Raw genomic sequence first — 222,843 nt, 5'->3', positions numbered from 1 at the left:
CTTGTTTATTCCCCATCTATTCCCTTGGTTTCCCCCTTTGTTGTTTTTGCCATTGCTTTTTTGATCCATGGTGGATTTATAATTCAAACAGAATGATCTGAAATGACTGTGCTGTTTTAGACTGTTGTTTGGAGATTGGCTGGCCTCAGTTTGATTGATGTAGATGGTAACCAATGTATTGGCTCAAAAGGCTGCACTCTGCCTGGTAACAGTGGTGATTCGATAATATCTCACTGGAATGTTTCTCAGAGCCACAAGGCTCCATTTTAGTTTCCCGAAGTTGACTGTGGAGAAAGCCTGTAAGGACCGTCAACTAAAGCAAAGACTCTTTGCTCTTTCATATACATTTTACCCCCCCTTTTCTACCCCTCTGTGATTTTGGTCGTGTGTGTAGGTCAGGAGCCAAGTTAAAGTACTTATTAACATTTATACAACTGTTTCTGCTGCATGTTTCAGCATTAATATTATAAATAAACAGTAATTGTGTTTCAATTTACAAACCTGGTGACTGTAATTATTGGGCAGCCAAGGGCCATTATGATAATTATTGGTTAATTCGCTTGTGATGCGACTCTGGAATTGACCGTGCACTTGTCCAGGGTGTCGTAACAACATAAGTATATATAGTCACAGAGGACAAGTTACTCAGATAAATGGTATGCGCAGAGTCAGGATTGATACAGGCACAAAGATTAGTATTCAGGAATGGAAACTGACTGGCCAAAGAGGTGTTGGAATTGACTCCATCTCCTACACAAATGGATCCACTAGCTCTACATAGAGGATGGGCTGGAACTTGGGATCTTCCTGATCTGTATAGCATGTACAGATCCTTGGAAAAGCAGGAGGCTATTCAGCCCTATGCGCACAATCATGGTGGATTACAACTCCATCACCAAACTTGGTTCTATACCCCTTCATATGCTTACTATAGTGGCTCAAGACATACCCTGGAGGCTTACAGTAGTTTAAAAAAAAGGGGTTTGCTGATGAAAGGCAAAGGCAGATAAAGAAGAGGCACTGAACACCATTCACATCTTTACTCTTCAGCTCCCGGGTCCATACTGCCTGGGGTCCTGCTCCCCATTGGCCAGGGTTCATTAATGGAGCTCACCCTCTAAAGGGGCAAGTCTCTTAATTCATTCCCCCATAGCTATGTACAGAAGTCACAATTGTTAACAGGGTCAACTGAGGAAGGCTAGTCTCTCAAATAGTTAATTGGTCCAGAGCCCTTCGGGCCCTCCCAGTCCTTCAAAGACCAGCCACCAGCCACAGGCCCTGCACTCCTTTAGGCGATTGGGTGGTCCACAGTCAATGCCTCCTCAGGGAGAACTAGCCTCGCCGCCCTCAACAGACTGTTAAACATGAGTAGAAGTTCCTGGCTCCCCCTTGCTGGAACAAGTTATAGGAGTATTCACGGTGCTACGAGAACTTATCGGCTCCAAGCTGGGGGTCACCACCCCTCAACTCCACAAGTGGTTGATGGGTTTGTGTTACAGTCCGGTCCCAATGACCACATGTGACAGCTGTGCTTGCTGATTCTGCCGCAGACAACGTCGCTGTGCAATCCCAAACTTGGGTAACTTCCCCTTTAGGCACGCTTTGAAGCTCAGTGGAGCCTTTTTTTCCCAGAGCATTCCATTGCCTGAGCTATTTTGATTGCTTTTTCCAATGTAATTGTGGTCTCTGCAGAAGCTTCTTCTGGATATTGAGGTTATGGATCCCACTTACCAGCTGATCATGCAACATGTCGCTGAGCACGGTCCCAAACGTAGTGCTCAGCAAACTGGAAAAGCTTGGCGATGACGGTCGCTCACTGCAGAGTTGAATTTATTTACTTATTTATTTTTACTTTTTTATTTTATTTATTTCCTTTTCTTAAAATTTAGAGTATCCAATTCATTTGTTCCAATTAAGGGGCAATTTAACATGGCCAATCCGCCTACCCTGCACATCTTTGGGTTGTGGGGGCGAAACCCACGCACAACACGGGGAGAATATGCAAACTCCACACGGAGAGTGACGCAGAGCTGGGATCGACCTGGGACCTTGGCGCTGCGAGGCAGCAGGGCTAACCACTGCTCCACCGTGCTGCCCGCAGAGTTGAATTTATGATGGAGTATAGCCAAGGGTCCTGGGCTATAATATTCGTTAACCAATTTCATGATCTGGTCAAAGGTCGAGTTGGATGCCTCTGGGGATATGAGGGGCTGGATTTTCCGGTCGCTGACACCAAAATTGGGTGAATGGCTGGAGAATCCAAATTCCCGGTGAAATCGGGGGCGCCGCTGCATTTGGGATGCTCCGTTCCTTCCAATGTGGCATACTCCGAGTACGCTGCGCCATGTATCGATGGCCTCGGGCCATTGCCTGAGGCCTGTCCATCCGATGCTCCGCCCCCGACCGGCCGAGTTCCCAACGGCACGTGACATGTGTGGTCTCATCCGTCGGAACTCAGTGTGGCGGCTGCAGATTCAGTCCTGTGCTGCCACAGTTCGGGGGGGCCCCATATCTGTGTGGCTCTCACCCCCACAACCCAAAGATGTGCAGGGTAGGCGGATTGGCCATGTTAAATTGCCCCTTAACTGGAAAAAATGAATTGGGACTCATATTTGTGCTGGGGGCAACTGTGGCAGGCGAGCCAGCCAAAGTGGGGGGGGTATTTCGCAGGCTGGGTCCACGAGCAGCCTCCGCCATGAAGCATGGCACTGCAGTCTCCGTTGTGCACATGCATGGCCAATTCTCCAGGCCGTATCGGCAGCTGAAGCCGGGTGCTCTAGGCTTCCCCCAGCAAAACGGGGAATTGGTGGCCATTTTGCGCCAGTTTTCAGGGCTTAAAATGCCGCTGTTCCCACTACGGCATGGGGACAACTCCCCCCCCCCCCCCCACCGAATTGGAGAATCCAGCCCGAGGTTTCTAATCATGTTATACGTTTGGGGCCTGCAAAGTGTCGGATGTATCACCTTCTGCTTTTTCTCTGCTGTGATCTCGTTCATGGTAAAGAAGAAACAGACATTCGATGTACTGACTTAACCCCTTGGTCAAATGGGTCTAGTTTCCCAATGATAGGCTCCACTCACGATTTAAATGATCCCGACTGTTCTGGAGTTCCTCAGTTTTCTCAACCGTTCCTTTCCCCCACAATTCACAACGACTGTCAGCTGTGATTGAACATTTGCTGACTCCTCGTCAATGTGGGCGGCTCGAGACATTTACATTGGAAGTTTCCAGTAGTAAACACAAGGGGTTTATTGATAAAAAGCAAAGGCATATAGATAACAGCCCAGAACACTATAAACACTTACCAATAAACATCTAATGATGAGCATTAAACTTTTTTTTTTTAAAGTACCAAATTCATTGCCTTCCAATTAAGGGGCAATTCAGCGTGGCCAATCCACCCACCCCGCACACCCCCGGGTCGTGGGGGTGAGAGCCACACAGATATGGGGAGAATGTGCAAACTCCACACGGACAGCGACTGGGGGCCAGGACCAAACCCGGGCCTCCAGTGCCGTAAGGCAGCAGCTCCAACCACTGCGCCATCCCGCCGCCCCAGCATAAAGCCATTGTTTCATAGAATTTACAGTGCAGAAGGAGGCCATTCGGCTCATCGAGACTGCACCGGCTCTTGGAAAGAGTACCCTACCCAAGCCCCCACCTCCACCCTATCCCCATAACCCAGTAACCCCACCCAACACTAAGGGCAATTTTGGACACTGAGGGCAATTTATTATGGCCAATCCACCTAACCCAGAATCACAGATGCCAATCTTCAGCTGATTTGATTTACCCCACGTGATATCAAGAAACGGCTGAAGGCACTGGATACTGCAAAGGCTATGGGCCCTGACAAGATTTCGGCAACAGTACTGAAGCCTGTGCTTCAGAACGTTTTGTGCCCCTACCCAAGCTACAATACAGTTATAATACTGGCATCTACTCGTCAATGTTAAAAATTGCCCGGGTATGTCCTGTACACAAAAAGCAGGACAAATCCAACCCGGCCAATTACCGCCCCATCAGTCGATCCTCATTCATTGGTAAAGTGATGGAAGAGGTCATCAACAGTGCTATCAAGCGGCACTTTCTCAGCAATAACCTGCTCATGGGCACTCAGTTTAGGTTTTGCCAGAGTCACTCCGTTTCTGACTTCATTACAGCCTTGGTTCAAACATGAACAAAAGAGCTGAAATCCAGAGGTGAGGTGAGAGTGACGACTGCCCTTGACATCTCGGCAACATTTGATCAGGTGTGGCATCAGGGTACTCTGGACTCAATGGGAATCAGTGGGAAAACTCTGCACTAGTTGGAGTCATATCTAGCACAATGAAGCAGCCACTTGCAAAAGCAGCAAGACCTGGATGCTATCCAGGCTTGGACTGGCAAATGGCAAGGAACATTTGTGCCATACAAATGGCAAACAATGACCATCTCCAATGGGAGAGAATCAAACCATCGTCCCTTGACATTTAATGGCATTACCATCACTGAATACCTCACTCCCAACATCCTGGGGGTTACCATTGACCAAACTGAACTGGACCAGCCATATACATATTGTGGCTACAAAACCAGGTCAGAGGCTGGAAATCCTGCGGCGAGACACACCTCCTGACTCTTCAAACCCTGCCCACAACCTACAAGTCATACGGCAGGAGTGTGATGGAATGCCTGGATGAGTGCAGCTTCAACGACACGCAATAAACTCCATATCATCCAGGCAAAGCGGCCTGCTTGATTGGCACCACTTCCGCAAGCATGCACTTCCTCCACCAATGACACATAGGAGCAATGTGTGCCATCTACAAGATGCAGTGCAGGAACTCACCAAAACTCCTTCGGCAGCACCTTTCAAATCCACAACCACCACCATCTAGAAGAAGTTTAGCAGATACCCGGGAACACCACCAACTAAGTCACTCACCATCCCGACTTAGAAACATATTACCATTTCTTCACCGTCAATGGGGCAAAATTCTGGAACTCCCTCCCTAATTGCACAGTGGGTGTACCTACACCACGTGGACTGCAGCTCGCCATCACCTTCTCAAGGGCAATTAGGGATGGTCAACACATGCTGTCCTAGCCAGCGAAGCCCACATCCCGGAAAAAATTAGAATTGCAAAAAACCTATTTGTGCTGCAATCAATCTTCCAGCTTCTGCTCCTGGCTGAAGTGTATCATAGATTGGACAGTTTTTTCAATTTCTTCATTGGTTGCACCTTCAGTTCAAAGAGTCACAGAGTTAAATGAGGTCCGACTGTTAACTATTATCACACACAGCCAGGTTTAGAAACATCACAGTTAAAACAAAAGATACTGACTCAGGGAGGGAGGCAACTATTTTAACTGTTGAAATGATTCTCACACTTACCTCCGTATAACACTGTAATAAACATGATGCGTTACAAATATACAGCAAAACGCGATTCTGAAACTTCGACCATTAAATGTCCATAGGATGATAATTGCAACATTCAGTTAACTACCAACCGCAGTGCAAGACCGGGCATGCTGCAGCGTGCTCCCGTCCTGAAACAGGTAAATAAATATATGATTCAGTTGAGACAACAATGATAAATAAGGTATATTGTTAATTATTAACAAGCAGTGGCCCGGATATTTATTGGGCACCTTCCAGAAAAAATGCAGAGTAAGAAAAGATCAATGTTAGGGAACTTTTACTTGTCAATCTCATCCTCTATGCTTTTCACAATGTATTTTTAAAAGGCCATTTAAAATATATTACTGGCATGAAATAACTTGCTTTTCTGTTCCTTGGATTGAGAAGAACCTGATCTTATTTAATTATTTATTAAATAAACATGATTTATTATCCAATCGCTTACCTCCTACTTTTTCCATCTTGCCATCTCGGCTCACTCGGAGCACCGACAGGTCAGAAGATTCTGGGTCGAGGCCTCACTCCAGGATGTGAACATGTAATCAGGGCCGGCACTTCAGTAAAAAGGAAATGCTACATTTCTGGAGGTGCTGCCTTTGAAATAACGGCCCAGTCTACCCTTTCAAGTGGGTATTTCTTTTAAATATAAATTTAGAGTACCCAATTTATTTTTTCCAATTAAGGGGCAATTTAGCATGGCCAATTCACCTACCCTGCACATCTTTGGGTTGTGGGGGTGAAACCCACGCAAACACAGGGAGAATGTGCAAACTCCACACGGGCAGTGACCCAGAGCCGGGATCGAACCTGGACCTCGACGCCGTGAGACAGCAGGGCTAACCCACTGCGCCACCGTGCTGTCCTCCTTTCAAGTGGCTATAATAGAATGTGATGCAGCAAAACTAATGTATGGGGCCACTCGGATGTGTACATGGGGATGACCAAAGACAAAAAACGGCAACGGGTTAGACAATTGGCTCCATAGGGCCTGGGATTTTGATACAATGTGCGCCATTTTCTGTCCAAATTAGTAGGAGTACAATTCTGCTGCTGGACACCATTTAGTAAGGGATCAAACAAGAGGCATCCTTTACCCATATCAGAAGCTTTTAGGCAATTATAACATGCAAATAACAGGCCTCGTGGCTGCCTCAACCCCCTTTTAGGCTTGTGCCCAAGCCGGCAGTACCAGTGCTGAGTGCCTTGGGAAAAACTAACGCCAGGAAGCACCGAATAGGCAAAAGGTTGGGACTCATCTCAATCAATGCTGGTCTCCGTTCTGATGTCTCGAGCTTCACTCCTTACTCTGATCTCCAGGCCCATCAACATTGATGTTCAGCCAGCAATACTGCACACCCTTGTGATTTTCTTTCCTGACCTTCCAGCCTCCCATCCTGATGACATGCCCAGGTCCTTTTGTTCCTCCCCCACAGCCTTGTGAGCTTACTCAATCACTTAACTGCACTTTAGTGCATGAATCAGTGTGCCCTCCTACCACTGCACCTTCTTCATGACAATGGGAGCCAAGAAACTCAATCCCAGGTGGTTAGTACCCGGTGGATGAGGTGCCCAAAAATAGGTGCTGCTCAAATTCAGAGGCCAACTTTCCCCCTGAATTGTTAGGGACCTGATACCTCACTGTTGGACCACCAATGATATGATATAGAACCACGAGTGAAAGTACCTGAAAATGGGAAACATTCTGATTTTCACAGGTTATAGTTTACATGTTTGTTGCACAACACAATGCTTTATCCATCTGCAGTACAATGGGCCACTAACCCAATGTCACTCAGAAAAGCAGTTTCTTCAAGTTACTTCAGTGGGCTTTAAAAAAAAAAATTGCATTTGTATAGTGCTTTTCACAAACATCCGTGTTGTGTTATGTACTCTGGGATAACACAGGCTGCAACTAGATGCAGCTTTAGCCAAAAGATACTCCAGACCTTGAAGTTAGTTCAATCTGATGTATTGAACCAGTAGCACAGTTCTCTATGTGTTCAACTCTCTGCTAACCCAAGTGTGGTTACTCTGTCTGACTGAACCTGACTAGCTCTTAGCCACGTGCTGGAGGTGTGATACTGTACATACACCCTGACTCACTCTGTAGATGTTCATCAGTGGAAAGAGGCGGAGTGTGAGTGCCTCGTGCCTTTTATAGTGAGATATCACCCCCGAGTGTCCTGCCTGCTCATTGGTCATGTCCTATTCTCTGTACTCATTAGCTGCCTGTCTGTATATCATTATCTCATGTCTGCATATCATGACAATCAGACATCTCAAAAGTGCTTTTTGAAGAGTAGTCACTATGGTAACATAGAAAATGGGACAGCCAATAGATACTCAGCAAACTCACAAACATTAATGTGATATTGATTAGTCTGTTTTCTGTGAAGTTGATTGCAGGGATACATATTGGGCAGGACCATGGAGTTAACTCAACCGCACCCCACTTCTTCAAAATAGTGCCAGCCACCCAAGAAGGCAGATGGGGTCTTGGTTTAACATCTAATCCAAAAGAGGGCCCCTATGAGAGTGTACTATATGCTCAGTACTACATCCGAGTGTCAGCCTTGATATTTATTCTCACGCACTTAGAATTTAGAATTCTGAAATATCAAGCTTGGCGTGCACCTTCAGAATGCCATCCAGATTTCTCAAGTGTGACATTTGGGAGGGGGAGATTAGATTGCTGCTGTGATTGTATTTGTCATGTATAAACCACACTCTCAGTATTTCCTTAAATACAATTTACTGTATTTTTCCACACACACTGACATTGCTATCTCACTGTGCACATTAATGTACAACTCATCAACAAACTCGAGGTTTAACATTTCTAAATGACCACATTACTACACAAGCTGACTGAATATATGTTCTGGGGTTCACAAACAAGATTATTATTTTGCAAATTTAATTTAACGTACATGACACCACTTTGAATTCTGTTCTCTCTCTCTCGACACTTTGTAATTGCTTCGAACTCCCAGTAGCAAATACAGAACATGAAGTGGGAGTAAATGGAGGGCACCACAAGGAACGATTGGACATGGAGGTGTTGTCGAGTTCTCTTTTGGAAGGTTGGGACTGATGTATGTAGCAAAGTTGGAGGGTTTCAGCTGGAGAATTCCAGAGTGAGGTGACATAATGGCTGAAGGATCTGCCGGCAAATGCTTTAATGTGCCAACTGGAGAGTGGTGGATAGAATCAGGAATACTGTGGAGAGGAGGGAAAAGCAATGCTGCGCAGTGATAAACTACCCATACTTTGGGGTCTCAATGTTAGTTCCTCTCAGTGATATGGTCACATAAATCATTGAAAGCCCTACTCTTTCCTCTCAAAGGGAGGAAAAATTAAAGAGAAACAAATGAGTACGATTGCATTTTGTTTTCACGCAGGGAGTCTGAGCCGTTTGTTTACTTGGCTACCTTTTCTGCTCTAGTTGGGCAGTAGGCCAATGAAATGAAATGGGAAGAAAGAGAGGTAATGCTCATTTCAAAATAAACAAATTGTATAATAGGGAAAGTGTGTTCTAAGAGATCTCCGCAAAATAAACTAGAACTTTGTGCTGTACTGAAATCTGAATCACAACAGCTTGGTGAAATAATGAACAATCAAAACTTCCCCTTGAAGGAACATGACAACACAGGCCTAGTGTTTTATGGAGCAGCAATCTTGCATTCTCCTGGTGATAATCTTCAGAAGTGATTGACCAGTGAGATAACACTAACCGGATTTCAGCACAAATACTAAATAGATGAGAGCTTGGTCCTATTTTAGCCCACAGAACAAGTTTTAATTCCTTTTGCTTCCTGTTATACGGAATTAAAATATGAGGACTCATACTCAACACTATTTAGCTGTATTTCTGATGTAAAATTTCAATAAAGGCAGCTTTGAGTGAGATAGTTCCACTGAACATAATTCTAAGTGAAAAGGTGGCATTCTATAGATGAAAGTGGGTTGAAGTAATAAAGCCTCTGCTTCTAGGCCTTGCATATATTAAATTACTAAAGGGATAATTGTTCATTCCTGTGTGGAGGGTCAGTGGATCTGCGTTCCCTTCAAATATGCCTTCCCTGTTACAAGAACAGAATTAACTCAGATTATTCTTTACAAAGTAAATGGTGATGTTAGGTTATGGGGATCTTATGGTGAGTGGCTGTGTCCCTAGCTCTTAGTCAGAAGCTCTGAGTTAAAGTCCCAGTTTGGGGCTTGATGGTCAAGGAAGGTGGTGTGCGTGTCATGGCCCAACAGGAAGATAAATCCTTCCGATACCCCTGGCAGTAGGTGGTGAAAGACCAGGAGAGTTTCCTGATTGGTTATACTACAGAAGGCAATGGTAGCATGGTACCCGAGGAGGAGGAGAATGTTAGGTTAGGTTGACCCCAATATGTTCCACGAGCAAACGGCTTGGGTAGAATTGTCACAGGACCGTTTCCAAGGTAAATGCCGGGCGTGGGATGATCAGGGATTCCCTGGCGGGTGGGGGGGGGGGGGGGGACTGATACTCCTAAGTTCCGAAGGGGAGTGTGTCCAAAATCTGAAGGGGCATTCAGACTGAGGTGACGCACCTTTCCCCTCCCAGCTGTGATAGAAAAGAGTTGAAAACCGGACTTCCTATCTACCCATTCGATGACCTAAAAAAACCTGCACGGGGAATGTAATTTTCCAGGAAATAGGGCAGACAATCCCTTCAATTTGCTCCATAAGTTTTGGTGGGCAAGATGCAGATTTACATCGGTGTCTGCCGACTGAAATATCTCACGAGTGCGGAGTGATGTCGCATAACGTGCCCAACGTAATCAAGCACTACTTTACTCTATTCCAGGTCGAGCGTGTGCCTGACCAGGACATGTAAAATCCTGCCATTTAGATTATCTCTAACTCATGGGTACATTTTCTTTAGTTATCCAGGGTTGCCCAAAACATTTGTGCAAGAACAAAATAGAGAAATTGAATAAATTGGTGAAACTTGATGAGTAAATACTGCATGTTACTTTATCAATTGTGTGATACACTCCCTGTATTGTTATGGGCCATGGTTTAGAAAACTCCAAAGTGTATCATGGAGTTCACCTGACCCACGACTTTGAATAGATTTTGGTTATGGGGAGCACAAGGGTCCACTCTCCAGGTGTTATGCAACAGAGATCTCAAATCGGCTTGATTCTCCGTTTTGCCGGTGCCCGGGGGTTTCCCGATGGTGTGGGGCTGCCCCACAATGGGAAACCTCATTGACCGACCGGCCCAACGGAGAATCCTGCCAGCCGGTCGGGGCAGAAATGTGGCGCGGCGGGGCGGAGGGTCCCACCCCTTAAGTATGTTTAAAACAAAACAATGTTTATTCTATGAACCCAGTTAACATTTTATAAACACACAGTAAACAACTTATCAACCACCAACACACACAACCCCATAGGTACAATACTTTATAGGTAACCCTTAATACCTTTCTTAGCAACATCCATAAGTTAAACCCTTTTTTAACAAAGTTAGCAGGTTTAATTCTCTACAAGATTTCATAGAATTTACAGTGCAGAAGGAGGCCATTCGGCCCATCAAGTGCACCGGCCCTTACAAAGAGCACCCTACTCAAGCCCACATATTTACCCTAACCCAGTAACCCCCATTGAACCTTTTTTTTCCGGACACTAAGGGCAATTTATCATGGCCAATCCACCTAACCCGCACATCTTTAGACTATAGGGGGAAACCGGAGCACCCGGAGGAAACCGACGCACACACAGGGAGAACATGCAGACTCCACACAGCCAGTGACCCAGCCGGGTATTGAACCTGGGACCCTGGACTGTGAAGCAACTGTGCTAACCACTATGCTACCGTGCTACAGAAACATGTAATACTTTGAAAATATCAAATGACATTCTTTAGCTTGTGGAGAGAGAGATCATTACACATCTGCTTGCTTTGAATACAGCTCTCCAACTCTGAAAACAAAACCAAAAACAGAGCCACTAAGCAGCTTTACAGCTCAAAACGCAAGTGAAAGACAGTCAGCCCAGCTCCACCCACACACTGACGTCACTGCAGCTATTTGATCAACACCCATTTCTTAAAGGTACATCCACCTGACAGTATGTAACACAGGACTGACACAGACCTGACCATTTGAATCGGGGTAGCACAGTAGCATAGTGGTTAGCACAGTTGCTCCACAGCTCCAGGGTCCCAGGTTCGATTCCCAGCTTGGGTCACTGTCTGTGTGGAGTCTGCATGTTCTCTCAGTGTGTGCGTGGGTTTCCTCCGGGTGCTCTGGTTTCCTGCCACAGTCCAAAGATGTGCAGGTTAGGTGGATTGGCCATTCTAAATTGCCCTTAGTGTCCAAAAAGGTTAGGTGGGGTTACTGGGTTACGGAAATAAAGGGAATAAAGGGGATAGGGTGGAGGCATGGAGCTTAAGTAGGGTGCTCTTTACAAGAACCGGTGCAGACTCAATGGGCTGAATGGCCTCCTTCTGCACTGTAAATTCTATGAAATTATTAGAAGGACCAGGTTTCAAACTTGGTAGATGACTGAGTTAGGTTGGAAGGGTGTGTCGAGGGGATTGTTTTAGCATTAGGCTCCAGTCAATGTTGATTTTGAGGGCAGATCAAAATTGTTTCTTGTTTGATTACTCAAATAAAGTGGTAATCATAATTATTTAAGCTTCATGTTACAAGTTCTTCAGTTTAATCTTCCTTGACTTTATGCCTCACTTCCTGACCATGCTTCTGTTCACAGGTTTGAAGTTCCGGATGGGTTGTTCTCCAGTGCTGTGTGAAGCTCTGCTAATTCAGATTCCAGTTCTGTTATCCTGTTCAGTACACAACCTCTCTGCAAATGCAACATTGACAACATGTCCCTTGCCTGCGACAGGTTTTCCAACAGTTTGCCGAAATCTTCAAGAGGCAACTCACATCCATCTCCGGGCTCCTGAAACAATTAAAAGATTGCAGCTCAAACACGACAAACACCTAAGATTTCGGACAGGATTAGTCAAGTTACTTACAGAAACTCTACAGACACCACATTCCTTCGAGCAAAACAATAATTCTAGATGGGGAATGCATCACAAATCAGGTCCTGCATTGACAGGACGAGGTGTCTTTGAGAAGGTGCGTCTGAAACTCATTTCTTTTTTAAAAAAATGTATTTTGTTACAAACGTGTATCAAAACAGGTTACAGCAAATAACCACCCCGAGAAACATACTTCCCAACAATCAACTATACAGTCTGTACCGATTTATTTTCCCTTTTTCACCCCCAAGATCGGCTTCCCTCCTTCCCATGAGCTCCGGTTTCTCTGAAACCGCAAATATCGCCACCAAAGGGTCCAGGTCCTCCTCCTCCACTACATTGGCAAAGACCACAAACACCCCCGCCCAGAATCTTCACATTCTATGCTGGTGGTTAGCATAAATGCTTCACAGCTCCAGGTTAGATTCCGGCTGGGTCACTGTCTGTGTGGAGTCTGCACGTCCTCCCCGTGTGTGCGTGGGTTTCCTCCGGGTGCTCCGGTTTCCTCCCACAGTCCAAAGATGTGCGGGTTAGGTGGATTGGCCATGCTAAATTGTCCGTAGTGTCCTAAAAAGTAAGGTGGGGGGGGGGGGTTATTGGGTTATGGGTATAGGGTGGATACGTGAGTTTGAGTAGGGTGATCATGGCTCGGCACAACATCGAGGGCCGAAGGGCCTGTTCTGTGCTGTACTGTTCTATGTTCACAAACTCCAAAACATGTACACATCATTCACTGGGCCTGCCCACACCTCTCACACTCATCTACTACCCCCTGAAAGAACCCACTCATTGTCTCCCGAGTCATATGCACCACCTTAAACTGTATCAGGCTCATTGAATCTCATTTCTTATGCATTCTCTTCTTAATCAGTCCATTATGGATGGCGGTGGCTTCAGTCACACGGGGCCCCATGCTCTGGAATTCCCTCAATGCCCTTCTTATTCTTTAAAATCTTCCTCAAGACTTTTCCCACACCTTTGGTCACCTCTTCTTTGGCTCAGCGACTTCCCAGTTTCTTTTTACCGATGTCATTCATAAAGCATCTTTCTCTCTTCCTCAAAAACAAAACTTATTACATGGAATGCATTTTTTCCACAGACAAGTATGTTGACGCGAAATATGAGCAGGAGGTTTTGTAAAAATATTAGCTGAATAAAATATTAGCACTGTATTTTCAGAGTCACTCTTGTAACCCTGGTTGATTGACTAGTTAGTTCTTACTTTTAATGTAGAAGTGACGTATTGTGCATTCTGGGTATAAACAATCAGAGTGACTGGGTTTTATTCATGTTTTACTCAGCTATCAAATGCCTATTCCACTATGGACGCTGTTGGATCAGTTGGCTAACTAACAAGAAACAGAGCTGACTGGCAAGATGTGACAAGTGGTGTGCCGCAGGGATAAGTGCTGGGGCCTCAGCCTTTTTTACAATTTATATAAAAGACTTGGATGAAGGGACTGAAGGTATGGTGGCTAAATTTGCTGACGATTCAAAGGTAAGTAGGCAAGTAAGTTGTGAAGAGGATGTAAGCAGGCTAAAAAAGGGATAGGTAGGTTAGGTGGGTGGGCAAAACTCTGGCAAAGGAGTGCAATGTTCGCATATGAGAAATTGTCCATTTTGGCAGCAAGAATAAAAGAGCATATTATCCAAATGGTGAGAGATTGCAGAGGGATCTGGGTGTCCTAGTGAATGAATTATTAAAGGCTAGCGTACAGGTTCAGCAAGTAATTAGAAAAGTTAATAGAATGTTATTGTTCACAGTGAGAGGAATTGATTACAAAAATAGGGAGGTTATGCTTCAGTTGTAGAGCACATTGGTGAGACCGCATCTGGGAATACTGGTTTTTCTTTATAAATATTTTTATTGGTCTCCTTTTCAAAGGAAAATGTAAATGCATTAGAAACAGTTCAGAGAAGGTTTACTAGATTAATACAAAGGATGGCCGGGGAAAGATTGGAAAGATTAGGTTTGTATCTACTAGAGTTTAGAAGATTAAGTGGCGGTTTGATCGAAACCGCCAAGGTCATGACCCATATCGACGGAGAATCTAGAATCTGGGACCAGGGGGCACTGTTCAAAAATAAGGGGTCACTCATTTAAGACAGGGGAGACTTTCTCTCTCTCTCAGAGGGTGGTAAATCTCTGGAATGCTTCCTCAAAAAGGCAGTGAAAGGAGAATCTTTCGATTAATTTAAGGCAGAGCTAGATAGATTCTTGATGAACAAGGGGTGAAAGATTATCGGGTGTAGGCAGCATTTTGAAATGAAAAATGAAATGAAAATCGTTTATCGTCACGAGTAGGCTTCAATGAAGTTACTGTGAAAAGCCCCTAGTCGCCACATTCCGGCACCTGTTCGGGGAGGCTGGAATGGGAATTGAACCATGCTGCTGGCCTGCCTTGGTCTGCTTTAAAAGCCAGTGATTTAGCCCAGTGTGCTAAACCAGTCCCAGTGTGCTAAACGAGCCCCTTGTGGTGGTGAGGTTACAATCAGACCAGCCATCATACTGAATGTTGGTGTGGGTCGAGCGACCAAATCCTGCTCCTAACTTGTATGTCCGCATGCTCAAATCTGTGGTGTTCCAGGAAAGAGCAAAAATGAATACTAAGGCAGTAAAAAAAATACTGTTTTCCGCAAGAACCAAACAAAAGTCGGAAAAATCCTATCCAACTGCTTTTGGTATCTACTGTGGTTTAATCTAGATCCATACCTCTGCCAAGTTAGCCTGGATCCTTAGTTCCTCCTCCAAATGTTCTACCTGTTGCTTGCACTCTGAAACCTTGATTGTGTCAAGAGCCAAGTGTTCATTCATTTTATCCACTTCGTCTTCCAGTTCGTCAATTCTTGTCTACAACAAAGATGTATGTCTTAGCAACTGATTTGACTTATCGGCCAATGTGTCACACATTGCTAGTACAAATTGTACAAAGCAAGGCAGGACACTGAGAACATCTGAAACACATAGTAAGAGTTTGGTCCGCCCCGGATACAGTTTGTTACAATTTACAAAGATCTCTTGTCTTTATCCTGGGGGTGAATTTTCTGGCCCTGTCCCGCTGCAGGAGTGGCCGCAGGTGGGACGTAAAATTTGGCCGGTCAGTTAAAGGCCCGTTGACCTCGGATGGGAATTTTTGGTCTTTGGGCGGTTGAGATTGGAAAATCCTGCCCACCCTTTCCCAACAGTTGGATTTTCTAATTTTTTTCTGATATTATTAAAATATTTCCCACAGAAAACGATTGGGACACGACTTACGTGGGAAGAATTTAATTTTCCAGCTGTGCACTGTTGGGCAATGATCTACTTCAACTGATTTTCTATAAATTATTTTCCCCTCCTTGTCCTGAGGGCGATGGATCACGCTCCTGGACATCCAACAGTGTCAGCAGAGTGGTGAATGTAAGAAATGGTTACATTTTATTTGTTGCACTGATGTTATTTAAAAAATGGGTTTAAGATGCAGTATGTTCCTGCCAGGACTGAATAAGGTGTTTCAGGACTTTTATAGTGAGCTCTACACTTCAGAATCCCCGGAGGAGCCGGAGGAGATGAAACGGTTCCTGGACGGACTAACCTTCTCAAAAGTGGGCAGGGGACTAGTGGACGGGCTGGGGCCCAGATTAGAGCGGAGGAGGTACTGGGGGGCCTAAAGGCCATGCAGTCAGGTAAAGCCCCGGGACTGGATGGATACCCGGTAGGAGTTCTACAAAAGGTTCTCGGAGATAGTGAGGCCGGTGCTGACCAGGGTTTTTAAATGAGGCGAGGGACAGAGGGACCATACCTCCGACAATGTCGCAGGCCACCATCTCGCTGATATTAAAGCGGGACAAGGAATCCTGTGGATCATACAGGCCAATCTCCCTGATTAATGTGGACGCCAAGGTCCTGGTGATTAGAATTGAGGACTGTGTACCGGAGGTGATTGAGGACGACCAGACAGGGTTTGTTAAAGGCAGACAGCTGGCAGCCAACTTGAAAAGATTAACGTGATTATGATGCCCCCCACGGGCAAGGAGGTGGAGGTAGTGGTGGCAATGGACGCTGAGAAGGCTTTTGACCGGGTGGAGTGGGGCTATTTGTGGGAGGTACTCGGACGGTTTGGGTTCGGGGAGGGACTGGTTAATTGGGTCAGACTATTGTACCAGGCCCCAAAAGCTAGCGTAAGGATGAACAGGACGATGTCAGATTATTTCAGACTACATCGTGGGACCAGACAGGGATGCCCACTCTCCCCATTGCTGTTCGCACTGGCCATAGAACCGTTGCCGATTGCTCTGAGAGCTGCAAAGGGGTGCTAGGGAATGACTGGGGGGGGGGGGGGGGGACAAGGTCTCCCTCTATGCGGACGACCTGCTCCTATACGTGTCGGACCCACTGGCCGCGATGGACAATATACTGGAAACACTGAGAAGGTTTGGCCAGTTCTCAAGGAACTAATTAAATATGAGCAAGAGTGAGATGCTTGTGGTGCAGGCAAGGGGCCAGGACAATAGGCTGAAGGAGCTGCCATTTAGACTGGCTGGGGAAAGTTTCCACTACTTGGGTATACAGGTGGCATGAGACTGGGCCGGTTACATAAGTTAAATTTGACTAGAGTGGTGGAAGAAATGAAGAGGGAGTTTCAGAGATGGGATGCACTCCCGCTATCACTTGCGGGGAGGGTGCAGAAGGTAAAGATGACAATCCTCCCAAGATTCCTGTTCATTTTTCAGTGCCTCCCGATCTTTATCCCGCGGTCCTTCTTCAAAAGGACCAGCAAAATCATTATGAGCTTTGTCTGGGCGGGAAGATCCCCGCGGGTGAGGAAGGCGATGCTGGAAACGAACCGAAGCGAGGGGGACTGGTGTTGCCAAATCTGATCAACTATTGCTGGGCGGCTAACATAGCCATGATAAGGAAATGGATGGTGGGTACGGAGTCTATTTGGGAACGGGTGGAGGCGGCTTCATGCAGGGGCAAAGCTTGGCAGCCCTGGTCACGGCTCCCCTACCACTTTCGTCGGCCAGGTACTCCACCAGCCCGGTAGTGGGGGCAGCCCTGCGGATATGGGGCCAGTGGAGGAAACATGTAAGGGAGGTGGATGCGTCGGTCTGGGCTCCAATATGTGATAACCGTCGATTCGCCCCCGGGATCATGGATGGAGGGTTCAGAACATGGCGGCGGGCGGGGTTGAGGAGGGTGGGTGATATGTTCCTGGAGGGGAGCTTTGCGAGCTGGAGGGCGTTGGAGGAGAAATTTGGGCTGGTAAGGGGAAATGATTTTAGGTACTTACAGGTGCGGGACTTTATACACAGACAGGTCCCATCCTTCCCACGCCTCCCGCCAATAGGGATCCAGGACAGGATAGTCTCTAGAGGAGAAGGAGGAGAGGGTAGAGTCTCGGATATTTACAAGGTGCTCATGAAGGGGGAAAGAGTCCCAGATGGAGGAATTGAAACTCAAATGGGAGGAGGAACTCGGCGGGGAGATGGAGGGCGGGGTATGGGCGGAAGCCCTGAGTAGGGTAAACTCAACCGCAACAAGTGCCAGGCTCAGCCTGATTCAGTTTAAGGTCGTTCACTGGGCCCACATGACGGTGGCTCAGATGAGCAAACTCTTTGGGGTAGAGGACAAGTGCGCTAGATGCGCGGGAGGACCAGCGAACCACGTACACATGTTTTGGGCATGTCCTAAGCTTAGGGGGTACTGGGAGGGATTTGCGGGCGTCATGTCCCGGCTACTGAAAACAAGGGTGGTGATGAGTCCTGAGGTGGCAATTTTCGGGATTTAGGAAGGCCCGAGAGTCCAGGAGGAGAAAGAGGCCGATGTTCTGGCCTTTGCTTCCCCGATAGCCCGGCGACAAATACTGCTGGCATGGAGGGACTCAAAACCCCTGAAGACCGAACTATGGCTTTGGGACATGTCGAGTTTTCTGGGTATGGAAAAAATCAAGTTCGCCTTGAGGGGATCTGTACTGGGGTTTGCCCGAAGGTGGCAACCATTCATCAACTTCTTTACGGGAGATTGAATGTCAGCAGTGAGGGGGGGGGTTAGAGGAGAGTAGGAGAGACAAATAGACGGGTAGTGTTTATGGGAGAGGGGCGGTTGTGTGCACTATGGTTTGGTTGAAGTGTTGGTTTTCCGTTGTTGTTTGCATATTTCTGTAACCTGTAACTGTTTACAATGCCAAAAAATACCTCAATAAAATTGTTTGGTAAAAAGAAAGATGCAGTATGTTTGCTAAAGCTATGATTGAGGGTTCTTAAATGTGAGGTAATCCTTGATTTTGCAGGGGAGAGTGTTCTGCTGATAGATTTGGGAAGCATTTACATGTTTACAGATAGGTGGCTAATCGAATATTGTTTTGCTGTGGAAGTCCCTGGATTGTAGATAAATTATTTTTATTTTATTTTTAATGTTTTCCAATCAAGGTGCAATTTAGCATGGCAAATGCACCCATCCTGCACATCCACATGGACAGTGATCCGGAGCCGGGATCGAACCCGGGTCCTTGGCGGCGTGAGACAACAGTGCTAACCACTGTGCCGCCCGACTATAATTTATGAGAGATATTGTGTTTGATCCTGGCTAACCAGGTCATAGATCGTCTTGTGGGAGGGGACAGAAGAATGTCGTATGCTTTGGGTACAGGTTATGTAATTAAAAGGGAGGATCCAGGTCTGTCCGTAGATTAATTATACCAAACAATTTTAGCCTGCCAAGAAGTGGCTTTCAGTTGTCTCCTGAAAGGTTCTCAGTCTCTGCACAGAGAAAAAGTAAAACCTGATGGTTAACTTTATTTCTAAGAGTTATTTAAACTATATTGGTTTGCTTAATTGGAATATTTAGTGTCAGATTTAGAAAGTAAATTGGAGTTCCTTATTTAATTTAATAACTGCTAACTATAAAGCTATTTCTTTGTTGTTAGTGTGATTAATGTTGTTAATGTGATTTATAGGCAGCACGGTAGCATTGTGGATAGCACAATCGCTTCACTGCTCCAAGGTCCCAGGTTCGATTCTGGCTTGGGTCACTGTCTGTGCGGAGTCTGCACATCCTTCCAGTGTGTGCGTGGGTTTCCTCCGGGTGCTCCGGTTTCCTCCCACAGTCCAAAGATGTGCAGGTTAGGTGGATTGGCCATGATAAATTGCCCTTAGTGTCCAAAATTGCCCTTAGTGTTGGGTGGGGTTACTGGGTTATGGGGATGGGGTGGAGGTGTTAACCTTGGGTAGGGTGCTCTTTCCAAGCGCCGGTGCAGACTCGATGGGCTGAATGGCCTCCTTCTGCACTGTAAATTCTATGAAAAGATGCCTATGGATCACTGCTGTAGTGCAGACACCTTTCCTCAGTTTTACAAAGTGCAAATAATTGGGTTCTCATCTGGGATCTGAACAGTAGCCGTCGAGCACTGCGCCAAAATGGCTGCGTTCCAAGGAGGGTAGCTGGGCCAAGATCAGAAGCAGGATTTCTGGCTGAATTTCCTCTCCCTTGGGAGAGTTGGCAGAGGCAAAATGCTGAGGAACCCAATACTATTGTACAGCCAGTCAAACTGGACCTGGAGTCAAGTATTTATGCACATCTGCTGGAAACAAAAAGGCCGATTTGACCTACTTGGCAGAACTCAACGCATCGATAACATTGATGATTGTGGTTTAAGACAGCAAAATAAGCAGAGCTCCAACTCAGAGCGTAAAAGGAAGAGAGGTTGGGAGTTGAGGAGGTAGGAAAAATTCTCACTTGAGTGGGGGGGAGGGGGGGGGGGGGGGAGGCTGAGGAATTGCATAACGATAGAATGGTTATGGTGGTCACCTAGCCCTTCATACCTCTGGAGGAACAATTAACCCAGTGCCGCTCCCCTGCTTTTTTCCCCATAACCCTGTCTATTTGTCCACTTCAGATAATGATCCAATTTTTTATTGAAAACAGCCGTTGAATCTTTCTCCACCACAATCTCAAGAGGATATATAAATATATCTCTCTCTACCTATATCTCTCTCTCTCTCCATATCTCTCTCTCTCCATATCTCTCCATTCTCACTATGCATATCTCTCCATTCTCACTCTCCATAAATATATATTTTACATTATATATATATAAACATGTATACAAGAGCCCTAGAAGTCCTACAGTGCATAAGGAGGACATTCGACTCATTAATTCTGCACAGACCCTCTGAAAGAGCACTTTACCTAGGGCCACTCCCTGCCCTATCTCCATTACCTCATAACCCCACTTAACCTGCACATTTTTGGGCACTAAGGGACAGGTTTGGCACGGTCAATCCACCTAACCTGCACATCTTTGGACAGCAGGAGGAAACCAAAGCGCCCGGAGGAAACCCGTTGCAGACTGGGGAGGGGGGGGGGGGGGGGGGGGGGGGGGGGGGGGGGGGGGGGGGTACAAACTCCACACAGTCACCCAAGGCTGGATTTGAACCCGGCTCCCTGGCAGTGAGGCAGCAGTGCTAACCACTGTGCCATCCTGCCACCCAGGGAGAAGGGTGAAGCTGCTTCATTTAATTTTTGACACTGGTTTGAAAACTTCAACGTGATTTTTTTTGTTTGGAAGCAAGACAAATCTTAATTGAGGGGTTTACGTGCTACCTGTGAATTCTTGTTATGATGGCAACATCAATAACTGTCAGTATTACATCAAATAAGCAAATTCTGCTTTGGAAAGTTTCAAAAATTACTCTTACTGTGATATGCATTGGTGATTGCATATAATAGTGATTGACGACAACTACAATACACCTGCCAATGAAATCTAAATATCTCTCTACTTCAATCTATCTTCCACATCAGGGTTGAACAATCTTTCCTGGGGGGGGGAGGGGGGGGGGGGCATATTTCAGCGTTCCTGACACTCAGGGTGCCGATGAAAATTATTCAGAAAGTTAAGACTTGACACAACATAAACGGGAATTTCAAAAAATGCAGACACAGGAAAAGAAAGAACTTACTGAGCAAAAAAACAGTCACAACAATACATTGACATTTAAAGGTGAGCGGTAAATAAAGATGGATCAGCAGTGTGTGGAATGGTGAGTGTGCACATGTCCAGCTCACTCGCAGGCTCACTCACTCACCCTTACTCAGGGTAAGGGTGGTCAGAGAGACTGTTGCTGGGTGGGGGTGAGAATGAATGATAACCCCGAGACAGGACAGACAGAAACTCACTTCTCACCCACCAGCCACCTCCTCTCTCCCTATCGCTCCACCCCCTTGCTGACTCCTCTCTCACACACACACACACACCCCAACACACTTCCCCATACACACCCGCATATCACCCACCACACATACGCTGACACCCAAATGCATACCCCGCCGAAACACACGCTCATCCCCCCCATACGCACCCATGCCCCCGCAAACACCCCCCCCCCCCCACACCCCCACGCCCATCTAGCAATGAATGGTCAACAGGCTTGACCAACTCATGACCCTCAGGCTGCAATGTGAACCGAGGGGAGTGCAGAGAACCAGGGTAGTGCTGTGAGAAGCGGGGGATGTGGGATAAAATGGCAAAAAGTGGGGGTGCCATGAGATGTGGGAGAGTGCCGAAGGAGTGCAGTGAAAAATGGAGAATACTGGTAGACGTGGAGGAGCGCAGTGAGAATTGGGCTTTGCGATGAGAAATGGGTGAAATCCGTGAGAAGTGAGGGAATGCCTGGAAAAGTGGGGGAGTGCAGGGTGCGCTGAGACAAACAGCGGCCTAGAGAATTGAGCTGGAGGTAATGCAGCCAGAACCATGAGAAAGAATTGTCACTGGAGGTCTTTGCGTTCCAGCATTTCTATCTCCATCTTCATGTACTCATGTTGCTAGTGATCACTGCGGGCCACCTAGAGGGGCATTGCAGGCCACATTGCAGCCTGAGGGTCACGGGTTGGTCAAGCCTGTTGTCCATTCATTGCTAGATGGCCAATTAATACAACATTCTCTACTGTAGTAATATTGGGGAAATATGTCATTGTTTCAGTATGATAATGAGACAATGGTGTGCAGAAATGCAATTCGGCAGGAACTTCATCAAAATGATGTGGTCATTGAACAATATAACCACACCAAACCTGATAGATGTCTTCAGAATAGTCATGTACTCTCACATGTCAGACAGCACGATTAGGTGTGGGAGACGTGAGCTAGTGTCTACGATCTGCACCATAGTGGTGAAGTACCTGAGTATTGGCTTCCGCAAGATCTTCTACTTTAGCTTCAGAATCTAATGTAAAAAAAGTTAATTTTTTAAGATTAATCAGAAATATGATCCATTGGCAGTGTATTTCACAGCAAAACAAATTATCCTGGGCCAAAATTACTAAAGTCTTCCCTCTTCTCAAACTGGCTCCTCAACTACTCAAAGTTAAAGTCATGCAATTCCTGCCAAAATGAAAAACCACTGGACGAGTTTCTGAAGAGATATTTTAGAACTCGGCACTCATATTCAGCAGTTGCTTCCTGTTCATTTTAAACATCAAGTCGATCTCAATTCTAGAAATGTAAAAAGCATGTTTCAAACTCCAACATTATTCAAACCTGATCTTGACGTCAAACTATATGATTGTGCAAGAATGCAGAATTTCTATGTGGCACAAGTGATCATTTCGCAGAACCAGTCACACATTGCCATCAGAAAATGTGCCAGCAGGTGTGTTTCAAGCTCCAATTCTAGTTTCATTCTGTACCTTCTGTACCCAAAAAATTAATATTTTCTCCAGGCTAAATAAGAACACAGGTGACCTGACTGTAGTAAAATAAAATGGTTAAAGTTGTATATAAATCTGCTTCATTGTTCCCCTAAGATACCTCTTTCCGTACAAGGCGTGTTGCCAGCTACCCTTCTTCCCTCCTGCATTGAGAATCTCCTGGACACTCCAGTCGGCTTTAGGATTTGCTGTAACGCACCGTGCAGTTTGAAGAACGTGTATTTCTTAAGCCTGAAAATTAGATAGCAGCATTAATGGCCCGAAGGTGAAGAAAAACAAGCAATGCATGTTGAAAGTAGATTCTAAATGCTGCCTCCTTTTCACTGCGGGGGTTTGTCAGAGGAACTACAGATTTTGAGCTGCTTTATTTCTCTCCCTGACCAAAGTTCCTGATCCAAACTTGCACAGTGGGCAACACAACAACAACTTGGATTTATACAACGCCTTTAACATAGCGAAATGTCCCAAGCTGCAGGACAGGAGCAGTACTGAACAAAATCTGATGCAGGAGATGTTAGAATATGCGGCCAAAGGCTTGGGGAAAAATGCAGGGGCAGAATTTTACGCTCCCCCCTGGGTTTGTAGGTGGAGGAAGGGTAAAGGTCCTCGTGTGGGCATCCTGCTGTGTTCCTATCTGCCCCAACACCTGTGTAATTTTACATTGGGGCAGACGAGAACCTCAGCCAGCTCGCCAAGCCTGCCCTAATTGTGGCCTTTAAGGGCTATTTCCTGCTCAGCCTCAATTTTCAGGCTGGTGGGAGAAGATGTTGGGTATAGGACAAGGGCAAAATCAGGTTCAAACCTCGTGCAGGCCTCCATCAGCAGCCCCCTTTTAACATCAGATGCCCGTACCTTAAGGTCCGGTAACCACTGGGCCACCCTCTCTCACTGCCCCCTCCACCAACACCCCAATCCTCCTTTGATCCCCCTGCACCTCCCAGAGCTCCCCTAACCTCCACTCGGAGATCTTCAAGATTTACCTGTTCCTGGAATCACAGAACTTGGGCTGCACACAATCCCAACCCTGTCCACTGCACCTTGTAGCCTGATGGGTATTCGGAAAGACACCAGCAAAGCCTGATGGTTAGAACTGCAGCGAAGAGCAGAATGTGCAGCCCGGGAGAGAACACAGGAGCTGATTGGGCAGGGCTGTTGCTATGCTTTAAACAGAGAGTGATTGAACACAGACCCGTGTTGTGCTCCGGAGACAAATTCGATCCGTGAGAGAGTCATGATTCTTGGAGCACTTATGACTAAAGGACAGTGATTGATTAGTCACACCGTGAGAGGCCATTCACCTGTTCTGAGTGTGGGAAGGGTTTTGTTTATGTATCTGACCTGCAGAGAAACCAGTCTCTGACTGAAAGCATGATCAGTGCCAGCAAGATCTGTATAAGATGAGATAAGAGAAACTTCTGCAGCGATAACCTGTAGGAATTATCATAATATCCACTCATGGATATAATGAGATGCAGACAGGCAGTGATTGACACAAAGGATAACCAATGAACACACATGACACAGAACAACCAATCACCAGACAGGACACTACCACTATAAAACACACGAGGCATTAAGACTCTGCCTCTTCTCACAGGATACAGATACAGAGATAGTTCGAGTGCACAAGGCCATGAGCACCTTCTGCATGTGACAGAGAGCTAGTCTGGTCAAGCCAGTCTGAGGTTATCAGTTTAGATTAATAAAGTGTCAACTCACAGCAGATTATGTACAGCAACAAGCAAGTTCAATAAAACAGTGTTGGCCCATCTCCTGTGTCGGAAGCCTGATTCGAGTCTCACTGCATCCAGTTGCAGTCGATGTTAGACCAACTCAGATAACACATCAGGAATAACCATCGTAAGCCCGAATTCCCTGGATCTGCGACTCAGGGAGGACACTGAAATTCACCAAGAGGGAGTCTAATCACCTCACCTGTTAACGGGTGGCATTTAGGTCCAAGCTGTGAGTTTTGATATCATTTGTGGAACAGAGTTTTGATACAAGGTACAATAAAGGAGATTGTTGTACAGTAATTTGAGAGTTTGGCTGCAACGCTAGTTGACCCATGTTTGAGCGACAGCAACCTTCTGCCGCTGCAGGGACTAGAGATCTGTTGGCCAATCAGATTGGGTGGCAGCTCTGTGAGGTGGGACATCCTGCTGAGTTGTCCGGGGGGGGGGGGGGGGGGGGGAGGCTGAAGTCTTGACTGATGCCAATTAACGCCCATTGGAGTATGAAATGGTGGGAGGCAGGCAGTATCAGCGGGTTGGGGGGGGGGGGGGGGGGGGGGGTTCCCCGCCAACTCTTCAGATGGTGGGAAGGAAAGAGGGAGAGGTAGAGGGGTTTTAAGGGGAAATTACAAAGCAAATGGTTGGAAACAATAAGCACATTGAGATAACATTTCATATCACATTATCAATATCCTGGGGGTTACCATTGAGCAGAACCTGAACTGGACTAGTCAAATAAACACAATGGTACAAGAACTGGTCAGTGGCTGGGAATTCTGGGGCAAGTAACTCACCACCTAAGTCCCCAAAGCCTGTCCAACATCTATCAAGCACAGTCAGGACTGTGATGGAATATTCTCCACTTGCCTGGATGAGTGCAGTTCCAACAACATGCAAGAAGCTCAACACCATCAAGGGAAAAACTGCCCACGTGATTGATATTCGATCCACAAACATTCACTCCCTCCACCACTGAAAACCAGTGTGAACCATCTACAAGGTGCACTGCAGGAACTCACCAAGGTTCCTAAGGCAGCACCTTCCAAACCCACAATCTCGAAGGATAAGGGACGCAGATACCCGGGAACACCATCACCTGGAAGGTCCTCTCCAAGCCACTCACCATCCTGACTTGGAAACATATTGCCGCTCCGAAGGTGGATTCAAGATTGAGTTTTTAGGCCTTGGAGGTTCAACCAAAATGTAGAGCATTATTTCGAAGATGTTAACACTACAGGTTGCGATGTAAGACTGCCCGTTTGTCTGTGCAAACGGCCAATTACATCATCAGATTATTCTTTTAAAGTGTCCCTGCTCAGCTACAAGGCTGCTTATGAGGAACCTGTAAAAACACTATGAATATATAACCGTTCCTTCACTGTCGCTACACCTCAGGGATTCCAGCGGTTCAAGGCAGCAGCTCAACACCACCTTCTCATGGGCAACTAGAGAAGCACAATAAATGCTGCCAATAGCCAACAAAACCCACATCCTTTAATTATTTAAAAATCTTGGCATTGTGGATAGAATTCCTACATTTAATTTTAGTTTTCTCAAACATGAAAATCAGATTGATCAGCTGCAGCACCAAACTGTACATTGCGCTGGAAGAATTCATTCATCAGGCCCCATGATGTCTGCCTCTTCCATTTCTTTTGCAACATAACATTAGGGAGAATATATTTTATTTTCATTTTCGGTTTGATTTAATCTTTCCCCCAACTCTGACGCTTTACCCAAGACAGCTTTCAGTGAATACAACTAACAGTTCAATTTATTAAAGTTTTTAAATTGATCCAGAGCACAATTGCCAAAAAATGATTTACTGGCAATAAAAGCTCGGAATTGTTATCATAAACTACGTTGTGCAGAATTTGCAGCGTTGCACCACCTGCTGGTGGAAAAGGAGCCCTGCATCTGAAGTCTGCTGCTTCTCAGGCCTAAGGACATTGGGGTTTCCTGTCCTGGACTTTTTGCATTGATTCCCTCCATATAATACTGATTGAAGACAATCACTGGCTACCACCAGCAAAGAGACTGGCTACCACCAGCAAAACCGGTAGAAAATGAGATTAGCTCAACGTCTGAGACTGAGATCTTCTGAATGCCAAGTAGAACAGTAACACGAAAAACAATTCTGCTTCCAATCTTCAGCTCATCCTTGAATCTCACAGACGTTGGGGTCAGCAAGAGTCCTGGAACAAGCCACAGCTCCCCATTTTGTTTTTAAAAGAGAGTCCTGGTCATAATACCCGTCAGTTTTTGAAACACGTTTTCAGGCTGAAGGATTTCCTGTTAGACAGAAGCGGAATTTTGACCAAACCAATACAATAAGGCACAAAGGAAGTTGGCTTGAATCTGTTGGCAGCAGTTTGACCTCCACGAGTTCCTGTGACAATCACTGAATAGAAAACTCTATGGACATCGACATCATAAATGAGCTGGCAAGACGCATTCTGATCTCTTTATATATTTTGCACACGTTAATGTGTGTGTTGTCAAGAAAGTGCAACAGGCAAAGAAATACAGATGTTGCACTTACACAACTTTTAAAACTTAAATATATATATTATAGATGGAGTGTTATTTAACACAGGACCGGTGTTGGATTACAGGCCCATAATAACTTTCTGTGACAATAAACTGATCCTGGTTAGGAAAGAAAAATGATTACAAAAGCTGCATCCTTTGCAATCATTCTCTGCCCAACACTCGCCAAGATACCGTTGGTTTATAAACCTTTTTTTAATTGTTTCTTCCCATCATACTCATTGCAATACATTTGACTAACAAGATCTGTACATAGGTAAATACGGCGAGGCTAAATAAGAGTTGGGAGTATTTTCACCCCATTACCAAAAAGTCATTGGAGCGTGCCATCATTGACAGGTCATCCCAATTAAAACATTCAAATCATGAGTTGAACAAAGTATTGGACTGTGTTTGTTCAGAGTGAAGTGAGCTAAATTTGTGATGTTAATATTTGAAAAGAGAAGCCAAATTGCTCAATACATTTTGGGGAAGTGACCTTTGGAACTTTGAAGACATTAGCATACGGTCTTTGAATATCAGTCAGTGCATCAAGATAATCAAGAGCATCAAGTGATTACAGTTAACATTTTGTGGGAATATATCTACCTTCCATTTAGGATTTCCTCCATAAACTTTGTTTCAGGTGGCACTTTGATACGGATAAGATCGTTGAACATTGACTCAAGAGATGGAATATGTTTAGTTTTGTTCCAGTTTTCAGAGTTCTGTAAAATTGGAAAGAGCACCACAGTTCACATCCAAATAGTGATTTATTTTTTTTTAAAATAATTTTTATTGAAATTTTTCGATACAAACATTTACCCCTACTACATTTTAAATTATAACACAACAAATCCCCCCTGGAAAATCCTCCCCACGCCCTCCCCCGCGCGCACCCCCCCACCCTCCCCACCCTCCCCTCCCCCCCCCCCCCCCCCCCCCCCCCCCCCCCCCCGCGCTACCAGTCTAGCAACCAAACCGTTTTTCCCTTTCTGCCGATGGCCTCGGGCAGTCATTGCCCGCGACCCCCTGCTGACGTGCTCCCTTCGTTGCTATCCCCCCCCCCCTCCCTTCCCCCCCCCCCTTTCTCCCCGGGTTGCTGCTGTTTCGGCCTCCAGTTCCTATCTCTGATCCAGAAAGTCAAGGAAGGGCTGCCACCGCCGGAAGAACCCCTGTACCGACCCTCTCAGGGCGAATTTGATTCTTTCCAATTGGATGAAGCTTGCCATGTCGTTTAACCAGGTGTTAACACTTGGTGGCCTTGTGTCCCTCCACTGAATCAAGATCCTTCTCCGAGCTACCAAGGACGCAAAGGCCAATATTCCGGCCTCCCCTGCCTCCTGTACTCCTGGCTCCACCCCAACCCCAAAAATCGCTAGCCCCCACCCTGGTTTGACCCTGGTTCCCAGCACTCTCGATACCGTCCCCGCCACCCCCTCCCAGAACTCTTCCAGTGCCGGGCACATCCAGAACATATGTACATGGTTCGCAGGGCTTCCCGAACACCTAACACACCTGTCCTCACCCCCGAAGAACCGACTCATCCTAGTCCCCGTCATATGGGCTCTGTGCAGCACCTTAAATTGGATGAGGCCCAACCTTGCGCACGACGACGACGAATTGACCCTCTCTAAGGCATCCGCCCATGTCCCATCTTCTATCTGCTCTCCCAGCTCCGCTTCCCACTTGTCTTTCAGCTCCTCTATCGATACCTCCTCCACCTCCTGCATTATTTTGTAGATGTCCGAGACCTTCCCTTCTCCGACCCAGACCCCTGACAGCACCCTATCACTCACCCCTCTATCGGGAAGCAAGGGAAATCCTTCCACCTGTCGTCTGGCAAATGCCTTCACCTGCAGGTATCTAAACGTGTTCCCCGGGGGGAGCTCAAATTTCTCCTCCAGCTCTCCCAGGCTCGCAAACCTCCCCTCTATGAACATGTCCCTCAGTTGCCTGATGCCCGCCCTGTGCCAGCTCTGGAATCCCCCGCCAGTGTTCCCCGGGACAAATCTGTGGTTCCCTCTCAGTGGCGCCGCCATCAGACCCCCCACTTCCCCCCTGTGTCGCCTCCCCTGCCCCCAGATTTTAAGGGTGGCCGCCACTACCGGACTCGTGGTATACCTTGTGGGGGGGAGCGGCCATGGTGCCGTTACTAGCGCCCCCAGGCTTGTATTGCCGCAGGACGCCCTCTCCATACATTTCCAAGCTGCCCCCTCCCCCTCCATCACCCACTTGCGCACCATCGATGCGTTCGCCGCCCAGTAGTATCCGGAAAGATTGGGTAGCGCTAATCCTCCACTGTCCCTACTCCGTTCCAAGAAAATCCTTCTCACTCTAGGGGTGCCATGTGCCCACACATAGCCCATAATGCTGCTAGTTACCTTCTTGAAGAAGGCCCTGGGGAGGAAGATGGGCAAGCACTGGAACAGAAACAAGAACCTCGGGAGGACCGTCATTTTGACTGACTGCACCCTCCCTGCTAGCGACAGCGGTACCATGTCCCACCTCTTGAACTCCTCCTCCATCTGCTCCACCAGCCTTGAAAAGTTCAGCTTGTGGAGGGTCCCCCAGTTCCTTGCCACCTGCACCCCCAAGTACCTGAAGCTCTTTACTGCTCTCTTAAAGGGGAGCCGCCCAATTCCCTCCCCCTGATCTCCCGGGTGTATCACAAAGACCTCACTTTTACCCACATTTAATTTATATCCCGAAAAGTCCCCAAACTCCGCTAGTATTTCCATTACCTCCGGCATTCCCCCTTCCGGGTCCGCCACATATAACAACAAATCATCCGCATAGAGTGATACCCGATGTTCCTCCCCTCCCCTTGTCAGTCCTCTCCACCCCCCTGAACCCCTCAGTGCCATCGCCAACGGTTCGATCGCTAATGCAAATAGTAAGGGGGATAGGGGGCATCCCTGCCTGGTACCTCGATGGAGCCCAAAATACTCTGACCTCCTCCCGTTTGTAACCACACTCGCCATCGGGGCCGAATACAGCAGCTTCACCCACTTGATAAATCCCTCCCCAAACCCAAACCGTTCCAGCGTCTCCCACAGGTATTCCCACTCCACCCTATCGAATGCCTTCTCCGCATCCAGTGCTACCACTATCTCAGCCTCCCCCTCCACTGCTGGCATCATAATCACATTCAACAGTCTCCGGACATTTGTGTTAAGTTGTCGTCCCTTTACGAACCCCGTCTGGTCCTCATGGATTACCCCTGGCACACAATCCTCTATTCTGGTTGCCAGGACCTTTGCCAACAGTTTGGCATCTACATTCAAGTGGGAGATAGGCCTGTAGGACCCGCACTGTACAGGGTCTTTGTCCCGCTTCAGGATCAAGGAGATCAGGGCCTGTGACATTGTCGGGGGCAGAACCCCCCCCTCTCGCGCCTCATTGAAGGCTCGCACCAGCACTGGACCCACCAAGTCCACATACTTCTTATAAAATTCCACCGGGAACCCATCCGGCCCCGGCGCCTTCCCCGCCTGCATCTGGCCTATCCCTTTAACTAGCTCCTGCAGCTCTATCGGCGCCCCCAGCCCCTCCACCCGCTCCTCCTGGACCTTTGGGAACCTCAATCTATCGAGGAAGTTCTCCATTCCCCCCCTCCTCCTGGGCGGCTCAGACCGGTACAATTCCCTGTAGAAATCCCTGAAGACCCCGTTCACCTCTTGCCCCTTCTGCACTACGTTCCCTCCCTTCTCTCTCACTCCCCCAATCTCTCTGGCTGCATCTCGCTTGCGCAGCTGGTGTGCTAGCATCCTGCTCGCCTTTTCCCCGTACTCATAGACCGCGCCCTGTGCCCTTCTCCATTGCGTCTCCGCCTTCCTAGTGGTCAGTAGGTCAAACTGGGCCTGTAAACTGCGCCGCTCCCTCAACAGCCCCTCCTCTGGTGTCTCCGCATATCTCCTGTCCACTTCTATAAGTTCCCCCACCAGTCTCTCCCTCTCCTGCCTCTCCTTCCTTTCTCTGTGTGCCCTTATGGAGATCAGCTCTCCTCTGATCACTGCTTTCAGGGCCTCCCAGACTACCCCCACCTTCACCTCGCCCGTGTCGTTCGTGCCCAGATATCTCTCAATGCCCTTCCGGACCCTTCCGCACACCTCATCGTCCGCCAGCAGCCCCACATCCAGGCGCCACAACGGGCGCTGGTCCCGTGCTTCCCCCAGTTCTACCTCTACCCAGTGTGGTGCATGGTCCGAAATCGCAATGGCCGAGTACTCCGTGTCCTGCACTCTCGAAATCAGCCCCCTGCTCAGAACAAAAAAGTCTATTCTGGAGTACACCCTGTGGACGTGGGAGAAAAAAGAATACTCCCTCGCCCTTGGCCTGCCAAATCTCCAAGGGTCTACCCCCCCCCATCTGCTCCATGAACCCCCTTAGCACCTCTGCCGCTGCCGGCCTCCTATTCGTCCTGGAACTCGATCTGTCCAGCCCAGGGTCGAGCACTGTATTGAAGTCCCCCCCCATGATCAGGCCCCCTGCCTCCAGACCCGGAATGAGGCCCAACAGGCGCCTCATAAAACCCGCGTCATCCCAATTCGGGGCATACACATTCACCAGCACCACATTCTCTCCCTGCAGCCTACCCTTCACCATCACGTACCTACCCTCCTTATCTGCTACCACCTGCGCCGCCACGAACGACACCCTCTTTCCCACCAAAATCGCCACCCCCCGGTTCTTTGCGTCCAAGCCTGAGTGGAACACCTGTCCCACCCACCCCCTTCTCAGGCGTACCTGGTCTACTACTCTCAAGTGAGTCTCCTGCAACATTGCCACATCCGCCTGCAGTCCCTCAAATAGTGATTTATAAGTAATGAAGGTAAGGTTAAGGGATGAACTGTGAGGAGGGAGCAATTATCACACACAAGGAAATGGAAAACCATAGAGTACATTGCTTTGAAGAGTTAAACAGCTTCAAATGTTGGAAGAGGTAAGGCAATACACATTAACTTTCATCGAATCATAGAATCCCAACAGTGCAGAAGAAGCCCATTAGACCCATCTAGTCTGCACCGACCCGACAAAAGAGCACCCTACCTTGGCCCAATACCCCACCCTACACCCGTAACCCCACCGAGCCTTTGGACGCTAAGCGGCAATTTAACATGGCCAATCCACCTAACCTGCACATCTTAGGACAGTGGGAGGAAAGCAGAGTACCCAAAGGAAACCCACGCAGGCATGGGGAGAACGTGCAAACTCCACACAGACAGTCACCCGAGGTTGGAATCGAACCTGGGTCCCTGGCGTTGTGTGACAGCAGTGCTAACCACTGTGCCAGCATGTAGCACAAAGTGGCGGGGGGGGGGGGGGGGGAAAGAGAGAGAGACTCTCTATTGAAAGAAAAAAGTGAAAGATATGGAAATGTAAGTGTGGTTGACATAATGCAAATAACACAAGTACAAATAAAGTGAGGAACACCGGAGTTTCCAGAAAGACATTACTTGGAATACTCTGTTCCGTTCTAAAGGAATGCTTAAATATACAGATAAACTAAAAAAGTTATGGAGAAGAGCAAATAAGGCGGTTCTAGGCTTGAACTCAAATACTGATGTAATAAAATAAAAATTGCCATGTTCCCAAGGACCATAGGTTGTTCTCCCCTTTCGAGAAAGAGCTGACTGCTGATGGTTTAACAGGAGGGCTACCACAAGTCAGGCAAGGGGCAAGGTTGAGCATGAGTAACCACAGCCTGTACAGAAATTGAACCCCGGCTTTGAGCCTTGCTCTGCATCACAAATCAGCCGCCCAGCCAACTACGCTAACGGACTCCCTACAAGATGGGCAGCAAAATCTACTAACCTACTTGAAGTGAACTAAGATGATAAAATAAAAGTTAATTGTTTAAAATTCAAAAGGAATCAAAGAAATAGAAGAGTTTGTCTTACTTGACACAGATTATAAATAAAAAGACATGAAAGTCAGAAGGTAAAGATATGGTAATTAACCATCAATATGGTTGATCCAGAAATTACAAATTCATTTTCAGAAAAGGAAGAATTATTTTTTAGCTGTGGAGTTGAGCAGGTTGAGCAAATGTCAGCATGTAAATTGGTGATGCTTGAAGCAGAATAGGTTCTAATTGGTTACTGAAATGGAAAGTAGCAAAAGGAAAGTGCAGAAAATCAACGTATTTCATAGTCGATGTTGTGACGCATAATGGTCGGCTGTGAAACGCTAACAAAATTGTCTGGGGTAGTTATCTTTTATGATTTCGCAACTGTTACTACTTTGCGGCAGTTACATACTGCAAGAACAAATTAACTTGCAGAAACACATACTTGTGCTTTAACAGGCACAAAGGGTGACTTTAACTTATTCTGTAAAATATATAATGGCCAGGATTCTCAAGTATCTGGCGGGCGGGCCGTACCGGCAGCAAGGAGTGGCATGACGCAGTCCGGCGTCAAGCCGCCCGGAATGTGCGGAATCCTCCGCACCTTCAGGGGCTAGGCCGGCGCTGGCGGGGTTGGCGCCGCACCAACCGGTACCGAAGGGCCTCCGCTGGCCGGCGCGAGTTGGCGCATGCGCGGGAGTGTGTGCTGGCGTGATCCCAGCGCATGAGCAGGGGGTTTCTTCACTGCGCGGAGGGAAAGAGTGCCCCCATAGCACAGGCCCGTCCACGGATCGGTGGGCCCCGATCGCGGGCCAGGCCACCGTGGGGGCCAACCATGGGGCCAGATCCCCCCCCGCCCGAGGAGTCCGCAGCCGCCCGCAGAGCCAGATCCCGCCGGTAAGGACCTTGTTTGATTTATGCCGGCGGGACAGCCCGAAAACGGGCGGCCACTCGGCCCAAAGAGGAACGGAGGATCGCTGGGGGTGGGGGGCCCACTGCCAACGGCCCCTGGCTGGCGCGATGCGATTCCCGCCCCTGCTGAAAAACCGGCGCCGGAGAATCCGGTAGCCAGGGCGGCAGGGCAGGATTCACGCGCACCTGGTGATTCTCTGGCCCGGCGGGGTGTCGGAGAATCCCGCCCAATGTCTTTGAACTATCAGGTAAGAATTCATGTAACTAGTAAAACTAATGATTTCTACAAACAACCTTGGAGGAAAAGACTACTTAATACCGAAAAACCATAGGTCACTCTGGACTTAAGAGTTCCATTGTTGAAACCATGAAAATTGGAACATTTGTTTCAATGAGATGGCACATTTTTAAAGTTAAGTGTTAAAATTACATTTAAGAGACTTTGTGTGATGTGGGCGCGGGAATAGCAGCTTTCAATGGGTTCTGGTGCTACTCTTTTTATAGTCCATCATTTATCCTGTTTGCGTGGCATATGCTTGCCTAATCCAGGAGTTAATACTCAGTAGGATGTTCCTAGAAGATTTGTTGTTCATGTCAGCGTGTTCTCTTTCATCATGATAGAATTGAGTGGTGCCATTGCCGGAGGTGGGTGGCAGCTTTAGGTCTTAATGGGTGGGTTCAAAATATAGGAGGGACATTTCGCTCATATTCCATTGTTGGCTTTTTTCTTCTCTCTGTTGAGGAGTTTGTCCCCTGATGGTAATGATAGCACGGCCATTGGGTTAGCCTTACGGGTTCTCACCTATGTTTTTATATCCAAATAAATGGCAATTTATTGTGGCCAATCCACCTACCCTGCACATCTTTGGATTTTGGGGGTGAGACCTACGCAGACAGGGGAAGAAAGTGCAAATTCCACGTGGACAGTGATCCTGGGCTGAGATCGAACCCGGGTCCTCGGCGCCGTGAGGTAGCAGTGCTAACCACTGCGCCGCCGTGCCATCCAGGTCCCCACCCATGTTGAGAATGCCCCGTTAGAACAAACGTGGTCACGATTATTCCACAGTTTTGTTGTGTTGGGGTTTTTATGTTGTTGACTAAATCCTGCATTGGTGCACACAGGTCTCTTATCCGGGAGAAGAACATTTTAGGGATGTTCTGGTGCTTCTGAGATGGGGCAGGTAGGTTGTGGTGTACGCCAGAATGTGGCATGAAAATCCACTCCTATTTTTTTCTGGTGGTCTGTGCAATGTCAGGTAGCTAATTTTAAACTATGTTCCTGAAATTCGTGGGGAATTCATCACCTTGTCAAAAGGAAAAAGATCCTGGGCTGATTCTCCACTGGCGGGATTCTTGTTGCACCGACAGCGCATCCACGCCTGGGGATTACCCAATGGCATGGGGCTGCCCACAATGGGAAACCACATTTGACCGCTTTGGAGAAGCCGGATGCCGGTGGGGGCGCGTGCAGCAGGACGAAGAATCCCGCCTCCTGTCTTTTATTAAGAATGAGAAAGTGGACATAGCCTTGTTGCAGGAGACTTACTTAGATGACAAGGATCACAAAATTGAAGCAGGAATGAATGGTGCAGGTCTTTTTTACTTTGCTTTCGACGAGCAGCAGGGGAGTAGCAATTTTGGTCAACAAAATGTTCTCTTCAAGGTGGAGTGTTGTGTAAAGGATAAGGGGGAAGGTTGGTGTGTGATTGTTAAGGGGCTTGTGCATGGAGCATCTGTCTCGATAATGTGTACGGCACGTTGACGTACTCCCCAGAGTTTTTTTACGAACGTTCTTATGGACTTTGCGGAGTTGGATTTGGCCAATTATTTCATGAGTGGAAACTTTATTTGTCATCTGTATCCCTTGATGGACAAGCTCCCAGTAACTATAAATCCCCCACACTACGGTCTAGAGCATTGGCATTAGTATGTGAGTTTACCTGGATGAATGGAGGACCTTACGTCCAGGAGATAAAGAATATTTATTTTTCTCAGCCTCTCATCAGTGTAATACTAGAATTGACTTTTTTTTGTGCCTGGGGCAATCCTACATTTGGTGCCCTCCTACTCCACAGGTAGCATTGTGATCTCTGACCATGCTCCTGTCTTCCTGGAGTTTTGCTCGAGGGCTTTGCCCCCTAAATCTAGGTCTCCCTGCTTAGGGATAAATCCTTTACTACATACTTTAAGGAGGAGTTTGAACATTTTTACTTGCTCAATTCCCCTTCGGATATTACCCTCTTTATTCTGTGGGAGACCAGCAAGGCTTATGCATAGCTGTTGGTTATTTCTTATATATGTCAACAAAAGGCAGGGAATGCTGGAAAACCAATGCTGGTCAAAGGTTAGATTAGCTGACGTGAAGGAGAAATATAGGAGGGGTCTTGGCGTACAGTTGTTTAGGGAGCTTGTTGTAGCTAGGCTGGCTCTTGATGCCTTGCTGACACAAATGATCGAGAGGAGTCTAAAGTTCGGAAAGGAAAAATTATACAAATTTGCGAATAAGCCAAGTAAATACTTGGCTTTTTAGACCAAGAAGAGGGCTGAATCTCGGGCTATCCCCTCTGTGTATAACTTTAGGGGGTACTAGGTGAATGAAAGTGGGGGACATTAACAGGGCATTTATGGATTTTTTATGCTGAATTATAAGTTGGGTCAGTCTAGTGATGAGTTGACACATATGGAACGCTTCTTTTTTCTCAGAATTCCGTTGGCTTTAGAGGATCAACATTCGGCCCTTAATGCCCTATTCCAAAAGTGAGGTGGCTGTGGCTGTTAGAGAATTTCAGCCGGGCAAAGCCCCTGGGCCAGGTGATTTTGGGTGTGAGTTTGACAGTGAATTTCATAACCTCTTAACAGATCCATCATTTGGTATGTACGTTGTTCTTTTGAGACAGGAAGCAAATATTTCCCTGATTTTGAAGGCAGGCAAGAACCCAGGAGTGTGCGTCTCCTATAGGCCAATTATTTAATTGATACATTGCAAAGATTTAGGCTGGGTGAGGAATATGTTAAGTGGATTCAGGTGTTGTACCAAAGGCCTTTGGCAGCTGAAGTCACGGTAGTTGAGAGTGATAATACACACTGTATGGACCTATGTCAAGATTGAATCCTAATGGTCTGGTGCAGATGAGGAGCTCGAGAGGATATTTGACAGGTCCTGAGGAATTGATCCTTTGTTCCTAATTATGGATCCTCCAAGTAGGAGAATTATTGATGTTAATGAAAAAGGCTATATAACATCCAAACTTTTGTAGCTCATAAAAATATTTTAAGCAGCCTTCAATTCAAAACTGGCAGAAAATAATCATGGAATGTATTCCTATGGAATTCCTGATGTCTGGAAAGTGTGGGGCCCCCATCTCAAATGTATTGGCTCCGCTTTCTCTGACCTGCTCCTGCAAGGTTTCCCATGAGCCATGTAGCAAATCGCATTTCTCGCTATACAAGGTGGGCATCTTAATATATTATCCTATCTTGTTTATATGGCTCCGTATTATACCAGTTGTGCTTTGAAAATTTTGTAGTGTTACTTGTAAAAATTTATTAAACTTAAAAAAATTATATATTAAAAAAAAACACATTTAATTTAGTAAGAACTGATTAGATTATACCAATGAAACTAGCAAATGATTCAGTGTAGTTTTGAAGTCATTTTCAGGCAATCAAAAATGTTACTTTCTTGTGACAATTCTATTTTCAGCTCTGATGAGAAAACATTTCCATGGCCATGTCGTATGCTCGGAAAGCATATTGGGAAATGAACACTTCACTTTTAAAACAAGAAAACATGCGATATTAATACTGCACAGTCACAAAATGTTCTCCGGAAAACCAGGCAACTTCTTTCATGGTTTCTGGATGGACAGAGACATGCATGACCACATATCTCTGGGAAATTACTTAAAATGGAAATGACCTGGGCGGCACAGTGGCGCGATGGTCAGCACTGCTGCCTCACGGCATCAAGGGCCCAGGTTCGATCCTGGCCCCGGGTAACTGTCCGTGTGGAGTTTGCACATTCTCCCAGTGCCTGCGTGGGTCTCACAGCGGCAATCCAAGGATGTGCAGGGTAGGTGGATGGGCCACGCTAAATTGCCCCGTAATTGGAAAGGGAAACAATTGGACACTTTAAATTAAATAAAAATAGAAACGACCTTCCTAGGTGCTAATTGATCATCCCTCACCATTTCAATGGAAAAAGCTTAAAAATACAATGGCGGCTCGATATGCCAAGCCCATGAAGATGGAATTTCAAATCAAGTAATTTAATGGGGAGGTCATAGCTGGAATGCTGATGGGATATCAAATATCCCTCCCCCCCCCCATTCTGTCATAATTACATTGGCTTCAACACATTAGTGTAGATCATAAAATACATTAATATTAATACTGTCATCAAATGACTTAAACTAATGCTGAGCGAGCCAGTTAGATGTGGGACAGTCCAAAATCAGGAACCTCGCCAGGCGAGCATTGGTTTCCGATCTAACCAGCCCGCTCCCATTGGCAAGATCTGGATCGCCCCGCGACGAGGAACCAATAACCACCAGTTAAGGTCAATCTCCATGCCATTAATGGGAAGGATCCTCTACTTAACGGCCTCCCATCATCTAACTGACTCCTCAACGAGCGGGCACATGGGCGCCGTTAGTACTGGTCCACACAAACATGGACCATGCGCCATGGCACCAGATGGTTTCCGGGGCCATCAGAGGCTCCAGGGTAGTCAGGCATAGGGCAGGGTGGCCTCCTGGCCCTCTTCCTGCAATGCAAGCCCCTTAAGCACTGCCAAGGTACCTGGAGAGCACCATTAAGTTGGTAGGAGCACTCCCAGGGTGGCAGTGCCGGTGCCTGGGAGACAAGGTAGCACTGCCAAGGGTCAGGGCCAATGAAAGCAGGGTGGCGAGGAGGTATAAAGGTGGGGATGAGGGTGCAGGGTAGGTATGAAGGGGCCTCTAAAAGGTTGGGGGATGTGAAGGCTGGGAGTCCTGGAAGGAGATCTCTCAGCAACTCCATGGTGGGGTGCCATCACATAGTGGTTGTGGGGCAATGCCCATGTTGGTGAGGGATGACATTTCCCATGGGTGGGGGGTATGGGGGCCCACAAGCCCTCTTAGAGATTGGGGCACCCTTTGGAAATGGTGGCCTGATCATGGAGGAGCCAGTCTGGCCAGTGAGTTCAGCTCCCTCATGATGAAAATAATTCTAAGTGTGGGTTTGACCGGGGAGAAATTCCCCAGGGCCCCAAAAAGTGACAAATTGCGCTTAGGTAGCGGTGGGGAACTCACCGTCATATCTGATGGAAAACTCAGAGCAAAATCTCTCACAAATGACACTTAGAAACACTTCTGCTAGGTCGCGGCTTATATTTCTTTATTAGAGGGATTCAACCACAATTTCAACTTAAAAGCCAGAAATTTCAAATCTTAATTTGTCCAGATTTACCCGGCGCGCAATACCGTGAGAGATAGAACATAGAACATAGAACAGTACAGCACAGAACAGGCCCTTCGGCCCTCAATGTTGTGCCGAGCCATGATCACCCTATTCAAACCCACGTATCCACCCTATACCCGTAACCCAACAACCGCCCCTTAACCTTACTTTTTATTAGGACACTACGGGCAATTTAGCATGGCCAATCCACCTAACCCGCACATCTTTGGACTGTGGGAGGAAACCGGAGCACCCGGAGGAAACCCACGCACACAGGGGGAGGACGTGCAGACTCCACACAGACAGTGACCCAGCCGGGAATCGAACCTGGGACCCTGGAGCTGTGAAGCATTTATGCTAACCACCATGCTACCCTGCTGCCCCTGACGCAATGTCGCGAGACGTTGCGATATAAATCCCGTTCATTGTGGTCGGGATCACATTTGGGCAAACATGCATATTAAAGTGAGACAGCTCGTCTCATTTTAATGGGCAGTTTTTCGAAGTCCCCGAGGCATTGGGATCTATGGCGCTTTGCCGCGGAGATCTCGGGTGAGCACCATCTGTACTGGTCTCCACAAAACAGGGACCAGACACAACGGCACTTGTGGGAGTTTCCCAGAGGATCAGAGGCTCCCAGATGCATCCCTTTGGGGAGAGTGTTACCCTGGCACTGAAGCTGGCAGGGGCACTGCCAGGTTGGCACTGCCAAGGCACGAAGCTGGCATTTTCTGCGGGGTTGCAATCGGGCCGGGGGTGCCCTGAGAGGGTGTTGTGCAGGTCTGGGGACCCTCCCATAGTGCATTGGGGCTTGGGGGGGGGGGGAAATAAGGGATTGGCTCCTGCGATTGGGACGCCATTTAAAAACGGCGACCCGATCTCTTGCTACACTGAGGAGTTCCAGCAAGCAGAGATCCTCAGTGCAGAAAAAGTGGCTCTGTGCGGCCTTGTCTGTGTGTTCCCTGCTGAGGCCTCCACATAATCGGGGTGCCTTTTTAATAGCACTGTGGTTCTGGGTGCTGCGAGCGCTGGGAAACACGCTGCTAAACGTGCTCATTATGGGACTTTGTTCTCATTTCGTGAAATCGCACCCAAAGACTGTAAAGAAGTGATCTCATTCTGTTTTGCCCTTCTACTAATGGCAGGCGTCATCTCTCGAATCATCTGTGTGTGTGTTTGTGTGTGTGTGTGTTTGTGTGTGCGAGATGAACAATTATCTTTTCTTTTGATTTAAACTTCAAGACAGCTTATTTATGCCTGTTCTTTAAAGTCACAATACTGAAGTGTTAAAGGGTTTAAGGGGAGGCAGTGGCGTCGTGGTATTGTCGCTGGAATATTAATCCAGAGACCCAGAGTCATGCTCTGGGGCCCTGGGTTCGAATCCCGCCATGGCAGATGGTGAAATTTGAATTCAATAAAAATCGGGAATTAAAAGTCTAAAAGGTGACCATAAACCATTATTGATTGTCATAAAAACACATAGTTCACTCATGTTCTTTAGGGAAGGAAATCAGACACGTGACCCAACCACAGCAACGTGGTTGACTCGTAACCTTGGTTGACCCAGCCAGTAATGCCCCACATCCCATGAACAAATAAATTTAAACACTCCTTCTCTAATAATACATCTTGTGGTCAGCTGAGAAGTGAGAAAAGGCAGAAGTTGTCCCATATCCTTCCCCTTCCGTAACAATATTTACATTTTTTTTAAGCAACAAACAATATGTTCTGTTTTGATACCCAATTATTCTCATTTAGGAAAGATTTTAGATTTGCAATTACATTACTAGGTTTGGGCGGAAACCTGTACCATAACTTCTCTAAAACAGCAAAATTTGTTCCTGGTTTGTCAACCCTGCCTAAAATGGAAACTCTACCCCAGGAAATGTAACCATTTCAGACAATTAACAGCAGTGCTGTTCTTTAATGACTTACCCTCTTTTAATTTCAGGATCACAACTATCATATTGCTACAGGCTAGATGTTAGACTTTTTTTTAATTACCCATACTTCAGCATCTTTACGCTCTTCTGCCTCATGAGTGTCAGAACACATTAAGAATAGAGTGATGCCCAGGGTGGCAACTGCACGCTCAAACTCCTCGATGAAGGCGGGGTGACCATCATTCATTTGGATTCCTGAAGACACAGAGAATTTAAGAAACACATGTAATTCTGTCTGTTATACATAGAAACAACATTTATGCCAGTTTAAAGCTAGCGGAACGCAATCATGGAGTCCCTACTGTAATCTGCTAATATAGGGCTTGAAATTCTATTCTCTGGTAATAACTCAAGGCCGCTTAACATGAAGACTGCTTTGTCTGAGATGGTGGTGAGCCTGTTAACTACTTTTATAAATAGTGGGCAAAAGTATATCATGTGCATTAAGTGTTTATACCCTGTAATCTTGCAGTATGATTGCCAGACCTTAGGTATGGCCTTAAATCACATAGAATGATCAGAATGTGATAGTTCATGTTGCACATCGTCTACTTCCCTGCAGTTTAATCCTCTAAAGCCTTAGATCATGTGACCAAGTCCAAGAGCTCTAGTTTCTGCTCCCTTGTTGTCATTTTACTGCATTCTCTCCATTTTACCATTGAGTTATATCTTTGTTCCATCTGTTGGACACTGAGGCCGCTGCTCCCAATCAGCTTCCTTTATACTACACATTCATCGCAACCTCTCATCCTCTAGCAATGCAACTTGGTCTTGATCCTCCCCATCTCCTTCAGGAGCTAATCAAATACATTGTTTCTTCTCGTCACTTAATGCTGATGTCGCTATCCAATATTGTTGACATACAGTTGAAACTGAACTCCTGCACCCTTTCCATTGCTGTTGGTTCCTCTAGAGAGTTTGGTTTATCCTTTTATGCCGACAGAGCTTTCCTCATTAAAAGTTCTTAACTCTTGAAGCAAAATAAATAAATATGGTCAAGACGTGACTTTTACTCTTTTATCCAGAGGGTATCTTGCCTAGTCTCTCCTATGTTTCTTAAAAAGATTGTCTTATGACAGGCCATTCAATCTTGTGGGTCGGGATTCTCCGACCCCCCCACTGGGCCGGAGAATCGCCAAGGGTCGGTGTGAATCCCGCCCCCACCGTCCTCCGGCCCCATAACAATCGCCCCGGTGTGAATCGCGCCGCCCACCTCGGAGAATGGCGGGGACCGGTGTGACTCAATGGGCCCCGGGGCCGCCTGAATTCTCTGGGCCACAATGGGCCAAAGTCCCGCCCGTTTAATGAGGGTCCCGCCGGCGTAAATCAACATTGGTCCCTACTGGCGGGACCCAGCTGGGCGGCCTCCGGGGTCCTTGGGGGGGGGGGATCTGGTCCCGGGGGGGTTCCCCACGGTGGCCTGGCCCGCGATCGGGGCCCACCGATCTGCGTGCGGGCCTGTGCCACGGGGGCACGCTATTCCTCTGCGTCAGCCTTGTACCGATCCGCGATGGCCGACGCGGAGATGAACCCCCCCCCCGCGCATGCGCTGGGATGAAGCCAGCAGACACTGGCGCTCCTGCGCATGTGCCAACTCGCGCTGGGTGGCAGAGGCCCTCCGGCGCCATGCGAGGCGCCAAGCCCTTTCCTGCTGGCCGGCGCGGCGCAAACCACTCCGGCGCTGTCCTAGCCCCCCGAAGGTGCGGAGGATTCCGCACCTTTGGGACGTCTCGGCGCTGGAGTGGTTCCCGCCAGGGTTTGCGCCGTTTTTTCCCGCCCCGCTGATTTGCGCAGAATCCCACCACTGGTCTCTAAACATCTTACACCCTTCATTGCAGCTTTTCTAACCTTCCTTTATTTGATTAATGTGGTCAGCACTCTAATTAATTCTTTTCTTTATTTAACTCCAAACGCACCTGTCCAAATGCCGTCCTTCTCACTGCGTTGCTGAATAATAATTCATCTCACACACTTCCACTTGAACTGTTCTGCCAGCCTCATAATTGCAGAACCAGCATTAGTGTCAAATCAATTCTTCCTCCTACAGTCTGCAAGTCTTTGCAACCCAAAATTTCAAATACTGAATTATTACCTCCTTACTTTATGCATCTTTTATTCATTTCAGCCTCACAGCAGTAACAGCTCTTCACTCTGCCTTCCCACACAAACAATCAAGCCTGCATCATTCTCTTTGATAAACCTAAGTCTGTGCATAGGAGGTACTTTATGGCACCAATGCCTTGTTTAATTCCCTTGTTATCATCGGTCAATATATGCTTCAACCTAAAAGTGAACCCGATACTAGATGGAAGAAAATGCCCCATGTTAAAACTGCCTTTTATTTGAGATATAGGGCGTGATTTAATTAAATGGGAACGAAGTTCCATAGCGAGTGTGTTTAGCCGCACGATTCGCATGGTGCCGAGAAACACAATGCTATCGAACGGAACTTGGGTTAGATGGAGGTCCTGCGGAGAACGCGCAGCCGAGGGTGCGCATAGCTCTGTTTTCCGTACTGAGAAGCTCTGCTTTTTAAAAAAATAAATTTTATAAATATTGCTCAGTTTATTTTTTTTTTAAGGAAATATTGGGCTGCAACACCCACGCTGCCAACATCGGGTTTGGGAGGTACCCAAAGATTCATTCGGGATCACCTGTCGGAACTTCAAAAAGTAAGGATTTGCAATTGACCGGAAGGGCACATTCCTCGGAGCAATTGCCCTGCACTGGGACCCATCCGATAATGTTATACAAATCCCAAACTTTATACGGTTCCAACTGTGTTCCACAAATCGTTATCCAGAAAGCGTTAGAAAAATTACAACCTCCTCTATCTTTTGGGTAACTATTATAATTACACAGACAGGCACGAGAGATTCCTCCCAAACCCCTGCCCCTCCAAGGGACTCCCACCAATACTGCTCCGCCATCTGCATCTCCCCACCCTCCGACTGCCTCCCAACTATGTTCCCTACCCCCTTAACTCCCCATGGAATTCTCCCTGACCTAACAACCCCCCCCCCCCCCCCCCCCCCCACCCCGGGCAACAATCCCACAACTAAAAGTCTGTATGCATCACACGATGCCTGTGTCTGTGTATTTACATTGTGCACTTGTGTATGTCCTATATTTTTTCATGTGTGGAATGGTCGGTCTGGACTGTACGCAGAACAATACTTTTCACAGTACACGTGACAATAAATCAAATTAAATCCAACTTGTATGATGTCGAAGTTAGACTGAGGTTACAGTATGAACCATAACAATGCGATGCTTTGAATAACATTCCAAATGCAATTCCAGTTCAGATGCTCAAGACCGGCCATACTGATATAGGTGTAACAAAACTGACAAGCGCAAACATTAGTTCACTTACCAGCTTTAATATGTGTCATTATGTGGAGAATGCTGACGATAAACCCTCCTGTGTTGTCGAGCCAGGTTGACTTTATGTACAACATCCTGTTGTTGGCATCGTAGTAAAAACTGTTCCTGTATGTACTATTCTGGCAGCGAGGCCTTACTTCAGTGGGGATGCTATCAGCCAGTAGGAGGGTAAGGGGAGAGTGACCACAGCTTCTGCAGAGCAAGGTGGAGATGTAACATCCAAATCTGTAGAGCATAAAATGGTGTGGGGACAGGTTGCCCAGGTCAGCTGGAATGAGGCTTTGGTCATTCAGAGGAATGGGGTCCAATTGATTATCACAGCTTTCTAGAAAGAAAAATACATTATTGAAAACAATTAAGATTTTTAAATGGACTTCAGTGCAAGAGAATAGGTCCAATAATCAAGTACAATAATACATATTGTTTGATAATTTCATCTTGTCCATCCCAGGAGATTGTGCCACTACTTTCTAACCAAGAATAGCTAATTCAGCATGGACTGCAGATTGACCTCAAGTTTTTCCTGGTCTGTATGGACAAGTTTCTCACTGGATAAACTTGCTGGGCCATGAAAATAGTCTTGTTGCACAGCCAGCCTTGTTCCAGGAGACTGACCCTTACTTCTCCCTCCAAATGCAGAACTTTCTTCCAATGATGGATATGGGTTCTAGCATCAGATGAAGTTCAACTTTATTCCAACTCCAAACCAAAGAAAGAGAAAAATACTTCAAAGACAGTGACCCTAATATTAACTACCTCTCCTGGCCCTGCCCCCTCCCCCTTCTGCTATTCACAATGGGCAAGGTACAAACCAGCCCTTGAATGCAAAACTCAAGACAGTATCCAACCTTAGATGTGATTCCATAATTGGACAACATCAGTTAAATAACCCTCAATGTGCTAAGAATTATGCTGGTGACAGGTTTAATGTTGTCAGCCATGCTTGAAGTGTGGTGCATTTGCATGTAGTGGATGTTACATATATTAATGCCAAGGGTACTGCTCTTTGCGGACTGAAACAACGTGTACACACATTGCACCTGTTTCATTCAAAGAAAAGTGACAGCCATTCGCCGATTCATTCCTCAAATCAACACCTTGACCAGAGTCAAGCTGCCTGGTTTAAATTTCAAATAGCGTTTTGGCATTTAACTGTCAGCCGCCATCAAATGGGGCATTCTACATGGTAACAACAAATCAGCACTCTGTTCTCATCCAATACAGATCGTGTTTCCTTTACATTTGATATTCTTGCAAATTAACCCAATGAGTGCAAGACAAAAAGCTTAAAAAAAACCTCTTTTTTCATTTAAATCTGTTCTCATCCAAACTTTAGAGAACCCCCCCCTCAAAATATAATTCAGTTACATTCAGAGCCCCGCACCCAGCCCTCAGTTAGAGTCCAACTTCTCGGCCTGCACAAAGGCCCACGCCTCCTCCGGGGACTCAAAGTAAAAGTGCCGGTCCTTGTAGGTGACCCACAAACGCGCCGGCTGTAGCATGCCGAACTTCACTCCCTTCCTATGCAGCACCGCCTTCGTCCGATTGTACCCGGCCCTCTTCTTTGCCACCTCTGCACTCCAGTCCTGGTAGATCCGCACCACCGCATTCTCCCACCTGCTGCTCCGCTCCTTCTTGGCCCACCTGAACACACACTCCCGGTCAGCAAACGGTGGAACCGCACCAGCACCGCCCGTGGCGGCTCATTCGGCTTGGGTCTTCTTGCCAATATTCGATGGGCCCCCTCCAGCTCCAGGGGCCCCCGAAAGGACCCAGCTCCCATCAGCGAATTTAACACGATGGCCACCATGTCCGACCCCTCCAGCCCTTCTGGAAGGCCCAGGATCCGCAGATTTTCCCACCTCGACCGGTTCTCCATCTCCTCGAACCTCTCCTGCCATTTTTTATGGAGCGTCTCGTGCGCCTCCACATTCACCGCGAGGCCTAAGATCTTGTCCTCATTTTCGGAGGCCTTTTGTCAGATCTCTCGGATCGCCACCCCCTGGGCCTTCAGCAGCTTGTCAATTGAAGCCTTCAACGGCTCCAGCAGCTCCGCTTTAAGCTCCCTGAAGCAGCGCTGGAGAGTGTCCTGCTGCTCCTGCGCCCACTGCCTCCATGCCTCCTCGTCTCCGCCCGCCGCCATCTTGTGCTTCTTCCCTCGCTTCTGCTTTGGCGCTGCAACCACTTTCTTACTCACCCCACTCCTGGTCCAGGCCATATACTGCCGGGGAAATGTTGCTGGCTCCTTCCCACGTCGGAAAACATCGAAAAAGTACCGCTGGGGGCCTTAAAAAGAGCCCGAAAGTCCGTTCCTGGCGGGAGCTGCCGAACGTGCGACTTAGCTCCGCATAGCCGCAACCGGAAGTCCTCTCATCCAAACTTTAAAGTGACCGTCTTCATTAAATCAACATTACCAGAACAATTTGCATTGATCCAAGAGCCAGACAAAATACAAAAATGGGAACTTTGGCGGAAAAGATTCTTACAATGCATGATAGCTTCAGGATTAGATAAAAAAAACAGAAGATGAACAAGTCAATACATGACTTTATTCAGTAAGTCTGATAGCCGATGATATTAGTGCGAGGCAAGGAACAGATAAGTCCTCAGACCAATCTGCTGAAGTTCTAAATTCATTCAATACACATTTTAACCTAAGAAACAACGACATTTGAGACAGTGAAGTTCAATAAACCTGCCCAACAGTCTGGAGAACCTATTGACTGTTTCAGACACAAATCAGACAAATTGGCTGAAGGCTGTCACTACGGTGACCTTAAGTTGGAACTCACAGGGGCAGAATTGTAATTGAAGTGGCTGACGATGCACTTTCATAAGAATATACGAACATAAGAACTAGGAGCAGGAGTAGACCAGACAGAGACCAGTGTAGAGGCAAGCATAGAGTTAGCCTACAGCTTGGGCTAACAGCTACGGTGTTCAATATATAGATGTAGTTCAGGATTCGCACACCATGTTTGCTCAAGACCAATAGTTAATGCCCAACACTAGTTGCCTTGGAAACATTAAGAATCAAACAATTAGCTGCAGGACTAGAATCGCTCATTTACTCAGGGGTTATGATATTGGATTAGCAATCCAGAAATTGTGACTAGAGGTGCATGGTAAAATAGTACCTGGACTGTTTCAGAAAAAAAACTCTTAATTCCTTCTTCACCTTCTATGCTTGGACATCCCAGTCCAAACTATGCATAAACACAGCAAAATTTCATGAGAGGGGAGGGAGGGTGGCGGTGGTCAACCTTGCCCTGCCCACTTCAGTCAATTGTGGTACATGGAGAGCGGATCTAGTGCCCTGATCAGGGAAGGAGATTTTGATGGTCATTTTTCGATTTGGAGGGGCTCCTCGTCCCAATTTTTTCGCCAAACTCCCTCAACACCACACTGAAACAGGCAGCTTTATTAAGAAAAATTCAGATACCAGTGGAGGCTAAGGAAGTTAGGACCAGTCACTAATCAGATACAGCCCTACATACCAAAAACCCACAAACACATTAGGCAAGGTGAGCCAAGAGAATTAAGCAGGCTCTGATGCAATTAAAATAAGATATTTTTAAATAAATAATGTTACTATATGCATAATAGCTGGTATCAATCCAATGTTAAATTCTCAATTTGTTATTTTAGGCCAAGAAAACATTGATTCACTTGTATTTTACCAGCTCCCATTCCTACCTGTTTTGTCTCCATGGTGATTTTTTAGTAATGCGTTTTTAAGGTCTCTCAGTTTATTCACAAGTGGAGCAGAAAGCAGAATCTCAGTTATATCTTCATTACAAGGAGGGGTTGACAGAGCGAATGACTCAGACGCTGTCAGCTCTTCTGCCAAAAGAGAACGATTTGCAAATAGAGGTGCATTGGATTAATTTGCAACCTACCCAAACATAATGTACAATTCACACTGCCTGCGATCTACACTTGGACACGTCTTCCCTATATTGTTTAGCTGCACCCTCTGGTGGTTCAATCAAGGAACAGAATAATCAAGGAACAGAATGCATCTTATGCTAATAATTATTGCCCTTCCAAGCAATTAGTGTGTAGATTAGCGGAAGAATCTGGAGGATAATAACTCAAATCTATTTTCTCCCAACACTCCCCCCTCCTTTTCTCCTTGTAAAAGTAATACACCATACTACAAAGGGATTGAACTCATGGCCTATGGCATCTTGCCTCTAATGCTTTGAGAAAGTGGTAAATCTGACCTCTACTCCTGCCATAATGGTGTTTGGAATTTATTGTATATCGACTGAAGGACATAGCATCCACAACTTTATTGTAGAGCATGTTGGAGCACAAACGCTCTACACTGCAATTAGCAATACCCATAAAACTGACCTAACATTTCATTAATAAAAAACATTGCTTAGATTCGAAGTAAGAGCAGATATAATCATTAGAGTTTACAAAGTGTACAATTCTGGTTTAGGTTCCAAGTGAAACACATATTAGAGAATTTGTTGCTAAGGGTGAGTACTGATTCCTTCAATAAATGTTGAGTTCATCTTTTCCGATATTGTTGATATAGAGTACATTGGCTACAATACAGTGGAAGACACCAATGGTTTACCAGGACTTCAAGAGTGTCGGGGGCAGAGGCAAGTGTAGTGGCCATCACAGAGGAGAAGGTGCTTGGGAAACTGAACGGTTTAAACTTGGATAAATCACCCGGACCGGATGGACTGCATCCCTGGGTTCTGAAGGAGATTGTGGAGGCATTAGTGGTGATCTTTCAGGAATCACTGGAGGCAGTGAGGGTCCAGAGGATTGGAAAATATCTAAATATCTACCCCTGTTTAAGGGAGGGAGGGAGGCAGAAAACAGGAAATTTATAGCCTGACTTTGGTTGTTGGTAAGATTTTAAGTCTATTATTAAGGATGAGATTGCGGAGCACTTAGAAGTGCATGGTAAATAGAACTGAGTCAGCAAGGATTCATCAAGGGGAGGTCATGCCTGACAAATCTGTTAGAATTATTGAGGCGGTAACAAGGAAGTTACTCCGAGGAGAACCAGTGGATATGATCTAATTGGGTTTCCAGAAGGCCTTCAACAAGGTGCCATACAGGAGGCTGCTGAATAAGGTAAGATTCCATGGTGTTAGCGGCAAAGTACAGGCATGAATAGAGGATTGGTTGACTGGCAGAGAGTGGGAATAAAGGGGTCCTTTTCAGGATGGCCGCCGATGACTAGTGGTGTACCACGGGGGTCAGTAATGGGACAACAGCTATTCGTGATGTACATTAATGATCTGGTAGAAGGAACTGAGGTCATTGTTGCTAAATATGCAGACGATACAAAGATTTGGAGAGGGCCAGGTAGTGTTGAGGCAGCAGTGAGACTGCAGAAGGACCTGGGCAGGCAAGGAAAGTAGGCAAAGAAGTGGCAGATGGAATACAATGTGGAAAAGTGTGAGGTAATGCACTTTGGTAGGAAGAGTAGAGGCATAGACTATTTCCTAAATGGGAATAGGCTTCCGAAATCAGAAGCGGAAAGGGACTTAGGAGTCCAGTTTCAGGATTCTCTTAAGGTTAACATGCAGGTTCAGTTGGCAGTTAGGAAGGCAAATGCAATGTTACCATTCATGTCGAGAGGGCTAGAATACAAATGCAGGGATGTACTGTTGAAGCTGTGTAAGGGTCTTGTCAGACCCCATTTGGAATATTGTGAGCAATTTTGGGCTCCATATTTAAGGAAGGATGTGCTATACTTGGAGGGGTCCAGATGAGGTTCACAACAATGATCCCTGGAATGAAGGACTTGTCATATGAGGAGCGGTTGAGGACTCTGGGTCTGCACTCGATGGGAGTTTAGAGGATGAGGAGGGATCTCATTGAAACTTACAAAATACTGAGGCCTGGATAGAGTGAATGTGGAGGGATGTTTCCATGAGGAGGAGAAACTAGAACCAGAGGGCACTGCCTCAGTTGAAGGATGAAACATTAAGACAATGATGAGAAGAAAATTTCTTTGGCCAGAGGGTGGTGAATCTGTGGAATGCATTGCCGAAAAACGCTGTGGAGTCCAAGTCACTGAGTTTCTTTAAGACAGGGATAGATAGGTTCTTGATTAATAAGGGGATCAAGGGTTATGAGGACGAGAAACATATCAGCCATGATTGAATGGTGGAGCAGACTCGATGGACCGAATGGCCTAATTTTGCTCCCAAGTCTTATGGTCTAATTTTCATAGAATCCCTACAGTGCAGAGGAGGCCATTCAGCCCATCAGGTTGGCACCGGCACTCTGAAAGAGCACACTACCTAGGCTCAATACCCTGCCTCATACCCATAACCCCACCCAACCTTTGCACACTTATGGCCAATCTATCTAACCTACACATCTTTGGACTGTGGGAGGAAACTGGAACATCCGGAGGAAACCCACGCAGATACGAGGGGATTGTGCAAACAACAGACAGTCACCCGAAGTTGGACTCGAACCAGAGTCCTTATCGCTGTCAGGCAGTAATGCTAACCGCTGTTCCACCGATATTAAAGGCATTATATAAGTTTTTGTTGTTTCAAAAGCTATTATGAAAGATATTTCAAAGGTGAAAATTAGTTTACATGAATGGACCAATGTTCCTTCTGGGCTGTTGAAATTTTACAGCTTTATCAGGGAGAGATTTTCACCTGATAAAATGCCTGTGCCTCTGAATCCTTTGAATATCTCAGGACAAGGGCCGTTCGAATTTGTTGGACAGGCGATTGATGGGCTTCGATTGCAATGGGGAACTGCTGCACAGAGAATGAAGAGTAATCGCTAAAAGGACAAATGATGGGAAATATGCTGCATGATATATTCCTGTCAGTTGCAGCTTGTTCTGATATGTACATATCAACTCATAACTCTCCTTCCTTACACATGGCTCAATGTGTTTCATCATTCCCTCGAGTTAATTGATGATGCCTGTCAGTGGTTATGATGCTAGGTGAGCAATCATAGACACACTGTCTATTCAAATCCCTGCCATGGTGAATTCAGTAAATCTGATAATTTGTGGGATGACACCAGATACAATGGCCATAAAAGCTGCTGGATTGTTATCAGTCCCGAGCCAGGACAACTTCCTAATTTTTCACATTTAACCGTGCATATGTGGATGTCAGAGGTTGTTGTTTGATTTTCTTGCTAATAACAGTGAACGTTGAATTGAGGCTCACCTTTCGCGAAAGATAGGATTGTTCTTTGCTCCTCAATATTGCCTGATATTTCGGCACTGTCAAAGGCAAGTTTTTCAACAGGATTCATTTCCTACAGAAAACAAAGAGTGCTTAATTTGCTTTGTTCCTTCTGGGCTGTTGAAAAAGACCCTTTCAAAAGACCTCTCAGGAATTTTCAACATATAGAACATAGAACGATACAGTGCAGTACAGGCCCTTCGGCCCTCGATGCTGCACCGACATGGAAAAAAATAAAGGCCATATAACCTACACTATGCCCTTATCATCCATATGCGTATCCAATAAACTTTTAAATGCCCTCTATGTTGGCGAGTTCACTACTGTTGCAGGTAGGACATTCCACGGCCTCACCACTCTTTGCGTAAAAAACCCACCTTTGACCTCCGTCCTATATCTATTACCCCTCAATTTAAGGCTATGTCCTCTCGTGCTAGCCACCTCCATCCGCGGGAGAAGGCTCTCGCTGTCCACCCTATCTAACCCTCTGATCATTTTGTATGCCTCTATTAAGTCACCTCTTAACCTTCTTCTCTCTAACGAAAACAACCTCAAGTCCATCAGCCTTTCCTCATAAGATTTTCCCTCCATACCAGGCAACATCCTGGTAAATCTCCTCTGCACCCGTTCCAAAGCTTCCACGTCCTTCCTATAATGAGGCGACCAGAACTGTACGCAATACTCCAAATGCGGCCGTACTAGAGTTTTGTACAACTGCAACATGACCTCATGGCTCCGGAACTCAATCCCTCTACCAACAAAGGCCAACACACCATAGGCCTTCTTCACAACCCTATCAACCTGGGTGGCAACTTTCAGGGATCTATGTACATGGACACTGAGATCCTCTGCTCATCCACACTACCAAGAATTTTACCATTAGCCAAATATTCCGCATTTCTGTTATTCTTTCCAAAGTGAATCACTTCACACTTCTCCACATTAAACTCCATTTGCCACCTCTCAGCCCAGCTCTGCAGCTTATCTATGTCCCTCTGTAACCTGCAACATTCTTCCGCACTGTCTACAACTCCACCGACTTTAGTGTCGTCTGCAAATTTACTCACCCATCCTTCTGCGCCCTCCTCTAGGTCATTTATAAAAATGACAAACAGCAACGGCCCCAGAACAGATCCTTGTGGTACGCCACTCGTAACTGAACTCCATTCTGAACATTTCCCATCAACCACCACTCTCTGTCTTCTTTCAACTAGCCAATTTCTGATCCACATCTCTAAATCACCCTCAATCCCCAGCCTCCGTATTTTCTGCAATAGCCGACCGTGGGGAACCTTATCAAACGCTTTACTGAAATCCATATACACCACATCAACTGCTCTACCCTCGTCTACCTGTTTAGTCACCTTCTCAAAGAACTCGATAAGGTTTGTGAGGCATGACCTACCCTTCACAAAACCATGCTGACTATCCCTAATCATATTATTCCTATCTAGATGATTATAAATCGTATCTTTTATAATCCTCTCCAAGACTTTACCCACCACAGACGATTCTAATAAGGCAATATTTAAGTCCGTAACTTCCTCAGAGTGGCAATCCCTGATTCCTTATGCATAACAGAGTCATCCTTTTACGACGTAGCAGTATGCGAGTAGTTCACCCTCTAAATTGGCCAGCAAGAAGGGAGCATTACAGTTGCCAATTGCTCCACTGTATGTGGATAATTTATTTTTTACATTGTCAGGAAACACCTACTGAAAAATGTCACCAGTTGCAATTGTCATGATGCACCACACTGCTATCTGCTTATGCTCCATCAGCTAGTGTGGCATGTTTTATGGAGTACTGCTACTGTAAGGCCCATAACCTCCTGGTTCCCGAGCATCGCATTTAAAGGGGTAACCCCAATGATGCTCTGGGGAATCCCTTGAGGAAGTTCCCATGGAAGGGTTTACCTGACAATTGCCCAGAAGTGCCAACTTCCTCTGGGCAATTGCACTGGACAGAAACAAGTTACATCGCTAACTTTAGATGGCTCTGCCCTGATAGCTAATCTGAAAGAGTTAGAAGGAAAAACTAACTGATGGGGATTGTCACTCTGAGGAAGTTACGGACTTAAGTATTGCCTTATTAGAATCATATGTTGAAAATTCCTGAGAGGTCTTTTGAAAGAGCCTGCTGAATGCAGAGAGATCCTATTATGTTATATAATAAGCCACAAAATTTTGTGTTGCCTTATTAGTATCATATGTGAAAGATCCCCGAGAGGTTGACTGAAAGAACCTGCTGACTGCAGAGATCCGACTATATTATAAAGTAAATGATAAAATTGATTATACTATTTTTGTTCGGAGTTACTATTTTCTTTGGAGTTCTTGTTCAAATATAAAAGGTATAAATTCTCACCTCTGGTTCTGTATAATCTTCAGCTGCTTTAGTCAATCCTTCTGGAAACCTATACAGTCTGTGCGCCTTTGCAATCATTTCTTTGGAGATGGTGATGTGTCCAGAGTTGATTTTCTGAACCAAGATCAGTAGATTATTTAAAAGTTCCTCAAGCATCTGGCTGGATTGGTCTCCTAAATAGAAGAAAGAAAAATTAAAAATAAATTAAACTGTGAGAGAGTATTGCACAATAACATTGCTTTTTGTTGAGCTACACAGTTTGATTGTACAAGAGGGATTGGCATTTCCCCAGAAACCATTATATGTTCAAAGACAGCAGTGCTTTCTCATTCTAGGTCTTATTGAACTGAAGTAAAATTGCAGCTTACAGAGAGATTGCTTCATGGCAGGGGTCATAGGATTAGCGCAAGAGAGATAGGACATGTCGTTACTGTTGTATTTCAGAACCCAAGCATCTCCATTTTCATAACAAACAGAAGTCACATTTACATGCACAATCAGGTGTAACTGTGAGTTATCCAAGTTAGCCACTATTACAGCTTTCACTTGGTCAATACCTGGGTGAAGACCTTTTCCTGTCAGTACACAGCCTATGTACTTGGCTTTAGGCATCTTCAGTTGCAATTGTTTCAGCTTTAGGTTAATCTGGCAAGTCAGCTTCTTCGATTGTGTCTTCACACCCACAAACTAGCAGATCATCCACTATGGCTTCTATTCCGGGAAGATGGCGGACTGCCTCATGTTGTCTGCGTTGATACTGTGCTGGAGCAGTGGAAAAGACAAACAGCATGTGTTGCCATCTGCATCACCTGAATGGCATTCAGAATGTGGTCAGAAAACTGCTGCTTTCATCTGGCGTCACTTGCCAATAAACATCCTTTGCACCTAGAATCATAGAGGTCTTTTCGGCTTCACAAGTTGTGGCAAAATTCCTTTGATGGTTGGCACGGAAAGAGAGCTCTTCAAAGTTTTATTTCGATCCTTTGGGTCTATGCACACAGCTTTCCAGGTTGTTTCACAGCTCCCATGCTTAATCCAGTCCGTAAGAGTTATCACTTTTTTGATTACTCCCATCTTTATCAGCTCTTCTATCTTCTCATTTAGGCTTAAATTAAAGGCAGTTTGAACTCTTAGATGCTGAATTGGTCTTCACACGCTCATCTACTTTTAGATGATATTCTCCTTTCAAACATCCCAACCTTGAAAACATATTTTTATACTCCTCTAGGATCTGTTCTGGGTGTAAATATTTCCCCCCCCCGCTGTACTCAGCACCCCGCTGCCAGCCACCCAACATGTCCATGTGATGTAGTGTCCGTAATGCATACAGGGACCACCCACGTGGAGGGTGTAGCTGTGGCCATGAGTCAGACATTGGCTAAAGATTTGGAGCTCACAGTTCATCGCAGAGCAGGTTGCCATCATTCACCATGGCACTGGACACGCCCGCTTCCAAAGGCAATCGTGTGAGACCAGCTGTTGTGCCACAGTTGGAGGGTGCTGTGCCTGTGGTGGTGTGGCAGGAAAGGTAGTCGGGTGGTGTGGGAGGTGGGGCGTTGGGTGGTGAGGTGGGGCGGTACAGTGGTGCCAGTGCCCATGCTCAGAGAGCCCCTACCCCCCCTAGTTGTGAAACGTGCGGCAATTAACGCCTTGCATGCTCGCTGGCCAAGTCGGTGGGATCATGCAGCCTCCCATCCATATCCAGTCCCCATATCACGTCTGTTGCCCCCCTCGTTCCCATCCTCATCTGGAGAGGCGTCCCCTTCCGTCGGTTCACCCTCTGCCCCCTCCTCCTCCAGCACATCGCCCCTCTGCTGGGCAATATTGTGGAGGACGCAGCAGACAATAACGATGCGGCTGACCCTCTCTGAATGGTACTGGAGGGCCCCTCCAGAGCGGTCCAGGCACCTGAAGTGCATCTTCAACAGGCCGAAGCACCTCTCGATCACACCCCTGGTTGCTGCATGGGCCTCATTGTATCGGGTCTCCACGTCGGTCTGTGGACCTCCGTATAGGTATCATCAGCCATGACCGCAACTGGGGGGGGGAAGGGGGGTGGGGGGCATTCCTCGAACAAGGCGGGGATAAACGATTGTGCCAGGAGAAACGCATCTTGGATACCGCCTGGGTACTGTGCGCAGGCGTGCATGATCATCATGCGGTGGTCACAGACCACCTGAATGTTCATGGAGTAGGACCCCTTCCTCTTCATGAACACGTCCCTGTTCTCCGATGGTGGCCACATGGCGACGTGTAGCCCATCGATCGCCCCTGTAACATGGGTATCCTAACCAAGCAGCGAATCCCGCTGCCCGGGCATTCTGGTGGGCCCGGTCCACTGGGAACTGTATGTGTCGGTCCTCAGTGTCATACAGGGCGTCCGTCACTGCACGGATGAATCTGTGCACTGGTGGCTGGGAGATGCCGGACAGGTCCCCATTTGCCGGCTGGAACGACCCCGTCGCATAGAGGTTCAGGGCCACTGTAACCTTGACGGCCACCGGGAAAGCATGTCCTCCCCCAGTGCCACGCGGTGCCAGGTGTGCCATCTGGTGGCAGATATGGGCGACCGTTTTCCTACTCATCCTGAATCCCCTCCTGCATGCTCTGTCCGGCATGTCCTCGAAGGACATGCGACGCCGGTGGACACGTGACCTCATCGGGCACCTTGGTACCACCACCACCTGCTCCTCATCGGTATCCTCATCCTGTGCATCCTCCTCTTTTATCTGGTCGTCGTCTGCCTCGGCCTCCTCCTGTTCCCGTCGGGCAGGTGGCCCTGCAGCCTGAGCGGGTCCCACCTGGTCTGCTGCAGCCTGTCCCTCTGCTGCAGCATCCGCTCTGAGCCACATGCGCCGACGCTGCCACAGGGCCACATGCAGGGCAGCGGCTCCCACCACGGCGGCCAACATCGCTGGCCCCCTCTTGAACATGGAGGCCCCCCCCCCCCCCCCCCCCACAGCCCTATCTGTGTCTGCCCCAAGAGTCTCAGAAGCGCAATACGCCAGCCGCTCACCTCCTCTCAAGCACGATTGGCTGACTATTTGTATTTGCAGGCGTGTACGGTGCCGGCGTGACCTCAGGTCGGGACTTCGGTCCATCCGGGCCGCAGAATCCACGGGATCCCGGGACTTGTCCCCTCTGCCAATTCTCCAGACGGCGCGGCGCCGTTCACGATGGTTGGGAGAATGGCGGAACGACTTTGGACTGGCGTCGCATAAAAAAATCAGCGCGATCGCCAATTCTCTGACCCGGCGCAGTCTGATAGAATCCCACACCTGGTGTTTGTGCCTGTTGTTAGCTTCACATGAAGTTAAAGATATAGGTCTGGATTCTCCATTATTGGGACTACATCCCCATGCCTGCGTCAAAACGGTAGAGTTTTATGCCAGAAAACCTGGCATCAAAGGGACACTAATTCCCAGACCTGCAGGGGGCTAGCAGGGACCTGGAGTAGATCTCGCAGCCTTTGCTGTAGATAAGCGGCCCGCACTTCCAGGTCAGAGGCTGCGCTAGCGCACAGTGGCGACCTCCAGCTCCCGCGCAGTGCTGCATGGCGGACTCGGACCGCGGAGCTAGACCCACAAAAGAGACCCCCCGATCGGCCGCACGCCCAACCCTCAACCCCGCACAGACATTCCCTGGCCACTTATAAGGCTCCCCCCAGCCTCCAAGTGGTCCGCCCCCGACCAGGGCTGAGTCCGCAGCCGCCACACGAGTATCCCAACCGGCTGGACCATATTAGTTCTGCGTCATCTGGACTTCGACAGGTCGGGAGTGGAGAATGGCAGAGCCGGCCTCTGGCAATGGTCCCAGGTGGCGCGCTGTCCTCCCCGTGTACGCCGCTTTTCGGGGCCCGCAGAATCGGGGAACTGGCGCTGGTCCCAATTTCTTGCGGAAACATGGATTCTCCGCCCCTGCGCCGGCAACGATTTTGCCGTTGGGATGCAGAGAATCCAGCCCATGAAATGTCATAAGTAAAACAGAACTTCTCAAATTGGTTTGATCAACAGGAAAATGCTGCACTTTCACCTTGTCTGAGATGGAGGCTGATTTCATAGCCCGTCATTAGCCACAATGTATGAAATAAGTAACCAAATGTTAGTGGTCTCAGTTTTCAAAGCAAATTACAGGAGCATCTGGAATTTTGTCCCTACTTATAAAATTCTGTGATGCAGGCTACTACAATTAATCTATAAGGGGCACAATAGGTCTCTCAAACTAAACAGGGGTCGGTTAGCTCAGTTGGGTGGACGGTTGGTTTGTGAAAAGGAACAACGCCAACAGGGTTCAAGGTACAAACAAACAAGAGCTTTACTGGAATAGTGCTTACTCCACAGACTGGAAAGATCGACTGACTGTTAGCTTTCCCAATCTGCCAATGTTATCAATATGTCAGATGATCAAAAACTTAAAGTGACCTTGTTCCCACTGGGAACAAACTTAAAAACACAATACTTGCCTCCCCCTTTACATCAGAGGTTCTGGCAATGAAGCACAGTTTAATGGTTAGCAATGAAAATGTACAATATGAAGAATAAACAAACACAATAGCCATCAAGTTAGATGTTTCAGAGGCTGTCGATTCCTGTGCGGATTGTTGGCCAATCTCAAGTGTCTGCTTTTTTGTGTTGACTGTAGCTTCTGGTGTTTTGGGTTGAGTTTGGACGTCGTTCATAGTTGTCTCAACTGGAGTCGACATAGGATTTGGAGGTTGACTCGGTTCTGAAATGCCCTCAACTGAGGTACTGTCTTCCACAGTTGTTTCCAGTATCATCAGGTTCTCAGTTATGTACAGGCCTTCACTGAGCAGTTTGTTGGGAACTTGAGGTTGACTCTGTGGCAATTTTGTTCTAGTCGCTGAAAGTTGATCAGCGTGTCTTTTCCACCCAACATGGTCTCAATTTTCAATGTTGTAGGAGACCGATCCGATCTGGGTGAAGACGATGGCAGGTATCCACTTCTCACTGGTGGTATAAATCCTTTCCAATACTTCCTGACCTTTCTGAAAAAAAAGGGGGCGGGATTCTCTGGTCTGTGACGCCAAAATTGCATTCGGCGATCGGCCGGAAAATCCCTGTTTACGCCAAAATCGGGGACGGCGCCGCTTTTGCGCTATTCTGTCCCCTTGAAAACGGCCGCACACCGTCGGGACGGCCTCAGGACGTCACCTGTGGCCCTCCCCTGAAACTCCGCCACCGATGGGCCGAGATCCTGATGGTGTGGAACACTTATCCTATTTACTTTTGTGAACCTGGCGTGGTGGCTGCGGACTGAGTCCAACACCGTCACAGTCGGGCGGGAGCTGGGGGCACTGGTGGGGGGTGGTGAGCCTGGTAAAAGGGGAACAGATTTTGGCAGGCTGGGTCCACGTGCGGCCGACACCACGTTGCACAACGTGGCTGCTGCAGGCTGCCGTCGTGCGCCTGTGGGGCCACTGACCTGGCAGTTCTCCGGCCGTATCCCCACCAAACGGAGGATTGGTGCAGCTTTTGCGCCATATTTACAGGCTTAAAACGCCACTGTTCCCACGCCGGCGTCAGCACTTAGTCTGCAAATTGGAGAATGAGCCCATGGTGTTTAGCCTTGTTCTCACGTCACAAATTCTGGTTTGGCTGCTTTTACAGAGCTCACACTTCAGAGGCTACGAACCTTCATTTGTACAGCTGAGCATGAAACACCCAGGATAGATCTTAGCTGGAAAGGTAGAGCGGCCGTTCTGCAGGTTGCAACTGCGTTTCCAGCCTCCTTAGCTCTTGCCCCTGGCTGTCAACTGCTGCCCCTCCAGCCTGCATACCGGTGCCTCCTTTGCCTGAATCTTGGGGCACAGTATCTTGAGGTGCCTTCTCCAGGTTGTGGTGCACGTCCGTCAGACCCTGCGTCTCTCCCCTCGAGGTTCATTCTCGCTGCATTCACTCTCGTGTTTTAGGTCATGTTTCTGGAATACAACTTCTAATCTTTCCAGTTGAAGCTGTTGTGCCTGAGGATTTCCAAATGGGTTCTCACCCTTCAAGAACGTATCAAATTTAGCCTTTTGGGTTAATTGGTTGACACAAAGTCGGGTTATGGTAATTCTTATTGCTGCTGGTATGATCATTGGACTACAGATGCTGCTGTACAGAATGAAATAGGAAAGGAATATTGGTGAAGTTATAGCTTCTGGACAATTGCTGTAAAGAGGGATTCCCCAGCACATCTTTGGTGTACCCTCCAAATCTGATGCTGGGGAGCCAGGAATGTTACGGATTAATGCATTTTGTGCAGCACTTGCGCCGGGAACGAAGAGGAAAAGAGGTCTTCCTTACTCTGTATTATTGGGTTCCTCTCTTGAAAGGTCACGGTGGAACTGCTGCCAACTCCATCACTCAACATTATCCCCGAAGCTTCAGCCTGTGCCCTGCTCACGGTTTCCAGCTCCTCCACCATTATCCATTTTCTTTCCTTGTTTTGGAGTTCACAAGGAATTAAACATTCCAACATTTCCTAAATTTAAAAAAAATTCTCAAATCAAACAGCTGATTGAAATCATTCCCAGCCATTCAGGAGTGAAGCCAGGAAATGTTTATTCACACCAACGGTAGTGTAAATCTGAAACTGTCTCCCCAAAATTATTGGAAAACTGGGACGGGGGAGGGTGGTCAGTTAAAACCTTTAAGATTTCTGAGAGATGAGTGTATCAAGAGAATATGAATGTAAGAACATGTGGGCAGCACGGTAGCACATTGTGGCTTCAGGTTCGATTCCCCGCTGGGTCACTGTCTGTGTGGAGTCTGCACGTTCTCCCCGCGTTTGCGTGGGTTTCCTCCAGGTGCTCCGGTTTCCTCCCACAGTCCAAAGACGTGCAGGTTAGGTGATTGACCATGATAAATTGCCCTTAGAACATAGAACATTACAGCACAGAACAGACCCTTCGGCCCTCGATGTTGTGCCGAGCAATGATTACCCTACTCAAACCCATGTATCCACCTTATACCCGTAACCCAACAACCCCCCCCTTAACCTTACGTTTTAGGACACTACGGGCAATTTAGCATGGCCAATCCACCTAACCCGCACGTCTTTGGACGGTGGGAGGAAACCGGAGCACCCGGAGGAAACCCACGCACACACGGGGAGGACGTGCAAACTCCGCACAGACAGTGGCCCAGCCGGGAACCGAACCTGGGACCCTGGAGCTGTGAAGCATTTATGCTAACCACCATGCTACCTTAGTGCCCAAAAAGGTTAGGAGGGGTTATTGGGTTGCGGGGATAGGGTGGAAGTGAGAGCTTAAGTGGGTCGGTGCAGACTCGATGGGCCGAATGGCCTCCTTCTGCACTGTATGTTCTATGTAAGGTGTGAAAATGGAGTTGGGGTATAGATCAGCCATTCACTGGTGGAACAAACCCTTTTTCCGATTTGAGAAATACGGGAGTGATTCCTAAGCTGCCGGTGGGGAGTTGCAACCATAGAATCCCTACAGTAGAGAAGGAGGTCATTGGGCCCATTGAGTCTGCTCCGGCCCTCTGAAAGAATGCCCTATCCACGTAAGCCCACCTAACCTGTACATCCCTGAACACTAGGGGGCAATTTTATCTTGGCCAATCTACCTAACCTGCACTTCTTTGGACTTTAGGATCCTTAAAGGAACAGGATGAAGCTTTGTGCATCAGCTACATTATGTTAACGATAAAGTTATGTAATGGCTGAATTTCCCCACATTGAGTACACTTTTAACAATGCTGTTTCTTGTTATGGTGCAGGATTTCATTTTAGAAAACAATTATCTTAACGATATTTTGCCCTATTTTTAAAATTCACACTGGATATATAGTCCGTATATCAAACCTTTAACTCCTGGGTTTGTTGGCTGATGTGGCGATAAAAAGCCTGCAGATCACTCTTTTGTTTACTTAGCTGAGAAGCAAGATGAAGATTCTGGTCTTCCAGTTTGTCATACAAGGTGCGGATGCTAAAATCCTCCAGTTCGGTCTCTGCTTGCCTTTTGCCTGATGGTGTACAAGAGGAGAGTACATGATCTTGGGGGGGGGGGGTGTCAACGAATGTATTTATCTGACCAGATAATTCACTGTCCCTTTTATTCTCTGTGAATATCTAGCCTTGGATGCCACCAGGAGACCTGGCTTTAATCCTGACATTTCATAAAGTTGGCCAAGAATTTTAAAAAATGGATTAGAGCATGCAAGGAAGTATGAGATAAAAAAAATATTTTATATGCCATCCCCTCAAGTATTCACAGCCAAAAGTTATTGCTGCTTTGTTGCCAAATATGGCAGTCAGCTTGTAACAAAGGTTCATTTATCTACTTTGGTGGTGTTGAGATAGACCAAAAGACAGTAAGATATAGGAGCAGAATTTGGCTATTCAGCCCATCGCGTCTGCTCCGCCATTCGATCATGGCTGATATGTTTTCCATCACCATTCTCCTGCTTTCTCCCCTAACCCCTGATTCCCTTATAAATCAAGAACCTATCTATCTCAGTCTTAAAGACACTCAGTGATTTGGCCTCACAGTCTTCTGCGGCAATGAGTTCCACAGATTCACCACCCTCTGGCTGAAGAAATTCCTCCTCATCTCAGTTTCAAAGGATTTCCCCCTGACTCGGAGGCTGTGCCCTCAGGTTCTAGTCTCTCGTACCAGTGGCAACGTCTTCTCCATGTGCACTCTATCCAGACGTCTCAGTATTCTTTAAGTCTCAATGAGATCCCCCTTCATCCTCCTAAACCTCACTGAATACAGACCCAGAGTCCTCAACTGCTCCTCATATGACAAGCTCTTAATTTTCAGGAACATTCTTGTGAACCTCGTCTGGACCCCCTCCAAGGCCAGCACATCCTTCCTTAGATACAGGGCCCAAATGAGGTCTGACCAGAGCCTTACACAGCCTCGTGTATTCTAGCCCTTTCGATTTGAACGCTAACATTGCCTTTGCCTTCCTCTTTTTTTAATAAACATTATATTGAGGTATTTTTGGTATCGTAACAACAACAAAATAAACAATATACATGAAACCATAAACATAGTGCAAAAGCCATTTACCTCTCGTACAGGTCCCACCCTTATTGACCCCCTACTCTAATCTAAACTACTCCCCCCATCTGCTGACGATTAATTTCCCGCCAAGAAGTCGACGAATGGTTGCCACCTCCGGGTGAACCCTCACAGTGATCCTCTCAAGGTGAACTTGATTTTCTCCAAACAGAGAAAGCTAGCCATGTCCGATAGCCAGGTCTCTGACTTTGGGGGCTTTGAGTCCCTCCATGCTGATAGTATCCGTCTCCGGGCTACCAGGGAGGCAAAGGCCAGAACGTCCGCCTCTTTCTCCTCCTGGATTCCCGGGTCTTCTGGACTCAGCGCCACCCTTAATTTTAACACCTTGGACATGATGTCCGCAAACCCCTGCCAAAATCCCCTAAGCTTTGGACATGTCCAAAACATATGGACATGGTTCGCTGGTCCTCCCGCACATTTTGCACACCTGTCCTCCACCCCAAAGAATCTGCTCATCCGGGTCACTGTCATGTGAACTTGGTGAACAACCTTAAATTGTATCAGGCTGAGTCTGGCACATGTTGCGGACGTGTTTACTCTATTCAACGCATCCACCCATGGACCATCCTCTATCTCTCCTCCCAGCTCCTCCTCCCACTTGCGCTTCAGCTCCTCGGTCTGCATCTCCTCCGACCCCATAAGTTCCTTGTAAATGTCCGAGATGCTCCCTTTTCCTACCCACCCTCTGGAAACTACCCTGTCCTGAATCCACCTTAGCGGTAGGAGCGGAAAGTTTGACACCTGTTTACGAAGGAAGTCCTGCACCTGCAGATACCTGAATTTGTTTCCCGTCGCCAACCCAAACTTTTCCTCAAATGCCCTCATACCCGGAAAGCTCCCCTGTCTGAACATATCCCCCATCCTCTCAATCCCCGCTCTCCGCCATAACCGGAACCCCCCGTCCGTACTCCCTGGGGCAAGCCTGTGATTATCACAGATTGGGGCCCAGACCGATGCTCCCACTGCTCCCACATGCCCCCTCTAGTGGCCCCAAACTCTCAGGGCCACCGCATTTGCCTTCCTAGTAGCCAACTGAACCTTAAGAGAATCCTGAACTAGGACTCCCAAGTCCCTTTGTGCTTCAGATTTCCGAAGCCATTTCCCATTCAGAAAATAGCCCATGGTCCTATTTTTCCTTCCAAAGTACATAACCTCTCGCTTTTTCACATTGTATTCCATTTCTTCCCATTCTCCTAGCCTTTCCAAGTCCTTCCGCAGCCTTCCCGCTTCCTCAACACTACTAGTCCCTCCATGTATCTTTGTATCATCTGCAAACTTAGCAACAATGCCCTCAGTTCCTTCTTCCAGATCTTTAATGTATATTGTGAATAGTTGTGGTCCCAACGATGACCCCTGTGGAACACCACTATTGACCAGCTGCCATCCTGAAAAGACCCCTTTATCTTCATTTTATCTGCCTCTTGCCAGTCAGCCAATTCTCTATCCACGCCAGTACCTTGCCCCTAACACCGTGGGCTTTTATCTTATTTAGCAACCTCCAACACAGCACCTTGCCAGAAGGCCTTCTGGAAATCCAAATAGGTCACATCCACTTTGTCTAATGTCATTGGCCTTCTAACGGATTTGTCAGACATGACCTCCCCTTGACGAAGCCATGCCGACTCAGTCCTATTTTACCATGCAGTTGCAAGTACTCTGCAATCACATCCTTAATGATGGACTCTAAAATCTTACCAGCAATGGAAATCAGACCACCCAGTCTATAATATTCCGTCTTCTGCCTCCCTCCCGTCTTAAACACGGGTGTTACATTAGCCATTTTCCAGTCCTTTGGGACCCTCCCTGACTCCAATGATTCCTGAAAGATCACCACCAATGCCTCCACCATCTCCTCAGCTATCTCCTTCAGGATCCTCGGGTGTAGTCCATCCGTTCTGGATGATCTATGAACCTTCAGACCTTTCAGCTTTCTCAGAACCTTCTCCTTAGTGATGGCCACTCCACTGACCTCTGCCCCTGACTACCTTGACGTTTTGGTATGCCCTTATTGTTTTTTTTACCAGATGAACTCCCTACTTCTCTTTGAAAAAGGTGCCATAAAATCTGCCTGTAACCACCTGATCTTTAGTTCATTGTCTTATTTGAGATATGGCACTCTGGCAGTGCAGCATTCCCTCAAATACTGGACTGAAGCATTAAGCCTGGGCAATGTGCTCAACCTCTAAAGTGGGGCTTGAACCCAGTGCTGAAACTAGGCCCTGCTATGGGAAGGCTTTCATTTTCATAAGTGTTTCTATAAATAAATGAGAAACAAACTGTTAAATTTACAGGGCACTTAATGAGTGAAATGTAACACTAAATAAATATATGGAATACAAAATATTTTTAGGAGATAAAATATGTTCACTCAATAGCAGGGTTGCAGGGATGAAGAGCAGTGATCGCCCTACCTGCTATGAGGGCCGACTCGTCTTCGGTTCCAGCTCCTCCAGCCCCTCGAGGTCCAACAGCTTCATAAAAATCCAAACTAAGGAAAAACATTGCATTCTTGTTCACTGTCCTCAACCAAAGTGTCAGTCATGGGAATAATCTGTGACTACACAACCTACAACACATCTGTAAACCATACATTAAAGCATCAATTTGGCAATGTGCAATTTGTTTTTGTCATTTCCTTTTTGGTTCCTCCACGAGATGGTTTTGGAGGATGGGGCAGGTGACCTGTTCTAAGGCCTTTGCCAATGCCTTTTGTAACTGACCAGATACATGGCGACTCACCAGCTGATTTTCCCTCCCCTTTTCTGAAGTTGTTACCACAGGCTTGCTGCCTTCCTTTGTGACAGAACTGAGAGCGAATACAGGCGAAAGCTTTATTCTACCACTTGCAGACACAGAATGCATGGGAACAACATGCTGCACAACAGCGCCATCCTTTAGCAAGTACAATTACAAATATGAAAGTTGCAATAATAGGGAAATCCCTTCAATATCCAAAAGAAGTTTGCAAATTTCATTTATAGCACCAGATTTCCTCATTATATTATCTTTATAATTCCAAACAGAATGAACAACTATGAGCCAGAATTTTCCTTGCTGGCTTCAAATACAACCAACCCCCGTCATTGTCAGATGAGGGTTAGAAGGTTGCTGCGTCGGAACTCAAGTCTTCCGACTGTGATTTTCCCTGAATTGGCCAAATCATGGCTTGCCATCCAATTAAGGACAGCAGGTGGGCTCTCAAAGCCGGAGGACTAAAAGGAGACCCTCCAGCACTGAAGAATCACCAGGATTCCCTATCAGGAAGTAAGATGGCCCCAAGATGGAGGCCATCTCTAACCTTTTAAACTTTAAACTAAAAAATAGTTGCAGCAGCCAAGCCATCATTGTGGAGGGGTGTGGTGACTCAAGACATGCTCTGGAGGCTTCCAGTAGTTAACAAAAGGGTTTATTGATGAAAGGCAAAGGCAGTCAAGTAACAGGCAGAGGACACAATTCAACAGGTCTTAACACTTTGGTTCCCTGGTCCACACTGCCAGGGGTCCTACTCCAAGGGCCCAGTGCAAACTCCCCATTTGCCGTGGTTTGCGCGTTCCCGTGCAATTGGCCCTAATCCAATCATGTGGTCTGTGGACCCCGCCCCCTTAAAGGGGCCACGATACCACGTCACTACACCCCCCACCCCCAAGTTACTTATACCACCTACTCCAAAATCTATACACAGAAGTTACAAATGTTAACAAAGACAACAGGGGAAAGAGTCCATTAAAAATTGAATTGATCCAGAGACCGGTGTCCTCCCGGACCGCTGTAGCCCCATTAGAGGCTCTGCACTCTTTTGGATGACCGAGTGGTCAACAGTTGGTGCCACCTCAGATGGTATCACATTGATGACCGGTGAACTGGCCTCACCAGCCACGCTATGTGCAATTGACTGAACAGAAATGAAGCTCCTGGTTCCCCTTGGCTTCCAGGAGAATTCACAATGCTAGCTGGACTTGTCGACTCAAAGTTGGGTGCCGCCACACCTCAACTTCTCAAGTGGCCGACATGCTCCCTGGTGGTCTTCCCATTCACGTTGACCAAATAGGACACTGGCCCTGACTTGGCCGGAACCCGTTCCTCTAACCAAGGCAAATCAGAAGCGAACTTGCAGACCAAAGCCAGGTCGGCCACCTGTAACAACCTGTCACCCCTCTGTTCTGACTACTGACTCTTCTGAGATGCCTGGTGCACCTCCACCCACTCTGTCAAATTTGGAAACATAAGATCCAACCGGGTTCTCAACCGCCAGCCCATGAGAAGCTTAGCTAGTGTACCTGCTGTGGTTGAATGAGGGGTCGAGTTGCACAATGAAAATTGGCTAAGCTCTGGTGAAGACGTTTATCGGATTTCTTTTCCTGGCATTCCTGAAAGTTTAGACGGCCTTTTCAGCTAATCTGTTGTACGCTGGATCGTAGGGGGCTGTCCTCAGGTGTTGTATGCCATTTGCTCATACAAAGATTGGAAATCTGTGCCGGTGAAGGGGGTACCATTGTCTGAAACAATCTACTTGGGAAACCCTTGAATGGCAAACACTATGAGCAAGGCATCTACCATGGCCACAAACGTTGTGGTCACCATCTCTTGAACCAATAGCCACTCAGAGGGGGCATCCACCAACACTAAAAACATCTTACCCATAAACAGTCCTGCAGAATCAAAATAGACCCTGGTCCATGGGCGTCCTGGTCATTTGCAAGACTGAAGGGTGGCAGAAGGTGGCAAAGATTGCTGCATTTGGTAAGAGTGGCACCGTTTACTAGTTCTTCAATGGCTTTACATACACCTGGCCACCAGATGTTTCGCCACAACAACATCTTCATTTTGTCTGCCCTGGGTGGGCGCTATGTAGCTCTTGAAGGAGGGGCCCGCTGGCCAGGAGGTGGGGCGACCTCCCATGATCCTCACAGAATCACAGTGTCTTCACATGTCAACTCGTCTTTACGAGTGAAGGGTTTAGCTGTTCGGACTTCTCGTAACACCATCATCCTTTTATAGGGTATTTTGGGGTCCAGTCGCGGGTGCGGACACTGGCAGAGTGTTTTGGGAGTTTAAAGCGGAAATGATCTCCTTGGGGACAGATGGGGGAAAAATGCTCTTAGGTAGGAGCAGGTGACTTGACGCATCCGCATTAGTAATTTGTGTCCCCGGCTGCTGCTGAAAACCACAGCTGTCAGCCACCAACAACAAGGCCCAATTCTGCACCCTCACTGAGGCAATGGGCGATATGGCGTATCTTCCCTTCAAAGGCCCAGTAATGCCGTGTGGTCAGTCACTCTGTCAAACCGTCGACCGTAAACATTGTTGCGAAATTTCTTTACACAGAATATATTTCTTGTTGGAAAGGGTCCTCGAGGCAAAGGCAGCAGGGCGTTCTGAACCATCTCCCATTCTGTGGGATAAAACTGCCCCTATACCTATCACATGTCAGCATGATTGCTTTTCCCGGGTCAAATGTACCAGGAGGTTTGAAGACTGTAATGCTGCTTCACGACTCAGAAGGCTTCCACTTGGAGCTCTCTCCGCTGCCATCGCAGATTTGTCCTCAATAGTTGGTGCAATGGTGCCAAATGTTGTGGCTAAATTCAAAATAAACCTTCCATAATAACTGACCACACCATGGAAGGACTGAAGCTCACTGACATTATTGGGCGCAGGGATGTTTTGTATGGCCTTGACCATTTCTTACAAAGGGTGCAACCCTGTCACATCCTAGGTATGTCACTTTTGAGGCCTGAAAAGTAAATTTTGTACATTTTAGGCGTGCCACTGCACCAGAAAACCTCTTTAATACTTCCTCTAGGCTTGTAATTATTTCTTCTGGTGTAGTGCCATTCGCTGGCACATCATCACCTTGGGAATTCCTGCAGGAGATTTTCCATCAAGCGCTGGAAGATAACGCAGGCTGAAGCAATGTCGAACAGCAGTCCCGTTCGCTTATTTTGAATAGGTGAGGCCCCCCCTGCCTTTTGTAGTTAGTGGTAAAAGGCAAAGGCAGTAAAATAACAGGCACAGAACACTATACAACAGGTCTTAACACTTCAGCTCCCGACTTCACACTACACTGTGTCTTGCTCCCAGGGCTCCTTACAAACTCCCCATTGGCCAGGGTCCACGCACTGCTGTGTGATTGGCCCTGAGCTGGTTATGCAGTCCATGGAGCCCGCCCCATTGAAGAGGAAATTCTGCGCCCGTCTGCCACCAAACCATCCCCATCGAGGTCCTGGAATTGAGCCCTGTCGCACCATTTTACAAAGAACAGGACTTTATTGCCAACACCTGAATAATTTGGTAACTAGTTTACATTTAGCACAGCTAATTTATTTCCTTACCTGTCTTTTAGTATGACATACTCAGGTGGGATACAAGGTTCCCCCAAACTGCGCCATTTTGGTTTCCACTTTTGCATGGGGTTTAATACTGACTGAGTAGGCTTCAGCACCAGAGTAGCCACTGTAAACAGTGCGGTAAGCAGAGCAAGGAGACAGAGCGTACCTGAAGAAGCAAGCAAGCAAGTTTTGAATCGATCGCATATATTTTGAAGAACTAAAGAACTATCAGTTATTATATTTTTTCAAACTTCTGAGCAATAAGTGATTTTCATTTTCATTTCATTTTCAGATATTCTGTCACATTGCTCGCACTAAGTTAGAAGATCTGTTGCATTATTATATTTCAGACAAAGTAACACAATATAGTACAGCAGTGATAAATGTAGCTCTGGGCTCAGTGGCCTGTCTCTTTAAGGCTACAAAAATGAATCGCAGAAAATTGGTTAGCTTGATACCAAACAGAGTTTGAGATCAAAATGATCCAACTGATTCTCGATAGATTTAAGGGACTGTAAATATGCCAGTTTTTGTTTTCCAAGGTCAGGAGCAGCTATCACCAGATAAGTGGCTTTTCCAAGTTCGTTTTATGCTCAGCCCAAAAATTTGCATGCGTGACGAAGTCTTCACATATCCTAGCAGCTCTCCTATGCCATTCCTCATGATCAGGAGCCTGGTTGTGATGTTTAACCTCCTGTCTGGGCGGCATTCAGGAAACGGAGGCAATTGTAGCTGCTTGTAAATTTGTCAGGTTGATTAAGAAATCAAATGCAGACTTCAGCTCCAGGGCAAGAACTGGTTTTGCAGATTGTTTTGTATCAAAGTGCGATCGATGATCACTGTGTGAGAGATGTGTGTGAGGAGTTCAATAAGAACAAAACAACATCAAATACATTCATTCTTAAAATGTGGTCCGTGGACAACTGGTAGTCCACAAGATTCCTGCAGGTGGCCATTGAACTTGTCCAAAATGCAAGCTACTGACGTGCAATGTCAGTTGAGCGGAATGGTAGCACAATGGTTATCACTATTGCTTCATGGCACCAGGGATCTAGATTTGCTTCCCGGCTTCAGCCAATGTCTGTGCAGAGTCTGCATGTTCTCCCCGTGTCTGTGTGGGTTTCCTCTGGGTGCTTCGGTTTCCTCCCACAAGTCCCGAAAGATGTGCTTGTTAGGTGAATTGGACATTCTGTGTACCCGAACAGGCACCAGAGTGTGGTGACTATAGGATGTTCACAGTAACTTCATTGCCGTACTAATGTAAGCCTACTTGTGACACTAATCAAGATTATTATGTCACCGCTGAGGCCACAGGAGAGAATAGGCCATATCTCTCTCTTCACCACTTGTGTGACCTCACACAACCAGGCCAGGTCCTGTGTGCATGGCACAAGCCGGTATAAACACAAGCAACAAGGGGTTGGATTCCCGTCCGCCCAGCAGTATTATTCCTGGCGACGCACCATTCGCTGCCGGTGGGATTCTCTATTCCTGCCGCTTGTCAATGGGATTTCCCATCGAAGTCACCCCACGCCGTTCGGAATCTGTTGGTGGGGGTGCGTTGCCGATGGGAACCGAGGATCACAACGCTGGAGAATTCTGGCCCAGATCATTTTACAAACCAGGGGCGGAATTCTCCGCTCCCGGGAAAAATCGGGAGGGCCGTCGTGAAACTCGGCCGAGTTCACGACGGCCTCGGAGGCCGCTCCTCGCCCTCTATTCTCCCCTCCCGGCGGGGCTAGGAGCGGCACTCCATAAATCTCGGCTGCGGGGGCGTTGCGCTGAGAATGACGCGGCCGGCGTGCCTAATGACGTCAGCTGCGCATGTGCAGGTTGGCCGGCTCCAACCCGCGCATGTGCGGTTGACGTCACAACGGCGACAGCTCGAACCTGCGCATGCGCAGTGGTCGTCTTTCCCCTCAGCCGCCCCGCAAGACGTGGTGGCTTGATCTTGCGGGGCGGCGGAGAGGAAATAGTGCGTCCAATTGAGACGCCGGCCCGACAATCGGTGGGCACCGATCGCGGGCCTGTCCCCTCCCGAACACAGTCATGGTGCTCTATCCCCTGTACTCTCCCTACAAGCCCCAAATGGGCATATCTCACCCGTTTCAAAACGGCAGCGGCCAGGTGTGGTTGCTGCCATCGTAAAACGGTCGCGAACGGCAGGCCGCTCGGCCCATCCGGGTCGGAGAATCGCCATTCGCAATGAAAAACGGCGAGCGCCGATTCTTCCGAGCACGGGGGGGGGGGGGGGGGGGGGGGGGGGGGGGGAATCGCGGGGGGCGCCGGGGAGCGGAGAATCGCACCCCAGGTTTATATTACCGTTGATTTTATTTGATATAGATGTAACTATCATGGGCTGGATTCTCCGCCGGCGGGATGCTTCATTTACCGGCAGCCTGGGGGTTTCCTGATGGCGTGGGGCTGCCCCACAATGGGAAACTCCATTGACTAGCCGGCGTAATGGAGAATCCTGCCGGCGGGGTGAGCCTGAAATGTGGCGCTGAGTGGTAGAGAATCCAGACCCATTTTCTCAGAAGATTGTGGTGATGTCATAACACATGAAAATTTGTATACTTTTGTTTCTGGCATAAATTAATTATATCCTTTGATTTTTAATTAAAAATGCACATAAATGTATTGGTTCACAGCAAAAAAGCAACAAGTATTTATAGTTTCGGTCAGCTCCCATCGACTCTGAAGCTTCTTCCGTGGTGGCAACTGAAAGTGAATGGGGTAGGAGCAGTAGGTTGTCGGGTGGGGGGTGGGGGGGGGGGGGGGAGGCATCTTTTTTGCTATCCAATGGTCTGCAGACATAGAACCACTGACCTAATACTCAAGGCTACTATTGGAGAAGAGGACTTCTCTCTTTCCTATTGGCACTTGAACTTCACTGCCAGAGCATCATTTGGGTCAGTGGTGTGAAGGCCTGCAGCTGATTTTTATGAAGAAACAGGTTTATTTTCCATTTCACAAATCATAAAGATAGTTGGCTGGGATTCCCCGGCCGTTCATTAGTGGCGGGATTCTTTTGGTTCCACTGGCAGTGCAATCCGCCGTGGGTTTCCCGACGGCAGGTGGCTTCAATGGGAACTCCCATTGACAGCAGCAGAAATAGAGAATCCCGCCACCAGCAACAGGCTCACTGCCTCCCGCTACCGAGAAACAAATGGTCGGAGGACCAAAGAATCCTGTCCAGCGTCATTCTCGGGATCACACACACTCGTATCCTAATATTTATCCTGGAGATCATCTTGGAGACTTTAATGCACTTTTTATACCACAGTCATAACGCAAGAACAAAATTCTTACCGATAATGAGGGCCCAATCAGGTGCCAGATTGAGTTTTTGCTGTTTTAGAATTCCGTGTTTTACCAGCTGGAATGGAGAGGGTGGTTGCACTAGTAAAGGTACCGAGTCACAATCTGTATTAAACTTACTGACACTCACGATTAGTGCTCGATCAGGTTCAGCATGATCATAAAAAACGTATATCCCAGATTCCATGAAAGCATGTGCAAACCTAAAGTAAAACAAGGGATATTGGTACAATATATTGCGCCATTCAACAATAAGCAACAATGATACTCAGCAGGTTCAGAGTGACAGTTGGTTCTCTGTCTATTTTCTTTCATGATAGAACAATCATAGAACAGTACAGCACAGAACAGGCCCTTCGGCCCTCGATGTTGTGCCGAGCAATGATCACCCCACTTAAACCCACGTAACCCGTATACCCGTAACCCAACAATCCCCCCATTAACCTTACACTACGGGCAATTTAGCATGGCCAATCCACCTAACCTGTGAAGATGTCGGCGTTGGACTGGGGTGAGCACAGTAAGAAGCCTTACAACACCAGGTTAAAGTCCAACAGGTTTGTTTCAAATCACTTGCTTTCGGAGCGCAGCCCGAGGAAGGAGCTGCGCTCCGAAAGCTAGTGATTCGAAACAAACCTGTTGGACTTTAACCTGGTATTTTCTTTCAGATTTTGAGCAGCAATCTGAATAATGGCTAGATCTGCATACGTACCAGCTGTAGCTCAGTTGGTAATGCTCTCCCATCAAAGTCAGAAGGTTGTGGGTTCAAGCCCCACTCCCGGACATTGCACATGATAATTTATAGCCAATACTGGAGTACTGCACTTTTGCAGGTCTTTTGGGTAAGATGTTAAACTGAGGGCTCATTTGCCCTCTCAAGTGAATGCAAAAGATCTCATGGCACCGTTTCGAAGAGCAGGTAAGTTATCCCTGGCCTCTGGGCCAATAATTATCCCTTAATCAACATTACAATTACATTACTTGGTCATGATCACATTCCCGTGGGAGTTTGGTGTGTATTAATTAGCTGATGTATTAACCCTAACCCTAACATTATAACAGTGCCTGTACTTCAGGACTACTTCATTGGCCTTGTGGTCATGAAAGGTGCTGTATAAATGTTACATTTAGTTTTAATTCATGGGATGTGGGTGTCACTGGCTGGGTCAGCTTTTATTGCCCATCCCTAATTGCCCTATAGAAACCAATCAAGTAGCTTTGGCCTGAATGGTGTCAAGCTTCGGGTGTTGTTGGAGCTGTGCTCATCCAGGCAAGTGGAGAGATATTTCATCAAGGTTAGGAGGTGTTATTGGGTTACGGGGATAGGGTGGAAGTGAGGGCTTAATTGGGTCGGTGCAGACTTGATGGGCTGAATGGCCTCCTTCTGCACTGTATGTTCTATGACAACCCTGACTTGTGTGTTCAAGGTAGTGGACAGGCTTTGGGGAGGTAAGTTACCTGAAGGAGGATTCCGAGCCTCTGACCTGTTCTTGTAGCCAGTGTTTATATGGCTAATCCAGTTCAGTTTCTGGTCAACGGTAACACCAGGATGCTCAGCGTTTGCACCAGAGAGTGAGGGAGAATGAGTGAGGGAGAATGTATGAGGGAGAGGGTGTTGATGGGGGAAGAGACTACGGATAAGAGAGAGAGAGAGAGCCTGTGTGATGCATAAAGAGAGAATGTACATAAGAATGAGAGAGGGATGAGGGTGGGCCAGATATACCCCATCCTGAACCACAGGAAGTAGGTGAGGTCCTTGATGAGTATTTTGCATTGGTATTCACAAAGGAGAGGGACACATTGATTGGTGGTGTTTCAGATGGATGTGTAAACATTTTAGGACAGGTCGTTATTACGAGGGAGGAAGTGTTAGGTGTGTTAAAAAGCATTAAGGTAGACAAATCCCCAGGGCCAGGTGACATCTATCCCAGATTACTGAGGGCGACAAGAGATGAAATCGCTGGGCCTCTGACAGAAATCTTTGTGTCATCATTGGCCAGAGGTGAAATCCCAGAGGATTGGTGGATAACCAATGTTGTATCGTTATTTAAGAGGGATTGCAAGGATAATCTGGGTAATTATAGGCCAGTGAGCCTGACGTCAGTGATAGTGAAATTGTTGGAAAAGATTCTCAGAGATAGGATCTATGCACATTTGGAAGTAAATAGTCTCATCAGCAACAGACAGCATGGTTTTGTATGAGGGAGGTCATGTCTCACTAATCTGATTGAATTTTTTGAGAGCTGACAAAAATGATTCATGAGGGAAGGGCTGTGGATGCTGTCTACATGGACTTTAGTAAAACATTTGATGAGGTCCCTCATGGCAGGCTGGTGCAAAAGATTAGATCACAGGTCAGAGGTGAACTAGCTGGATGGATACACAATTGGCTTGGCTATAGAAGACAGAGGGTAGCAGTGGAAGGGTGCTTTTCCGAATTAAGGTCTGTAACTAGTGGTTAAAAGCAAATTACTGCAGATGCTGGAATCTGAAATGAAAGAGATAATGCTGGAAAATCTCAGCAAGTCTGGCAGCATCTGTACGGAGAGAAAAGAGCTATTATTTTGAGTCCGATGACTCTTTGTCAAAGCCCTGTCAAAGGTGCTTTGACAAAGAGTCACCGGAAACGAAACGTTAGCTCTTTTCTCTCCCTACAGATGCTGCCAGACTTGCTGAGATTTTCCAGCATTTTCTCTTTCGTCTGTAACTAATGGTGTTCCACAGGCATCAGTACTGGATCCTTTCCTCTTTGTAATATATATAAATGACTTGGAAGAAAACATAGCGGGTCTGATTAGCAAGTTTGCGGATGATACTAAGATTTCAGGAGTTACGGATAGTGATGAAGATTGTCAGAGATATAGGTACAACAGGATATAGATAGGCTGCAAAATTGGGCAGAGAAATGGCAGATGGAATTTAATTTGGACAAATGCAAGGTGATGCATTTTGGTAGATTCAATTCAGGTGGGATCTATAAAATAAATGGCAGAATCATCAGGAGTATAGAGACACAGAGATCTGGGTGCTCAGGTCCACAGATCCTTAAAAGTGGCAGCACAGGTGGAAATGGTGATAAAGAAAGCATATGGCATGCTTGCCTTCATAGGACAGGGTATCGAGTTTAAAAGCTCGAAAATTACGTTACAATTATATATAACGTTGGTTAGGCCACATTTGGAATACTGTATCCAATTCTGGGTTCTGAACTACCAGAAGGACGTGGAGGCTTTGGAGAGAGTACAGAAAAGGTTTACAATGATGTTACCTGGTATGGAAGATATTAGCTATGAGGAGATTGAATAAACTGGGATTATTCTCCCTGGAGAGATGGAGGCGACCTGATAGAAGTTTATAAAATTATTAGTGGTATAGATAGGGTGAACAGTTGGAGGCTTTTTCCTAGGGCGAATTGAAAATTACAAGGGGGTCACAATTTAAAGAAATTTGGCATGTCTGCATCAACTCTCACAAACTTCTACAAATGTGCGATAGAGAGCATCTCATCCAGCTGCATCACAGCCTGGTAAGGTAACTGCTCGTTCCAAGTTCGCAGGAAACTGCAGACTGTGGTGAACTCAGCCCAACGCATCACACCAGCTTGCCACCCCCACATTGATTCTGTATCCACCTCCCGCTGCCTCAGGAAGGCAGACAGCATTATCAGAGACCCCTCCCACCCAGGCATTGCTTTCTTCCAGACCCTTCCATCAGGCAGAAGGTACAGAAGTCTGAAGACTCGCACATCCAGACATAGGTACAGCTTCTTCCCCACAGCTACAAAACTCCTCAACAACGCCCCCTTGGACTGATCTGTTCCCTGTAAGAACACTATTCACGATGCCCTATGCAGCTCTTGCTCATGTATTTGCTTTGTTTGGCCCCTTGTTCCGCACTGTAATCAATCGCTGTTTGTCGACGTATCATTTGCAACATTCTCTGTAGATTATTATTTTTGTCTGCTATGTAAGTAAGGTGTACATTCCCGCGACCACAGAAAAATACTTTTCACTGTACTTAGGTACATGTGATAATAAATCAAATCAAATCAAATCAAATCAAGGTGAGGGGGAAATGAGGGGGGGGGGGGGGGGAAGGTTCAGTGGAGATGTGCGGGGGATGTTTTTTTACACAGAGGGTGTTGGTGGCCTGGAATTCACTGCCAAGAGAGGTGGTTGAGGTAGATACGTTAGCAACGTTTAAGACTTTTCTGGATAGGCACATGAACAGACGGGGCATAGAAGAATACGGACGGTTGGTCTAGATAGGACACGTGATCGGTGCAGGCTTGGAGGGCCGAAGGGTCTGTCCAATGCTGTATTGTTACTTGTTCTTGAAGCTCAGCAAACCTGCGTCAGGAGGATTAAACAGGGGTGTGGGACTACAAATTGAAAATGACCAGGCCATTCCCGCTGATTGTCCTTTCCCCAGGTTGGAAAACATAGTAAGGTTGTACCCGAGAAGCATTTAAAGTGAACTTGAGTTGACTTTTTAACTGCTTGGGCCAAATAAGATTTTCCTTTCAATTGCTATTTTTAAAAAAAATTGAAGTTGGTGGGTTCCTGAAGATTGTAGGTAAGTCAGTTCATGAAGACGATAAGGAAAGCATGTTTCCTTGGGGAGCTTAAGGAAAAAGCATACAGCTGTGCAAAGGTGAGTGGCAGGACTGATGGGTAGTCAGAATATACAGAACAGCAGAGAATGACTAAAAGGTTATAAGAATGATCCCTGGAATGAAGAACTTGTCGTATAAGGACGTCACAGTGACGTCAGCGCAGCATTTCGTGGACTTTCTGGGGAGTTTTCCATCTCACCCTGGAGAAGCAATTTCTCTTAATAAACCCTGCACTTTCTTTTTAAAACATGACACCTCTGTTTCTTGCTCACTTTGTAGCAACAGCAAATAAGCAACGGAAAACTGGTGATGAGGATCTGGGCATTTAAAAAAAAAAACTATTGATGAAAAGTTAGGCCAGAAAAAACTATTGATTATAATTTGGAAGCTGAAGAAAACCATTGTCGACACTGGGATGGAAATATCTCAATGGGTTTGCGGCAAGTAAAAAATGTTCAGATCATAGGGAGGCGTCAGTGAGCTAATCGATCGATAGTGACAGCTAAGTAAGGGTTCTGAAAAGTAATTGGTACAAAACTTTTAGTTATTGGAGCATATCTTTTAAACAAAAGAATCAAAGTTTCAGATTTACTTACTGCTTGTAGTGGGTAGAAGTTTTGGAGACAGTGTACGTGGCACTGTAAACGGGTTGTGGGAACAGGAAACAAGGAGGCTGCCAACTCTGCAACCTATTGCTCGGGAACTGATAGTCCAGGAAAGGGGAACTTGTGGGTGCCATGAACCCGTTTGATGAGGGTTATGAAATTTGGGATTCTTCGGAGGAAAGGTTCCAATTGTATCTTGAAGCAACTCAGACACTGGACACCTGCATGTTTTGACTTTTCTCAGCTCATTGGCCGAAAAACATTCATCTTCTTACAAAACCTAGTCCACCTAGCTAAACCAAGGAGGAAAAAGCTACACGGGTTAATGACAATATTGGGAGGACATTTCTCTCCCTGTCTGCTGCTGATTGCTGAAAGACTCTGCTTCCATCATTGTGCGCAAGAGGAAGGAAGGGGAAAACATTTTGGAATTCGTGGCGACACTGGGTAAATTAACCAAGTACTACGAATTTGATAAAACACTTGATGATACACTTCGAGACAGACTGGTTTGTGGTCTCCGAAATGCAGCCATCCAAAGGACACCGTTGACTGAAGATGCAGTAACCCTGAAAACTACTGTGGAAATCGCTGCTACCTGGAACTTGCTTCGTTGATTGGAGTCAGAGCAAAAGTTCATAAGCTGGAGATTGCTAAAAGCAGGTCCGGAAAAAATACACTGTCATCATTGTACTCATGTGGGACATTCCGCAGGAGAATGTTGGAGTAAGAAGATACTAGGCCACATCGCCAAAATATGTTGGGAACAGAAACCTTCATCAGCACAAAAGAGGTGTACAATGAAAAACACAGCCAAGTCTGCTGGTCGAGTTTATCAGTTAAGTGACAGAACTAAAGACGCAATAGGGGACAAAGTGTTAAGTCAGCTTAAAGAATTCAACCTGATCAGTTAATGGAAATAAACAGCGCTAAAACTTACCGGAAACACCATCAAGATACAAGTGAATATGGGTGCTGCAGCATCACACATACCTGAGACAACATAGTCAGAAGCCAAAACATTCACCTTTACAACTATCAGATGCTGTCCTGAGGACATATACCAAAGAGTTTGTGCCACTGAAGGGATGTATCAAGATAAACATGGAAGTTTTCTATGTTTCTGTAGGATATGGGGGGGGGGGGGGGGGGCAGAATCAGACTATGAGTTGCATGATCAGCCATGAGCAAAATGAATGGCAGAGCAAGCTCGTAGGGCCGAATCGTCTCCTCTTGCTCCTTTTTTCTATGTTAAGCGGTCAAAAAGCAGAGTTGCCTCGCCACGATGTCCAAGGAAACTTTCCTTGCATTGTTTGGTAGATGATGGTTGTAAAGCTCATCTGGGCCATCGTGAACCAACTTGTTGATTCTATGAGTGATCTACAACCACTTCTGAATAAGTAAACTAAGGTATTTCAAGAGTCACTTCGATCCATGACTGGAGTGGAAATGAAACTCAAGATCAAGGCAGTCAACGTGCCCCAAGTGTCTTAAAGCGCATACCGCACCCTATGCTACCCAGCCAAAAGTGGAAGAACTTGAGCGGTTAATTGAGATAGGAGCCATTGAGCTTGTTACCACCAGTGATTGGGTGACACCAGTCATTCCTGTATTAAAGGGGGATGATTTAGTAAGAATAGGTGGGGATTTCAAAAGAACAATCAACCCCGTATTGTGTGCTGACCATTATCCTCTACCGTTTATCAAACATTTATTCGCTGGGCCCGCAGGAGGCCAGAATTTAGCAAAATAGATATTTCTCAATCATACCTACAGGTGAATGTGGCTGCAGAATGATAACAGTTACTTACACAGTGACACATAAAGCTCTTTTTTGTTATTGGAGACTTCCATTTGGGATAATTCATCACCGGCTCTTTTTCAGAGATCCATGGATCAAATTCATTAAGGAAGTTAAAGCTGGACACTTAGAGAAACTAAAGGCAATTGTGAAGAGTCAGCATGGTTTTTTAAAAGATAAATCATGCTTACCTAATTTATTGGAGCTCACTGAAGGCGTAACATGCGCTGAGGGCAAAGGGGAGTTTTTAGACATGCTGTACTTGGATTACTAGAAGGAATTTGGAAAGGTGCCACTTCAAAGGTTATCACGCCAAATAAAAGCTCACGATGTCGGGGGTAAGATTAACTTGGATAGAAGATTGGCTGGCCGGCAGAAGACAGTGGATGCAAAAATGGGTCTTTTTCCAATTGGCAGGGTGTGATGAGGGGTCTATGCTGGAGTCTCAACTTTTTACAACTTATTTCAATGACTTAGATGAGGGGACTGACGGCATGGTAGCTAAATTTGCAAATTACATCAAGATAGTAGGGAAATATGTTGAAAAGAGGACATAAGGAAGTTGCAGATGGATAGAAATAGGTTGAGGGAGCGGGCAAACATCTGGCGTATGGAATATAATGTGGGAAAATGTGAAGTTTTTAACTTTGGCAGGAAGATAAGAAAAAAATGTATTGCTTAAATGGAGAATATTTACAGAATTTTGAAGTGCAGAGAGATCGCGGCATTCTTGTGCATGAGTGTTATGCAGGCACAGAAAGTAATTAGAAGGCTAATGGAATGCTATCCTTTATTATGAGAGGAATTGAACCTAAAAATATGGGGCTGGATTCTCCGATTCTGAGACTAAGTGCTGACGCCGGCATGGGAACAGTGGCCTTTTACGACCAAAAAAACGGGGGCAAACGTCCACCGATCCCCCATCTGATTGGGGGGGGGGGGGGGGGGGGGGGCTAGCAGGCATGCAGTGCAGAGCACCCGGCTCTAGCTGCCGATACGGCTGGAGAATTGCCGGGTCCGTGGCCACGCATGCGCATGGCGGCGGCCTGCAACGGCTGCGTCGTACAACATGGCGCCAGCCGTGTATGGACACGGCCTGCCAAATAGTGACCTCCTTTGGCCAGGCTAGCCACCCCCGGACCATCCCCCACCAGTGCCCCCAGCCCCTGCTAAAGCCCTCCCTGCCATGGATCGGCTGTCCCTCAACTGTGGTGGCGCTGGACTCAGTCCGCAACCGCCATGCCAAGTTCCCATGAAAAAATAGCATGAGAGGCCGATGCCGTAGGGAACTTGATGCGGCCGGGACGGAGTATCAGGAGGAGGGCTTCAGGTAACGTCCCGAGGCCGTCCATACGATGCGCGGCGTATTCCTAGAGTACGCCATTTTGGAGGGGGCGGAGCATCGCAAAAGCAGCGCCGGTCCCCCCAATTTCAGCACCAACGTGGAATTTTCCGGCCAATCGGCAAACGCGATTCCGGCGTTGAAGGCCGTAAAATCCCGCCCATGATGTTGAGCTTCAGTTGTATGGGGCATTGATGAGACCAAATCTCAAATATTGTGTGTAGTTTGGACACCTTATTTAAGGAAGAACATAACTGCGTTAGAGGCAGTTGAGGGGAGGTTTACTAGATTGATACCTGGAATAAAGGGGCTGCCTTCTGAGGAAATGGAGAATGAATACAGGCCCCCGTGGGTGCTTTCCTAATGTATGTGGATTAAGAGTCAAAATATCAGATATGGAGCCATTTTGTACCAGTTCTACCTCTGCTCTATGGGGAGATGGTCAGATATGTTTTGGCAGCCTTCTTGTGGGTTGGGGGAATGGCATGGGGAGGGAAGGCCCACCTAATGAGGCACCCTGTGACTCAAGATGACCCTCTCTGGGTTAGCCCTGATGCCTCACGGCGCCGAGGTCCCAGGTTCGATCCCGGCTCTGGGTCACTGTCCGTGTGGAGTTTGCACATTCTTCCCGTGTTTGCGTGGGTTTTGCCCCCACAACCCAAAGATGTGCAGGGTAGGTGGATTGGCCACACTAAATTGCCCCTCAATTGGAAAAATTAATTGGGTTCTCTAAAATAAAAAAAAGATGACCCTCTCTGATGGCACTCTCCCCACTCTCCCTTTCTATAGGACCGACCCGAGTGGCCTCCGGGGACTCTGACCCCACTTACTTGGGTTCCAGGGCAGCATTCCAGATGCTTTTCTGGGTTAGGTGAAATCCCAGCAGTGGCCACTATTCCCAATGGCACTGGGGCAAAAGAATACTAGCTGTCCGATTGGTTGGGTGCCACGGGGCCAGAATCTCATCCCTTAAAGGGTCAGGAAGGACCCCTGATGGTCACTGAATAGATTTGGGGCCCCTGAAAATAGCTGGGGTGAGGGTACCTATGTTCTTTCTGGCCCGTAAATGGGGTCCACGGCTGCCCTGTAAAATTTAGACCCCTGTGTGCAGGAGAATATTTGTGTATGTGACAGAGCAAGACAGAATGCGTGGCTCATGCACCTCATGTTAAACTGGATGAAAACGTGGCCTGATTGTCCAAAATCTAACTATCTCAGTTCAGATTCTGTTTACCTTAGAATTAATGAGCGACCACAGTATTTACGTGAAATCCAATAACCAGAATGAAAACTGTTGAAGAGCATCAGCTGACTGACAGTAAATGAAACTCAGCAAATGCTCCATCTATCAGTCAAAGGCAAACATATTAAATCACAGGTTTGAAATGTTGTCACCTGGAAGTGTTGAAATTGGTTTCTCTAATGAAATGATCCAACTTCCTGAAGGGCCCAAAGTCCCAGTCTGAATTTGTGTTGAAAAGATGGTCCTTCTGGTATACAGGGTAGTGACTCAAACTGCGATCTGTTGAAGAGAATTGAAAACAAAGCTCTTAGTGTAGCGCTCACTATGGAGTTATTCAAAACCAGATACTCAAGAAGAACACATGCCTTGAAATGTTGGCTTGATGGGTTCACAAACAAATGCTTAAACTTGAAAGTCCGATGTCCAGTATTCAAATGGGGGTATTAACCCATTTCACAAAAACTGAACTAGGAGTTCCGTAGCCACTAAAGCCTCCTTGGCAAGTAAATCCCCCAAGTATTGCTTTTGGCACAGTTGAATATCAATACTTCAATGGCTCACCATCTTGATTTTGCCATAGGCATAATTTTGATCAATTTGAATTAAGGGGTGATTGGGAAAAGGGCAAGAGGAGACTGTGTGTTAGGGTATAAAATAGATTGAATGATGGAAAAATTAGTCTTATAGGGCCAAAGCGAATGATGATGGGACAAGCTATATCTTGGCAGCAGAGTATTAGAGTTTGGAAATTGTACAAGTAAATTCCCTTTTTGAGTTAATAGCAGTTTAAACACAATTAATTTACATGATACATCAAAATCATGAAACATGTAGTAAGAATTTGTTTTAATTGAGAACCCCAAACATGGGGTGAATCATCTCTGGTCAACATGAATAATGGATGTGACATTTGGAATATGAGTAAGATACATGAAAGGCAACAGAGATGTAGGCCTGAATAATACGTTACGCGGGCACAGCAAAAAGTCAGAAACCCATCTGCATTATTTGAACGTCAATTGAGAAAATAAGGGAGGTCATTAACGACACAATTGACAAATCATAATCTGCTCTGACATCAATAATACACATTCAGGGGAGAATCACGCCATGTGGAGAATCTGATTTTTTAATGGCTGCACTTGTTTACAGTCACATGTCTCTCGGCATTATACTGTAGGTAGTTCTGTTCTCCAATCCCACATTAACCCCATCTATACCAAACTCCCTTCTACTACAGTAGGCACACAAGAACTTTTAGAAATTGTCATCAGGAGACAACTATAATTCTTTGAGCATGTACTTCAGAATGAGAAACTAAAACACTTGGAGCAAGAGGGAGACAAAGGAAGAAATACACCCATAGTTTAAGAAGCAGAACAGATACAGAATTTGACAACAGCAAGCTGCTTGTCCTCATCAAAGAATGTGAAAGTCCCGTCAGCTATGAAAAGTAACAATGCAAAACCTTACACCCTATTGGAGAAGTCATCCTTGGGTGAGACTTGACCAAGGCTGAAAAGGCATCAAAGAAAAATAGGATAAATCAGGTATCAGTGGATGGGAAAGATCAAGTTTGGTTCTTATAAATATAACCTTTATATCACAGAAGACCGACACTCACTGCTCCGATGGATGCTGAGTTTGAAGAGGATTAAATCATGTGGCCTCAGACAGACAATGGGGTTTGGAATTTTGTGAATTTCACCATTCATACCAGTGGAAATGGTCCTTTGCAAATAGCTTGCCGTTTTTGTCAAGAAGCGTGGGTTTTGAAACATTACAGGCCGTTCAGTTTCTGTACATAGAAAAATGAAAAAAACAGTACTTGAGAATTAATATCGACCAGTTTGATAAATGTTGAAGCTCTGATTTTAACCTAACCTGCCTGGTAGTATGGTTTGCAACCTTGTTTTAACATCTTGCCCGATTTTATGCTCTAATCTGAACTGCTCCTCCTGGATTATGTTAAAATTGGGGCTCGGCTGTACGACTAGAGGCAGATGCACAGCAGCAATTAATTTCATATTGCGTAATAAACTGAAGGACCCATCTTCATCAGACTTCTGAGAATAATATAGCCTTGCAGATGATTAAGTATCCAAATTAATGCCCATCCACTTTTCATTCTTTACACTATGGTGTAAATTCTGCGAAATTATGGTGTGAAGGATTTAACTCATCAAATGAAAAGATTACATTTTGCCAGGAACAGAGACGACATACCACACATACAAATGCAGAAAACCGTCAGGAGGCTTTGCTAGACAAGGCCTCAAGACCATTTTTAAACAAGTTGAGGACATCTGCATACACAAAAAAACATATTTATTGGTTCTCCAAGAATTCTAAAGCAAAGAAAACGCCAGGGTATTTTCGACAACGATTATATTATCCTTAAAAAGCAAAATATTTTCTTTAAATTAAGCTTGAATCAAATCAGATCAGAGTCGCTAATAGAGTAGTGACCTTATTGATTTCCTTTTAGCTGAGACAAGAGAGAAACAATGCTTTATAATTTGACCGTGAGCATGAAATGAAATGAAAATGAAAATGAAAATCGCTTATTGTCACGAGTAGGCTTCAATGAAGTTACTGTGAAAAGCCCCTAGTCGCCATATTCCGACGCCTGTCCGGGGAGGCTGGTACGGGAATCGAACCGTGCTACTGGCCTGCGTGGTCTGCTTTAAAAGCCAGTGATTTAGCCCAGTGAGCTAAACCAGCATAAACTTAAGATGTTATTTGTCTGTGCACCCTACATTTACTTTTATGTGGATGTGTATCTTGCAATTGCTTCTGGGTAGGTTAGTTTATGTGCACTGATATTTTAAATGGATTAGTTTAATTTACTTTCTTCACACTTTACAATATTTTAGCCATTACTATAATGCAATCTAAAACTTAACTTATGATAAAATATTAAGTAACCATTATAAAATATTGTATGTTTACTTTATATACCTCAAGACTCTAATTTCTCCAGAATTCATTGATGAGGAATTCTATCCACTGAGATAGGGATAACTCAGAAGAATTATTTCTGTTACAATTATACCTGGTAAGTATATTCTATTCTGAGATCTCCAATATTTAGTCCCGGGAGGGAGAATATTTTGTTTAAGACCAAGTCTCTAGCGCGTATAGCTGACTATGCTTTAACATCTCTCCTAGTTGAGGATTAAGGCTGATAATAAACTTGACTGAATAAATGTACCTTGTAGAGGTGTGGGTTAAAGTAGTAGAGCCCTGACAATGGCAGAGTAACAGATACAAACTCACTCTGTAAGCTACTCTATTTAATAGGACACCTGTCACTGTTTGTTTAAAGTTACAAGTGTTCTCAAATGTTTCTTTTGTTGAGTTAGTTAATTGAGTTAGTTAGCTGAACTAGATCAACTACAGCCTTGGTAAAGGTTGTAATTCATCCACCATGGATATTTGGGTGGTACAACACATTCCAGAACCTGCCTCATCTCAACAGCATTGACAATCTTGAGGCTGATTGAACTGTGGGTAATGTATGTCATCACCTTTCTCCGCCAAGTATCCAATTGTTTGGCTTAGATTCTGCACGATGTTACTTTAATTGTAGCAGCAACCCATTTATTTTACAATTTATGATCAAATAGGGCTGATCTGAAAATCAAAGCCGTGTGTTCTACTTAAGGCATTTTCATGTCAATAACCTCCTGCATCATAAGGTCTATTTTATTCATTAAAACAATAATAGCTCTATTTGATACCCAAGTTACAGCTACGATTATTTAATTTCACTGGTAGATCTACTGTGACATTGTTCTTGGGTGTGAGAGGAGATTGTGGGCAGGATTCAATAGATATGCACTTTTGCCAAGTGGCCACATCCTGGAATTACAGCATCAACGAGACTTGCTACATAAAGATTTCTCATTTGAACTGATTACAAAATCATTTCCAATGTTAAGTACCACCATTTTTTAAAATTAAAAAAAAAAATTTAGAGTACCCAATTATTTTTTTCCAATTAAGGGGCCAATCCACCTAACCTGCACATCTTTGGGTTGTGGGGGTGAAACCCATGCAGACACGGGCAAACTCCACACAGACAGTGACCCAGGGCTGGGATTCGAACCCGGGTCCTCAGCGCCGTAGGCAACAATGCTAACCACTGTGCCACCGTACTGCCCCGTTAACTACCAACATAAATATCATGACAAAAATCATTACAAGTGAAGCTTGCTGGCAAAAAAATGTGTGAATAAGCAATTAAAACGTATAATACATAGATAGAGCTACCCACATAGACAAAGGATTGAAATGTTGCCTTAAAACCTTGAACCGTTCCAAAACTCTGGTTAGGCCCCAACTAGAGTTTTGCATCCAGTTATCACACTTTAGGAATGATGTGAAAGTCCAGAAGATTGTGCTGAGGAGATTTACCAGAATGGTTCTAGGGTTGGAGGAGGACTGGGGGTGGGGGGGGCAGTGTGTGTGTGTGTGTGTTAGTTACGAGGTTAGTTTGGAAAGGCTGGGGTTGCTCTGCTTGGAGCAAATGAGATTGAAGGAGGATTTGATAGAGGTGTACACGGTATAACAGGCGTAGACAGGGACACGTTCATTCCATTAGCTTATGATAAAACAATTAGGGGACACACATTTAAGATCTTGGGCAAGAGATACAGGGGGAATGTGAGGAATGACATTTTTATGCTATGAGTGGTACTGACCTGGAGCTCACTGCCCACGAAGGTGGTGGATGTGGAAACAATCAATGATTTCAAAAAGGAACATGGACGGGAACTTGAAGGAAATATACTTGAAGGGCAATGGGGAATAAGCAGGTTAGTGGACCAAGTGGATTACTCTGCGGGTGGGCAACATGGACTCGATGGGTTGAATGGTCTGCAAAAGACTCCAAAGGTGGGATTTTCCAGCCTTTCCCACTGACAGGATCTTCCCGTTCCTCCAAAGGCGATCCCCTGCGGTGGGACAGTGCTAGAACCTGCCTGAACACTATTCTTCATAGCCTTCACAAAAGACAGGTGAGCCACGCAAAACATTATAGGTATTGCTGGGTCTGTAAGATCCTGCCAGCGGCAAATGACGAGCCACCTATGCCCCAGCTGTCAATATGAAATGACCAGTTAGAAATACTTCTGAAGAAATTCATGTCTGGGCCATTGTGGTATATTTTAATATTTACCCCATCTGATTATGGTGTCTATCCTGTACCAGGCGCTGCCAATGTTCCTGCCATAGTAAATCAGAGCTTGACTCACTTTGGTCACTGACCTGTTAGGAACATGTCAACCACATTCTTTCCAGATAAAATCAAACCAAAAATCCCAGCAGGCTCAAAAAGGATAAACAGAACTCTCGGACTATCTGAAACGTGTTCATCTGGACCCAGCACATCAACAACAATCTAAGAAGGGAAAAGACACTGTTACCTAATCAGTCAGTAAAGTGAATGAATCATGCAAAGACAAACTAGCAGAGGTTAGGTTCGCAAAACATTTGCGATGTAATTAGTATTTTTATTGCAACAGTGATCCTTCAAACCCTCATCCTTGCCATTTCATCTCTCCCAGGCCATAACAATCCTAAACCTTTCATCCTGCTCTTGTCATCTCCATCTCTAATCCCACCCCAATCCAACTCCTCCTTCCTATGCCATCTCCATCCCATATCTCCAGTGTATTCCCCTTCCCACACATTTACTCCCCTCTTCATTCCAGACCTCCCTCCCCAAACAGAAGGGAAAACCAGTTCAAAATTGTCAAACCCCAGTAACATCAGTAATACTGGAGTTCCACTTGGAGGTAAGCAAGACCAGTTTGGGAAAGTGTTACCAGTACCCTTCACATTCCAGGTTTTACTGCATTTTTTCCCATTACGTTTCCCTCCCATGTTGTTCCTTCTTCCTCCTCGTGTGGAATGGATTATGATGGGTGGTGCTGTTCTTTAAAACTGTTCTATCTCTGTGGGAGATATTTTAAGGCACAATCCAATGGAAAAATTTCTAAGTGATGCGGGTTTGACTGGGAGTTTCCCCCTGACTCGTCAGTGAGCTCCCCAATGCCATATAACCAAACAAGACTTTTTTGGGCCCTGAAGAGTTTCTCATCGGGCTAGCCCACCCTTAGAGGGTGTGATCTACCAGCAACATTGTGCCTGAACGTCAGGGGGCTGTGGTGCAATGTGGTCAATAGATGCCAGGTGAACCCACTCCCGGGATCTACCTGGCTCACTACACCTCGCAAGGTCTAATGTGATCTCGCGAGCCATTGCAATATGACGTTGCAGCGCTTCCCGCTGAGGCCCCGTATCTAACCGGAGTTGCATTAGATAGTGTTGTGTTTCTCAGCGCTGCGAGCATCAGGAAGCACACGGCTAAACATGCTCTCTATGGGATTCTGTTCCCATTTGGTTAGATCTGGTCCAGAATTATTTTCATCACTGGGGAGCTGAACCTGCTGGCCAGACCAGTTCCTCTGAGAGGGGGCCATCATTTGAAAGGGTGCCCGATCTGCAAGTGAGCTTGCGGGTCCCCACACCCACCACCCACGGGCAATGTCACCCCACACATACATGATGTGGTTATGCTGGCGTGGACTGGGGTGAGCACAGTAAGAAGTCTTACAACAACAGGTTAAAGTCCAACAGGTTTCTTTCAAATCACTAGCTTTCGGAGCACTGCTCCTTCCTCAGGTGAATGAAGAGGTAGGTTCCAGAAACATATATATATATATATATATATATATATAGACAATGCTTTGAATGTGAGCATTTGCAGGTAATTAAGTCTTTACAGATCCAGAAATAGGGGTAACCCCAGGTTAAAGAGGTGTGAATTGTCTCAAGCCAGGACAGTTGGTAGGATTTCGCAAGCCCAGGCCAGATGGTGGGGGATGAATGTAATGCGACATGAATCCATGGTCCCGGTTGAGGCCATACTCGTGTACGGAACTTGGCTATAAGTTTCTGCTCAGCGATTTTGCGTTGTCTTGTGTCCTGAAGGCCGCCTTGGAGAACGCTTACCTGGAGATCAGAGGCTGAATGCCCTCGACTGCTGCAGTGTTCCCCGACTGGAAGGGAACGATTGTCACGCAATGTCCGTTCATCCGTTGTCGCAGTGTCTGCATGGTCTTGCCAATGTACCATGCTTCAGGACATCCTTTCGTGCAGCATATGAGGTAGACAACGTTGGCCGAGTCGCACGAGTATGTACCGCGTACCTGGTGTTCTCATGTTTAATGGTGGTACCCAGTTCGATGATCTGGCACGTCTTGCAGAGATTGCCATGGCAGGGTTGTGTAGTGTTGTGGAGGCTGGGTAGTTTGCTGCAAACAATGGTTTGTTTGAGGTTGAGCAGTTGTTTGAAGGCAAGTAAGGGTGAGGGGATGACCTTGGCAAGATGTTTATCTTCATCGATGACGTGTTGAAGGCTGCGAAGATGATGTCGTAGTTTCTCCGCTCCGGGGAAGTACTGGTTGTGTCCCGTGTTTGTCTTCTGAGGAGGTTGGTGCGGACCTAATTACCTGCAAATGCTCGCATTCAAAGCATTGTCTAACACCTTTGACTTTGTCTATATATATATATATATATATGTGTTTCTGGAACACACCTCTTCATTCACCTGAGGAAGGAGCAGTGCTCCAAAAGCTAGTGTTTGAAACAAACCTGTTGGATCTTAACCTGGTGTTGTGAGACTTCTTACTGCACACATACATGGCATTATTTCCCAACCCCCCAAAGTGAGAACAAACTGTTATGGGGTTGGAGGGCCCCCTCTTTTCAGGCCTTCCCAAGCCCCATTTTAGGCCCCCCCTTCCAGTGGGCCAGTTAGATCGCAAACCGCTCGGCGCCCGGCATGGTTCCTGATTTGGGCTCCTCCCATGATCTAATCATACTGCATGGATCCCCACCAGGCGCAATGCAGACGTTAAATCACGTCCTAAAACTTTATTGCAACATTAGTGCACCGAGTGTAGCCAGGCGCTACCCAACATATAAACCCATTGGTAAATGCACTCCTTAAACTGACCAACCAAAATAGTCAGACTAACTGCAGATTATTATTATAGATTGAAGTGGGGTAATTGAAATAATTCGACAGTAAACATTAATAGCTTTGAAGTCAGAAAATGCAATTAGGGGCATTACCAGCTTTTAAATAGTTATTCGAGCCCTTTCTCAGCATGATGATGTGGGAAAATAACAATCACGAATGGAAAGAACTTCACAGGATGGGTAAGCAAAAGTGTGATAAGAAGCACAGACTTCAGCCTTCAGTTCGATAAAGGGGATGGCTGCAGACTGTATAATGCCGCTTATTAGAATTTTATAGTGTAAGGGTGATAACCAAAATATATAAATATGTTACAGTTTTTGGATCAGGCAGACACTCTATAGGAGCAGATTGAGTCTCCCAAGCATATTTGTGAATAAAATCTCCGTTAGTGCAACTTACAATCTTGAGTGGTTGCAAATTTTTTTTAACCATACTAATCTTTTACTATTTTTGAAGGGATGAGGAAAGAAATGCATTTTATCACATGCAAGTTAATTGAATGCATGACTGAAATCCATTCCTAATTACCAAACGCCTAGTGGAAAGAAAGATCCAATCGTCTCTTGTATATGACTGAATAAATGTTACTGCGCTCAGGGACCTTACTGCAAATTTACACAACAATAACAGGACTATTACTTAAAGCCATTAATTTGGTAATGGAAGCGTTCCAAAATCTGTTTAACTGTTATCTTACCGAAGGAGCAGTGTTGTGAAATGGGGGAAACTGATACAAGGGGGAGGAGGAGGGAAGAGAACAAAAAGGTTGACTTACCCAGTTTTTCTGGTCCCTGGTCACTGCTGGTCCATTCTGAATGGTTAACACAAGCTCCCCAGTAGATCGGCTACTTGCAGAAATATTCAGAATTCCAGCCATACAGACTCTGTCACAGAGTTCTTCAGCAGAGATGTATTTATTGCAGTGGCATCTAGAATAATAAAGATACCGGAGGCAAGTATAATTCCAACACCTCTGCATCGGTTGCAAAATATTCCAAAGTGTATGAGTGGGATAAGTAGTTACTTTCATTCCTTGCTAGTTTTCTCCTGTTCAGTTTTCTCCTCCTGGGGTATTAGGAGAGATCTTCTAGTTGTTCATGCCAGCGGGATCTTCAGGTCCCATTGACAGCGCATCCCTGCAGCATGGGGTGGATTCAATGGGAAATCCTATTGACAGCGGCGGAATCAGTAGATCCCACTGCTGGCCAATAGTGGGCTGCGTCCCGTCGCCGTGAAACACGCCATAGGGAGGCCATTGAAACTTGCCCATTATTTTACGGATGCTCAACACTCTCGGATGCCAACATAAGTGATGCGTATTTACCCTCGTCCAGGGAGCGGAGCACAAAATCTAGTCAGTATTGAGGAACCCTGGAGGTGCCATCTTATGTAAATTAGTGACTCATTACCAGTGGCTACACTGTTTGTCAGAGTATAAACCATGAAAAAATGGGAGCATGTAAGTAAAGTACCGCATAATCATGGGCAAGTTCAATCTTCATGCGGATTTGATTTATCAAATTGGCAAAGCAGCCTGGAGAATGAGTTCATAGAATGTATGTTGGACACTTTCTTCAAATGATACGTTCAGGGACCAATTTTGGAGCAGACTGTATTTGACCTGGTTACATGTAATGAGGTGGGATTAATTATTAACCTCATAGTGAAGGATCCTCCAGGCAAGAACAATTAAGATGATAAAATTTCCCATCCAGTTTGAGGGCGAGAAATGTAGGTCCAAAATAAGTGCCATAACCTCAAATAATGGCAATTCCAGGGGCGGAGTGGGGTGATGTATTTCACAGTAGAAGACATAAAGTACACCAAGAGTAGGAGGAAACCAAGAAACAAATTGAAGGGAGGAACTTAAAACAATCATGATCTCTGGAGAAAAAGTACGAAAAAAACTAAAAAGGCTGTCAAATCACCTGGACCTTTGGCCTGCATCGGAGAATCTTAAGAGTAGTGGATGTATGATTTGTAATCTTCCCAAATTCCCTACGTTTTGCAAAGGTAACATTGGATTGGAAAACTACAGATAAAGTGGTGCCAGTAGATGTAGTTTATTTGGATTTCTAAAAGGCATTCAATAAGCTATCACAAGTTCAGAGCTCACGGTGTTAGGAATGATAGCGTGGATAGAGGATCAGCTGAATAATAGGAAACAATGTTGGGATAAATGGGTCATTTTAAATTTGGCAAACTATAACCAATGGAGTGCCACAGTGATCATTGCTGGAGTCTGAACTGTTTACAATCTATACTATGACTTAAATGCTGGGACCAGGTCATTGTAGTCAAATTTGCTGATTAGAAGAAAATAGATTGGAAAGTAAGTTAGTTGTGAGGAAGATACAGAAAGTCTGTAAATTGATATAGAGATAGGTTAAGTTAGTGGGTAAAATCTTGGCAGATGGAGTATCGTGCGAGAACGTTTGACATTGTCTCCTTTCGCAAGAATAGGAAAGTAGAATATTTTTAAATGGAGAAAGACTGTTGAATGTTGCGGGATGAATCACAAAATGTTAGTCCTATAACTTTTGCTGGATAAAGCATCCATGGGGAGTGAAACACAAGTTTCAAATCTATATGACCATTTCACAGAGCTCAGCAGAAGAGTCACATGGACTCAAAACATTAACTCTGCTCCTCTCTTCACAGATGACACCAGACCCGCGGGGTTTATCCAACATGTTCTGTTTTTATTTCACATTATGGTGGGTCTGGAGTCACATGTAGGCCAGGCTGGATAAGGACAGCAGATTTGCTGCCCTAAAGGACATAAGTGAACCACACTAGTTTCAACGACAATCGTCAATGGTTTCATGGACATCATTACATTTCTAATTCCAGATTTTTATTCAGTTCAAATCCACCATTTGCCATGGTGGGATTCGAAACTTGGGACTCCAGAGTATTACTCTCGGTCTCTAGATTACTAGTCCACTGACAGTACCACTATGTCACCACGTCATTACGTGATTGTGCCTATTACTATTGCAAATGTATTTCTCGTGAGGTGCTGTATCAGTTAGGTATTTGTGTGTGACTGACATTCCCAGCTCCACATCCAGCTTGCCCCCATATTTCCCACACGCTGGAGTACAGTTATGATGCTCTGGGAGAACACATCTTCTTGTAGAAGCCAGCCGAGCCTCACCAACACTGCAACGATCATTCACCTAGAGGGAGACAGGACACCAGAACCAGTCAAAGGCTTAAATATGCACAATATGGAAATCTGAAAGAAATTTCTAAAAATCAAGAACAGACTTAAGAGGTTATCTCCACACAAATGTTAAGTAATTGATGCATGCTACTTGTAACAGTCTCGATTATATAGAGTCTGATGTTCTCATGCGTTTGAAATGGAACAAATCTCCTTATAATAGTCTTGGTTGCGAATAATTGAGAATTTAAAAAAATGGGAATAAACAAGTTTAAAGTGAGAGAAAAGTCTATTTAATTTATTGCTCATCAGGTTTACATGTTGGGCACATGGTCTATGTGTGCTCAAGGATTGGGATCATCTCTCTTTTGCCTATGTTGCTTTGAAATATTTTTCCGATAATTAAGTGTCTGAAATTTTAATGGGCTTGAAAAATTCTTCTGGTGTTAGTATTTACCTTAAAAAATTTGAAAAATGAAAGTTCAGATTGAAACAGCACAAGAATCATGTTTCACAAAAAAATATTTTTTAGGAAAGGGGGGAAAGGTGTAGAAAATAGATGCATTAGAAATAAAGTTTAAAAACTGGCAGTGTGGAAAATTCATGGAGTAGATTTTATGGATAGTCAGAAGCTTTTTCCCAGGGTGGAAAAGTCAATTACGAGGGGAGATAGGTTTCAGGTGCGAGGGGGCAAAGTTTAGAAGAGTTGTGCGTGGCAAGATTTTGAAACACAGAGGGTGGCGAGTGCCTGGAACATGCTGCCAGGAAGCAGGTACGATAGCGACGTTGAAGAGGCTATCTTAAACGTCTTGAGTAGAACACAAGGCTTGGATTTTCAGATCAGCCCTATTTGATCAAAGCCAAATACATGAATAGGATGGGAATAGAGGGATATGCACGCCAGAAGTGCAGAAGCTTTTAGTTCAGACAGGCATCATGATCAGTGCAGGTTTGGGGGCCTGTTCCTGTGCTGTTCTTGTCACAATCACTATGCACCTTGTTCAATGTCTGTATCTGGAATGATCTGGATTGCAATACCTCAAATGGTGCTGGCAGCAGATTCAACAGAAACTTTCAGGAATGAATTAGATAAATACTTGAAAAAGACATTATAGGTCGAGGGCGAGTGATCAAAGGAGTGGAGCTGTGTGGACAAAGAGCTGGTGGTTAGATTTGATGCGAGTGCATCTCAAGAAATGGGGCATGTGATATTCTGCTCATTAACACTGATCAAACCCCACTGCTTGAAATCCTGAGGTATTCCTTTCATGTGATGCCCTACGCTGGAGGCACCAAGCTACCAAATCTAACTGCAAATGCAATATGCAGTAGCAATAACCTGCCTGGGTACAGAATCAATAGGCAATGCTGGAGTTTCAATTCATGGCTCTGTAGTTGACTGTTGAGCTCCCTATACAGAAAGCAACTGGCCTCAAATATGTCACTCAAATTCCCAATAAAATAATAATTCAGAGAAGCTGGAATCACTCCTCGAGCATTTCCTCTCACCTCTGGGTAACAGTCCATGTCACTGTTGCTATTTGAGCTTTTCTGATCGGCCTCATTGTAATAAACATATCCAGACTTACAAATACATGACCCATCTGATTCTTGGAATGCACGATTGAAACCACGGCACTTGCATGTCCTGGAACCTACCGGAGGCAAAGATGGTTAAACAAGTAACTTTCAAGTAATGCTAAAACTCCAGTGACATAACTTTACAGTCCTGTTTCGACAGGGGCAGGGCCGTCAAATGCGCTGAGCCATTGAAACGTCTTTCATGGGACCAGAAAATTCCATCAGCGTAAAAATTCGCCAGCGTAAAATTCCGCCCCAGATCTTTTAATCACCTGAGAAAAATTGTTTTTTTTTTTAGGTATTTCCTTTCTCTACTTTCACAATTCTCTGGATAAGTCATTAGTCCTGCTTTGATAAAGCAATGACAACAGTAAGGCTGCAATTACATTGTGTGTTGAGCATCTGTGTGATGCATTGAAAAGCTCTGCACCATTCGAAATTGAGAGTGAAAATCTGGAGTCAGAGTCTTAATTGAGTCTGGAATGAAGTGGACTCCTTGGTGGGACAATCTCAATGTTTTGCTTTGACACAGCTTAGAGAGCAAATCTAGCATGTTGTCCAACCAGGTTTATGGGGTGCCCCATTATATCTCTGGACACTTTGCAAACCAACTTGTCCTTGTATTAAAATGTTCTGTAAGGAGGAATTCCTCCCTCTCCGTCCTGTAAACATTCAAATGATTAACTTTTGGCAACCACTCTAGAGCAGGGAGGGCAGCTTACTTAAAAGGGGCACAAGAGGAAGGTACAGATAAATACAGACTGCAGCAAAAGTAAAATAAAACCAAAGGGGGACTAAAATGTCGGAAAGAGCCGAGGACTAGAAGCTCATCGGGAATCATCTATTAGACTTTCCAACTTGACCCGAAGCACGAGTAAAACACAAGCAGCTCCTCCAGTATTTATGTTTCGGCAGGAGTCAAAGGTACCAACAGTATGCACGTGAAATATAATGAGGGCAATCACATGACCTCGAGGCTTCCTAATTTTGCTTTTGAATGTCTGTCAGTAATTGGGGGCTGGATTTTTCAGTCCTCCAGCTGTGTGTTTCTCGGCAGCGCGCCATTTGCTGGCAGCGGGAGTCTATATTCTCGCAGCTTGTTGCTGAGATTTCCCATTGAAGTCTCCATATGCTCCTGGGAAACCCGTGGGTGGGGGTACAATGCCAGCGGGAACAGAAAATCCCAACGGCCGGAGAATTCTGGCCAGGATGTAATGACGTTTTTTAGGTTGAGATGAAATCAAATGTTTTGCAAACAGAAAGCAATGTTTAAATGAATAGATACCACACAGGTACCAGTAATCCAGGGGCCCAGGGTAATGTCTGGGGATTTGGGTTTAATTTCCACCATGGCAGCTGGAATTGCTGGTCCAAACAGTTAGCAGTCACCAACACTATCAACTGTTGTAAAAATCCATCCGATTCATTAAATGTCCTTACCCGGTCAGGCCCACATGCGACTCCAGACCCACAGCAACGTGGTTGACTATTAACTGCCCTCTGCAATGGCCTAGCATGCCACTCAGTTCAAGGGCAACTAGGGATGGGCAAATGTTTGATGCACGATCAATTGCACGAAAGACTCAGATTGGTACAACTGTGGCTTTACTACAGTCAGATGCGTGGCCTCCTACTGCAGCTGGCGAAATGGCCGATCAGAGGGACGACACGCATATTTATACGGCTCCTTGTGGGCGGAGCTAGCCGGCAGGGGCTACCGGCGAACCTGTAGTGCAGGTCCTACCTTACATCCTCTAATACAGGTGCACACAGTGGTTCACCACAATGTTGGCACAGCCTGCGATGCCCACACCCCATGAAAGAAGGAAGAAAAGATGTGATTCAATAGCTGCATTGTGTTGGCTGCCTCCCTGAAGGAAAAGCTTTAAATTATCATGGAGAGGACATGTAGCTGTACTATTTCCCAATGGTGCAGAGATGAACGACCCCCCCCCCCCCCCCCCCCCGATCTCTCGCACACCTCCGTTAACTCCCTACCCCCCACCTCCGATTTGCTCATGCCACAAGATACCCTTGAAGTGTATTGATCCTATCCAGGCCCAAGGTCAATAAACATTCAGATCCTGGGACATTTACATGGCTTAAGGGCATCCAATAGATCTGCCAGCCTGGGCAGGGAGAGGCGCTGCTGGAAGGGGCAGAAAAAAAAGAGGTACATGTTCAGGCTTCTCATCTGCACACAAGGCCTCAGGTATTGGATTTTACTGGTTGTCAATGGTGATCTGCAGTCAGAAGATTTCAATTGGATTTCAAGATGAAAAGTCGATGTTTTTTTTTTAAAAAAAAGAAATAGCCCTACTTTCAGCTTTCGGCCCACCCAGAGACATTTGTTGATCCTGCATCCACAGCACCACTTTTCTGAACACACAATTCCTGCGGCACTATCAGAAAGTGGATTGCATAGTGTGGTTGCAGGAAAAGCACTGCTATCTCAGGAATGGCCTGGAAAAACAAGGATGATGTAAAAGGAGCAAAGGCCTAGCAATCATGTCTTCACCCATTTTCCTAACCATTGCATCAAGGAAACTAGGCATTCCTTGGGGACAAAAGCCAGAAAAATAGTCTCTTAAGTAATCTCTGCGCTAAATCAGGAGTGTGGATGATGTGTGCATGCCTTTGCATTAGTGAATTAGCTACACCGTTTGTAGCTCACCTTGTCCTGAATATGAGGTACTGCCACATGGAAAACAAGCTCTCTGTGCGAACATATGGTTAAACATGTTTTTAGGACATGGGTAGCATTCGCTATGATGCTTAGCATGGCTAGTGTTTCCATAGGTTCCCGGAGGGCAGGGCACTGGCAATCTGGTCATTTCAGAGCAGTAGTAGCCGACTGGACAAGGATGCGATAAGTAGTTTTCAGAACCTGAGGGAAAGCAAATAGAGCAAATGTAAAAAAAATATAGGAATACATTATGGTGGCAATTGCAGTGTTTTAAAAATCATTTAACATATCTTGCTTTGATTTCATATCCCTTCAATCACCTGGCCAATATAATCTCAAATGCTGGCACAATTTCTGCCTCAATCGCTAATTCTGGAAGTGAATCCTAGAGCCTCACATAACTCTTTCACTAAATATCGTGCGTGGCGCACCCTCGTCAACAGCGAGATCCTCTGTTCCGGCTGCCGGCCAGTGTGATTTCCCAATGTGGTCACCCCACGCCGTCGGAAAGCCCATGGGTGTGGATGAGCTGCCGAGAGAGCGGAGGACCCCACCGACAGAGCATTCTGTTGTCTGTTTTCACTCTAATCCAGACACTGAAGATCTCCAATCTGAAAGATAAGTAATTACATTAAATATGGTATTCCTGCCCCCCCCCCCCCCCCCCCCCCCCATTACACACTGACGCCCAGAGTGGGAAATCCACTGGGTAGATGGGACCTCCCACCTCGCAACAGGGAACCCAGCCCCTCATAACAGGGACCCTGGTTTTATGCTAACGATAATGTTTATAAACACTTGCTATTGACAGCTCCATACCACTTCAAAAGCAGTTAACTGTTTTCTGCTGTGAAAAAGAGGAAGTGAAGGCTGGGGGATGGTTCTGATTGGAGGGGCTGGAGTGGTTCAAATTGGGGGGTCTCTGATATGGAGGGGTCTGATATGGGTGGTCTGATATGGGGGGGGGGGTTGATGGCAGGGGTCGGGTCACCCTATGTATGTGTGCTGTGAGCGGTGACCCGTTATTCCTGAGGTGGGGGGGGGAAAGAGGATGCTTACTTGTCAGCGGAGGGGGGCAGGATTTGCATTGTGTGTGTGGGGGGGGGGGGGGGGGGCACCGCTCGGTATTGCACTGCCCACTCAAAATGGCGGCCCAATGCCGGGGTTCTGACATCGGACCCCAGTCTTCGCGCCAGTGGAGATCAGAAGTGATTCTCTGCTGGCAGGAGCACTGTGGCTCCCGAATGGAGAATCTAGCCTAAATTCTAATCTGACCATAATGGTGAACATTTTCTTCACAAATTTCATAAAGAAAATTTTGAAAAAACGAGTATCGCTGATAAAAGCGACTTTTCATCTTGCACTTATCAGCATAATAAGCAAGAAAATACCAATGTCAAGGAAAACAACATAATTATTCTGTGTGTAAGACAGTGCTAATTGGCTGGCAAGTGGACTCTGATTGGTAGAGAATGCACCAGTTGATGGTGTCAGCCAGTTAATTGCCAATGATTGTTTTAAATTTAAATCAGGCAGTATGATTCTGATTGGTCAAGGTATTGCCCTGAGTAATGAAGCAGAGAACAGTTCTGACTTATTTTATTCAGCTGAAACAGGTGAATGTGTACATGTTTTTTCTGTTGGCAAAGAACAGGGCCCTATGTATTCAAATATCTTGCTTCTAGTACACACAAAAATCTGGTAGGCCTCTACTGGAAACATCCTCTCAAACTTCAACATTGAACAAGCTATCTCCTGTTATCCTCACTTACACATGGGGTGACATTCTTCTTCCCACCGCACCAGTCTTTTGGTATGGTGCGCCTCCGCCGAGCGCAGGATTCTCCGTCCCGCCAGCCGGCCAATGGCGTTTCCGATTGTGGGCAGCCCCATGCAGTTGGGAAATACCCGGGTGTGGATGTGCTGCCGGTGCAACGGAGAATCCAGCCAGCGGAGAATCGAGCTCATGAACTTTGCTGATAGGCAGGCACACATTACTTCTTTACCACAACCCCAAAATTCTTTGGAAAACCCAACATTTGGCATAGAAATGGTATCAAAAGGCAGAATAGATAAAGGGGCCAAAATAAATCACGAGCTCAAATCATACAGTGTACTCCTGAATCTATGTAAAGGATTGAATTAAACAACATAACATGGCAAAGTGGGAATTTAAGCGAAAACAAATGAAATGATCAGATTATCTGAAATAATTAACTTTAAGAGAACGCTGCATAGCAATCTCAGTGTGTTGAGAGGCAATGTTAACCTCTCTGCACGGAGAGAAAACCAGACCAGTGAGCAGTGAAAATTAGCAGTACTCACAAATGGCACACCTTGATCTCTTGTCTTCCGTTGTATCAGATATTCTGGGCAGGGACTTCCGGTGGCGGCGATGTCCGAGTGAGCCGCACATTCGGTGGGCTCTCACTCCGGCGGGACTGAACAGCTGTTTCCCCGCGATAGCGGGACCACGGAGGCGGCAGAAAGGCTGCCGGGAACAGAAGAGGAGAGCGGGCTGCAGAAAATGAAAGTGTGGGAGGCCAGCAGGTGAGGAAGAAAGAGAGAGAGACGGAGGCAAGGAGGAAGCTGACCTGCAGGGTAAGATGGCGGACCCACGGACCTTCCTTCCTCCAGGACAAAGGGAAAAAAAAAGTTTGGAGTTGCTGAGGAGGGACAGCTTGGACCCACTTCAGATGCCCAGGAGGGGGTAAAAATTTAAGGTGCTGGGCAAAGGAAAGCGGCAGCGGAGGCGCTGAGGAGCGGGCTGCGGCATATGGAACAGCGGGATTCCAGAAGGCAGAAGAAGAAGGAGAAAAAGGGACAGAGACAAGGACCTGAAGAAAATTACCTGGGACCTAAGATGGCGGACACACGGACCCCGGACTCAGCAATCCAGTTGGCGCTGGATAACATGCTCCAGGTAATGAAGTCCAGTTTTGAAGCGCTGAAGCGGGACAGCTTGGACCCAATCCAGAAAGCGGTGGATCAGCTGAACCAGAGGATGGACGCCCAGGATGTGAAAGTTAAGGAGCTGGGAGAGGCGGTGGAGGAGCAGGCGGATGCGCAAACGGTTGCAGCGGTAGAAGTGGACGGCCTGAAAGAGCGGCAGAGAAGACTGCTGGACAGAGTGGAGGAGCTGGAGAATAGAATCCGCAGGAACAATCTGAGGATGGTCGGCCTCCCGGAGGGGGCGGAGGGAGCTGATGCTGCAGCGTTTGTAGCAGACCTGCTGAAGCAGCTGATGGGAGCCGAAGCCTTTCCACGACCGTTGGAGCTGGAGGGGGCACACAGAGTGCAGGCAAGGCAGGGGCGGCCGGGCGGACCCCCCCGCCCGATGGTGATTAGGTTCCACAGGTTCGTGGACAAGGAGCGGGTGCTGCAGTGGGCAAAGAGCGTCAGGAGCAGCACGTGGAACAACAGTGTTCTCCGCATTTATCAGGATCTAAGCCAGGAGGTGGCTCGGCGGCGAGCAGCCTTCAAGAATGTCAAGGAGGTGCTGTTCAAGAAGCACGTGAAGTTTGGTCTGCTGTTCCCAGCCCGGTTATGGGTCACGCACCAGGGTCAACACCACTACTTCTCCGAGCCCGAAGAAGCGATGGATTTTGTGAGGGACCTGGGGCTGGTCCCGAAAGGAGGCCCCAAGGACGCGAGTTAGGGCCCGAGGATTTCTGTGGGAAGGAACGCCGAATGTGCCTGGACCGCTGCTCAACGGTTTGCTGGGCCAAAGGGGCCAAGTGGAACATTTGAGACTCTTTCCTTTGTTCATGGACATTTATGTGCTTTTTCTCGTTTTTCTGTGGTTTTTTTCCCTTTTTATGGGTTTTTTTTATTTTTTTTTATTTTTATTTTTTCCTGTTTGGGCTTTTTGTGCAGCTCGTGGAAGACACTGGAACCGGCTTGCCCCAGTGGGTGGGGAGGAGGGCGGGGAAACAAGGGGAATGGGACAGGAAGGCGCCGGAGTGTTGAGTCACCGGGCTAGCAGATTGGCTAGTCAAGGAAGTCAGATGGGGGGGGAAGTAACAGCCAGTAGATGGCGGGGGTGGGGGTATCGGGGGATGGGGTTAGGGGAGGGGGGGGTTGTTCTGCTGACGGGAGAGGGACTTGAAATAGGCACTGGAAAGGAGGTCGAGGGTGGAGGCAGCCGAAGGGCGGGCCAGGAATGGCGCGACGCACGGGCCAGGGGCCGGCCCGAGAAAGGCTATGGCTGACCGGCGGGGTGGGGGGGGTGGGATGTGCCCCCCGACCAGGCTGATCACCTGGAACGTCAAGGGACTGAATGGGCCGGTTAAGAGGGCGCGGGTGTTCGCGCACTTGCGGGCCCTGAGGGCGGACGTAATTATGTTGCAGGAGACACATCTGAAAGTGTCAGACCAGACCAGGCTAAGGAAGGGCTGGATTAGCCAGGTCTTCCACTCGGACTTGGACTCGAAGTCCAGAGGGGTGGCAATCATGATCAACAAGCGCGTGCAATTTGAGGCAGAGGGCATATCTGCAGACAGGGGGGGCAGATACCTGATGGTACGGGGCAGACTGGAGGGGAGAAGGGTGGTGCTGGTGAATATATATGCCCCGAACTGGGATGACGTGGACTTTATTAAAAGAGTGCTGGGGAAGATCCCGGACTTGGATTCTCGCAAGCTAATAATGGGAGGGGACTTTAACATGGTCCTTGACCCGACTTTGGATCGGTCGGGTCCCAGAACGGGTAGACTCTCAGCAATGGCAAGGGAGCTGAAAGGGTTTATGGGGCAAATGGGGGCAGTGGACCCCTGGAGAGAGGGACAGCCAACAGGAAGGGGCTACTCGTTTTACTCGCACGTCCATAAAGTATATTCCAGGATAGATTTCTTTGTAATAAGCAGGGACTGTATGGGGGAGGTAAAGAACACGGAATACTCAGCAATTACCATTTCAGACCATGCCCCGCATTGGGTGGACCTGCAGTTCGGGGGAGCGAGTTATCAACGCCCGCAATGGAGGCTAGATGTGGGACTGCTGTCGGAGGAGGGGATCTGCGAGAGGCTTCGGAAATGTATAAAAAATTACCTGCAGGTGAATGACACTGGGGAGGTCTCAGCGGCGACCGTGTGGGAGGCGCTAAAGGCAGTAGTTCGGGGGGAGCTGATTTCAATTGGGGCCCACAAAGCCAAGGCAGACCGGGCAGAGATGGATAGATTGGTCAGGGAAATGGGCCGGATAGATGAAGAGCACGCGGAGTCCCCGGGGGAGGTTTTACTCAGGGAAAGGCGGAGGCTACAGGCGGAACTGGGGGCACTATCCACGAGCAGGGCCGTGGAACAGCTTAGGAAGGCGAGGGGAGTGGTGTACGAGTATGGGGAAAAGGCTAGCAGGCTGTTAGCGCAGCAACTCAGGAGGAGGGAGGCGGCCAGGGAAATAGGTAGAGTGAGGGACGAGGGGGGGCGCAAAGTGGAGGATCCGGCAGAATTGAATAGGGTATTCCGGGACTTCTATCGTAAGCTGTATACTTCGGAGCCGCCGGAAGAACCGGAGGGGATGAAAAGGTTTCTGGACGGGTTAACATTCCCAACAGTTGGGGGGGGGCAAGTGGAAGAGCTGGGCGCCCCGATTAGAGTAGAGGAGGTATTGGGGGGCCTAAAGGCCATGCAATCGGGGAAGTCCCCGGGGCCGGATGGATACCCAGTAGAGTTTTATAGGAAGTTCTCTGAGCTGGTGGGCCCGGTCTTGGCGAGGGTTTTCAATGAGGCAAGGGACAGAGGGACCCTGCCGCCGACAATGTCACAAGCCACCATATCTCTGATATTGAAGCGGGGTAAAGACCCGGAGGTGTGCGGGTCCTACAGGCCAATCTCCCTGATTAATGTAGACGCCAAGCTCCTGGCAAAGGTACTGGCGGGGAGAATGGAGGACTGTGTACCGGAGGTGATTGGGGAGGATCAAACTGGGTTCGTTAAAGGTCGGCAGCTGGCGGCCAATCTGAGGAGATTGCTCAACGTGATAATGATGCCCCCGGCGGGTAGAGATGTGGAGGTAGTGGTGGCAATGGACGCCGAGAAGGCCTTTGATCGGGTAGAGTGGGACTATCTATGGGAGGTGCTCGGACGGTTTGGGTTCGGGGAGGGATTGGTGGATTGGATCAAATTATTATATCAGGCCCCGAGGGCCAGCGTCAGGACTAACAGAGAAGTGTCGGAGTACTTTAGGTTGTACCGAGGGACCAGGCAGGGCTGCCCGCTCTCCCCGCTGCTGTTTGCGCTGGCCATAGAGCCGCTGGCGATGGCGCTGAGAGCCGCAGAGGGTTGGAAGGGGATGGTGAGGGGCGGGGTTGAACACAGGGTTTCTCTTTATGCAGACGACCTGCTCCTGTACGTGTCGGACCCAGTGGCCGGGATGGGAACTATACTGGGAATGCTGAGGGAGTTCGGCCAGTTCTCAGGATACAAATTAAATACGGTCAAGAGTGAAATGTTTGTGGTCCAGGCAAGGGGCCAGGAGAATAGATTGAGAGGGCTACCGTTTAGGCTGGTTGAGGAAAATTTCCGGTATTTGGGAATCCAGGTGGCACGAGACTGGGGCAGGCTGCATAAGTTAAATTTGGCCAGGGTGGTGGAGCAAATGAAGGGAGAGTTTCGGAGATGGGATGCACTCCCGCTGTCGCTGGCAGGGAGGGTGCAGACTGTAAAGATGACAATCCTCCCTCGATTTTTGTTTATTTTTCAGTGCCTCCCGATCTTTATCCCACAGTCCTTCTTCAAAAGAGTTAACGGGCTGATCATGAGCTTTGTCTGGGCGGGAAAGTCTCCGCGGGTAAAGAAGGCGATGTTGGAGAGGAACCGCAGCGAGGGAGGGCTGGCTTTGCCGAGTCTGGTCAATTATTACTGGGCGGCCAACATCGCTATGATAAGGAAGTGGATGGTGGGTACGGGGTCTATTTGGGAGCGGGTGGAGGCGGCTTCGTGCAGGGGCTCCAGTTTGGAAGCCCTGGTCACGGCTCCTCTACCGCTGCCGCCGGCCAAGTACACCACCAGCCCGGTAGTGGTGGCGACCCTGCGGATATGGGGCCAGTGGAGGAGGCATGTGGGGGAGATGGGGGCGTCTGTCTGGGCGCCAATCTGCGACAACCATCGGTTTGCCCCCGGCAGTATGGATGGGGGGTTCCGAGTATGGCGGCGAGCAGGGGCGGGAAGGGTGGGTGATATGTTCCTGGAAGGGAGCTTCGCGAGTTTGAGGAGCTTGGAGGAGAAATTTGGGGTGGTAAGGGGAAATGATTTTAGATACCTACAGTTGCGGGACTTTGTTCGTAGACAGGTCCCATCTTTCCCGCGCCTCCCGCCAATGGGGATCCTAGACAGAATAGTCTCTGGGAGGGATGAAGGGGAGGGTAGAGTCTCGGGTATTTATAAGGTGCTCATGAGGGAGGAAGGGTCCCAGACAGAGGAACTGAAACTTAAATGGGAGGAGGAGCTAGGCGGGGAAATGGAGGATGGGCTGTGGGCAGAGGCCCTGAGTAGGGTAAACTCGACCGCGACATGTGCTAGGCTCGGGCTGATCCAATTTAAGGTCGTTCACCGGGCCCATATGACGGTGGCTCGGATGAGCAAATTTTTCGGGATAGAGGACAAATGCGCTAGGTGTGCGGGAGGACCAGCGAACCATGTTCACATGTTTTGGGCATGCCCTGAGCTGAGGGGGTACTGGGAGGGATTTGCGGGGGTCATGTCCCAGGTGCTAAAAACAAGGGTGGTGATGAGCCCAGGGGTGGCAATTTTTGGGGTTTCGGAAGACCCGGGCGTCCAGGGGGAGAAAGAGGCCGATGTGCTGGCCTTTGCTTCCCTGATAGCCCGGCGACGAATACTATTGGCGTGGAGGGACTCAAAGCCCCCGAAGACGGAGTGGTGGCTAGCGGACATGTCGAGTTTCCTGGGGATGGAAAAAATCAAGTTCGCCTTGAGGGGTTCTGTGCAGGGGTTCACCCGGAGGTGGCAACCATTTATTGACTTCTTTGCGGGAGAGTGAGCGTCAGCAGGGGGGGGGGGGGGGTGGGGGGTTAGAGTAGAGTAGGAGGGAAAATATGGCGGGTAGTACCGATGGGAGGGGAGCGGGCTTGTGCAATATGTTACGGTGGAAGTATTGAAAGAACGTGGATGTTTGCACATTTTTGCCTTTTTTGCTTCCTTTCTGATGATGTCTGTAACTGTTTATAAAGCCAAAACCTACCTCAATAAAATTGTTTATTAAAAAAAAAAAAAAAAAAGATATTCTGGGCAGGTCGCAAAGACACCTGCCTGAAGCCACTAGGGTTCTTCATTCTAATGCAGATTGTGGTCTGATTAACATCTTAGGGCTTTGAATGTAACTTTAACAGAGGCCTGAGTGGAAATCTGATCCAATCAATCCCCAAAATGAGATAGCCAGCAGCGAGTCTGGGGCCCGAAGAGGCAGGATATTTTACTTTCCCTGGAGGTCTAGAAGTAGCAGCAATGAAGCCAAGGCCCCATCAGGAAGTTTTAGGCCTTCCCTGCCTCCAGCTCCCGCCCTTCACTTCAATGATCTTTCAACATCATCCTTCAACTTGCTTTCTTGTTGGCAGACTAAGCTTGAGCGACCGCAAGTTGTTTCTTGTTGACTGAACTCCCACTGAGAGGTTTGCTTCCAATTCTCGGTCATTCTGGGTCCGTAGATGAGGCCCATGAATTAAAATCACCTAGACCTCACGTTGCCAAGTCAGGATGGTGTGCCAATGAATTCTCCCATTCCCCTGTCCAAAATATGCTCCAAGTTAAAATAGGGGCTATAGAATCTCCAGTGGTCCTGATCTGACTTACCCGCTGGACAGTGGAAGGCAGCTGGGCAAGGATTACAGTGGAGTTCAGCAGCAGAACCTTTCCGATAGGTTCCGGCCTTACACATTAAACAGGCTTTCTCCAGACTATCCCTCAGCCCTGTCACATTGATGGGCATGTACCCTCCATCACAAGGCAGCATCGAAGAACTATTTGCAGGACAATAGTATGGGAACACGCATCTGCAACAAGAAGGTAATCATCTCACCAAATATTTGTTAGAGTTATTGGGTCTGACAGTTTGTGACAAACTTTGTTCTTAATTTACCGTAGGGGCATCCCTCCTTAAGCATCTTCCTAAATTCGGGGGGGGGTTATTGGAATAATGTGAAACCAAATAAAATTAAAAATGCCACGCTTACTCTGTAACGCTGACAAAGACATCACCGGTCTGTCAGGTAGGTGAACTAATTATCCACTATTGCCAGAGTTTGAGTGGCAACTTGTGAAAATGTACATGGAAGAACCTCACACATCCCAAACAGCATTAACTTTTGAAAAGATTATTTTTCTTCCCTTTTTTCTTAAATATGGCCTTCTTCACCTTGATCTTAATGGATGAAAATCAAAATGGCAGGTGAATGTTGCTTTAGTACATCAAGTATCAGTTCAATATTCTTGCATGCTAATCATTATCTTTGATCTCTTATGAGATGAAGAGTGTGCAAAGATGAAAGTTGTGAAATACATTTGCCTACACAATAGCCACTGTCCTCTAAGAGCAATTAACTGAGAAAGAGGTGTTTAGATATTTCACTGCAGAATGCAAGATTCTTTCATATTCCAATCTGGTAGTTGTAATGGCATAAACCAAAAATGTTATTTTTACTTCATACAGCTAATTCACCAGATCCAGTACAAGTGCTATACAAATCTAAACATTTCTACCTCCCTTCAGATCCAAATAACAGTCATATTCGACTCAAAGTTAATGTTTCTCTCTATATAGTTACTGCCAGAACTGCTGAGTTTTTCCAGCACTGCTTCTTTCAATTTCAGATTTCCAGCATCTATAGAATTTAAAATTATTTCATGGGATATTGGCATCGCTGGCTAGGCCCGCACTGTTACTGCCCATCCCTAATTATCTCTAAGAAGGTAGTGGTGAGTCACCTTCCTGAACCGCTGCAGTCCATGTGATGTGGGCAAACCCAAAATGCTATTAGGGAGCTCCAGTATTTTGACCCAATAATAGTGAAGCAAGGGCGATGGTGTGTGGCTTGGAGTGGAACTTGCAAGTGGTGGTGTTCCCATGTATCCGATGCCCAAGTCCTTCTATGTGGTAGGGGTTGTGGGTTTGGAAGGTGCTGCCGAAGAAGCCTTGGTGAGTTGCTGAGTGCAACTTGTAGATGGTACACACTGTCACTACTGATATTGGTAGTGGATGGATTGGATGTTGAGCTGGTGGATGGGGTGCGTATCAAACAGATTGCTTTGTCTTGGATAGTGTCAAGCTTCTGGAGTGTCGTTGGAGCTGCACCCATCCAGGCCAGTGGAGAATATTCAATTACACTCCTGATATGGGACTTGTACATGGTAAACATGTTTTGAGGTGGTAGGTGGTGAGTTACTGTTTACAGAATTCCCAGCCTCTGACCATCTCTTGTCGCCACAGTGTGGTTCAGTTTCTGATCAATGGTAACCCCCAGGATGTTGATAGTGGGGAAATTCAGTGAAGGTGATATCATTGTATGTCAAGGGGACATGGTTGGATTCTTTCCTATTGGAGATGGTCATTGCCTGGTATTAGGAGGTGGTCATTGCCTGGCATCTGTGTGGTGTGAATATTACTTGCTACTTACAAACTCAAGCCTGAATGTTGTTCAGATCTTGCTGCATATAGGTGTGGACTCCTTCAGTATTTGAGGAATTGTGAATGGTAAACATCAGCGAACGTCCCCACTTTATGTTGGAGTGAAGGCCATTGATGAAGCAGCTGAAAATGGTTAGGCCTAGGATACAATCCTGAGGAATTCCTGCAGTGATGTCATGGGACTGAGGTGATTTTGCTTTTACTTTGCTGTAGTTTTTATACTGCTCCATGCAATTCCACATTGATTTCTCTGTTAGAAAGCCTTTACCATCCTGAACATTAAAGAGGGGGCTGGTTTAGCTCACTTGACGAGACAGCTGGTTTGTGATGCAGAGCAAGGCCAGCAGCGCGGGTTCAATTCCCATAATGGCTGAGGTTAGTCATGAAGGCTCTGCCTTTTCAGCCTTGCCCCTCATCTCAGGTTAACTCACCACCAGGCAGTTCTCCCCCTCAAATGGGGAAAGCAACCTATGGTCATCTGGGGCTATGGCGACTTTACCTTACTGTCCTGAACTAACAATTTTGCACCATTTTTTCCTCACGGTATCGGGCCGGCCTGGAGGCAGGCGGACCAAGAAAATAGAGGGGGTGTGGGAGGAATCAATTTGTCCCAACTCTCTGATGCATCCCTGCCATTGGGGAGCGTTCCTCAGGACAACTTGCAAAGCAATCAGCTGCCTGCTGCATGGAAGAGGGATGCCAATTTACGTAGTTATGGCTCAAGTTAGGGAAATTTGAAGGTTCGCTGGCAGCTTTAGAGGTGAGGTGAATAGGCTGCCAGCTCAATGGTCTCCCAATGCTGAAACCACGGCAGAAATGACCACACACAGCCCAAACAATTTTCTTGGAATTCCTTTCTTCGTTAAGGGGCCTGCCACCTTCCTCGCTCCGAATTATATTTTTTACTGGCCTCCCTGCGCTCCCTAACCTGTGTCAGCAGTGCTCACCTCTCTCGTGGAGCTGCTGAGGCTACAGATTGGGCCGAAAGCATAGGGAGGGCCCTTAATTGGACAGCGAGTTAAGGTGGAGCTATTTAGAAGGCTGCCTTCAGGGAGATTGCGATGCTGGTTTCGGTGCCATCAAGTGCGGATTTGCGATTCCTATTTGGTCTTGAAGTCAGGTTCCCGAAGATCCACTCCAGGGTATCTGGGACTCAATTGAACAGATGTGTACCATCAGCGTTAACCAATCAGATTTGTCAGAAAAGTAGACCAATGGTAATGATAATGGACTAGTAATCTAGAGGCTGGACTAATGCTTTGGAAATGAGTTCAAATACCACCAAGGCAGTTGGGGGTAATTAATCAATCTGCAATTAAGTGCTAGCTTCATCAATAATGGTCATGACAAGAGGACGTCCCTTTTAATTTGTCCCTCAGTTTGTTTGAGTTACTTTAATTGGTTATTTAAGTTATTCAAAAACAAGAATAATGTTCCTAACACTACTAACTGTTGTCAAAATCAATCTGGTTCGCTAATGTCCTTAAGAGGGAGGAAACTGCCCTCCTTATGCAGTCTGGCCAACATGTGACGTCAGAGCTTGTGGTTGACTCTTCAATGCTCTCTAAAATGGAGCAGCAACCAGATGTTGCATAAAATCCCTACACCAAGCAACCTGCAGTGGTTCAAGAAGGCAGCTCACACCAGTCTTCTCAAGGGCATTCAGGGATTGGCAATAAATGCTGGTTTTGCCAGTGACGCCCAATCCCAAGAAGACATTTTTGGAAAAGGATGGAGAAATTAATATTGTGTGGAAGCATAAGTTGGAGTGAATGAATTCAATGGAAAATCAAGTAGAGAAAGAGAAATAGAGGGATTGAGAGAGAGAAAAAGACAGAAAGGAAACAAAAAGAATTGATCATTTTAAAACCTTCAACAATTAAAACCTGAAGGAATGAGGCTCCACATTTATGAAATAAAGGTTTTGGGGCTCGAGAAGGTATTTGTCATGAACCTAATTAAAAAGGCACTTAGATTGGAATGCAAGACCTGACTTTCCATGGAGAGTTTAGTCTGTACCTACTGAGCAAATACAGCAACTGCAGACTGGATTTTCTGCCCCCCCCCTCCCCCCCCCATGGCATGTTTTCTGGTGGCGAAGGCGGCTTGCCATTGGCTGCCGGTGGAATCTCTTGTTCGGAGGGCAGGAAAATCCCGCCCTCCACTTCTTTTCACACATTTTAATGGTGCAGCAGAAAGCAAGGTGCTGTTTTCGTGAAATTAATGGCAGAGATCGGCAACCCATCATCTCAAGTTGCTGTTTTATTGGCCCATAACTGAGAGTGAACACCATTAACCACTTTGTTATTTTGACAGGAAACTCTAGTCCAATATAATGGGAAGTAACGCTGCTGGTTAATACGTACAATTGCTCTGGGGTCATGTATGTGGGGGAACCTTGTGGACAGAAATAACCACCGGGGCAAACAGTTGCATTCCCTGTCATTGGACTGCAGTATGAACCTGGCCTGCATGGAACTTCAGCCACTGAACCTGGAACAAAAAACAGACTAGTTAAAATCATCTTCTCCCAGGATTTCAGCCGTAGTTCAAATATATAAGCTTCAAGATGCTCCAAAGGCCTTCACAGGATCATAGAATCCCTACACTGCAGAAGGAGGCCATTCGGCCCATTGTGTCTGCACCGACCCTCCGACGAGCACTTTACCTCGGCCCACGTTGTATCGCTGCAACATCACCTAACCTTTTGGACATTAAGGAACAATTTAGCATGGCCAATCCACCTAACTCACACATCTTTGGACTGTGGGAGGAAACCAAAGCACCCGGAGCAAACCCACGCAGACATGGGGAGAACGTGCAAACTCCACACAGTGACCCAAGGCTGGAATTGAACGCAGGTCCCTGGCGCTGTGAAGCACTGTGCCACCGTGCCACCTAGTCTATGAATTATTTTTGAAATGCAGTCACTGTTGTAACATAGGGCACGGCAAGGTCTCATAAAAAGCAGTGCAACAGTGACCAGCAATTTATATTAGTAATATTGGTTGGGGGATAAATATTGGCCAGAAGTAGTCCATTATGTTTCTTTAAATAGTGCTGTGGGATCTGTGGGAGAGAAATACAGACATATGGAAGGTTTATCATTTCTTCTAAAAGAGAGGCCTCCAAGAAGATGGCAATCTTGGCATATCGCATTTAAGTCTCAGCCTGCTTCAAGTGTTCTACTGTGCCAAATGACAGCTACTTGACCAAGGAGAAGGTAAGAGTTGAGCTTTTTTTCAACACCATCCAGCAACTAATACAATTCCCTGGGTTTTCACAAAGTCAATAGTGTTTATGAAATTCTAGCATTCATGACAATGTGGTACGTCTACAAGTAAAACAGGAGATTTATTTTACAAGTAAGTGTGGCGATACCACAATTTTTTTTTTTAAAAAGGTGCCAAAGGAGATTATACCCTGCAAATTCAAATGGTTACTTGTTCAACATTAAAATGTGATAGCTGAACGTATTGACTGCTAGCACTGTTTTCACCAAACAACGGCAGAAAATAGATTTGTCTATCACACTTGCTTTTTAAGTGGCGAGTCCATCAGTTTCAAAAAGAAAAACAAAACCCTAAAAATTGTAAAATTAAAGTCCATTTACCCGTGTGGTTTTTTTTGAGACTCGAGATGTTGCCATTCATTTCCAGAGTCTCAAAGGATTTGCACCATTCGCAAATATCAGAATCAAAATCCAATTTTGCAGCTTGTTGAATGGAGAATTTGACCAAAAAAAGTCAGCAGACCTTGTGGCAAATCTTGGCCTTGAATTCTATTTGTTCACTTTTCAAAGAGGTCGGGCAAATTCTTTTCTCGCATTCTCCAGTTTGATATCAGCAATTGGAGAATTGTATGCATGTTTGCGAAAAGTAATGGAAGAAAGACCGAGTGATTCCTACATGCAATGCTTTTGTGTACTGAGATGCTGCAGTAGAACCATGCAAGGAACTTAGTCTGGATTTGATTTTAATCTTACCTGCAGGGCACTCGTATCCAGCTCGGCAAGACACTCCAATGATGTTTGGTTGACCAGTTTCTCTTGGATCAGGGCAGTAGTAACCAGGTGGGCATGGCTGACAGTCTTTATAAAAGGCAGCACCAGCCTGGTTTCCTAACGTTCCACCAGGGCAGAATGCAAGGCCTCCTTTCCCAGGGCACCAGTACCCCAAAGGGCAAAGGTCATTTTCATAGGTGGATGATCCTAGTAAACAGTCACAGTAATTACTGCACTATCATTTTTGACCACCGCATAAAGAGGCAGAATTATTTAAACTCTCAAGGTCATCAAGGAAAACCATGAATAAAAATGAGCACAATGTCAACGATTTCTAAAAATAACTCGAGTGAATAGACGATTAAAGTGGACGTTTTAGTGCATTATAGCAAAAATAAATATTGCATAACACCCAAATGCTATGAAGGGTTGTGTGTCTGTATTTAACCGATGGCTTTAAGTTATAGGTTGAAGACTGAAATTTTGAAATATGAATAGTGAATGTGAGAAACAGTTCCTTAATCGTGGACAGAATAGTCCTCGCATCCCATGTTCATTCCCATGCAACCTCCTGTTCCCATATTAAACATGTCCAACGGTTTTCCCCCAGCAGTCTTTTGCCCCCCCCCCCCCCCCCCCCCCCAACCAGGTGTTCCACGCGATAAAATAAGGTAACGAGGAGAGCCTGAGAAACACTGAAAAATACCTTTTGGCTTTATTGAACTGTATTTACAGACTTTCGCCCTTACAGTTTTTCCATTGCTTCTAAAAGTTAAAAATGTCAGTCCTTTGTCAAAGCAAGAGGAAAATAAATTCATTTTAACTATCACTTATCGGAAACGTTCGTTTTTCAGACGCTAATTTTAATTTACTGTCTGGTCAGAAGTTTAGGCAAGAAGCGGGATTGTACCTGTCTCCTTGCAGTGGTATCCTGGAGGGCAGGGCTGGCACGCTGCCTGACTGGCTGCTCCACTGGCATTGGAGTATGTGTAGATAGGGCACTTCTGTGGGCCAGCAGGGAACTGAAAGGGGGCCTGGATAACTCCATCACAAAAATACCCCGCAGGGCAATGATAAAGAATAGGATCACCTGAATTTTGACAAATATTTACTTTAACAAACTGCGGAAGAGACTTGAAACATATTGTGAAATTATTGATTACTGACATCAGCAGTAAACGTTTCATCAAGTTCACAGCTATCAGCAGAATTTAAAACTGCATCTCACAAAGGATATTGTACTGGACCAAGGCTTAAAACAATGTTAATTTATTAACATGTAAAACTTCATATCACATATTGCACAAGTTATTTTTGACCCAATCAATTCAAACCAATACCTTCTTTACACAAGTGCCCAGGTGGGCAAGGTTGGCATTCCTCTAGCTGCCTACCACCAGACAGTAGTCTAATTGTGTTCGCCGGGCAGGCTATGGCTGCTTCAGTCCCCTTGGGACAATAGAAACCTGGAGAAGAAAATCTGATGATTATATTCAAAGGGGATATCCACTGCAATGAGGCAGGTACAATTCTAGTTCCTACCCAATTTAGTCAGGTCCCACATTTCTCAAGAGCCTTTCTCCCAAAACTCCGAGAGGATGAATTTCCAGAAAGGATTCTCCCACCCACTCTACCCACTGCCCTAATAGCAGCAGAACCGCGAGAGCTCCAGCAAAATGGCGCTCATGGTATTTTTAAAAAAAATAAACATTTGAGGTATTTTTTGGTATTATAACACAATAAGCAATGTACATGAAACTACAAACAGAGTGAAAAAGCTGTCTCCCTCCCTTACAGGTCCCACCTTTATTAACCCCCTACTCTAAGCTAAACTAACCCCCCACTTCTGCTGACGATTAATTTTCCGCGAAGAAGTCGACCAACGGTTGTCACCTCCGGGTGAACCCCAACAGTGACCCTCTCAAGGCGAGCTTCATTTTCTCCACACAGAGAAAGCTAGCCATGTCCGATAGCCAGGTCTCCGACATCAGGGGGTTTTGAGTCCCTCCAAGCTAATAGTATCCTTCTCCGGGCTACCAGGGAAGCAAAGGCCAGAATGTCTGTCTCTTTCTCCTCCTGGATTCCCGGGTCTTCAGACACCCTGAAAATCACCACCTCTGGACTCAGCGCCATCCTTGTTTTTAAACACTGTGGACATGACATCTGCAAACCCCTGCCAAAATTCCCTAAGCAATGGACATGTCCAGAACACGTGGACATGGTTCACTTGTACTCGCGCACATTTTGCACACCTGTCTTCCACCCCAAAGAATCTGCTCATCTGGGCCACTGTCATGTAAGCCCGGTGAACGACCTTAAATTGTATCAGGGTTGAGCCTGGCACATGTTGTGGACGCGTTGACTCTTCTCAACGTGTCCGCCCATAGTCCATCCTCTATCTCTCCTCCCACTTGCACTTCAGCTCCTCCGTCTGTATCTTCTCTGATCCCATAAGTTCCTCGTAAATGACCGAGACGCTCCCTTCTCCTACCCACCCTTTGGAAACTACCCTGTGCTGAATTCCCCTTAGTGGTAAGAGCGGGAAGGGTGAAACCTACTTATGTAGGAAGTCCTGCACCTGCAGATAGCTGAGTTTGTTTCCTCTCGCCAACCCAAAACTTCTCCTCCAGTGCCCTCGTACTCAGAAAGCTCCCCTCTATAAACATATCCCCCATCCTCTCAATCCCTGCTCTCCGCCATATCCGGAAGCTCCCCATCCATACTTCCCGGGGCAAACCGGTGATTATTACAGACCAATGCTCCCTCTGCTCCCACATGTCTCCTCCATTGCCCCCAGACTCTCAGGGCCGCCACCACCATGGAGCTGGTGGAGCACTGTGCCGGCGGGAACGGCAGAGGCGCAGTTACCAACACTCCAAAACTGGTGCCCTTGCATGAAGCCGCCTCCATACGCTCCCATGCCGACCCCTCCCCCACCACCCACTTCCTGATCATGGCTATATTCGCCACCCAGTAATAGTTACTAAAATTTGGCAGCGGCAGCCCGCCCTATCCTCGACTCCGCTCAAGCATGACCTTCCTTACCCATGGGGTCTTGCCCGCCCAAACAAATCCAGAGATAACTTTGTTGACCCATTTAAAAAAGGACCGTGGAAAAAGATGGGGAGACATTGAAACACGAACAGGAATCTCGGGAGGACCGTCAACTTCGCCGTCTGCACCCTCCCAGTTAATGACAACGGGAGCGCGTCCCATCTCCGAAAATCATCCTTCATTTTGTCTACTAGCTGGGGCAGATTTAATTTATGCAGCCGGTCCCATTCCCTCGCCACTGAATGCCTAGGCACCTACTAATCTAAATGGCAGCTCCCCCAATCGCCTCTCCTGGACCGCAAACATCTCACTTTTCCCCAAATTTAGCTAATACCCTGAAAACGGACCAAATTTCCCTAGAATCCTCATGATTTCTTCCATCCCCTCTAATGGGTCCGATACATACAGAAGCAGGTCGTCTGCATAGAGCGAGACTCTGTGCTCCACCCCACCCCCCAGCCCCTTGAGGCTCTCAGGGCAATTGCCAATGGCTCTATAGCTAGCATGAACAACAGTGGGGAGAGGGGGCATCCTTGTCTCATCCCCCGGTGCAGTCTAAAATAGTCCGATGTTGTCCTATTTGTCCGTACACTTGCCACAGGAGCCTGATACAGCAATCTGACCCAGTCAATAAAGCCCCGCCCAAATCCGAACCGTCCCAGTACCTCCCACAGATGATCGCATTCTATCTGATCAAAAGACTTTTCTGCATCCATTGCGATCATTACCTCCACCTCCCTACCTTCCGGGGGCATGATGATCAGATTTAACAACCTTCTTACATTGACCACCAACTGCCTACCCTAAACAAACCCCGTCTGGTCCTCCCCAATAACGTCCGGAACACAATCCTTAATCCTGGAGGACAAAATTGTGGCCAGCAGTTTGGCATCCAAATTCAACAGGGAGATCGGCCTGTAGGACCCACACAGCTCCTGGTTCTTGTTCCGCTTCAGAATCAGTGAAATTGTGGCCTGTGACATCGTCGGAGGAAGCACCCCTCTTTCCCTTGCTTCATTGAACATCCTCATCAACACCGGCACCAATATCCCAGAGAACCTTTTATAAAACTCCATTGGGTACCTGTCCAGCCCCGGGGCTTTACCCGCCTGTATGGGACAGACCCTTCACTATCTCTTCCAACCAGATCAGGTCCCCCAGCCCTTCTACCAGCTCCCCGTCCATCTTTGGGAAATTCAGCCCCCCCCTCCCCCAAGAAGTGCCTCATCCCCTCCGGCCCCGTTGGGGGTTCCGACCTATGCAGCCTTCTGTAGAAATCCGTAAACGCCTTATTCACCCCTGCTGAATCTCCAACCAGGCTCCCATCTCCGTCATTTACTTTCCTTATCTCCCTGGCTGCCTCCCTCTTTCTAAGCTGCTGTGCAAGCATTCTGCTGGCCTTCTCTCCATACTCATAGATCGCCCCCCTCGCCTTTCTCAGCTGCTCCACCGCCCTCTCTGTGGTTAACAAGCCGAACTCCACCTGCAGTCTCCGCCGTTCCCTTAAAAGCTCTGACCCTGGGGGTCTCTGCATACCTCCTATCGATCTGTAGTATCTCCTTTACCAGTCGGTCCATTTCTGCCCTGTCCACCTTCTCCTTATGGACCTGTATCGAGATCAGCTCCCCTCTGACCACCGCCTTCAGTGCTTCCCAGACCATCGCTGCTGAAATTTCCCCCGTGTCGTTGACCTGCAGGTAGTTCTGAATATATTTCCTCAGCCACTCGCACACCCCTTCATCAACCAAAAGTCCCACATTTAACCTCCAGTGCGGGCACTGGTTACTGTCTTTACTAACGTGCAGGTCAACCCAGTGTGGAGCATGGTCGGAGATTGTGATCGCTGGGTACCCCGTGTCCACCATCCCTGCCAGTGAAGCCCTGCTCAGAATAAAGAAATCAATTCGGGGGTACTCTTTATGCACGTGTGAGTAGAAGGAGAACTCCTTCACCCTCGGCTGCCCAAATCTCCATGGATCCAACCCCCCCCCCCCCCCATTGCTGGCACCCTGCCCGTTTTCGAGCTTGACCGGTCCAAGCCAGGATCAATAACTGTATTGAAGTCCACTCCCATGACCAACCTGTGCGAGTCCAGATCTGGTAACTTCCCCAGCATCCTCTTTATAAACTCCACATCATCCCAATTTGGCGCAAACACATTTACTAATACCACCTGCACCCCCTCCAGTTTCCCACTGACCATAATGTACTGACCTCCCACATCCGAGACTATTCTACCCACCCCAAACACCACCCGCTTATTGATCAGGATCGCGACCCCGCGAGTCTTTGAATCCAGTCCCGAGTGAAAGACCTGACTGACCCAGCCTGTCCTCAATCTAATCAGATCAGTTACTCTAAGGTGTGTGTCCTGCAACATTACCACGTCCGCCTTCAGTCCCCTAAGATGCGCGAACACGCGGCCCATTTTGACCAGCCCATTTAACCCTCGAACATACCAGGTGATCAGCCTCGTTGGGGGGATCATTGCACCCCCCCTTCGCCGATCAGCCATCCCCTTTTTGGGCCCACTTCCAGCTCATGCTCCGCACCTCCACCGGTCTGCCCCCAGGCAGCCTCCGCCCCAACGTCCTCTCTGTCCCTTGGCCCAAGTCCCTCCCTCTTCAGCAGAACATTTCTCCCCCCCCCCCGCAGTAACAACACTCTAACCCAACCCTTTTGATAAACCGAACATATGCACCCCCTCCCCACGCTGCGCTTCCGTGAGCTAGCCCACCCATCTAGCTTGCTGGACCCCATCCCTGGTGCCGGATAGTCTCCCACCTATTGTTCCCTCCCCACCCTCTCCCTTCCCTCCCCCCCCCCCCCCCCCCCGCTCATACAAACATACTCCAACATCAAACAATCCCCACACAATTGCCTGACAGAAAAACACCAAAATCTAAACAAGCACACCTCCATCCCCCAACAGTACAGTCCCCGAACTCAGCTCTGCCGCTGGTCCAAATCAATGCAGAAGTCATTACAAACAGCTTCCACAAAACGAAAAATGAGAAACTTTTTTTTAAAGAACAGAGAAACAAGAAACAAAAAGAAAAAATTCACATGAACGTTGTAGCAAAGTTCAAAAGTTCTCAGTCCACCACCAGTCCTTTCCTTTTCATGAAGTCCAGCGGGTCCTTGGGTAACTCAAAATAAAAGTGCTGTTCCTCACACGTGACCCAGAGACAGGCCGGATACAACAGTCCGAACTTCACATTTTTCTTAAAAAGGATCGACCTAATCTGGTTCAAGCCTGCTCTTCTCCTGGTCACCTCCACACTCAGGTCGTGGTAGACCCGCAGGATACGGTTGTCCCATTTACAGCTCCGTGTCTGTTTGGCCCACTGTAGAATGCGCTCCTTATCCAAGTACCACCATTGCCCTCGGGGGGTCTCCCGTTCGTGGCATCTTCACGAGTGCTCCTTGAGCACTGTCAACCTTTAAGGGTCGGGAGAATGCCCCATCCCCCAGCAGCTTCTAAAACATATCTGCAATGTGTGCCCCAGCGTCCGCTCCTTCAGACCCCTCCGGGAGCCTAACAATTCTCAAGTTCTGCCGGTGGGATCTATTCTCTAGGTCTTCCACCTTCTCCAGGAGCTTCTTCTGCTGGTCTCTCAGCATCCCCACCTCCAACACCACCGCAGTTTGATATTCCACTTGCTCAGCCAGCGCATTCTCCACCTTCTGGGTCGCCCAATCTTGGGCGTCCAATTTAAGTTCCAGCCGCTCAATTGATTCTTTTATCAGTTCCAAGCAGTCCCGTTTCTGCTTAGCAGAGCCTTCCTGAATAACTCGCATCAGCTGCTCCGTTGCCCGTAGAGTCAACAAACCAGAGTTCCAGTCCTCCGCCATGCTGTCTCCCGCTGCAGCTTCAGCCCAACCCTTCGCTGTCTTTCTGTTTCTGCCTTTACGAGCACTTCTGAAGCCAATCTGCAAGCACCGATGTGGGAATTCAGTTCACAATTGCCTCTGTCTTCAGTTTTACAGTTCAAGTCTGGTAGTAAATCGGGGAGAAAATGTCCAAACGTCCGACCGGAGCGGGAGCCACCAAATGTGTGTCTTACTCCTTCATAGCCGCCACCGGAAGTCTCGATCATGGTATTTTAGTGACGTTTCCGTGACCCTTTGACAAAGTTGCATTTGATTATGGGGAGACGCCCCAGGTGGAAACTAAGCCCATCAGTGTCTTAAAACAGACTTAAACTCATTAAGGTCGACAGTTTCATTGGTTAACACAGCACAGTCTGTCTAAATTCTAAAATTGGAACTTCGGACAGCTACAGAAGAGAAATGTTCCTCCAACTCTACAGCAAATTAAATTGATGAAAAATCTATACAGATGTGGAGTTCCTCACAGCTTTTTGTATAATTCCAAAATATAATCAAGTAAATTAACTTTAGGAGGCAGGAAAATTGTGCAGAAGCCATTTCTACTCATCTGTTGCCACAACATTGCTCTCCACAAATTCGCTTGGGGCGACTGTGGCACAGTGGTCAGCATTGCTGTCCCACAGCCTTGGTGACTGTGTGGAGGCTGAACATTCTCCCTGTGTCTGTGAGGGTTTCTTCCGGGTGCTCCGGTTTCCTCCCACAGTACAAAATGTGCACAGGTTAGGTGGTTTGGCCATGGTAAAATTGCCCCTCAGTATCCAAAGATGTACAGGATAGGCGAGGCTGGTCAACTCCATACTGGAGGTAGACCGCAAATACTCCGAGGCCCCGACTGTAGAGCTCCTGGTGGAGAGGAAAGAGTTACAAAGGAATTTCGATCTGCTCTCCACCAGGAAAGCAGTGCATCAACTCCGCCAGGCTCGTGGGACCCTATACGAACACGGAGACAAAGCCAGCCGCCTGCTGGCACACCAGCTGAGAAAGCAGGCGGCCACCAGAGAAATTGCAAAAATCAGGGACACTCGGGGCACATTAGAAACGGAACCAGAAAAGATCAACAAAGCATTCAGGGCCTTTTACCAAGGGCTGTATACCTCAGAGCCCCCAAGGGGGGAGTCCGGGATGAAATGGTTCCTTGATGGACTGGACATACCAGTCGTAGGGGAGGGCTGAAAACGGGAACTGCAAGCACCACTAGCACTGGGCGAGATCATGGACAGCATTAGCTCCATGCAGACGGGGAAGGCGCCGGGACCAGACGGGTTCCCGGCGGACTTCTACAAAAAATTTGCGACAGCGCTGGCCCCGCACCTGCGGGAGATGTTCACAGACGCGCTAGCCAGGGGCACGCTGCCACTCACGCTAGCACAGGCCTCAATCTCGCTGATACCCAAGAAGGACAAAGACCCAATGGAATGTGGGTCATACAGACCAATCTCACTTCTGAACGCAGATGCCAAAATACTGGCCAAGATCCTAGCCAAAAGGCTGGAAGACTGCGTGCCAGAGGTGGTAGCAGAAGACCAGACCAGCTTTGTCAAAGGTAGACAGCTTACTTCGAACATTAGGCGCCTGCTGAACATGATAATGACCCCATCAGGGGAGAGAACACAAGAGGTGATCGTCTCCCTAGATGCAGAAAAGGCCTTCGACAGAGTCGAATGGAAATACCTCAGAGGTACTGGAGCAGTTCGGGTTTGGAACAGGATTCACCTCCTGGGTAAAGCTCCTATACAATGCTCCCATGGCGAGCGTACAGACAAACAACACCAACTCCCGATACTTCCAACTGCACAGGGGCACCAGACAAGAATGCCCACTGTCCCCGCTGCTGTTCGCTCTAGTGATCGAGCCACTAGCAATTGCGCTCAGAGTGGCAAACAGCTGGAGGGGGACTCAAAGGGGCGGCAGAGAGCACAGAGTGTCACTCTATGCAGATGATCTGCTCCTCTACATTTCGGACCCACAAAGCAGCATGGACGGAATCATCGCGCTCCTGAAAGAGTTTGGTGCCTTCTCGGGCTACAAACTCAATATGAGCAAAAGCAAGATATTCCCGGTACACCCACAAGTAGGGGGGGGGGGGCAGCACTAACGGGACTGCCGTTTAAACAAGCCCGACACAAATTCCGTTACTTGGGGATCCAAATAGCCCATGACTGGAAAGGGAACCACAAATGGAACCTCACCAGTCTGACAGAGAAAGTAAAAAAGGACCTGCAAAGATGGAACACACTCCCGCTGTCCCTCGCGGGGAGAGTCCAGACGATCAAAATGAACGTACTGCGCAGATACCTCTTCCTATTCAGATCCATCCCGATCTACATCCCCATGGCCTTTTTCAAAGCACTAGACAAACTAATCATGGCGTTTATATTGGGGGGGGGGGGGGGGGGGGAGAATGCTAGGATCCCAAAGAAGGTCTTGCAAAAAACAAAATCCGGGGGGGGGGGGGGGGGGGGGGGGGGGGCTTGCCCTCCCAAACCTACAACTCTACCACTGGGCGGCGACAGCTGAGCGTGTAAGGGGATGGATCAAAGAGCCAGAAGCCGAGTGGGTGCGTGCGGAGGAGACCTCCTGCAGGGGGACCTCACTCCGGGCCCTCGCCACGGTGGCACTCCCATCCCCACCCAAACAACACTCCAGCAGCCCGGTGGTGATAGCCACCCTCCAGTCCTGGAACCAACTACGGCAGCAATTTGGCCTGACCAAAATGTCAGGTAAAGCTCCCATCTGCAACAACCATAGGTTCACACCAGCACTGACTGACGCCACCTTCAAAAGGTGGGGACAGGACAGAGGGACACTGACAGTCAGGGACCTATGCACGGCAGGATCGCAACACTGGCCGAACTGGTTAATGTTCACTAAGTTGCTGCGTTAAGATTATTACTATTTAATATGGAAAATTTTACAAAACCTTCATTTAAAAAAAAACAGCAGCAGCAACCCGCAGGGGGGGGGGGGGGGGGGGGAAGAGATTTATTTTCTTTTTTGTAAGGGGCGCATGCTCTATCCTGTTTTGAATTTAGTGTGAATTTGCTAAATTGTTTAACGTTTAGAGGGTTAAGTTGTTCTGTTCTGTTGGCATGTTGCCCTTCTTTCTTTGTATTATTTTCCTTTTTGGAGGGTTTTGTAAACTTATTGAAAACTCTGAATAAATACATTTTTTAAAAAAGGATAGGCGAGGCTACGGGGATAGGATTGGGGAGTGGGTCTACATAGGGTGTGCTTTCAGAGGTTGGTGCAGAGTCGACAGGCTGAAAGGCCTCCTTCTGCACTGTAGGGATTCTACGGATCCAGACCCAGATAAAGCTGACTGACCGACAGCTTGTGAATTTTCCTATAGGTGGGACCTTGACTCCATCTCTGTTCAGTGAATGTACCTGTCAATAAAGCAGTATATCTTCTCTCCATGGCTTATGGGTTTAAAGAAAATGCATCCTGCTGTTCTGAATATAAATGAGGGTGTTCTGAATTTAATGGACCTGGAATTGAGACAAGTAACCCTCATTGTATCATTTTTAGTTGGGAATTCACTGTTACCATTACACAACCCAAACATTGGTAATTCTCAATAGCTATCCAGGAGAAGAAAAGACAAATTCTGAAATATGATATAGCTTCACAATAAAACAGGGTAGTTTCTCAAAGTAGAACCCAAGAAAGCATAAGAAAACTTTGCTTTAGCATATAGTAGAAACACAATGAGATTTGTTAACATATTATTTTAATATCATACCTGCAGGGCATAGTCCAGCACACAACTGGCCCCACTCACATAGATCAAGATCATTTGTGGCATTAGGGAGTATTCCCCGAGGGGTTGATGTGTCGCTGCCAGCAAGACAGAAGTAACCAGCAGCACAGAATCCCTGAATTTTTCCTCGACTGAAAAGAGACACAAGGTTTAAATGTACATGGAACATGGTTCAAATCTATCCAAATATGCACAATGGCTGCATTGTTAATTCTTTGAAACAAGTGCTTAGATGATGGTGTGAGATTGATGTCATTATCTTTTAGCTCAGTTGGCTGGACAGCTGGTTCGTGATGCAGAGCGAGGCCAGCAGTGTGCGTTCAATTCCTGTACTGGATGAGGTTATTCACGAAGGCCTCATTTTCAACCACCAGTCAGCTCTCCCCCTCAAAGGGGAAGCAGCCTATGGTCATCTGGACTATGGATGAAGTGTTGGATAATGTAGACTTGCAAGGTTAACATATACCACCAACACTGAGGAAGGTTCAACTCTATTTTATTAACTATGAACCAATCGACATACGAGAACTGTGGGTTTAAACGATGCTAGTTTAACTAGAGACCTAAGCCTGTCCGAACCAGTTGAATCTCTCAGCACGTGCTGTGAGTCTGTGCTAAACTTGATGAGCTCTTGTTCTACTGAGAGACAGCATCCAGAATGAGTGGGAACCGTGGTGCCCTCTGCCTTTATAGTGTGTGTATTCAAACTGGTGATTGGCTGCGATGTTTGTGCATGTTGATTGGTACCAGTGTATGTCCATCAGTATGTGTCTGCACCATGATATACTGGTGTATTTTAGGACAATGGAGACTTTACTTTTGCCTGATATTTATCCTGTTGAATTTAAAAATTCATAATGGCAATTTTGTGATGCAGTCTGTAGTTTATTATGTAATTCAAGAGGATGTAGTTCTTTGTGGCTGATAAGCCAATATAATAGTAATGCGATTGCAATGATCGCATAATATTTCTAATTACATATAGTTTATAACACCATTAGTGTTGCTGCAGTTAAAGCTGCAGTAGAGCATTATTGTGTGTCGAGATGTCTCTGAAGGACAGTTTTACAATAAGGTTTGAGATTAAAAAGATGGATATCTAAACTGTGAACGGAAAATTCAGGATATTGTTACACCATACTGGGCAAGTATGCAGTCAATTTGAGTCCCATGTGCCCTGGAGTCACACCACAAGTGAATTAAACAACAATGCTTATAAACATTTACAAAGTATTTTTTGGCTGCCTAATAATTACAGTCACCAGGTTTGTAAGTTGAAACACGGTTACTGTACATTTATACCAAGAACTATCATGAAATATGTACTAAATAGAACTGGATAACAAGCTAATGCCAACTACCCCCTTTAACTCACCCAGCCTCTACCCACCCACACAGGACAGACAAACATGGGGGGGGGGGGGGGGGAGTTGTTAGGAGGGGTAAAAATAATAAAGATGAAGGTAAAAAGAGAAGAGTCTTTGCTTCAAATGGTGGTTCTTTGGTACACTTTCTGCATTGTGCTCTTGCTGATTAAGTTTTAGGCTTACAGCTGGTAATAGTCTTTTATTCAGTCATTCATTCAGGGTCTCCGTAGGTTAGAAAATGAAGCAGGCTTTCTGGAGAGACACTATTTCTCATCAAACTAGGCCTTCAGGTTGAGGTTCACATTCAGGCCTATAACTTTCTGGAGAGACACTATATTTCAGATGAAAACATGTTTCCAGCTCACGGTTTGACTTCAGGCCTCTGCAGTCTCAAGAGAACGGCATCCAGACTTGCTGGAGAGAGAGTCAGCCTTCACCATAGGCCTTTCAAGAGAGAGTTCAGCTGGATCTTTTGGGAGAGAGTTAGTTAGATCCTTCCATCAGGTTTCCAGAATCAAAAGTGAAACCAAACTGGAACCCTCATGATTCTGAAAATAATCCAGTGGGATCAGATCAGAGATAATCACCACCTGTTACCGGGCAGAGCACATTCTTTTGGGCCAATTCGTTGGCCACCAGCCAAACCAATCAAACCGAGTCCCAGCTAATCTCTATCACAGGTGCTGGACAGCTCCGGTTTGAACAAACACAGACTAATAGTGGTCCCTCCTGCTGCTGAAATCCAGGCTAGAATTAAAGGCACAGGCACTGCTTTCTTCTGCTTGAATTAAATATATAAGCTGTGTTAGAAGACACATGTCCATAAATCATCCATGGATCAAAAATGTAATGGCAAAAATAAAAAGGGGAAATAAGGGGAAATAAGGGAGGAAACAGGCAATAAGCAAGTACAGCAAGTTCAGTTTGTCTCTGAAAAGAAATATAGGTTAAGGTCCAGAGAGAATCAATCGTTAGAAGTATTAATAATTTAATCTGGGTGAAGATTCTTGCTAAAATCATTAATTGTCTGTATTTCTGTTTCAAATGCCCACTTAACGGAATGCTCTTTTTTCTCACTTTACAACAAAATCACTAAGAGAATGTGCACAAGGCACTCCTTGGGTCTCTGTCAGTGCCCATTCTGTCATCAGCTGTATGTTGGTCCAAGAGAACAGTGTATAGCGTGGAGCGTTACAGAGTTTCCTTGATGCACTCTCCACTTTCCGTTATAAATTGATATGCATTGGAGACTGGTGGTGCTGGGAGACAAGAGTTGACACTCTGTGAGAGTGCTTTTGAAGTGTTCGGATCGGTCCCCAGGTGACGTCCCACAATTCGTGATTATCCCGGACGAGATACTTCAAATTGTTATGCTCCCAGATGAGGTGTGGGAGGGGGGGGGGGGGTGGATTGAACTAGCTCTCTTCCTTTATTCAGGTCCCTCAGTTGGTCACAACAATGTTCACTTAAAACAATCCCTTCCCTCGTGGATCCCTTTTCCCAGTCCAAATGTATTTATCTTTTAAACAGAGCCAATTTAACCGCGCTTTCTTGAGTTTAAAAAAAGAGCGAGTTTATTAGTTTAGTGAAATGTGAAAAAAAGATTAGAAATGAGAAGCAAGTCCAAAAATACAAGTTAAAAAAGATGTAAAGAGTCAATGGTGACACATTGTGGCCATTAAGTTGGCTGCTTCAGGTCGTGCTGACTTTGACAATTGAGTAGTTGGTTTGGAGATACTTGGTTCTGCAGGTTAGCTGAGAGGATTTGCTTTGTGTTGTCTTTCTGACTGTGGCCTTGCTGACTTAGTCTTGCTTCTAGCAATCAGAGAAAGTGTGCTGATGCCTAGTGGATGTTCTTCAGCTGTGACAGTCACAGCACACACCAGCACACTCGAACGAGAACCCAGACTAGCACACAGAGCCCAGGGTTGCATTTTGGTGTTAACCCCTTTTTTGTGTGTTAATGGAAGGGGAAAACACAACGTATCCTTCACCCAGATGCTGCTTTCTTTCAACTCGCATCATGCTCACTGCCTGGGATATAATTTGCAAGAGATGGACTCTTCTGAGATAGTAATCAGCCTCCATTCTCGCTGCAATCACAGGAGGTTACAGTTCAGGTTTTGCATTGCATCTCTTCCTTTGATGTGACCCTGTCTGAGGTTCTTTGACACCCATCCAGGTGCGTAATTCCATGGTCTCTTTCAGGATGGAGTACAATCCACAGAAGAACTTTCCAGACAGTCACTGAATTACTTTCTCAGAACTTACATTCTCAGCCGTCTTTGGCTTGTATGCCCTCTTTAAAAAAAAACATACGTCTTACTAAAAAGCTCAATATGTCCATAAGTAATTTGGGGCTAAGGTCTATGGTCATGCCAGAAATTTGAAATGGAAGGATGTGATAGAACAGGTGTTGACTGCTGTTTTATTAACCTGACCTACTGACAGCACAAAACCCTTGATCTGTGCATCCCTGAAGAGATCTCTAATTGTTTTTCAATGCAGATTGTTATAGAACAGTTATAAACTTGCGTCCGAGCAGGAATAACTGGATTGGCTGACCTGCAGTACATGCCAGTGGGACATGGTTCGCATTCCCTCTCCTCCTTCAAGCCTGATGTTTGTTCTGGGCTGAATGTCCCACTTTGACAGGGAAAAGGAATCTGGGTACCTGAAAAAAATTGTTGCAAATAATTCTAGATATAGAAGATTTGTCCTGAATGTGAATACATCAATTGCCATTCTCAGCTTGTTCATCACAATACAGTTTTGAAGGTGACTGGGACAATGGTTCCTAAATTGTTTGGATTGATGAAAAAATGGACAATTATTTTCTTAATATTTAAATATAGAAAGAACTTGCATTTATACGGTATTAGTCACAGTCACGGCACGCCACAAAATATTTTGCAGCCAATGACTTACTTTTGAAGTGCAACAATCGAAGTCAATTGACACGGAGCAAGGAGTGAGATAAATAGCCAATGTTTGGAAGCTTTACTGATGGACAAACATCGGCCAGGACACCAAGAGAATTACTCCGGTCTTCTTCAATTAGAGAGGGCAGATGGGGCCACCATCTAAAACCTCATCCAAAAGACAGCGGGCGGGATTCTCCATTGCCCGACACCGATAGCGTAATCGGCGATCGAGCAGGGAATTCCTTCCGACGCACAAATTGGGGCGGTGGCGGTTTGATGCCGGTTTCCTAGTCTCTACCCTCTCCGGAATGGCGGCATCGTGTCACATATAGCACGCCGTTGGCACGTCACTGGAAGGCCCTCCACTGATGCTCCATCCGTAACGCTGAGTTCCCGACCACAAGGTTGACGTGTGGTCTGAGCGGTTGGAAACCCGGTGTGGTGGCCACGGACGGTGTCCAGACCCACCTCAGTCGGCCGGGAGCCACACTGCTGGCTGGGAGGGCTTCCGCAAGGGAAGGAGGGACTTTGGGGAGTGGCCAGGGGTTGTCCTGTGGGGCAGTATTTGGCAGGTCAGGTCCACACAGGTAGTTGCTGTGTGCATGCCAGCCACGAATCGGGCCATTCTTCGGCCGTTTTATGGCACAGGAACCAGGAATTTTACCCAGCCCGGCTGCTAGCCCCTCACCGGTCCGAGGATCTGTGAACGATCAGCGCCGATTTTGGTGTCTAGAATGCAACAGTTGCCAACCGGCATCAGCACTTAGCCACAAAATCGGAGAATCCAGCCCAGCATCTCTGACAATCTGAACTGCATGTGTAGATTCTGTCATTGTACTTGAATCCACAAATACTTGAATAAAACCCAAGCTAAACCAAGCAGACATTATGTACCTAAGCTCAAAATCAGAGTTATTCTGTCTCGCCATTTGACTGCAGTACCTGATTTAATGAATTATACCGCTCTATAGTCTGAGAAGATGGAGCTCTGAATATGCACTGGTTTGTTCATTTTTAATATTAAAAATACATTGATAGAATCGTAGAAAGTTAAAAAAAATTAAACTAAAAATTCCTAGATGGTTTCTTAATAGTTCATTCTACACCAGACACAGTTAGATAGCAGCAAGTGTGAAATTAAATGGACTTCAGTTAAAAAGATCTGTGTGAAATGGTTCCAGTCTTTCAGTTTAATCGTCCTGTGAAAAATGATACTCTCAGCTATTATCATAGAACATAGAACAGTACATACAGCACAAAACAGGCCCTTCGGCCCTCGATGTTGTGCCGGGCATTGTCCGAAACCAAGATCAAGCTACCCACTCCCTGTCATTCTGGTGTGCTCCATGAGCCTATCCAATAATCGCTTGAAAGTTCCTAAAGTGTCCCACTCCACTATCACAGCAGACAGTCCATTCCACACCCTAACCACTCTCTGAGTAAAGAACCTACCTCGGACATCCCTCCTATATCTCCCACCCTGAATCTTATAGTTATGCCCCCTTGTAACAGCTACATCCACCCGAGGAAATAGTCTCTGAACGTCCACTCTATCTATCCCCCTCATCATCTTATTAACCTCTATTAAGTCACCTCTCATCCTCCTCCGCTCCAAAGAGAAAAGCCCTAGCTCCCTCAACCTTTCCTCAGAAGACCTATCCTGCAAACGGTGTTCCAAAACTATTTATTACTCCACTGAGTAGCAATTTTACCCAACATTCTGGGGAATATGCGGTTTAATCTGCAGACACATGTGACAGATCTACTTAATTTTTGGCTCTTTAAGGCTGAATTTGCATTTGATTTAGTACCCTTTCTGCCCAAGAACTCTAGCACAATTACAGCAAGCCGGCGTTAAGAGAGCTTGAATCATGACCTCAGCACAGGGTATTAAAAATAGAATTGTTATTCTAGTCAAGTGATCCCAGCACAATCCGGGGATATCATGTTCTACAGTTTTATTTTAATAACCGTGCTTTGGAACATGGAGCCTGCACATTGTTCAATTGCGAACGGAAATGTGAATCCCAAATGTAAACTGGAGAATTGCCTGGCTGATGGCCATGAGAGAGACAGACGTCTCTGTTGGCTGTGACTTCAGTACGTTTCAAGTTACCAGTGACTCTCGATAGCATTCACAGTGAGAGTTACTTTATCCTAACAATAATGATACATATAAAATGCACCACAGCAGAGTGGAAACACAAGGCGGTACAAAAATCAATTCAGTAGCAACTCATTGAATAACTAACCCTCTGGGCAGTAAAAGTGGGGTGGGCAGAGTATTTGTTTGACTGTCGCAATTTCCTCACAGTAAAATCCAGCTCGACATGGGACGCACACATCAGAATGTTTTTTTGGTTGATATTTTCCCACTGGACATGGAATTGGAAATCCTGAACCTTCGGGGCAAAAATGTCCCTGGAACAAGACAATAAAGGAAGAACCGTTTACCGGAAATTGTTCAATTCAGCAGCATGACTGTAATGTGCATCTCTCAAACAATATTTTATAGTATTTCGTGGTCAAGAGTGATATCCTGCACAGAGGAGTATGATTTGGAAATACACAATAGGAAAAGAATTTCAGCCCAAACGTACAATTCTAAGAATGGAAATGTGTAAAATATACCACTGTCTTTTAGTAATCAACTATTATTACCGCTGAAAATTAACTCAGTAAACCATAATCGTTCATTGGTCACCATCAATGACAACAAGAAAATAGACCTCAAAATTAAATGAAGCAAATTCAGGAACAACATAACCCTTTCATGCAAGGAAATAGGCACCGCAAAATGACTTCAGTGCTATATTCCAGTCTGGCTGCGTAATGACACTGTAACTTCAATTTGATGCACATTAATTTGCTTCAACAAATCAAACATTTCAAATTTGTAAAGTTATACTTTATACATATTCACAGATTGCTACGAGTTCCTTAAATATGTCTCCAGCCCAACAGGAAAACTTTGGGTCTGGTTCTGGGTAATGAAGTGGAGCGAGTGGAATGTGTCAGAATTGGAGCTCGTCTAGATAACAGTGGCTACAACATAATTCAGTTTAATGTAACTGAAAGAGGCCAGAAAATATCAAACCATAAAAATGTTCAACTGGCCAGAATTGTGATGTGTTGAGAAGCACAGACCTCATAGCCAGATATCCAAATCTTTAAAGCATAAATAAGCATGTCGGCATTATGGTTAGACAGACATATGGGTTACACTTGATCTTAATAAGTGGAGGAATAGAGTATAAAAGCAAAGGAATCTGATACGCAAATTCCTGATGTATGGCGGAATCCTCGAGAATCCCTAATAAGAAGTCTTATAACACCACGTTAAAGTCCAACAGGTTTGTTTCAAACACTAGCTTTCGGAGCGCAGCTCCTTCCTCACCTGAGGAAGGAGCAGTGCTCCAAAAGCTAGTGTTTGAAACAAACCTGTTGGACTTTAACCTGGTGTTGCAAGACTTCTTACTGTGCTCACCCCAGTCCAATGCCAGCATCTCCACATCGAGAATTCCCAAGTAAGGGTTTATGTGGTGATTGTCCAAAAGCATTAAGTTTCCCTGGACAATTGTGCTGTGTTGGAAACCATCCAACAAAATGTTTTAAATTGCTAATTTTGCATGGTTCTGCCATTGTCACGCTAATAGTTACTTTGATAAGACAAGAAGAGAAAAAACACTCCTAACTTCAGCATAACTATTTTAAATTCCGGACCATCCCGGAAGGGCTTCCCTACCTACCCTCCATCCCCACTGAGCATCCTCCCCTACCATATTCCTCACTCCTGACACCCCACCAATACGGGATTCCTCACCTCACCCAACCCGACTGTCCCCACCCCACAGCCCCCGATCTTCAACAGACCTGATCTCTCCCCCACCACCCTGCAGTCCTGAGCTGACCCCCTAACCCAATCCGACCTGACCCCCTCCTCCCCCGACCTGACTTTAGAAACCACTTCTTGGCCTCAGTTGGAGCATTGTGGACAATTCTGGGCAGCACTTTTCAGGAAAGAATTAAAGCCTTGAGAAATGGTACAGAGGAAGCTTACCAGGGGTGAATGATTTCAGTTATGGGGAGGGGTTGGAAAGGTTAGGACAGTTCTCTTTGGAATTGAAAAGATTAAATGGTGGCCTAACATAGCTCTTCAAGATGGTCAGAGGCATTAGAAGAGTAGACAGATAGAAACTATTCCCTCGGGTGAATGGGTCAATAAATAGAAACCATGAATTCAAAATCATGAGGAAAGAACAAGAGGGGAGATGAGGAGTGGAAATAGCAGTGTCTGTTTCTGACTGAAAACTGGTGAGCAACAGCCAGGTTTTCTCTTCAGATCTTCTGAAAAAGGAGGGGCCATGTTTTGCACCATCATTCTTGAGAGGAAGGGCCTAAAGATGCTGGCAAGTCTGACTTCAAATAGATCAGGGGGTCATTTTTAAAGGGTGCACTTGTTTGAAGCTTAAGAGGCAGGCCCCCCTCGTTCCTCCCACCCAGCCCATCCGTCTTCGCTGGCAATGCCCCCCTCCCCTTCTATCCGTCTCAGTTGACTGCTCGATCAACGTACACACTGCAAATTTAAGGAAGAATTCCACAAATTGAAATTGATGATTAATTTTAATTGAAGGAACTCAGGAACTACAATTATTTTCAATAGGATGTTAAGAGCTATCATCAGTCAGATTACTGTGAAAGGTTCAGGCAGAGACTGCAATGGTTTCTATCAGTGCTGGCTGTCAAATAACAACACATACCTGTGGGCAAGAGAACGCATTGGGGCTGATTGAACTGTGATTGGCAGGACAGTAGAATCCAGCAAAGCATAGCCCACTAGGATGGCTAAGACCCTCGTTCGCACAGTAATAGCCAGAATGACAGGACGCACAGGACTCTAAAGAAGCTCCTCCTATTAGCAAAACACAATCAGGTTAGAATGAATAGCTGTGCAGCACCAGTTCAAGAAAAACCAGAGCAGACAGGTAACATTTCTCAATTGATGCCCTATTTTCTCTTAACATTTGAGATAGAAGGGAATTGAAACACCAATTCCAGGGAGGGAACGTTATAAATTGAACAACCTTTCAATATACTTACTTCAAAAGTGCAGAATAATTGAAGAGATGACTGTTAACGTACAGAAGTGAGGATGGGCTTAATTGCATGTCACTTTACCCTCACAGGTTTTTTTATGTTTTTATTTTTTCCAATTCAGGGACAATTTAGCATGACCAATCCACCTACCCAACATGTTTGGGTTGTGGGGGTGAGACCCACGCAGGCACGGGGAGAATGTGCAAGGGCCGGCTCGAACCCGAGTTCTTGTTCTATGTTCTATAGTGTCGAGGGACTTTAGAGGGGTTTCACAGGACGGCGCAACATCGTGGGCCAAAGGGCCTGTACTGCGCTGTAATGTTCTATGTTGGTGACGTAAGGCAGTAGCGTGAACCACTAAGCCATTATGCCGTCCGCATCTCCAGATTTTAAAAATGTTCTCCTCAACAGGTCTACGGTCATGAAATGAATATGATGAAAGTATAACTTGTTGCATTCTATTATTTATCAATGTTATATGAAGTGTTTACAGAATACTTATTGGCACTTCCCCTCTCTTGGTTTGACGCTCAGATGTTGGCAGGAACATTCTCTAAGCAGCCATTTTGTATGCATTTTGTATAATTCCATCCCAAATTTCTGGTCCAGCGATATTTTGGATGGGAGTGTTATTATCAGCGTGCTGTTTCTGTCCATATCTCTAAAAGAGTTGAACCCCAAAGCTGTTGTCTCCTAAGCTGTTTCTAACTATCGGATTGGGATTATAAAACATTCTACATATATGTTACAGGATGTACCATTTTGTGTATTCAACCGTCATTGGATGGGCTTTTCTTGCCCTTCCTGCCAGTGGTTTCCCCAACGACTGGGTGCCAAGCCACACAAAACCTTTAACACTTTGGCGGAACTGAAAGATAGAATCCCTACAGTGCAGAATGAGGTGATTCGGCTCATTTGAGTCTGCAGCAACTTACTGGGACCCCGGCGCTGTGAGGCAGCAGTGCAAACCACTGCGCCATTAAGCCCGTGTTAGCCGTCAGGGAGAATGGCTACGCAGATGGAAAATCCCATGAGAATCGGAAAATGCGATCTCTTGTTTTCCGATTTTCCACATCCCTCGTGACGTAATGAGGTTCAAATCCAGACAGGATGAGAACCTCAACCAAATATATTTTAATACATTTTAATAGCCACCCCGCCACAAGCCCCCCCCCCCCTCCTCCTCACTGAATATTCAAAACTCGTCGACCTGAATTTGTGTTGAAACAAGTTTTGGGAAACTTGAATCAGGTGTGGGAATCCCTCCAGGAGTGCAAAGGTAACTATAGCCCCTGGGGGGAGAGGAGCATGCCCAGGCTGTGCCCTGGAGTTGCCTCCTTGCACAGGTTGGCACTACAAACCTGGAAGTGCCCGCGCAACTCTCTGGGGAGCGCCATTGGGGACGAGGCTCGCATTAGTCGTAATTGGGGGGGGGGGGGGGGGGGGGGGGGGAGCCAGTCTCGCCAGTTCTATCAGGCCCTGCCCTGCCACAGTGATAGCTTAAACCTCACCTACTGAACTCTTTCCCCCAGAGACTCAAAATCTGGACTAAAAACCCGGCAATGCTGCTGGTGAGGTACACACTGGGTTTAAGTAGGAGCCTGACCCTCTGAAAAAATATGGGAAAATTTCACACACTGTCTTCAATTGGGAAATCTATATTATAATCAGAAGTTATTCATAGAATCATAGAATTTACAGTGCAGAAGGAGGCCATTCAGCCCATCGAGTCTGCACCGGCCCTTACAAAGAGCACCCTACTGAAGCCCACATATCCCCATAACCCAGTAACCCCCACTTAACATTTTTCGGACACTAAGGGCAATTTAGCATGGCCAATACACCTGACCCGCCCATCTTTGGACTGTGGGAGGAAACCGGAGGACCCGGAGGAAACCCACGCAGACACGGGAGAATGTGCAGACTCCGCAGAGACCGTGACCCAAGCCGGGAATCGAACCTGGGACCCTGGAGCTGTGAAGGAACTGTGCTAACCACTGTGCTATTATTCTAGTCCCATATTTAAAATGGCAAATTTGGCTCCTGTATCCCAGAAAAGCATCAACCATTCCATTACCCTCCGACAGCACAGGCTGTCTCGCCTGTGCTGACCTTTCGAAAAATACATCCAATTATTCCCAATCCGCACTTTTTTCCCCAAGCCCTGTAAACTTATAAATAATAGGTCCTTTAATAGGATGAAGTGCACTTTCTGGTCAAAGTATTCTTCCATTCCCACTCATTTTTGCTTGAACATAAAAACCTTGCCGGTTTCAAAATAATTTTGGCATTTGTTTGAGCAGCCATTTAGATCTCGTATTGTTCCAAAAATGTCAGCGATGAACTGGTGGCCAGGAATATTATTATTCAAATTTTTGCACTGGAACACAGTCACAGGAAAGAATGAACTCAATAACTGAACTGCTTTTCATTGTTATGTACTTTTGCTGACAATCAGAATTCGTAATGGAATTGTGGATTTGATAGGTTAAGTGCATTTACAATGACATAACAGGGGTCAAAGATAAAAGTCTTCTAGCGTTGTCAGAAACAGAATACAACAAAGAGGTACTTAAGGAGTTGAATTACAAGAGGAAGGTAATGGAAACATTTAATGTGAACCAGGAAGTGCAGTCTTTGATACAATACATAGTTCTTTGTCTACAGGATAGATATGCAACACATTTTAAAATAAAACATCCAACTCAACACCTGCTGTGGTGATTTTCTTTGACAAATTGCCTGTCAGACTTAGACAGCTGGAGACAGATTTGTACAAGTCACATTAATTTTAATTCTCTGACTGCACTCTGGTTATACTGAAGGGTGCACAAATGGGGGTCAGCAACCAGTATTTCCGATTAGAAACATCACCTCAATCCTGCCCCTCTCCCGACTCCATTCTTCCAGGGGGCTAATTAAGCACTCTTTAAAATGTGAATGGACAGGTGGAGTTGGAGAGAAGGAGGAAGTGATCGAAGAAGTGATCAGACGATGGGTTGGCATGCTGCTGACAGAGAGCCTTACCTGCCGGGGACTGATATCCAGGCTCAGTACATATGTCAGCGACTCTTCCTACTGCTGAGTATTATTGTCATTCATTACGTATAACGTAACGGCAGCACAGTGGCTAGCACTGTAGCTTCACAGCGCCAGGGTCCCAGGTTCCATTCCCGGCTTGGGCCACTGTCTGTGCGGAGTCTGCACATCCTCCCCGTGTGTGCGTGGGTTTCCTCCGGGTGCTCTGGTTTCCTCCCACAGTTCAAAGATGTGCAGGTTAGGTGGATTGGCCAGGCTAAATTGCCCTTAGTGTCCAAAAAAAAGGTTAGATGGGGTTATTGGGTTACGGGGATAGGGTGGAAGTGAGGTCTTAAGTGGGTTGGTGTAGACTTGATGGGACGAATGGCCTCCTTCTGCACTGAGTTCTGTATGTTCTGTAACGCCCAAGTAACATTTCCGACAAGCACTGCAGACTGGCACCAATTGAAAGTTGGAGAATTATTCCTTAGCAGCCAATATGCAACTCACTTGATACCTTGAGGTCCAACACATATGATTCTTTTTCAAACTGAAGGGTCACGGAATTATTTGTGGAAAAACTCTTATACTGCATATCACGATTAATTCTCTTTACTCACCGGTTGTATTCTTAAATGTTCCCTTTGGGCAGGCAATTGGTGCTTCAGTGCCTGTTGGACAATAGTAGCCTGCAGCACAAGAGCCACTCATTGGAAATACTGGATCGCTCTGTGGTACGGGACCTTTTGCACCTCCTTGACAGTAATATCCTCCTACACATGGACCTAAAACAGAAATTTTCACAGCAATTCAAAACTTCAGAACATAGTCAGACTGAGCTCTACTGGTAGAATCACACAGATCACGGGAACCAATGATATTTTCCATTTCATTGACTGAAGGTGACACATTAACCTAACGAGAGCCTCACAAGCAACGAGGAAACCAGTTAAAGCTGCAAAAAGAGTTCACAGGTTTCATATTATTACACTTGACCAAGCTAATCCTGCTCCTGATTTTTATCGCTGTCACTTATAAAGCATAGCATTTCTTGATAATTCTATGTTTCTGTCAGGCACTGATACCTACCATCTGGTTCAGAGTTTGCGGTGCCCTGACAATACAATCCAGCTGGACAGCTCACACATACAGCAGCAGAGGAAGCCCCGTCTAATGTATTATATGTTCCCTCTGGGCAAGGCAATGGAAAAGTTGTCCTTGATAAACAATAGTAGGCTGTAAAAGCAAAGGGTCACGGAAAAAAGATTTAAAAAATGCATTGGCCGCAACTATATTATTTTTAAAGATTAATTTTATCCTGTAGAGCGAGAAAGGAGGAGAAAGACAGAGAAAGAGGGAAGCAGAGCAGGGGATTGTAGCACACCAAAACATGTAGGTTTATAGAAAAGCAAATTACTGCGGATGCTGGAATCTGAAACGAAAGGGAAAATGCTGGAAAATCTCAGCAGGTCTGGCAGCACCTGCAGGGAGAGAAAAGAGCTAACGTTTCGAGTCCGATGACTCTTTGTCAAAGCTAACAGACAGAGAAAGTGGGGAATATTTAGGGGCCTCACGGTAGCATGGTGGTTAGCATCAATGCTTCACAGCTCCAGGGTCCCAGGTTCGATTCCCGGCTGGGTCACTGTCTGTGTGGAGTCTGCACGTCCTCCCCGTGTGTGCGTGGGTTTCCTCCGGGTGCTCCGGTTTCCTCCCACAGTCCAAAGATGTGCGGGTTAGGTGGATTGGCCATGCTAAATTGCCCGTAGTGTAAGGTTAATGGGGGGGATTGTTGGGTTACGGGTATACGGGTTACGTGGGTTTAAGTAGGGTGATCATTGCTCGGCACAACATCGAGGGCCGAAGGGCCTGTTCTGTGCTGTACTGTTCTATTCTATTCTATTTATACTGTGGAGTGAGAATGAAAGATGAGTCATAGCCACAGAAACCCAGGGAAACCGGGTGTTAATGGCCACAGAAACCAAGGGGAAAGAGTGTTAACGGCATTCCGCAGAGAGAACAAAAGATGTGAAAGGTCAAACAGCAGGGAAACTAACATCAGAGGATGAACTGTAGGTGTGGGGGGAGGGGAAGGAGGAAGCAAAGAGGAGAAAAGTGCAGGAAAGGTGGATAAGATTGGGGGGGGGGGAAGTAAATGTATATTAAGAAAGAAAGAAATGGTAAAAGACAGTTAAAATGAAATGAAAACAAATGGGTTGAGGTGGGGCTGATCATCTGAAGTTTTTGAATTCGATGTTCGGGCCGGAAGGCTGTATCCGGTTAGGCACGCTACAGCCTTCCGGCCTGAACATCGAATTCAACAACTTCAGATGATCAGCCCCACCTCGACCCATTTGTTTTCATTTCATTTTAACTATCTTTTACCATTTATTTCTTTCTTAATATATATTTAATTTTCTCCCCCAATCTTATCCACCTTTCCTGCACCTTTCTCCTCTTTGCTTCCCCCTTCCCCTCCCCCCACACATACAGTTCATCCTCTGATGTTAGTTTCCCTGCTGTTTGACCTTTCACATCTTTTGTCCTCTCTGGGGACTGCCATTAGCACTCTTTCCCCTTGGTTTCTGTGGCCATTAGCACCCAGTTTCCCTGGGTTTCTGTGGCTATGAAAGGCTCATCTTTCATTCTCACTCCACAGTATAAATACTTCCCACTTTCTCTGTCTGTTAGCTTTGACAAAGAGTCATCGGACTCAAAACGTTAGCTCTTTTCTCTCCCTACAGATGCTGCCAGACTTGCTGAGATTTTCCAGGTAGGTTTATAGCAGGTATAAAATGTCAGCTTGAATGAGACAATTCTGAAAATCATACCCCTGGGGCAAGCAGCAGGTTCCACTGTGCTGCTGTTGGCACACACGGCACCAGCAGGGCAAGGCAAACAGATACCAGCTCCAGAAGATGGGTTGTATGTGCCAGCTTTACAGGGTAGCTCGTTGATAGTACCAGCAGGACAGCGGGAACCCCTGGGACACACATAACCCTGAATACCATCTGAGGGGCGAGGCATGGTGCTTCCAGCATGGCAGACATACCTGTAAAATAGCCACAGGCGAATTATACAAGGAGCAAATATGCATTCTCAGAATACAGCTCAGTGCGTACACAAGTATAACATCTGCATGAGCATAGACATTCTAGCAATGGCAAGAAATACACAATCTCCTCATTCTTCAGGCACTGTGCCCTCAAGGGGGTGCTGGCAACCATGGACTCCTATTGGATTGGTCCACGATTATGTTTGGCAAAGTACTGCAGTAGTTTTCCACTGGCCTTCTGCGGTGTGGCTGGCCAGGATACTCTCCTGCTCTTACCGCCTGTCATCAGGCCGACAGGAAGGATTTACTGCCTGATGATCAATCTGTCTGACCATGTCATCAAGTCCTGAAATGAGACTTGAATGTGGAGCTTCTGGCCCAGAGGTGGGGACACCACCCACAGCACCACAAGGTCTCCCTCCAAGAGGTAACAATGTAACAACACCAAGGTTGAGAAGGGAAGCTATTTCCTAAAACACAATTTACAGTACTTTCTTGCAGGTAACTGTTGGAATAAGCAATCATTTAAAATGAGGATTTCTTTGGTGCAAAGCTTTTAGATTGTTAGACAAATCTGTTTTCTTAGCAGTTGATTATGGACGAGAAATTCATGTCAGTTAGTGGAACAAAGTTGGCCACATTGAATAAACCATCTGATTCACATCATGACCCGAGATGAGTTTAGAGCTTTATGATCTCTCTGAAGCACTTCAGATGCAATGAATTATTTGAATTGTAAGCGACTATCTACAAAACGTTTTAATGCTAGTTACTTTATGTGCAAGACAACTTTTCAGAGCAGTTTTGTTTGTCTCACTAAAGCACTCACATTCAAATGGAAAAACACCCTGCATCAGATTAACCTGACTGCAATTTTTCACATATCTTTATCATTGGATCGATCAGTCATGAATCAGATCATGACTGGCTACCCAATTGCTGCTCATACCTTTCAAAGTTAGGCTGGGACTGGTTTAGCACAGTGGGCTAAACAGCTGGCTTGTCATGCAGAACACGGCAGCAGCGCGGGTTCAATTCCCGTACCGGCCTCCCCGAACAGGCGTAGGAATGTGGCAACTAGGGGCTTTTTTCAGTAACTTCATTGAAGCCTACTTGTGACAATAAGTCATTATTACTATTATTAAGTGCCATCAGTCGTTCGATGAACCAGTTATGAAGTTTTTCTGAAGAGCGTTTTGCTCAAAATTAAAATCATGACCAAAAACAAAAGGCAAATTAACAAGTCAAATATATGAGAGAGAGAAAGAGAGAGAGAGAGAGAGAAGCTGAGGGTGATTTTGAGTCCATATTAGGCATGCCCGAGATCACCAACATGGACAGAAAATCCAGAGAGAATCGGGAAACTCGATTCCCTTGGGAGTAATCACGTTTTTCGATTTTCCCCACCTCTCGCTGGTGACATTACGTGCTTTGCACCTACAAAAGGGTGAGAACCTCAATTTCATGTTTTTGAATACATTTCAATGTATTTCTCCAGATTCCCCCAGCCCCCCCACCGCCCCATGATTCCCCCCTCACTGAATATTCATAGCATCGTAGATTTTACAGTGCAGAAGGAGGCCATTCAACCCATCAAGACTGCACCGGGTCTTGGAAAGAGCACCCTACTTAAGCCCATACCTCCACCCTATCCCTGTAACCCTGCAACCCCATCTAATCAAAGGGCAATTTAGCATGGCCAATCCACCTAACCCACACATCTTTGGACTATGGGTGGAAACCGGAGCACCCGGAGGAAACCCACACAGACACGGGGAGAATGTGCAGACTTCGCACAGACAGTGACCATAGTGGGAATCGAACCTGGGACACTGGTGCTGTGAAGCCATAGTGCTAACCACTATGCCACCGTGCTGCCCACACCTTGCTGACAGGACATCACACCTGCGAGGTTACACCAACTATTCGAAGACATGAATCAGTCGAGAGGATCCCGCCCAGGTGCACAAAGGTTAAGTATAGCGTCCGGTGGGGAGGGAGACATGCCTGGGCAGTGCCAGGAGAAGGCTCTGCCAGGAGTGCTGGCCGAGGTGATAAAATCGGTGCACATCTCTTTATGTACACAGTTGTTACTCCAGATCTTCTGACATCCTGTGCACAGAAAATCTGGATTTTCCTGAAAAAAAGACTCGTCCCCTCGTCCCCTCGCCCCCTCGCCCCCTCGCCCCCTCGCCCCCTCGCCCCCTCGCCCCCTCGCCCCCTCGCCCCATCCCTCCCTCCCTCCCTCCGACATTCTGGCACCAGGGCAAGCCACACCACCACCAACCAGTACCAGGGCAACACCTCCCCCCACCCCACACACAAGCACCTGTCATGTGAGTACCTTTAAGAAATGGACGTTTAAGCAATGTACCTTTAAGAAATGTAGCATCTCATATTACTGAAGTGATGTCCGGGGGGGGGGGGGGGGGGGGGGGGGTGGGGGTGGAGGGAGCTGAGCTGAGAACACTTCTGCCTTTTGGGAGTTTAGTTTCAGTTTTGAGGAAAAGAGCTTGGGTGTGTCTGCGTTTTTGCAGTAATCTGGATCTGCTGTGATCTCTGCCAGAAAAGACTATCTCTGAATCATATGGGTGATTTAAACTCATAATAGTAATGTCTTTAACCTGATGTGTTTCTGTTTAAAAGTGTTAAATCTTTTGGAGGTTTGAAGGAACATTTTGAGGGATTATTTAGTGTTGTATTATTTTGGGGGTTATCTTTGAAGTAAGGGGTGTTGAGTGATCCAATGTTTATTTAAAAGGTTAAGTTGAATTCATGGAATAAACATTGTTTTATGATTAAAAACCCACGTGTCCATAATTGTAATACCACACCTGAAGACCAAGCTGTATGCTTCAAAAGCAACAATACATTAAAGGGAGAGGTTGGTTGAACTCTATGGTACATTTTGGGGTTCTGAAAACGCCGCTCCCATAACACAGTGGGGCAAGCCACACCTTTACACACCAATACCAGGCCAAACCCCCACATTCCAGCATGGGGCAAATCCCCCTTACTGCCCCCCCCCCCCCCATACACACACACACACACACACACACACCCACCCACACCAGCACCGGGGCAAATCACCCTCACCCCCCCTCCCCCACACACACACACACACCAGCACCAGGGCAAATCCTTCACACACCAGCATTGGGCAAACCCTCCCCCCAAACACATCAGCACCAGAACAACCCCCCCTCCCTCACACACCAGCACCAGGGAAACCCCTCCACACGCACAGCAGCACCCGGGCAACACCCCACAACTTCGGGGCAAATTCCCCCCCCCCCCCACACCAGCACAACCATCCCCCCGCGCCCCCCACGCCAGCACCGGGGCAACTCGCCCAAACACAAGCAGCAGGCAACTCCTCCTAACGCCCCCCCCCCCCCCCCCAATCACACAATGGAGTTCCCTAGAGGACTCGCCCCGCCACTATCCCCTGGGAGTGTCACCCTGGCAGCACTGCCTGGTGGTGGGTATCAGGGGCAGTGCCCAGGCATGTTTGTCCCTCTCCTAGGTTTGCATCCCTGACACGTTCCTCTGGACTGTTTTGAAACACCTGTTGTTAACCTCACCAACATGACATCACATTGGTGAATGGGGAATTCTTTATTTGTGGGTAAACATAAGGTGGGGGGGGGGTGCCTTCAAACATATATAAATTTATTTTAATAGATTTAAATGAGGTTCCTGCCCAGCAGTTACGTCTCCAGCGAGTGCCGGGGTCACCGATGAGGGGTGGGGCAAATCTATGAATGAGATCTCGCCACTGGAATTTTCCGCTAGCATTGCATTTTCGCCCGCAATGAATGCCAACTAAACCCCCCCCCCCCCCCCCCCCCCCCCCCCCCGGCCCATGTTGGTAGACAAACAGATTAGCGATTGCACATTAAAATGTGAGTCTGAACTGGCTTGACGCTTACCCAGGGTCACAAAGTTGAGCTTGGCTCAAGTCCGTCAGTCCTAATTGGCTGCAATAGTGCCCGGGAGGACAGCGTTGACACTGGGCCTGACTGGCCAGCCCTGTAGTATGAGAATATGATCCCAGTGGACAAGGCACTGGATGTTCACTTCCCTTTGGGCAGTAGTGACCAATGGGGCAGACATCATTACCAGTAAAAGTGGCATTGCCAAATTCAACCTGCAGCAAATAATTTTCAAAATTAAGATTATTTAATCCAACAAACTTAAATTGCCTAAACATTTTCCTCAAAGAGCTAATATTCAATAACAGCATTGCTTCAAAAACATATTTGACACAAAAACGATATTCAAGACAAATTCAAGATCCACAATAAACTAGTCAGTTCAAAACATGACGAACACAAGAGAAACAAATGCTGCAGCAGTATCTATCTGTGATAGCATATTTTAATGGAGATATATTAATGCAGAAACTACACATAGATTGCATGCTGTCATGCTGTCGAAGCAGAATAATTTAGTTGCTGCATTTTTTTGTGCTACAAAATTGATTGCAGCACACTCCTGTTGGTTATGTATCTAAACCCATGTACACTGCTCCAACAGCTAAATAGGATGCAGTAACCGCAGAACATGCTTAATACCTACCTAATAATAAAGAGGTATAGAGCAAAACAGAGCAAGATAAGATACAGGGAAATGTGAATATATTTGGGAATTAGGGAGGTGCATAGCAGATAAAATTCCCAGTTGAGACAAATGAAGTGCTTCACATGTAGGAAAGGCTGATTACTTAAAAGGCATGGAAATAAAGTGTATTGAAAATGTTTGACAATAAATTTAACTCCTCACATCACCATTTATTGGTAGTGAGCATCAAATCAGATGTTGGGATGCATTATAAATTTAATGTTAAGCTGAAAGGGGCAGCACGGTGGCGCAGTGGCTTAGCCCTGCAGCCTCACGGTGCCGAGGTTCCAGGTTCGATCCCGGCTCTGGTCACTGTCTGTGTGGAGATTGCACATTCTCCCCATGTGTGTGTGGGTTCCGCCCCCACAACCCAAAGATGTGCAGGCTAGGTGGATTGGCCACGCTAAATTGCCCCTTCATTGGAAAAAAATAATTGGGTACTCTAAAGTTATTTTAAAAAAATGTTAAGATGAAATAATTGGGTTATTCTGTAATGTAATAAAATTGGTGCAATTGCACTGGGGGTGCTCACTGCAGTTTAGAAAGGTTGTTGCAATTACTGAGAGAATAAAGGAAAGAGCAACCAGAATGACTAAGGATGGAGGGGTTATATTAGGAGGGGCTCCTCCAGCATCCACGCTTCCCTCCATCCCTCTCCTCGGCTATGGCCTGGTGTTGAAGGCAAACACACGTTGGTAGCCAGCCTGGCTGACTGCAACTGGGAGACAGACAGAAAAGTTAATCAGGTTCTGCTGTTAAATTTAACAGGATCTGAGGGAAACTGTGTGGTGAATGTATTATGCCAATAATCCACCAGTGTATTTGTATCTGTGCTGTTGTCCTTGTATTTGTATCTGTGCTATGCTGTTGCCCTTGTGGGCTTCTCCTATGGGCCATTGTATAGCATTATCAATAGGGGAACATGTTGGGGCATGTATGGGCTCCGCCCATGGCTCCTCCCCTTGAAGAGAGGTATAAAGAGCAGTCGATCTGTAGGCGGTTCTCAGTATTGGTTCAGTCGCAGGCAGGCACTGTTCTAAGTTGATTAAAGCCACGGTTTACTTCTACTCATGTCTCGAGTGAATTGATGGCCGCATCACCCTGTTTTGAGGGTTTGCAAAACAGCACTCTGCTCCCTCCCTACCTCCACGCTAATTTTGACGTCATTACTTCAGCGAGTGAGTCATAAATTGATGGAACTGTCTCCCTGGGGATGGTGAAAGTACTAGGTATTGATTCGCCCAAATGCAAATTAGACAGTAATATTTTGGGATACAATAAATGAGTAACCTGAGATATGATGTGATCTATGATAAGTGTCTGAAACTTGGAAAGAGCTGGTGACTTTGGAGTCTGTTCTCAAAGCTCCTCAACACCGATAGCTTTTTCTCACTTCATGTCTGGGTCTGCTGTAAAGTAACTGGAGATTGATTGATTGAATAAAAATTCCATTATTGTTACAGCATTTGATTGCCAAGATGAAAGAACAGCAATTAGGTGGATCATAGTCTCCGAGTTTGTTGGATGTGCCACAAACCATCTTCTCAGCCAATCTCTAACTCAGTTCAATCTACACTTCCTGCACATCTGAGCACCTTCCACCTTCACCGAATGCAGAAAATAGAAAGAAAGTCTCTTTTGTGACTTAAGTGGTAACTGACAAAGAAACTTCTGAACTAGACATTGCTATCACGATTACCTCCTTACTGAAGTTGTATGGGTTCAGAGGGCTCAATGTAAAATATTAGTGCAATATTAATTTACACAGTATTTGATCAAAATATTTTGATTTTAATTCTCATTTTAAATAGTTCTGATCAAAATGAGTCATTGTAGATTGTACCAAATGCTGGATAGGAGTTGGGCTGATGGCACTTCCAGTACAGTAGTAGCCAGGGTGACACGGTCCTGTAGGATTAGAGAGTCCATCGGAAGCACAATGCATACCTGTGAGGGAGATGCACAAGAATTTGAAACAAAGGGTCAGAAATTGAGCAGTTGTCAGACTTGCAAAAATTGAACTCAGCTTCTTTTAATTTACTACAATGCTGCTGTGGCTATGATACTAGGCTAGCAAACCTACAGCTAAGTTAACCTAGTAATAAATGGCAATGGAAGTTGCCACTAATATATATATATATATATCTCGGTATCTAATGTTAATTACCCCACTTAGAGACCCCATGGGCCTCACGCCACAAATGACTGTCACACCAGCTGATTTGCTGGGTCTGTGTTGCCAGCCCCCTGCTAACGAGGGGGAGCAGCACTCAAACTGATCCCGCAGAGCAAACCCCACACAGCATGCAGCTGTGACACCAAGGAGACCAGGGCCAAGATTCGGAGATGCAGACCTGGCCAGACTGTTGTACCCTGTTCCCCAGAGGGGCTCGACAGGTCAGCGGCAGGTCAACCACAGGGCAGCCAGAGCTGCCCGAGAGGAAGTGGCCGCAGTCGTCAGTGTGGGGACTGTCACAAGGGGGACCGCCACATAGTGCCGCAAAAAGCTGAACGACTTCCACCGGACCGCATGGGTGAGCTGGCATTGGCCCCCTGGCACTGGTCACACCTGCCCCCGATGACCATGCACCTGACACGACCCCCACCCAGCACCATGCTGCAACCCCTCCCCCCCCCCCCCCAAACGCATGAAGCATTCAGCTTATGATGCCCTCTGTCTCCGCGCTGGAGAAGCTGACCCATAACAGGCAGCAGAGGGTTCCGACAGGCAGCGGGGTGCCGGACATCAGAATCCTCAGCCCTCACGAGGAATGGGCCCTGGAGGTTGTGGGGGTGGCTGAGGGCAGATCGGTCACCGATGTCCAGATTGGCCTGCACCACAGAGGTGACTAACCACTGCACACCCCCCCCCCTGCAGTTGATCAGTTGCCAGTGAGTTGTTCTTGCCAGCATGTTGATCCTTGCTCCCAATGACCACACATCCATTCTCCCACAAGATCTCCATCCAACGGCGCGGGCCCATCCGGAGTGATCCTCTCCATGCCTCCCAAGAGAACATCTTGGAGGAGAGCTCCGAGGATGCTACCATAATAGTCGCAGCATGACTGTCATACCCATCCTCCAGCAGCGCAGAGAGATAGACCTCAGTGGGCAAAATCAATGGACAGGCCTCTGGGACACATTCACAATTGCAGGTGCACATCAGATGGAGGGAGGAACATCAAGGCGAGGCTTCAGTCGGAGGTCTGCTGGATCCCAGGACCCAGTTGGGTCCCAGTCAGAAACTGAGCCTCTGGACCAGGTATACCCAGAGCCGATGCAGTCGATAAGGTGTAGCCGAGAGATTCAGAGGGCGATGTTAGTGACACTCCAGCAGGTCCACAGACAATTGGAGAAGTCTCAAAGGCCGAAAGCACAGGAGATAGCACTGACAATGTGTGGCACTGCGTCCAAAACTGATAGGGTGGCGACCGCAGTGGAGAGCCTGGAGCATAATGTCAGCACCATGACTGATGGTGTTCAAGGCATGGCTCAGTCATTGGCAGCCATGGCTGAGCACCTTGGCAGCATGTCCCAGTCGCTGGAGGACATGTCTCTGAGGCAGGTGGACCTTTCCAAGGCACTGCAGAGCATGTCCCGGACGCTAGGGGACATGTCCCGGACGCTGGGGGGACGTGCCCCAGTCTCAGGTTGACCTTGCTGGGGTGCTGCGGAGCATGTCCCAGTTTCAGGTGGGCATTGCTGAGCCACTCCAGAGCATGTCCCAATGAGGACAGTGTCCCAGACGTAGGTGGACATTGGCGAGGCACTGCAGCGCATGGCCTGGTCATGGTCACAGAGGGGCAGCGCTGAGGGCGTCTACACCATTGTACAGGTACTGGGGAGCCACCAGGGCTGGCAGAGCCAGACGACTCAGCGACACCTGGAGCTCAGTTAAGTTGCCCCTTTGTCCCAAGGTCACTCCCAGGGCCTACTGGCACTGACTGGGAGGAGGGAGCGCTGTGTTCCTCTGTCCCAAAGTGACCCCTAGGGCCCTAACCAGATGGGGGGGGGGGGAAACACTGGGGGCTTCCCTGTGGGGTGGCGACGGTGGCCACCAGCACCCCAGAGTCTCTCCCCCCTCTTCCACGACAACCATAATTCTCAGAGTCAGCATCGGGAACATGGTGGCATGGTAGGGCATGTTCTGCCAGCGAGTGGGCCGAGCCCTCCAGCCCCAGTGCCCCCAAAGGATGCCCATGTGATGCAGTGCTGGGACCCGAGTTTGATTCCAGCCTTGGCGACTGTTTGGTGGAAACCGGACCACCCCGAGGAAACCCACGCAGACAGAGGGAGAAAGTGCAAACTCCACAGACAGTTGCCAAGGCTGGAATCAAACTCAGGTCCCCACTTCTGATGTGCATTTTGGGAAATACAGACATAGTGGTAGAGCACGAAGGCTAAGTACAGAAGAAAACGGAGATGGTATTAACGTGGAGAAGGGATGTGGGGAGGGTGGGTGTGGAAGGCATCATTGGGGGCTCGGGGCAGTTGGGGCCATGACCGTACAACAATAACAATGTTTGTTACCGAACCCCTCAACACTTTTTATTTCTGTATGTTAAATGGTTTTTCCTACCTGGTGAACAGGGCTCACAACTTGACTTATTAGCTCCACCAGGACGAGGGCCAAATGTACCCTTTGCACAGGGATGCTCTGTGCCCAAAGTAGTGCCAACTGGACAGAAGAAGCCTGCGGGACACAGTTCAGGCAATTTCCCACCAGAACCTTAAGTGACAAAGTAAAAAACTCAATGTATAATAGTTATGGAAGAGCAGGCTGGAAACAGGGCGGACTTGGTGTTCGTAAATACTTTTACATTACTATGCAATTGAATTAAATAGGATTTTCCTTTCTTGTGCAATGGATTAGCCTTTGGAGGCCATTGAAGGGTTCATCTTGCCAAATGGCTTCATATTACCATCAAAGATAATCTAGTTTTTATTCTTCATTTCTCTGATGGAACGAAGATCAGGCCCTGGGAGATGCAATTATTAATATGCGCCAATGATTTAGTTCAATACCAGAATTTTCTAGAGCACCCTCCTTGAAAAAATCTCACTATACAATCAATTACTTTGTGAATTTTCCCTCTGCAGCACCAGTCACGACAGGAGGGTGTTGCAACCAGATGGCTCTTGCCCCTTATTACATTGATCTTCCGTTGAATCCCTGCAGTGCAGAAAGAGGCCATTTAGCCCATCGAGTCTGCACTGACCCTCTAAAACTGCATTCTACCTCGGCCCACTCCCTCTCACTATCCCCATAGCCTAACCTGCACATGTTTGGACACTAAGGGGCAATTTAGCATGGCCAATCCACCTAACCTTCACATCTTTAGACTCTGGTGGAAACCAGAGCACCCAGAGGAAATCCACGCAGACAGAGAGAAAAAGTGTAAACTCCACACAGACAGTCGCCAAGGCTGGAATCAAACTCAGGTCCCAGCGCTGTGAGGCAGCAGATATGAAATCAGACTGGATGTAAGACTCACTGTGGAGAGAGAAGGGAGCTAATGTTACGAGTTTGGATGACTCGTGGAGAAAACTGGAAATAGGTCCGATTTATACTGATGTGGGGGGGGGGGGGCAGTGGGGCTGGATAGGGGGTCAGCAATAGGTGGATATTGACAAAGGTGTCGTGGACAGAAACACAAAAGGAATGTAAATGGCAGTGATGAAGGATCAGAAGGGTGCTGATAATGGCACATAAAAGAGATTAGAATGTGTGAATGGCAGAACAAAGGTGAGCAGTGTGTCAAAGGGCAACTAGAAACAGATGACCCAAGTGGGATGGGGAGGGGAACAATGGTGAGGGAAAGAGAGATCAATCGAGGCAATTCAGATAAATTGATAGAAATAAAAATAGGGTGAAGGTGGAGGAGAGAGTTCACAGTCTGAAGCTGTTGAACTCAATGTTAAGTCCGGAAGGCTGTAAAGTGCTTAATCGGAAGATGAGATGCTGTTCCTCCAGTTTGCGCTGGGCTTCACTGGAACATTACCGCAGGCCAAGGACGGATATGTGGATGTGAGAGCAAGACGGTGACTTGAAATGACACAGAACATACAGTGCAGAAGGAGGCCATTCGGCCCATTGAGTCTGCACCGACCCACTTAGGCCCCCACTTCTACTCTTTCCCTGTAACCCAATAATCCCTCCTAACCATTTTGGTCACTCTCCAATTTATCATGGCCAATCCACCCAACCGGCACGTCCTTGGACTTCGGGAGGAAACCGGAGCACCCGGAGGAAACCCACGCAGACATGTGGAGAACGTGCCGACTCCGCACAGGCAGTGACCCAGCGGGGAATCGAACCTGGGACCCTGGCGCTGTGATGCCACAGTGCGACCCACTTGCGCTACCTTGCTGCCCAACTGACAAGTAGGTCTGGGTCCCGCTTGCGGACGGATTGAACCTTTTGTTTGCCATTCACACATTCTAATCTAGTTGTGTGCTGCAATCAGCACCTTTCTTAAATCTTAATCACCACCAATTACATTCCTTTTGTCTTTCTGCCCACAGGGTGCCAATTAGCATTTTTCCCATGACAGAGATGCATGAGGTGAGGCTTTGGGGGAGTTTGGGGGTCATGTCAGGAGGGGGGGGGGGGGGGGGGTGTTTGAGAGATTGGAACGCCTATAAAAATGGTGTCCCGATCTCTTCCTGCACTGAGTTCTGGCGGGAGGAGCTCCTCAGTGCAGGACACAGGACTAACTGCATTCCCCGCTGAGGCCCCGGATTGTAACAAAGTCCTGATAGATAGCGTGGTGTTTCTTGGTGCTGCAAACACTGGAAAACAATCGGCTAAAAGCGCTTGTCACGGGTCTCTGCTACAATTTGGTTAGATCCCGCCTGTGCTCTGTCACGCAAATTAGAAACTGGCTATAATAGTATATCAACTTTCTCACCATTAGTGAGCCGACAAAAGAAACCTGCTGGACATGGGTCACATGATTCCTGGCCTTCGTTGGCTTGGTAAGATCCTCCCTTGCATGGCAGTGGAATGGAAGTTCCTTCAGGGCAATAGAAGCTTACTGGACAGACAAACAGTATGGGGCGAGGTGAACTTTGACCCGGAGGGCAATAAAATCCCCGGGAGCAAGGACCATCAGGGACATCATTACCGGGCCCTTGAAAAGGAAGTAATACCATTTTAGAGAAATGTTTTTTCAACAAACCATTTATTATAAATAAGCACCTGACCAGTAACCTTCACATCGCTTGTGCAAATAATGAGAAACGCAACACTGATGCCATAATGAGGGACGTGCAGCATCATTAATACACACTGGCATGTGAAGCTACAAGAGCCATTCACTGACTCATTGTTGAGTTCCTGATCTTGGCCATGCTGCAATCAGGGTGTGCTGACGAGAGAGGAAATGCAGAGTGGAGTACAGACATATTCCCATGAGGAGATGGACATTCAGGTCTTCCGTCTCCTTTCCCCCACCCACATATCATTCTGTCGGACAGCTCTTCCAATTTTGACACAAGTCCCCAGATGCTAATAAGGAGGAATTTACAGCGTCGCCAGGGTCTGGTGCCTAGGTTGGTCGGTTTCATTTCTTTTAAGCATTTGATACAATTGAATGGTTTGTTGGACCATTTCATAGGGTAGTTAAGAGTCAATCACATTTCTGTGAGTCTGTAGTCACATGTAGGCCAGGCCAGGTAAGGATGGCAGATTTCCTTCCTGCAAGGGCATCAGTGAGCCAGATGGGGTGTTATGATAATCAACCAAAGATGTCATCCCATTACTGGGATTAGCTTTTGATTTCAGATTTTTTCTTGTGTTTAGATTGAACCTGGTCCAAATCAGTCCAAAGACATTATTACTGGGCCATCTCCTGCTGCATTATGAACGTGTTAAGTATTACCAAAACAAATATGAATTCTAACATCAATACATTTTCTCCCCGACACAGAATTATTTGGATTGCATTCATACTGCAAGTTTTTCACACTGCAATTTTATCAGAGCAAATCATCTCCTCGTCTGTTAAAATGAACATTTCCTCAAAGATATGCAGCAATCAGAAATGTACCACTTGTGGGACAAACAGGCTGCACACAAGCAACGGTCCTTTTAAATCATAACATGATTAGAAGGAACAGTGGTTACAATGTTAATTTACTTTTAAACTTGTACAGTTTCTCATTCGGCCAGAGTAATTTTATGTTTAGCTGCACGTTCACATTGTTCTGTTGATGACCCTGCCGACACACAAACTTTTACTTAGATCCAGATTTAGCTGTAACATGGTTAGACATTTTTACCATCACAGTACTGTCCACCGAGACAAAGCTGGCAATCTGATTCTTCGCAGTTCCTACTGCTATTGCCGTAAGTACCAGGAGGACAAGGCACAGGGATGGCTGTGCCTCTCGGGCAGTAGAGACCAGCAGGGCAGATGTGTTGGTCAGGCTGAGTGGAGGCAGCATCGCAGTAATATCCTGCGAGACATTCACCTGCGGCAAGTGGGGGAAAATAATCATAAATCACACAATTCTTCTTTGCGCTTAACTCCAGAAATCTCACTTCTACCACAAATCAGGCAATCCAAGCCGGAATTGAATTAGAATTAGAATTAGAATTAGAACAGTACAGCACAGAACAGGCCCTTCGGCCCTCAATGTTGTGCCGAGCAATGATCACCCTACTCAAATCCACGTATCCACCCTATACCCGTAACCCAAACAACCCCCCCTTAACCTTACTTTTTAGGACACTACGGGCAATTTAGCATGGCCAATCCACCTAACCCGCACATCTTTGGACTGTGGGAGGAAACCGGAGCACCCGGAGGAAACCCACGCACACACGGGGAGGACGTGCAGACTCCGCATAGACAGTGACCCAGCCGGGAATCGAACCTGGGACCCTGGAGCTGTGAAGCATTTATGCTAACCACCATGCTATCGTGCTCCCCTGCAAGAGAGACATTCATTTAAAAATCTATGGGGTAACACTGGGTTCAGTAGAAAATGTCTTTACAGCAGTACTGCCAGGAAAGTATTAGGGCAGGAGCAGAGTAAAAAAAAAACAGAGAATTAGTCACTTTACATTTGACTAAAAGGGAGACTGAAAGAATATAAGAACTGACAGCTTTTCTGTTTCAATAAATCACTTTTCTTAAAACCACAGACTTTGCAAAAGCTATGGGGCAGGATTCTCTAGTCTTCTGCACCACATTTCAGGTTCCTCCCGTCGGCGGGATGCTCCGTTACGCCGGCTGGTCAATGAGGTTTCCCATTGTGGGGTAGCCCCACGCCGTCGGGAAACCCCCGGGCTGCCGGCAAAATGGAGCATCCCGCGGCAGAGAATCCAGCCCATGAAACTAAACGGGTTCCTTCTGATTCAACTGTAATTTACATGTAGCATTTTAAGAATGAACATACCCGATGGCATGGTAAGCCCTGGATTTGAACAGTATTTCCCTCCATCACATGGTACTGGACTAGGAGATCCAGGTGGACAGTAATGACCTGCTGGGCAAAGCCCACCTATTGAATAATATTGTTCCGGACACCACTTGTACCTAGTAAGGTCATTAAAATAATGAATATGATTTAATGTTAATGGAATTTCAGACTTATCTGGAACTATGAAGACAAAAAAAAATTAGAATTTTAAAGCTGACTTGCAGACTGATGACTAGCTGATCCCCCTGTTTTTCCAGACAATAATAAGAATGTTCTTCCAGCCAGAATCTTGAAGAGTCAACATTATGGAGGACTGGTAGGAAAGTGGAGCACAGGCCAAGATCAGATTGGCCATGATCTTACTGAATAGCAGAGCAAGCTTGAAAGGCTGAATGACATTACTCACTCTGGGCGGGATCACTGTCAAATCTGGATATTAGATCGAGAGTGGGCAGCACGGTAGCATTGTGGTTAGCACAATTGCTTCACAGCTCCAGGGTCCCAGGTTCGATTCCGGCTTGGGTCACTGTCCGTGCGGAGTCTGCACATCCTCCCCGTGTGTGCGTAGGTTTCCTCCGGGTGCTCCGGTTTCCTCCCACAGTCCAAAGGTGTGCAGGTTAGGTGGATTGGCCATGATAAATTGCCCTTAGTGTCCAAAATTGCCCTTAGTGTTGGGTGGGGTTACTGGGTTATGGGGATAGGGTGGAGGTGTTGACCTTGGGTATGGTGCTCTTTCCAAGAGCCGGTGCAGACCTGATGGGCCGAATGGCCTCCTTCTGCACTGTAAATTCTATGATAAGAATTCGCCTTGGAGACTTCCGGTGAGCGCCGTTCAGTGCTGGTCTCCAAAAACAGGGACCAGAAGGAACGGCACTCGTTGGCATCTCCCAGCAGATGGGAGGCCTCCAGGTGCTTGCCCTCCGGGCAAGCACCCTAACACTGCTGGTGCCACCCTGGCACAGCCAGCCTGGCACTGCCAGATTGCCAAGGTGGAATACTCAAGCAACAGGGATCGAGCCTGGGGTGCCCTTTACGGGTGCGGGGGAGGGGGCCGAGGACCCACTTATAGGCAAATTGGGGCTTGGGGGAAGTGTGCTTAGGGGTTGCGTCAGGAGCCTCGAGAGATCTCTCCCCGCACAGGGGATCCAGCAAGCAGGGAGGGGAACTTTAAACATCGGGATCCCTATTAACATGCAGATAAGATGTTTATATTCCCTGCAAGTTGGACTGTCTATTCACGTCGGTCTGAATTACGACAGGTCCTCACAATATTCTCCTGGCGAACAGAACCCACCCCATGGCATTGTCTGGGAACTTACCCTGACACTCCAAGGCGCCAGGGTTCCACGGTGGGGGAGATTTCATGATGGTGGGAATGGAGTTTCCTTTCCGGGGGAAGGAAATAATATATTTTTTCCATTGGGGCGCTCCTCTTTCAGGAGTCAAATTTCTCGCAGGGCACGCTTATTCAAAGCCCACCCCACCAGCATGATGTCATTGGGCCCGCCTCCTTGATTGCTTTTGACTCTGGCTGGAAAGGCTGGCAGTGCAGCCGGAGGGCGACATCCCGCTTTTCCCGGCCGAGTTGACTCTCGGCAGAAACGGCCCTAGGGTGGCTGGCGCCCCGGGAAAGCTGAACTTCGGTGCCCTTCGGGGGGGGGGCTCCGTTCACCCGGGGGGGGGGGGGGGGGGGGGGGGGGGGGGGGCGGAATGACCTGGTACATGATCGGGACCCACCGATCAGCGGGCCGGTCTCTCTGTCGGCAGGCCTCCTTTCTTCCACCGGCGAGCCTGGATCCATCCGCCATGTTTGTGCGGGGCGGCCTGGGGGAGGGCAGCCACCGCACATGCGCTGGTTGGCACCGGCCCAACTGCGCATGCGTGGGACCCGAGTCGTTTACGCGGCGCCGGGTCTCTGACGCCGGTCATGCACTCCTTGTTGGTGCCCCCTAGCACATGGCGCCCCGGGCGACTGCCCGAGTTGCCGGTACCTTGAGCCGGCCCTGCTCTCGGTCAAAAAAATGGAAAAACTCCGCCCACTGTATATTCACAATGGACATAAAATAAAATACATCAGATGGCATTTTAAAAACAGGGTCTAAAAGGTGGTTTTAAACACTTACTCTGAGGTGGAGTTCAAGGAAACATTCCAAGTTAAATGGTTCGCTGTTGGTTTGTCAGTTGTCGATCCCCCTGTGCAGTAATAGCCCGGAGTACAAAGTCCAGAAGGTTCTGTGAGGCCAGATGCATTACAGTGCTGTCCTGCAGGGCACACCAGACACTCCCTCGCACTTCTGATACCTGAAGAGAGATATATTATGAACTTGAGTTTAAGGGATAGTGTGAGGTGTGTCATGGAACTGTGGATTAACTTAGTGCCCTTGCTACAAAATTAAGCATCAAGAGCACAACACTTATCTTGAAACATTTTCTCTCATTCGACCAGTTAACTCATTAAAATTTCTTCAGGAATTCAAAACATGTTCAGAAACATTTTCTTTAAAAAGTAAATGCAGCTTTTCTATATTGGCAGAGTCTCAATCCCTACTATGAAATCATGCCTTTCACACAGAAGGCTCAGATATGTGAGAAACATTTTCATATCTGCGATCACAATGTCAATAATTGCAATACCTGTCTGGCCATTGTATGTTCCTGGAGGACAGGGATATTGAGTGGCTTCCTCTGTCCCAGGGAGACAATAATACCCTGGCAGACAGAGCTCAGGAATCATCAAAGTCGGCAGACAGTAATATCCTGCAATAGCAATGAAATTGCAAGGTAACCATTCGGAAGTATGAACATTATTGAAAAGGTAGTGATTATTTTGAATTGTGGTGTGCATTATTAGCTGCTAATCATCCGTCTATCATCATAATTGTGAGTGCGGCACACAGTTGATGGGCTCAATAGTTGCATTCCATAGAATCCCTACAGTTCAGGAGACTAATTGGCTCATTGAGTCTGCAATGACCATCCGAAAGAATAACCTACCTAGGACCCGTTCCCTCACCCTATCCCCGTAACCATGCTCATTGGTCATGGCCAATCCACCTGACCTGCATATCTTTGGACTGTGGGATGAAACCAGAGCCCCCAGAGTAAACCCACGTAGACATGGGGAGAACATGCAAACTCCACACAGTCACTCAAAGCTGGAATGAAACCGGGTCCCCAGCACTACGAGGAAGCGGTGCTAACCACTATGCCATCGGCTGCGATCCTTGGTTCTGGACTCCATCGCCATTAGGAACATCCTTCTTGCAAGGTGGTGCAGTGGTTAGCACTGCTGCCTGATGCCGTGGAGGATCCAGGTTCGATCCTGGCCTGAGTCACTGTCTGTGTGGAATTTGTACATTCTCTCTGTGTCTGCATGGATCTCACCCCCACAACCCAAAGATGTGCAGGGTATTTGCAATGGTCATGCTAAATTGCCCTTAATTCGGAAAAATCGAATTGGGTACTTTAAATTGATTTTAAAAAAGGAACATCCTTCTTGCATCTTCCCTGTCTAGTTCTGTTAGACGTTTATAGGTTTCTATGCGATCCCCCATCATTCTTCAAAACCCCTGCATATATAATCCTAACCAACTCAATCTCTCTTCATATGTCAGTACCGCCATCCCAGGAATCAGTCTGGTAACGTTTTCTGCACGCCATCTACAGTAAGAAAATCCTTCCTCAGATAAGGAGACCAAAACTGTGCACACTGTTCAAAGTGTGGTCTCGCCGATACCCTGTATAACTGCAGCAAGACATTCCTGCCAATGTGCTCAAATCCTCTTGCTATAAAAGGTCAACATACTATTTGCCTTCTTTACCACCTGCTGCACCTGCATACTTACTTTCAGTGACTGATGTAGAAAGACACCCAGGTCTCATTGCACATTCCCCTCTTTCAATCTATATCCATTTAGATAATAATTTGCCTTCCTGTTTTTGCTACCAAAGTGGATAATCTCAAACTAATCCACATTATACTGCATCTGCCATGCATATGTCCACTCACTCAACTTGTCCAAATTACACTGAAGCATCTCTGCATCCTCCTCACAACTCACCCTCCCACCCAACTTTGTGTCAGATGCAAGTTTGGAGATATTATATTTAGTACTCTCATCTAAATCATTAATATACATTGGGGTCCCAGCACTGATCCCTGCGGTACCTGGGGGCAGGATGGTAGCACATGATTAGCACTGTGGCTTCACAGCGCCAGGGTTCCCAAGTTCGATTCCCGGCTTGGATCACTGTCTGTGCGGAGTCTGCACGTTCTCCGTGTGTCTGTGTGGGTTTAATCCGGGTGCTCCGGTTTTCTCGCACAGTCCAAAGACGTGCAGGGTAGGTGGATTGGCCATGATAAATGGCCCTTAGTGATCAAAAAAAGTTAGGAGGGGTTATTGGGTTACGGGGATAGGGTGGAAGTGAGGGCTTAATGTGGGTCGGTGCAGACTCGATGGGCCGAATGGCCTCTTTCTGCACTGTATGTTCTATGTTCAATGTGCCCCACTAGCCATTGCCTGCCACTTGGAAAAATACCCGTTTATTCCTACTATCGTTTTCTGTCTGCCAGCCAGCTTTCTATCCATCTCTATAGACTGCCCCCAATCCCATGGGCTTTAATCTTACGCGATAATCTCTTTGTGGGACCTCCTTGAAAGCCTTCCTAAAGTCCAAATGAACCACATCAACCCTACAAGTTACATCCTCAAATCTCTTGATAAAGTAGATTTATCAAGAATGATTTTCCTTTCATAAATCCACACTGAATCGGTTTTTGTTCCTGCCATTGTTTTCCAAGTGCCCTGACGTTAAATCTTTTATTTTTTTTAATTTTTCTTTATTTTTATAAATTTAGATTACCCAATTATTTTTTCCAATTAAGGGGAAATTTAGTGTGGCCAATCCACCTAGCCTGCACATTTTTGGGTTGTGGGGGCGAAACCCACGCAGACACAGGGAGAATGTGCAAACTCCACATGGACAGTGACCCAGAGCCGGGATCGAACCTGGGACCTCAGCGCCGTGAGGCAGCTGTGCTAACCACTAGGCCACCGTGCTGCCCTATTAAATCTTTTATAATGGACTCTAGAATTTTTCCCACTACCGACGTCAGGTTGATTGGTCTGTAATTTCTCATGTTCTCTTTTCTTCCCTGTTTAAATAGTGGGGCTACATTAGCTACCCTCCAATCCATAGGAACTGTTCCAGAGTCTAAGGTATCTTGGAAGATGACCACCAATGCATCCATTATTTCTTTAAGTCCTCTGGGATGCAAATTATCAGCCCCTGGGGAATTATTGACCTTCAATCACATCAATTTCTCCAACACCATTTTTCCCGACTCATACCGATTTCCTTCAGTTCCTCCCTCTCATTAAACCCAGTGTTACCCAACATTTCAGCCACGTTATTTGTGTCCTTCTTTGAGAAGGCAAAACCAAAGTATGCAATTAGTTGGTCAACCATTTCTTTGTTCCATTATATGTTCCCCTGTTTCTGTCTGCAAGGGACCTACATTTGTCTTCACCAATCTTTTTATCTTCACATACCGATAGAAGCTATTACGGTTCCCCACAATCTTACTCTTGTACTCCATTTTCCCCTTCATAAATCAATCTCTTTGTCCTCCTTTGCTGAATTCTAAACTGCCCCCAATCCTCAGGCCTATTTTTTTCTGACCAAATTTGTATGCCTCCTCCTCGGATCTAATACTATCTCTGATTTCCCTTGCAAGCAATGGTAGGATTCTTGAATGTTTGCCATTGTCTAACCACCGTCACCACTTTGAGCAATGTCTCATCAGAGTCAACTTGTGCCTCATACCATCGTAATTTCCTTTATTTAAATTGAAGACACCAGTCTCCGAATCAACCACGCTATTCTCTATCTTGTTAAAGAATTCCATTACATTGTGGTTTTCCACCCCCAAGGGGCCTCGCGTTGACTGCCAATTATTCCTTTCTTGTTACACAATACCTGTTCTCTAGTTGCTTACTCAACATATTGGTCCAGAATACCATCCCATACATGCTCTAGGAATTCCTCCTCTATGGAATTGCTCTGAATTTGATTTCCCCAATCTAAATGCAGATGAAGTAACCCAAAATTACAGCTGTTCCTTTATCGCATATGTCTCTAATTTCCTGTTTAATGCCATCCCCAACATCACCACTACAGTTCGAGGGTCTATATACAATCCCCAATAAGGCTTTTTGTCCCTTGGCATTTCTCAACTTCATCCATACATATGCCACATCATCGGAGCTAATATCCATCATCACTATTGTGTTAATTTCCTCTTTAACCAACAATGCAACTCCACCGATTTTCCTTTAGGCATCATACCAATAGGCAGATCCTACAAGATCAATTAAATAAGGCAACAAAGAAAGTTAGTGTCTCCAAAAGGAAAAGTATTTTCATGAACACTACCATTTATTTCAGAAATTTTACATTGGTAAAAGTTCATAGATGTTAATCAATTAGGCATATTTACCTGCAGGGCAAGTCCTACACTGCCCCAGTCCCTCTTCTTCAGCATAGGTTCCTGATGGACATGGTTGTGGTAGAACTGACCCCGAGGGACACTGTTGTCCAACACCGCACTTTCCACCTGATCCTAAGAAGAGCTGGGTAGGACCAGGATTGGGAATGTTCACTCCTGAAAATATGATAAATGCTGAAATCCTTCTCACTGGTTTCAGAAAGATCTTGCATCCAGAATTGCTTATTTTCAATCTCACAATTTTGGATTTTCTTCAACAAAGGTTCACAGCTTTCTTTATTTTATGCTACTTTACTCCCTACTGAAACATGACCCCAAGGTATCTTAGTCCTCTGATATATTAGTTAAATGAAGGACATTCATGTGTTTGCATTGATAAATTGAGTGGACAAAGCCAAGCAGCAAGATTGGGCACACCATACCCAAGTCCACACCTCTCCTCAGACAATGTGCACACAAGTTCTCTTCCAGTTAAAGGTGCTGCATTGTCATTAGAAGTGGGAACTTTGAGTGACTCCACCTTCCTTAACCCTGGGACCTCAAATAAAGAATTCTTGCTCTATATAGCGCAGCTATGCACTGGATTAACCCACTACAGCTTCTTTTATAATTTTCACCAAAAAATGAATGAACATTGGCTATTTTTCCTTTTCAAATACATGTCACAACTCACAGCAATATATTTACATGTTATGGCATGGTTACGTTCAATCGCTGTTAAGTATTTATTGTAATACGCTGCATTTCAGGCATATATCATGTTAGATATCCTGAATTCTCTAAGGTATCAAGATGAAAATAGCATTACATGGAGATACAACAGGTTGGCTTTCCTTCCTGACCAGAGAAAAACCAATACGATTTCTGAAAGATTAGGAAGAACATCTGTCCCATATGATAGCCATATGTAATTGCTAAATTTCAATAATTGATGGTGATGCACCACTTTTATCTTTCTGGAATGGGGAGTATGATGCTTTTAACAGATATAGCACTTAAAATTTATTAGGACTTTATCGTGATGACAAACGTTTGTGACCTCTTGCGAACAGGGGCCTGAAGGTTGTGAAATTATTCCAAAAAAAAATTTTACAATCCAGTGGAAATAAAAACAGAAAATTCCAGAAATACTCAGCCAATCTGGTAGTGTCTCTGGAGAGAGGAGCAGAATTAATCTTTCAGGATAATGGTCCATTGACAGACCTGAAATGCAGGGTGTGATTTATCCATTCCGCCCATGATGCGTGCCATTGGCAGAACAGGAATATTTGGAGAGCAGAGTAAAATCTGTTGGGGCTGATTCTCTGCCCATGTTGGTTCCAGCGCACATCCACTATTCCCAGAGAATAGCGGGAGAGCCTCTAAAAAGGGTTCATGTGGGCGTTGAACGGAGCAGCCTGATGCTGGCAAGAAAGAGGCAGGGCCTGAATTATAGAATTGGCAGTGCAGACGGAGGCCATTCGGCCCATCGCGTCTGCACCGGCCCTTGGAAAGAGCACCTTACTTAAGCCCACCACCTCCACCCTATCCCCGTAACTCAGTAACCCCATCTCACCTTTGTGGACACCAAGGGCAATTTAGCATGGCCAATCCACCCGACCTGCACATCTTTGGACTGTGGGAGAAACTGGAGCACGCGAGGAAACCCACGCAGACACGCGGAGAACATGCAGACACCGCACAGACCGTGACCCAAGCCGGGAATCGAACCTGGGATCTTGGAGCTATGAAGCAACAGTGCTAACCACTGTGCTATGGTGGGTGGGCGAGGGGCTGCACTCCTATTTTGCGATCGGGAGCCCTTATAAAAAGGTCACCCTGATCTCTGAGAGGCAGGGTTTGCTGGCATCTATGGGACACAAATGACTTTGACGGTGGGTTACACCCCAGGCTCCAAAACAATATCCAAAAGTGAGAGAATTACGAGGGGAATTGCACCGGAACAGCGGGCAGGAGACTCACTGATCTTTCTGCCTGAAATGAGACTAAAGGTCAGACATTCTGGTTCCCTGCAGTGAACAGAAGATTTGGCCGAGTGCCAAATTTACAAGTTATAGTAAATGAGAATTGGTTTTCAATTGATTTACCTGGCTAAATGAAGGTGTAAAAAAATGTAAATAAATAAATGTAAGTATTATTATATTCTGCATCGAAAAGTTGTCAAATTTCAAATGACGTCCAAAAATTATTCAAGTTCAAAAAGTTTGCATCTGAAATTTCTGATAGCACATTTATTGTTGAGATTTTCTCCTTTCAATTTTCTTAATCAGAATCTAGACTGATTTAAATACCAGACTGGCTTACCCGAGATACAATAGTGTCCAAGGTCACACTTTCCCTGTGGCGAAGAGAGGCCATCTTGAGCACAATAGAATCCTCCTGTACATGGCAGACATTCATTCTCTTCTTTCAAACCTATGCGTCCTCCATATGTCCCTGAAGTAAAGAATACATACCTCTTCATTGCTTGTGTACGTGCTGAAGGGGTCATTCAAAGCTTTCAAAAATGGATGTAGATATAAATTGAGAGAGGGGAATGTGCAACAGGGCCTGGGTGTCCTTGTACACCAGTTGCTGAATGTAAGCATGCATGTGCAGCAGGCGATAAAGAGGGCAAATGGTATGTTGGCCTTCGTGGCGAGAAGATTGGAGTACAGGAGCAGGGATGTCATGATGCAATGATACAGAGCCTTGGTGAGAACACACCTGGAATATTGGGCGCAATTCTCCCATCGGGAGACTAAGTCCTGACGCCGGAGTGAAAACCAGAGTGTTTCACTCCGGCATCGGAGGCCGCTCCCAGGCCCCCTATTCTCCCACATCAGTTACGCGCGCCGGGCCTTTTCGCCGTGTAAAAGCGGTGCCACGTAAATGACGTCACCCGCGCATGCATAGGTTGGCTGGTGCCAACCCGCGCATGCCAGGTTGCTGTCCTCCACGCGGCCGCCCCGCAAGAAGATGTCGGATGGATCTAGCGGGGCGGCGGAGGAAAGGAGGTCCACCTTCGGAGATGCCGGCCCGCTGATCGGTGGGCACCGATCGTGGGCCAGACCCCTTTTGAGGCCTCCCTCGGTGCAAGAACCCCCCTCCCCCTCCCACAGGCCACACCCCCAGCGTTTCCGCGCTGTTCCCGCCGGCATCGACCAGGTGTGGACGGCGCCGACGGGAACTTGTCGTGTTGGGCATGCCGCTCGGCCCATCCATGCCGAAGTATCGCCACTCGCCTGTTACAAACGGCGAGCAGCGATTCTCCCAGCGGCCAGCCGTGAATCTCGCAGCGCTGGTTTGGGGGGGTGGGAGAACCGCGTGCGGGTGCCGGGACTCACTCGCTCCCGGGCGATTCTCCCACCCGGCGTGTGTGTGGGGGGGGGGGGGGGGGGGGGAGAGAGAATTCCGCCCATTGTGTTCAGTGTTGGTCTCTTTGTCAGAGGAAAGATGTATTTGCTATGGGTGGGGGGAGGGGGAGGGTAGAGAGAGGTTTACCAGACTGATTCCTGGGGTGGTGGGACTGACACACGAGGAGAGACTAAGTTGGTTAAGGTTATATTTACTGGAGTTTAGAAGAATGGGCGGGAGGGGAGAGTCATAGAAATCTAGAAGATTCTAACAGGACTAGACAGGGTAGATGCAGGAAGAATGCTACTAATGGTAGGGGAGTCCAGAACCAGGGCTCTCAGTATGAGGATATGGGCTAAACCATTTAGGACTGAGATGAGGAAAAAGGTCTTCACCCACAGAATGGTGAGCCTGTCGATTTCTCTACCACAGGAAGTAGTTGAGGCCAAAACATTATATGTTTTCAAGAAGGAGATAGATATAACTCTTGGGGCTAATGGGATCAAAGGATATGGGGAAAGCGGGAAGAGGTTATGGAGTTGGATGATCAATTATATTATGTAATGAATGGCAGAGTAGGGTAGAAGGGCTGAATGGTCTACTCCTGCTCCTATTCTCTGTACTTCATGTTTCTATAAATACTTGAAGGTGAAGGTGAAAGAAAAATCAACGCAATGGGAGACACAGCAGAGGAATGAGACCAATTGGACAGCTCCTTCAAAGAGTCAGTGCCAAATTGACAATATCCCTGCGAGTGATCAATGAGGTAAAGGCTAAAACATCTGCTCCTTCACCCGCCTGCAACTCCGGCAAATCCGACACCCTGAACATGGCCCCCAGGGGTCTGGGCTCTAAGTCTACATGCCGACATGGTGCTGAAGAACAACCCCCAAAACTACTCCAACTTTGGGCTTGACCAGAAAGTGTGTACATGATTGGCTGGGCCCCCTCCCCCACCGCTCACAAATATCCTCCACCCCCTCAAACAACCGGCTCATTCTCGACTGTCAGGTGCGCTCTGTGCACTACCTTTAGCTGTATCGACTCTAGCCTCACGCATGAAGTTGAGGCATTCACCCTGTACGGAACATTTGCTGATGATTACAAAATGTTCATAGCCAATTGCGACTCCTCAGTTACTGAGGCAATCTGTGTCCACATGCAGCAACACCTGGACAAAATTCAGGCTGGGGCTGACAAGCGACAAACTAATATTCATGACACAAGTGCCATGCAATGATAATCTTCAACAAGAGAGAATCTAACCATCACACCTTGACATTCAATGGTATTACCATCACTGTACCCCCACAATCAACATCCATTAACCGGAAACTGAATTGGATAATCCATATAAATACTGTGGCTACAACAGCAGATCAGAGTCTGGGAAATATGCTGTAAGTTACTCACCTCCTAACTTTCCAAAGCCTGTCCACTATCTACAAGGCAAAAGCCAGGAACGTGATGGAATAGTCTCCTTTTGCCTGGACGAGTGCAGCTCCAACAACACTCAAGAAGCTCGACATCATACAGGAGAAAGCAGCCCATCCACCAACTCAAGTAGTCAGACCCTTCATCACCAATGCAAAGTGGCAGCAGTGTACACCATCTAAAAGATGCATTTCAGCAACTCACGATGGCTCTTTTAACAGCACCTTCCAAACCAACAACCTCTACCAACTCAAAGGACAAGGGCAGAAGATACTTGGAAACACTACCACCTGCAAGTTCCCCTTTGTGTCACATTCCATCCAGCTTGTCCTTCCTTCTCTGTCGCTGGGTCAAAGTCCTGGAACCCCCCTCCCTAAAAATACAGAATGTATTCCTATGAAGCTGTTCAAGAAGGCAGCATACCGCCACCTTCTCAAGGGCAATGAGGGATGGGCAACAAATGCTGACCTAGCCAGTGATGTCCACATCCCGTAAACAAATAAATAAAAATAATAGGTTGAACAAGAAATATTCAAGTCCTATTGACCACAAAGACTTTAAATCAGGAAGCAATTTTCTTGTATTCTACTCACCTGCAGGGCAAGGGGAGATTGTTGCTCCTGTACCTTCTGGACAATAGAACCCTAATGGGCATGGGTTAATTCCGTTGCCATGGATACAGTAAAATCCAGCAGGGCATACATCACACACAGCCCCACCACTATGATTAAGGAAAGTCGTAATTGGGCAAGGGACAGGGCTGTGGGTTCCAGCTTGACAATAAAATCCCCCCGGGCAAACACCACCACTTTCACCATCTGAAAAACAAATGAGAAAGTTGTTAAGAATACAAATAAGAACGTCATAGTTGTGATTTTCTAGTTTTCTCACTTGCTTTGATGGGTTTATAACTGTTACCATCAGGGGAGATGTGAGGGAGAATGCAGCAAAGGTGGCCAAATTGAAGAAAACACTTGCATTTATACAGCACCTTTCAGGAGCATGTCCCAAAGTGAGTTATAGCCATTTAAGAACTTTCAAGGCATAGTCACTGTTGTAATTGTTATGGGAGAGGCGTTTTCAGAACCCCAAAATGTATCATGGAGCTCAACCAACCTCTCCAGTTAATGGATTGTTGCTTTTGAAGCACACAGCTTGTTCCCCAGATGTGGTATTACAATTATGGACATGTGCGTTTTTAAACACAAAACAATGTTTATTCCATGAATTCAACTTAACCTTTTAAATAAACATTGGATCACTCAACATCCCTTACTTCAAAGATAATCCCGAAAATAATACAACACTAAATAATCCTTCAGTTGTTCCTTTAAAAATCCAAGAGACTTAACACCTTTAAACAGAAACACATCAGGTTAAAGACATTACTATTATGAGTTTAAATCACCCAAATGATTCAGAGATAGTCTTTCATGGCAGAGGTCACAACAGATCCAGTTCACTCCAAACCCAGACACACCCAAGCTCTTTTCCTCAAAACTGAAAACAAAAACAGAAGTGAGCACAGCTCAGCTCTCCCCACCCTCTGACATCTCTTCAGTAATATGAGCTGCTTCATTTCTTAAAGGTTCTCTCACATGACAATGTAGGAAACGTGGCAGTTACTATGTGCATAGCAAGAACCCAAGCAAAAAATGTGATAATGACCAAGTAATCTAGATATATTTTAAAGTAAGGGTTGACGTTGTGATAAATATTGACCAGGAGGCTGAGGAGAACTCGCCTGCTCTTCTTTGAAATAATGCAATTGGATTTTCTTTGGGCCGGGATTCTCCACTGTGGGTCCACCCTGCAAATTTGGGGTTCAGCCAAATCCCCCATTCACTGCAGCAAGACAGGAGAATCCCACCCTGTGTGTCTACTTGAAAGGTTAGGTGGAGCTTTGGTTTCGCATCTCATTCAAATGATGGCACCTCCAATAATGCAGCACTCCCTCAATTTTGCACTGCCTTGTCAGATGGGATTATTGCGTTCAAGTCTACAGCGGGACTTGACGACAGTGAAGGAACGGGGATATTGTTTCAGCTCAGGATGGCACGTGACTCTGAGGTGAACTTGCAGTTTGTCGTGTTCCCATGCATATTCTGTCCTTGCCTTTCTGAGTGGTACACGTCGCAGGTTTAGAATGTAACACCAAAGGTGGCTTGGCGAGTTGCTGCAGTATATTTGGTGTCTAGTACACACTTCTTTCATTGTGTTCTGGTGATGGAAGGAATAGATGTTTAACTGCTCCCCTTGAAAAAGTTACAGGCAAACAGATTTAGGTCCAAATTGCAGTTCGTTAAGACATACGATACCATTATGAGAATTGCTTGACTTCAAATACTAGCTTAGGCTCAATATTCATAGAATCCCTACAGCGCAGGGGGCCATTGAGCCTATTGAATCTGCAATGACCACTCAAAAGAGCACCCTATCAAGGCCCACTCCTGACCTAACCCAGTAGCGCCACCTAACCTGCACTCCTTTGGACCGTGAGGAAATCAGGGGTGAAATTCTCCCCTATCCGGCGGGGCGGGGGGTCCCGGCGTAGTGGAGTGGCGCCAACCACTCCGGCGTCGGGACTCCCCAAAGGTGCGGAATTCTCCGCACCTTTAGGGGCTGGGCCCACGCCGGAGTGGCTCCCGCTCCGACAACTGGTGCCAACAGCCTTTGGCGACACACCACCCGGCGTCAGGGCTGGCCGAAAGGCCTTTGCCGGTCGGTGAGAGTCCGCGCATGCGCTGGAGCGTCAGCGGCCGCTGCCGTCACCACCGGCGCATGCGCGGTGGAGGGGGTCTCTTCCGCCTCCGCCTTGGTGGAAGCCGTGGCGCCAGCGGAAGAAAAAGAGTGCCCCCACGGCACTGGCCCGCCTGCCGATCGGTGGGCCCCGATTGCGGGCCAAGCCAATTTGGGGGCACCCCCCAGGACCCCGGGGTCCGCTCGCGTCGCCTGCTCCCGCCGGCACAGAGGTGGTTTAAACCACGTCAGCGGGAGAGGCCTGACAGCGGCGGGACTTCGGCCCATCGCAGGCCGGAGAATCGCCGCGGGGGGCTCGCCGATCGGCGTGGGGGGCCCGCCAACCGGCGAGGCGCGATTCCCGCCCCCGCCGATTCTCAGGTGGCGGAAAATTCCGGCCATGGCGGGGGCAGGATTTACACCGCCCCCCGGGCGATTCCCCGACCCTGCGGGGGGGGGGGGGGGGGGTCGGAGAATTCCGCCCCAGATAACCCAGAGGAAACCCACGCAGACACGGGGTTTCAGAGATAAACACTGCATTCTGACTGACTAGGATAAATTGCTCCTTTGAATAATATAAACGTTAATCGAAAACCACAGCCTTTGGGTTCAAGCACAAACACATAGAGCTGACAGATCCATTAATGTAAACTTAATTTGTCTGGTCTGGAAGAGGTCCTTGATTTCACTATAGTGGAATGTATAACTAAAATGTATCTGTGACTGTGGACAGCACGGTAACACAGTGGGTAGTTCTGTTGCTTCACAGCTCCAGAGTCCCAGGTTCGATTTCCGGCTTGGGTCACTGCTTGTGTGGAGTCTGCATGTTCTTCCTGTGTCTGCGTGTGTTTCCTCCGGGTGCTCCCGATTCCTCCCACAAGTCCCGAAAGACGTGATATTAGGTAATTTGTACATTCTGAATTCTCCCTCTGTGTACCCGAACAGGTGCCAGAATGTGGCGACTATGTGCTTTTCACAGTTACTCAATTGCAGTGTTAATTAACTGTTTTAAACTGAGATGGAATATTGGAAAGTTCCTGGGATTTTGAATTGAAATAATTCATATTATAACATTAAATCCTTTACACATACCTTGTGGGTTAGGCTGGGAGGCATGTCTGATGCAGTAATAACCTTCAAAACACAAGCCGCTGGGTTGGGCAAGGCCGGTGTTGGCACAGTAATGCCCTGGATCACATGGCAAGCAAGCGGCCAATGAACCCCTTCCTACGAAAGAGGACAAGAAAATTCCGATGATGGAAGTAAATCAGAGTAACAGTGTGAAATGATGAACCTAGTGGAAGGGATTTTCCTGGGTATCATTGTTGTTTATCTGGGAAAATCAGGATATTTCAGCTCATGCTACTGATTAATGGGCTGGAAAATCAGGTGCCCCAAGCTGCCCGATAAACCTCTCTTCATCAGCAGCAAGCACCAAGGGCACCCAGATGGAGATCTGGGAAATTCACGATGTTCATAATTCAACAGTGACCATAAGATCTCAGAATCAACTTGGTTTGGAATTTAACCAAAACCAGGATTACGTAGAGACTGAAAAAAGCAACTGTCGGCCAATTATGTAGTAGAAAGGCTAAATGTTACATATATAAATAAATAGTGGTAAGGGTCCTTCTTGTTTATTCCCTTATTTCCCTTTTCTTTTATTTTGCCGTTCTTATTTTGATCCATGGTTGATTAATGCCTCTTTAAGGCAAGCAACCTGTGTCTTTAATTCAAGTAAATGCATCCAGTTAGAGGGGAGAACTTTATGATAGTCTGGGCTGGCTTAAACAAGAGCTGCAGACTTATCTACAAAGAACAAAGAACAAAGAAAATTACAGCACAAGAACAGGCCCTTCGGCCCTCCCAGCCTGCGCCGATACAGATCCTTTATCTAAACCTGTCGCCTATTTTCCAAGGATCTATTTCCCTCTGTTCCCTGCCCGTTCATATATCTGTCTAGATACATCTTAAATGATGCTATCGTGCCCACCTCTACCACCTCCGCTGGCAAAGCGTTCCAGGCACCCACCACCCTCTGTGTAAAAAAACTTTCCACACACATCTCCCTTAAACTTTCCCCCTCTTACCTTGAAATCGTGACCCCTTGTGATTGACACCCCCACTCTTGGAAAAAGCTTGTTGCTATCCACCCCGTCCATACCCCTCATAATTTTGTAGACCTCAATCATAACCTCCATCTTTGCAACGAAAACAATCCTAATCTACTCAAACTTTCTTCATAGCTAGCACCATTCATACCAGGCAACATCTGAGGGAGATGGGGCTGGAACTCACATTGATTGGCTGGTGGCCAAAGAATTAGCACAAAGGGCTGTGCTCTGTCCGGTAACAGGTGGTGATTGGAGCCTATCCCACTGGAATACTTTTCAGAGTACCAAGGTTGTAGTTTTGATTCTGGCAACATAGAGGCAGAACCGACAAACTCTCTGTCCAGAAAGCCTGCTGTGAGTGCCATCTCTCTCCAGAAAACTTGCTAAGAATGCTATCTCTCTCCAGAAGGCCTGTGAGCACTATGTTACTGAACACTATGCTACAGAGACTTGAATACAAACCACGAACTGAAAGCAAAGTATGAAGGGAAGGTGCCTCCCCAGGAAAACTGTGACTACTGTGTTTCTAAACTACAGAGAACTTGAACAAATGAATGAATCTGCAGAGACGACCATTCCAGGGTACAAACAGAAACTTTAACATTCAAGCTTGCTGGGAAGAAAGGTGTGCTAAAAACCATAATCTGAAACAAAGACCCAGGGCGGAATTCTCCCATGCTGCGCATTTTGGGAGAATTGCCGCTCGCGCCGGATTTTTCCGCGATGCCGGTCTGACGCCGTTATGCTATTCTCCCCACCGACGAGAACGGAGTCATCGAGGTCGGCGCCACGCCGCCCGGAGAATCATCTGAGGGGCTAAGTTTGAACTTCCTCCTCCCTCGGGGAGCACGGTGGCCCCTGGGCCTCACTATGGGACGGCGGTGCGAGCGGAGACAAGCGCAGTGGCACCACCGACACCTGGCGCTGCCAGTCCTGGAAGCCCGCTGTGGCATCGACCAGGGTCTGAACGTTCGCAGCGATGGAGCTCAGGGAGTGCGCCATCCCTGTCAGGGTCTGTGCAACCTCCCTGTGGGCTTGTGCCACGCCATCTAGCCGCCGATGCTCTCAGTGATGGCCTGCTGAGACTGGGCCATGGCCTGCTGAGACTGGGCCATGGCCTGCTGAGACTGCGCCATGGCCTGCTGAGACTGGGCCATGGCCTGCTGAGACTGGGCCATGGCCTGCTGAGACTGGGCCATGGCCTGCTGAGACTGGGCCATGGCCTGCTGAGACTGGGCCATGGCCTGCTGAGACTGGGCCATGGCCTGCTGAGACTGCGCCATGGCCTGCTGAGACTGCGCCATGGCCTGCTGAGACTGCGCCATGGCCTGCTGAGACTGCGCCATGGCCTGCTGAGACTGCGCCATGGCCTGCTGAGACTGCGCCATGGCCTGCTGAGACTGCGCCATGGCCTGCTGAGACTTCGCCATGGCCTGCTGAGACTGGCCCTTGGCCTGCTGAGACTGCGCCATGGCCTGCTGAGACTGCGCCATGGCCTGCTGAGACTGGCCCTTGGCCTGCTGAGACTGCGCCATGGCCTGCTGAGACTGCGCCATGGCCTGCTGAGACTGGCCCTTGGCCTGCTGAGACTGACCCTTGGCCTGCTGAGACTGGCCCATGGCCTGCTGAGACTCGGCCAGACCCCAGTACATGGCAGCAATGTCCAGCTGGCTCTGGGACATGGCTGCCTGTGAGAGAGCAGCCCCGTCCTGCACCACGGATGATGCGTGCACATGAAGCCCCACGCCTTGCAGAACCAGACCCATGGCCGAAACCCGTTGTCCCCATTGCCTCCACCGCGGACACCACCCGTGCGGTGTCGGCCTGGCTGGCAGCCCGGCACCACTCCCTGCTCCTGGACATGGATGGACTCCTGCAACTGCATCTGCAGGTGCTGGATGGCAGCTGTCATCCCATTGTCCACTCCCTGGGTTTCCAAATGCATCGTGTCTGTGGCTGGGTCTGGTAAGTCCAGGAACCTGGGAAACGTCTGGGTGGCAGCTGGATGCTGGGGCTGGGCTGCCCTCCGACCGTCCGGCTCCTCGGCTGCTCCTACCTCCACCTGCTGTACTGGTTCGGCTGTGTGGTGCGCACCTGTCAGTGTCCCAGAAACCTCATCATTAATGTGCCCAACCGAGGTGAGGGTGACTGCAATGGTGAAGGGTGTGGGTGTCAGCAGTGGAGCAAGGTCCATGTCCTCATCGGATCCCAGGTCTGGGGTCTCCTGGGTCGAGCCTTGGACCGATGGACATTGTCTCCGGCCCATGTGAGGGGCCGTGTCCGGTCTGTCCAACATCTGTTTGGCCATCCTCTGTGCGTCACTGTCCTGAGTCCCCGTCCTCTGTCCGTCACTGTCCTGGACGATCAGCGGCTGGCCCTGGAATACACAATAAAGCATGTTTCGTTAGACATGCGGAGTCGGGTGTGAGGGGGTGGAGTGTGAGGGTGGGTTAGGGGGTGGAGGGGGCAGTGCCTGGGGGGATCAGTGTGAGGGGGGGTTGAGGGAGTGTAGCCAAGCAGGGGAGTCTCACTTGGTGCTGTGCCTCCGATCTGGCACGGCGCTACCTCCCGGCTGGTGGCTCCCTCAGCGTGGTCCAGAGTCGGCTGCTCATGGACGGTGAGGGGGTGCAGAACAGGTGATCCCCTTCCAGTTCTTGCATGCCCACGATGGTTGTGGGCTGTCTTATTCTGTTGGGGGGGGGGGGGAGCATCAGAGTTAGGCGGTCAGCAGCGGGGGGCACCATGCCACGGTGGCTCTCAAGGGGCGCATGGTGCCCATGTGGGTCAGGTGGAACGTGGTGCCCCCCCCCCTCCTGCGTGGGCAGGGGGGGGTTGCGACATGTGGAGGTGGGGGAGGGGGGGGGAGAAAGGGGGAGGGTGTGGTCCGGGGGAACTCTCGGGGTACTTACCCTAGCTGCCCTCGTGAGTCGTGGAGCTTCTTGCAGCACTGCTCTCCAGAACATGTGGTATGCCGCACAGCGCTAACCGAAATGCCCACATCACGCCAGTTGTGCCCGACTGTGCTAGCTGCGTGCCGGTGGCCATGTCTTGGGCACAGGATCGCCCTCCGCTCTTCCACTGCATCCAGTTTCCGTAACCTGGGGGCGAAACGACGGGGTGCAGCCATTTCTCTGCGTCGGGGTCTGTGCGTGGATTGCACATATAAAATGACGCGGCGCTACGTCATCCAGGCATCGCGCGATAACGGCTTCGCTCTGGCACCATGCGCACTGTGTTTCCCATGGCCCAATTGCTTGTCCCTTTTCGGGGCCTGAATCGATGCCCATTCGCACTGTCATGAAACGCGACGGCATTCACGACGGTGCGGACACTCTGACTCGCCATCAGGGAATCCTGCCCCATTTTTCCTTTAACTTATGATTTTTACCCCTTTCCACCCCCCTGTGTTTGTCTGCCTTGCGGGTGTGTGTGTATATATAAAGGTGGGGGCAAGTTAAATTGGGAATTAGGTATTAGTTAATTGTTAAACAGTTGTACTAGTTTCATATTTCATTGTAATTTTTGTTATAAATAAACAGTAATTTACATTTACAAACCTGATGACTGTAATTATAGGGCAGCCACGGGCCAACGGTTCGGATATTTTTATAAGAATTATTGGTTAATTTACTGGTGTTGTGACTCCGGGGCACGTGGGTCTGGAATTGACTAGCTCAGGGTGTCGATCATCAATGACGCAACGTCACACAATGACAGAGCATAGAGCCTCATGCAGAGTCTACTTTGTAAATAGTAATCATAATGTTCAATAAACGATCGAGTCTGCTAATGGCATTGTCTCCATCATCCACCACTACTACAAACAAGACCAAAAACAACAATAAGGACATTTATAGTCTAATTATTTCTATGATACCACTATAGTGAACAGGGAGGGAAAATTGCATCCACTTCGTGAAAATAAACGCTCTCTTTATCAATGTTGTATATAGAGAAAACTCTCATTTAATTTATCAAAACGTAGAACATGGTTTTGTCTTAAGATATACAAATTATTCATACCTGTTGAAGGATTGTATGTCCCAATTGGACATGGAACTGGCCTCATAGTCCCACTCACGCAGTAATATCCAGCAGGACAAATGACACCGTAAGTCTTATTATCTGGATTGGGTGTTTGAGCACCTGAGAAAATTGAACAATGCATTGGAATCTTAATCAATTAACAACTTTTGGTATCATCAAAAAAGAACTCGAAAGTGGATAATTAAACATACAATATGTTCCAGATTGCAAAACATTGTGGAAATAGTTTGATTGCAAGAGTTGCAGTAAAGTCCAAACAAGTCCTGGCTGCAAGAGAGAGAACAGCTGAAATGTCTCTTTTTGGGAAATTAGAGGCATTCGATCCTGCTGCAGAAGATTGCGTAAGTATGCGGAACGCTTAAAATTCATTTTTCGTGAAAATGAAATAAAGGGGGAGAAGAAGCAGAGAGTAATTTTGTTAACTGTGTGTAGGGCACAGCCATACTCTTTGATTCGAAGCTTAGTGTCCCCAGTGCCAAAATATGTGCAGAGATCATAGCGTTACTCCAAAGGGCACTCCCACTTCAAGCCCCGAGTAATTTACAATGCTTCAAATTTAATTTGACCGGGCGAGACCCAGGTGAGACCATTGTGGCGAGGTTAAAGAAGATTGTGGAGCATTGCAACCTTGGGACTATATTAATGAGATGCTAAAAAAAATCATTTAGTTGTGGTGTAAACAATGAAGCCACACAAAAGAAGTTTTTGGCAGAATCAGAAGTAGATTTTAAAAATGCATTGGAGATTGCTTTAGTGATGGAAAGCATAGGGAAAAGTGATACAAATGGTAAATCTAGGAGTTAAAGCTTTTTGAGCAGTGAAGTCCATCAGTTAGGGCAGGAAATCACAAGCAATAGTGGCACCAAGAGTGAAGGCGCTGGCCCAAGCAAGGAAATGAATATAGAATTGGAAGAGCGAGAAGGTATCGAAGATTAAACTCACAGCCTAGGATGGACCCAGAGTGTGCAGAGTGTTACACATGTGGGGGAAGCCACCTCAGATGTATGCAGATTTAGGTAAACTGAATATGGCAGGTGTGGGGAAAAAAAGGACATGCAAGACATTTTTGAAAGTATAAGCAGAGCCTTCCTGCCTAGCGCTCACAGATCAATCAGAACAGCATCAGTATACTATTTGGAAGATGGTTCTGAGTCAGAGCAGGAAGTTTGTCAGTAATGTAAAAACGAGCAAAGTGGACCCAATCACAGTGGAGTTAAAGGTAAACGGACGGATTTTATGGATGGAAGTGGACATTGGGTCCTCAGCCACATGGTGGGGGAGCAGACGACTGGTACCTTCAAGAAGGAATCCACCCAGAGGTTGAAGAACACTGGGACCAGGCTGACGTAATATAGGGGGGGGGGGGGGGGGGGGGAGCCATAAAGATAATCGGCACAACGGTGACCCCAGTGAGCTATCGACAGAAATCCGCTCAGCTTTCTTTAGTCATGGAGGCTGGTCAGAGTCCAAACTTAATGGGGTTCCAGGAGATCAAAGTAAATTGGCTGGAGATTATTAGCATCAAAGCAGGGGGCAGGCTTAAGATCAGCAAGTACCAAGATGTTTTCCAGGAAGAACTGGGAAAATAAATGGAGTCAAGGCGAGAATTCATATGCACTAAACGCTTGTAAGTAAAGCACACTTTGGGTTCATTTATTAAGAGGAGGCGCTTGAGAACAGTTAGACATAGGTATAAACTTTTAAAACATCAAAGCTGTGAGCCTATGTGTGTGCTCTGCTCAAAGCAAAAGTGAAACTAAAACTGGATCACATGGGACATTTCCCTTCCGGTGATGTGATGCTGATATCCCTTAAAGACATATTGCAACATCAGATGGGTGGGTGAAGCAGGTAAACCAGACCAAGCAGATAAGTGGAATTGGCACTTACCTGCTGTGTCCAGCATTCCTCATTTATCTCTAGTTACTGGGTTTTCCAAGGCTCAGAAAACTCAGCTGGTCAGGATAACATTTTTTGTGGCATATGAAGCAGGTGGCCTTATTATAATATTTAAATTGCCAACCCTCTTTTCTGGGAGCAGGCAGATTGCTTTCATCCTGTTAAAACTAGAAGAAGCTGGAAGGTTGGATAAAATTCTCCACCACGTGATTTACTTTAAAATGCTCGCTGAGGTTACCCAGCAACCAATCCATTGTGCAACTGCCAACTCGGGGATGGCTGAAAATGTGATCTTGTCAACTTAGTCCACAGTCAAAGAAAAAATGCTAAAGTCTGCTCAGTTACCTAGCTTGCAGTAATATCCTGCCGCACATGGACCTTGAGGGGCCGTCAATCCAGGATGGCCACAGTAGAACCCAGGGTCACAAAGGGTACAATCATCTAGAGAGGCCAATCCAGTCTTATTGCCGTAACGACCAACTGGACAATCAACACCTGTTTTTCAAAAAACAAATTCACTGATTACGTTGGTGATTCAGATTAAAAGGTCTCTATTTGTTGGCTCATTGGGGTAGATTTTACTAGCCTTCAATCCCACCAAAGGTTTTGCTTGATGGGAGCACAGATCAGAAAATTAACAACGGAGGCCGATTTTTAACCTGTCAGCTTTCTGGGAATGTATTTTAATGAATGGAAAAACAAAAACACTAATAATCAGGTGTACTGGCCAGTGTGCCCAATTCTCAAAGCGGCATTTTCCTTCATTAAGGCTGTGCGTCATGTCAAGGCCGTAATATCTGCCCCAATATAATGATCTTCTATTCAAACAGATTGAATAATATGATGAGTGTTTCACTGTATGGATCTGCACAGCCATTCCTTTTCAATGGGCTTGATTCTCCAATAATGGGGCTAAGTCCCCACTCCAGCATCAAAAAGCGGGCGTTTCACTCTGTACTTTCCTGAAGAAAGTCCAGAATGATTCTTCTACCTGAAGAGGGCTAGCAGGGCCGCAGATACTCCTCGCAGCTCTGGCTGCTGATACGGGGCCCTGCACTTCCAGTCAGGAGTCTGCGCATGCGCACAGCAACGGCCTTCGCCGGCCGCCCCGCGTGACATGGCGGACTCACACCGCGGACCGGCAACAAAAATATAGCCCCCCCCCCAGATCGCGCGTGCCCGTGGGTCGCTGGCCCCCGATCACTAGCCTGGCCATCCGCGAGGCCCCTCACTAGGGCGGCTGTTCCCGACAGGTAAAACGTGATCAGAACCACGCCGTCGGGAACTTAGCCAGTTGCCGTACATGAATCACTAGGGGGGGGGCTCTGTCAATGGCCCCCTACCCGTGCCACACAGACCGCATGCGTGTGATTCGCGACGATTGTCTGGGGACCGAAGAATTACAGGAGTGGCGTCGCACCGGATTTCGGTGTCAATGCCCATTCTCCACCCCCGTACTGATCGCGATTTCGGCACGGAAAATCCCGTCCATGCCTTTACATTTTATTCCATATATCTATGACATTTCTACGACCCTCACCAACATCTACAGACGCACCATGGAAAGCATTTTTTCTGGTTGTATCACAGCTTGGTACGGAGCCTGCTCTACCCAAGACCACAGGAAACTACAAAAGGTTGTGGATGTAGCCCAGTCCATCCCGTAAACCAGCCTCCCATCCATTGACTCTATCTATAATTCTCGCTGCCTCAGAAAGGCAGCCAGCGTAATTAAGGGCCCCACGCATCCCGGACATACTCTCTTCCACCTTCTCCCGTCAGGAAAAAGATACCAAAGTTCGCGGTCACGTACCAACCAACTCAAGAACAGCTTCTTCCCTGCTGCCATCAGACTTTTGAATGGATCTATCTCGGATTACGTTGATCGTTTCTCAACACCTTGCTACAACTGTAACATTATATTCTGCAGTCTCTCCTTCCTTCCCGATGTATGGTATGCATTGTTTGTACAGCATGCAAGAAACAATATTTTTGACTGTATACTAATACATGTGGCAATAATAAATCAAATCAAATGTAGTCCACACTGATGAATGGAGTCCCAAGGTAAGAAAAGACACATGTAAATCAAATGTGCTACCAAAGGAAAACATCATTGGTGTCTTTAATGGAGCACCTATAAATATTTAAGCAAAGCAATAAGAGGCAAGGTACTTATGTTAAGAGCTATTCCTTTGTGTAACCATTTTAGAGTCGTGTTGATGTGCCTTATGGGAATGCAAGCTGTGACAAGTAGCGGCTCATCTGTTGATATATTACTGTTGATAAGCCCTTGCTCTTCCTTTTAACACTTAGCAGTTCATTAACACCATTTTGGGCAGGAAAAGGTAATTCACTCTTTTGCGTAAATGCTTCACAATCTGGAGACATTTATTTGGAAAAGTGCTCATCTGCACTTTCCTACTTCATGAGAAGAAAACAAGATGAACATTTATTCACCCATGTAGTTAGATCCACAACTGCCAGACTACCGTCCACAACCTATACATAATGGCTTATTCTAAGGTATATTTGTACAGATTTTGGTTAAAAGGACTTAACCATGAAGGGTTCTTACCTGCAGTGGAGCCTGCTTCACAGTACTTGCCCATTGGGCAAATATCACCAGTGATGCCATCATTTGGATTCGGGTACATTGCTCCTCTGAGGCAATAAAAACCAGGAAAACAGGAACCAGAGGATTTAACCAGGCCTTCTTGGCTGCAGAACTGGCCCGGTGGACACAGATCGCACTCGGCTAGAATCAGAGGAACGTATTTCTTTAAATATAATTCTTTCATTCCAGATTGTGTATTTGTACACAAGACGGCACAGGGTGTAGTTAAAGACGGCTCCGAGAAGAGGAGATGTGGCATGTGATTGTCCCATTGCTCTTAGTGTTAGTACTTGAATGTTCAGGACCAATGAACAGAATAATATTTGGAATGTCTACAGGAAACAAACAATTGAACATACCAGACCCGATTTCCAGATGCAGCACCTTTGGTAGGAAGCAGTGTTTGCAGGGAACACACTGAGAAATACGAAGCCTCAATAACCATACATCAAATCACAGGCCACATGTTGTTCCCCTTTGGGAATCACCTCAATGGACTCAGACCCAGCTACTGCTGGTAAGTTCAACTTTACCTGACTCCAGCTGGCAGCTTAATGCAACTCAAACCAATATCTTCAAGGAAAGGAAAGGAGAAATTTGACAAACATTAATCTAGATGAGATATAACATAAGAGGGCAGCACGGTGGCGCAGTGGTTAGCATTACTGCCTCTCAGCGCCGAGGTCCCAGGTTCGATCCCAGCTCTGGATCACTGTCCATGTGGAGTTTTCACATTCTCCCCGTGTTTGCGTGGGTTTCGCCCCCACAACTCAAAAGATGTGCAGGGTCAGTGGATTGGCCACGCTAAATAGCCCCTTAATTAGAAAACGTTAATTGGGTACTCTAAATTTATTTTTTTTAAAGATATAACGTAAGTAAGTGTTTTTACGTTAGACAAGCACTTTATTTATTTCTTGCCCTTCTGGCACACTCATGATGTCACATTGACCTCGGTTTTCTGTGACAGTACTGGTTATTTCTTCAGAATACTGGCTATCTGAAGAGGAGTAAGTATTTACCTGCTGAGGTTAGTCCTTCCTTGTTGCTGAAAGTTCCACGGGGACATTTGTACTGAGTGGCGAATTCTGTTCTCGGTGGACAGAAGTGCCCAGGTGGACATCGCTGAGGGGCTTCCACTCCCCAGTTCTCCAACTCAGGTGTGTAGCAATAGCTTCCAGCAGGACAAGCATTGCAGTCAGGCTGGCCTTTCCGTGCTTGATAGAAACCTATTGATCACAAAAATTGGTGCTGGTATTACTATCTAGGAATGAAAAACCTTTAAGAAAGAATCAAAAAGTCTTAAATAAAGAATCCAAGTTGTGTTGCTCAACACACTGCTGATGTGGGATAAAGGGAACCCAGCAAATTCTCATGGTTCCAGATAGCTACCCTTGGAGTTGAGTTGACCAAATTATCCTGGCAGCACAACCAAGAATCAATACTCTTACTTAGAAAGACAATGGCAGCAGGTTCATGAAATCCTTCCAAATCACACAGCATCCCTACTTGGATACATATCGATATTGCTCCATTGTCATTGGATCAACATCTTGGGACATCCTGCTTAACAGTACGTCCAGAAATATCTTCACCACCATGGACTGTGTAAACAGGTAAACACTGAAAGATTATTCTTACTTGTTAGAGAATTAGTAGCAAGAGGCTTAAATTTAGCGTGGAATAGTAGAAGTCTATTTAAGATGTAATAGTAGAAGCCTAAAGTGGGGACAGGGCCAGAAGAATTTGTTTTATGGAATGGCATTCCAATGCATTTCCAGCAGTGGTTTTAAAGTCAAACTAATGAAAATATTTTGTAGAAGTAGTCAAGAAAGGGTGCTGGGAAGGTGAAAGAAAGTAGAAGCTAGAAAAGGCAAAATGCTCAAATAGGTGGAGATCACCCGGGTGCCTCTTGTGGTGCATTCTGGAATGAGCGATCTTTGTCTTAGGACAACAGATAGCAAATATAAATCTGAGTTGATGAGAAACTATTTCTCCCAAAGGGTTGTGAACCTGTGGAATTCATTACCCCAGAGTGCAGTGGATGCTGGGGCAGCGAATAGATGTAAGGAGAAGTTTGTATTTGTACAGATTTTGGTTAAAATGACTTAACCATGAAGGTTGAAGGTTCGAAAGATTTTTAATTGGTAATGGGTTGAAGGGTTGAAGGGATTTAGAGAATGGGCAGGATGGTGGAGTTAAGGCCAGGATGAGATCAGCCATAATCGAATGGTGGAGTAGTCTCAATGGGCCAAATGGCCTAATTCTGCTCCTATATCTTATGAACTTATGAAAATCAGGCAGAAGGCATATCTGTCTTTCATGAAGTGCCTTTGCTTTTCCAGCCATTGGTGGACTTTTTTCCAGATGTGGACACCTCCCTACTGAATTGTTCTGCATTCACCGTGTCCAGATGATCCAATACAATTGGGCAGGGACCAGGAAAATCCTCCTTATGGCTGCATTGATGAAACAGAAAGATTGAATGACATAATTGATGAGTTTGGTCATCTCCAGAATACACACTGGATTTCTGAAGTTAGGAGAGGGAAAACAGACGATCTGTCACTGCCTGCCATCAAGCATGATTAAAGGCATAGCTAACTTTATCTAGTAGAAAAAGTAGATGGAGAAAGTGGTAGAAAGTATGGCAATGATAACTCGGGTGAGAAGAGAAAATAAAAAAAGCAATTTGTAAAATTCACAATTGCTACATTACCGAATAGGTTTTTAAAAGGAGCATTTTACCTTTTGGACAGGGGTCAGGACTGGGACTTCCTGCTGGACACCTCGACCCAGCAGGACATAAAAAGTCTGCTGTGGTAGGAGAACTCTGGCCTTCTGGGCAGTAGTAACCAGATAAACAGGGACCTGTAGTGTGAAGCAGCCCAATGCCTTCGCAGAAGAATCCTAACAAAAGAAAGCCATCAGGATCTATTTCACTCAAATACTGGAAAACGTTAGCTTAGCAGACGATACGTTTAGTAGAAGCAAATAAATGGTTAAAGTGCAGAAGGAGGACATACAGCTTAACATGTCATTGCTAATTCTCTGCAAGAGGAACACAACTAGCCCCTTTCCCCCAGATTCCCCCTGTAGCCCTGTATGTGCATTTCTTAGCTTCAGATATAGCAGATACTTGAAGCAACCATCATTAACTGATGAGTAAAAGTATGCTTAGCACAAACAGATTTTTGCAAGCTTGTGAATAATTTTGAAGTAGGCAATATCCATTTAAAATTTGTGCATTAAACAACTCAAGAGATGAGCATTATTTGTATACCTGGTGTACACTGCAGACAGTTTTCATGTGCCTTATTCCTGGGGGTACTGGAGTATGTTCCTTCAGGGCATGGCTTGGGTGATGGCGATCCCTCAGGACAATAATGGCCAGCAATACACGTGAAAGGGTCTGGTGCACGCTCAACACTGCCAGTAGGACAATAATATCCTGTGTCACAGGGACCTAGAATACAATGAAAAAGATAGCAACCAATGCATCCTTTGGATCAGAAGGGAGTTTTCTGATATTATAGCCTCACCGAATTAGTGCTCCTCTTTGATAACTATAATGGTCAATTGGTTACGAAAAAAACCCTCCCAAACTTGATTTTGTGGCTAAATGTTCAACATCTTCTAATATAACCATGATTTAATTTCACATGACAGTAAAGAGTCACAGTGTGATGAAATTGTAAGCCTGTCCTTTATAAACAAGCTTATCAACTCACATTATACGACACATATGTCACATATTTGAATTAGCCTGAAGTTGCCCAATAACAATAGAAATGCAGGTAAAATAGTCCCAGAAAGAAACATCACAGTAGTTTGGATGGCAGTATATGTTTCACAATTGTTGTGTGGGGAATACTCCTTGCAATCAATCGGATAGGATTTGGGAAGAGACTATTTTAAGAATCTTCTCAAAACTTCCTCAAAGAATGTCAATAGCTTTTTAACACAAAGTCCAAGCCCAACTTTAAAATCCTGGTTCCTAAAATACCAACTTAGAACATAGAACAGTACAGCACAGAACAGGCCCTTCGGCCCTCGAGGTTGTGCCGAGCAATGATCAACCCACTCAAACCCACGCATCCACCCTATACCCGTAACCCAACAACCCCCCCCCTTAACCTTACTTTTTAGGACACTACGGGCAATTTAGCATGGCCAATCCACCTAACCCGCACGTCTTTGGACTGTGGAAGGAAACCGGAGCACCCGGAGGAAACCCACGCGCACACGGGGAGGACATGCAGACTCCGCACAGACAGTGACCCAGCCGGGAATCGAACCTGGGACCCTGGAGCTGTGAAGCATTTATGCTAACCACCATGCTACCCCTTGCATTTCTATAAAGTACTTCACATGTAGGCAGTTCTTCTTATTCAGCAATAAACTTTGGAAAGAGATAATGTCTTGAAGATATAACATCACTAAGAGAGCGCATGGGTTGATGACTGTGTTTCATGAGAGAATGTGACAGTAACAGTTTAAAAATAGTCTGAAAGTCTGGCAGAAGATGCCATCAGATTGATATCAGTGATCATTGAGAAATTGGCTAGTAAGGAGCTCGGGCAAAAAGGGAATCAAGGAGTTTCCATGAAGAGAATGAGTGCTTTATGAATAATGTGGAATAGGGGCTTGGTGACAATTAACAGTACATGGGGTAACTGAGGGCTCACTGACCAAGTTCTCTCTCTCTCGGGAGACTGAATACGGAGTTGAGAGGGCAGGAAGCAGATAGGTGGGTGGAGGAAGTGGTCACTGTCGTGTCATAGAGTCTATACAGCACAGAAGGAGATGCTTGGTCTGTTACATCCATTCCTGCTCTCTAGAACCTGCCTGTGTGGATAGCCTTGGTTTTGGGCTTAATGAAGTCTATCAGTTCCTCATACTACATATTTATAGCGGTGGCGCATGTATGGCAGGCAGGTCAGAGATGCATTAGAGGAGGAGAGGAGTCTGGAATTGTCCTTAGTGCCAAATATCATCTCGATATGAGAAAATGTGGCTGGAAAAGGAATATCTGGTGGTTGACAGCCAAGCTGATGAACACTTGCCAGAAATATCCAAATTTGAGGCTATTATGAAGTATGATGGAAGCACATCTGGATAAATATAAAGGTGTCAAGGTTGGAGTCTCTTGATGATTTTTGTACCCAATTACAGTCCAATTTAGAAAGATTCCAACAGAAGATAGGCTATATTTTAATTTGTCAAAATGACCTTACTGCCTAACAACTTGTGACACATTGCACAGATACGCGAGATATTTGAGTAATAATCCTGCTGTGCTGAGTACCCGAGGTTAGGGGAGGGGGACAGGGCTACATTAGAGGGGGCGATAATGGAGCAGGAGATTAAAGATGCGATTGGGAGGATGTAGTCGGGGAATGTGGCAGGGCTGGATGTGTTTCCGGTGGAATATTATTAAAAATTCAAAAATAAGCTGGTACCGCTGATGGTGGGGATGTTTGAGGAGGCGATAGGGAAGGGGGTGTTACCACAAACCTTGGAGCAGACATCGATTTCCTTGTTACTTAAGAAAGATTAGGACTCGACGGAGTGTGGGTCAGAAAGGCTCATCTCACTTTTAAACATGGACGCAAAGATATTGGCGAAGGTACTGGCAGAGAGGAAGACAGGCAGGGGGTTTGGGTCTTCCAAACCTGATGTATTATTACTGGGCGGCGAATGTGGAAAAGGTATGGGGTGCGATTCTCTGCTCCCCACGCCGGGTGGGAGAATCGCGGGAGGGCCGGGCGACTCACGACACGCTCCCCGCGATCTCCCACCCCCTGCTCGGAAGAATCGCCGCTCGCCGTTTTTCACGGCGACCGCCGATTTTCCGGCCCGAATGGGCCGAGCGGCCTGCCGTTCCCGACCGGATCATGGCGGCGGCAACCATACCTGGTCGCTGCCGTCGTGAACATGGGCGCCAAATGCTCATTTGAAGCTTGTGGGGGGCAGAGAGGGGAGTGACACCACGGCCGTGCTCGGGAGGGGACTGGCCAGCGATCGGTGCCCACCTATCGTCGGGCAGGCGTCTCAAAGCGCCGCACTCTTTCCCCTCCGCCGCCCCGCAAGATCAAGCTGCCACGTCTTGCAGGGCAGCGGAGGGGAAGACGGCAACCGCGCATGCGCGGGTTTGAGCCATAAGCCGTCGTGACATCAGCCGCGCATGCGCGCGTTGGAGCCGGCCAACCTGCGCATGCGCGGCTGACGTCACATAGGCGCCGCCGTCGCATCATTCTCGGCGCGCAGCCTTGACGCAAGCGTCAAGGTCTGGCAGCCAAAAGTTACGGAGCGCCGCTCCTAGCCCCCCGGGTGGGGGTGAATAAGGTGAGAAGAGAGGCCTCCGAGGCCGTCGTGAAACCCGGCCGAGTTCACGATGGCCCTCCCGATTTTTCGCGGGAGCGGAGAATTCCGCCCATGGAGCTGGGTCAGAGGGGTCGACTCCCAATGGGTCAGAACGAAGGAGAGTGTGTGTAGGGGGTCGGGATTGAAGGCACTAGTGACAGCGCCGCCCGCGATTGGCCCTGGGGAGATACTCAGGGAGTCCGGTAATAATAGCTTCATTGAGAATTTGGAGGCAGTTTCAACAGCACTTTGAGTTGGGGGCAGGGTCAAGGGAAATGCCGATTCGGGGGAACCATAGATTTGAGCCAGGGAATTGGGGTGGAAATTTTCGGAGATGGGAGGAGAAAGGATTTAGAAGACTAAAAGATTTATTTCTTGGGGGTCGTTTCGCGGGATTGAAGGAACTGGGAGCTAAGTATGGGCTGGAGCAGGGGGAAATATTTAGATACATGCTGGTTCGAGACTTTGCTAGAAAGGAGATACTGAGTTTCCCAGTAGAGCCGGCTTCCACATTGCTGGAGGAGGTGGCGACGACAGGGGGACTGGAGAAGGGGGTAGTATTGGCAGTCTACGGAGCTATTTTGGAAGAGGGGAAGGTGCCACTAGAAGGGGTCAAGGCAAAGTGGGAGGAGGAGGTATGGAGGAGGGGTTCTGGTGTGAGGTGCTCCAGAGGCTGAACACCTCCACTTTGTGTGCGAGGTTGGGGCTGATACAGCTGAAGGTGGTGTACAGAGCACACCTTACAAGGTCGAGGATGAGCCCGCTCTTTGAGGGGCAAGATGTTCATACGTTCTTATCTGGCGTGGCGGGGGGACCTGCTGGAATTCTTAATGCTTGAAAAGGTCAAATTTGAACTGAGGGGCAGGATGGAGGGGTTCTACAATTCATGGGTGTTATTCATTATGCACTTTTGAGAATTGGATCACATCGAAAATTAGGGGGATTGGGGGCTGGGACTGTATGTGTTAATGGAGACTATGGGTGATTCCTGATTCCTTTTTGTCATTTGTTTATGCTAACATGCGGGCCAATGTCTGGGGTTTGGTGGGAGGATGGGATCGTTGTTATTGATATGGGGATTGACATTACATTCGTTACTGATTATGGTTTATTGCTGGGTGTAAATTTGGGAGAAAATGTGAAAAGGAGGAGAATTAAAAAATATTTTATAAAAACAAAACAATAATCCTGCTGTCCAGTCATAGGCATCTATTTCCCTGATGGTCTAGGCAGATATGCATTTGATGAAATGCTATATATGGAAATCTATGGAAGCTCTCCCTGTCAACCTTCCTTATTGGTTGTTAATTTTTATTTCTTATTTATGAATCAGAAACCCAAGGGTTGAAATTTTCAATCTGGAGAAGTGCAAAAGTTCATCTCCTGCCCTGTAGCAGTGAATGAATGGTTTGCAAAAAAGTAATGTTATTAAACATAAAGGAAAACCAAATACCATATTGGTATTCAACTGAAGAAAAAAACTCATCCACTGCTGGGTGTGGAGATGACCTGTAACAAAATGCTCTGTCCTGAAGTTTCACCTTGGAACAGATCACAGGAAAATCAAACCTGTTGGTTCAGCAAGTTCATATTGATCACAGTAATATCCTGCTGCACAGATCTGAGGGAGAGACGATCCCTCTGGGCAGAAAAACCCAGGAGAACAACGATTTCCTGGGGAAACATCTGCTGGACCAGTACATTCTGAGCTTTTTGTGAATTCACCTGAAAAGAGAGATGATTTTAGAAAAAAAAAGAAGATTTTTAACTGCCTCTGTTGAGAAATGTGAAAGCATTTTACGAAGATTTTCAATGAAATTATCACTTCTTCTCAAAAAAAAATATTCATCTGAATTGTTGCCCCTTCGAGTTGCGGTTAGCTTTCTCTTGGAATTGACTGTGTACTTGGAGTTAGGGTGTCCCCACAATACGTTCTTGTAGGATATTTATACAATGGTGATATGTATTCAAATGAGGGCAGTGCGTGACTTGGAGATGCTGCTGTTGTTCCCGCTCAGTGCCAACCTTGGTTCAATGGCACCACTGAAGCACCAGGGCCAGTTGGCAGAGGGTTGAAACCTCATTCCAGAGACTTTTCAGAATCTAGATTGGCTGTTAGAGCTGCTGTCTTTAGAATGGGCTGTTAAACTGAAGCCCCATCTGCCCTTTCAGGAAAATGCAAAAACAGAAGTAATGGCACTATTCGAAGTAGAGCAGGGGATTTCTTCCTCATTAACACTCATCTTTCAACAAACACCCAAAACATATGAGCTATGGGCGGCACAGTGCTTAGCACTGCTGCCTTACAGCACCGGGAACCCGGGTTCATTTCTAGCCTTGGGTGACTGTCTTAATGGAGTTTGCATGTTCTCCCCATGTCTGCATGGGTTTCCTCCGGGTGCTCTGGTTTCCTCCCACAGTCCAAAAGGTGTGCAGGTTAGGTGGATTGGCCATGCCAAATTGTCCCTTAGTGTCCAAAAGGGGCGCAGGTTAGGTGGGGTTACCCTTCTTTCAGAGAATTGGTGCAAATTTGATAGGCCAAATGGTCTCCTTCTGAACTATAGGAATTCTTTGGTTCCATGATCTTTTATGTCATTGTGCACTAGCAATTGGAAATGTTTTCTTAATTTAAACAATTATTTAATTTCAAAAAGCACAGTGCTTTGGGATATCCTAAGGTCACAAAAAGCACTTTATAAATGCAAGCTATTTTTCTTTTCTTCCCAGGCAGTAGAAGTAGGAAGGCAGGGAGATGTTACTGAAATACTTTCATAGGTTTCTGCAGTGCATCCTGTATATAATCTGTAACCTCGTGTAGCAATGGTGGAGTGCGTGATGGATATTGAATCTAATGACAGGAGCACCAATTAAGCAAACTGCTTTACCGTGGATGGTGCCAAGTTTCTTATATATTGCTGCGGCTGCATCCTTCTAAGCAAGTCAAAAGTATTCCCCTCATACTCCTGTCCTGAGCTTTTGACGGATCACGAGGTTAGCCACAGGCTGGAGAAAACCCAGCCCTTGCCCTGCTCTTTGCAACAATGATGTTGATATGGCTGCTCAGGTTCAGTTTCCGGTCAATGGTTGTACTCCAAGATGTTGATGGTGGGGGGAATTCAATGACATTGGTACCATTGAAATTCAATGGGAGATGTTTGTGTTGTGTTTATTTGAAATGGTCATTTGTTTTCTGGTATAAATGTAATCTGCCATGTGGCAATACACCTGGACGCGAGTAATGTCATGCTATGGGCTACTTCATAATTGGAGGAATGTTGAATGGAGCTCGACATTGTGGAAGAAAAGTGACATTTCTTACTCCTGATATTACAAAATGAGATGTTCTCAATCAGGCAGCTCAAACCCAAGATCCTTCTCTGAGGAACTCCTGCTGTCGTGTGCTTTGGGCTGTTGTGATGGTTTTCGACAACAGCCATCACCATATTTTCTCTGTGCCTATATGATTCCAGCCACTGAGCGTTTTCCGTTGTTTTCCCCACATTGACTTTTGTTTGGTAATGTCTACTTGGCATCATACTCAGCTGAGCACTGTCCATCTGGCATTCAGCTCTTATGGCCATATCTGGGTTAAGGTTGTGTTGAGATGGAAACTGGGATGATCTGGTAACACTGAAAACCAGCTGGCAGTGAGTACATGTCACGCGTTGCATGATTGATAACGCTTCCCACCACTTTACTGATAATTTGGAGGGGAGGTTGAAGGTTGATCGGGAAGTTATCAATTTAAAAGGGTTAGGTTAACTTTCTGTTTGTAGAAAGCACACACCAAAATAATAAAGACATCCAAGTTAAAATCACAAAAGGAACCTGGGCACAAAATCAAGAAAATCAAGAACACAATACATTTCCAGCATTTTGTGGCAATTTCATTTTGTAGAAATTTCATTTTGCAATGAATTGTGGATCTGCAGACCAATTTCACTTTGAACAAAAAGTAAGTACTGCATGATAATTTGAGATCTCTGTCTCTCACATACCTGGAGGCAAGGGTTTGCTTGTGACTGATCCTCCTGTACAATACCAACCTGGAGAGCATTTCCCACTGGGCACACTCAAACCACTCCTTTCACAAAACTGACCTAACAAAATGACAACATTTTGGAAAACAAAACATCAAAACATATTTCACAAATATTTGGTTCTATTTTTAGTAGATAAAAACTTATAGGGGATATTTTGCTAATGCCACGGCTATGGGCTCCCACAAAGCTAACAATATCAGCAGCCAGATTCTCCGACCACCCTACAGGTCGGAGCAGGGGCAGGGGCAGGGGCAGGGGCAGGGGCAGGGGCAGGGGCAGGGGCAGGGGCAGGGTTCACCCCCCCCCTCCCCCCCCAGCAATTCTCCGGGCCCTGATGGGCTGAGTGGCCGTCTGTTTTTGGTCAGCCCTGCCGGTGTGGGTTACGCATGGTCCCATACGGCAGGACCTGGCAGGTAAGTCGGCGGGGGCGGTCCTCGGGGGGGCGCGGGTAGATCCGACCCCGGGGAAGGCCCCCACGGTGACATAGCCCGTGATCAGGGCCCACCGATCTGTGGGCAGGCCTGTGCCATGGGGGAACTCCGATCTTCCGTGCCAGCCACTGTTGGGGTCCGCCATGGCCAGCGTGGAGAAGAGAACCAAAATATGCCGGCCGGTCTGCGCATGTGCGGAACCATGCCACCGGTTCTGTGCATGCGCGAGATCACGCCGGCCCTTTGGCGCATGCGCAAGCTCGCGCAGTCCTTTCGCCGCCAGCTGGAACAGCGCCAACCCCTCCGGCATCCACCTAGCCCCCGGACATGCGGAGAATTCCGCACTTTCGGGGGCTGTTGACGCCGAAGTGGTTGGCGCCGATTCTCCCGCCGGCATGGGGACTTAGTCCCCAGAAGGGAGAATCCCGCTGCAGATGTTTACTTCTCTTGATTGTGCTTCCATTCATTTTTCCTTGCAGATATTTCCCTTTTACCTGATCAATGTAGTGACCCGAGATTCAAAGGTAACCTTTACTCTTTCCCTATTTGTCTCATTTTCTGTTTTATTTCAGATTTTCAGCTCTTTTGTGATCTTAAACTTTAGGTATAATTTGGCCGGAATTCTCCGGCCATTCGCCTGCAACGGGATTCTCTGGTCCTGCTGGCAGTGCACCCCACTGGTTTCCCGGTGGGGTGGGATAGCTTCAATGTGAATCCCCATTGACAGTAGCGGGAACAGAGAATCCCGCCACCAGTGAACGCCGTGCACATTATACAAGAACCGTGTTTACAATGACTTACAATTTTAATGTTAGAAACCCTTCAAGCTGACTGTTTAGCCCGACTGGATATAGCCTCTGGACTGGTTTAGTATTATGATTGCTAGATAGTTGTTTGCAACTTGTAAGTTTAACAATTATTTTAAATTCTAAAACAAAAGGCAAATTGGATGGTTTTGAACTATCTCAAAAGAAATTCACACAGTGGGTTGAATTTTCAAGCCCTTCCTGCTGGCAGGATCTTCCGTTCCCACCAATGGTGAGCCCCCACGATGGGTTCCCTGGTGGCAGAGTGTGCGAGCCTCACAAAACCCCATAGACATCGGTGGGCCCGGAAGATCCCACCACTGGCCAATGGCGAGCCGCCTCCACCACCTCGGGACCGGAAATTCCTGCTCATTATATTTAGACAGCCCAGGCGGCATTAATGACAGGAGTGTCAAAGTGAATGATCCTCCGGTACCCCAGCCGCGTCTTTCTTGACGGTGCGCCGTTCGCTAGCGGCGGGATTCTCTTTTCCTGACGCTCGTCAATTCTCATTGAAGCCGCTCGTCATCCCGGGGAAGGAACGTGCTGCCAGCAGGAATAGAGAATCGAGAAATCCTGCCAATGTTTCCCAACTGTACCATTCGCACCTACCTGGAGGGCACATTAAACAGCCAGCAGAGCTTTCTTGACCAGGTGAACTGTTGTAGGTCCCAGGGGGACATGGATACTCTTCTCCAAAGCGGGTACGTTCTGGACAGTAGTGACCCGATGGGCATTTCAGTGGGATGGTGCTCGAGGTGCCACCCAAACAGAAATATCCAGCCAAGCATATCTGGCAGAGGCTCTGACCTGAATGATTTTCAAAGGCATGTGCAGTTAGATAGAAGAATGTAGAAAGAGCGTTTGACACTCCGAAAAGGAAATTTCCATGCTTATTTATCATTTAATTTCACTTGTTAGGCAGTAAAATAATTTTGCTCCCCCATATTTCAGCCTACCTTTGTGATTTAAGTTTCATAATATATATTAATTCTCATTATTCGTCTCAAATTTTCCCCAATGGTATAATTTTTTTTCACAGGAATATTAATAAATCCTGTGCACATTATCTCAAATACAGTAAAATCCCAATTGGTAGAATTCCAGGGGATCTGCCCACATATTCTTGTTAAGTGGAGATTTGTGATAGTCAAGGAGGCCCTATTACCACATCAATTCATCTCTGTGAAAGCAAATATGCCTTATAACACAGTCTATATCAAAAACAACAGGTTCCAGTGGCAACTAATCCAATGAATGTATAAAAGCCTTTATTCAATTATTTTGCATCTTCATATGACCTAACTTTGTAAAATGCTGTAGCTTTGCATTGAAAAATATCGCAAGTTAGCTCTGCAAAATCTTTTTCAGCTCTGACAAGCGAGCGGTCATCCATTGCGATGACATCCATTGTAATGTTCAGGGTCATCGGCTTCCTTGGTTAAGTAAATATTGCATCCAACATCGCTTCATCTCTCCCTGCCACCATGCTGTGCATGGTTGTCATGACTGCTTCTCCATACTGGCTCACTCGCAGGTGAACGAAAAGTGCCCCATTCTTGGATTGATTGGCCTCAGCCTGCTCCACAAGGTCTAGTGCCGTTGTAATCTGTCTGAACCCAATCCCCAACATTTTTCACTTTCTCACAGATTAAGCCATGCTCGCAGGTTTTTCCATGTCCTTTCACAGGGCAATCGCGATGTCAAATATTGGCTTGCCCAGCACTCCACGATCTCAAATTCTTGCCCTGATTGGTCGGCACGCACAAATGACAAGCTTGGACACGTTTGGCTAATCTGGAGTTGCCAGAATCACAGAAATGTACAATGAAGAAGAGACCCTTCGGCCCATCGAGGCACCAACACATGAAAAAATACCTGACCTACCTACCTAATTCCCATTTGTCACACTTGGCCCATTGCCTTGAATGTTATGACAGACTAAGTGCTCATCTAGGTACATTTTAAAGGATGTGAAGCAACTTGCCTTTGCCACCCTCCCAGGCAGTGCACTACCCTCCAGATAAAAAAGTATTCCCTCACATCCAAACTATATCTTCTGCCCTTCACCGTGAACTTGTGTCCCCTCATGACTGCCCCCTCAACTAAAAGGAACAGCTGCCGCCTATCCACGCCACTCATCATTTTGTACACCTTGAGCAGGTCGCCCCTCAGTCTCCTCTGCTCCAACGGAAACAACCCAAGCCGATCCAACCTCTCTTCATATTCCATCCCAGGCAATATCCTGGTGAATCTGCTCTGCACCCCCGCCAGTCATCAGTTTGGAATTTTGGCTCATCATGGGCATTGTTTTACAGGATTTGCTATTCTGCTGGCGGGAATGGCTGACGACTTCAGCAAAACCACTTTTGTGTCATCCGAGTTTGACTCCTCACGATTTCACTGCAGCCTCTCCCCTGACTCCAGATTAAAATAGCTTATTATGGTTTATAATTAATGCCATCGATGTGCACTCAGCTGGCCAAACAACTTGGAGTGAACCATTAATTCCATACTTAAAAAGGACTGTTGTCTACCACTCTGGTTGCATGTCCAATTTGGGATTGAAGATTCATTAAAAAGTGCTAAATGTTATAGCGTGGATTTTTCCAAGGCACAAGAGAAAGTAACGGACTTGAATTATTAAAAATCAAGAAAAAGCAGATGTACAATTCAAATTATTTTAACTATTCATAATGTACAAGTAATCAAGTTATTACAGTTGAATATATGTGATGTGATTCATGTGGTCATGTTTCAAGATTAATCCAATTTAAGGCAGCGTCCTGTCTTCATACTTTAGGCAAGAATGATCTGTACCTGTTTCTGAGTTGTAGGTTCCAGGTGGGCAGGGTATAGGCACTGTAGAGTTTCTGGGGCAGTAGGCACCTGTACTACATTCGCCACCATTCCCTGTATGACCCGAGTGCACTGAAGGCCGAGGTGTGTTCACTCCCGATTCACAATAAAAACCAGGATCACAGTAACTTTCAACCTTTGAGAGGCCTGGCCTACTGCAGTAGAAGCCACCTGAGGATGAAGGAAGAGAGATTTTATGGTTACGTAATTGCAAACTACATTAGGAATGTTAATTTCCTACCATATGTGTTTCTCTTACTGCAGGTTTAGCTATATACGTGACTCGCAATCCCACAGTAAAAAATCATTGGTGATTTATTGTTTCCAGGCTTCCTCTAATTTTGTTCTTACATTGAGAGCTACCAGAAGCAACCAATTTACTGTTCCCCTCTATAGGAAGTAGTCATCTGAGATTGGGAACTCATGGTGTTTGGACCTGGATTGAGAAGCTCTACCTGTGACATAATGGGCGCAATTCTCCCAACGGGAGCCTAAGTGCCGACGCCGGAGTGAAAACTGGAGTGTTTCACTCCGGCGTCGGAGCCCGCTCCCAGCCCTCTATTCCCCTGCCCCCGGGGGGCTAGGAGCGGCGCCGCGTCATTTACGCGCGCTGGGCCTTGGCGCTGCGTAAAAAGCGTGCCAAACCACATCGTAGGCCCCCCCGGTGCAGGAAACCGCCCCGCCACAGGCCGCCCCCCCCCCCTCAGCGTTCCAGCGCAGTTCCCGCCGGCAGCGACCAGGTGTGGATGGCGCCGGTGGGAACTTGTCGTGTTGGGGCGGCCGCTCGGCCCTTTCGGGCCGGAGAATCGCCGCTCGCCTTTTGCAAACGGCGAGTGGTGATTCTCCGAGCAGCCAGCCGTGATTCTCGCCGCGCTGGCTTGATGGGGTGGGAGAATTGCGTGCAGGGGCGGCGTGGCGGGACACGCGCGGCATCCCAGCGATTCTCCCATCCGGCGTGGGGCGGGAGAATTCCGCCCAATGTGTCATTGGACCACAGTACTCTAGAGTCAGGCACTCACCTGGAAACTATATGATCTGTCGTGCTCACACAGAACAACGGTCTTCATATCATGTGATTTTTAACTCTTTTTAAGATCAAGAAATGATTAAAATTTGGAAATTAAAAAACATGATCCACAGTTTTGGCCCATGTATCTACAAGATCTTCATGCTGACAGATTTTAAAACGTCATTAAATCCTTTCTAACCTGGGGCGGAATTCTCAAACCCCCCGCAGGGTCGGGGAATCGCCCGGGGCCGGCGTAAATCCCGCCCCCGCCGTGGCCTGGAATTCTCCGCCACCCGGGAATCGGCGGGAGCAGGAATCACGCCCCGCCGATTGGCGTGCCCCCCCGCGCCAATCGCCATGCCCCACGCGGCTATTATCCGGCCCGAAGTCCCGCCGCTGACAGGCCAATCCCGCCGATGTGGTTTAAACCACCTCTGGTGCCGGTGGGATTGGCGGCGCGAGCAGGCCCCCGGGGTCCTGTGGGGAGCGTGTGGCGATCGGACCCGGAGGGGTGCCCCCACGGTGGCCTGGCCTGCGATCGGGGCCCACCGATCGGCGGGCGGGCCAGTGCCGTGGGGGCACTCTTTTTCTTCCGCCGCCGCCACGGCCTCCACCATGGCGGAGGTGGAAGAGACCCCCCCCACCGCGCATGTGCTGGAGGTGACGTCAGCGGCCGTTGACGTCAGCACCGGCACATGCCCGGATGGGCGAAGTTCTTTCGGCCAGCCCCGACGCCCGCCGGCAGGCGCCAAAGGCTGTTGGCGCCAGTTTTTGCACCAGTTGGCGTAGCGGAAACCACTCCGGCGGGGGCCTAGCCCCTAAAGGTGCGGAGAATTCCGCACCTTTGGGGAGGCCCGACGTTGGAGTGGTTGGCGCCACTCCGCTACGCCGGGACCCCCCGCCCCGCCGGGTAGTGGAGAATGCCGGCCCTGGTCTCTGGAGATTCAACAATCCAACAACAGTTTGGATGTGGAACAAATAATTACAGAAATATAGTGAATAAATTCCATTCAGGTAAAAGCTGATTCCCCTGGATGCTGGAATCTGAAACGAAAACCGAAAACGCTGAACATTCTCAGCGTGTCTGACAGCATCTGTGGGGAGAGAAGTGAGTCAACATTTTGAGTCTGGATGTCTCTTTGTCAAAGCTAGTGAGAACTGGAAACTCCTTCAAGACTCTGCCTTGATCAATATAGTATGCATCTTTTGAGTTTGTGAAAGTCTAAAGGTTGCATTAAATACAAGTGGGAAAGAGAAGTTTATTATTTGGCCTCCAAGTTACTAAGAAAGTGGAAGGAAAATCAGCAAAGTCAAGGATTACTTTGTATTTTTCTCACCAAGGCATGGAGTGCAGTCAGACCTCTTCCTTAGTTCCCCAAATGCTCCAAATGTCCCAACAGGGCAAGGCTGTGGGAAGGTACCGGTTCCTTCTGGACAGTATGAACCATGAGGGCATGGCTCAGCTTGCATTCTGTAGAAAATGAGATGAAAATAAAGATGATTGGAAATGTTGTTAGTTAAGCGAAAAGAATTAGGGGCCTGATCTAACCGAATTGCAACAAGAGTCCATTGTCGAGTGAGTTTAGCCGGGTGTTTCCCACCGCTCACAGCGATGAGAAAGACCATGCTATCTAACATTACTTTGTTGCAATCCGGGGCCTCAGCAGAGAACGCCCCACCGAGGCCCCACTTAGTCCCGTTTAAGGAGTTCCGCTCGCCAGAACTCCTCAGTGCAGGCGTTCGGGACGCCATTTTTAAATTAAGTCTCAATTTCTTTACCTTCCTGATGCAACCCTCAGACCCCCCCAATGTCCCAATTCACCTATAAAGGGATCGTCGGACTCCCCTGCATCCAATCTCACATGGGCAGGACCCCACGAGTCCAATCCCTGACATGGGAAAGATGCCAGTCTGGAACCTTGGCACTGTCAGCCTAGTACTCTGACAGTGCCATATGAGCACCTTGGCAGTGCCAGGCCGACATCCATGTGGCACTGTCAGGTTGCCAGGCTGGTAGTGCCCAGCCAACAAGGTGGCTCCAGCAGTGCCAGGGTGCCACCCTGCCCAGAGGGCAACCATTGGGAGCCTCTGCTTGGCAGTGCCAGGGTGGCACTTACAGGTTGACACTTCTAGGTTGCATCAGGGGTCCAGGGTACAACCCTGCCCAGAGCCCAATCACCTGGAGGCCTGGAAAACTACCTGCAAGGCCCACATTTGTGGAAACCAGTGCTGAACGGCGCCATGGCGAGGTCTCCCAGTTGAGAGAATTCGATCCTGGGGACTCTGGTGCAGACATATTTACTGTTCACGTGAATATGCAAATATGGATTCCGCCCAGTGAGGGCGAGGTCCAGATCGCAACATCTTGTTAGATCTCGTGAGGATTAATCTCACCACAGACTCATGAGATTTAACGGCTTGCTACGTCACCGAGTCATGTGCGACAATGCCGTAGTGCACCCCTGGTCACAAACCCAACTCTCAGCCACCTGATTTCAACTTTCCAAGGAAAGAGTGGTCCACCCTTTGCAGGTTCAGGACCGGCCACAACTCCTACTTGGCTCACTTTCACAGATGGGGCATTTGCACCAGCCCCCATATACCTGTGGGAGAGAGCAAACTATACACCGCATCATCTGTTAGGTAATTTAGACATTCCGATTTCTCCCTCCGTGTACCCGAACAGGCGCTGGAGTGTGGCGACTAGTGGATTTTCACAGTAACTTCATTGCCATGTTAATGTAAACCTACTTGTGACACTAATAAAGATTATTATCGGAAAAAATGTCCAAGCCACAGACTCAGCAGAGGCCTATCTGTACCCAACACAGCAAGACTGGCAGAAAGTCTGGCTTAAGGACTTTGCATTCGCTAAATAAATAAAACTTCACACCATTGTTGAAGACCAAATTGACTCCCATAAAATTCAATCTTTAGTAAGCATTAGAGCTTTATTGACCTACAGAATTTATAGCTTCAAATTACTAGGTAGCCAAACCTTTTATATTTCTGCGTAGCTCGTGAGAATGAAGCACTGTAAATTTAAAGAAAGGCCATAACATTCTGCAGGCAGAATTTTCAGAGGGTGATGGGGGTGAAAAAGGGGGCAGGTGGGTGCGTAATTTTGGAAAGTTTATGTCGGGAGCAGAATAGCCCTTGGCCAATTGAGGTAACTAAGGGCTCAATCGAGACCTCTCCCATGTACCGACTGGAATTTTTCAGCTGGTGGATGAGCCCCTTATAGCAGCCATGAAACAGGTAGCTGAATAAGGTGGCCTCCTGGTGGATGCAGAATGTGCTGTGGCTTTAAAAAAAAAATCCAAATTCAAGTTTCTCTTCAGAGGCTGTCTTCATTGTGAGGTTCCCTCTCTCTCTCTCTCTCTGCCACTTTCACCTCGGTCACTAGGGCGCCCTCCGATTGGTCATACAATGTTGGCGTCCGCCCGCCATTCTTAACTGGATGGTGAGTACATCCTTTGGCCACTAATTGGGCAATCCATTCAAAACTAACGGCAGATTACTGCTTCTGAAACAGCGGGGGGTTCCAGACCAACAAATGCTTTTTACTCAACTGTTCACGGATCTTTATATAAATTTTGACGAAAAAAAAGATATATATTTCTGCCAAAAACATCTGTTTTTGTCTCCGAGTTGCTGTGCGCTTGGTAAATATGACAATGCTTGTTCAGATGTCCAATTATTTCTGCATGGTGCATTTTGTGGTCTCATTTCATACTTCTCACTCACATTATTCTTTCAGATTTTCTTAACGGCTCTTCTACTTCCTATAATCTTTTATTCTTCACCTGTACCTAATTTTCTTCCTTCAGTTAAGTTCAGATTTCACTTTGTGACAACCTGGATGAAAGGTTGCAGTGGCACAATTGTTCCTGCATACAATCTTTCGATGAGGCAAAATAAAACCTGCAACCTTTACTTCATACCTTACCTATTTGTGCACAGGTGCCCTGCAGGGCAGACATCACATTCTTCAGCCCCTGTATAATTCACAAATGTCCCATCCTCACATGGTATGGGGCCAGCAGAACCCAATGGACAATAATGACCAACAGGACAAATGTCACCTGGATTCACAAAAATGATGATCAACTGCTCAATGGTGAAGAAACTGCTGTCTTTTTAGCATGTCTGAAAGATTGATGCTTTTATTTCACCTCAATGTGTTTTCTGTGACCATTCTTATTTGCAAATAACTTAGAGTTACATTTCTCTATGCTTTTTCAACAGTTGCATTGTCATATACATTTTTAAAAATAGTATATATATATTTTTTAAAGTTCCATTAAGGAGCAATTTAGAGTGGTCAATCCACCTACCCTGCACATCTTTGAGTTTGGGGTGAAACCCATGCAGACACAGGGAGAATATGCAACCTACACACAGACAGTGACCCAGGGCTGGGATTGAACCCGGTCCTTGGCGCTGCGAGGCAGCAGTGCTAACCACTGTGCCACCCTGCCGCCCCTGCATTGTATATTTTTAAAGCATTTCAGGTTCTCATTCCATATTCATTCTTTGGACAAAACAAGACAAAGGCAATTAGGAAAACAGGAAGAGGATAGATAGAATTTACAGTGCAGAAGGAGGCCATTCGGTCCATCGAGTCTGCACCGGCTCTTGGAAAGAGCACCCATCCCAACCGCACACCTCCACTCTATCCCCATAACCCAGTAACCCCATCCAACACTAAGGGCAATTTTGGATACGAAGGGCAATTTATCATGGCCAATCCACCTAACCTGCACATCTTTGGACTGTGGGAGGAAACAGGAGCACCCGGAGGAAACCCACGCACACATGGGGAGAATTAAACAAATCTCCCGGAGCGCAAATCATCAAGCCGTTATGTGGGCTGTAACTAGTTGGAATAGGAATAGAATATTTTAGCTCCTTGTTCTGGCATTTAATATAATTACGGGGGATCTGTACAAAAACTCCATTTTGCTTCATATCACCTCATACCCTTGCCTCACAAAAATCTACTCCTGTATGCGGGATCTACTGGTCCCGCCGAGGGCGATTATGTCCCCCCCCCCCACCCATAGTGGGTGAGCCATACAAAAACACAGTGGACTTCGGCAGGGTTTGAAGATCCCGCTGGCGGGAATAGGCGAGCTTGAAATTTCAGAATTGGAGATTGTGTCGGGTGGCTTTCAGAAGCTCGAAGGGAAGATTGTTGGAGAAGGGGTGGCAATGGTTGAGTGCAGATACAGGTTAGGCAGGTTGGAGATAGCAGCACAGAAACAGGGGCCGGATGCATCATTAAATTAGCTGATTGGTACCTTAATTCTATTTATCCACCTTATTTGATGCTTTGACATTTATTTGATTTACAGAATTAGGAAATACATAGATAGAACAGACAGTGCAGAAGGAGGCCATTCGGCCCAGTGAGTCTGCACTGACCTACTTAAGCCCTCACTTCCACCCTATCCCCGTAACCCAATAACCCCATCTAACCTTTTTGGTCACTAAGGGCAATTTATCATGGCCAATCCACCTAACCTGCACGTCTTTGGACTGTGGGTGGAAACCGGAGCACTCGGAAGAAACCCACGCACACACGGGGAGAACGTGCAGACTCCGCACAGACAGTGACCCAGCACGGAATCAAACCTGGGACCCTGGCGCTGTGAAGCCACAATGCTATCCACTTGTACTACCGTGCCAAGATCATGAACTATTCTATTGGCATTGGTAGACATTTCATTATTTGTGCCAATAGTTCAAGAGACGCCGGCATTTACTCATTGTTTATACAGCACGAGTCAATAAAAATAGATGAGAATGAAATGTGGTACCTGTAAGGCCATCAAGGGGAGTTGCAGTCTTTGCTCCCTTCAAACAATAAAATCCTGCTTCACAAAAATCTTCCACACTGTCCTTGCCTGGTTCCTTACAATAGAAACCTGCAGAAACAGTCAGATAGGCTCATCACGTGACATTCCTGATATAGGATCACAGGCTATCTTTGAGAAACAGGAATTACCTGTTCTTATAGAAACGTTGATATGATTCAACCCAACCCAGTGGAGAATAAATTCAAACTAATGTAATAAGAAATAGAGTCTTAAAATACCAGTTCCAATATCACCAGAAACACCAAAACACCAGCTATAACTGAATACTATTCAATCAACACTAACCTGATGGACACGGCGTGCAATCTTGCTCACTCATTCTCCCTGTCATGGATTGGAATGTTCCAGGTGGACATGGGACAGGGAGGGCAGTACCATTGGGACAGAAGTGACCAGAGGTACAAATGTTGCAAAAGACAGATGCAATGGGAGTGGGAGTTGCACATCCCTCAAGACAGTAAAATCCTAAAGGAGGAGGAAATAATGATTGGAAAGTGATAACACAGATTATAAACTCAGCATTTAGTTTCTCGATTGAAATGTGGTATGGATTCATATTAATAAATACATTGGTGAGAGAGGCTAAGAAACACAAAAGAACCACTTCTGGCAGGTCACAGGAATACTAAATGCCGAGGTATTTTATGCCATTGACTCAACCAACACCCACAACACTCCCAAGCTATTTGGTTGGTTGAAATCCAATTGGTAGTTGGAAAGATCCACAATTTATCTGCAGCTACCTTACCAGTTATGCACAGGCATTCAGGAATTCTAATGGAAATCATTAAGGCTCACAGTGATACTTTATACACTCAATTTATTACCTGCCCAACATAGTCCCGACACGGTGGTAAGACCCGTTTCTGCACAGAAACTTCCAGGGGTACAAGGCTGGCAGTGGTGAGCTTCTGACAATCCTTGCTTCTCACTGTCAAAAATCACAAAACCAAATGACATATTCCAAAAGACCAACTGGTATAGCTCCAAATGTTTACAGCGGAAACAAATACAATGGAAAATGAATTGTACAAGTTAATTGATTGTATGTTAATAGGAGTGGGTTACGTGAGTGAGGTTTATGATGGGAAACTAGGAAGTTTTGGCTTCCCTGAATGTGGTTTGAAGCTTGTGCTTCTTGACCTTGATAGGTTCCCCTCCCAGATATCAGCCTGCTGAAATCCAAATTGGGTGGAGAGGACACTGCAACAGGCCACTGAAGCTGATAAGTTCAATTCCAAAATCCTGGCTGAGACATGGGGCGGGATTTTCCAACTCCTCGCCGGGACGGAGAATCGCCAGCAGACGGCGCGAATCCTGCCTCCGCCGGCTGCCGAATTCTCCGGCGCCGGGGATTTGGCAGGGGCAGGAATCATGCTGCGCCGGTCGGCGGCCGCTGGCAGCACACATCCCCCCCCCCCCCCCCCCCCGCGATTCGCCAGCCTGCGATGGGCCAAGTGGCCGCGCGTTTTTCTTTGCCGGACCGGCCGGCGTAAATTAGAGTAGGTCCTTACCGGCGAGACCTGGCTACGCGGGCGGCCTCCAGAGTCCTCGGGGGATCTGGCCGCAGGAGCTGCCCTCACGGTGGCCTGGCCCGCGATCGGGGCCCACCGATCTGCAGGCGGGTCTGTGCCGTGGGGGTACTCTATTGTTCCGCGTCGGCTGCTGTGTTCCTCCGTGATGGCTGACGCGGAGAAGATCCCCCCTGCGCATGCGCTGGGATGACGCCAGCACACGCTGGTGCTCCCGCATGTGCGGCAACTCGCGGCGGCTGGCAGAGGTTCTTTGGCGGCGGTTGGCGTGGCGCCAAGCCCTTTCCCCACTGGCCGGCGCAGCACAAACCACTCCGGCACCAGCCTAGCCCCTGAAGGTGCGGAGCATTCCGCACCTTTGAGGCGGCCCAACTCAAATTCCGTCCAAGGTTCTTTTTCTGGTGCGGGGAGGGGATGGGAGTGCAGTTTTGTTGCTCCTGGCCCACAAGCAATGCTGTAAAGGCACTTAACATAGATACAAAGCAGGTTAGATGGCTTAGATCGCAGTCTGCCAGTCACATCAAAATATTTAAATTTGCAACAAGCCCCTTGCTCCATCCCCTTCCAGAATGCAGGTTGGCTATTGACCACTCACCTTGCCTCTATTAAGAGTGCAGGTTGGAGGTAGATTTCAAATTTTAAAAATGTTAACATCTGACTGTAATTGGCTCATTTTGAGGCATTAAAATTCACCTCAATGTATCTCATTATCTTATTTTTTAGGAACTGCGTGAATGAAAAGTGACCTTTTGTCTCTGCATACTTTACAAAACCAATGTCAAAAACACCAATGTTTCCATGTTTTGCAAGGAATATTATGAGCAATACATTGAAATGGTGAAATTGAAAAAACATTGCTCCACAACCGTCTGCAACAAGTGGAAGAATCTTAGTTGGGTGGAATGGTTTTTCCATTTTATTATTAGCATCAATACGTGACAATATTGGTTTAAAAACGGACAGAAGAAACGTCCCAGTTGAGCAGCAGCTAGATATGTTTCTGGCAGCTTCTTAAAGTTGCACCCTCATTAAACATCTTCCCGATGTTGGGGCTAAAGTAAATGCCTATTAAGAGGCATGAACAGATTCTGCCCATTGTGACTCCTGGAGCAGCTGGGGAATCAGACCTCAGTCATATACGTGAGGAATATTATTGTGTATTTTGATTCAATCTTGGTAATAAATCTACATTTTCTGCACTTAAATAGTTACCAACTGATAAACAATACCTGAAGGTTCCCTTTGGGCAACGCTGCCCTGTGACACTGCCACTGGTACAGAAGAAACCTGGTGAACATTTATCTCCAGTAATGCCATCAGTTGGGGTTGGCAGAGCGGCGCCCAGGATGCATGTATATCCAGCACTGCACAGTCCGGTTGGCTCTGTGTTCCCTTAAGTAAAAACAAAATAAACGTGGCCAACAAAAATCTTCCTCTCCGAGTTTCCTTCTTTCAGATAAAAACAAACTAAATATAACATTCATGATACAGCTCCATGTGAAGCTGCAAGGTAAAATTTATTCTGAATGTTCCTTAGCAAAGAAAGATCAGAAGTAGGATGAAGTAGAGTTACAGGTTCTTTATTTGATGTGGAGAATTTGAGATGGTAAGGACCACTCTGCACAGGTAGAGCTAAAGTTGAGGGATTGCGAGTGTCCCAACACAGTCCGGTTTGGTCAACCTGGCTGCCATAGGTCACCCATTTGGCAGAGAATTGCTGAGTTTAAACCCTTAACAATCGACCTGCTGTTGGATAACAGCCAATTTGTTTGAGGATGTGGGGCAAAATAAATCAAAGACAAGGGGAGAACCTTCTTAATACCCCAGAGAATTTGTCCCATCAGTGGTGAAGTATTAAATGATGCCGACGACGTTTGGAGCCTTAGTTATCAGATCAAATCTTCATGCAAACTCAACAGACTCCCTTCAGATGCTGAATTCGCTGCTGCCATTTCTTGTTCCTGTACCCCTCATGTTAGCTATTATCAGAGGGAACATCAACCAGGAATTAGAAGCAAACCAACTATCCAGTTCAGTTCAATCACAGCAGTATGCTCAACGTTCCAGAATACAAGTTAAATTGCTTGTCCATTGTGCAAACGTTGCCACTATTCAACCAACGTGATGATGTAGGTGGTCTTACGGCACACCTCTGAACCAGATGCTCTGGTTTCGAGTCCAACGCCAGGGCTTGGTGGCCACAGCAGGAGTGTTCAATGGCTGATAAACAGCTTGGGACTCCTTCCACCACTTGCCCCCGCTATTTCTCAAAAGGGTAGAAAAGCACCGTGGGTGTGAAGATACACAAAAAAGAAAACTAACTTGGTTTCAAGGTGCTTGATGCTCAATCCAGGGTGTAAAACTTATTTTTTTTAAATTGCATCAAGCAACAAAATCTGGAAATGTTCAAGTTTAACCATAAGGTTAGGCAAATGGGTCAATTTAAAATCACTGTGGCATTGTAATTCATTTCAGCTTTCACCTCTCATGTTTGCAAAAATGGGACACTGCTCCTCACCATGTGTCACTCTCTCAATACATGCAATGTTGCATGGAGTTGGTCAGAAAATAATAAATGCACGAGGTACAGCCACACACCACCATTGCTCTAACCATTCTAACCATTGATGGTGGCCACCATATAATGGAAGAGAAATTAAAACAAGAAGTTTCGGCAAATATTTGATGACTCTGAATTATTCCAAACCCCACCCCCCATCTCATCTCCTCGAGGCTTTTGACACTCAGATCTGGTCAACTTCACCCCACGTTTCATCCATTTGGCAGAGAATTATTTTCCCTGTGCGAGTCCAGACTGTATGGGTTAGCAAGCTCTCCTTACAAAATTTACCGAATAGCGTACCTATGGCACATGCCCTGTTCAGTACGCTATTAAAATGCCATTGGGGTCTACATGACTTGATAAACAGATGTTATTGAGGCTCCTGGCCGAGTCAGGCAAATCTCTCAGCTGTCAGCAAAATTAGCAGCATTAGGGAGGAAATGGAGCAGAAAAGAGAACTACGCAAGGTTCATGTCTAACACCAAGTTTAGGGGGGGGGGGGGGGGGGGGGGGGTGGTTGAAATCACACCAAGAGTATCAGATTATTAGTGCATTACAAAAGGAATTCAACACCGCCTATTGAATTGTGCCATATATTTGATGAAAAGGGCAAAGTGATTGGAGGTTACCTGAACCCTGACAGTACATTCCGGGGTCACAAGGCAGGCAGTCTGATGCTTTGTGTAGCCCAGTTCGGTTCCCATAGGTGCCCTCAGGACAGAAGCGCAGGCTTGCAGATTCAGGTGGACAGTAAGATCCCAATTGGCAAGTGACAGGTTTGAGTGCTCCTTGAAAAAAGGGACACAGAAAATAACATAATCCGAAATATCAACTGGGAAGAGAAGAAACATTTGAGAGGACACTTTTGAGAGTAACCAGTCATTAGTTTCATGCTTCACATCAATCCTATGGCAAATACGCCTTTAGCATAATTTTACTAAGTTTTTACCTGGAGTTTGGCAGTAGGTTCCTGGAGGACAAACCTCACATATTTTCTTTGCCCATTCGGGCTGGTAATGACCCGGTGCACAGCTGGATTGATTGGCACTCCCCTGTGAATATCAAGAGTAGCATCATTCAGGGAAGCAAGGTTCTAATTGTCAGATTTTTAGCCTATTCAGAATTTCTCAATGGCCTTTACAAACAGATCTGCAGTGTAGCTTTAATGTAACTTCTGCTTTTAAATATATATATATGTATGTCCCTTTTTCTAATACTTCTTACTCACATTGTTGAGGAGGATTGGAAATACTTACAAAATAAAAACTTAACATCTGGCGTCATGCATGTACACGAGCAGATTTGACCAAACGGCAAGGCAGGACTCCCATTATAACACCTGCTGGGAAAGGTCACCCTCCTGGAATAACAGTCAGGCTGGCTGAAAGGAAACTTAAGTGCTGGAAGGTGTTAATCCACAGGCTCCCGACAGTGTTGCAGTATCCCCAATATGTGCTGCTCCCGCTCGATGTGGTTGAGCGGAGCCCCTCCCTGCCACTCCACAACATTTTCCATGGGTGTGGAAGCATCCTTGAAAGAATCAAGGCATGTTTCAGATGCAGCTGACAGGCTAGGCCCGACTTCTGGTGTCGGGGGGGGGGGGGGGATGTGTGTGGCTGCAAGTCAGAGAGTAGCAGTTGATATCACTCTGCATCTGGCTCTCTGAAGACCCTGGCCTGACAAACCCTCGGTAACGTTTGTCTGGTTACAGCTATAAATACGATGGGCGGTATTTTGGTGCGTATTTCCATTTCGACTCTTCTGTGCTTTTCGCATGCACTCACAAAATTGAAACACGGAATAACATACACAGGGACAGATTTTTCTGGGTGGGACCAATTCTGGGAATCCTGCCTCCATTTTCATCGCTGATGGTTTTTAGGAGCAAAAGTTTTTCTTTGATCCATTCATGGTTTGATTCATTCATGGTTGGGTCAACATTTATTGCTCATTTAGTGGCATGTTAGGCCATTTCAGAGGGCACTGCTGTGGGTCTGGAGTCACATGTAGGCCAGGTAAACATGGCAGATTAGTGAACCATAGTTAACAAAGGTTTCATGGTCAGCATAAGACTTCTAATTCCAGATTTCTAAAAAAATTGAAATTTCACATCTGTCATGGAGGGATTTGAACCCGGATGCCCACAACGTTACTCCAGTATCTGGATTATTAGTCCAGTGGCAATACTACTGTGCCACTAATGCCCTGGTGCATACTGATGCCCCAGTAATACTGGCTCCATTGCAGAAATGGACATGTAAAAGTCTCAGACATTTTCAAGGGATGTGGTTAATTTTGGAATTTGATGAGTTTCATCCAGCTCAGAGGTGTCGTGAACCACAGGGAAACCCTGGGCAGAACGGAGAATCGGAGCCATTGGTGCCAGCGTTGTTGACGTGGCATGGGTGGCGCGGCGCTGGTCGCGGGCCGCTCTCCGCGGCCGGTCCGCCGAATCTCTGGCGCGGAAGGGCCGAGCAGCCTTAAGAAAATAGCCGAGTCCTGCCGGTGCCGTTCTAACCTGCTCTGGGCTGCCGGGACCTCGGCGTGTAAGGGTCGGGTGGTGGCCTTGGGGTGGGTGGGGGAATCCCGCCCTCCCGCCCCTTAGTTTTGAGTCAGGAAACATATGAAAGGCAAGCACAAAAGGTATTGCCTACTTCACATGTCATAAGGAAATGCTGAATCATAAGTTATGTTTTTAGTGCAGTGAGTAATCATAAGACTTTGTTTTCAAAAGGTCAGTGACATTAAATTAATATGTTTGACAGACTGTTACTTCTAACATCTGGCAAGCTGTCAAGACAATGAATAGCATAGTGAAAGTGGATTGGTCTTCAAATGTATGAGAGTACATTATCCACTAAATAATGTTCTATTCTGAAATGAACAATAGTTAAATTCAGATTTGATTGAGATGTCCCTATTGCTGACTGCATTGTGAAGGGGTTTAATGGGGATGAGGGGAAGGTTAGGAGGAGAGGTGAATGGGGGTTGGGGAGAAGAGGATTAGGGATTTACACCCATTTTCAGAGCTGATCTGATGTCACAGGGAATGATTGTAAGCTTTTTAACCTGGCAATCTTGGCATCAGCCTAGTGCAGACTCCAATTCAGACCTGCTGTGGGAGGCAGCAGGCTCAACTCCAGCCAATCACAAACTCCTCAACACGACAGTCAAGTCAGCCGGTACTGCAGGGTGGGAGTGACATCAGAAAAATCTCTCCCTACTTGAAGATCCAGTCCATAATGTTGAATAAAGTAGCTGCAAAAATACTAACACTAGTGAACTCTTGCAATGAGCTTCCATCTATTTCCATTATCCCAGAAACCATGGATGTACATGTTACAGAGCAAAATTCTGAATGATTATTCAGTTTGAAAAAGTCTGGGAAAGTGCACGCACAATTGGCCAACTAATTTACATGTGTTCACAACATTTTTAGCTTTCCTGTTTCCACTGTTTATATGCTGAACCAGGTTCCTGAAATGAGTGTGCTGAGATTTAGCAAAACATACCACTGTGCCTTGACTGAGTTCAACAAATGTGTGCACATAAATTGGAAAATTATAGTCAGAAAATATCCCTTTGTGCCAAATTTGTTCCTTTTATTTGGACTTGAAATTTGACAGAATTATCCTCCAGTGCATAAAGGTTTTTTTCAAATCTCTATTGTCCTTTTCAAAGTGATGGAGAAATAAGGGCCCTTCACTTCAATGTAATGCAATCACTTGAAATTTCCTGAAATGGCATAACTAGAAATTCACACCATCTTTTACTCAGATACTGGCCGAAATCTCCAGCCAAACAAATGATAAAACCAATAGTAATCTCCTTTCATGATCATCATCAGAGACTGTTACCAAAAGCCTATTGCTAAGAATGAGTGATTATGCTGCTCTAAAATAATTAATATCTTATTTTGTATCGCCTGCTGTATATTTTTTTTCCATAAACCTTGGTCTGATATCATATTATCTCTACCTTTAGAAGCAATTTGAAAATGTGATCTGGGGGAAGCCCTATATTAAGTGGTTTAAGCCAGTGTTCTTCAAAGTCGGGGGCGCGACCTGCGGGTGGGTCATGGGCGGGTGTCGGGAGGGCCGCTTTTCATAACGCCGGCTGCAGGCAGCCGCAAACATGTAAAAAATCGGCCGCCTTGCTCATGCACGATGATCGGCGCGCATGCACAGAAAATTTGGCCGAATTGCACATGCACGATGATCGGGCACGCATGCGCAGTGAGGCTATTTTTTTTTTTTTTTAAAAGGTTGCAGCTTTTTGTTTTGTAGTGGTTTTTATTCATTTTTAAAATTCATTTTTTTTTTACACGTTCCGGTGGGTTTTATTCATTTTTTTCATTCATTTTACGCATTTGATTTTTTATTCTTTTTCCAAGTTCGGGGGGGGGGGGTTATTGGAATAAAATTTTACAGGAGAAAAATTCAGAACTTTGGACAGATGGAGAATCTATACTTTCCGACAGCAGAAGGCTTCACCTTCATCCAACAGGTTCCATTGGAGGTGCTTGTACACGGGTCAAAGGGACCCAAAACCATTTTCTCCATTTTTGTCAGCAGCAAACAAGGCAAGAGAAAATGGTGGGTTGCGCAGGTTGGCCGGCGTGGGTCGCGAAGGTCGGCAGGGTTGGTTCTCAAAGGTTGGCCGGTTGGTAAAAATGGGTCCCCGGAAAAAAAGTTTGAAGAACACTGGTTTAAACCAATTAGTTGCTGACTATCAAGGCTCGGTACCCAAACCCAGAGATGTCAATAAAGACTCTGGGTGGAATCTCCGTCCATTCACAGCATCAGGATTCTCTGGGCCCACTGCAGTGAATGGGAGATTTGACAGAACGGCAAATTCTCCATTCGTGGTAGCAGCGGTAGCGGAGCGGATACACAATGGAGAATCCCGGTCTATGATTCTGTCCTACATGCAAACGTTTTATTCTAATTGTGATCAATGGAAAAAGTATGGGGGAAAAGCCAGATCAGTAACATCAAATTTATACATCATAATGGTATTCCATGAAGTTACTTTACTGCACTTCTTCACCAAAAGATTTTTTAAAACATAATATAAAATAATGCTGACCTCGGGACAGAAGTGACCTGGAGAACATATGTAATCCAAAGGCTCAGATATGCTCTGTCCTCCTGGACAATAATACCCTGCGGAACATAAACCTGATGGAGCCGACAGGCCGTGGGTCTCACAATAATGGCCAGATGGGCAAAGATTGCAGTCAGTCAAAGCAACTCCCCCTGGACCAACTTGGTGTGAGGAAAATGACAAAGAGTCAATTAACAAAACATCCCAACCACCTCATGATTAATTATATATTCTATTAAAAAGTACTTTACACATCTACATTAAAAATCAATGGGGTAGCTGGATGGTGCAGTGGTTAGCACTGCTGCCTCATGGCCCCGAGTTCGATCCTGGCCCGGGTCACTGTCCGTGTGGTGTTTGCACATTCTCCCCTTATCTGCGTGGGTCTCACCCCCACAACCCAATTGATGTGAATGGTAGGTGGATCGGCCACGTTAAACTGCCCTTTAACTGGAAAAACAGAATTGAGCACTTTAAATTAAAAAAAAACAGGATGCATATTTCCTCTCCATAACTCACGGTTCATGGTTTTTGATCAGATTTCTATGTCCATATTTAAACTTTTATATCTTTACACCAAATTTCCCACTCAATTTTGTGGGCAATATCACAATGTAGAACAAGTTGTCACCCCTTAGAAAGTGAGTTTACGTGGATCTCTCTGCCCCAACTCCATTACCAAATGGAGAAAGATCAGATTCATTCCCTGACTGTGGGCAACAGGACAGATAATTTATTTATTTTGTAATTACACATTGGAGGTCTTGGCTTAAAGGTTTTTGCCCATTGTTAGGGTGCATCCGTTACTGAGAAACTGAACAAAATAACTCTTCTTGGAGTGATTGCACTATCGAGAATATGGATTTATTGATAAGGAAGCTGGGCATTTCTCATAGGGTGGCACAGTGGCTAGCACTGTTGCCTCACACCGCCAGGGACCCAGGTTTGTTTCCAGCCTTGGGTGACTGTGTGGAGTTTGCACATTCTCACTGTGTCTGCGTGGGCTTCCTCCAAGTGCTCCAGTTTAGGCCCACAGGCCAAAGATGCGCAGGTTGGGTGGATTGACCATACTAAATTACCCCTATATGCCCAGTAATGTATAGAGTTATGGGGATGGGGGACGTGGACATGGTGGAGTGCTCTTTGAGAGTCAGTGCAGACCAGACGGGCCGGATGGCCCCATTCTCGACTATAGCGATTCTATGATTCTGTCTATGATTCTAGTAGGAATCTTGCTCTGAAGGTGTGAGAGAGGGAGTTTCTTTCGACATGAGATTCAGGTATGATTCAGGTTTCCACATAAGGATTTCCCGCCCTCCCCCCCCCCCCCCCCCAACTCATGTTGAAAGAAGTATTGTACATTTGGAGAATTCACCAGTTAAGAAAATTGTGAATTAAGTAGTGCTGCCTGTCTGCCACCTACTGGCATTTTTTTCAAGGACTTGTAACAGACCTGAAAATTTTCAAGGATTCATTTACTTTTCTCCTTATATGTAAAACATGAAATACCATAGAGCAAAACTGCAGCATTAGCAACTCAATTGGATTGCTGCTGGCATCTCCTTTGGGATCAAGAGTTTGTACCAGAGGACTGGGATACATGGGACGGGATTCTCCTACCTCCCCCGCCGGGTCGGAGAATCGCCGGGGGGTGGCGTGAATCCCGCCCCGCCGCCGGTTTTTGGGCAGGGGCGGGGATCGCGCCGCGCCGGTGGGAGGCTGTTGGTAGCGGCCTCGCCGGCAATTCTCCGGGCCCCGATGGGCCGAGCGGCCACCCGGTTTCGGCCAGTCCCGCCGGCGTGAAATGGACATGGTCCATCCTGCCGGCACCTGGCTTGTCAGCCGTCTAGTGGGGTTCCCTGGAAGGGGGGGGGGGGGGGGGGGGGGGGGGGCTGGCCCGCGATTGGGGCCCACCGATTTATGTGCCGTAGCGGAACTCTTTCCCTCCGCGCTGGCATCTGGAAGGCTCCGCCATGGCCGGCGTGGAGAAGAAACCCCCTGCACATGCGCAGGAAACACGGCAGCGGTTCTGCGCATGTGCCAGAACACGCTGGCAGTCCTGCGCATGCGCCAACTCGCACCCGCCGGCGGCGGCCCTTCGGCGCTGGTTGGCACGGTGCCAACCCCTCCGCCGCCGGCCTAGCCCCCCGAAGAGGATTCCGCAACTTCCGGGTGGCCCAATGCCGGAGTGGTTCGCGACTCTCTTGCCGACGGTTTGGGCCGTCCCGCAAATTGCGGGAGAATCCTGCCCATGGTTCCACAAATGGGGTTTGGTAAATGCAGTGATCTATCATATGGATGTGAAAATGATGATTTGAATGCAGCAGAGAAGATATTACTGGGAGAAAGCATAGAACATTCCTTTAAGAAGCAATTAAAAGATTGAATTTCTACAGGGATTGTTTCCCTCCTAATTTGGCTGAGAGATTTTCTTTTTCAATTTCAGGGAAAGAATATTGATTAATGAGGATGTTGAAGGTCATGATGGCGGAGTTGATCTTTCCCTGATTTTGTGTCTTCACAATGGAAAATGCAGCTTTTGATTTAATGCAACAAAAACTTCTTCTAAAAGTAAAACTGTAAATGAATGCAGCTAACATGCTCACCGGAGAGGGTTCCACGTGGACACGGTTTGGCGTATCTTGTTCCCGCTGGGCAGTAATGTCCGGCAGGGCAGGGTTTTGGGTTGATGACTGATGCATTGCCATCACACAGGAACCCAGCAGCACATGGTCCAGTTGGGCTCGAAAGGCTAGACTGTTCACAGTATTGACCAAGATCGCATGGGACTGGCTGAGAAGCACCTTCAGGACAGTAGAACCCTGAGGAAGAAAGAAGCTCGTTATCTGGTTACTAATTAATCAATCAGAATAGAAAGTAGCTCTTGAGTGAATAAAGTAACCAGGAAAGGACTCGATGGTGCAATGGTTAACGCACTGGGGATGGTTTTGTGATCCCACTTCCTGGGAACCTAGCTTGGAAACAGCTACAATACAATAACCTCTGATGTGCATTGCTCGCCTCCCTGCTTCTTCTCTCTTGGACAGCTGTAATGGTTCAATGGAAAATCAGCTTTGGTAGTGTCCACCCAATTGCTAACCTTCATTCACCTGATCCAAAAGCTAGAGATTCCAAACAAACCTGTTGGACTTTAACCTGGTGTTGGAAGATTTTCTTACTGTGCTCACCCCAGTCCAATGCCGCCATCTCCACATCACAATTGCCAACAGTTATTGGTTTTATGGACTTACGGGACACAAATTGGCATAGGCATAATGTATGCCAGAGGTGCCAAGGGAAGTAGCATTGTTCTTCACAAGCTGAGTTAAGGCACATTGAGGAACGACTCCCACAGTGTGTTGTTTAATATAATATTGTAAACACTCAAGAAGATAATTAATATCAAACAACAGAAATTTGTCTCCATTATTAGACTGGAGTGAAAATGCTCGTGTCAGGAAGCAGAGGTAGTTGTAAGTAATTAGAAATAAGGTAGAGATTGCAGTATAGATTTAATTGAGTGCTTTTAGGTAAAACATGAGTTAGATTCATGTTAAACAAAGGTGTTTGCATGTATGCAAGTTTTTGGTTTCAGTTCAACAATGCTTAGGAAGTTTATGACAGGAAAAGTAAACATGAGCTTGGAGAAATAACGAGCTGTTGCTTAAAAACAAGGGAGCTGGGCCACCTTGTTAAAATAAAGCATCGAGCCTGTTTAACTGAACTCAAAAGACAAATGGAGACTGCAAGCTGGAGAATGAACGTCTATCAGAGCCCTGCTAGGAGCAGGGAAACCTTAAAATGGAGTATTGGGCAAGAAAGCAAGCCCAAAAGCTTAAGGACATCTAGTTCCAGAAACTAGAGAATGAAGAAAAGTTTCCAGGCTGACTGAAGTAAAAAAGGAACAAGTTCTTGTTAAATTTAAAGTCAGACCTGGGAAGAGCAGAGCTGATGAGGTTTGCTAGAGAAAAGCTATATGATAGTGTCCTTATTTTTAGTCTTTGAAACAAACTGTGCATCTGAGAGTTTGTGTGGAAGTTTGAACAGAGGTGGCAATTCAAGACAAAGGAATACTGAAAGGATAGTTAGAAAACTGGAGGTGGATCGTTGATGAAAATAGCTGAGGGAAAGCATTGTTTGAAAGAAGATTTCAAATGGTATTTGCTCAAGAGTAGTGTTTGGAATCACTCATGTGGAACCCAAAGTCCCATGAGAAAAATTGGCTCATGGTGTAAGAATCACCTGGGGGCATCTGAGGATAACCCACAGAGGTTCATACTTTCAGAGTGGAGTGTATCTGGCCACAGTCTGCCTGTGGGCTTAAAGGTACTGTGTGTTGACTGAGACCATTTTAACACAAGATACACTTTGTAACCCACGTTATCCTTTAAATCAGTGTACATCTCTGAAGGTCTGTGGAAGTGAAGGAGTATTGTATTTTAGTCAAACTTTTCATGTTTAATAAATCTTTTTTGTTGTTAAAAGCTAATTGGCAGTCTTATTACCCTGTTCATACATGTTTTCTAAAACAAAGTCAAATGTATGGTCTTCTGAGCCAGGGTTCCATTCTGGGACCTTCCCATTCAGTATCAGTAGCACAGTAGCATTGTGGATAGCACAATTGCTTCACAGCTCCAGGGTCCCAGGTTCGATTCCGGCTTGGGCCACTGTCTGTGTGGAGTCTGCACATCCTCCCCGTGTGCGCGTGGGTTTCCTCCGGGTTCTCCGGTTTCCTCCCTCAGTCCAAAGACGTGCAGGTTAGGTGGATTGGCCATGCTAAATTGCCCTCAGTGTCCAAAATTGCCCTTAGTGTTGGGTGGGGTTACTTGGTTATGGGGATAGGGTGGAGGTGTTGACCTTGGGTAGGGTGCTCTTTCCAGGAGTCGGTGCAGACTTGATGGGCCGAATGGCCTCCTTCTGCACTGTAAATTCTGTGATTAAAACTGACTGGAATCTTGTCACTAGCAAATGTAATTTTACCTTGGTTATCATAAGGGGAGGATGTCCTCCACTGCTCATGTTTTTCAGTTAGATGAGTGCAACATTTACCTCATCTTGCTTAAAAGAATAATGCTGAGCATATTTATATTTTTGCCTTGAATTCATAGTGTTTGAATCATATTTAATATTGTCCCATGTGATTTATTCCAATGGAATCTTTAACGTGGGATTTAATTAAAATTTTGGACCAAAATGTACGATACAAAGCAATGAGCTTAATTACAGCTTTTGGATTCATCTTTACATATTTATGAAATAAATGCTTTAAAATGCTGAGTTCTTTGGAAGTTTCAAAGTTTCAGTCCTATAAGAGAAAAAAATTAAATAGGTGTTTGCAGATTGGTAAATAATTTAGAGTGCACTATATACTGGGTTTAGTAATTTGAGCAATGTTCATAATATCCTTTTAAATCAAACCTATTATCTGCACAGTCAAGGCTCAAGCTAATTTTCTGACAGTGATTCCATTTTAATTAAAATAATCTTTCCATTATTGTGCTGCATTAGGCTTTTTAAAAGCGTAAAAGCCAATTAAGTGTGTTTACATTTTTAAAGTTCCGAATCAGCATGTGGGTTCATAACACACTTTATCATAGAAATTGTGTATTATGTAAGGGATACCTGGGGCTGGATTGTATTGGGGTGGGGAGGGGGGCCGGGTGCTTACGCCATCTCCGACTATAATGTTGGTCAGAAACCGAGCGCCGAAAAAAGTCCACCTGCTGGATAACGCACTGCGGGTGACAACAGCAAAGGAAGTGTGGGACTTCCATCCCCCACTGGGAGGAATCGGATTGGCTGGCAGCGCTTGTAGTCCTGGCGACATCAAGTTCAGTCGTGGGCACTGCTGAAATTAAAGGCAAACTCAGGCTGAAGGCCCCAGTCGATCCTGGACTTAGGCAAGTCAGGGTTATTGGTCGGGGAGGGATCAAACACCTTAGGGAGGAGTGGGTGAGAGTGCAGGCAGAGAGGGCGGAAGGGGGCTACTAGTTTTGGTAAGATTCCACAGAGACGTAAAGGGGCACCCCTTCAAGACATTGCCACCTTCCTTCCTGCCCAAGCCAACCATGTTATGGTGTGTGTAGTGCAACATGGAAGTCTTCTGAAGAAGCTCAACTGACCCGTAATTATTTATTTCCATATGGTGGAGGGCTGCCCATTTCAGCACCCATGCAGTACCCACTTCCCTGCCCTCTTCCCCCCACCCCTGTATAATGGGGACAGGTCGAAGGGTGGGTGAGAAGGTGGCAGACTCGCTGAACATTTTACTCACCTCCCCTGCAGAAACTTGCCAGGTAAAGTTTGGGGGCATAATATCCATCTCTGGGGTTCAATGTTATAATTTTGGCAAAAAAGGATAAATTCTTTGTCACTCACAAAAACTGAAAATATCTAAGTTACAGTTCAAAGTCATGCCTCTGATATTGCAGAGGGCTGAACAATATAACTTTGCAGCAGTGTTAACTACTGATAAAGTCAACATATTCAGATATCCTATTCGATCATATTTCATGATTGTGATATAACCTTTAAGGAAAGTAAGCTCAGGATTATTCCCTGTGCTGGATCAACAAGAAAGACGGAGTACACAGCTGAAAATAATCAAATCATAAAATTATACAATATTGAAGGAAGTAATAAACATTTAAACATCATTAAAATGTAAATGTCACCACAATCCCAGAGGACGGTGGTCTGCTCAGCCCTTTGAGGACTGACTGATGGCGATTTAACCCAAGGGTCATTGCACCTCAGGTGAGGGGCAAGATTAAAAGGCCGGTACTTCATGTATAATGTCAGCTGGTACGGGAATTGAACCGGCGCTGTTGGCGTCGCTCCATGTCCGAACCAGCCTTTCAGCTACTGAGCTAACCGACCCATCATTAACAGTATTTACAAGACAAAGTGATTTTTTATTATAACCTAAATCTATATTCAATAAGGTATTTTTCTCCTAATGCAATGCAATGTAATAATCAACATGAGTTAATTCAACTACCTGGAGGACAAACATTCCTTGTAAAATTCTGGCATTGGACAAAGGTGCTTGCATGAATCCCATGATAATCAGATATGTTGGTATGAAGTTGAAGTTGATGTTGGTTTCCACATACAGCACCTGGGCAATAAAACCCTGGGGGACAGGTGCCGGGAGAGTTTAGACCTTTTTGGTCACAATACTGACCAGCTGTGGAAGACAAAATGAAAAAAGAGAATGCAATTAGTGATGAAAAAATCCAGAAATCAAGCTGGAATTGAAGGTTATGGTTCCAAATCTATCCAAAGAATATGAAATCAACCTTAGTGACCCAGCGCAGTGCTGAGCCATACTTCTGATCATTATAGCACGGTAGCACAGTGGTTAGCACAGTTGCTTCACAGCTCCAGGGTCCCAGGTTCGATTCCTGGCTTGGGGCACTGTCTGTGCGGAGTCTGCACGTTCTCCCCAGTGTGTTTGTGGGTTTCCTCCGCGTGCTCCGGTTTCCTCCCATAGTCCAAAAGATGTGTAGGTTAGGTGGATTGGCCATGCTAAATTGCCCTTAGGTTAGGTGGGGTTATGGGGATGGGGTGGAGGTGAGGGCTTAAGTGGGCGCTCTTTCCAAGTGCCGATGCAGACTCAATGGGCTGAATGGCCTCCTTCTGCACTGTAAATTCTATGATTCTATAAGTGTAGTGATTGGCATTTAGGTCCCATCGAGAATATGGCTAATGTTCTGACCAACATACAACAACAAAAAAGAAGAACCAGAATATTAATCACTTTTGTTTTTAATAACAAACTGTTATTAAATCAAAAACCATCATAAAATAAACAGGCCCCTTTGGTTTGTACTGCCATCTTTTTCCACCGTCTTTGAAACTAATCCTATCATCTAGCTCACTCCCGATATCTCTTTTTCATACAATTATCTGAGTTCCTTTTTAAAAATGTTATTTAACTTGAAGAGTGCAGTTCCCAGGTATTGACTTTTCTTGTCTTTCTAGATGGTAGTGGTCGTGGGTTTGGAAGATGCTGTTTAAGGAACCTTGGTGAGAGGTACTGTGGTGCAACTTGTAGATGGTGCACATGTCTGCCTCATGTTCGTCGATGGTGGAGGGTGTGACTGTTTCTGGAAAGAGGAACAATCAAGTGGACTGTTTTGTCCTGGATGGTGTTTAGCTTCTTCACTGTTGTTGGAGTTGCACTCATCCAGGCAAGTGGAGAGTATTCCATTACACTCCTGACTTGTGCTTTGCAGATGGTGGACAGGGTTTGGGGTGTCAGGAGGTCAGTTACTCACTGTAGGATTCCTAGCCTTTGACCTGCCCTGGTAGCCACAGTATTAATATGGCTAGCCCAGTTCTCTCTGATCAATGGTAACCCTCATGATATAGTTGTAGGGGATTAAACAATGGTAATGCCATTGAATGTCAAGGGGTGATGGTTAGATCCTCTCTTGTAGGAGATGGTCATTGCCTGGCACTTGTGTAACTTGCCACTTGTCAGCCCAAGCCTGGATATTGTGCAGGTCTTGTTGCATTTGACATGACTGCTTCATTATCTGAGGAGTTGCGAATGGTGCTGAACATTCTGCAAACACCCCCACTTATGATGGAAGGGAGGTCATTGATGAAGCGGCTGAAGATGGTTGGGCCTAGGACGCTACTCTGAGGAACTCCCGCAGTGATGTCCTGGAGCTGAGCTGGTTGACCTCCAACCGCCACAACTATTTTCCTTTGTGCCAGGTATGACTCCAACCAGCGGAGAATTTTCCCCGATTCTCATTGACTCCAGTTTAGTTAGGGTTCCTTGAAGCCATACTCGGTCAAATGCCTTGCTGTCAAAGGCAGTCACTCTCACCTTACCTCTGGCATTCAGCTCTTTTGTCCATGTTTGAACCAAGATTGTAATGACGTCAGAGCTGAATGACTCTGGCGGAACCCAAACTGAGTGTCCGTGAGCAGGTTATTCTCGAGTAAGTGCCGCTTGATAGCACTGTTCATGACTCCTTCCAGCACTTTGCTGATGATGGAGAGTAGACTGATTGGGCAGTAATTGGCTGGGTTGCATTGGCCCTGTTTCTTGTGTACATTACATTGTGGAGCAGGTAGATACCCTATAATCTATACGGGTTTTAGAGTCTGGGAGGATTTATCTTTTCTAATTAGCCTTGGTTTTTATTTGATTTTCATGACTCTGGATGTTTTGGGAGGGTCTTTGTATGCTTTATAGCAGACAGGCTTAATGGATATCTAGATAGACTGGTTGATCTATTCCGATTCAAAATCTTCACATGTATTTATTGACTCTCTTCCATCACGTTTTAAGCAGCAAATAAAACATTTGAATCACCCTTTGTGTTAGAAATATTCCTGAATGCCTCTTTGGTTTTCTTTGTAATTATCCTAATTTTGGTCTATTTTGTTACTGACCGAGCAATGAACATTAATCTAAGACTGCCGATACTGTTACGACAACCTCGAGATAGTATCTCAACCTCCTCAGCGGTACTAAAAAAAATCTTATAACTTCTCAGGTCAGTCATCAGTACTTGACTAATCCTGAATGACACCCAAGTGAATGAGCATTGTATTTATTCCATTGCTTTTATATCCTTTCCACTGTGAGACACACTCACCTAGGCAATCCTGCTCCAGCCTTGAACATAACCCACCACTGTCAGCGACCACTCATCCACAACCCCCTCCCCCTCCAGTTACTCATTTCATGGACATTTGCTGAAAATTGCTGCTGAATTTTACCCACTTCAAAACGATTCATTCAGCATGGAGTGATTCAGCTTTATTTCTTTGGCACAACAAAGCACTACGTCAGTTCATTGCAGAAGCAGATCCTCAAACGTATTTACTTATCAAAACCTAAAATCAGCTAGTTCCTGCTTTTGTGTTAACGTTTTGAGTCCATACGATTTTTCTCCACAGATGCTGCCAGACCTGCATTTTCTGTTTTTATTTCAGATTTCCAGCTGTCGCAGTATTTTGCTTTTTTAAAAATGTTTTTAAAATAAATTTAGTGTACCCAATTCATTTTTTCCAATTAAGGGGCAATTTAGCATGTTCAATCCACCTAGCTTGCACATCTTTGGGTTGTGGGGGTGAAACCCACGCAAACACGGGGAGAATGTGCAAGCTCCACACGGACAGTGACCCAGAGCTGGGATCGAACCTGGGACCTCGGCGCCGTGAGACTGCAGTGCTACCACTGCGCCACCGTGCTGCCTGTATTTTGCTTTTGTGTTCCTGGTGAACTCTTTTAGCACATCACTTGTTTCACTAACCTGGGCAAGAAAGGCAGTCCAAAATGCTCTGTGCCATTGTTCTGTTGTTATAGGTCCCAACAGGGCATGGATATTGGGCAGGATGTACAGTACCGTTAGGGCAGTAATAACCTAAAATTAACCATTCAACAGTTAAATGTGCAATCTGTTAACAAACTAATAGCAATACTGAAACAGGCAACTGACAACGGGGCGGTATTTTCAGCTGGCGTTTGCTGCGGGTGCAAATGGTGATGTCAGTGGAAGATCCCACAAGACCATGGGAACAAGAACCTCGGTGACAGGATCTCATTCTGAGATTTTCCCCACCCATCGCCAGGAGCGCAGTGAGGTTTCCACCCAGAGGGAATATTTTAATGTATTTAAAAGGTTTTTCCCACCATATGTTCTCGCTAGGTAGGAAATTCCCTGTCACAGTGAGATTTACAACAGCTTAAGCAAATCAGGAACCTATCGATGGACATGCTTGGGTAGTGCCAACCTGGCTGCACCGGGGGTTGTGCCAGGCGCTGATCCTCTGGGGGGGGGGGGCCGGTCCCCATATGTTTGGGAGTGGGGGTTGCTTTGATGCTGGTACGGAGGGAGTGCTCTGATGCATGTGGAGGAGGCTGGTTGCCCCAATGCTTGTGGTGGGTCAGGGAGAGTGGTTGTTCCAATGCTTGTGATTGGGTGGGGTTGCTTCATGCGGGGGGGGGGGGGGGGGGGGGGGGGGGGGGGGCTAGTCTGCCATGCCTGTGGGGCGGTGAGTGTGGATTGGACCACCATCTAAAGATTGCACCCCGATCTCTGTGGAGCCGACGTTTCCGGATCTATCAGGCCCTACACCACGAAGATGACGCTGGAAACTTTGCCCCCAGATTCTCTGTGCACAAAGTGCCAAAGAATCTGGTGAGAAAACTCAGCTGTGCAGATGGACAGCTACATGCAGGTTTCCCCTCTGAAACCAAAACTCTGACAAATTATTGGAAGATTCTGTACAGTATCACCATGAACTGAAATAAGCCACAGAAAAGGCATCAGGTTATAGAATATACTAAAATTCAAATTACTCGAGATAGATTTTACTATGTGCTTTTATTTTAAAAATCATGTTCGGCAAGTAGTAATGGTAAACTTAGCCACTTATTAAAAATAATTGAAAAATGAAATGACCTGACTAGCAAGGTGTCAGGAAGAATGAGGTGGAGTATGGTGTACATTCATATCCAGGCCTACAATGATCACACTGTGGCTGATCATTTATGTTGCTATAGCTTGTAGCAGGACACCCTATTTGCATTAAGCTCCAAGATGGAGCAGCATGTTCCTGCTAAACAACGTTCTTCAACTCAGTTGAGCTCATGTCCTCACTGTAGGCCAGACAAGGGAAGCCCAAAGGACATTAGTGAACCAGATGGGTTTTAATGACAATTGTCAATAATTACAAGATAACCGATACTGTTGTGGTTATCTATTTTTTTATTTAATGGGGGACACATCAGTGTCCTCAAGTCGCGATTCCGATGCCTGGACATCTCTGGGGGGGCCCTCCAGTACCCGCCACATAGGATCGGCCGCATCATTGTGGTGTGTTGTGTCCTGCACAACATTGCCCAGCAGAGGGGTGATGTGCCACAGACAGAGGAGGGGGGAGTGGAGGAGCGGGAGGAAGAGGCGCAGTCCTCCCCAGAGGAGGGAGATGGGGGCAATGGTCAGGGCAGACGGGCAGGTCATTGGCGGGTGGCTGCCCGACATCACCGTCTGGGCCAGCGAGCACGGGGCAGGGTGATAGCCGGCCGGTTCACAGACTAGGGAGGTAGCGAATCGGCGAGTATGACAACGTTCCACACACCATGGCAACATCCGACCACGCTCACCCACTCAACACCCTCACTCCCCCCTCACAAACCCTGCACCAAGTCCCAACACCTCACCAACCATTTCCACACCACCTGAAAGCACAACACCCCTCCATTGCACATCCACTGCGACACAATGGGCCGTCATCACACAGTTGCCGATGGAAGCGTGTCTACTGCAGTCCATGGAGGATGATGACGTCACGCACTGCGATGAGCTCCTGGCTCCAAATCGTTGTACAATGTCTGACCCATGGCCACAGTACCACCAACCGTCCGGACCATCCCTGCATGCGGCCGTCACACTGCAGCGCTCGGTCACATCCTCTGCCCACAGGGATTGAGAGGGCGGGCCAGGTGAAGGGGGGGCACACTCACCTGAGGCTGACATCAGACCCTCCACACACACTGGCACTCAACCTACATGACACCCCCCGCACGCTTCGGACAGAACACAAAGGCAGCCTCTGTAGGTGCGTAAGTGATTTTAATGACAAACAGTTCAAACATGTACCCTAGACCCTGAAACTACTGTGCCCTTCACCCGTGCCAACTTACTAAGTGTCTAATTTCTTGCTCTTACGGACCCTTTTACTACGTCTAGGTGCTTCCCCAGACAGTACAGCAGGACTGGAGGTGGACTTCTGCGAATCAAGCCCTGTGACTTTTGATCCCTTTAGCGGACGTTTCCTGGGGCGGCCCGGCCTAGATGGGCCAGGCTGCGGCTCGGGTGACTGGGATGGCGAGCTGCCAGCCTGTCTTACCCACTGCCCACCAGATGCACCTGGGACAGGGGGGAGGGGGGAGGGGAGTCCGAGGTAGCGCGGTGTTCCGGGACCTCCTCTACAGGGGGTCCCGGTACAGAGCACAGCACCTCCTCCTCCCTCGGGGTGCCTGATGGCCCCCGGGCCTCTGCATGGGTCGGGGGTGCATCCGGACCGGCCATCCGACGCTCCCCCGGCACCTGGCGCTGCCAGTCCTGGAGGCCCGTGCTGGTACCGACAAGGGTCCTCGGATCTGCAGCAATGGAGCTGAGGGAGTTGACCATCCCTGTTTGTTTTTCTGCGACGCCGGAGAGGTGATTGACAATGGCCTGCTGAGACAGGGCCACAACGTTGAACGCCTCTGCCATCATCCGCTGGGTGTGGCTCATGGCTTCCTGTGAGTGGGAAGCCACGTCCTGGGACACGGACGCCGCCTGCATGGACAGCCCCAGAACCTGCATACTGCGACCCATGTCGGACACCGTTGCACCCATTGCCTCGACCGCGGACGCCACCCGTGCGGTTTCGGCCTGGGTGGCACGTATAACCGGCACGACTTCCTGCACCTGGACACGGATGGACTCCACCACCTGCGTCTGCATCAGCTGCAAGCCGGCCGTCACCCTCTTCCTTGGACCCAGGTTTGTTGATTGCATCAGGTCTATGGGTGGGTCCGTTAACTCCAGGAACCCGGGACCAGTCTGGGCGTCAGATGTTTGCTTGCGCCAGGATGCCCTCCGACCACCCAGCCCCTCTGCTGCTCCTACCTCCACCTGCTGTACTGGGACGACAGTGTGGTGCTCACCAGCGAGTGACCCAAATGACTCGTCACTAAAAAGCCCTGCCGGGGTGAGTCTCTCTGTGATGGTGGAGGGTGTTGGAGAAAGCTGTGCCGTTGAACTGTGCGTATTGTCAGAGTCCGTGTCTGCGGTCCCCTGGGGTTTCCCCCATCTGCAGGGACCGTTCATTGTCCTGCGTGGCAGTGTCCTGGCTTGGGGTGTCCATTGGTTGTTTCGACGGGGGCCTCTGGCTTCTCCCCTCATCGCTGCGTCTTATAAGCCGGCGTCGCGGGATGCGCACGACACGCGGGCGTCGTCCGAGTTTAGCCACGCGTCTCCTCTGCAGCCCTGGGGCATCCTGTGGCCGTTGCAGGCCAGAGGGGCCGGGTCGCTCCCTTTCCCGTGGCCGTCCTGGGGCATCCTGCGGCCGTTGCAGGCTGGGTCGCTCCCTCTCCCGTGGCCGCCCTGGGGCATCCTGTGGGCGGAGGGTATCTGCGGGCACGGGTGCCTCGATGTCTGGTCCTGCATTACACAAGACAGCATGCATGGTTAAACACTCAGATCGGGGGATATGGGGAGAGGGGATATGGGGGAGGGTGGATATGGGAGAGGGGCAAGGGCCGTGGGTGGCTCACTTGCTCGCGGGCCCCCGACCTCTGCATCGGCAACCTCCCGGTCCTCGGGTCCTCCTGCCATTTCCAGGGCCCTTTCTTCATGGACCTTGAGTGGTCTCTCCTCGGCACTGCCCCCACCA

At 46.9% G+C, this 222,843-nt stretch overlaps 3 protein-coding genes across 3 annotated transcripts; all 3 read right to left on the bottom strand.

Annotated features, from left to right (window-relative positions):
* Window positions 1–11,893: 11,893 nt before the first annotated feature.
* LOC119954022 lies at window positions 11,894–175,224 on the bottom strand. The gene is made up of 48 exons (XM_038778798.1): window positions 175,209–175,224; window positions 173,295–173,417; window positions 168,250–168,384; window positions 165,012–165,236; window positions 161,953–162,084; window positions 159,640–159,804; window positions 155,775–155,897; window positions 155,264–155,441; window positions 153,117–153,256; window positions 151,995–152,186; window positions 150,623–150,844; window positions 148,291–148,440; window positions 145,555–145,658; window positions 143,021–143,238; window positions 138,865–139,085; window positions 137,126–137,272; window positions 136,657–136,821; window positions 132,682–132,833; window positions 130,174–130,342; window positions 127,563–127,671; window positions 123,613–123,761; window positions 114,263–114,388; window positions 113,833–114,012; window positions 112,905–113,129; window positions 111,286–111,412; window positions 107,089–107,288; window positions 98,270–98,482; window positions 95,524–95,669; window positions 93,900–94,027; window positions 91,621–91,774; window positions 88,064–88,196; window positions 84,417–84,590; window positions 82,945–83,071; window positions 73,178–73,389; window positions 69,869–70,031; window positions 65,948–66,024; window positions 62,312–62,472; window positions 60,790–60,967; window positions 54,485–54,657; window positions 52,100–52,190; window positions 48,612–48,758; window positions 44,905–45,240; window positions 41,590–41,723; window positions 27,993–28,111; window positions 23,222–23,352; window positions 22,594–22,637; window positions 15,145–15,282; window positions 11,894–12,346 (listed from the first exon to the last, which is right to left on the bottom strand). Exons 1-48 carry the CDS (start codon window positions 175,222–175,224, stop codon window positions 12,149–12,151), a joined length of 7,470 nt encoding a protein of 2,489 aa, XP_038634726.1. The 3' UTR covers window positions 11,894–12,148.
* A 330-nt stretch (window positions 175,225–175,554) lies between these two features.
* LOC119954021 (latent-transforming growth factor beta-binding protein 1-like) lies at window positions 175,555–187,868 on the bottom strand. The gene is made up of 7 exons (XM_038778797.1): window positions 187,517–187,868; window positions 185,767–185,922; window positions 181,115–181,297; window positions 180,580–180,741; window positions 178,854–179,060; window positions 177,796–177,975; window positions 175,555–175,712 (listed from the first exon to the last, which is right to left on the bottom strand). The coding sequence occupies exons 1-7, from the start codon at window positions 187,866–187,868 to the stop codon at window positions 175,555–175,557; spliced, it is 1,398 nt and encodes a 465-aa protein (XP_038634725.1).
* Window positions 187,869–187,936: 68 nt separating this feature from the next.
* LOC119954020 (neurogenic locus notch homolog protein 3-like) lies at window positions 187,937–199,658 on the bottom strand. The gene is made up of 8 exons (XM_038778796.1): window positions 199,513–199,658; window positions 199,168–199,275; window positions 197,295–197,430; window positions 194,683–194,816; window positions 192,298–192,507; window positions 190,090–190,287; window positions 188,196–188,297; window positions 187,937–188,025 (listed from the first exon to the last, which is right to left on the bottom strand). Exons 1-8 carry the CDS (start codon window positions 199,556–199,558, stop codon window positions 187,937–187,939), a joined length of 1,023 nt encoding a protein of 340 aa, XP_038634724.1. The 5' UTR covers window positions 199,559–199,658.
* Between the last annotated feature and the right edge of the window lie 23,185 nt (window positions 199,659–222,843).

The sequence above is a fragment of the Scyliorhinus canicula genome, chromosome 19 (genome assembly GCF_902713615.1).
Source record: "Scyliorhinus canicula chromosome 19, sScyCan1.1, whole genome shotgun sequence".
Lineage (NCBI taxonomy): Eukaryota > Metazoa > Chordata > Chondrichthyes > Carcharhiniformes > Scyliorhinidae > Scyliorhinus > Scyliorhinus canicula.
The sequence above is the reverse complement of the archived record's forward strand: the minus strand, read 5'-3'. Positions and strand labels throughout refer to the sequence as shown.

Coding starts and splice junctions, on each gene's coding strand:
- LOC119954022 (XM_038778798.1), bottom strand. Junction 136,822..137,125: donor CGCAAACTCTGAACCAGATG/GTAGGTATCAGT, acceptor TTTCTGTTTTAG/GTCCATGTGTAGGAGGATAT. Junction 123,762..127,562: donor CCCACTGGCATGTACTGCAG/GTCAGCCAATCC, acceptor GTCTCTTTTCAG/TCGAGGAAAAATTCAGGGAT.
- LOC119954020 (XM_038778796.1), bottom strand. CDS start 199,558: ATGACAGGGAGAATGAGTGAGCAAGATTGCACGCCGTGTCCATCAG. Junction 192,508..194,682: donor TGACTGCACTCCATGCCTTG/GTGAGAAAAATA, acceptor CTTCATCCTCAG/GTGGCTTCTACTGCAGTAGG. Junction 188,026..188,195: donor AAGCAAACCCTTGCCTCCAG/GTATGTGAGAGA, acceptor TTTTGTGCCCAG/GTTCCTTTTGTGATTTTAAC.
- LOC119954021 (XM_038778797.1), bottom strand. CDS start 187,868: ATGCAACGCGTGACATGTACTCACTGCCAGCTGGTTTTCAGTGTTACC. Junction 185,923..187,516: donor CTCATTTTGTAATATCAGGA/GTAAGAAATGTC, acceptor CTCTCTTTTCAG/GTGAATTCACAAAAAGCTCA. Junction 180,742..181,114: donor CTGTCTGCAGTGTACACCAG/GTATACAAATAA, acceptor TTCTTTTGTTAG/GATTCTTCTGCGAAGGCATT.